This window comes from Apis florea, unplaced genomic scaffold, assembly GCF_048593485.1.
Source record: "Apis florea isolate Af1SG1 unplaced genomic scaffold, ASM4859348v1 contig_1767_pilon, whole genome shotgun sequence".
NCBI classification, from domain to species: domain Eukaryota; kingdom Metazoa; phylum Arthropoda; class Insecta; order Hymenoptera; family Apidae; genus Apis; species Apis florea.
Window position 1 is genome coordinate 445,782 of NW_028256473.1, and position 284,458 is coordinate 730,239.

General features: G+C 29.8%; 29 protein-coding genes, 7 long non-coding RNA genes and 1 other non-coding gene across 95 annotated transcripts; 18 read left to right on the forward strand and 19 right to left on the reverse strand.

Moving 5' to 3' along the window:
• Window positions 1–4,751: 4,751 nt before the first annotated feature.
• LOC100868043 (uncharacterized) lies at window positions 4,752–11,555 on the reverse strand. Of its 6 annotated transcripts, XM_086908780.1 has the most exons (8): window positions 11,485–11,521; window positions 7,150–7,451; window positions 6,937–7,064; window positions 6,761–6,859; window positions 6,487–6,640; window positions 6,200–6,377; window positions 5,911–6,073; window positions 4,752–5,807 (listed from the first exon to the last, which is right to left on the reverse strand). In XM_086908780.1, the coding sequence occupies exons 4-8, from the start codon at window positions 6,832–6,834 to the stop codon at window positions 5,186–5,188; spliced, it is 1,191 nt and encodes a 396-aa protein (XP_086764906.1). In that variant the 5' UTR covers window positions 6,835–6,859; window positions 6,937–7,064; window positions 7,150–7,451; window positions 11,485–11,521; the 3' UTR covers window positions 4,752–5,185. The 6 variants fall into 6 exon arrangements, with proteins under 6 accessions (XP_086764906.1, XP_086764913.1, XP_086764892.1 ...); XM_086908766.1 differs by lacking the exon at window positions 11,485–11,521 and having other exon boundaries at window positions 4,763–5,807; window positions 5,911–6,076; window positions 7,150–7,348; XM_086908773.1 differs by lacking the exon at window positions 11,485–11,521 and having other exon boundaries at window positions 4,763–5,807; window positions 5,911–6,076; window positions 6,761–6,856; window positions 7,150–7,287.
• On the forward strand, window positions 9,516–11,715 carry LOC105735017 (uncharacterized). Its single transcript, XR_015292265.1, has 3 exons — window positions 9,516–10,975; window positions 11,068–11,353; window positions 11,498–11,715. It is a non-coding gene; the product is annotated as an uncharacterized LOC105735017 (long non-coding RNA).
• Window positions 11,716–11,758: 43 nt separating this feature from the next.
• On the forward strand, window positions 11,759–14,249 carry Rab21 (RAS oncogene family member Rab21). Of its 4 annotated transcripts, none has more exons than XR_015292261.1 (5): window positions 12,210–13,014; window positions 13,154–13,321; window positions 13,386–13,504; window positions 13,573–13,893; window positions 13,976–14,249. XR_015292261.1 is itself a non-coding variant. In XM_003692298.4 (4 exons), the coding sequence occupies exons 1-4, from the start codon at window positions 12,874–12,876 to the stop codon at window positions 13,811–13,813; spliced, it is 669 nt and encodes a 222-aa protein (XP_003692346.1). In that variant the 5' UTR covers window positions 11,759–12,873; the 3' UTR covers window positions 13,814–14,249. The 4 variants fall into 4 exon arrangements, 1 of the variants encoding a protein (XP_003692346.1); XR_015292262.1 differs by having other exon boundaries at window positions 12,268–13,014; window positions 13,573–13,889; XR_015292263.1 differs by having other exon boundaries at window positions 12,282–13,014; window positions 13,573–13,885.
• Window positions 14,250–15,472: 1,223 nt separating this feature from the next.
• Window positions 15,473–20,311, reverse strand: RhoGAP68F (Rho GTPase activating protein at 68F). 3 transcript variants are annotated; one of them, XM_012484620.3, is made up of 11 exons: window positions 20,035–20,252; window positions 19,822–19,907; window positions 19,299–19,403; window positions 18,937–19,069; window positions 18,486–18,666; window positions 18,178–18,396; window positions 17,995–18,093; window positions 17,737–17,924; window positions 16,986–17,186; window positions 16,785–16,891; window positions 15,473–16,710 (listed from the first exon to the last, which is right to left on the reverse strand). In XM_012484620.3, the coding sequence occupies exons 3-11, from the start codon at window positions 19,392–19,394 to the stop codon at window positions 16,537–16,539; spliced, it is 1,398 nt and encodes a 465-aa protein (XP_012340074.1). In that variant the 5' UTR covers window positions 19,395–19,403; window positions 19,822–19,907; window positions 20,035–20,252; the 3' UTR covers window positions 15,473–16,536. The 3 variants fall into 3 exon arrangements, with proteins under 3 accessions (XP_012340074.1, XP_012340072.1, XP_012340076.1); XM_012484618.3 differs by lacking the exon at window positions 19,822–19,907 and having other exon boundaries at window positions 20,035–20,311; XM_012484622.3 differs by lacking the exon at window positions 19,822–19,907 and having other exon boundaries at window positions 18,937–19,074; window positions 20,035–20,311.
• A 1,162-nt stretch (window positions 20,312–21,473) lies between these two features.
• Window positions 21,474–69,622, reverse strand: Mical (Molecule interacting with CasL). Of its 11 annotated transcripts, none has more exons than XM_086908612.1 (28): window positions 69,326–69,622; window positions 41,706–42,032; window positions 41,259–41,583; window positions 40,673–41,031; window positions 40,355–40,612; window positions 40,082–40,284; window positions 39,863–39,996; window positions 39,550–39,797; window positions 39,346–39,468; window positions 38,893–39,285; window positions 38,513–38,731; window positions 37,075–37,314; window positions 35,895–36,036; window positions 35,650–35,771; window positions 35,377–35,601; window positions 34,710–34,869; window positions 34,450–34,613; window positions 34,172–34,374; window positions 33,908–34,089; window positions 33,680–33,804; window positions 26,531–30,013; window positions 26,363–26,392; window positions 24,818–24,962; window positions 24,575–24,722; window positions 24,377–24,486; window positions 24,090–24,263; window positions 23,860–23,974; window positions 21,474–22,508 (listed from the first exon to the last, which is right to left on the reverse strand). In XM_086908612.1, the coding sequence occupies exons 2-28, from the start codon at window positions 41,979–41,981 to the stop codon at window positions 22,412–22,414; spliced, it is 8,403 nt and encodes a 2,800-aa protein (XP_086764738.1). In that variant the 5' UTR covers window positions 41,982–42,032; window positions 69,326–69,622; the 3' UTR covers window positions 21,474–22,411. The 11 variants fall into 11 exon arrangements, 9 of the variants coding, with proteins under 9 accessions (XP_086764738.1, XP_086764732.1, XP_086764718.1 ...); XM_086908606.1 differs by having other exon boundaries at window positions 35,377–35,580; window positions 38,872–39,285; XM_086908592.1 differs by having other exon boundaries at window positions 38,872–39,285.
• On the forward strand, window positions 42,816–44,046 carry LOC147658754 (uncharacterized). The gene is made up of 2 exons (XR_015292267.1): window positions 42,816–42,994; window positions 43,726–44,046. It is a non-coding gene; the product is annotated as an uncharacterized LOC147658754 (long non-coding RNA).
• Window positions 69,623–69,915: 293 nt separating the features above from the next.
• On the reverse strand, window positions 69,916–72,879 carry LOC147658755 (uncharacterized). Its single transcript, XR_015292264.1, has 4 exons — window positions 72,812–72,879; window positions 72,023–72,186; window positions 71,581–71,691; window positions 69,916–71,033 (listed from the first exon to the last, which is right to left on the reverse strand). It is a non-coding gene; the product is annotated as an uncharacterized LOC147658755 (long non-coding RNA).
• A 302-nt stretch (window positions 72,880–73,181) lies between these two features.
• sturkopf (lipid droplet associated hydrolase sturkopf) lies at window positions 73,182–74,745 on the forward strand. 2 transcript variants are annotated; one of them, XM_086908927.1, is made up of 4 exons: window positions 73,182–73,359; window positions 73,553–73,873; window positions 73,951–74,142; window positions 74,223–74,745. In XM_086908927.1, the coding sequence occupies exons 1-4, from the start codon at window positions 73,192–73,194 to the stop codon at window positions 74,649–74,651; spliced, it is 1,110 nt and encodes a 369-aa protein (XP_086765053.1). In that variant the 5' UTR covers window positions 73,182–73,191; the 3' UTR covers window positions 74,652–74,745. The 2 variants fall into 2 exon arrangements, with proteins under 2 accessions (XP_086765053.1, XP_086765058.1); XM_086908932.1 differs by having other exon boundaries at window positions 73,344–73,437.
• A 288-nt stretch (window positions 74,746–75,033) lies between these two features.
• Window positions 75,034–82,148, forward strand: LOC105735016 (uncharacterized). 2 transcript variants are annotated; one of them, XM_012484626.3, is made up of 5 exons: window positions 75,034–75,288; window positions 76,539–76,698; window positions 78,562–78,686; window positions 80,900–81,013; window positions 81,259–82,148. In XM_012484626.3, the coding sequence occupies exons 1-5, from the start codon at window positions 75,231–75,233 to the stop codon at window positions 81,345–81,347; spliced, it is 546 nt and encodes a 181-aa protein (XP_012340080.1). In that variant the 5' UTR covers window positions 75,034–75,230; the 3' UTR covers window positions 81,348–82,148. The 2 variants fall into 2 exon arrangements, with proteins under 2 accessions (XP_012340080.1, XP_031771458.1); XM_031915598.2 differs by having other exon boundaries at window positions 80,915–81,013.
• A 638-nt stretch (window positions 82,149–82,786) lies between these two features.
• Window positions 82,787–90,499, reverse strand: Rich (guanine nucleotide exchange factor subunit Rich). Its single transcript, XM_003692296.4, has 16 exons — window positions 90,228–90,499; window positions 89,832–89,939; window positions 89,608–89,763; window positions 89,219–89,533; window positions 89,063–89,154; window positions 88,715–88,988; window positions 88,500–88,652; window positions 88,226–88,426; window positions 87,755–88,118; window positions 87,476–87,681; window positions 87,052–87,393; window positions 86,492–86,981; window positions 86,102–86,396; window positions 85,527–85,999; window positions 85,084–85,444; window positions 82,787–85,005 (listed from the first exon to the last, which is right to left on the reverse strand). The coding sequence occupies exons 1-16, from the start codon at window positions 90,360–90,362 to the stop codon at window positions 84,678–84,680; spliced, it is 4,293 nt and encodes a 1,430-aa protein (XP_003692344.2). The 5' UTR covers window positions 90,363–90,499; the 3' UTR covers window positions 82,787–84,677.
• A 1,809-nt stretch (window positions 90,500–92,308) lies between these two features.
• On the reverse strand, window positions 92,309–96,149 carry Achl (La ribonucleoprotein translational regulator Achilles). Its single transcript, XM_012484617.3, has 3 exons — window positions 94,641–96,149; window positions 94,168–94,492; window positions 92,309–93,941 (listed from the first exon to the last, which is right to left on the reverse strand). Exons 1-3 carry the CDS (start codon window positions 95,397–95,399, stop codon window positions 93,391–93,393), a joined length of 1,635 nt encoding a protein of 544 aa, XP_012340071.2. The 5' UTR covers window positions 95,400–96,149; the 3' UTR covers window positions 92,309–93,390.
• Window positions 96,150–96,813: 664 nt separating this feature from the next.
• LOC116414096 (uncharacterized) lies at window positions 96,814–97,939 on the forward strand. Its single transcript, XR_004224543.2, has 2 exons — window positions 96,814–97,277; window positions 97,374–97,939. It is a non-coding gene; the product is annotated as an uncharacterized LOC116414096 (long non-coding RNA).
• Window positions 97,940–101,749: 3,810 nt separating this feature from the next.
• On the reverse strand, window positions 101,750–105,526 carry Not10 (CCR4-NOT transcription complex subunit 10). Its single transcript, XM_012484659.3, has 11 exons — window positions 105,464–105,526; window positions 104,753–105,321; window positions 104,335–104,657; window positions 104,142–104,248; window positions 103,915–104,066; window positions 103,629–103,828; window positions 103,267–103,561; window positions 102,843–103,190; window positions 102,645–102,754; window positions 102,456–102,534; window positions 101,750–102,372 (listed from the first exon to the last, which is right to left on the reverse strand). The coding sequence occupies exons 2-11, from the start codon at window positions 105,159–105,161 to the stop codon at window positions 102,317–102,319; spliced, it is 2,079 nt and encodes a 692-aa protein (XP_012340113.1). The 5' UTR covers window positions 105,162–105,321; window positions 105,464–105,526; the 3' UTR covers window positions 101,750–102,316.
• Window positions 105,527–106,334: 808 nt separating this feature from the next.
• Window positions 106,335–111,374, forward strand: LOC100869541 (uncharacterized). The gene is made up of 5 exons (XM_003692311.4): window positions 106,335–106,509; window positions 106,644–106,867; window positions 107,086–108,127; window positions 108,194–108,759; window positions 108,853–111,374. Exons 2-5 carry the CDS (start codon window positions 106,808–106,810, stop codon window positions 109,435–109,437), a joined length of 2,253 nt encoding a protein of 750 aa, XP_003692359.4. The 5' UTR covers window positions 106,335–106,509; window positions 106,644–106,807; the 3' UTR covers window positions 109,438–111,374.
• LOC100866768 (peptidyl-prolyl cis-trans isomerase FKBP8) lies at window positions 108,597–114,310 on the reverse strand. Of its 10 annotated transcripts, none has more exons than XR_015292294.1 (6): window positions 113,934–114,310; window positions 113,169–113,404; window positions 112,748–112,947; window positions 112,384–112,682; window positions 111,841–112,275; window positions 108,597–108,741 (listed from the first exon to the last, which is right to left on the reverse strand). XR_015292294.1 is itself a non-coding variant. In XM_012484658.3 (5 exons), exons 2-5 carry the CDS (start codon window positions 113,388–113,390, stop codon window positions 111,965–111,967), a joined length of 1,032 nt encoding a protein of 343 aa, XP_012340112.2. In that variant the 5' UTR covers window positions 113,391–113,404; window positions 113,934–114,310; the 3' UTR covers window positions 111,755–111,964. The 10 variants fall into 10 exon arrangements, 6 of the variants coding, with proteins under 6 accessions (XP_012340112.2, XP_003692338.2, XP_086765284.1 ...); XR_004224542.2 differs by having other exon boundaries at window positions 113,169–113,477; XR_015292293.1 differs by lacking the exon at window positions 113,934–114,310 and adding an exon at window positions 113,587–113,832 and having other exon boundaries at window positions 113,169–113,477.
• Ppib (peptidylprolyl isomerase B (cyclophilin B)) lies at window positions 114,092–116,959 on the forward strand. The gene is made up of 5 exons (XM_003692292.4): window positions 114,092–114,222; window positions 114,969–115,236; window positions 115,607–115,814; window positions 115,991–116,175; window positions 116,342–116,959. Exons 2-5 carry the CDS (start codon window positions 115,144–115,146, stop codon window positions 116,474–116,476), a joined length of 621 nt encoding a protein of 206 aa, XP_003692340.2. The 5' UTR covers window positions 114,092–114,222; window positions 114,969–115,143; the 3' UTR covers window positions 116,477–116,959.
• An 898-nt stretch (window positions 116,960–117,857) lies between these two features.
• Window positions 117,858–123,042, forward strand: PGAP1 (GPI inositol-deacylase). 6 transcript variants are annotated; one of them, XM_086908995.1, is made up of 10 exons: window positions 117,858–118,269; window positions 118,863–118,991; window positions 119,062–119,172; window positions 119,710–119,813; window positions 119,879–120,322; window positions 120,390–120,643; window positions 120,722–121,144; window positions 121,216–121,602; window positions 121,685–122,053; window positions 122,126–123,042. In XM_086908995.1, the coding sequence occupies exons 1-10, from the start codon at window positions 118,110–118,112 to the stop codon at window positions 122,388–122,390; spliced, it is 2,646 nt and encodes an 881-aa protein (XP_086765121.1). In that variant the 5' UTR covers window positions 117,858–118,109; the 3' UTR covers window positions 122,391–123,042. The 6 variants fall into 6 exon arrangements, with proteins under 6 accessions (XP_086765121.1, XP_003692334.2, XP_086765133.1 ...); XM_003692286.4 differs by having other exon boundaries at window positions 117,858–118,265; window positions 118,838–118,991; XM_086909007.1 differs by having other exon boundaries at window positions 117,858–118,265; window positions 118,838–118,991; window positions 119,879–119,935.
• Window positions 123,043–123,093: 51 nt separating this feature from the next.
• Window positions 123,094–126,016, reverse strand: STUB1 (STIP1 homology and U-box containing protein 1). Of its 3 annotated transcripts, none has more exons than XM_031915576.2 (5): window positions 125,708–126,016; window positions 125,091–125,399; window positions 124,834–125,032; window positions 123,845–124,182; window positions 123,094–123,748 (listed from the first exon to the last, which is right to left on the reverse strand). In XM_031915576.2, exons 2-5 carry the CDS (start codon window positions 125,205–125,207, stop codon window positions 123,506–123,508), a joined length of 897 nt encoding a protein of 298 aa, XP_031771436.2. In that variant the 5' UTR covers window positions 125,208–125,399; window positions 125,708–126,016; the 3' UTR covers window positions 123,094–123,505. The 3 variants fall into 3 exon arrangements, with proteins under 3 accessions (XP_031771436.2, XP_086765322.1, XP_086765329.1); XM_086909196.1 differs by lacking the exon at window positions 125,708–126,016 and having other exon boundaries at window positions 125,091–125,243; window positions 125,348–125,400; XM_086909203.1 differs by lacking the exon at window positions 125,708–126,016 and having other exon boundaries at window positions 125,091–125,243; window positions 125,342–125,399.
• A 1,144-nt stretch (window positions 126,017–127,160) lies between these two features.
• Window positions 127,161–128,723, reverse strand: LOC100869420 (nucleoside diphosphate-linked moiety X motif 6). Its single transcript, XM_012484641.3, has 4 exons — window positions 128,292–128,723; window positions 127,868–128,173; window positions 127,508–127,710; window positions 127,161–127,433 (listed from the first exon to the last, which is right to left on the reverse strand). The coding sequence occupies exons 1-4, from the start codon at window positions 128,530–128,532 to the stop codon at window positions 127,263–127,265; spliced, it is 921 nt and encodes a 306-aa protein (XP_012340095.3). The 5' UTR covers window positions 128,533–128,723; the 3' UTR covers window positions 127,161–127,262.
• Window positions 128,724–128,997: 274 nt separating this feature from the next.
• LOC100867359 (inactive fucosyltransferase B) lies at window positions 128,998–131,922 on the reverse strand. Of its 2 annotated transcripts, none has more exons than XM_086909092.1 (5): window positions 131,803–131,922; window positions 131,112–131,204; window positions 130,627–130,945; window positions 130,309–130,466; window positions 128,998–130,154 (listed from the first exon to the last, which is right to left on the reverse strand). In XM_086909092.1, the coding sequence occupies exons 3-5, from the start codon at window positions 130,828–130,830 to the stop codon at window positions 129,221–129,223; spliced, it is 1,296 nt and encodes a 431-aa protein (XP_086765218.1). In that variant the 5' UTR covers window positions 130,831–130,945; window positions 131,112–131,204; window positions 131,803–131,922; the 3' UTR covers window positions 128,998–129,220. The 2 variants fall into 2 exon arrangements, with proteins under 2 accessions (XP_086765218.1, XP_086765214.1); XM_086909088.1 differs by lacking the exon at window positions 131,803–131,922 and adding an exon at window positions 131,365–131,683.
• Window positions 131,638–133,406, forward strand: LOC100867242 (ribosomal L1 domain-containing protein 1). Its single transcript, XM_003692294.4, has 3 exons — window positions 131,638–132,269; window positions 132,467–133,032; window positions 133,152–133,406. Exons 1-3 carry the CDS (start codon window positions 132,028–132,030, stop codon window positions 133,358–133,360), a joined length of 1,017 nt encoding a protein of 338 aa, XP_003692342.1. The 5' UTR covers window positions 131,638–132,027; the 3' UTR covers window positions 133,361–133,406.
• LOC100866887 (ankyrin repeat domain-containing protein 40) lies at window positions 133,361–135,191 on the reverse strand. Its single transcript, XM_012484642.3, has 3 exons — window positions 134,538–135,191; window positions 134,067–134,353; window positions 133,361–133,917 (listed from the first exon to the last, which is right to left on the reverse strand). Exons 1-3 carry the CDS (start codon window positions 134,708–134,710, stop codon window positions 133,571–133,573), a joined length of 807 nt encoding a protein of 268 aa, XP_012340096.3. The 5' UTR covers window positions 134,711–135,191; the 3' UTR covers window positions 133,361–133,570.
• Window positions 135,187–141,070, forward strand: U2af50 (U2 small nuclear riboprotein auxiliary factor 50). Of its 4 annotated transcripts, XM_086909083.1 has the most exons (9): window positions 135,210–135,338; window positions 135,414–135,636; window positions 136,129–136,358; window positions 136,448–136,708; window positions 136,795–136,933; window positions 137,054–137,109; window positions 140,100–140,381; window positions 140,514–140,678; window positions 140,755–141,070. In XM_086909083.1, the coding sequence occupies exons 2-9, from the start codon at window positions 135,633–135,635 to the stop codon at window positions 140,884–140,886; spliced, it is 1,269 nt and encodes a 422-aa protein (XP_086765209.1). In that variant the 5' UTR covers window positions 135,210–135,338; window positions 135,414–135,632; the 3' UTR covers window positions 140,887–141,070. The 4 variants fall into 4 exon arrangements, with proteins under 4 accessions (XP_003692335.1, XP_012340092.1, XP_086765209.1 ...); XM_003692287.4 differs by lacking the exon at window positions 135,414–135,636 and having other exon boundaries at window positions 135,187–135,338; XM_012484638.3 differs by lacking the exon at window positions 135,414–135,636 and having other exon boundaries at window positions 135,200–135,338; window positions 136,795–136,945.
• Window positions 140,694–143,935, reverse strand: hoka (membrane protein hoka). Its single transcript, XM_003692295.4, has 3 exons — window positions 143,668–143,935; window positions 141,646–141,729; window positions 140,694–141,574 (listed from the first exon to the last, which is right to left on the reverse strand). Exons 1-3 carry the CDS (start codon window positions 143,708–143,710, stop codon window positions 141,414–141,416), a joined length of 288 nt encoding a protein of 95 aa, XP_003692343.2. The 5' UTR covers window positions 143,711–143,935; the 3' UTR covers window positions 140,694–141,413.
• Window positions 143,936–144,161: 226 nt separating this feature from the next.
• Window positions 144,162–152,964, reverse strand: LOC100866181 ((E3-independent) E2 ubiquitin-conjugating enzyme UBE2O). Of its 4 annotated transcripts, none has more exons than XR_015292279.1 (10): window positions 152,092–152,964; window positions 151,662–151,835; window positions 151,439–151,597; window positions 150,729–151,382; window positions 150,417–150,627; window positions 150,132–150,315; window positions 148,076–150,060; window positions 147,570–147,938; window positions 144,994–145,178; window positions 144,162–144,410 (listed from the first exon to the last, which is right to left on the reverse strand). XR_015292279.1 is itself a non-coding variant. In XM_086908976.1 (9 exons), the coding sequence occupies exons 1-8, from the start codon at window positions 152,311–152,313 to the stop codon at window positions 147,577–147,579; spliced, it is 3,951 nt and encodes a 1,316-aa protein (XP_086765102.1). In that variant the 5' UTR covers window positions 152,314–152,964; the 3' UTR covers window positions 144,162–144,410; window positions 147,570–147,576. The 4 variants fall into 4 exon arrangements, 2 of the variants coding, with proteins under 2 accessions (XP_086765102.1, XP_086765096.1); XR_015292278.1 differs by having other exon boundaries at window positions 144,994–145,399; XM_086908976.1 differs by lacking the exon at window positions 144,994–145,178.
• A 77-nt stretch (window positions 152,965–153,041) lies between these two features.
• Window positions 153,042–156,049, reverse strand: LOC100866526 (uncharacterized). The gene is made up of 9 exons (XM_003692288.4): window positions 155,695–156,049; window positions 155,159–155,345; window positions 154,854–154,989; window positions 154,570–154,787; window positions 154,432–154,492; window positions 154,195–154,323; window positions 153,693–154,028; window positions 153,538–153,620; window positions 153,042–153,420 (listed from the first exon to the last, which is right to left on the reverse strand). The coding sequence occupies exons 1-9, from the start codon at window positions 155,753–155,755 to the stop codon at window positions 153,294–153,296; spliced, it is 1,338 nt and encodes a 445-aa protein (XP_003692336.1). The 5' UTR covers window positions 155,756–156,049; the 3' UTR covers window positions 153,042–153,293.
• Window positions 155,119–158,314, forward strand: LOC100866648 (galactokinase). Of its 2 annotated transcripts, none has more exons than XM_086909113.1 (6): window positions 155,119–155,285; window positions 156,872–157,058; window positions 157,134–157,276; window positions 157,351–157,648; window positions 157,771–158,092; window positions 158,168–158,314. In XM_086909113.1, the coding sequence occupies exons 2-6, from the start codon at window positions 156,881–156,883 to the stop codon at window positions 158,235–158,237; spliced, it is 1,011 nt and encodes a 336-aa protein (XP_086765239.1). In that variant the 5' UTR covers window positions 155,119–155,285; window positions 156,872–156,880; the 3' UTR covers window positions 158,238–158,314. The 2 variants fall into 2 exon arrangements, with proteins under 2 accessions (XP_086765239.1, XP_003692337.4); XM_003692289.4 differs by lacking the exon at window positions 155,119–155,285 and adding an exon at window positions 155,708–156,388.
• Window positions 158,105–174,541, reverse strand: LOC100869295 (sodium-independent sulfate anion transporter). 4 transcript variants are annotated; one of them, XM_086909058.1, is made up of 12 exons: window positions 174,246–174,541; window positions 173,995–174,126; window positions 166,175–166,544; window positions 161,783–161,979; window positions 161,411–161,612; window positions 161,002–161,222; window positions 160,496–160,841; window positions 160,058–160,360; window positions 159,761–159,906; window positions 159,469–159,639; window positions 159,155–159,308; window positions 158,105–159,031 (listed from the first exon to the last, which is right to left on the reverse strand). In XM_086909058.1, exons 3-12 carry the CDS (start codon window positions 166,356–166,358, stop codon window positions 158,994–158,996), a joined length of 1,962 nt encoding a protein of 653 aa, XP_086765184.1. In that variant the 5' UTR covers window positions 166,359–166,544; window positions 173,995–174,126; window positions 174,246–174,541; the 3' UTR covers window positions 158,105–158,993. The 4 variants fall into 4 exon arrangements, with proteins under 4 accessions (XP_086765184.1, XP_086765178.1, XP_086765180.1 ...); XM_086909052.1 differs by having other exon boundaries at window positions 161,783–162,018; XM_086909054.1 differs by having other exon boundaries at window positions 161,783–162,018; window positions 173,995–174,121; window positions 174,246–174,385.
• Window positions 174,117–179,657, forward strand: LOC105735022 (uncharacterized). The gene is made up of 5 exons (XR_015292327.1): window positions 174,117–174,257; window positions 178,480–178,585; window positions 178,665–178,772; window positions 179,036–179,168; window positions 179,263–179,657. It is a non-coding gene; the product is annotated as an uncharacterized LOC105735022 (long non-coding RNA).
• On the reverse strand, window positions 175,990–177,558 carry LOC116414093 (uncharacterized). The gene is made up of 6 exons (XR_015292328.1): window positions 177,409–177,558; window positions 177,148–177,306; window positions 176,871–177,026; window positions 176,450–176,618; window positions 176,196–176,324; window positions 175,990–176,129 (listed from the first exon to the last, which is right to left on the reverse strand). It is a non-coding gene; the product is annotated as an uncharacterized LOC116414093 (long non-coding RNA).
• Window positions 178,525–178,606, forward strand: TRNAS-GCU (transfer RNA serine (anticodon GCU)). Its single transcript has one exon. It is a non-coding gene; the product is annotated as a tRNA-Ser (tRNA).
• Window positions 179,658–180,763: 1,106 nt separating the features above from the next.
• Window positions 180,764–191,061, forward strand: LOC100869180 (sodium-independent sulfate anion transporter). Of its 4 annotated transcripts, none has more exons than XM_012484650.3 (8): window positions 180,764–181,007; window positions 186,069–186,253; window positions 187,000–187,137; window positions 187,326–187,604; window positions 187,790–188,099; window positions 188,569–188,871; window positions 188,991–189,225; window positions 189,310–191,061. In XM_012484650.3, the coding sequence occupies exons 1-8, from the start codon at window positions 180,953–180,955 to the stop codon at window positions 189,563–189,565; spliced, it is 1,761 nt and encodes a 586-aa protein (XP_012340104.1). In that variant the 5' UTR covers window positions 180,764–180,952; the 3' UTR covers window positions 189,566–191,061. The 4 variants fall into 4 exon arrangements, with proteins under 4 accessions (XP_012340104.1, XP_031771440.1, XP_086764626.1 ...); XM_031915580.2 differs by lacking the exon at window positions 180,764–181,007 and adding an exon at window positions 183,473–183,732; XM_086908500.1 differs by lacking the exon at window positions 180,764–181,007 and adding an exon at window positions 184,791–184,865.
• Window positions 191,062–191,731: 670 nt separating this feature from the next.
• Window positions 191,732–224,531, forward strand: LOC100865820 (uncharacterized). 6 transcript variants are annotated; one of them, XM_003692283.4, is made up of 8 exons: window positions 191,732–192,086; window positions 206,737–206,787; window positions 213,219–213,479; window positions 218,838–219,043; window positions 219,896–220,097; window positions 220,700–220,927; window positions 222,051–222,361; window positions 222,586–224,531. In XM_003692283.4, the coding sequence occupies exons 3-8, from the start codon at window positions 213,231–213,233 to the stop codon at window positions 223,094–223,096; spliced, it is 1,707 nt and encodes a 568-aa protein (XP_003692331.1). In that variant the 5' UTR covers window positions 191,732–192,086; window positions 206,737–206,787; window positions 213,219–213,230; the 3' UTR covers window positions 223,097–224,531. The 6 variants fall into 6 exon arrangements, with proteins under 6 accessions (XP_003692331.1, XP_086764643.1, XP_031771433.1 ...); XM_086908517.1 differs by having other exon boundaries at window positions 192,002–192,086; window positions 213,222–213,479; XM_012484652.3 differs by lacking the exon at window positions 191,732–192,086 and adding an exon at window positions 201,338–201,476.
• A 2-nt stretch (window positions 224,532–224,533) lies between these two features.
• Window positions 224,534–226,864, reverse strand: Cluap1 (clusterin associated protein 1). Of its 2 annotated transcripts, XM_003692284.4 has the most exons (6): window positions 226,715–226,864; window positions 226,439–226,635; window positions 225,800–226,198; window positions 225,485–225,723; window positions 225,226–225,404; window positions 224,534–225,107 (listed from the first exon to the last, which is right to left on the reverse strand). In XM_003692284.4, exons 1-6 carry the CDS (start codon window positions 226,734–226,736, stop codon window positions 224,836–224,838), a joined length of 1,308 nt encoding a protein of 435 aa, XP_003692332.2. In that variant the 5' UTR covers window positions 226,737–226,864; the 3' UTR covers window positions 224,534–224,835. The 2 variants fall into 2 exon arrangements, with proteins under 2 accessions (XP_003692332.2, XP_086764667.1); XM_086908541.1 differs by lacking the exon at window positions 226,715–226,864 and having other exon boundaries at window positions 226,439–226,684.
• Window positions 226,865–226,977: 113 nt separating this feature from the next.
• LOC100866068 (large ribosomal subunit protein mL62) lies at window positions 226,978–228,287 on the reverse strand. Its single transcript, XM_003692285.4, has 3 exons — window positions 227,789–228,287; window positions 227,428–227,616; window positions 226,978–227,366 (listed from the first exon to the last, which is right to left on the reverse strand). Exons 1-3 carry the CDS (start codon window positions 227,936–227,938, stop codon window positions 227,109–227,111), a joined length of 597 nt encoding a protein of 198 aa, XP_003692333.1. The 5' UTR covers window positions 227,939–228,287; the 3' UTR covers window positions 226,978–227,108.
• A 666-nt stretch (window positions 228,288–228,953) lies between these two features.
• On the forward strand, window positions 228,954–230,782 carry LOC147658756 (uncharacterized). The gene is made up of 4 exons (XR_015292194.1): window positions 228,954–229,021; window positions 229,298–229,364; window positions 230,273–230,610; window positions 230,703–230,782. It is a non-coding gene; the product is annotated as an uncharacterized LOC147658756 (long non-coding RNA).
• A 20,131-nt stretch (window positions 230,783–250,913) lies between these two features.
• On the forward strand, window positions 250,914–274,073 carry LOC147658757 (peroxidase skpo-1-like). Its single transcript, XM_086908475.1, has 4 exons — window positions 250,914–251,244; window positions 268,427–268,512; window positions 269,408–269,495; window positions 273,315–274,073. The coding sequence occupies exons 1-4, from the start codon at window positions 251,222–251,224 to the stop codon at window positions 273,484–273,486; spliced, it is 369 nt and encodes a 122-aa protein (XP_086764601.1). The 5' UTR covers window positions 250,914–251,221; the 3' UTR covers window positions 273,487–274,073.
• The last annotated feature ends 10,385 nt before the right edge of the window (window positions 274,074–284,458 follow it).

Below are 284,458 nucleotides of genomic sequence, written 5' to 3' on the forward strand. Positions count from 1 at the left end.
TCGTGAACGTACAATTATTAACGTTTAACAATTTGCGTGACTGACGGATTCCTTAAAAGTAAAATTATTTTATTACAAAGTTGTACATAGCGAAAAGTGGCATACGTTGTTTTTTTTCGTTTGTAATAATCAACTGCCCCATTGATTGTATCATATTTTAAAAAAAAGCCATGGGATAATCGATCAACGAGTTAATACTTCCATGATCATTGTACAATGATTGGAATTAGATGTAGTCTAGAATTAATATATATGCGAAGTATGTATATACAAATATTTCATACTGTATATATATAATAATCATTGCGATAACGAGAAATATTTGTTGCGGCAGTCCTCGTTTCTTATTTTTATCATTAGAATTTCATTAATAATAATATATGTACGAATAGTACAATGTATCTTTTCCTATCTCTAATAGTTTTATGTAAATAAAAATTATCTGCTAAATACATCGATCAGTCTCACAATCGTTATATCTTTAATAAATTGATGTAAAAGTTTTCCTTTCTCTCTGTGTTTACTGCACAATTGCAATGGGCAAATCATCGTTATCATTATCATCATTATCATCACTACCACCACCACCATCACCACTATCATATAATTAAGACGTTCTTGCGAGATCGACATTATAAAACATATATATTACATTTATATATGTTTTTTCTATGCTATATCATGCTTCAAAATTGTCATTCCTCTTTTATCTGTCTCTTTCTCTCTCAATTTGTATAAATTTAAAAAAAATGTCTAATGCGATATATAAATATTTATAGATGAAACTTATTAAAAACAAAAAAAAAAAAAAACAAAAAAAACAAAGAAGAAAAATAAAATAAAAAAAAGTAATTGAAAGAAAAGGAACAAAAATATATACAAGAACAAACACCGGCATGTAATGCATAAGATAAGAACGCACGAAAACATTCAAAATATTCAGACCGAGAGTTGCACCACAATTTTTCAACATATGCATATAAAAACATGCAATTATATAAATTATTCTTCAGTTTAATATTACTGAATGTAAATAAACACCGTAAATGGAAAAAAAAAAAAAGTAGAAAAGAGTTACCTTTTACTCAAATAAATCATCTCATCAATTTTGTGCATGGATCGTAAAATCAGTTCAAAGATTTTTTACATCGAGTTATTACGATCCTCTTTTTTCATTTTTTTTTTAAATTTGTTATACATAAACGTAGAAAAAAAAGTTTACACAGAAAAATTTTCGGAAAAATTGTTCATTTTTCTCATCGCAAAATATTTAAATATCGGAATCTGCCAGGTCACTATAGTAAAATACTTGCACCATTATTTTTTTTTTTTATTTTGTATTCTCGCTCACGGATTCTTTCTTTCTTTTTCCCTGTTTTTTCTCTTAATTAATTAATTCTTGTTTTGTAAAATATGATAATAATAAGAAAAAAAAAATGCAATTTGAAATCAACGATTTGCCAAAATCACGCAGTTCTTTTATCAAAATCACATTTTCATTATGTAACATGTACTTTGTTTTTTTTTTTTTTTTTTTTTTTATTTTGGATATATTATAATAATAACGTATTCAACGTGTTAAAACGAAGCATTTCGTGTCATGAATTTTGATGTAATAAAATGTTAATATAAAAATCAATAATTTACATTAATTTTTTTCATAATTTGATTTTCTTCTATTTATATTTTTTAGAAAAAAATAAAAACTGACATATTGTAAATTTTGAAAGTAAATCTTGTATAATATTTTCATTTTTTTAAAATAATTATGTTTAATAATAATGTTTGTAAGATTTATTGAAATCATGGTCATCAATTTTTAAATTCATCACTTTAAAATGAATATTTTATTAATATTTTTTTTTAGATAATATTTTGTATGTATTTATAATTAAATATTATAAAGAAAGTGGAGAAAATATAGAGAAATAAAGATAAAGAGAAAAAAAAGAAAGATAGAAAGAGGAAGACGAATCAAATTTTTAAGTACATAATTTTTCTTGTGACAATCTTCTGATATTTTCGATATTTTTCAATAGATCTCACAAACAGTACATTTAAAAGTTACTTTCTCAAGACTTTAAATCAACATATATTAATTATTATATCTTTGTAACAAAAAAACATCAAATCTAAGTTACATGTTAGCAATGAATAGAAATTTTAATTATTCCGCTTTTAGAATATATCTAAATAATCGAATATTATACTTTTTTTTTAATTTCAACTTTATACATTATATCTATGTAAGATAATTTGATGTTCTGCAGCTATTTACAATAGATCGCATGTATATCTTTAATAGCTGCATGTGCAATATATCATATATATTCTTTTAATTAATAAAATTTTAATGCATCATTCACATTTTCACTTAAAAACACACGCAATTATTTGTATTCTTTATGTATCACGTAACTGTTACTTTGAATATGAGACCACTTTTTTTTATTACAAAATTTTTTTATATAAAAAAAATTTCTTTATATTATTTTAATGCTTTTCTTTGAATGCTGTTCAATCAATCTGTGGGCACCATTTATAATTTTTTTTTCTCTTAAAATGTAAATAATTCAATAATAGATTAATATATATTAGATATATGAGTTAATCGAAAATAAATAATTCATTGAATTGCCAGCAGATTGACTTGGAATATTCAAATATTCCTCTTATATCCCTCTTTCCTGGCAGTGCTAAACTTTATTTCATAAAAAGCAAAGATTAATTTGTATAAAAATATATATAAATTCATATAGAAAAGGAATAGTATGTATTGCAAGTAAATAAACTTACAAAATAAATAAGTTAAACAAGTATTTCTTATTTTCATTTTGTTAAGGAAGGATCATAGAAAGTTTATAAAGATTATATTAAAAAAATTATATATTATATATTGATTGAGTATATTATAGAAATCTTAATTGTAATTTGAGCTTTTTTAGTTGCAAAATTTATTTTCACTTAAAAAAAAATCAATATACAAATTGCTAAATATACATGGTTTACAGATCTATGATCCAACCTTTATTCTCGATATATATATTAATTATTATGTAAATCATAACATATGTGAGTTACAACAAGAACATAGTTATTAATATTCACAGTAAAGAGATCAGAAAGTCTCCTAGTCCAAAGAAATGTACAATTAAAATTTGTAGAAGGACAAGGTAATTAACATTGTCCTTAGACAAATCATCATTTCGATGTTTGATTTTATATGAAAAACTGTTATTATTTCCTTGTTAAATAACGATTGTCAATGAGCTTAAGCCAGATGGGCAGCAAAAACGCAGCATTTTGAAATTGTAAGTTAGTTTTGCCTATATAAGAAAAATGATGTAAGAGAAATGTAAGAAAAATTTTACTATAAAGATTGCTACTATCCCAGAAGTACATTAATATTAAAATTTAGTTAATTATAGAATAACTTTGTATTATGCATGATATTATATAAAAACACTATATATTGCACATTCCTAATTTTAATTTTGAACTTATTAGTCAAATATTTGAATAAAAATGTATATGTTATTGATCAAATTACTTATTTTCAATATAAAATAAATGCATACATTTTTCACATCTTTGGCTTTAATATTAAGATTATTTTAATTTTGGATACAAAATAGTTAATTTTTTCTTTTTATAATATCAAATTTATATATTTTTTTAGATGCACTTTATAAAATATCATTTCTAAAAACATTGTGATCACTCCTGGGTTAGAAATATATATTTTAATTTGGATTATCCTTGTGCGCATAAGATTATGTATTAACCATAAAAAAAAAAAAAAAAAAAAAGATAAAAATGATAAAAAAGAAAAAAGAAAAGAAGCGAAAACGAATATTCCAATGATCACAGAAATCTGTTCCTAACAGGTACATTCATGTGCTTTTGTTGAATTATGTGCCCATCTTTGTAAACTAGGAACTAACAGTTTTCACTTATTTAGCATTATACTTATTTTATATGTTGATACTCTGTCAATCAATTGTTTTTATATTAATGCTGCAATCACCCTGAAATATTATAATGAATTTTTACTGGTCCAGTTTGCCAATCTGATTGCCATATTCTCATTCAATTTCTCTCTCTAATAATACTGCCTAAATATATTATCATGTCGATATGATACTATTCAAGAGACTTTGTTTATTTTATTATAAAGTTACTCTTCATATTATTGCTATTATTATTGGGTCATTCAGGATTTATAGTACCTGAACACATTCATTTCTTAAGTTGAATTACTTAATTTTAACGTCATGGACCATTATATGAATCATATCAAATGCATCTGGTACAATGTAGCTATCATGACCCTAAGTAAATTTTTTAAAATTTTTGGACCCAAATATTTGAAATGTGATTGGCATCTTGGAACTTTATACAAATATTCACATATATAATGATAGATAATCCAGAAAACAAAAAGCCATGGATAAGAAAACTTTTATATCATAGAATACATCAACTAATGCTTAGAATGAAGGTACTATAAACTGCCATTTGTTGAATAATAATCTTATATCTCATGTTAGATTACAATGTCATCACAGTGTTTTGATGTACATAGCTAATTATTTAACTTATATAAATAATTGATAATTTTCCATTGATAATGTCATTTATAGAAAATTATCGATTAAAATATATGGCAGTTTATGAGCATTTTATATATGCTACAAACGGTTTTCAGTAGAAACATTGTGCTCTTTTCCTTTTTTTTTTCTTCTTTTTTTTTTGTTTTTTGTTTTTTGTTTTTTTTTTTTTTTTTTTGTTTTTTACTATCATTCTTAAAAATTATCTAATAGACGTTGAATACACTTCAAGAATTCACGTCCATAAAGACAATATAATATATATAATTATATATATATATTTTTTTCAACAACCAACGATCAAGGACATGAATCCTATGCAATCTTTTCTAAGAGCACTATCTACTGTATATTATAACAGTTATTTTAATTACAAGATTTTTTTCACCATTTATAACATTATAAACTCTCTGTGTTCAATATGATAAAACTTAAACACTCTTATCCAGAGCCTTTGTAATCTGAAAAGATAATAATAGCATAACACACAATTTTGCATCATAACATACATCTAACTATATATGAAAAAAAAAAAAAAAAAAAAAAATAAATTAAAATTCTATAAAAGACTGACATTAATTAGAGACTGATTGCCTGGAAGAGGCTGCGTGCATGGCAAAATCGACAAGTGGATTATTTGGGACGGTAACAATGGAGTGTGAAGTACTACTGCTTAAAGTAACATTAGCAGAAGAAACTAATGATAATGGTTTACAAGATAATTGATCAATTTGTTTTATAGGTACCAATTTAATTGGTACATCTGTTTTTAACCTGACAGCTTCCGATACTGGTATAGCTTTTAATTGAACACTCTTCAATGGTTGTATTTTAACTGCTGGTTTTACAGTAGCACTTGCATTTTGAATAATTTTGGTAATTTTACTCTCACCAACTCCTTGGTTGGAAGATTCGTCATAGCCAGAATCTGACGATGAATCACTAAATGTTTTACTTGCTTGTTTAGAGACCATTGTTTCTGTATTAGACTCTACACTATGAGCAGGACTAGCAGATGCAGAACTGTGAACAGGGCTAGCAGATGCAGAACTATGCACAGGACTGCAACTTAATGCATTTGTTTGTTGTTGTCGTTGTTGTCTAGCTATACAACCAATACAAGGTTTTATCAATGAAGGATCCACTATTACTTCTCCATATCGACCTTTAAATATTGTTCCACAACAAATAATCTCCCTAAAATTATATATACATTTTAAAAACAAACAAAACATCAAATTACATTTATAAATTATTATAAACTTTATAATCACTCATAAAAATTAATAATAAGATTAACCTTTTAAAATATGTTAAATCAATAAAACCATTGACAGTTAAGTCATCCTTTGATTCTGGATCATCTTGCATATCTAATTGTTTTTCAGTTACTGGAATATCATCACTACCTACAGGACTACCAGCTCGACTTGAACCTTTACTACCATCTCCATTCAAATAATCTTCTAGAAAAAAAAAAAAGAGAGAAAAAAAAACAAAAAAAAAAAAAAAAAAAACAAAAAAAAAAAAAGATGAAATTATGATTTTGGAATTTTTTATTTAATAATACAAACTTTAATATTACTAACCTGTTAAATCATCACTCATTGCTGGGCTTTGTTCCCGATCTCTATCTGCTTTTAAATACATATGTTTTTTCTTCATAATCTTTTCAAACTTTTCCGGTATATCTTTTATTTTCTTTTTATTTTTTGATTTAAATTTTGTCAATGATTTAATACCAGGTCCTGCACGTGCATCTACAACCTATAGCATAAAAAGCATAAAAATATGATCTATTTTATAGATAATTACGTTTAATTAAATAATAAAAATATAATATAATAAAAATAATACTATATTTATTAAAACATACATGTCTCCAATTGCGGTTACTTCCTGCAGGTAATTTTTTCCATCTTTTTACTAAAAGTACACATGCATTACAAATTTCTCCAGTCCTTCTTTCCTCAAGTTGAAAACATTCCATAAAATCATCTTCATATTTTTTACTATCTGTAAATCTTGAGCTATAAAGAAAAAAAGGAATTATAAATTAGTTATAATTTTAAGATTAATATTAATAATAATTTATTTTATTAAATATTATGTATTTAAATAATATTTATTGAAATTATTATATTGCTTACCTGCTTGATTTAGCTTTACAGATGCAACATCCAGTACTAGATCGATACACTTTTGGTTTATGAAAACTAAACATTTTGCACGTTATTTTCAGACTGCTTCTGTAAAAGTCGAAATGTTAAATAATATTTTTAAATCAACATATAGATGATCAGATTAAAATTTTATAAGATCTTACATAAAGAAATCATATCACATGATAACAAATTCATAAAAAACCAATAAAAGTTTATCCCAACCAAATTCATTCCAATATCTTTTTTCACAATTTATTATCGGTTTATGTTTATAATTGTAAGTAATTACCTACAAAGAAGAATTGCATATAGGTACAAAGATAAAATAATCGTTGGTTTAACCGTATGTTTAACGCGTCCTGAAAATAATGTACCTTTACTGAAAACAGCATGTTTCGATGATCGTGACAGTAGTCGAAATTAGCTCCGTTCTGTCCGTATAATATATAAAAAGCATGTAAAAAGTTCAATCGCGATAATTTGTTATGACGAAAAAGTCACTGATCGTCACCATCTTTATTTTACTTGTTTACATCGATTCGTTGCCAGTTCTGTAACTAACACCGCGATTTTGGCTTGACAGTATACGTGCAAGACGCTACACGCTGTGACGCACGTATGCTACTAGGGGGCGTCCAGAATTTCACGAATCCCCACTTTATATTACACGATAAAACTGCAAAGAAAAACAACGTGCTACAGGAAATCGACACTTTATAAACATTTTTTTCTATATAGAAACACTAAAATCACTTGCCATTTATCATTATACATCATAGTTATATCATAATTACAGTGTAAAAGTTATTGTAATACGATACAAATATGTAATTTTTCTACAAATTATTAGTAATTTTTATCGTTATTAAACAAATTATAAAATTTTAATGTGCAGAGATTTTTTATATTTATTATTTTAATAAAATATATTTTTATATATTATTATAATTATATAATGTAACAAAAAATCTTGTATTTTAAACTAATATAATTTTTAATGATTATTACAAATATTATAACTTTATAGAATATATTTTTAATTATCAATAAAAAGATATATACCTAAATATAATTTTAAAATTATTCTTTCAAAATTGATATAATTTTGAAAAAAGAAAAGAAAATATAAAATTATAGTATATATTTTAATAAAATATACAAAAAGTAATTAAATAGCATATAAAAGCGGATATTAGAAGATTTCTTATATAAAAAAAAAATAAAACAAAATCAAAATAAAATTTTTCATTTGTAATTTTAAAAAAGATTGAGTTTGAAAATCTATTGGCTATATGCAAGTAATATGACATTTACCGAATGATGTAGCAATATCTATTGTGTTTATAAACAATGTCTCCGTTATATTTATGAATTATTAAATTTAAAGAAAGGATATTATCTCAACTATTATATTTCTATCTATTTTTCAATTGCTTATTTATATTTTATTTCATATCATTTCTAAATTAAAAAAAAAATAACATATGATATATCACAAGAAGCAATATTAAAATTTATAATTTAGAGAGTGTATTTTATTTTGGCAATTTCATTAAGCATTTAGAAATATATAATGACATTCATTTGACATGCATTATAATAAATGCGTGGAGGTAAACCAGTTTTCGTGCAATATACCAAATTTGTTGTGTATGTTACCTGTCCTTGTTTTTTTCAAGGATGATTTTATTCAGGAACATAACAAAGTTTTAATGAATTGATTTGATATTAGTAATTTATATATTCTTACATCTTACATTTATTATATTCTACGATACTGTAATTCATTAGGAGATTCTTTCTACAATTATTAAATATAAATTTATCATATAAATTCATTTGAAAAAATATAAAAATAAAAAATTCGTAAAAATAAAATCTTAATAATTTTGATTAATATAATGAAAAATTTGATATCTACAAATTCATTTTACTATAAAAATATAAAATGCGATAGAATTCTTGCGGTGCATATATCAAAAAGTACTGTCTCTTAGTTTCAATGAACGATATATTTTTTTACTCATTCTGGGAGTGGCGCCATCAGTAGTTGAAACCTCAAAGTAAAAATGTTGCAATGTATGGTACGCAAAAAAATGTAAATGTGCTTTCGCCTCGTTGTAGTCAATGATTATAGTGGGAGACGATATAAGGGACATCAAGCAATAGGAAGGGGGAAAAAAGAGGAGGGTATAGCGATGTTGCCACGTGGTTTGTTGATCGGTTGCCTCTTCATCCCGATACGACTCAAATCTCTGACCTGACTGCACGCATATTAAACAACATTACCTATATTTTACGTTTTGTTTATAAATTGAGTCAAGATCAAAACAAAAACTAATAACAATTGATAATAAATTTACGATATCTATAATTTAACTATTTAATTTTATCATATAATATCCACTATATATTTCTAATTTGTAATTATGATCAAATACTTATCATAAAATTATATAAAATTATTTTTACTATTTTTAAAGCAAAACAAGATTCAAAAAAACATATCAGATATGTTTTTGTATTTTTTACATATTATAATCTGTTATTGATTGAATGTAAAAATAAATTAAAATACTATATACTATATCAATAATTTGAAATCAATTATTTTTCATTATAAATAATATTCATAATAATTAAAAATAATTTTGTTTTACATATTATTGAAAGGATAAATATAACGAAGATAAAAAATGCATAATGTCTGAATAACATGGCCCTGACATGCTAAACTCTCAGTAGTTCAACTTTCGTTCTTACTTTTAGTTGCTTCTACAGTTTTAAAAATAGAAGGTGCCATCTTTTGATACAAATACATGTCACCAAATTGTATGCGTTTGTAGAAGTAAATGCAAACACATTTTCTCTGAGTGCGTATTAAGAAAACAATATATAAAATTATAATTAATAATAAAAATATATTAGCCTGAGAAACTTCGATTTCGTTGAGGCGATGTTTAATGATGTCGTAAGTATTTGATCGAGATGACCTACATTATGATAAAACAGGTTCCGGTATTTTGGTCAGAATAAAAACATGGAGACATTTCTCTACCTTTATGACATTTCTCTACCTTTATTAGTTTCTAATATTCTTAAAATCGTTATTATCTTTTTTATTCGATTTGAGAAATATAAATTTAAACATTTTGAATATATTATTAAATATTAAATTACTAATATTAATATTTTTTTTAATAATAAAATAAAATGTTTTATATAGTGAATATTTTAATCTTATTTATCTATTATTTAGATTAAATAAATATCTTTAATTTGTTAAAGATTATTAAAATATAAATAAAAATGTTGTATTTATTCTGATGAGAAAATAATTATAATTAAAATATAATAACGAAAACTATTTTAATAACCATCTTATTATATTAATATAAATAATTACTATCATAAAGTATTATCATCAAAACAAAATATTCCTAATTGTTATTAAATACACTTTCAACATTCATTTTCAACATTAAAAGTATTTTTTATCAATATTATAAGAAATAAAAATTGGAAAATAAAATACTAAAAATTATTTACGAAAATTAAGAAAATTGAATTCATAAAAATTTCCATAAATAAAGAAAAAAATTGAGTATGCATTGGTGTAGCAATACATAAACATTGAAGACCGCGATTTTATCTAAAAATATATTGAATTTTTTTTTATTCGGTTCAAAATAAAAAAGTTTTATCAATTTTCAAAATTTATATAATATTAATTATAATGCTGAGTCTTTTCAAATAATATAGATTTCTATTGAAGTTAGTTTGTGACAGATTGTGTACCATTTTCATAAAGACAAAAAAAGAAATCTAGACAAACGTAGTGCACTGAACGAAGGACGTGCGCAAGCAAAAGACCGACATGGCGCATGGCACAGTACAGTTCGCCGCCATCGTCAATTCCTTCCCTTTCCACTATTCTAACCAACCCTGTCTTCATGAATACATAGAATACATATTCAAAATGTTAAATAAATATGATATTCCCTCAAGTCAATTTTTTGAAAATTATTTGTCCGATTCCTTTCAAACAACATATATAACAACACTAACTGACATGTACCTTGAACGAATAATAATCAAAAAAGTCAGTGATATGATACCCGCCACAAGCGGGCACGCCATGACAGATGATACGGCACGCACAAACAAACAAGTCTACTTGCCAAGTGGAACACCGCGCAGGTAAAACGCGGGAATCATCGTCGGTCTGAAAGATGAATACCATATAACAACTGATAGATTTTCATGATACTTTATGAATATCTTTTCTATAGGTTATTCAGTGTCCTGTCAATACAATGATGAATGCCGACAATGAAAATTCCGTGAAGGTACGCGGTACCTACGATCTGGTGAAAGTTTTTCGTTGCACTTGACATAAACCACTAAAATTTGAACGACTATAATAATGTATAATAAGAACGGATTAAGAGAATAGTCGATGAAAAGGCAGGAATGAAAAATAAGTGTCAAATGTATCGATGATGATACAGCAGCCTGGCAGATTCTGAGTTCAGAGCCGAAGACGCTGACATCTCGGAACATATTTATCTTAATCACGTGAGTAATTTCGCGTGACAATCTACAAAGTTGCTGACATTGTCTTATGTTATCAATACATCGTATTTTTATGACACGTGATCGCGAAATTCATATTAAGATGTTAAGATTAATGACAGCAGAGTACTTACCTTTTCAATACAGGTGACGGCCAGATTTGAGAACTTCTTTGCGCAGACTCACGGCGCTGGCTCTGTTGCATACTCTAATCAAACGAGCATTTGTATGTATTGAATAAGAAATTATAATTTTCATGTTGTTATTATTTGTTTTTCATTTCTGATAAATATAATTTTCATAAAAAAATTTATTATGTATTCTGTTCAATATGTTTTAACAATATAAGAAACTTAAATTATAAATTTGTTCTTACTTGTATAAGTTTGATTTCCGGTGAAAAGATTTGATTTTTGTTGGACATCAGTTCGATAATATACCACCAGAGTTCTAGAACAGTACAAATTCTACTTTTTTAAGATACAAACAAAATTTGATTTATTATCTCAATTAAATTTTTGTATATAAGTCTATATATAAACAATGAATTTCCTAATACATACAAGAAAATGTGTTTTGTCAGAGTAATTTGAATAAAATTGCGGTACCTTAGTAACAGTGAAAATAGCGCCATCTTCATGGATAATAAATACAATGAAAAATAAATTATACGTAGATATAATTTTTTTTTAATTTAATAAGTCAAAAATAAATTTTATTCACAACTATTATATAAAATTTTGTCTTTTTCATATAACATTGAAATTATTAGACATGAATTATTTATAATTTTTTGATTCATCATACATTTTCATTTAAAGTCCAGTAACATCTTTTGAACTTCGAAACATGAACACTTGATAAATAATCATAATTTGCCATCTATCGGCTATATATTTGAAGTAAGAATAGATACTTCTATTTCTTTCTTGATACATGGTAAAGTAAAAAATAGTTGATTTTTCTTATTTTGACACTGAAGAGAAATGAAAATTTAAATGTATGCTATCATGAGTTCATGGTAATTCTAAATCAGTGTTATCTAAACTTTATTTGTGAATAAGATACATTTCCCCCACTTTGCTATTGTCGTCAAGGAAACCAAGATACTATTCATGCGAGTCCAGTGTGGATCTCGCGCAAGTTTCGTGCACCTAATATGGAGAAATTAAAATATAATTTACTATTTTCATAATAAATAAAAAGATTAAGTAACGATTATAGTTGTTCATAGTTAAAAAAAAAATGTTTCACTCAAGCAAATATAATTTACGCTATATAGATTTATGAAGTGAAGAAATATGTAACTGCGAAATGTATAGGAGATACGTAATATGCCCCACTGCTGTAAAATACTAGCGTAGAGGGGGACAAAGCCGCATGAGGGGCCCCACCCGTGAATATCACATCGTTATGATCGTCAGTCGTCAATATACTCTATAAATTGTTCTATCAACGATTATTGTACGCATTTCCAACTGTCATATTGTATTCTAAGTATATATATTAGTTATATACAAATTATGGCTAGTTCAATTAGTAGCACCAATAATGTCTATAATTTCAAAGTTGTATTGCTCGGCGAAGGATGTGTTGGAAAAACTTCTGTTGCATTACGATATGTTGAAAACAAATTTAACGATAGACATATCAGCACATTGCAGGTAATAAATTTTTAATGTATTATTTTATGTTTCGTTTATATCTTAAATTTATTAATTTGTTGTTTATATATAATTATGATTGTAATGTTTTTATGGTTGATAAATTATAATGAGTACTGAAATGTTTTTATATTTCCAGGCTTCCTTTTTAAATAAAAAATTGACTATACATGAAAAAAAAGTAAACTTGGCAATATGGGATACTGCTGGTCAAGAAAAATTTCATGCATTGGGACCAATTTATTACAGAATGTCAAATGGTGCCATTATAGTTTATGATGTTACTGATTACGATACATTCTTAAGGGTAAAAATTTAAAGAAATATATTATTCTATTTTTTTATATCCTATATTAACGTTCATTTCACAGGTAATAAATTGGGTTACAGAACTTAGGAAAATGTTAGGCAGTGGAATTTGTTTAGCAATAGCTGGAAATAAAATAGATCTTGAAAAGGATAGACGTGTTTATATCGAAGAAGCAGAAGAGTAAGTTTTTTGATTTTTGATTATCCTTATATTATAAAATTTGTTTTAATATAAAATTTTTTTATTAGATTTGCTAACAAAGCAGGAGCTATGCACTTTCATATTTCTGCCAAATTAAATGAAAATATTGAAGAAATGTTTTTTCAATTAACAGTACGAATGATAGAACATGCAGATTTAATGGAACAAAAATCTACATTATCAAGAACAAGTAGTATACGTCGTAATGTTGTTGTGGTTGAAGATGAAGGTGAAGAAACTGAACCAATTAAAAGTTCCTGTTGTGGTGGTTCTTCACATACATCTTAACTTGAGATATCTATATTAAAATTGGTTTTAATTTTGAACAAGCCATATATAGAAATGTGTGTGTATATATATGTATGTATGTATGTATGTATAATATATGTATATATATACATATACATATTAAGTAACATATATCAAAATTTTTAATATTTTATTTTTAAGGAATAAAATATAATATAAGAAAAAAATTGCTAAGCCTAAATAATTTAACTGAGTGTAAGGTAAGAAAAACTAATTATATTTTGGGAGTTGATTTTTATGTATTTCAATATTCAATTACATTGATAGAACCTCAGTTGACTCATAAACCAAATATCTTGTTACTCATATACGTCATATATGCTAGAAGACATCACAATTATAGATATATGTATTTCATATAAATGTATATATATTTAAATACTATTATGTTTTAATAAAAAGGTTAATTAATATATATACGTATTTAATACGATGTTATTTCTTGGGAATGTTGATTCGAATTTCAGATTAGATTTAATTAGTTATAAAATAAAGAACTTACTAATTACATGCACAATATTTGTGAGCCTAAAGTACAATATTCTATTCTATCACAGGTACATACATGGATTAAACATCCATAAATCCATCTATACTAGCAATATAAACATTATTTTGTTAAATGATAAATTCTTTTATAATGTATTTTTAAATTAAATGTAAATATACAAAGTGATTATTTATAAATAAGAGCAAAATTTAGAACATCAAAATAATTAGAAAATTATACATTTGTAATATTTATATATATATATATCATGACATATCATTTTAATATTTTTTTTATATAAATAATTATATATTTATGTAATATTTTTATTCTATTAATAACAAGGAATGTACTTGTGTCAGTTCTATATAGGTCTGGGTTAGTCTTTTTCCATAACAGAGAACATATTAGGCAATGAGCCTCTATTTTATCCCAGAAACCCATAATGGCAGGACTATTTAAGAAAATGTACAAAGATACACATATGATAATAGAAAGATTATTATAAGTCTTTCATCTTTCAAGTGATAACAAACAGTATACTAAATATTACATTACATGATACCCTGGCATTGATTTTAATTTAATTGTTAAATTATCATAATAAAGAATAATGAATTCCATTATTTGTTATTATTTTAAATAATCATACGAATTATTTTTTCTTTTTGAATTTGCTATTTATAAATTTTCATTGTATGGAAATTACAAACCAAATATCATATAAATATGCTAACTATATTAGTAACTTAATTTATACTTAAAAATAAGAAATTTTATTGTTAATTTTTTGTAATATGATTTTAACACTGCATCAAAATTTTTTGTATTTATGTATGTATAATAAAAAAAAAACAATTTTGTTTAATCAAATTAAACTTGTATATAGTGCTATTAATCTTTGTATATATATATATATATATATATATATATACACACACATAATGTTAATACAAAGGATGCCATATATTATTAATAGTTTCTAAATTCATTACTATATTTTTGCTTTGGCTAATATCATAAATTATAACAATATAATTATTATGACTTTTATGACATTTGTCATGTTAATGCTTAAGTTAATAAAATTATGCGAGCAAGGCATCCTGTACAACATAATTTGCCTGTCTAGTTTTACTACATTATGCTATTTTTAAATAATCCTATATTTTATAAATTGCATGATATTTTTCATAATATCTTTGGTATACCATTAATTTTTATGTAACTTTACATATTTTTCAATTGTATATCCAGATTGATTTACAATATTTTAATGTCCCATGAAATTATTATATTAATTTACTAAAAAAAAAATTTTGTGCAAGTTGTATAATTAAACACTGTTTGTGATATTAGGTATGCAAGTATTTTTCTATCTCTATATTTAAATATAAAAATATTTTAATCAACAAAGTACGAATGTTATAATTAAATATGAATATTATACACGAGTTGTTACGTTCAAGTTCCAACAAGTTTGATATGACTTCGAAGATCTAAAGGAGATTTTTGTTTTTACATTTTAAAATGAGATTCTCAAGAACTTGATATAATTTTTAATAAAAATTCTATAAAATTTTCTTCGAAGTTATATTATGTAAGATCATACAATATCAAACTTGGCAGCCAAATTTATAAAATTTCTATAACATAAATAAAGTATTAATTTCGTTTTAAATTAGGCCTTTAGCGTTCAATTCTATATTTTCTTTATATAATAAATATTTTATCCTGATGAGTAAATAAAAAGTCTATAAATTGATTAATGGGACCTATTGCGGAAAGTGACATTCCACGTGATGGTGGTGTTCTGACAAGATTTGGACCAAATACAACGGCGAGATTACTCGATGTCATTTTGTTTAAACCAGATCTGTCCATTATCTGTTATATAAATTTTCAACAAAGTACGAATGTTATAATTAAATATGAATATTATACACGAGTTGTTACGTTCAAGTTTCAACAAGTTTGATATAACTTCGAAGATCTAAAGGAGATTTTTGTTTTTACATTTTAAAATGAAATTTTCAGGAACTTAATATAATTTTTAATAAAAATTCTATAAAATTTTCTTCGAAGTTATATTATGTAAGATCATATAATATCAAACTTGGCAGCCAAATTTATAAAATTTCTGTTCTATAACATAGATAAAGTATTAATTTCGTTTTAAATTAGGCCTTTAGCGTTCAATTCTATGTTTTCTTTATATAATAAATATTTTATCCTGATGAGTAAATAAAAAGTCTATAAATTGATTAATGGGACCTATTGCGGAAAGTGACATTCCACGTGAAGGTGGTGCTCTGACAAGATTTGGACCAAATACAACGGCGAGATTACTCGATGTCATTTTGTTTAAATCACATCTGTCCATTACCTATTATATAAATTTATATATTTTATTATAAAATCATAAAATAAGAATAAATAATTCATAAAATAACAATTTACCCTTGATAAAAATTGTACGATATATTTTAAAACCTTATAATTATCTTCTGGAAGTTTTTCAAGTACTAATATTTTAACTCGTCTTGGACGTTCATCTTTTAATAAAGCTAAAATAAAATAAATAATAAAAAAATTTCAATATATTTTTATTTATAGAATATAAAGTATAAGTAAAAAAAAAAATAAAATCTAAATGTTTACCTTGAAATTGTGTTATTTCATCATATAAATCATATGTCATAAGTGGTTCATCTAATTCTCGAAGAAATGTTTTAAGAAGAACAGCTGCTATATGCGGGTCTCCTTGAAAATCAATTGGTAATCCTTGGTTACAACGATTTTGAAGTTCTTTAACTACTGCTACATTAGCTGATCTTCTAAATATTCCTTCTGTTTCTAATGCTATAAATACAGAATAACATAATAAAATGATATTATTATATTATTTTTTAAATAAGGTAGCAAATATTTCGAATATCCGAGAATTTTTTTGTCAAATTATGACAAAATATGACAAAATATGACAAAAAGCATGTTCTAAGTAAAAATAAGAAAAAAAAAAGTTAAATATAGATTCTGAAATATTTCATTTAAACAAAAATATAAATTACTTATTCTTTTCTTAGCATAACATGAGAATTAGCAATATTTTATCTAATCTGGTTACATGAGTTATGTTTATTATCATTTCTAATTCAATACACTTTTAATAATAAACACAACTTGTGTAAATAAATTGAATAAATATTATTCACTTATTCTTATGCTATATTGAAGAAAAACTGAAATCAAGAAGATTATAATTTTATTATAACTTTTAAATGAAAAAAACTTATGTTTATGTAACATTTTTTTCTTATTTTTGCTCATTAATTCAAACTATATTAGTAATTTAACGGAAAAATATCTGGAATACGCTATACATAAAAACTAAATTATATAATTCATATACCATCAGGCATATCAAGAAATTCAATGCATTGTCGCACTATTGGTGGTATAGGATCGCCATTGTTATTTTCTTTAATAAAAGTGAGACTTGCTCCAAATTGAGTGGTACCAACTGGTGTTGTTACCGTACTCTGAGGTGGACTTGTTGGTAAATTCTTTTTATTCTTTAACATTAGCTGTTCATTGTGTCTAAAAATTAATATAGGCAATTAATATGAAGACAAAATTAAGATATTTATAATTAAAAAGAAATACCTACTCTATTACTTGAGGAGGTATAATAAGTTGATCAAGATTAATGTATTGTGCTAGCTCTTCTAAATAATTGACATACATCATTTTTCGACCAAACTTTGCACTAAAAAAATAAAAATAATATCAACTTTGGTTAGTGTTAATTGAAAAAAAAATTCATAAATTAGTAATAAAAAGAAAAAATTACCTAATAGCTGGCTTGAATATTTGCCATACAATTCTAATAAAATTAGTTGGATGCACCAAATATAATGCTTTCAAATTTTTTTTATATTTTCTGTCAAAAGCTTTATATGCTTGCCATAACCAGGACAATGGTGGTTTATTTTTTGAAGTAAGACCATAATGAAAATAAACTAGACTATAGTCTTGTTCTACAAAGGTGTCTAAAGTATGTGTAAGATACCTGTCAAATAAATATATTGTTGTAAAAACAATCAAATAAATTTTTAAAAAATTAATGTTTATTGTAATAAATATTTATTTTATACAAACCTGAGAAGTTTTGCATAATTAAAAGTTTCTTTTCCAACAGGAGGTAATTTACATGCAGATACTACTATTACTTTACGACCAGCATTATCATCACCAACCACTTCTACAATGCCATATCTTGATATATCAAGATAATCTTCTTCATCCACAAGTTCACCATCCAATGCAGCAAGATCCTCTGCTACTTAGCATATATTAGCATATTATATTCGTAATTATTTTTTTATTTCTATGTTAAATTTTTATCATTTTCCCTTCGACTCTTTTTAAGAAATAAATATTCAAAGTAATTTAATTGTAAATGAAATAAAAAAGAGTCATTTAACCTTGGCTTTTATGCATTGTTATACCATGCAATAATAAACCGTACAATGATCTACATAATTCACCTGCTAAGCCCCAAATGCCATGACATTTAGTGGCTACTAACAGAAGATAAAAGGTCACACACCGGATTCGATAACTGGAGCATCTACCAAAGCTTCTTCAAAGTTTTCTTCAATTGTTCCATCGCTTACTGGACTCTCCAAATAATCTTTTCCAGTTCCTGCAGCACTGTTTAAATCCAACTTTTCTTCTAAAAGCTGTACTATAAAATAAATATTTCAATTATATTCTAAAATAAGATAAAAGTACTAAAAATATTAAATTTTAAAATATAATAATGTATTAATTTAAATTCTTCAAAAAAAAAATTTTTTTAAAATTAAAAAATATTTTACAATAATATATATATTTTTCATGTAGTTGTATTATTATAAAAAACTTTATCTAATTTTATCAAAATTTGGATTTTATGTTTAAATGTTTTACCATTAGAAGTAGTTTGTAACTCAGTATCATCGAACTCCAAGTTGGGCTCATAATCATGATAATCTGACAAACTTGGGTATGGGTCTTCGACTTCATTAGCTATTGCTATTATACAAACAGAAGTATGCGCATTATTGTCTGCATCAAATATGTTTCAATGAATCACAAAACACTACATTAGCAACTCTTTATTTGATCAATGGTTTTGCATTATAAATAGATACTTAAAAAATACTAAATAATAACAAAAAAAAAAATATATTTGTAAAACAAGTATTATAATAAATTGATGACTAGTATACATCTCGCGGTTTCTCGTTATAGATTATTTTTCCCGATCACATTACACAGTACATATGATCTCCAATAAATATTTTGATATTTTTCATTGGTGTTTACAAATCACTATATTATGATTATGAAACTTAAAAGAACAAATTTTCTATTGATATGTATATATATTTAAACCAAGGATTGGAACTATGTCAAGTTAAGATCAAATCTTGGATTTTGTAATACGCACTATCGTGTCAATACGCGAATTATTCGTCACTTATCGATGTGCTTATCCACATAGGAGACTGAGATCCATCGTGAAATGTTTTCTCGCTAAAACGAACAGAAAAACGTCGATGCCAGATGAACTTTTACAATCACGATTTTTGGCGATATGTACTTGATGTAACGTTTATTTGACACCTAGAGCAACGTCAACAAACGCGATAGACAAGCTCACCTGTCAAAGTTCGCGTTGGATTTAGCGTCGGTTGATAGTCTGCTTCCATTTTCTGGCAACTGTACGATAAAACAGTGCCGAGATTAAATTACGGGGCTTTTATGTACCCTGCTTTATAAACGAATAACGTTTTTCTTCTCGAACGACATTATCCCGACGCGGTATGGTAAACCAGCGTATTCACGTCACGCTTTCATTTGTTGTGTCGCTAATTGTAATTCGTAGTCACTCGTCACTCCCTTTCCCCACTGCTCGATTAACGAATACTTTCATACTTATTCCTATTGGTTGGTTGCATATTTTTGCCACGGATGAGTTATAAAATAGACTTGACATCTTACAAAACTTCATGCCACATGTTCTGAAATATCGACTTCGAAAGAGAATATTTCTTGCGCCCTCTGCAATCTAATATAATAAAATATACTCAAAATAGAAATTACATTTTAAACTATAAAATAATGTAATTCAGCCGATAAAGTTGAGTACGTAGATGGCTATTATCGATAATTGCACAGATAGTTACTATAGAATAGTATATAGAATCAAATAATAAATAATAAATATTATTTTCAATATTTTACTAATAATTTATAATATTTTAATAATTGTTATAATATTTCTAATATTTTATTATAATGAAATAAAATTTTTTAATTATAAATATTAGTTTCTTTTTTTTTTCAATAGAGATTATATTATTACACATTGTGTATATATTATAATGATATAAATAAATAAATTATTAAATTAATAATTATATATATAATTACGTAAAATATATTATTTAAATTATGTTTTTTCATAATTTTTTTTATAGTATTTCTGTAATTATATTTTTAGTAAATAAATTACATTATTATTTGTTTTCTTACACAAAGCCAGTTTTATATGTAATAGAATTATAAATTCTATAAATTTATAAAGATTTTTATAAAATATTAAACTAAACACATATATTTTCAACTTATTATTATTATTCGTATAATTTTTTTTAATTATATGAGTTGCGCAATTCCACATTTCTAGGCATGATTAGGCATGAATTATTGTATAATCATCTGAAATGGAATTAGAACATAATTAGAACAATTATTGGTCTTCAAGCTTCTTATAACAAAAATATTTTTAGTAAAGTAGCAATATTTAAAAATTTATTAATTTTTTGTGTTTATTAATTTATATAAATGATAATAATAATGAGAATTTTCTTTATTTTTTTTTTTTTTTTTAGTCATATTTTTCATTTTTTTATGCAAAACTTTGCAGTGTATTACTCTATACTTTTTTTTATGATGTTATTATTATATATTTTTATATTTAAAATTTTTGTTTAAATATCTAAAAAATTGATTTCAATGTGTATAACTGATATTGTGAAATATTATGTATTAAATATGTATCAAGGAAATTTAAGGCTAATTTCAATTTCAATATTATTTTCTAATTGTAAATATATGTCCATTTTGTATTTCATACAAAACTTTACATGTTTATGGCTTATTTAAATTTTATAATTGTTTATACATTTCGTTTGCCAGTCTCTTTGTAAACATAAAAATAGATTTATACATCTTATTTAAATTATGTGAATGTACATATCATGTGTATATATTGCAATGCACATTACTAATGCAAAATTGTATTTACTATTATCACTTGTTTAAATATTATATTAAAATCACAAAATACAACATTTTATATTTGTAATAATCAAATATATGTATAATAATCATATTTTGATTAATTTACATATTTGAGTAAAGGCAAAATGTTTCTTGTGACAATATTATTATAATTATGATCAATATTTTGCAATGATAAAATATATATATATATATATATTCATAAAATTTTTTTCAAATCCATTAATGTCATATTGTAATTTCCTGTACAATTTGCACAACAGATGTGCGATAATATTTATTTTACCTTACCTTTAATGTTAAGCAATAAGAATTGAAATTCATTTATAATACAATTCCATGTTTGTTCTGACAATTTAAAAATATATGATGTACAATAGATAAAAAAATGTATACTACAAATGAATGAAACTTCTAAAAACGCATATAATATATATATGCTTAAAATAAATGTTATATTACACAATAATCTGTAAAAATCGAATCTAAAACAAAATAATTGATCCGTAATTTTTTAAAATATATGAGATTTGCACATATACAATGAGAGACAACATTGCAAATGAATTTATGTTTCAATACATAAAAAAAATTTTAGTTTTGATCTTTGTAAGATCAAATTGATTCTTATAAGATTTACTTCTTATTTACATTATAATTAATTTACTTATTTAGTAAAATTTATCAATGGATATATAGAATGAAGTATATGTACAATAATGTGATTCCTATTAAACTGAATACTTAGGACCACATTTTTTTATTGGTGTTAATCTGAGGCCTTTGGCCAACATTTGAGCTTCAAGGTCACGATCTTCGTCTTGATACCTAAAAGAAAAGTATGCTTCCATTAACTATTAAATATAATAGAATTTAAATATGCAATCACAATATTTTTTTGTCTCGTGCAAATAAAAAATTATATTGATTGATATAAAACAAAAAAAAAAAAAAAAAAAAAAAATATATATATATATACATATAGAAATAAATATACATATTGAAATACATTATAAAAAATTTTTGCACATTAAAAAATTTTTTATGTGCAAATAAATTTATTATTCGTTATTAGATTCGTTAATATATATTATTTTCTAGTAAAAAATCTATTTTTTTAATCTCGAATCCTTTCTAATAAAAATTTCTTATAGAAATATACAATATACTTCCATTCTTTTATAAAAATCCATTTAAAAATAATTATCGTTTAAAAAAACTTTCTTTATAGGATTCTTGATTCTTATCGTTTATGTTAAAAGCCATATGTGTTTAGGAAATAATTACCATAAACACATAAAATAATATATTTTATTTTTTCAAAGTATCCATCAAAAAATATTTTAAAAGTTAACAACATATATCAACATAGTTACATTTCTATAATTTTTATGATACTAATACGATTTTTAATCCTATACATGACCAGATATAATTTTAAGTACAATTAAAATGTCTCCATTCCTTACAATAACACAGTCATGTATATATCACTTTATCATAATATAAAGAAAATATTTATAGCAGAAAACAAAAAAAATTATGTATGTGAATAGCATGCAACTAAATTACAATACATATTATAAAAACTGTAAAAAAAAAAGTATGTATGTATATATATATGTATGTATTGTAAAAATAGTTTTTTATGACATGATATTTATATTTGACATGCATTGAAAAAGTGAATGGAAGAAACTGTATAATGATCATTATTAAATATATTTAATATGTAATATGTAAAATAAATATTAACTATTTTAAATTGAAAAAAATTATATAATAAATGCATTATTCATAAATATTATTCATAACTTTAATATATAAAGTTATATAAAAGAAAATATTTAAAATTAAATAGAAATATTATAAAAACTAAATGTTTTTTAATACTTTAAGATAAAAATGCGCGAAAATAGTGAATTTAAACATCATCTACATAATTAAGAAAGTTTAAAAAAAAAAAATCAAGATTTAAAAAAATATTAGTGGTTCATTACAAAAATTAATGAACAATTGTATTAAATTAGTTAAAAATATATATGTAATTAAAATGATTATCAAAGTGAGCACAGAAGATGTATTGTTCAAATGAGGAGTAAAGAAATTAGGTACGTGCGAAAAACAAACTGTATGTGTCGAAAAAGGAGTTAATGTTTTGCATGTAGATCTACACCACCTTTGTCGCTCTTCTTCTAAAAGTGCAATAAGCGAATCCCGTTTTGCGACTATTTCCAACATTTCTGTTAAAATTTCTCCTTCCTTTTTCACATCGGCACTGGTCTTTTTATTATCTGTAAAAACATTGATAAATATATTATATAATATATTATATAATAATTATTAATAATATCATGCAATATTAAATAACTACTGTTAAATATTTAAATATTATAATAAAATATTAACCATCATCAGCTAAGCGTTCACGTAATTCTTGTTGCAATCTTTCATGACGATCTTCAAGTTGAACCTCTTGAGCTCGTACTAAAAGCTCTTTTTCATATCGACGCAATTCTGTACGTTCTTTCATAAGGTCAAACCACTCTCTGAGTAAATCTGCTTCTTCTCGATCGGAGCATTCTAAATATTATAAGTATATATTTTGTTTAAGCAATTTTTTTGAAAAAAATTTTTTATAATATATAATATTATAAAAATCATATCATAATATATAATAATTTATGGATTCTTACCACCTTCTCCACGAAGAGCTTTTTCAACGCTAACACCTCTACTTTCCAATTCTCTTTGTTTAACTTCTGTTTCTTCCAATTTTCTTTGTATTTCTTGAGCCATACGCAATCTTTGGAATATTTTTAAATTTTTGCATTATAAATTATTGAATTATTTTATAACAATATAAAATTTAGTTTTTTTTTTTTTTTATATACCTTTTTAATTGTGCTTGTCTAGCTATTCGTTTCGTAGTTTTTGTTTTACGTGAAATACTATTACATGAACCTTCTGTTATTGTGGCTTTATGTATGCATGACGTCGACACTGCTGTTGTTTTTGTGTCATCATCCGATAAACTATCATCTGTTAAATGAATAAAATGAAATATAAAATATAAATTTTTATACAATTTTTATTTTCATGCATCTGTTACAATAATTTATATATTTAATTAATACCTGAGATTTGTGTAGTAGGAATGGTATAAATAAGAGGTGGCGGTGGAATTGGCGGCGGATTTTCATTTAAAAAGTTTCTTGCGAGCATACCTTCGCAAACACTTTTTGGTCTTGCGTTCATTTTCGGAGATAAGACTTTATCAAGCTGAAAAAGAAAATATATTGTAATAATGTTTTCCTTACAATAGTAGTTGATAAATAGAAATAAATATTATATTTCTTAAATTATATTATAATTAATTTTAATATTGAAGAGAAAAATTATATTAAAATAGAAAAATCTTATTAAAATACATGGATTAAGCTTATATCGAAATTATGTGAAGATGCAATTACAATATACATAATATATAAATAATATTAGTCTACCTAAATATAGTATATATAATAATTATTTAGTACATTTAATAAAACAATTAATTAATTGGTAAATTAACGGTTGAATTTATACATTGTTAAAATTTAATACGAAATTAGAATACTAAGATCAAATATACTACTCATCCATCTACTTTCCAACAATATTTTCTTAATATCTATACTATATATATATATATATATATATATATATATATATATATATATATATATATATATATATATTATAAAATAAAAAAATGTCTCAAAAATATGAGAACATCGATTAATTAGAGATTCTTGAAATAATTTCAAGCAATATATTTTCCTTTGTGTCAAATTTTCGTCACGGTTTTGAATTATTAACAAAAAATAAAAGCTAGTTAAACTGCGTTCAATATGTGCCAAGTAGAAAGCAATATGTATAGAAGAAAATCTGTTGAATATAAGAAATAAATTTTTATCGAGAAAAAAAAAAAATTATATCGAATTACATCTTATTCAGAAACAACTAAGTAAACTAATTAATTGTTATTCGTATAAAGGATAATAATAATCGGATTTACTTGTTATCAATGAATAATATAAAATGAATGATAATATGAAAACTCGAATATAAAAGTTTTTTTAACAAATAAATGATAAATAATATATATTTGGAGAAGATGACAAAGAAGAGGTGGAGACATGTTTTTTTGTTAATAACTTGTTAAAGCTATAACAAAAGTTTTCGCAAAGGGAAATATTGCTTGAAATTACTTCAGGAATCTCCAATTAATCCGGAAATTTCCATATTTTTGGGATTAGACATTGGTATTAGAAACAAATTAATTAAAATTACACACTAAAAAAAAAAAAAAAAAAAAAAAGAAAAAAAACGAACATACTGAAGTGGCAATTTATATGTAGATATGATAGAATTTAAACATGCTTATTTATAGGACAAATTGTTACTACGGTAATAATAAAGAAATTAACAGTATTTAAGGATTTAAAAGTAAAGTGTAAAAAAAAAAATTTAATGTAACTTATGCCAGTCAATATGTTACCTCTTCAAAGCAGACGAGAAAATGCGGCAAACGAAAATAAAATCATAGTACCTGCACGATATACAATAGCGAATACAAATAGTGGCATAAGAAAGCTAATACTGGAAAAATTAGTATCAATGACTTATGAGTTGCTTACATCTGACCCTTCCGAATACGATTTACATAACTGAAACATTTCAGAATCCAATTAGTCAAGAGATACTCGAGAATATATTCACGTTGTACAATAGAGAGAGAGAGAGAGAGAGAGAAAAAAAAAAACATGTAGAAACTAGCGAGAGAAGAAGAAATACAATATACGTACTTTGCCTTTCGTCTTTGACGTTAGACGGAACATAGATAATTTGTCTTTTTGATTGGACGGCGAAGGGGAAGATTCCTTTTTAAAGAAGAAATCTGAGACAGCTTGAATGATACTTTTTCTTCTTTCCGGATCTTTCGTTTTTTGTTTCTTATCCCTTTTTATTATTGAGCTGTTTGATTTGGGAGAATCAGCGTGTAATAATTCATCCATTGATTTCGCACTGGCAGTAGATAAACCACTGAAATTGATCGCCTCGGCTACAGCTTTCATATTGTCCGTACTTTTGCTCGTTTGCAATTTTAATTCAGTCTTGTTTGCTCCATAAGTATAAAGTCTTATGCGAGGATCATCAGGCTGTGTTTCTTCATTAGTTTTCCTCTCTTCCATTGAAAGTTGCCTTCGCGCCACTTTCATTCTCAACTCTTTGATTTTATCTTCCGGACTGAGACCCAGATCTTCATCGCTCTTCAATCTAGCCCTTTCCCTCGCATCTTGCCTCGCTTTCTCTGCCGTCCTCTTTGCCTCCTCATGCTTCAATCTTGGGGGTGCAACTGGCGTTCTAAAGTTGTTTTCCGTTTCATTAGCTGTTTTAATCAATGTGATATTTTCGCAAGATCGAATATCATTCTTATTACTTTCCTCATTTATAAACTTCTCAGTCTCCGATTTCCAAGGCAATTGCTGGCTTTCGTAAGATTTCTTAATTTCCACGGGCTGTTTACTTTCAGCAGAGCCGATATTATGCAAGGGACTATTTTCAGGTGTTACTATGGATGTAGGTACAAATTTATTAACTAACGAACTACCAGGAACGGATGGTCTTATTGGCGATAAGGCAGAAGTTGAATTGAAAGACGAGGCTCTAGCAGCTCTTCTTGCCTTTTTCTCAGCGGATTTCTGTTTATGAGCTTCTACTTTATCCATCAATAAATCTTGTATCACGTTTTTCTGCTTGAATCTTTCCCTCGTAATTTCTTCCAATTTTCTCGACGTAGCCGGCGAATTGAAACTATTACTTATCGTAGTTTCTTGATTCTTAATTTCCTCTGCTATCATCTCGGCCGTGCGAGATTGCAGCGAACTTTTTGAATTCTTCCTTTTCGATTTCCTCACATCTATAGAATCTTTGGCATTGCTAAATTCAGCGATTCTGGATTGGAGACGCTTCACGTATTCCAAATAATCAGGATTGTTCAAATCGGTCGTCGTTTTCGTTTCCTGCTCAGATTGTTTTTCAGTTTGAGCCGCGATCATTGAAACTTGTGGATTCACGGGGCTAGCAAGAATGGTGACCACCTCGCTGGTGGTGGTGTCCTCGGCGGGTTCAACGATAAGCAAGCTATCTTCTTCCATCGATTGAAATAACTCTTTATTCACCGCTTCCGCGATAGATTGATCTTGTTGAACGGAATTCGATTTTATTTCCGCATTTGTCTTGCAACTATCGCTCTCAGACTTATTCGCAGACCCGTTCAATTTGTTCATAACATCATCCATGGTAATTGGATTTATTTCTATCACGTTCTTATCGTAGTAACCTTCTTCCTCCGAATCATTCTCTAATTTCGCAATAGGAGCGTCAGCGGTCGATTTATCTTGCGAACTTGTGACCGGTGTCGAAGCGCTTTTAACATTAACAAATTCCACGTATCCCCTATTTTTCAGCATCACCATATTAGAAGCATCTTGCAAACTATCGTCCAACAACGACTCGTTATCCGTGTCCATAAAATCTATATTCTCGCCATTGGCTAAGAGTTTCGAGGTATCGTTAACAGGAACGTCCAACAACAACTGTTTATCCAACTTGGAAGAATCGAAGAAGTCCATATCCGTTAAATCTTCCTCTTTGGCTATCGTAATTGGTTTACGGCCTATCTTCGAAGCATCCGACAATCCAGCTTTTCTCCTCGTCGTTATGAATTCCGGATTGATATTGAACTCAACGTCCCGTAGATCATCCGAGACCAAAACTTCCCCGTCACGGGCCCACTCTGAGAATTCCGTCTCGGTAAGGGCCGCTGTCGTCACGTCGTTCTCTTCGGAATCATCGTGTTTATTCGAAATGGCAGAGGTTATCGACGTAGGTGTACTGCAATTGCTAATACTCTTCCTACCGTCGTCCTGCAACTCCAATTGCTCGATTTCGTTCTTCACTAACTCCAGCTCCATCGAGGTTTTATTCACCCCAGAACCGATCCTATCCTGTCCTTTATCCCGTAGAAACGAACACTCTATGGAATCGGGCTCGAACGACTGGCCGTCATCCACCTGGAAATCTTTGTTACATCTCTCGGCTTCTTCGTCCAACAGAAGATCCCCATCCGTACTGTGAATTTGTAAACGGGGTGGGGACAAATTAACAACAGCTGGCGATCGATCTTGCCCTTCCTCCTCCGCCTCGCCATCCCCGGAGGACAGAGAATCGCTGTCCATCTCCGAATCCCCGCTACTAGCCGCCTCTTTCCTTTCCTCCGTGTTCTTGCTCCAATCGACTTGAGGCACGATGATCGAGGTTTCGTGCAAAGGGCTTCGTGGCCGGAAACCATTGTTCTCGTCCGTGCTCGCTGCGAAATTATTTTGCAATTGGCCAGGAACCGCTTGCTCTTTCGCAATTTCTTTATTCTCCACGTCCTTGGACTCGCCGCGCACGATGTTAGGCGTGGTTTTCGATTTTAATATACTGGATTCCTTGACCAGATCCGGTAGCTGGGTCTTCGATATTTCGGGCAAAATTGTCGACTTATAAATAGGATTGTCATTGTTCAACAAATTGTGGGAGGATCGATTCGCCGTGTACGGTTTCACGGATGAGAATATAGCCGTGGGCGAGATGGGGGATAGTTGAGCGTTGTTCGATCGCAATTTGCTCGTTCCTTGCAGGAATGCTTGCATCGTGGGGCTCGGTTCTGGAGCCGGGTTCAAAAGTTTTTGGTGTTGAGAGATAGCGTCCGTGAAATTTCTCAACTGAGTGTCGACGTTCGAGGCTGATCCCGATTTCATAACCGAGCCTCCGAAAGCTGTGCCGCCAAGCAAATACTTCTTCTTCAATTCCAAGGACAGCTTGGACGCTATACCCTCGGTGGAATGGGTACGGTTCAATAAGTAATCCCCTTTGCGTGGGTTTATCAATGGGACTGCGTTCGTATTATTATTGAATCCTAATAAATTCAGCTTGCTCTCTTTTTCAAGATGAGAAGGATTTATTATATTGTGATCCATTTTTGATTGGCATTTCGCGTCCAGTTCTTTATCTTGCTTCAGGTTACCATTGATCGAGGAAATCACTTTACTTTTCACTTGAACTTTCTTTGGTTCAACGTAATTTCCTCTAGTTTTCCGCACGTATGCATCGTTGATCGTGATTTCTGGGATCTCGTGCTGCGTAGGAGTTGCGCCATCGTGCTCGAATTCAGAATCTGTCGATATTTCCGTAGCTGAGTTTTCTTCGCTTTCTTCCGACGTACCTTCATCGGAGGCAACCTGTTGAATCATGTAAATCATTACAACGAACGAAGATGTCGCATTAACAACATTAAATGTTATCAAGAAGAGAGAGAGAGAGAGAGAGAGAGAGAGAGAGAGAGAGAGAGAGAGAGAGAGAAAACAAGAAATTTTGTTTAGTGTATTAGTGAAACAATTAGTGGTGAAGGACATGATGCATTCGATGAGAAGAGTGTTTTGTAGTATTAAAGCATTTAGCTATTTTTTTTTTTTTTTAAATATGCGCTTCAGAATTCGGTGGGGAAATATTATAGATATTTTATAAATGTGTCTGAAAATGTATGATGTTTTTTTTTTTTTTTTTTTTTTTTAAGTTATTATTTTACCAATATTCGCCCAATTCTATACTCATGATCATGATCAGTAATCATAGAAATTTATCTAGAATGAGAGAGTGAGATTTTTTAATAAAGTATTGGCTGGTGGTAATTTTAAAATTAATACAAATTGTAGTAAAAATAAAAAAGTTGCATCGCCAGTTTTAGCATGAACACTAAACCAAACACAAACAATTAATCAATTTGAGTCACTGTTAATTTAGAATTAGTTCAAGAGTTCACTCCATTCGTACAAAAAAATGCTTTACCTTTTTTTTTCCAACGGCTTTGGGTATTTTTAAAAAGATATACCATCAGCCAAATATTATTAATATCTTTTTTTTTTTTGTTTTTTTTTTTTGTTTTACTTTATTAACATATCTCACACAATTTCCCTAAATGTAAATCATAAAATTGAAAAACATATATTGGAAAGATACATTGATCATATTTAAAAATTTGTTCATCATATATGCACTCGTATATATATATGTTTTGTCGATTACAGTTAAATACGCTAAGACACTATACATTTATCTTTCTTTGTTCGATCATTCTTGAAAGATATGTTAGATCTCGTAGATTCACGCTGATTTGAGTTTATTAATGGAAGAGACTTTGTGACTTGAGAACGTTTACGTTTATCAGTAATATTGTTTAACGTATTAAATGTCGTGTCTATTTCGCTATTACTGTCTGTTGTTTCGGTTGAATATTCCAAGTTCTTATTCTTTTTTGTTACATTATTACATTCATTAATAATAACATTTGATTCGACCAATCTTTCGTTAATTTTAATGGAATTTAATTGCACGTTATTGGTAGATCCTTCCTCAAAAGGAGATGGAACGTTAGCCTTTTGTTTCAAAAATTTTCTTCTTACTGGAACATTAGGAGTATTTTGTACATTGGACGCGTTGAAACTTATTGAGGATCCATGTTTTCTTTCTGGTTTTTTTGGAATTTCGTCTAGAATTAAATTATGATTTGTATTCATTTTGGCTACACGTTTCGGTACCTCGATATTCTGTTCAACAATTTTAACTTTGGTGATTTGCTCGCGTTCAACGGGTAAAGTTGTTAATTCGGAAGAAGATTTGGAATTTTTATGTAACGAGGGAACAGTTTTATCAGCAACATTTTTTCTTCTGTTTAAAGTATCGTCACTTGCATGCAAAATGTCGTATTTATTAGTTTTAATAGCATCAAGTTGTGGTGTTGATAATATCGTTTTCGCATTAGTATTACCATCGCTGATAAAACGAGTGTTATTTGTTTTTTGTTCGTATAATTTGATTTCTGGAATACCATAGTTTTGGAAATTCGGAGTTTTATATACTTTCACTTTATCTTGTACGTTTTCGAGACAGCATTGGTTGTCTGTCTTCTCTTCGAGCAACATATTTTCAAAAGCGCCTTCGTTGGATTGTAAAATTATTTGTTTTGCATTTATTTCATGCGATTCAGTTTTTAAACTGTCATTCGTTAATGGTAATTCATTAGTGAAATTAATCATTCTATTATCTTTTTCTGATTTAGTATTCAAAATGTTATCAATTTGTTTTACAGATAATGGAGTTTGTTCTATACTTGTATCATCATTTGATTTCTTTTCACTCTGTGAGAAGTTATTTAAATCTATATTCTCTTTGTTCACGTAATTTTCTTGAAATTCACATTTTTCCATATTCGACTGTTCGTGTATATTTTCTACTTTTAATTTCATAGGCAGCACATTTAAATGCAATTTAGATTCAATATCTTCAATATCGATCGAAAATATTTCTTCGTTTTGTTGTTTTATTTCTTCGAATTCTTTATCAATTTCACTTAATCTATCCACGTTATTTTCTGAATTTTCAAGTTTATAATTCAATTTCTCCGAAAATTCGGGCTTCGTTTTTCGAAAATATTTCATTATATCTTTCGTTTCAACTTTATTAGATAATTTTGGCTTAATATCCAACTCGATAACTTTGATATCAGACGATTTTTCCTTTTGAGGAAATATAATACTTTGATCTTTTGGCTTTTTTCCATTTGTGAAATATATATTCATTTTTTTTCGAGCATTTTCAGTAGATAACGGTCGAAGTTCACCCACTGGAATTTTATTCCTTGCTTTTCTTTGCTTTAAATCTCGTTTTAATTTATCGAATGAACTATTCCCATCCGATTGAATCATTCGATTGTACGGCATTTCTTTAGGTACTGTTAATTTAGCAATTTCAAATGCTTCTTCCAACGATTTTTCATTTGTCGGAGATGGTGAAGTAACAGTTACGATTGGAATTCGTTTAAAATCCTTTAATCTCAATTTATCGTCGTTTGTAAATTTTTTATAATTTCGCGTACCATCCGAATCATAAATTTCTCCTTCTTCCGCGGTCATTTTATCTTGCGTATCGGATATCAACGCTTCGTCGTATAACGTTTCTGTTGATTTATAAATTTCGAATGAAGAAGATGGCGACGATTCTCTACTACAGTTTGGAGAAGAAGTGATTAGATCTGGTAATTTCTCCTTGAAGCTTATTACAATTTCTTCGGTATTAGGCTGGATTGTATTATTGTAACTAGTCTGAGAAAATGGTATAGCATCTGGAAGCATAATTCCTGCAAACGCTGTTTGCAGTTTACTATCATTTGTTTCTGAAAGGGTAATATCTAAGTCAGGCATTGCTTTGTCATTCACTTCATTAGAATTAATTATTTGAGTTAATTTATTATCGGTATTACTTATTTTATCTAAGTTTTCATCGAGAGAAATCATATTATTATTTAATATATTACTAGTGTCATCGTCAAACGTAGAATTGACCCGATTATTACTTTCGTTTAACGATTCTTTTTGAATTTTTTGATTTTGATTTAAGCTTGGAAAACCACTCTCATCCACTAAACTCTCATATTCCGAAATAGATTCGTCTACATTATCATGCGTATTGGAATTATTTTGTACTCTACACATAATGGGATTAGAAAGAATCGAGTGTGAATCTGAATTTACGATATTATTGCCTCTATCGTCCGATGTTAAATTACAAGGGGAATCAGACAAAGGAATTAAGCTTCCACATGCCACGTTTCGATATGTACTCTCCTCGCTACCGAATTCTACTCGTTGATCTGTGTTTCCTACTAACGTGTCATCAATCATCAGTATTTTATCAGGCGATTTTTGCATATCTTCTGCACCGTTATTATCTTGATCAACGTCACTATTATTCACGTTTACCTCTTGGAACGATATTGTATTGGGAATTTGTACAGGAAGTATAAGAGATTCTTGAATTATGTTATCTACAGAATCTTGAGAAATTTTCACCTCCGTTTCTGAACCGCTGTCCGTATCGGAGCTACGTGTGGGATTCTTCAACCAAACTTCCTGCTTTCTAAGTTCTCGGGCGCGTATGTCGTCTTCATCTTCCGTAGCAGTTGTACTTTCATCGTCTAAATTAGAAATTAAATTAATTTCTTTTTCACAGTATATATATATTTTTTTTCGATAAAAAAAAAAAAAGAAAAGAATAGAAGAGAGTAAGAATAGTCGTGCCTTCATTCGTATACTCATCGCTAGAATCTTCATATTCGTTGCTCCCTGTATCAGATTGTCCCATTGCTGCGTGGGGATGAGAATATCGTAGCGTCCAATTTTTCGCAAGTTCAAGAGTTCCTTCGGTTGTTAACGGTTGATCTATTGCCTCTTCGTACACTTCGTTGTCATCGTCTGAATCGCTGTTGAAATCATTTAAAAAATTTTATCCTTCGACACTTCTTATTTTTAACAATAAATGATAACGATAAATATACAACTCACCTCATATCCGAAATGTCATCACTGGATCCCATCTCTGCGGTAGAAGCCCCGAAATTCCTATCCGTCCATTCATCTTCGTCCATTTGACTTTGAGGTTCTTCAGCGTCCGATATCCCTGCTAAATTCTCGAATTCTATTCTCTCGGGTGTTTGTCCACGATCAAGTAAATCAAGACCAACAACACCTTCTAGGGATATCTTTCCCTGAAAATTGTAATTGTATTATTTTTATCCTTGTACGATCAAGAATCGTACAATCAAGTTTTCAAGAATCAGTACTTTTTCAGGTGTTTTCAGATTTACAGACGTTGCAGCGGGTATATTTTCTTTATTCAACGTAATTTTCTTCTTTTCCACGCGAGTCTTCAAAGTTCCTGAGAAACCAAAATGTTGCGTACAATAAAATCGTCCTCCATTTTTATCCCGATCAAACGTATGGTTTCCTATAATATCAAAGAGATTAATAAAAGCTGTGTACTTTTTTTTTTTTTTTTTTTTTTTTTTAATTTAAAAAACAACTTAAAAGATAAATACGAAACCTATTCTTAACGAGGTAGAACAATATTCGCAACGGAAACATCCTCGATGGAAAAATTTCCCTTCGGCGCTAAGTCTCTCCATTAGATAAACTCTTTTGTTACAAAAATGACACGTTTCTGAACCTCCTTGAGCAGGTAACGTTATCGTGGGCTTGACATTCTATAAGAAAAGTAACAGAGAAACGAAGTAACAATTATTAAATTAATATTTTTAACAGGAAAGAAATCTTTTAGTCAGCAATTTATATCATTTATAAAACGTCAACGTATTATGTCATTTATATAATACGTATGTTATTAATTAATAATAACGCATCAAGGATAACAGTTAAAAAATACATTTATCGACGTTAAGGATTTTCTCTCAGGATAATAAACATTTTGATTTCTGAATCAAAACTGACACGATATCGTTTAGTAAGGATAAACGTGAACGTACATTACTTGTTGTACGTTATCGTGCATATCGTAACAAAATATATAATATATATTCTGTTAAAACCTACAAAAAAAAAAATATATATATATATATTATATAATTTACAAATACATGGGTACATGAGATGACTCGCCTCTCTTGAAAAAAGTACGAAAAATACAAGACACGTCACAATATCTTCTGCTGACTATACCCTCCAGTATTGAGATTTTAGAATATCGTATTTACCGATTTCTGCATCTTGGGCTCCGCGTCCTGACTTTTATTTGAAAATTGTTCGGCCATTGCCGAGACTTTATTGTACCCAAGCACATTACCCTCTTTGATCTTCCTGTCAATATTCTTCAGGGTATTGTCAATATCAGCGTACTTACTATCTGTCTCCCTTTGATCACGTCCCTTCTTCTCCATCTTGATTTGTCGAGCTAAAAACTGAATGAAGCATATACACATCTGAAAAAGATTGATTATCGGGTACTGCTTAATCATTCGCATGCCAACCTGTTCTCGACTCCATTTCGGCACTCGTTCTACTTTGTCGTGTCGAACCAAACGACCCATTTTATTCTCTTCGATTTTCTTCTCGATTTCCTTCACATTCCAATCGGTCTTCTCAATTTTACCTTTATCAACGTAACGTAACCATTTTATTTTACGATTAAGATAATTCTATATATAGTATTAGATACACGGTACGTAACACGGAAGAGAATGAAATAAATAAAAAGAAATAGGATAATACAAACCGATTGCACGTAGAAGATCTCTGGGTTTCTTCTCGACCGGTGTAGATCCTTTCAGCTTGTCTTCGATGCTCTTTATTCTACCGGAGAACTCTTCGTCTATGCTGTTTCTATGATGACCAGCGTGAATCTTAGGTTCTCTATCCTAAAATAAAAGGAACGGCATGGAATAAATTTGAACGTGCGCAATCGAGAAAAATAGACGACCACAATTTAATAAAAAAAATTCGATAAAAGAAGCGAAAATGCACTATAATTTGTAATCACAGTAATACACGAAAGTAATCACAGTTTATAAAAAAAAAAAAAAATTTTATTCAACAAGAGGTCTCGCTTGCCTTAATATCCCTTAATATCTTCATTATTTCGGTCGAAATAGAAGGACACTTACATCGGGGCAAAGTTTTTTTTTTCCAGAACGAGTTGATTTATTACAATTAATCTCTCTAAAAGATAATTTCTTTTCGAGTCCAAAGTTTTGTAATCGTATACACAATTGTATTATTCTTCGTTCCGAATCGAACAATTTTGTCTCGACACAATTTTTTTTTCTTTTTTAACGATCGAATAACGAAGATATCAAAGTATCATCAAGATTAATTATTTTCTATGCGGTGTACAGTGTTAATGTTACAGTCGTTTAAAGATATGTAAGCACTTGCAATCGATATGTACAAAAATCCTTTTTTTTTCTTTCTTTCCTGACGATTTAGTTAGTAATGTAATTTATAGCCTTTGCACCTTTCATATATATATTATTAATGCATAAATATCATGCGTATCATTTAAAATTATCCTTGTAATAGTTAGTTTAATACATGTGATATATTATAATTGTAATATTTCATTATTGCAACGAAAACTTTTCAAATAATTTTTATTGCACACAATAAAAGTGAAATTAGTAATGTAATTCATTTTTTTTTTTTTTTTTTACATTGTTTAATTGTGCATACGTTCAATATTATTAAATTGTCAATTTGATTATTGAAGAAAGTAAAAAATGATAAATATTTTACACATTCTTTTTTTTTTTTTTTTTTTTTAGTTTAAGTGTTTGTTAAATTTACTGAAATAACGAGAGAAAGAAAAAGAGAGAGAAAGAAAGAGAGAGAGAGAAAAAAATAAAGAAAAAGAAGAAACATTATTGCACTCTCAAAATTCATTCACTTTTCCAGCTTACTGGATATAATATTTTCTGCTCTAGGTATTTCACCCTATCCTTGAAATCCGGTGCAGTTTGACGATACAAGAATATCGAATAATCTTCGAACGGCTCGTCTTTCTCGCGTTTTGCGTTCGCTTGCAGCATCTGCATACTTTTGTAGAATTGCTGCGTCGCCATATTTCGTAAATATTGCCGCCTTCTCATACGCTCTGCGCGATTTTTCTCTATTTCTGCGAGTCTCTTCTGCCTTTCCTCCTTTACGCCCACCGTAAAATCGTACAGTGATATTAATTCAATTTTGTTCACATTATTTCCTTTTTTTTTTTCTTTTTTCTTTTTTCTTAACATCAACTTAATTCTCATTCGTTTCATCACAATTTATACGTTGTTACAGCTTATGTTACGTGGTGGTTTTCATCGAATATTATATTATATTATATTTGTAACGATCACAATGGATGAATAAAAAAACAAAAGAGGGTAAGAAAAAAAAAAAAAAAAAAAGATGGGGTATATAGTAATTTAAACTCGAGTTTTAGGCTACGCTAACATTCCAGAAAAAGAAAAAGAAAAAAAGAGATATAGGAGGAGAGCATCTCAACGGTTTCTTTGGAGAGATCTAGATTAGATTTATTTATTTTTTTTTTTTTTATCATCCAATTGGGATATCTAATTGGGAGATAGTTCTCTATGCAATCATCTATTTGTTCGAAACAAATATTTTAGTAATAATATAGGACAAATACAAAAGCTGGCGTAGCAAATATATTATATATGTAATATAATATAACATAAACATAAATATGATAGAAAAAGTTTAAAACATAACCGAGAGTTTTGCAACGTTCCATTGATACTTTTCGTCGATTATACGAAGCGATTAGAATGTAAAGACTTCCTTCTGCACCATGGTAATAGTAACTCCAATAATTAAGATAAACAACGATATGATTATCCCACGATACATAAGTGCTTCAATCTTCTGCCACCGTGACTATAGGATATAAGCAGTGTAAGTATCGTATGTGATTTGTTAGTGTTTTCGAATTATTAACCCTTTATGGAATGATGTATAATACGCGAAAAATAAAAATAACAAAAAAAAAAAAAAATCCATTCCATAAAGCGTTAAATATGCGATTCAATCCTTTGCATCGACTCTTTTCTTCACATATTCTTCTATATATATATATAAATAATAATAATAATTTCGAAATAAAAAATAATTTATCACAAAGGATTGATCTCAATATCGTGTGAAAAAAGAATGTTTGAACCTTGGATGATCTGCTAACTAGAAGCTTTCGAAAAACATATGGTTAAAAATTTGTAAAGAAAAATGTTCTATTTTTTTTTTTTTTTTTTTTTTTTTTTTGGAGATATTAATACATTATCGGATCGATGATATTTTTCGATTTGATTAAAAAAAAAAAAAAAGAGAAAAACGACTTACCACTGTCGCGCCCATCTTCTCCGTGCTTCGTCTCTTTCGAGAACGTCGGCTAATCGTGTCCCCCTTCTTATCCGCGGGGTTTAAATTTTCGTTATGACGCGATCGTGAGTGTCTCGTTCTCGTTGCGCTATCTTGCCTGACGATACGGTCAATTAACTGAACTTTTTGATCGGGTGTCAATTGTTTACTATGTGCGGGCCTTTCTTCGTTTTCAGGTTCCTTTATAAAAGACGATCAAATACAGTCGTTATACAATTGTACAAAAAAAAAAAAAAAAAGAGAAGAGAAAGGAAAGAAACAAAAGAAAAAAAGTCGCTACCGTGGAGGAAAAGTGAAATTAATTATGAAAAACATTTTACGGTTAGTAACTTCTCGTTAACTTTGTTATTGTTATCCAAACGATAATAACACTCGTCGTCTCTATAGAAGCGATTCGATGGTATGAACATATTCTTCAATGATGATGCAACTATATTGTTTCGAAGTTTATTTCTTATCCAGCTTATAGCAAATTTCTCATCCACTTCTGTAACGTTTGCGCTTAACGATATTTTGTTATTATTGTGATCTAACGATTCGACGATGGTCTGTCGTGAGATTGTTGTGGGGATGGGATATGATTCTTTTCTTCGATCGTAAACGATGCACGACGGTCTACGATTCCAATGGGAGGGAGGATCAGGCATTCGTGGGCGAGGATGGAACTTTCTTGTTAAAAAATGCTCTGACGATTGTGAATGTTCGTTCCGTGATTTCGTACATGATACCGAATACTAATAAAATACCGATTAAAAATCTTCTGACATGATTCCACGTCGTGCGAATCTACTTACTAATTTCGGATGTTTAATGTACGGGATTTCACCGCGGAAAACCTCGTATATCTGTGTGAGGTAAGAAAACATGGCAAGTTTATCGGGAACGTCGCACTGGGCCATTTCCTCCCCTGTCATTATCTGAAAATCCATCCACTCCAGTTATTTTTCTCTTCCGAATATATAATAACAATTGCGATTATTATTGAACGCAACGCTCACAGGAGGTATGCCCAATTCTTTCTCCAATATATCGAAGGCCAATTGGTTGTTCGTAACCGCGTCGTCCGCCTTCAAATTGTGGAAATCTATTAGGTTTGGACGATATCTGTGAATTATCGCACAAATAGCCAGACCATTTTTGAACGAGGCGCCCATGTCCCTTATCTGAACCGAGTCGTAGAGGGCGACCTGCTTTTGCAGCCAGCGAAGCAGCGTGTCCGGATGCACTTGCGAATCTCCACGCAAATCTGTATAACAACACAGTTAATTATAACTTAAACTTAATTTATTCCATCAACGAACTTAAACTTACCCCGACGACGTCGCTTTTTAGGGATATCGATATCAGACTGGACAGGGGGCTGCTTCACGCTGTCGGGATCATCCGTGTCGAGTAGACTTCGCACTTGTATCGGTGTCACCGACGACACGTTCAAATTGGGATATCTTGGGAGAAGAGAATGGACAAACGTGAACGACGACGCGTCATTCATAGAACAGAGGGCTATTATATATATATTATATACGACACCTGGTATGAGGATCGAGCGTGTACGCGGCGTAATCTCTGTTTAAGTTCTCAGGCGTAGTCTGGCCGAGCAGCCTGTAAATCGACTCCCGCTCGGCGATCACTTCCAACGGCGACACGTTCGCGCCCCACCCTTTGATCGCCCAGCAAGCGTCCAACGAGCTTAGAAATCCTCTCGCGCAGCCGGATCCCGTCGGCCAGAACGGCTGTAACAATTTCAATAACAGCGTGGAAAAAAGAAATGTGCGAATGAAATTTTAACGATAAGTAAAGTACCTCGAGCAGGCTATCGCCGACCAGGATCATAAGTAATTTATGGCCACGACGTTCCAAAATTCGACTGGCATTCTCCGCCGCGTACATCGAGGTGAAGTCGAACATTGCCACGTCTGGTTGGCCGTAATGGTTCACCGCGAATTCCATACCGATCATTTGATACTCGGTGGAGAATTCGGCGGCCTCTCGGGCGTAGAGCATCAACGCTTCCCGATCCACGTTTTCCTTGGCGAGTAGTTTCGCCGTGTCCGCGTGATCCTGAAACAAAATTAGAATTAAATTTGGATAAACGATAAATCGAAATGAATAGATTTATACCTGCAAAATCACACCCTTGTCGATCAGGCTGTGCTTCTTAGCCGTCATCACGAAATAGTGAGTGTCGTCTTTGTAATACACGATATTCTCCAGATCTATCCCCGTCTCCTGGTACAATTCTTTAAAAAACTTTTGATTAAAGATGAAGGCGACCCCGCTAATTTCTTCCACCCGGGCTTCCGCCTCGGTCCGTTTATTTATGAAGTTGGCCGTTATCGCGATCGCCAATTTACCCCTGAACTCTTTCCGCTTAAAACCTTCCAACGTGTTTCTCTTCCCGTCGGCGCCGATCAACACATCGAACTCGTATTGAGAGACCGGATGATCGGCAGGGGTGGTTTTTGCTCTCCAACCGACCTCTGCAACAGAACAATTGCATGATTTCATCGTTTTCTTTTTTTCATTCTCGACGTTCTCGGCTCAACTCGTTTTGCTTTCGTACTTTTATCGTACAGGGGTGAAGCTACGACGAGGAATTTAGAGATTTGAAAAATCCCCCATCTCCAACGAGATTTTAAGAAAGACAAATCCTCGTTTTCACTCGTAAAATGTCGTAATTTTCGAGTAATAGACAGAGATCACTTACTGCCCTCTTCCTGGTTCTCCGGCGGGGATATCAGAGCGTCGAAACTGACGCTCTCGTGGAACTCGACGCCAAGGATCAAAGCGACTTTGAGCAGTATGCATTGAAGCTGTCGAATGCTTATGTGATCGATGGAGCCGGCGCAGAATTTGCCGAAGAATTTTTTCGCCCCCAGGGCGCGAAGGTCGTGGATGACGAACGGCCACAGATGGAGGACGTTGTTCCTGGACATACGATCCCGTTTCTCTACTACGACAACCTTGGCTCCCAATAATTGCGCCTCTATCGCCGAACGAAGACCGCACGGCCCCCCTCCGATGATCAACACCTGAAATCAATATCACGTGTTCGTAGAAATTTCGAAACATCCTCGAGAGATATTTTTTTAAGAGAAGAATGTTGATTTAAATTCTTTATTTTTTTTTTTTTTTGTTGAAATACTACGCTTACCCTCGTGTTCGGGCACGCTTTGCCACGATTGTAGCATTTGTAATTGGCCCTCTGATCGAACTTTTTCCAGAGGGCTTGAGCCTTCCACGATCGCAATTTCGCTTTCAATTTTGGGTAAAATTGATTGATCACGTTCGGCCTGATCCTGAGCAACTCGCAGAGATGCCTGTAGTGTCCCAGAATCGATTTCAATGTGGTCGCGTTGCAAAACAGATCGAACTCCTCGTTAGCTTTCGCTATTTCCGTCGAGCTCATCGTTTGCTTCCGATGCTCCATTTTCTTTCTTCCTGTCCTGTCCTTCCTGCTTTCGAGTCAGTTTCTCATTACCTGCAACGAGACAGCATTTCAAAAATTCTACTATTTCAATGATTTGACTTGAAATTCTATGAAATAATAGAGCGAGCTAAGATAGAGAACAGAAAAGGATACGTAACACAAATTTCGTTAAACAGAGCGGAGAGAATCGAAACACGCGTTATTACATCAATTGGATTATTTCTTAATCGATACGTCGAAAATCAAACGTAATTCCATAATGTTTCTCCTCGGACGGAACACGTGACGCTTCCGTTCGCCTGCAAACGCCTGCCTCCTCCTATCGATTTTCTATTATCTCACGCGGGACTTAAGTCTATCGACGAGTGCCTAGAAACGAACCGTTAGAAATAATATCCGTTTCCCCTGAAAATGCAGTCAAAATTATACAAAGTTGAACAAGGAGACATCGTGTTTAAATTTCGCTTAAACTTGGCGAATTAATCAACTTTCTCTCGATACGATCGAATTTTAAAAACGAATAAAAAAAAAAAAAGGAACGAAAAGATATCGACTATTTCTCCCTTCTCCTGTCTATAATAATTCTCTCGACAACCGTTCTCTCGAATCTAGGCTCGTTCCCGGACCATCCTCTCGAAATGTCACGAGGTGCCGGCCGACGTGCCTTCTGCGTGCCTTTCGCGGTTCGATTCGACCATAATACGGTCGTCCTCCCGATAACCGCGGTCTAAATACAACCCGAAGAAATCGTGGCGATGCACTATAGACTATAGACTACTACTACGGAGCGAGAGAAAGGGGAGGAGGAGGAGAGATTCAGAGTCACGCTCCTCCGCTATTGATTTACGAATCAATTTAGAAACGACTTCCGCGATACGAGCCCCATAATTCACGCGGATTAGCCAGCCGAGCGTGGTGTGCCACAGTCTCTCTGTACGTAACCATCGAGGAGGACCACTAGCGCCGCCAACCGTCCCTCTAAGTTACGCCAACTGAAAACGAAGCGATCGCAGGTATACATCGCGTGTAATTGCCAGCCCGTCTCTGTGGGAACGAGGTTAAACTACGATCGAGTAGTTTACAAAACGTTTTCACACGCAATGACTCGAATATCGCGATAGAGATTCGCTTAAAGATCGGTGGATCCATTGTTTGATGCTTAATTAGAAAAAACTACCTCTTACTTACGTAACCATCGACCTTCCACACCATCGTAATCATCTCTCGGCATATTTATCGTCACGTGTCGCGTGCATTTTAAGCGCGCGACACGGGTCGATATTCGTTAACGGAGAGAAAAAAAAAAAAAAGAAAGGACACTTTCGAGCGTTCTCTGAATATTATTCGCAAGGTCGTAATTTTATCAAGACAGAGCGAACGCTAATTCCTGTATACGGTATACAATGACTCGTTATGCACGATCACATCCTCGCGATCGTAATATCGTATTATTAGCAGTCGATACACCCGCTGATGCTGCTCTTCCACGCGGTTCTTTGAACTTACGACCTGATAACTCAGCCTTTGCCCAGTCCTCGCCATACCACGGAAACGCGCGTAACTTTCCCCTATGGACACATCCTTCGCAGAGATCAAAGCGAACCTTCTCCTCCTCCTCCCATAGCGATATCGATCGCCTCCTCTCCTCCTATCCACACGACGCTCGCTCCTTTTACGATAATAACGGAAATTTGTTCGAGGATGATTTATATTATACTCTTATCTTTCCTTCTTTCTGTTTAAGGTTGATGTTGTTTGTTGGATTTTTCGCCACGATGAAAATAGTTGGCAAGGATGTTTATTCGTGCACGAACCTCACTTCCGGAGGGGAGGTATTTATGTAATTAATAGCGAAGGTGAACGAACGTGGAGGATTTATGCGCGTTTGAAACGATGGAGCGAAATGCCCGATTATCGAACGAGTTTCGGGAGGAAGGATACTTGAATATTGCTGCAAAAATTGTTATTTTTCAATAACTCGACGAGATTTGGAATTATGGAAAATAATATATATCTTTCTCTCGAAGATTAATTATGCAGAGATAAGCTGTTACAGATAGTATAATTTCTTTTTAACTTTTTATTTATTTATTTCCTTTCTTTTTTTCCATAATAAATTATCGCGTTAAAGATTAAGCGAAAAAACACGCAAGTACACAAGATTGAATATCGGTGTTTAGTCTACCGTGATATCGACTTTGTTCCTTATTAACGATGCACTTTTTCCCCTTTTTCTTTTTTTTTTAATCTCGCACGGCGATGAAAATAATCGTGACGTCGCGGTTATTTTATTTTCACTCCACGACTTCCGGGAAAAGTGCGATCAATAAAAGATCGATGAACTTTTATTGCAAAACACGCAACTTGAAAAAAAATAACTAATCTAATTTAATCTTATCTCGCGCAGAAAATAGAAACCGATAATTATAGTATTAATAACCGCACAATACTTAAAAAAAAAAAAAAAAACAAACTTTCCAACTTCGTTTCTAATTTTCGAAAACGCGATGCTTTCGCAAATCGATTAAATTTTTTCCAATCCGATATAAAATATCGCAACGCATCATTCTACGTCTACACAAATTTTTCCAACGGTGTTGTACTGCGCGTTTATGGGAGCAATTTGGGAGGTATCCAGTTACGGGAGAGAAATTTTTCGCGGTTTATTCGAATCGTGTTTCCGATTAACAAGGACGCAAAAATAATTGACGTGGGCGCGCATCGAGTTCGTACACATTTATTCGTTCAACGAATTTTCGTTTATAAAAAAAAAAAAAAAAAGAAATTACGTTCGAAGAAATTACGTAGTCGATTTAAAAGGCGGAAACTACTCGGACGTTTCCTCTCCCACACATTTTTCCCCCTAATCATCGAACTTGTGACTCAATTCGAAATTAAGTGGAAATACCTTGTGTTTCGCAACGAATCGGATTAACAGTTGCATCTCGAATATAACCAGGCTCCTCCTCCTTGATCCGGCCACGGATTCGCCTCGATTTTTTCTCGGTGAAAAAAAAAAAAAAAATTGCAAAAGAAGAGATATAATGTATCTTTTTGAACCAGATACCGTGGAATTTCGAGCAATTAGTCTCCGCGCACGTGACGTGAGATGCAATAAAAAGAGAGAGAGAGAGAGAGAGAAAGAAGGTCGTATTAAATTTAAAACACGGAAGATCACGGAAGTGCATACGTACGCGGAACGAAGAGAAGAAGATGGCGAGAAATTAACTCGCGATACGAGGAGAGGGGGGGGGATAACGCGATTTAACCGCGAATTCGAACAAGCGCGGCGATAAATCGAGACACACGTATACACTGCTTGGCTGGTTTCGCACCGAAGGAGAAATCGTTTCTCGTAGTCGAGCGCACGATCAGCTGTTCCGGCCATTACAGCAAATTGTCCGGGCAAACGAGCGTCATCCGACGTTATACCTACGCACACCACCTCTGTACACTCTGCCTCTTTGAGAAACTACGAGAGAGGCCCTTCCTTCTTCTTCTTCTTCTTCTTTCTCTTCTCTATTTTCATGTTTAAATTTATTAATAAACGTGGACGTTTATTGTTTTTTAGATTTTTAAAGTACTTTTTACCCACTGAGTCGAACACGGCGTTGCGCAAATGCGTTCACAAATATCGCGAAGAAGAAAACGTTTATTCTTTGCATTTATATTTAAAAAAAAGTTAGCAATCAAGGGTCCCTAATTATATTGTAAATAATGTGCACGAGCGTACAACGGGTTAGAAATGAAAAAATGAAGAGACGATGGAAAACTGTTGCCCCCCTTTCCTCGACGGATGGATCTAACGCGATATCGAAAACAGCGCACAGAAATTTACCGTAAGGTTTATATCGCGCCACCTGCCACGTTTGCGAGCGACCCGAATGTTAAAAAGAAGGAGCGTAAACCGGGCAAACGGTTCACTGGGTTATCTATTAGAAGTCTAGGAACACTGGTTGAGCAACGTAGATACGCACGAGGCGTGGTGGCCCATGTTTTGGAACAAGTTGGAACCAAGCCACTGTCCTAGCCCCTGCCTTATCCTAGGCGCGAGAAACAAAAGTAGACGGGACGCAGAAAGATTCTATCTCTCCATTTTAAGAAACGGCGAGCAGAAACGCTTCCCTCGAACACCGCCCCTTCCTTGCACATTTTTCGTTATATATATATATATATATATATATATATATATATATATATATATATATATATATATTATCTTTCCTTTCTTAAAAAAGAAAAGACTTCTTTCACGGATAAAATTTATCGAAATTTAAAGAAGAAAAGAGAATGGGTAGAGGCGGAGGGAAGAAGAGTTGAAAGATGGGAGAGGAAGCCAGATCTCTCGCCTTTATCTTTAGATGGCTCGCGCGCGTACGAAAAAGGAGCGGGCCGAGCGTATCGTTCACGGAATATACCTGTTTTCCCGCGAAACAAAGTAACGGCGGCCTTTATACATAAATGATCAGAGGCAAGGAGGGCAAGCGTTCTATAAATACGACGAACGAGAGATGACGGTCTCAGGTGGCTCTCTCGGTAAAAAGTGGTGACCGACGAAACATCTATATATATATATATATATATATATATATATATATATATATCCACGAAAGAATTTCCCTCCTCTCGAATTTTTTTTATTAAATATTCGTAGTTTTTTTTTTTTTTTTTAAATCTTCATTCCTCGAAAACTCGAGTATAAGGACATAACCGTTCGAAGAGCGAGCGTGTTAATGAATTTCCCTCTCCTCCCCCCACCCTCGAGTTAACCGGTTCGATCGAAAAACGCGAATAACGCTCGAAGGGGATCAGTGGAACGAGGAAGGAGGAGAGCAGTTTGAGCCGTGTTTCGAACTCTGTCTGGGAGTGTGTGTGATTGGAAAGGAGGTCTGAATGAAATCCACCGTGATCCGTGACGGACAAACGCGACGACAAGAAGAGCCGTGGAATTTTCGACGTGAAGCTGCGCTCACTTGTTGCAAAAGTAAAAGTTATCCTTTTTTTTTTTTTTTTTTTTCTTAAAAAAAAAAGACGATGCGCAAAGGTGGACACCGCCTAAAAATCGATAACCATTTTCCAGGCGGCGCGCTCTCCTCTTCCTTTTACACGGCTCTCCCCCTCTGACCCAGAATCCTTTGCGCGTCTAACACGCCTAAATGCATACGCCAGACAATGGAAAGAAGGAACGATGATATAAATGCGAAAGAGGGGATTTGACGTGATAAAACGGGTCTGAAATCTAGATTTTCTTCCTCTCGGAAACGGATAGATGGAAAAAAAATTTGCAATGGGAACGAGAGAAGTAAAATAATAATAATAACAATAATGCCCCGGTATTAAATTGTCGCATGTTGGAAGGAAAAGCATCGTTCTCCAGTTATTAGCGAGATGTCGACACTGGGCCGAGTGCAATTAAAACGGACACGGGTGAATAACCACGCGAATTCTTCACTCGAAAAGAGAAGAAACCGCCAACTTCTTTTGCACGCTCTGTTGTAAGTACATACAAAAGAGAAAAATAAACCGTTTCTCTCGAACTCTTGATAGAAAAAAAGAAAAGAAAAGAAAAGAAACGAAGAACGCATCTCGAAACGATATCTCGATATACGAGACGATGATACAGTCGAGCATCACGTTGAGATTATCCATCTGGGAAATACAACAAACAACACGTGCAGCCGGCCAGAAAAGAGAAGGTGAGTGCGCCTCTATAAATACGATGGTCCATGTGGGCGAACGAGAGATGCAATCCCGTGGAACTAGAGCGACCAAACCGACCAATTTTACAAACGTCGTGGGCGTCGATGAAGAAGCTGCCCGTGCGACACTGTGTACACATGTGTTCCTCGCGGATACACTCGCGGTCAAAAGTTTTTCCCAAAAGTTTTCGAACATATCGTCGATTCGTTGTAAACGTATCTAGATCACCCTCGATATGGTAATTTTTGCATCGGCACTCGACGATATATCACGACGAGCCATATTTCAGATCGAACAGATCGATTCGCTAGCTTGGAATTTTTATCGACGTTAAAATTTCGTGAGTAAATAAAATTGTTCTTTAATCTCCGGCCACCTTTTCTCTTGCTCATTTCTTCTCTTTTCTAAGAGAAAGGGAGGAGAGAGGGGTAAAAGTCGCCGTTATTAAGAATGGTTGAGAGGAGAAGGTCGATTACTGATCCAAACTTTTGTACGATAGTGTAGATGCTGTAACTGCAGATGGAACGGGTAGATTGAATTTTCGCTCGTCCCGTGTTCTATTCCCGGTTAATTTTCTTCCCGGGGGGGATGAGCCAGATGACAAATGCAATTTTATATCGGGAGAGCCGGTATGATCGATAATTACACTTCGTATTGGGTTATTGGAATTTTCGTTTGGAATTTTAACGATTCCAAACAAATTCCACTCTCCTTTGCAATCCTTCCCCTCTTATTTATTTTTAGAAGAGAAGAGTTTTGAAAAAAAAAAAAAAAAATATTTCGCTCGAGAAAATATACTTGTCGAAAGAAATATTTGTTTCTGAGAAAATTTATAATGATAAAACAATTGTATTCGAGGGAAAAATTCGAGAAAGAATTTTAAATAATATTTCATAGGAAAACTTTTCGATGCGATGAGAGAACAGAAAATGAAACGGAATATGTATATTACGTACTTATTATTATTGTTGTTGTTACGTATATCTGTGAAAAAATCGAGAAAAAATGGATTGAAAAGAGACTGCAAAAAGAGACACTTGTATATCGACACTTTGAATGGAGTACGATACAATGCAGATAATAAAGTCATTAGAGACAAAGACCGTTAATGGATAAAAGCAATATCGTATCGTACTCTCCATAGACAATGCAGAGTTTAATTGCCTTTCATTCGAATACTGAAACAGATCAATAAAATAACGATCGATTTGCTGTTATTTAAATTTAAAACATTTTTATCCGTGTTATTAATATCGTAATAAGTAAGTCGACAAATATCTCTAATAATAAATTTGAACAGGTAAATGTATTTTCGTTCCGTTGTCGATATCTCAATCAACGAGATCGATAATCGTAAAAGAGAATTAATCTCGATGTATTAAACACAGTATTAAATTGATATTACGATAGATCAAACGTGATTCTCCTTTGATCTGTCGCGACGCGATAATAGGACGCCTCTCTCTTCGTTTCTTTTCTCTTTCCTCTCCAAGGGTTATAAATTTACGACAATTAACGCGTATCAACGTCGCTAGACGACCACCAGACGAGTCTCTCAGGTTGTGGACCTCGTGTTATTAGTGGCCGTGCAACGACACTTAGACCCACTCCACCATGTGCACAATAATATGCACGTCGTTGCTGAAACACGTGGGCGCAGCCTCTCTCCTCCTCTATTTCTATCTCTCTCTCTCTCTCGCTTCTTCGTTCGATCAATCACGGACGATAGGTATTATTGTCCCCATCGATTTTACTGGTCGAACGTACTATATCGCTTCCTATGCACATGCCGATACCGGCGGTCATTCGTCTCTTGTTAGTCTAGTACACTCGTGTTTCGACCGCTTTTATTCGAGCTTAACTTAGAGATAAAAACGAAAGGAAGTAATTGCGAATGTTGAACGTCGCTCCAAGCGTATTCTTTGTTTTCTTCGTTTTTACCGATGGTCGATAATCGATAATCTGGGAAGAGGAAAAATAACGTAAGATTTTTCTCACGCTTCGTCAATCGTCCGAATTCTCGAAAAATTGTGGGCGTTGCGTGATTCTTAAACGCCCATATATAATCATTTAACCGGTATAATCGACAAACAAGGACAAACGCCTCGCACGTTATACACAGACTGATCTAAAAATTCTAAAATTCACTACGAGGATGGCGGCGACGAAGACGACGACGACCAGACGAATTTAGAAAGTGAAAAGAGTTCGTCGGCAGTTGCAATTAGCGAGACTTCTTAAATTTCCTGGACAATTAGCGAATTCGTCGACGACGCGCAGACAACCCTCAGACGGAATAAATAGAAAGAGTGTCGTTGCGAGTTTATTAACTCGTACCTTGGCCGGCCACTTGGTCGGAGGTGTGTAAAAGTCGTATGCGCGAAGACGTATGCGCTCTAAATGCACGTTCAGAGAGTACACAGAAACTCTATATATACATCGACGATGCGTTACACTTTCGTATATTATTTATCGTCCGCCACTTTTGTTGCATTAAATAGCGTATATAATTGAGCGCATCGTATTATTATATCGCTTGTATTGTAAATGCAACAGTTCGTTAAAAGATTTCGATTAATTTTCAGCATGAATTAGAAAGGCGCAGTTAACGAGGATATACGAGTTCTAGAAAGACAGAGGTTGTTAGCGATAGCGTGGAAACGTTAATTGGCGTGTAAGGAGAACGAGATGTATATGCAAATTTGAGTTTTACTCGTTAAAAATTGATTCTTCGTTAATCCGTTAAAGAAGATACTAAATAATTTTTTAATTGAATTTAATCTATACGTTGTTGTTTCCTCGACTCGCTTTAATTCGTCCGACGTTTTATCATCTATACAATATCCTCGAGAGTAGAAAACCGCGTAGATTCTACAAATATCCGTAGATCGGTGTGAAATATCCGTTTCAGAATATCTTTGTCATTTTAACGTGAGAACCGTATTACTTGCTACCAGCTCGTTTACCGCCTAAGGGATTAGACGCATATTTCGCGTCCCAATGTTCTTTGTTTTCCTTAAATTATATTCCGTTTCGAGGAAGGTATGAAATATTCATAAATTCCATTTATCAAAGTAAACTCGGGAAAACCGAACAGGCGCTACGAACGAATTATTAGTTCAAAACACGAGAATACGATTAACCGGCATTTCATTGAGAAAGCCAAACACCAAAAGAACCGAATAACAAGTGCCATTGAAACGAACTTCTCTTCGAGATGACTCTTTTGTAAAGGGAGGGGGGAGCTGTTCGAGATTCGCGAAGGGGATTGATTCGAGATTTAGTTGAGGCGACAATGAGCGCGCGAGGGCACGATATCGAAATGCGCACAGACGAGCAAAAGGGGGGAAGGAGGCGACGCTCTATTTACCGTCGAGAGGAATTCTAGGTACGAGTTCGAAGAGCGTTCGCGTTGCACAACCTCGAAAAAAACGCGTTTCGACGAGTGAGCCTTGTTGTACGCGCGCACGGGTCACTGGTTACGCGTTAAAAAAAGAAGCGGCGAGATAGAAAAGGCGTTTGGATAAACCGGCGACTAAACTAACTGGGGCAAACGTGGCACCGCTCTGACCTCGTCGTCCTCCCATCCCTCCGGGCTCGTTCGATAAACGAAACGTCACGGGCGTCGATTTCGCTCGTTTTAGAGAACACGGTCGAAAATTCTCTCGCATCCGCTACCCGTTCGCGCCACGATAACTACTTAAATTGGTGTAACGACACGGATAAAATTTCCTTCGAATTCGCCACGCTTTGTGAATTGTATCGAGCACAGTTAAGAGTTTTATCAGCGATAAAAAAAAAAAATGGAAGGAATTTTAACACGGAGATTCGAAAATTTGTTATTTGCACGGATAAATTTGTGTACGGTAAATTAGTATCTAATTTCGTTTTGTCGTTTATCTTTCTTTTCATGCGCGTTGATGACTCTACTTTTATCACGAGCTATGACTTAATCATAGCTCATTTTTAGAGCGGTAATAAGCGTGCCATTGAAAGGGCGTGATAGAGAGTTGTAAAGAAGCCAAATCCGGTACACGAATGATGATGAACGACGATCGTAAAAATAGAGGAAAGAAAATAAGACTTTTCTAATTATTCGATCGAATCTAGTGGCCAATAGCAGGCGTTGTAAAATCGTTAACCGCGATGATATATCCAATAAGCGACGGTTGGACGAGAATAAAACGTGTTTCCTCGATCGCGTCGCTGCCAAGAAACGAAAATAGGGTTAAATCTCGATTCGAGGGGGAGGGGGAAATTCGACGCGACGAAGAATTAATCTCTCGATTTATTAAAATACCTATCTTCTACCCTAACCTATCTCAATCGAGTTTTCTCTAATTTCCGTAATTCCCGAACATCTTTCCATGATTTATCTTCCAAACCAACTTTTAATGGTGACTCGTCAAGTGCTCGTGGCGAATTCGAAGCAGCGAGTCAAGCTTAGAGGGTAATTAAAAAATTATAACGAGACGAAGAATGAATCATTGTTTGGTAAACCGAGCATTAACGATAATCTGTTATCTTATTATGTTGACACTTACACACGTAGAGAGAGGAGACGAGAATCATTGGGATTTCTGCTTCGTACCACTCATCACACCTGACAATCGTGATTTACATACGCGAGAGTATCGCAACAGTCGAGAGACTTTCTGTTTCACACGGAAGATTGTAAAATCCTCGCTCGATTTCCTCATGTTACGTTTTCTCTCTCTCTCTTTTTTTTAAGATGATCGTAACGAAACATCGATCCATATATCTTTGATTTATTCATGCAAATATCGCGTTAACGTCGCGAGAAAAAAAAACGAGGTTTATTAAACATTCGTAAATTTTTAACGAATTTATAAAGCAGTTTAGATTTCTCGAAGCAGCGTGGAGAAACGATGGGAGAACCGTTCGGCATAATATAAATGCAAATCAGAAGTGTTTCGATCGATCAAACCATCTCGATAATCACGCGAGCTTGTTAAATGCGATCCCTTTAATTTATGCAACTATACATTTCTCTTTTAAAATGTTAATCTCCGTTCCTAATTTCCTTTTTTATAAATATATATATATATATATATATATATATATATATATATATTACAAACACTTGCCGATAGATTCGTAATAGGACGATAATAACGAGATTCACGAGATCCGTTCTCGGTTGTCAGATCCGATCTGACGGTGAATTAACGACGCGGAAAGTGGAGAAGAAATGGTAAAGAAAATACGAAGCGTCTGCCGAGAGGAAGAAGCTGGCGATCGGCGAGACGGAAAGTCGAAAAACTAGTTTGATAAGCAATTAACGCTCCGGGATTATATAGGAGGGCCATTTTCATCCTCGATGTTCGAATCATGCGAGCGAAGATGTGAGTTTCCAAGTTAAGTAAAAAAAAAAAATAATCGATAAAAATCTTCTTCTTTGATGGACGGTGGAATGCGATTAAAGACACGCGCATAAAAAGGAAGAGCGATAACACGAGCGATAAGACCGTTTCCTTGGTTATTTTGCGACGATGGTGGGGAAAATTTAATAGTCAAAGAACATACTTCGATGATAATTTATCGTTCAAAACGTAATAATAATCTATTTTTTTTTTTTTTTTTAATAATAATTATACGAATAAATGTTATTCGAGCATTTTAACAAGTAATTACTCGATCGGATAATTCGTTATTTTCCATCTTGGTAATAATATATTGGTTGTTCGGAAAATAGTTGCGTTTTTTCACACGAGTGTCGCTAGTCGAACCTTTATCCAGCCAACTTCACTCTAAACCGTGTTATTGTATCTTTTGAGAGAGTTGGCATTTATTTGTATAAGAAAAATTTGTTCGATTCTGTGCGCTTGTGTTTTTCGTGTGTGATGACAAAGTGTAAGACCAAAAGTATTTTCGACATATTTTACTTTTTTTATTATTATTTTCTGAACAACCTCACTTTTGACAAGTTTCGAATCAAAGTGACGTTAGCGCGATTAAATTATTTAATTCGCCTGTGAGGCCGATGAAACGAGGCACGATCGTGCAACGAAGCGTTCCAATCAACGGGAAAAGAACACTCTCGTCTAATTATCCGGTTGCAATTTTTATCATTGTATGCTAATTGACCCCGTCCTTCCTTTCCTTTCCCGCGTCCTTGCGTGGTAATTTAACCCGTCCTAATTACGATATTCCTTCGTTACGTATTCCTGGAGAAGCTGCAAATTCCCTTGGAATCGCGTGAAATTTTCACCGCCGCCAATTATCCGCCATATATGCGTACATCTCTCCGTTTAAACACGCCAATTTATTTCTTTCGACGTTAAAAAGAAGGTAAGTTTTTCTCGCTCCTAGTAAAATAAACCTTGACGTGTATAGCACATGTTCTCTATACGAGTTATTCTTTTGTTATTTTATCTTAGAGCGATTGTCCATTCCGTGAATAAACGTTTATCACATCGGTATAAGTATAAACTACAAAATACGCGGCAGACACGTTAATTTGACGCGATAAATATCCCGGGAAAGGTTTATCTAGATAGGAAAGGCGAATGAATCAGGCGGCTTTGTGGTGGTGATCTCGAATTTTACCCCGATGAGTAATCCAATTCTATTCCAGAGAATCCCGCTTACCCAAGAAGCGGGGCTAAATGCACGCGAAATTTCAAAATTTGAATCGAGCTGTTGTTCGTAAATCAATTTTTTTTTATCCTCGCGTCGTTTAATTTCCGAACCGAAGATAAAGAAGGCTCAAAGATAAACTACTGTTATTAATTCAAACGCACGTATACTCAGTACGTATCTCGGCGAGATAATTCGAATTTACTATTCGCTGGTATTTCACGAGGAAGCTGTGGAACTATCAATTTCGCGAATCACTTTCATTTGGTAAAAAACATATTAATATAAAAATAGTAAGAAATCATCCTATTGTATAATTCTAAGAGTTATCCGTTAAGAAAAAAAAAGAAAAGGATTGAAGAATTCGTTGATATATATATATATATATATATATTTGATTAAACAGAAGAGACTGTTTGTCCTTGGCTCCCCTACGTTCCTTCCACCAACGCTCGAGTCGTGTTCGTGCGCTTATATGGGGTGGCGCGATCTCTGCGGCTGACGTCACTCCTTTCCCAGGACAAAGCTCCTTCTCCAAAGGCGGGGGTGCGTTTATACCCGAGGAGAGACGGGGCCAATGGACGTCGGCGCCTGGCGTCGAGACGCTTCTCACACTCTCGCGACAAAACGCCCCTCTCCCCCTCCATATAAAATGGCACCAGTTCCCAAATCCTTCGCGTGTTTTTCCTTTCTATCGCTCTTCTTTTCTTTCCTTCGCCTCTTTTCCTAACAACACGAACAACTCCGTACGCGTTCCTTTCGCATCTCTCTCCGATTCTTTTTTTTTTCACTTCTCCCTTTAAACCCCTTGCATATAAACCCCTCTCTGTATTCTCTGTCAGTCAGTCATTTCCTTCGCTTCGTTTATTATTATCCTCGTCATCGCGATCCCCTCGTTCTTTATCCTCTTCTGACAACTGCATTTCCCCTACCCCCTTTCTCGCCTCGTACGACACGCTTCCGCCTCCCTCTTTCCGTACGCGCGGATTCCGTTCGTGCGATATCGAGCAGATCGAGGAGTGCGCTTAAGTACGTAGCTTGATATGCGCGGAGGGACGTTGGAGATTGTCTCCGTCCAACCTTTTCCCTTTCCGTTATCACGCAAATTATTGTTTAGATTTTCGAGGCGATATGCGTTATAAAGATGATAAAGGAAAGAGAATAATGATTATATAGTGGCTTCAAAGGAAAAAAGATATGTGTATATATATATCGATCAAATATATATATTGTTCAAAATGTAATCTCGTTAAGTTATCATGACAAAGCTGTTCCATAATTTTTGGAATATCGTTTTCTTTCGTGTGTTTCCATGATTATCAAATACAAGTAGAAGATTTTATTTTCGGTAGAGGACGAGTTCTTTATTGATTTTCCATCGATGATGGAAAATCCGTGGAATCCGTGGTACGTTTCGTCGAGGGGAGGTTTGGGGTTTTTATCCTAGCAACACGCGAGGGAGGCCGACTGGCAAGCGTCGAGACGCTTTTCAGACTGTCGCAATAAAACGTCCGACAACCCCTATCTAATACAACCATCCACTCCGTTCCCCAGGATTCGCTATATTTGCATGAAAACGCCATTTGCAGGGGAGGAGAAGGTTGTCCATTGACGAGTAAAAATACGATTTCCACATACTTTCTCTACTTTTCTCAGAGATCGTCGAAAAGTTTGATCAAACTCGTAAAAAAAGTTTGATCGAATTAATTTAAAAGGAAAAAGGAAAGTTAATTAATCATCTCGATGTTTAATATAATTTGATGAGATTAACTCGATAATATCCACAGTAAGCAATGATCAATTTCGAAATCGAAAGTAACGTTAAATTAAAAAGAAATCTTGTGAAATGCGATCCGTATATCAAGAAATCTCCAACTCGATCGATTTGCATACATTCGGAAAAGAAACGTTTGAGAAAACGAACGTTTACAATTACCACGAAATAATTCTTCGATTTACCGTAATAAGCATGTGATTAAAGATTTTTATTATAATTAGACAAATAATGGATAAATGGATAGATTTCGTAGACCTTATACGCTCATTTTCAACTTTCGATATTTTTCTCCGTATACTAATTGTTTCCACCGTGCGATAAACAACGCGAATCGATCAAGATGATATAACAAAATCGGTTCGCCTCGACGAGGGAAAAAAAAACGAGATTTTCCGCGCGACTTTCTCTTAGCGCGCTTCTTCGCACCACCTTCTTTTCCCTCCTCTTCCCTCTCCTCGCACGGTTTTCTCCGTCCTCGTTAAACGCACACGTCGCCAACAGTGGAACATCTCTCCCGCGTCCGTTGCACCGAGTTTTCAGGGTTTGTTGCTCCGTTAATTAGATCGTCCGCAACGAGAGCATCGCGCAGTGGGGAGGAGGCCTTAACGATCGCACACCCGCCGACCTAAGCCCCGTGCGAACTTCTATTCGCCTAGTCGATGAACCTGAAACCTTCCATCTTGCGATTCCTTCTATTCTTTTTAATCTTTTACTCTTTTTCTTTCACCTTGTTGGAGAGAATTTCAATTCGTCCATCTGGATACATACAGAGTGTGGAGCACCAACTATATAACACGTTGAATATAACCGTTATTTGTGGTAAAATGTTGTGTATACGAAACGTTAGATAGAACGCTCAGAGGAGTTTTGAAGGTTATCTTTATGTTTCTTTTTATTGCGACGTCGAGCTGATGTCGAGAAGATAACGTTTCGCTAAGCATCGATCATTGAAGGCCAACTTTCTTATATTACATTAGGACGTGTTCGAATTGGCGACCGTTTCATGTTGATAAACAACATTTTTCAACGCTCCCCAAAGAAAAAAATTTAATGGATTCAAGTGTAGAGAGCGAGCTGGGTGAAGTTCATTTTTCTTTCTTTTTTCTAGATTTTTCTTCTTTGGGGAGTATTGAAAAATGTTGCTTGTCAATAGAAATGACTTTGAAATCTCCTCTATGCCACGCAAAAAATGTTTTGTATACAACATTTTTTCATATTATTACAAATAACGGTAATATTCTTCGATCATAAAAGTATTATTATATTTATATCGAACATTATTATATTTATATCTTTTTAAGTTATCTATTTTGTATTCGCGACCAAGAAAATAAGGATCCAAAGAATATTTTATCAAAAAGGATGATACGAAGATGTGAATATGAAGCATTTAAAACGCAGAAGGAAAACGATCTGCGTTAATCGAAGGCTCGATAATGGAAGGCAACGTGATATATAATCGTAAATTGGATGAAAATTACGAAAATTAACCGGATTATCGGATTTGCCGTGTCGATGAATTTAAAATTTGAAGTTGCATCGAGGCATGGGATAATCGTTAATGGATACGAGAGAAGGTGTCGGGAGGAAGATAGAGAGAGAAATTGTTTAACAAGCGTAAATACATATCGATGCAAATTTTTATTCGCGGGATTGACGACTTTGAGGGACGACGTCTCGTCCTACGATCGATCGTGGACGAGAGAAAATATCGCAAATAATACAACGTGAGATAAAGGAAAAAAAAAAGTAAATAAATAAAATCAAAAAGTACGCTTTTGAACAAGTTTGGAAAATTAAAGGAAGAACGAGTTTCTTTGTTATTCTTGCCGCGTTACGAATTCGTCAGTGAAATTCCAATCGAGAATTACGCGTCACGTGAACTTTTACGAGAGTTCAACATCTTTGTAACTCTTCCACTGAATTTTTAGCTCCGATTTCGCTCTCGGTATTTTAAGAAGAAGAATAATTAAAAAATATTTTTTTAAATGGTACATCCTTTGAAGATAATTCAACGCAAAAGTTGAAATTCTTACGATTTACAAGTAAAATTATCTGTCATTGAAAAACAGCGATCGGATAAAGGGAATTAAATTGAAATATTTCGACAAAAACAAAAGGAAAACGCGTGTATATATCTAAGGTCGTTACACCGAGTCTCGTCATTTATCGTCGTATCGTGAAAGAGTGAACACATATATAATTTCACTTAACGAAAGATATTGTTAATCTCGAAATAAAACACAATAAAATACAATTTTTTTCAATATCTATCTTGTAAACACGTTTTCTCTTCGTACTATTACTTATATTCAACGCTTTATATTCAACTCAAAAATCTATCTTATATATTTTTTAACGAAATCGTGTAAATACTTGACCGACGACGAAAGATAACAATTAAGATATGTATGATAATGAAGAATAATAAAATAATTACATATAGATATTCGCACGATTGATACAATGCGATTCAGATTCTCAAACGTTCAATAAATATTTTTTTATTTTCGAACGTTTAACTTTGAACACACCTTGTTTACTCGTCTTGATATCCGTATCGTTTTTTAAAACATGTAGTACATCGTAACGTGTTTTAAAAAAAAAACTTCGATATATGTTTTCAAAAAAAAAAAAAAAAAATCATTTTTTCCTTATTTTAAAATAATTTTTAGAGACGAGTTACGTATAAGTTATAAACGATTTTTCGCACATTTTTTTCTTATCGAATTTCTGTCGATAAATCTCTATTTTCGAATCATTTTCTGGTCATCGCTTTACCGAGTGAGTCATAGCCAGTAATTTGTATGCGTGCACATCTCGTTTCTTGAAAGCGTAATAAAGATCTTATGGGGTAAGAGAGCATATATTCGGAATAGGGAAAAAGTATTAGCAAGTAAATTGCGCGCGTATAAAGCGCCCGAGGAGTAGCAAAATAAGCGTGTATCCATCATCGAAACATGGAACGAATCTAGTAAAAAATCGCGAAACGACATTTAACGACAAATCCTCGTAACTTTTTGAACGTGGATACGTTCATTCAACAAGCAATGAAATTTCCAAATCACAAATAATCTTCATTTCTTCTTCTTCTTCTTTTCTTTCCAGAAATACAATTACCCTTTACGAAACTTTCCAAATTTTTTAAATTTGGTCTTCCACGGAAACCCAATTATAACTAAAGCTGTCTAATTTTCCATTAAATCGAAGTTGAGACGGAAAGCAAAGCCTTTAACCTTCGATACCAAAGATCGGGGGGGGAGAGGCCCTTTGCAGCGAATTCTCGATCTCGAACAACGAAACGGTTCTCGCGCATCGAATGGAGCTAACACCGGTGTGCGCCATGCCACGTCAGAAATACGAGACCTTTCGAGTGGGCAAAAATAGAACCGAAACACGTTAGTCTTCTTTCCGTCTTTTCCGGACTCTCGATGGGTTGAAGTTACATCTAAACGTGGCGCAGCCATTCGCACTCGAGAGGCAATTAAATGCGGAACATGATTCAGTGGACGATCCGCGACACTAAGATCGTGATGCAACCATCGTTTTGATACGGATACGATTCTCGTTTTTTTTTTTTTGCAGAAACGTCAACGTTCATCATCGAAAGAAGGAACGAAAATTTTTTATCGTTCCATTTGAAGAGCAGGATCATTTTTTAAAATATCGATCTATTTTCGGAGAAAAGTATCTCACATTTTTCTTCTCAATTCCGTGGAATGAAAGTTGTTTTCCTTTCAAGAGGCCAGAGTTTTTTTTAATACCGATTCCTCGTAAAATCGAGTCACTGTTTTTTACGGAACAGTTCATTCATATCTGATGATACGCAGATATTTTGCCACAAAATGAATCACCGGTTTATCGTATAAATAAAAAGCTACCCAGGAGAAAATGATTACATACGGATCGTCAGATATAAATCGAAAATGTAAAATAAACGATTTTCGAGCTCACGTTTCCGGAAAAGAGATCAACTTGGGAGTTAAATAAACTTATTCGTTCGATAAATTTAAGATTACATCATATTCGTATATCAAACCAAAAAGAAAAAAAAAAAACAAAAATCGTTTAATCAAAATTAATTGCAATACATATTCAAAGCTCGGTTCGAGATAAAACAAGCGTGAACAAATAAGAAAAAAGTTAAAAGTGTTAAAGTAGACAACGATCATTTTTGTATTACAAATATATTGCATATTCTCGACCGTTATCGAACACACGCGATAAACGCATTAATGAGATATGTGTATGTGTGTGTGTGTGTGTGTGTGAGAAAGAGAGAGAGAGAGAAAAAACAATTCATTATTTCTAATCCATTGACAAATAATAAATAAACTCGTTATCGACAGAAAACGTGTTTTACCACGAAGATAGGAAATTATGTTTAATTAAGATGGAACACGAGAATTGTGTAAATGAGCCACTTTCGTAATAAACTTGGATCGAAATTAGTATCCTCGTTCGATATTATTGCGAGGTAGCGTAATAGGCGCGTGTTCGCTGCATTGCGATTCGCAACTGCACGAAACTTATTTCCACCTTCTCACAAGATTTCCTCGGATCGCGTTACGTAATGCTTGTTCATCGCTGAAATATCAGCCTCTATCTTCGTAACTGCGTTTTGCACTTGAGACAAGATATATCAACGAATCGAAATTCTTACTTTCGAATCATTTCAAATTGCTCGAAGAAAAAAAATCAATGCATTCGATCGAATCAGAATTTCCAAAAATTTCGAAAAATTCTCGTATCCCTAAAATCGTATCTAGATCTTCGATCTATTTCTTTAGAAAAGGGATAAAGGAAACAAAAGATGAAATTTATTTCGAATTTTAATTCGAAGAGACACTCTCGAATTGGACACGAAATGACTAATGATTTCGAGCGTATTATCTTTACCTTGAGTCACGGAATCTTTTTGCCTCGCCATTCTTCGAGAGGGGACTAATTGCAAAGTAATAAAACGATTGGTTCGAGAATGATCGTTTTATCATCGAATGATATCGTTTTAATTTTTTCCACGAATCTGGTCGACGATGATTTTTCCGAGTGAAAAAAAGCATTATTGAAAAAAAAAAAAAATAAGGAAAAACATAGGCGTGTTTTGCACCCACGTTTTAAACATCGATCGCGCCCACGTTTTTCTCCAAACTTGTCCTTTTGCCGCATAATCGAACGAGTGGGCGAATGGGGAAAAAACGATCGCAGACAGATCGATAGAAGGAAAGCTTCGCGAGGAATGCGTTTGCCGATTTGCTTGGATTGTTTCCAGCACAAGTTTTTCATAAGTCTTCAATCTCGAAATGTTCGTATTTTATAATAACTCTTTGATGGATGGAAAAATAAGGAAATGAACAAGTTAAAGGATAAAAAATAGTGATGAGTAGCATGAGAATACCGATTTGATTTATCGAAAATTTTGACGAGAAAGAAATTTTCTGAATCCTCTGGTTAATTTTTTATTCCTAAAAATTTAAATTAAACGTTAAATTTCTTTTTTTTTTCTTTTTTTTTTGTATCAAGAATGTATTATTGAATAACGCGTTATCAGCGATATCGTGATAGAGACGCCACATTTGATAAAAACTTTATCTACGATTCAGGATCGCGAAAATGTAATTGAAAAGATAATCCGCGCGATGAAAAATCGCAAGAAAAAAATATATTCGATCAGCTATTCTAGAAGTTACATTTTTACACGGCTACGTGGGAGGTGTATACCAAGAATAGAGATTACAACGGTATTTCGATGTTCCAAGCGACGCCACTAAACCGATAATTTCTAACATTTTCGTGATCCATGATCTCACGTATTTTCTGGTCTATTTATGGCTACACCAGCTATAATTTTATTCGTACACAATTTGGTAACTGGTGACTATCTGATTTTTCGAAACCTATATTATTACTTTACTCTAAATAGAGAGAAATATTTATTCGAATTTTATATCGCAATATTTTATTTTTTATTAATCGTATAATGATTTTTTATACATTCTACGTTATTACACGATAAATAATTATTCTTTCTACAATCACGATGTAAATTTTTATTCGGATATAGATATATTTTAATATAGCGAAAACATCGCCCGAACGTCATTTATCATTTAATTGGCTGTGATATAATATAAAAGTTGCAATATATTTTAAAAGAAGGTCTGGAGATAATGTTGATAATAATTTATCGCGAAGATAAAAGATAATATTTGTGTGCACGATTATACAAACTACGGTTATACAACATTGAATCCCACCTGCTAATGGATCCATAACAGTAAAGAACCTTGTTTCCGGACTACTGATTACGGTAATTTACGAAAACGAAAGAGACACGAATAAGATTATCATCAAGAGATGTTAGATTTCTCGCCAAAGTTATATTATAAACGACCCTAGTGGAGACATTATAATTTGAAAATCTGTATTGTAACCGAGAAAAGAATGAGGAAACACCATTCAAAGAACAATAAAAATACTAGGCTTCTTGACCAGAAAGATACCTTATTGTCTGTCCTCTCATTATATCTACATTGCCTATAATCTATAAAATATCGTTAAAAGAAAATTTACAATTCAATCCTGAGAGACTTCATTTTGGAAACAGTACAATAAAACTACTTTTAAACCCGACAAACAGTTCGTGTAATGCATGAGAAAATTTATAACGTACCTGAAAATTTTGACGGATACTCGGGTCGAGTCGGAATTGTTCGGGTGAGATCGGAAATTGTTCGAGCCGAGAACCTATTCGGCTAGAGTCGGCTTATAATATTCACTCGCTTGTTTGTAAACACGATTCACTTGCACGATCTAGTTTATTTTTTGACTTTTTGTGTAACGCATTATTTTACGTATTTATTTTCGTTCGGATAATAGGAATTCACTTGATCGACGAAAATGGATAATCGTTCCGACAAATGGGGCTCCGTTGGTCGTGGTAAAAAGTTTCCGCAAATCGATGCACTTAACGTAGTACCGTCTTGGGGTATCGCGACGCGTTTCAGCACGCAAGAACGAGGAAACCCGTCATCCCTACCGTGCATGATCATTATACTTAGCTGCGGCGGAACGTTATCGTCCTGTGAGTCAACCGCGCAGACGAATATCGATTATTCGCGATCGGGACTGCCGGTCACGTTTCAATGACATCGATACAAAAATGGAACGATCGTTCAATAAGGGCCCGGCCATCATTCTATCGCGAGCCTTGATCGCCGACGTTTGTCTCTTATGCGATACACGAATCACGTGCGCTCGATCGTTCGCGTGCGAATCGCGAACCAGATATTCCACCGCTACTTACGTGTCCTATTTTTTTCCCCATTCTTCCTACCGTCGAACGTGAAAAAATTATAAATAATTTCGTTTCAGATAATCTGGATCATCGGAGCTGCGAAATTTCCAGGCTTTCGACTGCCAAGAAAGTCGAAAAATGAAATTTGTAATTATATTAATTCGAGGTAAATGCGTCCACTAATCGTAACCGTGACAATTCGGGTACGGCTCTTAACTCCTTTCATCGACGTTAAAAATAATAAATCGTATTCATAGTCCGAATTGAATCGTGTTAGAGAGGAGAGAAAAGAAACAAGTGTACAATTGGCGTAACAGATAAATTAAACAGGAAATAAACGGTAATTTCACTGTTAATTCCTCGTCGTAAAATACCGTTCGGGTGGTTTGAGCGGATAAACCCGGTTTTCAAGCTCCAGTTTCGCGAAAGTTCACGAAATTTTTGTTCGCTGGCGCGGAAAGCTGGCCAATTAATTTATCGCGTCCAATTGCAGAAGAGGAAGGTTTCGCGTATCGCGGAATTAAACACGATGCTATGCACGACCCTAATTATTTTTTTCCACGCTTCTAAAACTAAGATATCTCTTCCGGCCGCGATGCCAATTTTTCTTCTCCTCGAAAATCAAGAAAACGCGGAACTCGACATTTTCCATAGTTTCTCGAATAATATCATTTGGGATAAGCTAAGTTGTTTAGACGTCGATTGCAAACCATAAATTTTGCAAATCCGCCCCTTTTGGACAATAAAGGAACAGGTATACTCGAAATACCTTTGTACAATATCCTTTTCAAATCTACAGATATATTTCTTTAGTATCATGGTATATTTACTTAATAGGGATATATTTTTTCCCCTTCAAGTGGTATGTTTAGATCTAAACCACCGACCTTGGGCAGATAGGGCTTACAATCCTATTATCTTTACCATGGTGATTACACTATGAAAGGCAACACCGTACCATTAGTCGTAAATATCGTTGCTCGATCTCGGTGGAAAATTACCGCGAGAAAGCCAGGAGACATTTTCATTGGAAACTAGAGCGACGATAATCGAAGCCACGATCCAATTGTTGCGTTGAATTTGTCCCTGGCGGAATGGAGGGACGATCGCGAGTTTCTATACGAGGAGGCCGCTTCGAATTACTTGGAAGCTTTTTACGCTTTCTACACCGCGTAAAAGAAGAAAAAGGAAAAAAAAAAAAAAGAAAAGAAAGAAAAAAAAGATGGTTGGATAGTTCGGTCGATATTCATCGGTTGAAATCGAAATAATTATATACGATAGAAAGCGGTCGAATGGATGAAAATGAAAGTTTCTGTTAAAAGTTTGCACGTGTTCGAGTGTGCAAAATTAAAAAGAAGAGATGTAATTGAAAAGCAGACGATCTCTCGTTTCCACCCTCTATAATACTCGGTAGTTAGAAAGTAAAACGCCTCTTTTTTTCTATCTTATTTTAAACCGATATTAGAAAGCAAAGTGAAAGAATAATATTTCGTTAAAGGATCGGAATTTTTTTTTCTCGAGTTCATTTCCATTTCCAACGGAAATGCCTTTTTCACGATTAGAAACGAAATTCGTGCATCTCGAGAGATAAAGATATTCATTCGCAAAAAATAAAATGAAAAAATTTGTTCAAAAATATCTTCGAAACACTCGACGAGGAGGAAAAGAAATTGGTTCGAACGAGACGTTCCCGCGAACAGTTTTATCTAAGAATAAAATGTTCGTCTCCGCGGCGAATCGTGGAGAACGCGGCGTGCGTTCAGTTCCTCGAAAAAGCCAAGGATACAGGATGTTGGGACAAGAAACACGGCGAAGAAAAGAAAAGAAAAAAAAACCTCGTCGAAGCTTATTTCCGAACAATTTAATTTTGCGCTAGATTCGTAAAACTTTCACGTTTATTTCAATCCCCTTTGAATTTTCTATTCGCGCATACAACATTCGTGCGCACACAGTTTTTTTTTTTTTTTTTTCTGCCTTTGAAGAGGCACACTTGTGCACGCGTTTGAACCAGAGGAATCGTGAATTAGATTCACGTAGCCGCACACACGCGTATCTACACTCGTTCCTGTCCGCGATACTCGTGCGGATCGATAAACTCATAAATCCGAAACGCAGCTGCGACTATGGCCAAACACGTTTGCGTTTCCAACAGCGCCAAGAATAAAGAGGAAGCCACTCGGATGCGAAATTCCTATCCGTCGGATTATTTATACCCGTGGACTAAAAATTTGAGGAAAAGGATTGTAGAAGAGTTTGCATTCGGTGGAGATATTTTTTTTTTATCACGGATTCGATATCTGCGGAAGAGAGTTAGAAGTAATATCGTAATAACATCGTCATTCATGCAAATACGAAGCGAAGAGATTAGAGGGAAGTTATGTAACGTATTTTCAGATTATTTATTAATAAAGAAAATTGGATTTGTTAAAAATATTAAAATATCTAGGCCCCAGTTAAATCAAAATTTAATTATATTATCAGGATGAGTTTCTATATGCGAGCAGCGCTTTGGAATCGAAAGTTGAAAGTTGAAGTTTTTTGGAACGAAAAATTGGAATTAAAACTTCGACGCTTTTGAGGTAAAGGACTGCTCGAAATTCGGTTATTGGAAAAGATTTCGTGCCACCAATATATATCTTTAAAAATACTCGATAGTTCGAACATTTTTTACATTTTAAGAGAAATTTTACCTTCGTTGATTTACTATCTGAAAAATAACGAAGATTTATTGCCTATTTTTTTTAAATTGTTATAGATTTCCACTCGATCTTCGTGCAAATTATATGGAAATAAAATATACAGGATGTAACGGGATGTTTCAACCGTTCGAAATAATTGGTCAGAAAGTATGAATACGTAAAATTTTCGGAAATAATATGCGAAATAAAAATTGCAAATAATTCGTAAAATAGAAAAATCGATGGATGGATTTCTAAGAGATTCAACGAGAACGGGAAGTGAACGATGCTCGTGCATTGTCATCCGGAAAAATGTAATTCAAAGATATCGGCGGTAGGTAGAAAAAAAGATCGATGTCTTGTGTGCCCGTTGAATGAAGGAGCCTTTGTCAAGAGCGACGAAAAGGAACATTTCCCCGGTGCCGGAGGAAAAAGGAGGATCATGTATATACCTGGTTTATTTTCCAACCTGGTATACAAGAGTGGTGGCACAGCTGCAAGGTAGCATAACAAGACGATGATCGTAAATACGCTTCACGCCGTATACGATTTAATGCTCGATTCACTTGTAATTGCGGCTACGGTTGCTTCACAATTCGATCGAAGCTTCCGATTCGCCGCAGAAATTGCAATTAACGCACCGTTTAAAAATCAAGATATTTCATTTCCGTGGATCCAATTCACTTCTAACGACGACCCAGTATATATAATTCCATATATAAGATCAATACGAATAATTTAGTACACAAAGATTCGCTTGTTTATCAATTTAATTCACGATTTATAAAATAAATCGTATTTTCATCTGGACCGTTCTAGATCGTGCTTTCATTATCTTTGTGATCGATATAGTGAACGAGTATGGTCGATACCAATGAATCATCGATCGAAGGACAATTCGATATTCCGACCGCGTCATCGATAGTTTAATAAAACTTTTCTACGTATTGTTTGCTGCAACTTCTGATCTAAGTATGAATACAAATAAATGAGTAATCATCTTCTGGTGAAAAATAATTACACGCTATTCGATAATAATTTATTATAAGTTTACGTTATTAATAATTCTATCGCCGAGGTATCGCGAAAAATATCGGAAAGGGAGGAAAATTCGATGTGATTTCGATAGATGATCGCGGAAACTTCGATATGGATCGAACGCGATTCATAGTCTGTTTCCTAAAGAGGAGCGGACTCTAGACGGGAGGTTTATACACGCGATGAAGTTTCAATTTTGTCGACCACGCGAAAAAGGACAGGCTTTTATCTTATACGACAAAGCGGTACACGCGGCCCACACTGCTTGGGACTATCTACGTTACACAAGGATAAAAATTATTTGCACGAACGCGACAGAAAGGTATGCTAATTCGTAGATCGCATCTCGGCTTATAAGGTCTGCATCGTGATTTTTTTTCACAAAAGATTTCGTAAACGATCGAGTATTGTATAATAAAGTGACGAATCTCAGTTGGAGATCACGATATTTGTATGTCTCATTCGCGGATTCGAGGAAAGAAAAGAGATAGAACTTAACCTCTTGCAAAAATCGATAAATGGGCAAAATTCGATTTATCATATTAAACTGTTGAATTCGTATCTTTGAATATCGTATTACTTTTTTTTTTTTTTTTTTTTTTTTTACGATCGTCTATATTATAATGGAAAATATTTTTAAAATGTTAATCGGAATCGAAACGGAAAACCGTATAACCGCATAGGATTAATGGTAAACACTTGCAATTGAAATTTTACGAGAAACACGAAGTACGATATACTGTTATGGGATGAAAGATAAAACCGAGGCCTGTTTAGTTAGCTTAGTTTTGCTAAACAGAAGTTCTTTCACTCTTACTGCTTGTCCTTCGAGGACAGTCAATACCGATAGATCGAGTGTCTTTCGATCATTGTGCGCAAGACGTGTGAATGCACTTTGTTGCGCGTAAAAATAAATGTGGCTTTGCTTCCGAGTGTACTATTGCGTAAATTAATATAAACGAACTTGATATTTCTGTAATCGATTATGCGGTTATTTATAGGATTTATTAAGAAAAACCCTGATATTGCTAGAATTGAATTAGCTCAAGCAGAACATCTTGGCTGACACAGAAGCCTTTTTTCAGTCATGAATAAAGATCATTATATAAGGCTGAATCAGATTTAACTGACTATTCTTTTGGTAAAACTATTATTATGAATTATCTAAATAAATTATTTCAAATCCATATTCTTGATAAATATATATATATATATATATGTATAAAAAATATAATGCATTCGATAATAAAAATAATTACTGTGTGATATAACACGAGCGAGAAATATTTATAAATTTTTTTTCATCTAACGTGTAAAACCGTCATAGGTTATTATAAAAAAAGAAAGTTAAATCAATATTTTAAAGTTAGTTAAAATCTACTTACAATTCGATTCTGATGAATAGTATTCATTCTTAGTATTTGATAGTACTTGCAGTTGTAACGAAATTACGCGAGAAAAAATTCGAAACTTCCATGATAGACACACAGATATGATTGCTAGTACAACTACGACATGGCTGACTTGTCATCAGCTGACAGATAAGCGATTACAAGATTTCCAACGCGAATTAGTATTTATCATAATCTGAAACGCTCGTGATAACGCGGCCAGTTTCATCGTATAAAGTCGTACGTATAAAATGATTATTCTATGGATTTACCACTTGTGTTATGAAAAAAGTTTCAAATTATAATTGTTGATAATCAACTACGGATATTCGGGTTCTGTATGCATTACGAAAAATAAACAAGGAAATATATTACAATAAATGAATATTATTACTCCTTTTCGCGAGTCATAATGAATTATTACGTATATTATATTGAATAGTATCTCGTAAACCTTTTATATGTTCATTCGTAAAATCTTATAAACATCGAGAGAAATACTCTTTCTTTCTTTCTTTCTCTTTCTCTCTCTCTCTCTCTCTCTCCCGCTTTCCTATTTTGCTAACAGAGAAGAGGGTTCGATTAGCATAGCAAGAAATCGAATTCCAGTAAAGAAGCTGATGCGAACAATACAACTGTCTATTTCTAGCAAGTTGGAAAAGTGTTGAAGATGCATCAAGTCGAAGGGGGCGCGGTCGTAAATCTCATGTAAAACGAGAGAAAAAAAAAATGCAAGTACGTGCAAGCTACTGCAGGAATGCAGGGAGAAAGAGAGAAAGACGAGAGAGACGACGAGAAAGAGTTGTCGTGTGAGTCTTTTGTGTATAGGATCATGTGTGTATATATATATATATATTACTTACATGTGTATGTACACGAAGGGCCGCTCTGCGTGCACTGCCAATCAAACGTAGAGTCACTGCACTTTTTTCTTAGCTTTTTTACTTTTTATCCACATTACCGCGCGCGTTTACAATCCGATTATGCACCATATCACGTCGATTTATCACTATTCACATTATACCGCTATATTGGAGAACATCGCGCGATTCATTGTCCACCCGACGTTTGCTCTTATGCTCCGCTTCGACTGGCCTTCTTCGACTGCGCGTCAAACACTATACTGCGACCGAACCAGGAGTGCGATCGAGTGAAATTCTCTACAACAGAGGGGATTGGAAAATCTTTTTAACTCACTGTAATATTTAATTTTCGCCGTCAGATGGCACTGTAGATACTCATAGATAATGCCATCTTACGGTTTCAATCGAAATTAAATTATTTTAAAAGAATTTTTTATCATTTCTATATTTCTATAATTAGTATTTCTTATTTACTTTTAAATTTAATATTTTTTTATATTTAAAAATTCATTAATATTTCATCTAATATTTTCATATATATTTTTATAATTTTCGCATACTTATGTAATTAAAAAATTATGAAAATGATAATAGGTTTATGAAAAATTATTATTATTATTTTTATACTAAGTTACTGAATATAATATAATGTAACAATATGTAATGTAATTATAAAAATTCAAACATAAACATATATACAATTTTTTATTTTATATATTATTTATATTTTAAAGTTCTTATAATTGAAATTGAAATATCTTCTAATATATCTAAAATACGATTAAGATATAAATAAGGCAAACTTTAATTTGATTGATTCACAATACATTAATTGGATCGAATTGTTCAAAAATTCTGAAAAATTTACTATTAAAATATGTAAAACTATTAAAATGCAGAATAAATATGATAAAGCATAGATAAAATACAAAATAGATTTACTATTTCAACAAGATATTTCATGTTTCGTCTCCTACACTACCAATTGTACAAGAAATCAGAGTCCTCTATGATTCGAAACGATAAATATAAGAACTATTAATATCTGCAATCTTATTTCAGTTGGTAACCAAAGTCGATGTGGATCAATTTTATTATTATTATTATAGTATATAAAATTTACAAAAAAAAAAAAAATGTTAACATAGACGCAGTATTATATAAATCATTACAAAATCCTTATTTGAAAGGAGAAAATAAACGAAAGTTATTTCCTTCTTAATTTCTTTCAATTTTTTAATGGCATAAACAAATTTTTATCACTCGAAAGAATAATATTATTCTCTTTATTTATGAATTCAAAAATTTTAAACCAGAATTTCTAAATTATTCAAAAACTAGGAATTAAAAACTTATATTTTCACTTTTTAATTTTCGAGAATCGAAATGAAAATGTTATCATCATTTTAATAAATTTTTTAACTATATAAAAATATAATGGTCACAATTAAGTTTGCAGCTAATCAATTAACCATATTATATAACTATGTAATAATTATAATTATATCAAATAATGATTGCCCAAGTCTCACCTGGAGATTTCTGCGAATTGGAGACTCGTCTTAACTACCATGTCTATTCTCCTTTTACGCAAAAATTTATTCGTTCTCAAAGAAATTCTACTTTTAATATACATTTGCAAAACGTTCAAATTTTTGATTGTTGTATAAAACAAAAAAAGAAAACCAACGCGGAAGACTAAATGAATCTGAAAATAAAATAAATGTAGATTAACATGCATGACTTCGTATTAATATTTTGCATTTTCATTCTCATGAAAATGAAAAATAATTGATAATTAAGTAGCATAAGAAAGAAAAAAAATAAACGAAGTAAGCATTCCACAAAGGATTATATTACCATTAATTGTCTATACTGCATTAACCATTATTTAATTAGCATCAAATTATGCACTTAATTATAAATACATTTCATTTAATAAGTATTTCCTGCAAAATATCTATTTATGCATGCTACTTTAATTAAAAATACTCTATTTAATCAAGTCAACTTACTAACTAGTTATAAAATATCCTTCTTAGTTATAAAATCTAATTTGATTTACTTATTAACAAAATAATGTTTTTCGTAATATATATTAGAGAATAAGTGTTACATAAAGTAGGAATAAGGATGTGAAAATAGCTATCGTAAATCGAGGATTTGATAGTTTACAGATTTAAAAGTTTTTCATGTATTATAAACTTAAATATATAATTTTTATCCAATAAATAATTAAATACAAAAAATATTACCATATTTCCGTGAAAAACCATAGATTGGTTGTTATGTTAATGATCATTTCAGCATCCATATTGAAATCCTTTTTCCCGCCAAGAAAATTATTTCAACAGTCAGTTATTAATCTGATACATAAGATAATAATCAAATTTTCAAAATAAATTTATAAAATATACAAAATTAGAATTGCGTTAAAATGAAACAAATTTAAAATAAAAATCAAATTTCATCTTAGAAGCATAATTAGTTTACTATATGATCGTAATTATTGTAACAATCAAATGAAGAATAAGGAGAATAAAGAAAAAAAGAAAAAATTATTCTTTAAAAAATTATCAATTATAATAATATTTAATAGATTATTGAACAAACGTGTATAAATTAAATAATATATAGTATAAAAAAAATAAAAGAATAACTATGGAATAAATATTACGTAATAGATAGATCACTCACCTGAAAAGAAGCATCCGATTTTCAGTAATATAATGACACCTCGCGTCACAATTTCGATGTATCGAATTACAAATTTGGAGGGGGGAAGAGAGAGTGTTTGACAGTTCGACAAATCGCAACATGTCGAACAAATTCGTACGGCACGAATGTAAATTGTCAATTTCCTAGAGAAATATTATACGAAATTTCATTTTTAATTTTGAGCGTAATATTAAAACAAATATAGAAATATGAATTAAACACATTGACTGTTTATTTAAAAATATATATATATATATATGAAATAGAATAAATTATCTAATTTATAATCTAACTTTCATTTTTATGCAAATAATATCTACATATTTTATTAAAATAAATAAGATCTCGCTACATTTATATGAAAGTCTTTGGATTGTTTTTTAATATCAAAATGTATACAAATTATAAATTTATCAATATCTTCAATTGATTTATAAAAAACACAATTTGTAAAAAATAAAAATCAAAACTGTATATAATATATAAAATTACAATTATATTTATTATCAAATCTTGATTTAAAAATTTATACAAACTAGCAATAATTAAATAAACAATAATCAAATAAACAATATGAAACAAAGAAAAAAGTTCAAAACATTATTTAATTTTAATATAATAATGATGAACAAATGCATATTAATTAAACAAAACTACTAATAATTTTTAAATTATAAAACAATATCTTATTAAATAAAATATTAATAAAAATTGACACAATTATTCACAATTATGCACTTTTGAAGACGAAACGTAACTTTTACTCACAATTTCCAACAGCAAACTGGTACTACCATTTTATCTAGTCACCAATTATAAAAGATTGTTTTCTAATTGGCTAGAAAAAGATAATTCCTTATTTATTCAAATCCGCGCGTAAATTAAAATTTTATACAATATATTTCTAAATTTTAAATTTTTATAAATCGCAAAGTAGTTAAAACATTATACATTACATTTGACACATTAGAAGTATCAAAGATACTTAAAAATAAAAAGAATTTCTATATTATTATAATATTTTATTATAATCCAGACTGTAATCATAAAAAGTATTTTTATACGTTTTATATATATTTTATATTTTACATTTATATATTTTATATATATATATATATATATATATATATATATATATATATCATATTATGCCTCTTGCAATTTTCATAAATATAATACTAAATTTCTATAAATCATTTGTAATTACTCTTATGTTAAAAACAATTAATTATAGTTATGTTACAATTCCTTTTGTTCCAGTGGCGTTGTTATTCTATTCTTCTTTGGAATCGATAATGTCGCATTTGACACGACAGGTATCAAAGTATTCTTTCTTCAAGTACACTTGAAGATATATCTAACTATTTGCTTCAAAGCATGTTATATTAAAAAAAGTTATTGAAAAATATCCTTCTTTTTAACAAAGTTTAACTACATAAAATTTAAATTTACGTAATAATTAAAAAAATATTTTATTTTAATTATATTTTATTTTTAAAAATCTTACAGCAAAAATACAAAATGCAATGTGCTATGTTAAATTGGAATGGTGTACCTACTCAAGTGATTACAGAAGGTCGCTGGGTAGAAGAAGGTTTTTCAAATTATGGAAAAAGAGAAGTAGTGATTATTATTCCTGGTAATCCTGGTCTTGCAGAATTTTATAAAGGATTTATAAAAACTGTAAAGTCAAAACTTCCTACTGAAGTACCTGTATGGGTAATTTCACATGCAGGTCATGTACAACCACCAAGCAATTTAGCAATTACTATGCCAAGTAATTCAAATTGGACTGAATATTATAGTTTAACGACACAAGTGCAACACAAGGTTTTTTTTTTTTATTTATTATATTTTATTTTATAAAAAATTTTTAAAAATTATCATAAACTAATTATTAATTACAGATAGATTTCATAAAAAAATATGTACCAGAAGATGTGAAAATACATCTTATTGGACATTCAATAGGATGTTGGATTATTTTAAACATGTTAAAAGACGACTTCATTGCTAAAAAAGTTACAAAATGTTATTTATTATTTCCAACCATAGAAAATATGGATATAAGCGATAATGGATGGTGGTTTACTAAAGTAGTAAGTAGTTTTTTGGCGTCAAAATATTATTTTAAAAAATAGAATAGAATAAAAAATAATTATATTTATATTTTTTTCAGGTATCACGAATTGCATTTTTCTTACTTTTCTGTGCTTGGATTATTTCAAATCTTCCATATTGTTTACAAGTTTTTATTATTAGTATAGCTGGAATATTATATAGAATTCCATTCAAATATAATAATGTAATACTTAATATGTTAAATCCTTACTCTTTGGAAAGAATAATTAAAATGGCAAGAGAAGAAATGATAAAAGTAAAAGAAAGAGATGATGATATAATTTCAAAGTGTGCAAATAAATTATGGTTTTATTATGGCAATTGTGATGGTTGGGTACCAATTAAATATTATAAAAATTTGAAATCTAATCACCCTTATATTAATGCGGAACTCTGTAAGCATGGTTATCATCATAGTTTTGTTTTACAATATGATAAAGAAATTGGAAATATTGTTGGTAATTTAATTAGTGAAAATATATCATAATTTTAAAATGAGATATTTAATTAACTAATTAATAAAATTAATATTTAATAAATATGTAGAAAATACATAGAATAATAAATTTTAGTGTAGCTAATTTTTTTTTATTTTTATTTTTATATATTAAAATTATATATGAACATAAATTGATAAAATAAATAACATAAAAAAAATTAATAAAGATATAATAAAACCGGAAATACGTCATTATATATTAAATTACAAATATAAATTACAAATATAAATTTTCTTTATATATATAATATATAAATCAAATATAATTCAAACAATAAAATTAGAACATATTACAAGGATAAATTAAAATTAATCGCTAAATTGTGATTAAATATTCGGTACTTTTCGGCAATAATCGACTGACGCAAGCGATAGTGCTGACATCTTTTGAATCATATTAACGTTTAACATTATATTTAATAGTCCGCAAATTGCAGGTTGCAGTGTTCCATTTTATAGTGAGAAGTGTTTAGACACGTTAAGTAATTATAAATATAGTGCAATTTTTTTATATCTTATTACATTATATATTTATAATATTGTGATTTGAAATTCATATTAATTAAAATGTCGCGTATAACTATTTTATTATTGCTTACTTATTTCAACGCGAGATTATCTTATGGTGAGTACAAAAGATTTCAATGTAATAAATATAGTTATAATAATAAGATGATATTAATGAAAAATCCATTATGTTCTTGATAAGATATATGAAACAATAATTAATTCATTATTAATTATCAAAGATGAAATGTATTATAATTAAATTTATCGTAAATGAATATAAAATTTACATATAATGTTTAATTTAAATCTAAATATACAAATCTTTTGATTTTATATTATGTATATATATTATACAATAAATATAATTGATAAAATATTCTTTTTGATTCATTGTTTCAATTTATAGTTGATTCCTTCTCAGAAAAGAATCTATTATTAATTTCATAACATATCATTTACATTATTACATATTACATTACATGTATAAAATTACAATATTTTGTGGGTTAGATTTTTATTAATTTTTCAAATGATTATTTTTTTCTTGTATCTTCTGAAAAATATTGAAATTTTTTTTTAAATCACAATATTACAATATTACAATACAATATTAAAAAAACAAAAAAGTGAAATTACAATTTATTATTCTTTCAAATAAAGTTTATATAATTTTATAAAGTAAAATAAAATAAAATTAATATATAATAAATATATTTTGCAGAAATCTTTGATTAAATATTAATTTTATTCGTTATATTTTTCTATTATTTAATAATAGTATGTATCAAAGATAAAAACAAAATATAAAACTATTTAAAATATTAAGAACATAAAAATTTACGAAATTTATTTGAATTAAGAATTAGAATGCTCATAAAAAAATGAGTAAGATTTTTATTTATTATAATTGTAAACATTTTTTTATTTTTATAATATAAAACTTGTTGAATTCATTACTTAAAGATATTTGTTAATAAATATGATAATATATTATATTATATAATTATAAATTAAAAATTTATTTTTTTAATTAGAACGTACATATATATATATATATATTTATATTTTATTTTCACATTATTTTCACAATATAAAATTTTTGATTGCATTAAAATCATTTGAAATTTTATTATTATTAAAATATGAACTCTTTGCAGTTAATAAATTAAATAGAATAATTAATAATAATTTATAATTGATATAATTGATAATTAATGAAATTATTATAATTGGTAATTATTTTTTAGTTAAAATATTTATTATCATAATTTTGAAAAAATGCATACTTGCTCTGTATTTCATTAGTTATTTTGTTAAAATGAAAGAATTAAAAAGTTTAAAAAAAAAAATTAATTATATTTTTAGGAATGGAATGTTCATTTGGAAACAAGAATATTATATCGAAAGTGATCGATTCATGTCCAGGAATATTAGATTCGAACGATAAATCTTATTGTTGCTATGATTTTGAAAATAATGAAATGTATTGTTGTGATGCAGTGGAATTTGCATCGAAATCATCATGGTAAGAATATTAATATTATTTTTTCTTATACAATTTGTTTTTATTTTTATTTAATACTTCTATTTTTTATGTATGAAATAGCTTAAGTAATTAATGCTATTTTTAATTCAAAACAACTAATTTTCACTTTATATATATATTAATCATTATATATACATATAGAAATATATTATATTTTTTTTTATTTTTTATGCATAATATTATTAATTTTAGAACACACTTTATCGTAGCTATCGATCAATAATTCTAAATATTTTTAATATATTTTTGTTTACGAAATTTAAAATATAAGATCACATGTAATAATTATATTTGAATCGTAACATCTTTATTCATTTAAATTAAAAATATAAATTTGATAATAATACTTATTTAAATGTAAAATTTCTATTAAACTGTTTTTATTTGGTTTATATAATATTTTAATTAAAACAGAAGAGATTTATATTTTACTTTATTTATATTTATTAACTTTTTTAATGTTTTACATTAGTTAGTTTCTAATATTTATTAAAAAAGTATTTTATTTATTCTATAATTATAATATTACAAACAAACTAAAATTGATATCATAATCTTGAGAAATTAACAGATTTTTAAAATATGTATTTAGAAGATATTAAGATATTAAGAAATATTCTATTTATTATGTATATAAAAATTAGCAGATAATATTATTAAATTAACGAGGTATTTAGAAAGTATATTTGTACTTACGTGAAGAATAATATTTGATATTGTTTATGTTTGACAAGTATACTGAATTATAAAGGCATATTGAATTATAAAGTATTAATTCTTATTTTTATTTAAATATTTAAGGACAATAAAACCAGAAATCTTTATAGATTTTGCATAATTCTAAAATTCATAAAAATTATTTTATAACATATTTTATTTTTTTTTATTTATTTTTTTATCTGATTTTTTTCAACTGAAGATTATGATTTATTTTTCCAATTATTTTTTCTTTTATGAAATATTTAAAGCAATTTAATTAAAAATCATATTTCTTTTTAATTAATTATGATGTATAATATGATATTTTATTATAAATTATACTAAATTATATATACATAATTTTGAGATATATAATTTATAGATATATAATCTTGATGTATTATACACAATTAAATTGATGTATTCAATTTAGTTGTATCATATTATATTTGTTATCAAAATAAATTGATATAACATTTCAAATTATATTTGATTGAGATTGAAAGAAAATAATTCGAATATATTTAATTTTTATCATTTTCATTAACTAGAAAGAATTTGATTAAATCATTAGAAATTTGACTAAAGTAATCCCACAAAACATATAATAATATAAAAGATACAATAATACTATTTTTTTATATATCATAGCTAACTGAAATATCGCATCAGTTAGGATGTTTGATGACTCATAGTTAACTGAAATATCACGTCAGTTAAAACGAATGTTTGTTCCGCAAAAACAGTTTCGAATGAGAATAATTCTTACTATAAATTTACTTCAATTTTCTTATTTATTTCTTTTCTTTTATCTATAAATAATATTTTACCTATATAGATATAAATTTATTTTTTCAAATTTTTTCTTATTTGTATATATCTATAATCTAAATAAATAATCTAAACAATTTAAATAATATTTTATCTATATAAATAAAATTAATAGATAAGATATTATCTATTATATATATATATATATATATACATTCTATAAAATTCTTTTTTATTTTTATTATTGAACAATTTTAAAAAATTATTTTACATTCTAGTGTCTTTGCATAATAGTTTTTATAGGTGTTTAATTTTAAAAGATGGAAACTATAAAAACTAAATTAAATTTAAAATATTTATTTTTTTTTGCAGGATTCTTCTCACAGTGATTTGTGCGGTTGGAGTCGTGTTTTCTGTGATAATATTTTGCATATCGTGTTTGTGCTGCAGTTGTTGTCCATGGTATCGAAGACGTCATCGAGGAACAGTCTACGGAAGTAAGAATCCTTTTTATATAATAACCATCATAAAATATTATTTCACATCATTGAAAAAAAATTTATTTAACATTCATTAATTTAATTTTGCTTTTCTTTCTTTCTTTCTTTTTTTTTTTTTTTTTTGTTGATTTAAAAATTAGTCTATGTGCTTTCAAATTGATATAATTAATTCATGAATATTATTAATATTACTGTAGACTATTTTTTATATCATTAACATTTAACTTTATTAAATAAATTTCACATTTCATAAAAATATTAATTTATTTCTGTTTTATTTTATTATTGTGCTTTTCTATCATTTATTATATATTACATAAATTTGTATTAAATATTTATTTGTAGAGGCAGTCAAAACGAATCATTTGAATTATTTTTAAGTATTTTAAATATGAGATGTCTTTAATATGAATTTATTATTATTATTATTATTAAATTATTAAATTATTATTATATCACAAGAAATTATTTTTATAAAAAAAATTAATTCAACATAAATTTAATTTATTATTTATGTAATAAGTTTGTGTGAATAGCTAATTTCGTCCTGTAATTATTTTTAGGACCACCTATAATATGAATCCATTTCATCACATCTTCCAATCTCCTGACACAACATATAATGTTTCCTATAATTATGTCAAAGTATATGTGTTTTTTTAAATATTTTTACTTCGCTTTCTATATATTCTAAACGCATGAAATTTTGTGCTTACGATTTGATTACGAATTTTATTAACGTATACAAACACAAAATATGAATGTAACTAAGAATTCAAAAATTATAATAGGATAAAATTTTTTAAAGAATTTTAGAAAATATTTTTTATATGATTTACATTTTAATGATAAATTAGTATTTTATTAAAAAAAATACTGTAGGGATAATTTTATTAAATTGATTAATTTTTAAGAATATAATATGCTTTTTATAATAAAACAAAATATAGTCGTTATACTTATGTTTTATAAATAACGATTATGTTTTTATGATTTTTACGTGTTTGCCTTGGACCCTTTGTATTTAAAAAAAAAATCTCCTAGAAAGGCAAAGGGTGATTAACATTCCATGATTAGCTTTTTTTTTTATACGAAAAATGTGATATATATATATTTTTTTTTTTCATATATTATGTGAGAAGAATATCAATTTAATACGTTTATAAAAGTGAAATAAACTCGCGAATTATGTTTATTTAATCAATATAAATCACACAATATTTAATTTAATATATGCTTTTAACATTTTTGAAAAATTGAAATTCTTATGTATATATATACATACATATATATGTGCATTGAAACATATTTAAGCGCCACATTAAAACTGTTATGCCAGTATAAAGTTTATCCATATATTTACAAATTACAAGATTCTATTTTTGTCATGTTATTACAGAAAAATAGAATTTTTAACTTCCATTCTTAGCATGTATGTATATATTTTTATATATATTTTTATATTAAAATATGCAATAAAAAAATATTGTAATAATACTTGTGACTTATTGTTTTTATTTACAATTTTTATTATAATTCAACAATGATTACTATAATACAAAAAATTATTGAAATTATAAAAAATGTAAACTTAAGAAATATAATAACTAACAATATAATAAATGCTTTTTATTGTAATATTATATAATAAATACTTTGTAATCTTTCAATGTGAACGAATATTTTTTTCCCACTATCACGTTAAATAATAAAATATATTTCTAATCTACAATGTTATGTATTATATATAAGGTATGTATTATATATAGGTTTTATAATTTACCTATTATTAATATAAAAATAAAAAAAATATTGTAATTTTTTTTTCAATTATTCTTATAAAACGTTTTGAACAAATTTCGAAGAAATTAATACTCTGAAATAATCGTTATGGTAATTATTATAGTATTTAAATTTTTTTTCTTCATTTTATTACAGTAGCTTTTAAAAATTACATTGTTCTTTTGAATATCTGAGAAATTTCAAAAGATTCTATCCCAAATGATAGAATGTATTAAAATTTTATTAATATATAAAAGATAAATAAATCTATATGAAGCAATAAACTAAAAATATAATGAAGGAAACATATGTACGCATATTGTAATATTTAAATACGAGTCTTTTGAAAATAATATACATGTACATTCAAATATTCGTCTACTGTCTCTATAAATAAAATATATTTTCAAGTTAAATTCATTTTATAGCAATATCTGTTCCAGAAGTACAAGTACCTAATATGACGCATGTAGTTCAAACACCTGCAAATGTGACAGTATTGACTCCATATGCAAATCTTCCATATCCTACAAATTCAGCAGGTGACTATTATCATTTTACATATGTTTAATAAAATTCTAATTAATTAATTTTAATAATGATTGACAATTATTATTAAATATATTAAAGCGAATAATTTTATTATTTTAATCAAAGTTTAATATAAATTTAATTTTTTTATATATATATTATATATTAAACATATATAATTTATATATTTAAAATATATTTATTTTTAATATCATCAAATAATCAAATTCATATAAATTTATACAACTTCTTTCAGGAGTACAACAAGCATCAACGTATTCAGGAAATATTTATGAAAAGCAAGCACCTTATAATCCAAATTACGTTTCTTCGATTCAACAATAATAATTATGAATAATTATGAATAATCATTATTTTAAAAAATCCATAAAGAAACGTACATTTTTTAAGGTGCCTGTAATTTAGTTTTTCGTTTATGAGATAAATCATTACGAATTCTCAATATTTTTTTTAATAATGGAAATAATGCTCAGATAATTATTATATTTAAATTAGTAAAATATCTAAAATGCAAAAAAATTTAACATAAATTTCTAATATATAAATTCTTTTGGACGATTTTACAAGATGTGTTCAAATGCAACATTTTTTAAATTATAAACATTTTATTCTTATTCGTAGGTTTATTATTAAAACAAAATTATTGCCATATCAATTCTATAAAAATTTTTTTATATTTGAAAATAAATATATTTAAGATAAATTTATAAATTAAGAAATTAATATTGAATATGAACAAAGTATTATTAAAGCTCAAATAAATTTAAAAAATATAATTTCCTTTATAGTATAAAACATTATATTATTGTATTTGGACTTATATTTTTATCAAAGTTCCTGATATTTTTTATATGTTACTTATATATATATATTATTATTATTATTATTTAGCTCTATATTATCTAGATATAAATTTTTTAACATAGATTTTTTTATTATATTACTTGCCATGTTATTATTAATATCTAAGTATTAAATTAGATACATGTTAAAATATATTATTATGTCCAATTAAATAATAAATATTGATATAATATATTATAACAATTATATATATATATGTTAAATTATAAATAGAACTGATATAATATACATGATTAAGAAAATAAAAAATTCAATTATTTATTTCATGTTTGAAATTACTTTTTTTATTTGTAAAATAATTTTAAATAATGTAATATTTTTGTATAATATTATACTTTATTTGTATATTTTTAAAAATTACATAATTATGATATATTTATATTGTTGTGCCCCGAGATCGATGTATTAAAACATTTTGAAATCAATATAAACGTTTAGAATATTGTCTTATGAAAGACAATGCAAATGCCAATCGCATGATAAAGTATGATATGAAACAAAGTTATGAGAGAGATAGCAAAATTCTGAGTAAAACCGCAAAGGCGGTGTCAATATTCTTTTCGTGAAATTCCACTTTATTAATGAATAAATAAAAAAAGCTTTTTGTATTCATAATTGATGACACATTGTAAAAAAAAATTATTAAATAAAATAAAATTTCTCGTAGAATTTATTTAATATGATATTATTCGATGAATTATTAATTTTTTAATAATGTTTCTTCAATCGTTCTTCTTTATCAATCGTGCTTGAGAGAACAACAATATATATATATATATATATATATATATATATATATATATATATATTTTATATTTTTATATAAACTATTTACAATTTTTAAATAAACAAAAATTTTTAATTATATATAATGGAAAATTAAAAAAAGAACCACATGATTTATGGGAAAATATATATTTCTGAATATCTATATTACAATATATATATATATAAACAATTTACTATTAATGTTTCACAGTTTTTTCCATAAATTATTCAGATAATTTATTTATATTTAAATAATTATAATAACGGATAAGAAAAGTTCACTGCTATATTTATAAAAATTATATTCCATACTGAAATAGTATGTAATTCAAAAAGAAATATAAATATAATTTAATCAATTATCTGAATTTGGATTTAAATATAAAAAGAGCAATATTAAATATCTTTCTATGAGTAAAAACTGTGAAACAATGAATCTATCTTTAAATGTAAGTATTTTTATCAGTTGACCAGTTCTTCATATTAAATTTATATTTTGTTATAAATACTTATAAATAATTTTGATTATTATTTTTGACTATTTATAAGCTATTTCTTCAATGTTGATATACAATGTAATACATAAAGTCAATATTTTTCAAAAACATAAAAATAAAATTTAGTTAGTATAATGTTAATTAAAAAATTAATAAATTTAGTGAATACTATTTATATATACTATAAATATTATTTTTCTTAAATAAAATATTGAGTAAAATTTTTATATATTAATTTACTTCCACTTTTTATCAAAATATGATAATGTACTGATAAATAATCTGTTATAAATTAATGAACTTTAGTTTTCAAATTAGATATTAAAAAAATATGTTTCAAAAAACTTTTTATACAACATAAAATACAACATCTTTTCAAAATTTATTTTGAGTATTTATGTTCCCTTTAAGCACACAATAACTTTTATTTATTAGTAGTATTTAACAAAATTATATAACATAATTTTCTTTAAATAAAAATATCTGTTATTAATTATATTAAAAAATTATTTTCTATATATGATTGCAATCTTTCAAATAACAATAATTCTATTTTCTATTTAGCATAATTTTTCCATTTAAAATACTAATTTAATAAAAAACAAATATCTATAATATCAATCATACAGTTATTGATATTAGATTCTCATAGTTTCTTTTGGTATTAATTTGAAAAATCAATTTTTATATAAATATAGAAAGAAATTTAGATTACAGGACGGTTATTATTTCATCAACTACTATTTAATACTTAATAAAATAGAATAATATTTTATCAGTATAAGATTTCATAACTTTTCTAAAATATCTAACTTATATTGAGACAATGCAAATTATTTCCTCATAATATAGTCACAATTCAGTCAGTATGATATTCCAATATATAAAATATTAGAATCCACTGTTTTCATTTCTCTTGTGTTTAAATTTACAAATTTATTAACATCAATTGTACTCATATAAATATTCATTATTTTTGTATATTGTCTACAAAGAAAGGAAGAAATAGTATCAGTCGTATATTTCTGTATTATTTTCAATCTCTATTGTTTTTCATTGAACATTACTAGAAAATATAAGCCCTAAAAATATTTCAACAGTACTTTTTTCTATGATATTAATAACATATTTACAGATATAGAAATGCTTACAAAATGAGAAGTATTAATTCTGTAATATTTTTTTTTTTTTTTTTTTTACATATTAATAAAATTTTCAAAGATATTGTATACATAATTATCATACAGTCAATTAATCATAACAAAAGTTATTAAAGTTTCTTTCGTATGTATATATAATGAACATATAACTTTTTTATTTCTTAAATTTTGGGGTTTAATGCTCGTATTATTTATCTTAATTATTTTAGGAAAAATTTTAGTACCAAAAATGATTTGATAAATTCTTTTTTTAGATTATTATGTTTAATCACATTCCATAGAAAGCTGAAAAATACTAGAAAAACTTTGTCTCTACTTACCTAATATATAAACATACATTTGAGTCTTGAAAAGACATCATTGCTTTAAGAGATTACACATGTAGATTGCGAAGTAGCATTTTCCATATTATTGAGATTACTATAACTACCTCGGAAATTTATATCTTCCACTTTTAAAGATAATTCATGTGATCGTTCTTCATCTAACGGAGTAGTTGTTGAAGTATGACTGATAGACGAATGCCGAGATCGTGATAAAGTTCCTCGTTGATTACTACCTGCTGATGGAGCTGGGCTAGGAGAAGGACTCTCTGGTATCTGTTCCTGTTCTTGCTGTTGTTTTGTTATAATTAATCTATTTAGCAAAGAAATTTGACCTTGAATACTTGACATAAAAGGTCTATATCCCAAACTAAAATATAAATTTAATTTTTCATTTTATTTTTAAATTACTTTTATCTTAAACATATATTGCTTATATGATACATACCATTCAGAATGAGACCATTTAGTTAATGTAAAAAGACCATCTCTTAAATTAATTACAGAATCAAACGTTTGCATAGGTGCATGTGCTGCTCTGATAGTTCTAGCCATAGCAGGTGCATCGCGTAAAACGGTTGCCAATACTGCAGCCCACCCTAAACAACTACCTTCCAAAAATAATTGTAAAAGATATCTAAGCTGTACTTCCGCACGACTTATCGGTGCACAGAGTGAAGCGTTATGAACTTCCGTCTGTTCAACAGGATCTGGTGAAACCCAACACACTGTTCCGACTCCAGTCCCAACAATTGATTCAGTATCATCTCTCCAAATAGTACTACTATCACTAAGGACGCTGTTAGCATCTAAAAATACAGAAATAAAATTTATATTTTTGTAATCTAAAATAATATGATTAAATTTGTTATTATAAGATGATGCAAATACCATGTAACATATTTGCTGTTAATTTAGTTTCAGTAGCAGGAAATTGTGTTTCTAAACTGGCAACAGGAGACACTAGTGTCGTATAAGGTGGTCTTCCACTTGGTAAACTAGTATAACCACTATCAGGTAAATCAACAACAAAACTGGAGTTTAATGGTTCATCTTCTGGACTTTCTAAACTCACAGATCTTATAGAACGTAAAGAAGTAAGGCTAGATCTCCGAAATTTTTGTAAAGTTGGAAGGGATAACACAGGATAAGCAAATGAAAAATCTTCATGCACTGCTTTCAATGCCGCAATATAATCGTCTATTTTTGCTGCTCTATCACGTTCTCTGGCAAACCATGTAACTAAATGAAAATCTAAGCGTGCAGAAAATCTGCCTAAATCTGCGAGTCGTTTTGCTGAAAGTAATCGACGAGCATGACGTTGTAGTATTACATCAATAAAAAATTCCTCGGCTGAACCTTCTCTAAAAAATAATAAACACTTTATTTTAGTATTGATAGTGTATTTTTAATAGTTTTAATCAATATTTATTCTAGAATTTAATACAAAACCTATCAAAACATACTTGTTATCAATCTTCTCACTTTTAGAAGTATTTGTAGGTACAGATTTTTTTCGCCTCATAACAACATTTCTAGTTTTTTCTAACATTGAAGAAGGAGCTATATCTTTAGTTATTGAATCAGATTGTACTTTAGGTGTCACTGTAGTGCTATAACTTCGACTTCTTGAAACTTGCATGGTTCCTAATACTAAAGATAAATCATCTTCATGAGGTGAGAGTGGTGGAGTTTGAGGAGGTCCGCCTAATTTTGATGTTCCACCCCAAGATGTTCTTGGAGACTCCACATCATTTGGATCTTAATAAATAAAAAAATAAAAAAAAAACAAGTATATATAAATATAGAGATCATAATATATATTTATAAAAATTTTACAAAATATTTATTGTTACCTATTGCTCTAAGAAAACGAACAAGATCTTTTGAAAGTTCCCATCTTCCTTGTTCTAAAGCAGCATCCAATAATAAGGTAGCATGTTGTCGACTAACGATTGAAGGTTCTAGATTTTGTAAAATTATTAAGTAACTAGCAGCAGTATCAAGTTGTTGACGTTGCAAACAATCTTGCAACAACTTTTTTGGTGGCCCAGCAACAGAGAATAAATAAGGCCATAGTGCTATTTCAGTCTTTCTAGCGCATTGAACAACTGCTCTAGCCCATACTCCTGGAAATTCACGGATGAATTCCACCACAGAAGGCAACTGAGCATCTGGGATTGGTTCTTTACTAGTTGCTTCTTCTTCTAGTACCTCATGAAGTAAAAGTTCTAATGAATGTGGAAAATATGGCAGTGCAGAACACGAACGAGCAATTTCCCAAGCATGATATCCTAAATTACGATGAATGAGTTGTCGTAATATTTGATGAAGATAAACTTGACTCTAAAATTAGAATAATATATAAGAAATTTTAATCACCTAATAAAAGATATTCTATGATGTTTACACTTACTGTAAGTTCTAATAAACTAAATGGCAGCGAAAATAGGGAATTAGTATCCGAAGTAAAAAGTACTGTATCATTTTCTGCTCCCAATAAAATAGCATCCTCAAATAATATAGCTAAAGGATAAATACGTAAATGAAAAGGTAACATAATTCTCTTGCTCATAAAGGTATGTGTTTTTTCTTGATGATTCCTTGGAAATAATGGAAGCCAAACGCGCATGCCATGCGCACCGCAAAATAACCATAGAGCTTCTGTTAAGTGAGGTTTATCTCTTCTTGATCTCCATGGTACCCAAACATTCTCTACATAAGAAGCTAATACTGTTGGAGCACTACATGTAAACAGCTGTAAAGAATAACAAAATTGAAAGTAAATTTTATTTTTATTTTTGAATTGTATATTGTCATTAAAAATATTATTCACATACAACTTCTGGATTATCAGTACAATGTTCTCGCTGAACCATAAGTAGACGTCCAGATACGTTCAATAGAAGACTTTCAGGATGTGGATGACTCCCAGCCGTTTCTGCACGTATAGTAGTTAAAGTGGCACTTACAACACAAGCAGGATGAATACAAAGTCCACTGATATCTACAGTTTGCAATTTCGTTAATTCTATACTTCCTGCATCTAGAAATAATAAAATTTTAAGATATAATTTTATAATTTATAATCCATAAAATTTTTTTCTCTTCTTACTCACCATTATTGCTTTCTATTACCATATCATAAATGCTAATTTGTGCATTAGCACAAAATGTTAAAAGTCTGTCTTTTAATGTGTTGAGCAATAATACTTGTGATGTCATTCTAACAGTTCTAACATAATTATTATCCAAACGTGTATCACGTGGATATATTCTAACTTCATCTTTATCATCTAATATTGAATAACTACTTGCTATCAAGAAACCTCGATGCCATAATAATCCCCCAGTTACAATGAAATCTCGTTCTTGAGTTTCATTACCAAAAAGTTTCCACTTACGGGAAGGTAAAGAATAATGAGCTAATCCTGTACGCCCTGCTACAGCTATACTCATACCTTCATTATCAATAGCAGTATACTAAAAGAAATTGCAAATTTGTTTATAATAATATATATATATATATATATTTTATATATAAAATATTATAGTTTAAAAATATTTGTAATTTATATGAAATTACATACTCTTATTGGCCAATTGGCACCACTGTATGCAGTCGGAATAGGAACAACTAGCCATTGTTTACAACCAGCAAGTATTTGTGTTATAGAATCATTAGGAATTTCATTACCAATATGAAAAGTTGAAGTATTTGTAGAAACTCCCCCACCTAAATTTAAATATAGTCTATCTTCACCTTGTAAATACAAATGTCCATGATGACCCTATATAAAAGTTCAATAAATATTATTAATATAAAATATCAAAATTATATAAATATTTATTTTGAATATTTACCATACAAGGATTAACAGTCAAAGGACTTTTTACAAAATCTAATTGTATCAAAGAACACTTTAAATTATTTTCTTCATTTTCATTTTCTTCTATTAAAGTAGGACTTGGAGATTCTCTTAACATCCAAAGCTGATAACCTTCAGCAGACCATTCCTAATATATATAAGAGATAAAATTAATATATATTAATAACTAAGTTAAATAAATTCACTAACCATTGTATGAATATGCAAAGGATTATCATGTGTCAAATCTACTCTTAAACCATAATCCCATTTTAAACTACACAGTAAAAGAGCGCCAAATGTACTCCATATTGCTAGGCCACCACCTTCCCAAGCTAATGCAATAGCACAACTATCAGGGGTCCATCTTAAACATCTTACACGACCTGGTCTTCCTGGATAATCTTTGGAAGATAAACTTAATGTATGTGACATTTCTAAACTTCCAGTTGTTTCATCAACATAGTACACTACACCTTCAGAGCTAATAATAAAATATGCATTAAATAAGTCATTAATTTCTTTAAATGTAAATTAAAATTATTAAAAAAAGTATACTTTTGTCTTCCAATTGCAATAAGACGATATTTATGATTTACAGCTGCACAAGTAGCATCATCAACATCTCTAGCCCAAATTCCTTGTACTTGCTAAAAAATAATAATATTATTTTAAAATATTTATTTATAAATTCGAACAAAGTAATTAACATACATTAGGATCAAATTTTAATGATTGTGCTGTGAGAAATGCTGCTTTGCCAGTATTGAGTACAATTGCAAATCCACCAACTAAAGGAGAATATTCAATATCGGTAACATACACATTATTCTCAGTAAGTGGTATAGCTACAGTAGATATTTGTTGATCTACACTAAATGGTATTCTCCTTAGATCAAGAGAATAATCTCGATTTACTGTACCATCCCATTTATGACGTATTACATGACTGGTTTTTGTAGCTACCATAAGCTCATCACGTATACAAACTAAAGAACTAATTCCACCATCTATCCAAGCTGATTTTTCCTAAATAAAAGAATAATTAGTTTAATAAATTAAATAATCCATATGATAAAAAAATATATTGTACATTTACTTACAAATGTTAAAACTAGGGAAGGAATAATTTCTTTAATAAAAAGTTCAGCACTATCTCTTTTTAAACTGGTAACTGGAGAATCTCTCTGTTCATAGAGACCTCTTCCTTCTGGGCTGGTGTCTTGCAATCGATAAAATAACAGGTAACTATCTGTTGTCTGAAAATATATTAATAATATAAAATTTCTTCTTGTATCAAAATTTAATTGATTATCATTTCTCATACCGCAATGACAATCATGCTGGAATCTGGCCTCCATTGTACCAAAATATTGTCACCATATTTCTTTAAAGAATCTGTAGTTCGTCTAATAAATACAATAGGTACACAAGGCTAGAAAAAAAATGACAATCTGTCTGTTACATTAAAAAAGTACATGGTCTTTTATATTTACAAATTTAAAAAGAAAGTTAATTTATATAATAGATGAAGACTTTTATAATATATAACAATTATAAAATAAATGAAAGAAATAAAGCTACGAAATATTTATTAAATATAATTTTTAATTATAAGAAAATATGCATTTAATATTTAGTATTAATCATAAAAAATAATTATTCAAAACGCATAAGAAGATTACGATACGCATAGTAGGATTATTACGCTAATTTATAATACCTTACAATACCAGATGGTAAGAGTATCTGTTGTTAAGATTGCGAAAAGTATTTTATCCCTGTTGCAAACAACCGCAGTTATTTTTTCTGGATCTATCGTATTTAGAACTCGCGGCCATCCAATAGGAAAAAACATGATTTCGCCTTAAGATTGTTCGTCTTTTACGTTCACATTCCTGTTATATTTAAGTTGTCTTTGGACTTCATATATTGTCTCAAAGAATCTGACAAGTAAACATATCCTAACCTCATCATTTTACGCAAAGCATAAATATTAACACCACAGACTAAGGATTAAATAGAGTCCTATCATCTAATGTAACCGAGTAGCTACATAGTATCCATTACCATTCTTATGTCACATGCGACAATATCGATTTAGAATAGAATGAAATAACAGCGCCATTGGAATAATACATGAAAGCAATTAGAAGAATGTAAAAAAGTGGCATTATGTATAAAATCACAAATTTTTATTCAAATTTTGCTATTTTATATTAAAAGAATATATTTTAAAATAATTGATATTATTCCATGCTAAATTTCAATGGTGATTTTAAAAACGCTATTTTACATTTTATATATAAGTTAAAAAAAGTAAATTGAAAATTTTTCAGAGATCAGCGCCATCTCGTGTTTGGATCATCGAAGCTTCGATTTGTTACTAACATAGTATAATAGATAAAGAGGTATTTGATTCGCCTAAAAGTAAATTGAAAATTTTTCAATTAGAGATCAGCGCCATCTCGTGTTTGGATCATCGAAGCTTCGATTTGTTACTAACATAGTATAATAGATAAAGAGGTATTTGATTCGCCTAATATGATAGACAAGAAAAGTAATATTGTGCGAGAAGGACAAAAAATATTTTTCGCCATTTTGAGAACGCTATATGGAAAATTAATTAATCATTCGTTTTCCATACAAAATTTTTGTACTTTTAAGCTTGCGTTTTGAAGTTAAAAATTCAGGCAAATTTTTCGTATCAATTTTAATATAAAATTCTTCTTCAATAATTATTTATTAACAATTAACGTGTCATAGGTTTTAATATCACATCGATCGATACCATATTGAAAATTAACTAATTATTCTTTATTCTGATCAAAATTCAGACTCTTTGAAGCTTGTATCTTTAAATCAAAACTTTTGAAAAGTTTCTGGTATCGATTTTAACGTGAAATTTTCTTTAATTAATTATTTATTAACGATTATTATGAAAAATGTTTCAATCGTTAATCCTTCACTTCGTAATCGAGTAATAAACAATTAATTTATTCATCTAAATAACAGAAAAGTTATAAATAAAATTTACACATGAAAATATGATAGAAAACAATCTTTTAAATGCATATAATCTTAATTAGAAATAAATCTCATATTTATGAAAGATTAATGAAAAATCTATTATGTATTAATATTGCGTCATTTCAATATGACGTTAATAAATAATTAATTAAAAAGTACTTAATATGAGGAAAATTAATATAAGAAACTTGCTTAATGTTCTAGTTTTAAGATACGAGTTTAAAAATGCAAAAATTTTTAGTGAAAAATTAATAATTAATGAAATTAATGATATTTAATATGGCGTCTTCGATATATTAAAACGACATTTATTAATCATTAATAAATAATTAATAAAAACGAATTTCACATTAAAAATGATATAAGAAATTTATTTGAAGTTCTAACTTCAAGATGAGAGCTTAAAAGTAGAAATTTTGAGTAGAGAAAACGTATAATCAATGGGTTTTTCATGTCGTATTCTCAAAGTAGCGAGAAATATTTTCTGTCTCTCTTGCACAATAATGTTTTCCTTGTCTGTGACGTCACGCAAGTCGAATACCTCTTTGTCTATTCTGCTATGCTAATAACAAATCGAAGCTTCAGCGATCCAAACACAAGATGGCGTTGATTCTCAATTCTCATTTTATCTTATTCAAAAAATGTCTTTAACATTTAAGAGATGGCATTAATAGTCAATTCTTATCTCATCTCTATCCTTCTCCCATTATTTGCTTTCCTTGCACGTAATCATAAATAAAGTGGGGAGGTGATGAATAAAACATACTTTTATCATTTCTCTTTTAAAATTTTATTGTATCTTAGATATAGATTATAAAAACATGTTTTCACTTGATATATTTATAATCACAATATTTTTTTAAAAGTATAAAATAAAAACACATAAAATAATCATCAATTTATTTATACAGATGTAATTTAAATAACATTTAATAGAATTATTCAAAATGTAATATAATATTGATAGATTTGGAAAATTATTGTATCAATACATGTTTTGAGAATATTTATCTATTAATTATTATTATTTATAATGAATATTTTTATATTATACTTTAAAATATTCAAATGTATTGCTGGTCGAGTATCACGAATATATATCTGTTTAACATAGATATGTTCTACTTATTCACGACTTCGAAGTCTGTACATTATTCGTAATATCACAGAACCTCATCATCGAACCTTTTTACAAACTACCACTGTTTACATATTTAGGATAAATTCGACGCTTACATCGGGCTTATTATTATTATTATTAAAATATTATTATTTACATTTTTTTCTATGCATAAATCGCGTATTAAATATTATATAATTAAAATAGATAAATAAAATCCTATAAGTATCCTTTTAAATACATTCATTTTCGGCGATTATGTGTAGCCAAAATATTAAACATTCTCAAAATTATTTCGAAAAATTAAATAAAAATAGAAATTCCAAGAAGAATAATTAATTATCGTTGTGTAAAATTTAATTTACTTTAAACGATTACTTTTGTAAGAAGCTTATTAAATAAAATATGTAATTGTAATATCCAATAGAATATATGCAACTTCTAATAGAGCCAAGTGTACCAAACTAATAATTACACTTGTAAGTACATAATTCGATGTATTATCTTATTTAATTTCGAGTAAATGTATCGATTATTCTTCGAAAATCTTTCGTATAAACGTCTTTAAAATTATTCTTCTTCATTTTTTTTTTTTTTTTTTTTTTTCCTTTTGTTTCTTCTTTTTTAATCTATTTGAAACAACAGATAATCGGCCATTCAACAAACAGAACGAGAAATCGATGAACGTATGAACCAGTCTATTCACGATGAAAACTCTTAAAAGTAATTGACATTTCTAACAAGTGGGTTCCATGGTTGGTGACATAATATTCATTTTCACAGGTCGGCCAAATCCACGCGTTCCATCAGGTCCAGATGGCATTCTCGTCACGTTTTCTGGTAAATGTGTCAACGCTATACCACTGTTGCTCCTCGGTCGACAATAACCTCCCTGTTCAGAACCAGACGAGCACAGTGACAACCTTCTGGAACTTGAATCAAAGGTAGAATCTCGGCTGCAAGCAGACAATCTTCTCAAAAATGGACTGTAATCCGCAGAACCACGGCGACTAGAATGATAACAAGCACTACTGCATTCGGAACCGGAACTCGAGCAGCAAGAAAAACGCCGATTCTCTTGATAATAATAATTTGGCGGGAAAACTGGATGACAGTAACCGGTCTCAGAGCCGGAAGAGCAAGCAGAGTAACGTCTGCCGAAACTTCCGGCCTCTGAACCAGAACCAGAACAGGATGACAAACGACGAAGTATAAAACCATTCTCTGAGCCCGAGATCGAACAAGCGGACAGTCGACGAGATAACCATGCATCTGGCGACGGAGGTCCTGTAATAACGATAATCGATGTGAAACAAAATAGATTTTGATATTTTGTATTTTATATATATATATACACATTCTTGTATTATATCGTAAGAATTTGATACGAAACACTATTTCGTGCTCTAATTCGAAAATTGCAAATGTCTTTTTAAAAATTTTATGTATGTCTAAAGAAACGAATAATAATAATAATAATAATAATAATATTAGAAATCGTCTCGTAGAATACCTTGGAACGGATGGGGAGGATAAGCGTGATACATTGGATAACCATGAATGGGCTTCTTGTGTCTGACTCTTCCATCTTCTGGCTCGGATCCGCTGGCGCAACTCGAGGAGTTGTAAACTTCCTCTTTGGTCAACCTCGTCAGGGCACTTTTCTTCGCCGGTTGCTGTTTCCTCTTCTTGTCGCTGGATTGTTGCAATTCGAACACCTTGGCATCGCCCAAGGTCATTTGTAAAGCGGTACGAGCGGACGCTGAATCCGTGAACTCGACCATGGCGCACTCCTCGCTCGATGCCAATTCTGGCCTCTTGGCGATTGCTTGACGCACCTGTGATAATTACAACCGATTACCTGTATTCCCGATATAAAGGTAAATTAAATTTACGCGAGTTTTTATTTTCATCAATGCCTCTCGTTTCAAAACGTAAAAAAAATTTCGCAGATTCGTAAAGGAGATAAAGATAAAGAGGCGCTACCTCGGCTGGTGCAGGATGGCCAGGTCGAAGTACTCTGATGAGAGCGATCTCTCCGCACGGCCTGAAGATTTCAGCGACAGATTCAACCGACAATTTCTCTACTGGAAGTCTCGCGGCTAGAATCGTTCTCGACGGTGTAGTTTGATCGAAAGGCGGCAAAGGATCGACTCTACGTAACTTGCTACCCTGTGGATTCACTTGAAGCTTCCTCGATTTCGCAAGAGCAGCCCCTACGACTCTCCAGTCTCTGCTTAAGTGTTTCACCCTTTTAAAACTCGATATAAGCTTCAGTGACACGTATCCCTCTTTGTTCCTTTTCACGTGTTTCAGCAGGAATGCGTCTTTCACGATATTCTCGTCGGAGAAATAGAACTCTACCTGGGCACAAATCTTCTCGGCCAATTCATCGGACGGAGGGACGAAATCGTCCGCCTGTGTACCTATACTTACTTCCGATATCTCTTCCCGCTTCGAGTCTTTGACGCTCGTCTCTTCCAACGAATCTGCTCCAGAATCTGGATCACTATTCTTTCGTTGTAACAACGATGCATCCTTCATTTTCTTCTCATTGTCCGAACTTCCACTGTCCGATAGGTCAGCCTCTTCTCCCTTCGAGCCTCTTCGATCGAAGGAAAGGCTCACGTCACTGTCCACAGAGGAAATACTGTCCCTCGTATCAGATTTTTTCATCGGTGGCGGAGAAAAGATCAAGTTCCCTACTTGATCTCTCGATTCCTGTTGTATATCCACGTCTTCCATCTTTGAATTCGTTTCGATATATATAATATATCTTTCTAACTAATCCATCAGAGAATACCGTCGATTGTGTCACTTGAGAAATATCTACGAGAATCTCCTCTATTTATATTCTCCTGATACGTATCTTCCCAACGATCTTCAAACTGAGAGCATCACCTGTTCCATCAACAAATCGATGTCGAAATTCCACTTGAAATTTACTTGAAAATATTTAATCCCTTATAATCTTAAGAAATGACACTTCTTGGAAGTCGATCGGAACCGATGGAGATCAAATCAGATCGGAGAATCGAATCTTTTCATATCTCTCTCTCTCTCTCTCTCTCTCTCTCTCTCTCTCTCTCCCCCCCGAGAATAATTCGTTTGGCCGAACGACGGTGGTGATCTCTTCCTTCCTGTCACGTTTGCCGATACGAAATTGAATCTGCGAAGACAGGGCCGGCAGATCTATTAAACGTAACGATGGCACGATCTCTTTGGAGAGGGAAAACGTGGAGGACGAACGGAGGAGGGGAGTGGGTGGGAGAGAAAGGAGGGGGCAACTATCGCGGCGTTAAAGGGACGAAAAAGGGGGAGAAAGAGGGGGAAAAGGAGAGAAAAAAAAAAAAAAAAAATAGAGCCGAAAGAGGTGATTTTTTTTTTTCCCCCGCTCTCGTTGGGAACGCGTGCTAGTTTGCCTCGGAGGGGGAGGAAAGTGGGGGACTTGCGCGATTCGTGACAGTTCGGGGAAGAGTGGCCTTCCCGAAGGCGCGTCCACCTCTTTAAATACTTTCGCCCGCGCATGCGTGAATAAAGGTTTGTTCTCTCGTGACAAACCTACCCTGAGGTCGTGACCTTCCTAAATACCGGTCAAGAATGAGGTATCGGGGGGAAAAGATGGTAATCGTTAGCCGAGGAAAATTCGAGAAAGGGGGTTGGACAAATTTAATATCTGCGATTTAATCTTTTCCTCCTTTTCCGCGATAGTCAATTTTGAAAAACAATCATCGATGATATTGATCGACGATAGTTTTTTCTTTTTTTTTATTCTTTCACGCGGATGTTTACTTCGCATTTAAATTAGGATTTTACACTATTCCCGGAGAAAAAAATAATATATATATATATCTTCATTCAAGGTTGCAATGTTTCGCATAGAAAAGAAACGAGGAATGTATTTAAAGGGAAAAAAAAGTTATTATCTTTTATTCAAGGCGTACAATACTTGATACATAATGTAATACGTAAGAATTACTTATCCAAGATTATATTCACAACGTGCATTTGTAAATATATAACGATCATAAATTAAAAAGAGAGGGAGAAAGAGAAAAAGGGGGGGGAGGGGGAAATCGTCCGATCGTAGGAGAATTAAAATTATATTTTTTTTTTTTTTCCTTCTGTCTCACTCACCGCGTATTTGCTCATTTTCCAGAAAGCAAGTATCGACAACGAGTAGCAAGGATTTTCGTTACGAAAAAAAGAAAAAGGAGAAAAGAAAAATAAAAGTAGAAGAGCGACTCGACTACTTTGTCGGACTACCTTGTCCGCGTATGTCACGGAAGCCGAGGAGGAGGATGCCGAGAGACGACTGTTACAGGAAGGAAGGACTTCTTTATGGTGATGGTGAACCTCGGTAACCTCGAAGAGACCCGGCGGGCTTATTCACAAACGTTTCGCATTGCATCCGGACGCTGCCAGCATAATAAGATATAGGTCAAGTGCGGCTGGTGCCATGTATGGCCATACCTGTGCCGAGGAAGGACAAAGATATACGCAGGTTGTCGTTGCCGAGGTTATCGAAAGGGTTCACTCCGCATCTTCGCCTATTTCGTATGTGACACCACCTCGTCGTACGAGATACTCGATCATTGAGTCTAGGATTAATTGAACGAAAGTGTAAATTTTATCATCAGTGTCGCGATTTTCTTATATCTTTATTTTCTTTCTTTTTTTATCGAAGAATATTTATTTTCTTATTTGTATTTATTACAGGATTAAGAAAGTAAAAGCGTAAATCGATTGTAATTTATACGTATCTTTGATTAATGGATGAATCATGTTGGAATGTAATTAATAGTTCTTCGAACTACGGATCAAATGGATGATCGTTGCAAGTATATATAATTTTTTTCTTATGTTTCACTGAATGGTTTAACATTCTTCTTCGATCATTTCAATTATAAATTAGAAATAATGATAATAAGAAAATATTATCATTTATATATATTTAAATTAAAACGTAATCTAAACGTTTGTCTTTTCGAAAAATTAAATTAAGATTTACGTAAAAGTATTTAGAGCTGTAACCCTCCGTGTAACCCTGTTAGGTATGGCTTCTTTTATTACGTAAGTTGTCGGTCCAAACCTTTCAGGACCGTAGTTTATTTATGCAACGATTTCTTTGAAATCGTTATTCACCAGTTTATATTTGATGATAATTACGCTCTTTTGCGTAATTATAAGAAAAATACGCGTGTAAAATTATATTACCCAATTGTGTTTCACGTTTTATTATCGGCGATAATATATCTTCTTAAATATATTCTTATTCTCCGCTACTTGATTATATTTTTCATTCTAACACTTATACAATCTATCAATTGTTCTCAATTATCCAAATATTCTTCCAAATGATACTTTCAAATTTATACATGCTTTATATTTCTTACTGTTATAAAAATATTATGGAAATATATATTGTTATTCCTAAAATTAATAATAATTACGTAGAAATTAATAAATGTAACAGTTAAAAAAAAAAAAAATGAAATTTCATTGTAAAATTTTAACATTTTAAATAATCCAAAAATTATTATATATGCTTACTACTACGAAAGTTTGATATATCATTAGTAATTAAGGAGAAATTAGTGGGTAGGCACTTAAAAAAAAAAATAGAATTTTACAATCAAAATCATTCAAATTCGCAATATGAACGGCTGCATTTAACATCACAAATGCGCGATTCAAATATTCAACCCTGAGGGGATATTTCAAAAGACAATCCTAGCAATATAACTAGGAGGAGAATGTAGAAGCCCGCCGGGGACGTTTTTTAACGAGATAAACATACAATGAAAAAATAGTACAACATAGATTTACAATTACGATCTTCTTTTTTTATCTTGTAGATTCAGTCCTTTCCATAATTTTTCTTTTTTCTCTTTTTTATTATATCGTTCAAATATATATAACGAACGAAATAAATAAATATACGTATTTTATAAATCTAAGAAAACATTAATGATAAACATAACGGATTAAATAGATTTCAAATGTGTTCGAAATGGAAAATTCGATAATTAATTTTCTAATGCTGCGTAACGAAATTAAAACAAACGATTTTATTTCCTTGCTATTTCGTCAGCCGTCAACTGGAAATAGACGGCCAAAAGCGTTCTATTTCCTTCGAAGCACGAAACGAGAACGTATGGTACGAATAACAACAGTTGGTGTAAATAAATAAATAAGATATTTATCGCTCGTAGAATCTAACTTCGTGTACAATAATAACCATTATTTTTCTTCTTTTAAAAATAAATTATCATCAACACGAATTCGAGTTAAATGATACAACTGTCGAGTAAAATTTAAAAAAAAAAAAAAAAGTTATCTATCGCTTAATCATCAATCACATGAAATACATCGATTAAGAAATAATAATTGTTTCAAAATGCTATTTTGAAGGATTTAAATCCTTCAATTTTCGTCACTTACAATTACGACACAAAACGTGGCTAATTGTATTTAGTCGATTCGAAGAGAAACCAGGACGCGAACACTTGTAATTGCCGATCTACCGAGGTCTCTAGGAAGGATCTTTTAAGACGATCTCTTTTCTCTCTTACGTATGTCCTTCTTTTATAACCGAGATAACAAGTGATCCAAAATTCTCGATTTAAATTCTTGAAAGGAAACGCGACAGTGGCCTCGCACTTCGCTATAACAAAGTCATCATTCATCCTCTTATAAGAATGATCAATGATTGTATATTTTCGAACGACGTAGTAGTAAGCGTGTGATTTAAGTAAAAAAAAAAAAAAAGAAAAAGAAATCGTGACAAGCTTTCATAAATTCTTCGAAAGTAATTTGATTATAATTAAGTGAGAAGGCAAGAATAATTGAGGATTAAGAAAATACAGAATTGGATAGAGTTTAGTAATATTACTACTTAGAATTTAGTAATATTGCATATAGGATTTTTCATCTTCTTAGAAGCGCTTCATTTTTTAGTTGAGCTACTTTAACACTTTCATCGCGTGTTATCTTCATTTGTAATCTATGAGAGATAATATATTTTAAAGATCGCAAGGGAAATAAATGTAACAGGATATCATCGTCCATGTTCATTCGTCGTTATCCTTCAAAGTATTCGATGTAAAATGAATGTTCATGAAAAAAGTTCAGTATTACGTCTTGTTCACGTAATCGTCATCTCCTTTTATTGATGCGTTTCATGTAATTTATTGCCATGCTTGAGAAATCGATTAACATTATCCATCTAATACGATTTTCCGTTCCAATATCTTGTTATTGTAGAAAAGTTAATAAACATATAAGATTACAAATTATCGTATATAACGCTTATAAACATATTTAATAATATATTGAAATAGTTGAATTTTAAATATTAATTTAGCGAAAGAATGTTTCATTTCGCTCAACTTTAGATCTAAATTAAAATTAAATCTTCTAATCGATCTGTAGGCTTCTTTTTTTTCTTTTGATCGATAAAAATCAACCACCTATGAATCTACTATATTTATATATTAATTATTTATTGTAAAAAGATAATTATTAAACTTCTCAAAGAACGTGCACTTCATCGTCACGCATAAAATTATAACCTTAATCAAGTATATCGATCGATTAAAATATTAAATTAAAAAAAGGTTAAGAAATATTATAATTATGCTTCCAAGCGTTATTTTATCAAAATTTGACATCTTGTTTCTGTTCGATCAAAGAAGCATCGATCGAGGTAGAAAAATCTAGAAAATCACGGTTATCCGGTATACTACACAATGTTGTCCAACGTTTGCGACGATTTCCCGACACAGAGGGCGGCGATTCCTTGAGGCGATTCTTAGTTGTTCATCGTCTTGTTCTGTTCACTGGAGACGGGAGCAGAACTCGAACTGGGTCAGGGCAGCGCGCCAAATGGTTGGATCAATTTTATTTTAAATTTATCAAGTCCGCTTCGACTCCATGGACACGCGTGATCAGTTCAGATTTCCAGACTGTGCATACCGATTAAAATGGTACCTTGCTTGTGTAACGCGAAAAATAAACAACCATCAAATTATTTCTCGATTCTTTTTTCAAAAGAAAAGATTTCTAAGATTTTAAGTACATTTTTTCCAATATATTGTTGTATAATTTTATCTGAAAATTTGATTCATTATTTTTAATAATTAATTTTATATTTATATTTATATAAAAACGAAATTAAGATGAGAAACGATATAATTACGATATAATAATTATTACGGTTAATACGGATTAATCTTGCATCGTATTATTTGTTTCGATGATCTATCATATATCTATCATATATATGTTTTAATAATCGTAAGAAAAAAAAAATGAAGAATTTTAAAAAATCCAATGCACATGTGCAATCCATAGCTTGAAATTTTAATTTGAATCAAAAAAATTATTTTGACGTTACATTTACGAGAGGAAGTGATACGCAAGTATTGCACCTCCGCGACCACCACAAGTTTTCTGTTATCCTTCTTCGACCGAAGAAGCATTGAAATTTCCTTTTTGATAAATCTTCGATGCGATTGTTATTCTCCAATCTAATTAATAAAAATAAATCGTTTATTTTTTTTTTTTTTTTCATTGTCCAATTGTAATTACTCATAAACAATGGGCCATCTTTAACAAAAGATCGAACATGTTTTATCGTAATTGTATGTCTATTATAAATAATATATATATATATATATATATATATATATATATATACATATTTTTTATTTTTATAATATATATTTTTTACTTATAAAATATATATATGTATATATTTCAAATAATTAATTTTTATGAAATTTTTCCTGGCGAGATTTATTATTCGTTTATGCGAAATAATTGTTCTCATATTTATACAACATATATATATATAATAGGGAAAACATACTACATAAGATAAGTAATAACGGAGAACCACTGGAACTATGTGAGTCAGGCAGAATAAGGTCCAATATAAGGCCCTGAGGTGATTCGCCTAGACGGCCATGACCATATTACAGGCCAAAGGCCCCCGATACCATCTATATATTTCCAGTAACAATTGATGAAATCATTAATGACAATTTCTTATACTTATAGTGATAAAACTAGAATTAGTAACAAAAACTTCATTATATTTAAATATATATTTAATTTATCATTTTATTATTTATAATATAAAAGTAATTGTGTAAAATATAAATTTCATTATAACAAATAAATTTCGAAAAAGTTATAAATATTAATAAAAATAATCGATGATATGATTTAAAAGATCAAATCATATAAAATTTTATATTAAAAGAATATTATAATATTATAATATATTAATAAAAACATTTTAATATATTGTTACAAGACATATCATTTTCAATATGATAAAGCTTAATTTAATAACATACGCATATTATTATTTTTCTTTTTTTTTTACGATTTAAGCAGTTTATTGTACAATTTATAAAGATGAAAATAATGAATATTTCATATATAAAGGCTATAAAAATTTGATATGTATATATATATATATATATATATATATATATACATGCATACATATACATATCATTAATATATATATATATACATATCATACATATATTAATTACTTACATTTGTATTTAAAAAATCTATGATTTTTATATGGTATACATTTATTTACATGTATAGAAAAAAAATTTGTACAATTATAAAATTTACCATCAACGATATTGTGGACAATGTTGTTTTATTATTGACCTTGAAATATCTACATGACCTATTATAGAAAAACAAAATTGTTAATAAATTTTTTTTATTATTATTTATAATTAAAAATATTATTATTATATTATATTATACCTAATTGTAATTCTATATATAAGGCTAACATTATTACATGTATAGGAACATCACAATCGGGACCTTTTGACATCCAAACCTAAAACATTTGTTAAATTATCAATCAATGACAAATATATATATCAAAATAATTTATATCTACATATAATAGATCTACATAGAAAATGTATACATATAAATTCTAATTACTTGTTTTAAAGTTTCTCCAGACTTATCAAGTTCACCACGAATAGCATAGGCTACAGCTAAATTGTAACGAAGTACAGCAATACCCGTAGGGACCGTTGTCGGATACCACACTATAAATAAATTATTATTAATAAAACTATAAATAAAACTATATATAAAATTATATATAAAATAGAATAATTTCAATAATATGTTTACTTTTTATAGGTTTTGAAATAACCTCATCAGATTTTTCTTTGTCTTTATCTTGAATTTCAGGAATAAGTACAGAAGTATTTAAGTCTTGAATATTTTCTGGTTTAAGATATTCAATAGCTTCACTAATTTTATCCATTAATATCAAACTTTCTGCCGCATAAAGATTTCCCAACATTCTATATGCTCCAGGTAATTTATTAATATGTAATAATGCTTTAGCATGTTCAAGCGCAATAACATAATCACCAAGACATAAACATACATAAGCACTTGCAGCCAAAACACTAATTTTTAAATTTAATGCTTCAATAGCTATAGTTTGAGACATTAAAGTAGAATGTTGAGTGCCTAAAATATTTTTAATGCAAATTTTAATATATATAATATAATATAATATATATATATATACATATTGTTTAAATACCTAAATTATGACCAGTTGTTAATGATAAAGATACTGTTTGTGGATTATGAGCAATTGTTGTAATTGGTACATTAAGTTCATTATTACTTGGTAATAAAAACAATGCATTCTTTAAACACAGAGATGCAAATTCCAATGTTAATTGTGGTATAGCAGAAGGAAAACCTTCAGGATGATACTTTATATCTTTGGAAAGAGAGGAAGCTAAAATAATTTTCCTATTAATTCCTGAACCGACAACTTTTTGCACTAAATCCTTTCTTCGTTTTGGAATATTAAAATCAACTTCATTTGTCTGAAAAATAGTATAGATATATAATATACTATTTATATATATAATAAATATATAATAATATATTTACCGGTTTATGACAATAAATACAACATTCAGCAATTCTTAACCATAATTTAGGATTATTATGAAGCTTTTGTGAAGCATCCATAAAACAATCAAAAGCTACTGATGCTTGTCCTGCATGCAATAAAGATACACCTAAACTATACATTAATTCATAATGTTTATTCCCACCAAGAGTACACAATGGTTGCAAAGATAAAGGATCTATATAAAAACAATTTTTCTTTTTCAATTATTATTTGTAATATTCTTATATAAAAAATTATAAAATAGAAATTAGTTATAATTACCGCTATCTTTCATTTGTACACTTTCTAGAGCACATTTATTTTCATATAAAGCTTTTCTTAAATAAAAACATGCCAAATTTGGTTTGCCCATAGCAAGATGTAAACATGCCATATTATTGTAATATAATACAGCAGAAGATTCTCCAGTAGTTCTAAAAAAATTTAAATATAATAAATAAATTATTATTATAAAAAAAAATTTTTCAATGATTATAAATCTAACATACTTAAAATCTAAATTTTCTGATGTTATAGAATTCAATAATTTAATAGCTTTCTTGTAATTTCCTCTTAAATATTCAAGATTAGCTTTTAAAAATACAGTTGATATATTCTGAAATTAAACAAAATTAAATACAAAATATGATTTATGATACAAAAATATAAGATCTAAAAATATAAAATCTAAAAATATCTTACTACAGGTGTACCCAAAGAAACTAATGTCTTCCATTCTCTTTTACATAATTTCAACTGATGCATCATAAGGTATATTCTAGCTTTGCATTTTAATAATTTCAATTTGAATGCATCTGTAGCTGTATCAACTTCTTTTTTTGGCTCCTTTTGTTCCTTTATAGATTTAATTATACCTTCTTTGTCAACAGATGAGATTTTAGAATTATCTGTAGATATAAGTTGACTTTCTATGTAATTAATTAAAGATAATGCTGCATCTGGTTGTTCTGTTATTATATGTAATTCTATCAAAAGAAGGCATACTTTGTGTGCTAATGATTCTTCTGAAAAAAAAAATAATAATAATAATAATAAATAGATTAAGTTTAATATTAACTTATGCTTTAATAAAAATTTTCATAATTAATATATTATTTACCCATAGGTTCTATGAAAGCAAATAATCTATTCATAATTTGAAGGGCAGCATTATATTGTTTTGAATGATATAATAAAACTGCTTGATTATACCTCATAACACATTTTTCAATATCATCTATGGTTTCAGTTGAATCAATTGTAGACATTTGTCCACATATTGCATTTAAGCTTTTTCTTAATAATTCTGTTTTTTTTAAATCATTTTTATAACATTCTACTACAACTTTATTATGCATTACTTTTAAATCTTTAGGCCTAAGAGTTTCTAGTTTATTTAAATATGATAAACAATTAGCATATGCGCCTTTTTGAAATTCAGATAATGCATTTTGAGCCAATTCACGTTCTTGTTCTGTTATTACTCCAGGACCAATATCTTTATTGTGTAGTTCAGATGTTTCACTCATTTTTATTTATTACACAGCAATATTTATCATGTTTTAAAAGTTTTTGAATTTCACAAATTTATATACAACAATTAAAGCTAAATAATTTTTCATATTTTCATATTTGACATTTATGGAGGTTAAACTTGTATCAAAAAGTTAGAAAATTCTAACTATCCTTCTATAAAAAAATATTTAATTTAAATTTATTAAACATAAGTAATATTAAAATAATATTTAATTAAAAATAATTATTGATCTAATCCAAATAAATTTAAAAATTAAATCTTTAACAACAATAACAAAGTACAGAATAAACCTACCATTTTATGAGATTTTGTATCCTATGTTTTGATTTACCGATCGTGCAAGAAAAGTTTTGATATGCCCTCTATAAATTAAGGCTGAATTTAAGAATTATATTCAATATAATCATCAAAGTTGGTAAAGTCAATCAGTCAATAGATATAAAAATATTAATTTTAGTATGTTTTAAATACAAGATTTAATTTAAAAGCATTGATTGGATGAAATAAATTCAGTGGGAATATATGATAAAATAATAAAATAATGTATAAATAATATAAATTGCTTTAAATAAATAAATTTAAATAACTCAATAATAAAAATATAAGATCATAAACATAATATTATATTTTTGTAACATTATTAAATAATGTTTTATAACATTATTAAATAATTAAAATATTCAATAAATATTATATACAAATATTACAAATAATGAAATACTTTCATTTTTCAAAAAATTATATAATTGTCGATTTCGATAAATAAAAATGAATATTAAGATAAATTTTAATTGATGATTCCTTTTTCAATTAAAAAATATAACAAAATTTTTATTATAATAATTAAACGATATTTTAATGTATTTATTAAATTTATTAAATTAAATTTATTATGAACTGAAACATCTAAACAATGATATAATAAATTTACATATCAATTTATATATATCAATCAATATAATATAATAAAATTACATATATATTATATTTATTAAATTTTTATGTTTTAAATATAATATAGGAATAAAATTTAATACTAACAATTTTATTATAATTTATGTTTATATAATATTACTTAGATGCAAATACATAATAATAATTTGTCGATTTCAATAATATAACGAAAAATATAACGAAAAATATACATGAAGTTAAATCTTATAAGATAGATATATTTTTAATCTATAATTTGTATCAAATTTATATTATTATAATATTTAGAATTTTAAAAGTGCCTTAATTAATAAATTTATACTAAAAGTCAATTAGAAATCAAAATAATAGTACGATAAAAACATTATGTCCGATGGACCATGATTATTCACTTAAAATATAACAAAGTATATGTTAAATTGTTATAAACAACAATTATATTTATACATCTTTTAATAACTTAATCAGAATTATATAATAGATTAATAAATTTAAATTAAACAGTATAATCATTTTTTCAACTTTTTTGTAACTCTTTTAGGTTATTATTAAGTGCAATTATTTCATAAATAACATAAATTGTTATTTAATTTCAATTTTTGCTTTTAAAATTAAGTTCTAATTTTGTTACATTATTATTAAATGAGTTATATGTAATATGTAATATTTCATAACTCATTATTATCATTTAAAATAACATAAACAATGTCAGAAGTTAAACATCAACAATTAAAAATATTGTCACAATTTTCATCTGAAAATCAGGTAAAATTTAAAAAAAAAAATGTTTATAAAATAAGAATATAATATTTTACGAAATAATTAAATAATTAAATAAAAAAAATCAATATTAAAATAATGAATATTGATTGTAAACATAATAAATTTAACTTCTTCTTTTTAATAAAATGGTTCAATATTAGATAGTAAAAAAGTCACTTTTAAAAATGAAGATAATATTTTGATTTTCTTTTTGATTACAGGAATATATAAATAAACTTCAAACTAATGATGGAATATGTTTATCTTCTATATATAATTCAAATATTGAAATACAAGTCAGAAGCAAAAATAAGAATTATAAAAATAATGTTGAATTTGATTTTATAAAATTAGAAAATATTTCTTTACAAAATTTATCAAATTCTCAAAATGAATTAAAGATTAACTATACAGAGCAAAATAATATAAAAATAAAAAATGAATCTATGGAATCTATAACTCATTTAAATAATAAAAATATTTCTGATGATTTTAAATTAATAACAATCAATAATGAAATTAATAAAGAAGATATAAAAGATAACAACATTCCTATTAAAATAAAAAAAGGTTTTGTATTTGAAAAAAATATTTTTAGTCAACTTAAAGATAAATCACATAATTATGAAATTAAAAATGAAAATTTAAATGATGAAAATAATGATCCTGAAACTAAATTTATAACATCAATTAATCAAAATAAAATCAAGATCAATAGTTTAGTTATGCTAAATAAACAAGTTAAAACATGTAATCAATGTTCAATGACATTTAGATACAAAAGACATTTAGATCGACATTTGGAAGGTCATCAAAAAAATAATTGTTCTCATTGCAGTGCAAAATTTGCTAGACGCAAACATCTTGACATACATTTATTTCGTTCACATGGTGAAAGAGTAACAAAATATCCACATTCTTGTGATGTATGTTCTCGTAGCTTTCCTAAACGTATCTTATTAAATCGTCATCGTGCAAAACATAACTATGAAAATGGCAAGGTTTGTTCAGATTGTGGAGAAATGTTAAAAACAGAAGAAGATGATAAGAAACACAAAGAAAATTATTGTATAAGAAAACAATTTAAATGTAAAAAATGTTTACAAACATTTAGTATTGAACAAACATATATAGCTCATATCCAAAATCATAATAATCATAAATGCTCAAAATGTGATGTCACTTTCGCTTCTAAAAAAAAAGTACATGAACATTATAAAATGGTACATTCTTCAAAATTGAATCCTAATCAAATATCAAATGGTAAGTTTTTTAAAACAAAATAATAAAAAATATATTAATAATTCATAAATATTAATTATTTTATAGGTATTTATTTTTGTGCTGACTGTAGAAATACTTTCTTAAAAAAGGATGATTATTCTCGTCATTTAAATTCTACATCACATCTTAATAAGATAAATAAAGAAATATCTCAAAGAAATATTTTTATATGTCTAATTTGTTCAAAGAAATTAATTTCACAAAGAGCTCTTGATCAACATATTAGACGTATACATAAAGAAGAAAAAAGATTTACATGTAATATATATGGTTGTACATTTCAATGTGCAAGAAAATCAGACTTGGATAGACATAAACAATTACATATAGAACAAAGGAACATTATATGTGAACAATGTGGTAAAACTTTTACTAGTGTTAGTATTCTTAATGATCATGTTCTTTATATACATAATAAGGAAAGACAATTTATATGTGAAGAATGTGGTAAAGCATTTAAACGAAATAGTTTATTAAAAAGACATAAATTATCTCATCAACAATATCGACCATTTGTTTGTATGCAATGTAATACTGCTTTCAAGAGATCCCATCATCTTTCTCGCCACATGGAAACTTGTCATAGAATTACGCTTGAAAAGAAAAAGAAAGTAAGTTTAATTATATATTTCTATTTTATTTTCTAATCTGTTTATATCATTTAATAAAAATACACAATTAAATTATAATACAATATTTAATAGGTAGTAAAACTCATGAAAACAGAAGATGGTCATCTTGTTCCAATACCAGAGAAACCAAAAAATCTTAAACCCAAAAAATTAAAAATTAAAGCAGAATCTAATACAATTTTAACATCAAATGATAAAACTTTATCTTTTCAAGATATGAATATTAATGAACATAAAGACTCAAATTTAGAAACATTATTATTTAATGATCTATATGAAAATTCAACACTATCATTAGAATTTAATTTATTACCAAATACAAATTCTGCCTCACAAGTTCTTTCATTATTAGATATCAATGCAGAACAAATTGTGACTGTAGAAGTTACTAATCCAAAAACATTAATAATGAATGATATTATAGATCAATTTGAAGTAAATTGTAATGAAATACTGAATTTAAATTATCGAGATTCAGAGTTTGAAAATGGAATTTTAACAGATCAAAATTTATATGATCATGTAAATTATTCTGGATTATCATTAGAAACTGTGGAAGGAACATCACTTTTTTTGGATTCAAATATTAACAAAGTAGATACTTTACCAATAGAAAATTATTTAAATCAATCATTTCCATCGTTTTTAAACCTTTAATTATAATTGTAAAATATTCAATTTATGGACTAAATAATTTATATATTTAGATAAAAAATTCTAGCATTAATTTAATTCATAAATATGTACATGAAATACATGCCTTATTTTTTAAAAATAATTAAGTTTTAAATCGCGGCAATCAAAAATGTGATATTTTTTAAATTAAATATTTTGTAATATTTAAATACTGTCAAAATTTATTATGCATTTAATAAGTAGAATGATTGTATAATAATTTTTCTAAATTTTTATTTATTGTTTACATTAATACATGTATGTAGATTAGTGTATATAGGATGTTCTAAAAATATAGGACACTTAATTAGATATTTCTGAAATAATTTCAAGCAACATTTTCCTTTGCAAAAATTTTTGTTATGTTAACGATTTATTAACAAAAAATTGAACATCATACAGCATAAATTAATCAAGCCACAGTATTGAATACATAATATTGAACCTGAACAAATCCAAGCAATATATATCGAAAAAAGTATATTGAATATAATAACAAATATTTTTTCATTATAAAAAACTCAAATTAATCTTATTCAAAAACATAACATAAATAAAATAATTGTGTTATTTGTTGAATTATTTATTTGTTATTTAAAATAAAATAAATAATATTAAATGTGATATAAAAAGATAAATATAAAACTTTTTTAACAAATGAATGATAAATAATATATATTTGAAGGAGGGGAAAAAGAGCAGGATTAAAATAGGAAGAAAACATTCTATATAAATAACAATTAATTACTTTCATTGTTCCTGAATAAGATTTTATTTATTCTTCTTGAATAAAATATAATTCAATATATTTTTTTTTCTAATAATTTTTAAATAAATATTTGTTATATTCCACAAATTTTTTTCAATATATGTTTGGATTAATTGTCTAGCCGCCGATACATACATACTCAACACTATTGTGAGTATAGTCAATTTGATTAATTTACGCGTGATTGATCAGTTTATTGTTAATTTATTAATAAAGTTATAATAAAAGTTTTTATAAAAGAAAAATTTGGTGCTTAAAATCTCATCATAAAAATCTCATTTTTCAATCAACCAATGTTTCTACATTTTTATACATTGTATATTATAGAAATGTCATCATTTTTTTAATTGCTAAAAAATATATATTTTTTGAATATAACTATAATTTGTCTTTCATTTAATCAATTAAAGGCATGAGTTTGTATTATAGTTATATAATTACAAACTTTTTATTATATATATATTAAGTTTTTAAAGAAAAAAAATATTGACAACTAGAAAATTAAAAACTTAGAAAACTTTGTAAAAAATAACATTTCTCAATTCTTTTGAGTTATCTTGTTGTTTTTATAAGATTTATAATTTCTGATAGATTGATATTTCATAAGACCATTGATATAAAGTTTTTTGTTTATATTGAACATAATTATGAATATTTATTATCTATTATATCTATTATATTAAAATAGAAGAAATATTTTCCTTTGAAATTAATATAAGATTTAAATAGATTTATATGTTATTTATAAATAATAAAAATAAATATATCAAAATAATTAAGTAATGTTTGAAAATATACAGAACTATAGAAGTATCAATTATAGTGTAATTAAATGATTATTAATATAAAAAAAATTATAAATTATATTCTAAATATTCATATAAATTATAGTTATATAAATTTTTATTATATAAAAAATAAATATTTATAATTATTGAATTTTTATCAAAAATAGATATATAATTTTATAAATACTTTTAGTGAATATTCATGTCTATTTTTTGCATATATTTATTTTTTGTTGTATCCTTCTACATCTGATCATAATACATTATTATAAAATTTGTTATAAAATAATAAGAAATAATCCAATTAATTTTCTTTCTTCATTACTAGTATTAGGGTAAATAAATGATTAATTATCTATTAATTTATCTTCTTCTTAAAGCATAAACCCATTTAAAAGTAAAATTCTCATGAATTGCTCTTAAAAATTATTCTTTGTAAGCAAACACTGCGTTGAAAATGATTTTTTGAAGTTATTTTTAACACAGTACTTAAATATTTGTGAAGAATATTCTTAAAAAACAACTTGCGAGAGTTTTATTCTGAAATAGTTTCATACTCTTAAAATTACATTTTATATATTTGGAAAATTTATATCAAAATGTATGTTAACAAAGTTTTACATAATGATTTATACAAAAATATAACATATACATTCATAATTTTTTATAAACTTTTTTAACACTACATTTTAATATTTTATATGCTTAAAAATTTTCCTATTGTAAAATTCAAAATACAAGATTTATGAATAAAGTTTAGGTAAAATTTTATTAACACTATGACTTTTTTTGATTTGTTTATATGTTATTAAAATTTGTACAACTTACTTGTTTTTATACCCATATTCTTTATAGTCATTTTAAATCAACGATACTTAAGTAATGTATTAATATATTTCACAATATTTAGCTTGGACATTGTCTTTCACTTTAATTTCATTTTAAATTTTTCTCACGAAATAAATCTGTATAAAAGGACACTTAAAACTGCTGCAGTTGCTCCACCAATTAAGCTCCATGTAAATTTTGATGAATTTTTATTCTTATTTCCTTTCTTTAAATTTTTTAAAGATGTATTGTTATTTTTATGTGCACCTAACATTTTACGATATAAATTCTTTTCATGCTGAGCATCCTTAGCATTTTTTTCTTTTAAAATAGCTAATTCCATTTGAATAGCCTTAGTTTCTGGCTCCAATTTTGCTGCTTGAAGCAATGTTTGATATGCTAATGCATGTTCTCCTTTATAATGCAAAATTTTTCCTAAAATAATATAAAATATTATATAATATATATAACATATATAAAATAATATAAAATATTTAATGCACAAAATTTGTTACTATATATAAAATATATTTGTAATATTACCTTTTCTAAATAGAGCTTTTACATTTTGAGGTTGACAACTCAGAACACTTTCTACACTTTTCAATGCTGCATCATAAGCTTGTGTTTTCATTTGTGCAGCTGCTAAATTATTATATACTTTCATACGATCCTCTAACAAAGCTTGCAATTCAGCATCAGTAGTATCTTCTGCCTCACTTTGATAGGGTGTACGACTTTCTGTTGGTAATAAAAATTCTAAAGCTCTCCGGTAACATTGAATTGCAAGTGTTGGTTCATTACGAGTAAACCACCAATTCCCACGTTCTCGTTTTTTATTGCTTTAAAAAAAAGACAATAATCAATCACAAATTTAAGTATCAATAATAATGTAAAAAATAAATACCCAATTTCTTTTCGCTGATTAGCATTAAGGGTTTCTATTTCTGCTTCTAATTCACTTGATTTTAATTCAACTGTATATAAAATAGTTGCATTAGATGGAATATTTGGTTCTTTTCCTAGAGAACCATAAGCAAATCTTGGATCAACCTCAATTTCAGCAATTTCATTCACATCCATTAATGCAATTGCTAAATCTAATCCCTATAATTGAACAATATAATAAAAATATTATTGCAATAATATTAAAATATTACTATTTTTGTTAATAAAAAATTCAAATTATTACATTAATTTTTATAACAATACAATATATTTAACACTAGAAAATAATAATCATACAATAAAATTTTTAAAATATTATTAAATATATAAATATATATTTAAAAAAATTTGAAAATAAGATTTAAAAAAAAATTCAATACCTGAATCAATTCAACATCTCCTAATTGAATTTTAAGATCTTCATATTTTTCAACAATTGTATTATCTTTTAATTTGCCAATAATTTTTAAAGTACAAATATCAGATCTATTTGGTCGTGTTCCATTTTTTCCATTTTTTATAACTTTTTTTTTAAGCTGTCCATTTCCTAAAATATCTATCCACTCTTCGGGTGGATGTTCATTTAAAGTTGCTTTTGTCATTGGTTCATTTGGATCTATATCAAAGTTCAATTCTTCATTAATGAAATCAGCTTGAGTTGATCCTGACTGATTAGATTCATCTTCCATCTTCAAAAAAATTCAATAAATTATTCGAATTTATTTTATATAAAAAAAAATATAATATACTTTTAAAAAATATTATTTATAAAAGTAAAATCATAAATGGTAAATTCACATTTTATTAAGGAATTAAAAATTATTCTTATTTCACATAGAAAAAAATTCCAGTCTTAATAAAATGCATGCTTAAAAATTAATTTTCAAGTTGCAATACCAAATATGTCATTTATATTTTAAAATGATGTATTATTAATTATAAAAAATATTAAATGATAAAATTGAAAATTTCGTATTTTATTTGACAAATCAACACATGTAACGAATAACATGTATTCAATAAACAGTAGAAAAATGCATACTCATTCGATGAATCGAAGAAATTTGAAGTAAGATAAATATTACTATTTCTTATTATACCACATAATTCAGTTTTTAGATTGATTTTTCTCTAAAAATACATACCTTATTATTTTCAAAAGTTTGAACAGTCATTAAAAATGTTTTGAAATAATTTGTTTCGCAATACACGCGATATCAGTTGACTTCACTTATTACTTGAAATAAGCATTAGTAAAATATCGAAAATATTTAATCGATAATCGAATTTTTTTAAGCCATTTGATTACGTAAATATATATGAATTAATTAGTTTTATTCAATTGCTCGATTCAATTATTGAGATAAATTTACGACAAATAAATATTTTTATTTTATGAATTTTACAATGTATAAGTAACCTAATAAGTGATATGTATGAATCATTAATTTTTATTATTAATGAAATTGAAACAACAAATTAGCATTCTGTATTCATTTAATATCTAATCATTTTTAATTTTCTATAATAAAAGAAAAATATATTAAATTCATTCTACTTACAATAGAATAAATTTATTTACAATACTTACAAAATAAAGTAAATCAATTTTTATGTTTTTTTATGTACAAATATTATTCTATAATAACCAAAAAAAATAAAATAACAATATATATATATACATATATATATTATAACAAATATATTTATAATATTAAAACTTTTATTTATAATATCTATATTCTTATATTATTTTCTATATTTATAGTATCAAAATTATATTCATAAATTAATAATTAATTCATATAATATCAAAATTATATTAATTCATATATTAATTCTTTTATTATTTTATATATCACTTAAATATATCATTTTAATTATTCATTTATAAATAAAAATATAATAAAAATAAGTACAAAATAACAATTAATTTTTTTTTAATATATTATATATAATATATTGTATATATTGAATATATATCAAAATTTGATTATATATTAAAAAAAAGAATTTTTTTTAATTGATTTTAATTAATGAATTGAATATATATTTCAAATAAAAAAATATATAATTATATAATATTCGAATTTATATTTTATTCGAATTTTTATAATAATATAAATTAATAATGTTTTATAATTCTAAATTCATAATATATATTTGTTATGTGCAACTAGATAACAATAAAGATAACCAATTAAATAATCCCACATTTCTAATATAAGCGCATGCGTAAGGGATCCACGTTCGATTATATACTATATATATACTATATATTACATTTCATTCTGGCAGAATATACCTTAGTCTTCATCTGGTTAATTTCTGAATAAAAATATTTTTTTATTAACAATGAAATTGCTTTTATTAGTGGGAGTAGTGTTAGCGATGTTTTGTACAACTGGTAACGCTGATAATACGAAAGGCCCAAAAGTTACAGATAAAGTAAGTAAATTAATTATGCCGGTATAATTCATTGTTTAGTTTAATTCAAAAATAAAAAATATATATATAGTTCATTATTGGCAATTTTTTTTCGTTTATAAAAAATCATTTATATATCTTATCATTGTATCATATCTTATCATATTTCTATTTATTTTTGATATTTAAATCTAGAAAATTTTTTTAAAATAAGTTATACATATATAATTTATATACAATTTTATATTTTTTAGATATATATATATAATAAAAAATGTATTTAAATTTGTTTACATACTGAATATTTTTATATGCTAAATTTATGATTATATGATCATAATTTAATTTTTTTTTATATGCTGTGAAATTAATTATAACAAAATCTACATAGGTATGGTTTGATATTAATATTGATGGTAAATATGAAGGAAGAATTGAAATTGGACTTTTTGGAAAAACAGTTCCAAAAACAGTTGAAAATTTCATTGAATTATCTAAAAAACCTCAAGGAGAAGGATATAAGGGTAGTAAATTTCATAGAGTCATTAGTGAGTTTATGATCCAAGGAGGAGATTTTACAAAAGGAGATGGAACTGGAGGTTTGAATTATGATATTATTTATTTATATTATTTATTTCTATATATTTTGAAAGTACATTTTATTTTATATGAAAATGTAATTGAATAAATTTAAAAGAAATTTTAAATAATTAAAATATTTATAATATTTGAAATGTTTAACAATTTGTTTAATACTTTTTATTTTACTCATTAGGACATAGTATTTATGGCAGTCGTTTTAAAGATGAAAACTTCAAATTGAATCATTATGGTGCTGGATGGTTATCTATGGCAAATGCTGGAAAAGATACTAATGGTTCTCAGTTTTTTATTACTGTAAAACAAACTCCATGGCTTGATGGTAGACATGTTGTATTTGGCAAAGTAATTAAAGGAATGGTATGTAATTATTTAAATATAATTATATTTAATTATAAATATAAATTTAAAATATAATATAATATAAATTTAAAATATAAGATTAAATTTAAAATATAAATAAATTTAATATTTAAATCTATCTTCTTATTTTTTAAATATTTATTATGAAAATAATTTTATACAGGATGTAGTAAGAAAAATTGAAAAAGTAAATACTGATACACGTGATAGACCAATAAAAGATGTTGTAATTGCCGATTGTGGTGCAGAAGTAGTAGCAAATCCTTTCAGTGTATCAAAAGAAGATGCTACGGATTAAATATATTTTCATTTTTATATATAATAATAAAAACTAATAATTTTTAACTACCATATGCTAATAAAAAATTTTAATATGATCATGATGAAATTTTTTTTATTAAATAATTAAAATATAATCAAAAATATAATATTTGAAAATTTATTACAAAAATTATTTAAATATTACTTGCATAACTATTAAAAAAGTTATTTTAATTATTTTAATAAATCTTGTTATAATATTGTTGAAATATTTTAACAATTAAAAGTTATTAAAAAATTACACAATAAAAGTTTGTTTTTATTGTTTTATAATTATATTTTATTTTGCAAATCACAAATAATAAATAAACATATGGAGTTAAAAAATATTGTTTTAAGCTGTCTTATCTTATTTCAATTTTCATAAAACCATATATATATATATACATATATCAAAACATATAATAAATTTTATATACTTATAATCACATTTTTTCAAATAAACTTAAATTGTTTATAATGTTTTATTTTGTTTCACTTCTTTTATAACCATATTTATTTGATATAGATGTAAATAATACAAATGTGATAAAAATAAATGAAATACATTTTACATAGCGAAATTATGAATAAATATACTTCATTGATGTTGTATGTGTAACATGTAACATATAACAATGTTGTAACATGTAATACCTATACCTTTCACTTTAAAGTTCATGACATTCTCACAAATAAATTCTTCATTCATTTTTATAGAACATTTGTTGACTGCATAAGTCACAATCAATAAAATAATTAATCAAGAAATTTTATTATATTTTCATTAATTTTCGTATAAATAATATTCGTATATATATATACAATATGATGTATACAATATACAAAATATTAAAATAATTTTGAATTGAATTATGTAGTAGTTGTTGAAAGATGATAAAAATAAACATGTTATGGAATAATCATTTTGAAAAATTTGAAATTATACCATTTTATTTTATTTTATAGTGTTAGTTTTTTTATTGTATTATATAGACATATTGTAATTGCTATCATCCTTAAGTATTTATTACGTAAATACTTAAATTGATAAATTGATAAATTGATAAAATTATTAAGTTGAGCGTATTTTTTGAAAAATTATCTATATATGTTGAAAAATTTTTATAATATTTTATTTATTTTATATTTATTCTATTATTCTATTTTATTATATTATTGAAAATATCATGTATTTATTTAAAAAAAAATAAGAAATGTTTCTTTTAAGAATTTTTACTTTTTCATAATTGTTTTAATATCTAAAATAATTTAATCTTTGTTCTATATAATTTTTTCTCTTAGACAACTTTCGATCAGTTTAATGTAGAATCCCATTCGGACTCAGATAAAAATATAATTTTTTAATATATAGCGCTAGTGATTTCAATATACTATGTACTTCATGTGTTATAACCTTAGTGTGAAATTTAAATAAATTATTTATCTTTATCAATTATAATTTTCTTATATTTAATTTTTTTTATTTTTTTTTTCATGTCAACATAATATAATTATGTTATATTAAATATAACAATTGTTAAACAAGTTTTTGTATCAAAATATTACATTAAATATTGAAATTAATTAAAATTTGATTTTAATTACAGTGTTAGATTATTATTTAGAAAATGCTTCAAACAAAATCTGTACTATTTTATATTATATTTTTTTTATTTTTAATGTTGTTTCTTTTATTCTACATTCTTGGAATTGTTCGTTACATTACGGATTTTGAAGAAAATACTTGCGATATGACATATATGTTTGAATATCCACAATATGTGGTAGGTAAATATAATATTTAAAAAAATATATATATAAAATATTATAATAAATATAATTAAAATAAATAATATGTATAAAATATTAAATATTAATTTATTTTACTTTAATTCTTTTTAATTGTCTATCTATTGTTTTATTAAATTAAATTACAACAATCACATAATAATAATTTTATAATTTTATGATATAATTATAAAATTTTTTAAAATTTTATATTTAAAAAAGTTATATATTAAATTATTATGATTGAAATTGATTTTTGAATTATAAAAGATTTTTATAAATTTTCTTATTTCTAATTTGAACAATACTTTTATTAATCTTTTTTTTGAACATTTATAACAGAGTTTATTAATTTTATTTCAAATTAATTTTCAAATTAATTTTATTTGTTATATTATTACTATTATTATATTAATAAATTAATTTAAATTTAATTTGTAAGTATAATATAAAAAATATTAATTTAAACTTAATTTGTAAGTATGATATAAAAAATATTAATTTTAATAAATAATATATAATACTTTTATCCTTTAATAAAAATCTTTTATTATAAATATTTGAAAAGAGAATCTCCTTAAATAATGAAATAGAAGAACGATATCCAAGATATGGATTATATGCATATGGAGAAGGTTTTGTTACTGAAAAACTTAGAAGAATGTACTTCTCAGGAATACCAGTACTTTTTATACCTGGCAATCTTGGATCTCATGAGCAAGGTTCTTAGAATCTTAAAGGTATTTTAATATTTTGACTTAAATCTGTTGTTAATAATTCTATTGTTTTTAGTAAGATCTCTTGCTTCTGTCAGTTTGAGAAAAAGTTTAAAAGATAGAACTCCATTTCATTTTGATTATTTTACTGTTTCAATAGGCAAGGATTATTCTGCTTTATATGGAGGTATGAACAAAAAGAAATATAATATAATATAAGATAAATATAAGAATATAATTATAATGTAATTCTATTATATATTCTATACATTATAATTCTTCAATTATATATAAAATAATAATTTTATTAATTAATAATCATTTTATTCGTCATTTATCATTTATCTTTTTTTTATTTTTTTCATGTATTTTTATAATTCATATATAATTTATTATTAGTCAATCTGTTAATTAAATATTTTCTTATTAATCTTAGTCAGCTTAAAATATATTGTTAAAGGCATTTTCAAATATATTTTAACATTTTTCTTTTACACTTAATAATATATATAATAATTGAAACAATTTACTTTAATTCTTAAGTTGTTTACAAAAAATTTTGATATTATATATTATTATTATTATAGTAGATAAAATTGTTTAAAATGTTATCCTTTATAGCATATTTCAAATTTACTAAAATCAATAAAGAAAAAATTAATTAGCAGGTTGACTTTTAAATAATTAAAAAAAATAAATGATAATTTATTATAATTAATTCAAGGTGTTTTGATTGAAGAAACAATGTATGTTTCATATTGTATACAAAAAATATTAAGTTTATATAAATCTAAAATAGATAAGATTGTGCTTATAGGACATTCAATGGTAAATACATTTAATATTATTATATTTATTTCAGTAAGGATATTATACTATTTTTTTATTTTTAGGGTGGTATTATAGCTAAAGGTTCTGTTTTGATGACTTCAAATATAAATGCTAGTGTTGCAAGTATCATTATTACTTTAGCTACTCCTCATACACCTACATTAGCATTAGATTATACTTTTGTTAATTATTATAAAAATTTAGAAAAACGCTTAAATGATATAAAAGATGCAGGAGTAAACATAATATCAATAGGAGGTGGTCCACGAGATACACTCATAACATCAACACAAATTTTAGATCCTACAGCAGATATTAATGTTATTTCTAATACTATACCAGATGTTTGGAAATCTGTAGATCATCTTAGTATTTTGTGGTGCAAACAATTAGTATTATCTATTGTGCAATCATTATTTGATTCTGTTAATTATGCTCAAAAACCACCTAAAATATTTTCCACAACTAATGAAAGAATGCAAGCATTATCATATCATTTTTATCATGTAAGAAAGTTTTTTAAAGTCATCTTCATCATAAAAGTATTTAAAACTATAAAAATTAATTTTACAGCGTACTTCTGGAAAAAGATTATATTTTTATAAAGAAATAATACAATTTGAAACTGATGGTGAATGGATAGAAAATATTCAAAGACATTATACATGGACTAATAAAAACTCATTTAAGAAAACATCTTTTATTTATCTTATGATTAGATTAAGTGGACAACCAGATTATTTAACTATTGATACTAAAAATTTAGAATCTAAAGATTGGTTATTTGCATGTACAGCATCTAATATACAAGGACAATCAAGAATTTGGTAATATTAAATTATTGCTTTTAATTATAAATTTGTTAAAATATTATTATAAAAAAAAATATTTTATATTTAATTTAGCAATTGGGGTTGGAATTTGACAAATAGAACAAGAATTTTATCAGATCCTTTACACCATATAAGAAAAACTGTTGATTTAAATTTGCAAGAGATAAACTATCCTGGTGTAACACATATTATAATAAGAATTACACCAGATGATTTAGAAAAATATGTTATAATAAATGTAGATTTATATTCTCATGATACAAGATTTATATTTATTAAGAATAATTTATCTTTATTGAAAAGTTTATTTAAATTATCTCAAATAAAAAAATCTCATCCTGGACATATTAGATATTATGCTAGTTTTGATAACTTTGTAGACGTTATTGCTGTTGAACTTAAAGCATCTGGATGTATGGATCCAAAACATGCAATTGTTGAATTAATAGAACCATGGAGTATTGGAGTTACACAAATTCAATTTTTTACAGTTATGTAAGTATAAATATAAATTTTTTTTTTTTAGTTTTAAATTATTAAATTATTAAAATTTTTTAATATTTTAGAGATAATGGACCAAAAATGATGAAAATTCAAACTAAAAATAAGTATTCTGATATTTCTCCAAATTTAAGAATAACTTTAGATCCTGCATGTTCATATGTAATTAATATTCAAAAAGGTGGAATTATAGATCAAATATCTTGTATTGTAAGAGATCGCTGGTATCTATTGTACACAACAATTATTAGTTTACTTTTGTTATTTTTATCTACAAGAATCAATCATGGTCACAATCAAACTCCAATAATAATAATTACGATATTTCTGTCGTTTTGTTATAATTTAATGTTTGAATGTTTAATTGCTTTGGCAATTATTTGTGTATTTACTATTGGACTCTGCTGTTGCATTATATTCTTTGGCTCAGTAGCTCATAATATTGCTGTGAGGTAAAAAATTATAATTATATTGATACATATATTTATATTATAAAAAATCTTTTACGTTATTCAATTTAACAACTTTTTTTAGGTTTCTAGCACGTGTAATAACTTTTTCAACAACATGGTCAGATTGGCTGCTTGGAGGATTAAATCAATTACCATTTATTACTACAATTCTTGTTTTATCTTTAATTCCAGCAACTTGTGGAGCTTTAGCTATGTTAATTTCCGTTTTTCTATATTTTTTAAATTTGACGAAAATGTATGAAGATTATTTAGAAGAACTTTTAATGGCTTCATTACAACATTTTAATTGGATAAGACAATTTAGAAGTACAAAAGATAATTCTGAAGATACAAGACAAAAAATATTCAATCATCTTATTTTTTTTATACTTTGGTGTTTTACTGCTATTCCAGCTGTACCATCTGTACTTGTTTGGGCAAAAAATTTCAGGTTTGTAATTAATTATTTATTGTAAAAATATGGCTATTCAGTATTGAAATTATTATTGTAAATTTGTTTTAGTTACAATATGAAACTTTCTTCAGAAGATTCTTTATTACTTCAAAGCTGGATAATTTTAGTAATATGCAGTACAATGGGATGGGTGCAACTTCCTTCTAATAATCATAAAAGTCGATCTCGAATATTATCCAGTATATTATGTTTTTTAGGTTGGATTGTACTTTTAATGGGAGCAGCACCTCATCCACCTTTTTATCAATATTGTATACCACCTATTGTAGCAGGAATTATTAGTATTATTGCATTAAATTTCATTTTTTCTTAGAATATTATTTATTTAAAATAATACTCTAATCTAATCTTTTTATCTACATTAATTTCATGTACATCTAACTTGTATATATTCTGTTTGTATAAAAATATTTATATTTAGAATGTATATAATAATATGATAATTATATTGAAATTATTATTTCATTGAACTTTCAACTTTCTGCCATGAACAAATTCTGTTGTCTTACAATCTTTACTATTCTTGAAGCTTTCTTATTGTTTTTATATTTTTAGAAGAAAAAGTGTTTATAAAAAATATGCAAATACTTTATCTGTTGAATTACATATGTTACAATATAATATTCAGGTCCCAAATATAAAAAATATAATAAATTGATAAAAATTTTTGATATTTTATTTTAATTTTCAAAAAATGAAAATAATATTACATATTATTATAACTGCAATATTTTTCGCTTATATTATAATACATATAAATACAAACTATAACTTAAAATTATCTGAGATTAACAACTATGTGTCAAATTTGTAACAATTCATTTTGATCCTAATCATCTACTACAAATCTGACTTGAAGTTTAAATTGAATGGATCTATAATATATATATGTATATAATATATATAATATATAATTATATAAAATAATTTGTATTATTATAAATAAAATACCTATATACACATTACAAGTTAATATTTTTTATTTAATTTATAAATAATTGGGAAATATTAAAATATTTTATTATACAGCAAACAATAAATTTATTGTTTATCGGAAAAAGATATACAATTTTAACATTTTTATATGACCTATTTAACATCACATTTATTGTATTATTTTTATTGTATTATTGCTATTTTTAATATTTTATGTTTGTCTTAAATTCATTAACTAAAAAAATTTTTTTATTCTTATTTTTAATTTTAATTAATTTTATTTAATTAATCAACAATTGTTTAAATAACAAACTAAATTACATACATCAAATTGAAAAATAGAAAAAAATTGAATTCAATTTTATATAGATATATGATCTATTTACTGTTTACAAGATAATGATATACACATTTATGTAAATTAATGAGACCCAAAAATATTATGATATATGCAATTATCATAGAAATATGGCAGTAACCTAATTTTAAAAATTAATAATATAATGCCCACTCATTCTCTTGTAGAAATGTATCAACTACTTCCTTCATTGCTAAGTTAGGAATTAATTGATCCTGAGTTAAACGAACTCTAGTAACTGGATCAAAGTGTCCCACCCTTTGTAAATGTTCTTCAATGTCTTTTCGTTCATATGTAATTCCACTTGGTGTTATTACAGGTTCTTGTAAAATTTCAAAACTAATTTTTCCACATAAATAATCAGGTACTTCTCTTTTCTATTCCACATATTCATAAAAATTGCAGATAATACATAATTACTTTTTTTCATATACAATTAAAAACTTCAAAAATAATCAAGAATATACACTCACCCTTCTTCTTTCATCCACTTTTGCAAATAAATCATTAAGGTGAGCCATACATGTATCTCTTTTTTCTTCTATTTCTTCTTTTTTCCTTGTAAATTCAATAGATGAGGCTTCTCCTTCACTTTTAGTATCTGCATCTTTAACTGTTTCTTGTTCCTTTAAAGCAGCTAAACTTCGTTCAGCATCTTCTACTATCAATTGATTCAGATATGATTGTAATTCAATATCTTGAGCAATTCTTTGTTCTTCTCTCAATTGGAAACAACGTTTTCGTGCTTGCCTTAAAATGCTGGTCATATCATCTCCATAATTTAACTTTTGTTCCTTGGCCAAATCCACAGCTACATTATCGTTGAGATGTGTAATCATGAGAATGGCAAATTTCACATTGCCATAAAAACCATGAATACCATAAAAAAAAATATTCACAAGATACTTCCATATTTCACAATGATATATATAATGTACAATAAAATATTTTATATAAAATATTATATATATATATATAAATATCATAATGTGTTTCATAAAACAAATATGTAATGGCAAGATAATCTAATCCTTAAATGCTGTCATAAATGAAATTTTATTTTAAACAAATCTTGTTTTTATACAACTTTTTTCAATGATAGCTTTTAAAGATTAAGATAACATATACGAAAAGATATGGCATATAAAATTATATTAATAAACAAATAAAGTTTTTTTAAAAAATATTTCGCAAAATGTAAATATATAATGTTTTTTTGATTATATTATATGAAATAAATAAAATGATCTTATAATGAAATGATGAAATGAAAAATTTAATCATTAATATTAAGTACACTTAAGATATTAGAAAAAAAATATTAATATATATAATTTATAATTATTTTATAAAAATTATGACATAATGATGAAATGTTTTCCTATAAATAAATTTTTGTAAGCATATTAAAATAAGAAACCAATGAAATTTCAAAACAAAAATATATATAAATATGACATACCTCTTTGTAAATGTTTCACAGCTTCATCGAAGAGTTCCATTTCAAGAAGAGCTAGACCCAAGAAAAAATGACCCTTCACCAGACATGGATCGATATCGAGAGCACGTCTGCAGTCTAGACAGGATGATTCCCATCGTTTCAATTTCAGGTTACACAGCGCTCGGTTCGTAAAATATAGTGCTTGGGTTGGATTTTTAATCTGCAGGAATGAGATGCAATGTCGTAACTTGCCTGCATAGATTCATAGTAGCACTCACAATTGCTTTGGTGTAGCAGTGTGCAGCATCCTCATATTTGTGAAGATTGAAAAGTCGATTTCCTTCTTCTTTTAATTCTTTGTCAGAGAGGTTGGCGGTTGTATACATTTTACTCATCTTGGCAACAAATTTTGTGCCGTATTAAACACTCTTCTACATATGAAGTCTCGTTGGATTATTTGCTAATATTTCTTATAAGAAAAAATAGTCGAATTGTAAACAAATCGACTAACAAAATAATATTGTATAACCTTAACCTTAACGACATATACGTTCTTCCATTTTCCTTGTGAGTTTGTCAGTCATTAACTAAAATATGATAAAGAAGTACATAGTAAATAAAACTAGGAGGAAGCTATCTTTCAATATAAAGTCTGATTTTCAAAAAACATTTAATATTAAAATATTTTAATATTTGTCCATTTTTAAATATTGTAATTTTTTTTTTAATATTTTTGTCTTACATAATATTTTATTTATTTATTTATTTTCCTTTTCAAATTTACAGAGATTTTCCTATCTTTAATCTTTTTATAATTTTGGTAAATTATGATTATCAATATAAAAACTAAACAGAGCAATAAAAAAAATAAATAATTTTAAAATAATTAACTTACTTATTACAGAAATTAACATATATATTAAGTTGGAAAGAAAGTTTTTACGGTTTTTGTTATTTTGATTCTAAATGTTAAATTAATGTTAAATTGCATTGACTTTGTATAATTTTAAAATGCATTTTTTGCTCTGTGAAAATGTGATATTAATTTTATTTTCAAATTAGTCCTGATTTCTTAGGGTGTTGAAAACATGGTCAAGAAGCAGATTCGAACAATTTTCCTATTCCAGTTCAAATTAGGAAAGCTGTCAAAATAGCTCGCGATATCAACAAGGCGAGACCACTAACGAATATACTGCACAATGATGATTTAAAAAATTTCGAAGCGCGTAACGAGAATCTTGAAGACGATGAGCGCAGTGGTCGACCATTAAATATTGACAATAATGACCTGAGAGCCTTAGTTGAAACCAACCATTTGGAAGCTTCCTTTTGATTTGGGCGTAATGCATATAACAATCTGTAACCATATATAGAAAATTGGAAAAACAAAAAAATTTAATAAATGGGTGCCGCACGAATTAAACGAACATCAAAAAAATCGTTTTAAAATATCGTCTGCTCTTCTCTTGCGCAATAAAATTTCTCGAATGAATTATAACATGCGATGAAAAATGGATTTTTTGATAATCGGCGACGATCGGTACTGTGGTTAGACTACGACGAAACTTCACAACAAAACCAAAATTTCACCAAAGGAAAGTCATGGTGACAATTTGATGGCTGTGGCCGGTTTGATTTATCAGCTTCTTGAATCCTGGTGAAACCATTACAAATGAAGAGTACTGTCAAACCAAATTGACGAAATGCACGAAAAACTTTAATGTTTGTGTCCATCACACAGTCAACAGAAATGGTTCTATTCTTTTCCACGATAACCGTCCGATTACACGACCGACCTTTTAAAAGTTGAATGAATTGAGTTACGAAGAGTCTACTTCATCCATCGTATACGCCAGATCGTACATCCATCTCTCGCCTACCGATTACCACTTTTTCAAGCCTCCAGTACTCCAGAATTTTATTCAACTAGAATAAAAAAACTTGTTTCTTGTTAGCAAAAGTGCATTGATTGCAATGATCTTTATTTTGATTAATAAAGTTTTGTTGAAACTGAGATATGTGCATTTGAATTTAATAGTTAAAAATTGCAAGAACTTTTTTCCAACCTAATAAAAATAATGAAATATATAAATATTGTCATTTTTTTATTGGAATATTTTTATTGTGATGTAAAAAATTTTATTACATCTATTATTTTAATTGTTAAAGTTTTTTTTAATTTTAATTTATTTTTTTTTTAAATTTAAAATTATAGAAACATAAGTAAGTATGTGTTCATGTTTATAGAATTCATAATTTGAAGTGTTATATATTTGATATAATAATATAATATTTATATAATCAGCTCATATAGTATAATTAATAAAAAAAAAAGTATATAAAAAAAATTTATCGAAAAATAATTTTATTTTTTTGTTTATTTTTTAAAATAATTATTTTCTACTTCAAACTATAAAATTAATTATATATTCTAATTATTTTACATATTGTTATATATTATTAATCTTAGATACACTATATATACAGATAGGTTTGTTTGTTATAGAATGTCTATTGTGTTCAACAATAATTCCTATTTTATGTTTAAAAAATTCTAACATTTTTTTTGCAATCAATCTGTTATTTTCATGTACATCCGAATGTTTTAAAAAATCATTCACCTATAGAATAAAATAATAATTATTACAATAAAAATTTTTTTGTAATAATAAAACAAATAAAAAATTAAAATTACCTTCATCCATTTGCATTCAGAAATTTCTTTTTCACATTTTTTAATATCAAAATTAAGAGGAGTTAAATAAGCAATCATATATATATCAGAACAGTTAAATGAATAATCATGAATATGTCTAAAGCTTATTATGCACTTGAAAATAGTTTGTATACCAGTTTCTTCTAGAATTTCTCTTTTTACAGCTTCTTCTAAATTTTCTCCTTTAATAAAAAAATTTGAAAGATAAAAATATTATAATATATATATATATATATATATACATATTTATAAATTTATTGTGATTTTTTATATTAAAAAATGATTAATTATATTAATTTAACATTAATTTATTGTAATAATTTATAAAAAATTATATACCTGGATTCACATGACCACCTGGTAATTTCCACATAGCTCTTTTATTTACATATTTTTCTTTAAGAACTAAAACTTCTTGAGTTTCTTCATTATAAACAAACCCACCAATTCCTAAATTTGTGTGTGCGTAATGTGGAATATTACATTCTTCATTAACTAACCATCGATAAAGCATAACATATTCTTGTTTTGCATGATGAAATTTAAATCCTTCTTTCACAAGTATTGGTATCCATTCTGAATGTGATAAATATACACGAAACCATATGGTACGTTTTTTATTTTGTATCCACTCTTGTAAAGATGCTAAAAAAATTATATATATACATACATATATAATACAAACGTTCTAATTGTTAAATTCTTTGATTTTGAAAAAAAATAATAATTTATGAATTTTTCTAATAATTTTTATATTACATACCTGTAAGACGATGTGCAAATACTTGAGGCGTGCAAGATTCTTCATTTGAATCGATAGTTATGCCATTATAATGATCATTATTTCCTTTAAAACATTTCGATGCCATGACAGAAAGATTATTACAATATGTTCTATGGCGCAATATAGAATAAAAAATAATATGATATTTCACTAAAAATTGTTGTTTTAACCGTATTAACGAAATGAAGTTTTGAAGTTTCGATCTTACACATTGCAACATTTGAAAATATGAAATATAAACATTTTTGAAAATTTTTCAATGATGTTATTTATTATCATATTTTGTATAGATACGTAAATTAAAAGTTTTTACGTAACGTGATTAAAACTAGTTTATTCTAACATGTATTCTTAAAATAAAAATAACAGAATTTCTAACCTAATATTTTTATAAAAGAATTTGTAATAAAAGTATTATGTATGAAGATATCTTGTTTTTCATATATATATTTATAATGCAATATAATAATATTAATATAAATTCATTATTTATTTTTACTCATTATTTAATATAAATTTATTAATTACATTTATTTAATATAATTAAATAATTTATTATTTAATTATAAATTAATTGAATCATTATAAATGTAACTTAAATTAAAATTTTAATTCATTTAATTAATTATCGTTAACATAAATAACATTCTTTTTTTAAAAATAAACATAATAATATTTATGCTAATTTATTACAGAAAAAGACGTATTTATTATAATTTACTAAATTTTTTCAATTCACATATAATAAATATTGCATATAATTAAAATAAAACATGCAAATACAGTAAGTAATTATAAACAAAAAAATAAGAAGTTTCTTTTATATTAAAATTTTTAAATATAAAAATTTGATTAATATATAGTAATAAATAATAACAACAATACAAAATAAACAGAATTAAAAAATATCAAAAAGTACAATCTCGTTTTTTATTCCAAAATGATTCTATATCCTCGTAAACCTTAATAATAGGAAAATTATAATGAAGAGCCTCACAAATACGACAATAATGGCGCGAAATACTACCAAAATAACCATGTTCATTGATTACTTTATAATATTTACGCCATTCGTGAAATTCGAAATATTTGTCATCATGCTGATTAAGGTAACGAATGTAATTTGCCAAAGCCATTGGATTTGCAAAATCATTAACATGAAGGAATGAATGTGGTGGTAATAATTTTTCACAATCTTTTTTTGATGCACCCATTATCACTGGAATTGCTAATTTGTGATAACCATGCCAAAATACTTTTTCTGTTATATATTCTTTACAATTTGAATTTTCAAAAGCTAAATAGAATTTATATGCATTTAAAGCAGAACAATCTTTATCGAAATGACCTGGACACGCAGTCGTATTACCGTTTAAACATTTTCCATATATGTCAAGATCATTAGTGAAAATTAGTTTTAATTCCTTAATATATTTCCATCGTCCATTCGTGCCTGCACAGTTACTACCCATCACAGTGACTAGTTTAGTTTTTAATTTTTTTATCACATCCTTTGAGAAATTTATTTCTGGTGAATGTATAAAGGATGTAGAAATCGTTCTACCGTAAGGTACTGGTATATCGCTATTCATTCGATAAGTCATTGACCAGTTAAATAAACCATTATATTTGAATAATTGTTGATTTCCATAAAGAAAAGTATGCATTGGTGATTCGTCAGTTAAAAAAATCCATCTTTGGTTCCATCGAGTTCTAGTCGGTAATTCCAACGCGCTCTGTGTCAAATGTAAATGAAACACAACTGCATCTGCTATATCTAAATCTTTCGATCGATAGCTCAATATACATCGATTAACTGTACAATTATTCCAAGGTGAAAATCTAAAATTAAATTAAAAGATCATATTAAATTAAAAGATCATATTTAAATTTAAACTTAAATAAATTTATGTATCAATTTTAGTATTATTAATAATTGTTTATGTATAAATATTGTTTATATGTTTAATTTTTAATATACTTGTAATATATTAACTTTTTATTTGTAAAACGTTTGATATGCCTGCGTTCCAAAAACTTTCCATGTTTCCAAATTAAAATCAAATACGGTTCCTTTTTTTTATTTATAATCGTTGGCGGTAAACTACCTTCAGAAGACAAGAGCCATCTTCCAAGTAAAGATGTTTTATCAGTCTGATACGAATAAAGGCGCGAATTAATAATGCTATAATTGTTATTAAAAATTCTATAAAACTTGTTTTATCATTAATATTTTTTATTATATTTCTTTTATTTTTGTAATAGTTTAATTAAATAATAATAGAAAATTAATTTCAATCAAAGACACACATACCTGTTCTTTTGTAAAATTTCGTTTTTTTGATAAAATCACTAAACTTTCTTTCGTTTGCTTTCGATGTTCTATTTGTTTTATAAATATATCTTTATTAACTTTTTTGTTAAGCAAACTTGGAAAAGTAAGAAAAATAACACAAAAAATTATACAACCAATACATAAAATTAATAGTATTTTCAAATATTGTGAAATTCCGAGCATCGCGTTTCAAACTTTTTCGACGACAGAATATAGCAAGTATTAACCGAAGCATATCGGTAATACTTAATCGCTTTTGCGTTCTTTACAAGCTGCTTTTCTATTTTAAAATTACTCTCTTGAATGAAATGAAATTGCTAATTAGTAAGACACGCTATTCAAACATTGTTGTTAGAACAATATGAATTTTTGTTATTAATTTGAAGATTAATGAAATGTAATGAGGTGATGGATGAAAAGATGTTTAAAAGAAAGAAACAAGTCTGACCAACAACTGAAACTACCTTTGACGTGTGTTGCAAGTAATCGTTGATCTCGATTGTCTTGGTTAACCAAGTGTAACGATTTGTGGTGTAGCAAATTGTTAACGTTATCTTCTGTAATAATAAAAAAAATCGCATTCCTTGTTTTTTGTTTTATTTTATCAAGAAAAATTTAAGTTTAAAAAAAAAATATTAAAAATAAACGAAAAAATAATTCTTAGTAGCTTATAGCTTATTTAAAGCTATCAATATCTTTTTTTAATAAGTTTATTACTTTAAGTTATTATTATCCATCAATTATATCTATTGTGAACATATTGAAGATTATGTTTAGATTTCAAAATTCGCGCTTGTATAACTCAATTCTTTAATATTTGTAATAAAAATAAATATGAAACTACTTATTCTTTAAATATATTGATCGTAAATATGTTAATATATTTTTATAAATATATTTAATGATACACATATTAAATATTTAAATTTTAACCACTAAGAACCGAATTATTTTAGTTGACATAAATTTGATATATAATTGAAATTGTTTGTTGTATTAACATGAATATCGTCATTAAAAGATAAAAATTATTTATAAGTAATTTTAATCGATATATAAAAAAATTATAATAACAAAAGTATAATAAAAAATTGATAAATCGTTAACGAAATAAATTTAGTTTAATATATATATATATATATATAAATTTTGTACCTTTTTTAATTTTTTAACAAATGCACAATATTTAAAAATTGTAATCAATTTATATTTATCATATAAATTATCATCAATTTTGTAATGTATTACATCAATAAATATTTTAATTATATACATAGTTTTATATAAAATCATATAAGTTGGCAATAGCTAGGAAGTTTTTTGAAGAAAAGTTATTCTTTTATTGTTCAGTTACTAGCGAATAGCACATGTAAGAGGTAAATGACAATGAGAATGTTAGATAACAAAGTTAAAGACTGTAATAACAGTAATGAAGATATAGATTGTTTGAATTTTAATGATTTATCAAAGAAACATATATTACAATGTGTTAACATTATTTGTGATTTAACTGAAGAAAAATTGAAAACTAACAATGCATTGTTTGAAGATGAAAGTCAATCGATTTTTATGCAAGTAACATGTATTAGAGTACCTAAAACTCCAAGAAGATTTATGAGAATGTAAGTTTATATATTTTCAATATATCTATTTTATTAAATAAATAACAAATTATTTTTATATATTAAATTTACTATAATTTAACGCATATCTATAATATATTCGATGCATTTTTTAATTTTTATGAAAAATCGTGATAATTAAAAATTAGCAAGTTTAATTTTATCAAAATGTTATTTATTATACAATTTATTTTTAGATTATTACCACATTCAATAGTATCATCAAATGATGAAGTTGCACTTTTTGTTGGTGATCTCCAAAGAGGAAGAAGAAGAGATTATGAACCAACAATAGAATATTATGAAAATTTACTACGCAAACATGATTGTACAAAAATAAAAAGTATAATACCAATGAATCAAGTGAAAACTGAATATGATCAATATGAATTAAAAAGAAAACTTGTTGGCACCTATGATTATTTTCTTGTAGATGGAAAAATAGCTGGTCATTTATCTCATTTATTGGGAAAAGAATTTTATAAAAAAAGAAAATTGCCAACATCTATTAGAATGCTTAGTAAAGATTTAAAGCATGAAATAGAATATGCTTTAAGGAAAACTGTTATGCAAATTCATTCCTATGGTGATACGCATATAGTTCAAGTTGGACACACTTCTATGAAGAAAAAAGAAATTTTAGAAAATATACTAGCAACATGTCGTTATTTATCTAAAAATTATCCAGGAGGTTGGGTTAATATTCGTTCTATTCGTATTAAAACATCTATTAGTCTTGGTCTACCAATATATACAACATTGAGTAAATATTAATTCTATATTTAATTTTTATAAAAATGATATTTATATAAATATATTTATATATATTCAATAATGTATTTTTCTTCATATATATTTATATATTTTTTTGTATTGTTTTAGAAAATAAATGCTTAGTTGATGTGCCAGTAATGCAACCTAGAAGACCAAAAGCATATCATAATGTATCAGGAGAACTAACTACTGCACCTGGTATTGCTACTGTAACTGTTACTCCTGAAGGAGATATTACTGTTAAAAAAATTAAAAGAAGAATTTTCCTTCAAAAAAAAAATTTACAAAATAAAATTCAACAAATAAAAAAATTGTAATTATTTTTATATTACTTTATTAAATCTAGTAAACAAAGTTAAAAAATTATTCTTCTACCTATTATTACCTTAAACATTTGTTCTATTTAAAATTTGTAATTATTGCACTTGAAATTTTATATACTTAACAATAAGTATTTTAATTAAATATTTTTTTATATATCTACTTATATGAAAAAAACAAAAATATTCTACTTGTAATACTAATAATTAATATAAAATAGTCTGATCTTTTTTAGAAATACTTTGATAACCATTTGCTGGCATTGTTGGAATGTTATTTGAAATACCATTTGTATTTTGAATATATTTATATGTGTTTACAGCATTTGTGACGACTTCTATTTCTTGAAAATTTTGAAGTCGTTGAATATCTTCATCTTTTCTCAACCTAGTATTGGGCAGTTTTCTTAATTTTACAATTTGATTAGGTTCAATATTCAATTCTTGACAACATATACGAATTAATGTTTGATATGATAAATCATTTTGTGGTAATTCTATTTCTATGAAATCTGGATCAGGAGCATCAGCTACACGAATTTTTAATACCAATTCTAAAATAAAAAATGTAAATTATATATATAGAAAATATAATTACATATAATATATGTTATATTATATTTATGTATGTTTCATTTCATTGTTTTAATAATATTCATATATAAAAATCAAAATAATGAATAATAAAATGTAAATTTCTCACCATCTTGATATAAACCATTATTTCTTATTTTAGAAATTCCTGAATCTATAGTTCCATGTACATAATCATTTTTTATATATTTGGGTATCATGTTATGTACTGCTGGTTCACTTAAAATTCTTTGAGAATCAGTTGGCATATCTAAAAGCTGTAAAATTTGTGGATTGGTACATAAAAATGCTGGTGTTTCTCCAATTTCAGATCTTATATTCTTATCTGCACCATTTTTTAATAATAAAGCAGCTACATCTAAGTAGCCTTTTTTACATGCCCAATGTAAAGGAGTCCTTAAAGGAGAAATATTAATTATGTTATTGTTTTGACATTTTGAATAAAGACACATTATATGTTTTTACTATCATGATATATTTTATATATGTTATTTGAAAAACATATGTAAAAGCATACGTAATTTATATTCAAAAACATATGTAAAAAAACTTTATATAATAAATTATGAAAATAAAATACCATCCATTAACAGAATGTCGTGTATTAACATCAACACCTAAATTAAGTAATTCTTGAACAACATCAGTATCACCAACACAAGCTGCTTTTCTTAATCGTTCTTCTAATATTCTTTTATTTTCCATATTATCATAACTCATAAATAAGTCTACAAGTTTCACATTTTTTTCCATTTCGAGTTTTTCTAGGACATTTTGAAAGTACAAAGAATAGCATTACTTGAATGATGATAGGTCTTTGAGAGATTCAAACTCGATTGCTATCTAAGCGCCGCAGGTGGCAACTTAAAAGAGTCTTGTAATAGATATACAATCAGATATATCTTTTTTAAATATTAAAAATTTTTCAAAATTAAAAAATTAAATATTGATTTAATATTCAATTTTTGTTAAATAGAATAATACAATAATGTTTATTGTTATAAATAATTTAAATTTCGACTAATTAAGAATATTTTTTAATTATGTTTTAATAATGTAATATTTGATATAGTAAATTTATAACAATAATAATAATTAAGATTTAATATAGTCAAATTAAAATATTTATTACAATAATGGAAATATTTATTACACTATGGAAATTAATTCCAGTTGAACTTTACGCCACCTGGAAACAGATATTGTATCACAATAATTATCCACTAGCTAAATTTTACCTAGTCTATCGCCATTTTAGAATAAAAATTTGTTTTAAGAGCAATTGACATTTGTTAGCTTCGTTGTTATTTATATTATTAATTCTTCAATATAGTTGTATTTGAGATAATAAATTGAAAAATGGGCGAAGATTACAATGGAGGTAAGTATTTTAAAGGTATTTTTAAAGATCTTTGTTAAATATACTGTGCTTTTTGCCACTGTTCCCGCGTTACAGCCAGGTAAATAAGTCGGGTGGATGATTGTAATGGCCGGAGAAACATTCACGAGAATAGTAAACATATCTTGAAGCGTGCTCTTTTAATAACTCTGAGAAAATCTTAAACCATCAAACATTTAATTAATTTTAACGAATAAGATAACATTTGAATATTTTTTGCAAGATCTTGTGAATTTATCGATAACCTGAAAATAAGCATCTACGAAGATTATTCTTATGGGTACATTTTTCATTATATTTATAGAAAATAATATATCACTTTAATAAGTTTGCACTATCTTATTGATTTTAATTATTTATTTTTTTATATACTAGGAAAATATTCATGATTTTTGAGATTGTAATTTCGATTTTTTAGATTTAAGTAACAGATATATATAGCATATATATATATATATATATATATGTATTATATACTATTACATTATTATATGTATGATATACATGTATATGTTACAAATAAATTATATAGATAATAATTGAGAATTATTTATATATATATGCATAAAATTATTAAAGATTTAATATTTAAGATTATATATATATTAAGATTAATCTTTTAAATAAAATAATTTTACTAAAAAATGTATTGCAAACTATTAAAAAATTTATAAATCATAAACTTTCATTATAAGTATAATTTTTTATTTATATTAAAAATATAATATAAATTTTTATGTATTTTTTATGTAATTTTTATATGTTTCTATAGATCGAGACCGTCAAGATCGTGAAAAGGATAGGGATAGGGACAGAGATCGTGATAGAAGACACAGATCTCGTAGTAGAGATCGTAGAAAACGTTCTCGTTCTCGTTCCAAAGATCGAAGAGATAGAAAAAGAAGTAGTTCACCTAAAAAAAGTCGCAGTTCTAGAAGAAGAAAAGCATCTCTTTACTGGGATGTTCCGCCACCTGGATTTGAACATATTACTCCTTTGCAGGTATAATTGATATATTAAACTTTATTGCAATTATAAATAAAACAAATTTTATAGAAATTTTTATTTAATTTTAATTATAATTATAACAGTATAAAGCTATGCAAGCTGCAGGACAAATACCTGCAAACATTGTGGCAGATACACCTCAAGCAGCTGTACCAGTTGTTGGCAGTACAATAACTCGTCAAGCAAGGAGACTTTATGTAGGAAACATTCCATTTGGTGTAACTGAAGAAGAAATGATGGAGTTTTTTAATCAACAAATGCATCTATCTGGTCTTGCTCAAGCTGCTGGAAATCCAGTATTAGCATGTCAGATCAATTTAGATAAAAACTTTGCTTTCTTAGAGGTATAACAAAATTTATTTGAGAATTAAATTTTGAAATTTATAATTTGTGCAATTCCATAATGAAGTATTCATAAAAATCTTTTTAGTTCCGTTCAATAGATGAAACAACACAAGCTATGGCATTTGATAGTATCAACTTCAAAGGACAAAGCTTAAAAATAAGAAGACCACATGATTATCAGCCAATGCCAGGAATGACTGATAATCCAAGTATGAACGTGCCAGGTACGGTTCCCGGTATGTTGTATACATACTTTTTATATTTTTATATATCTTTAAAATATTTATTTTTTATATTTTTTATGTTTTTTATGTAATGTATAATATAATATTTTATTTTTATAGACTCTCCTCACAAGATCTTCATTGGTGGTTTACCCAATTACTTGAATGAAGAACAGGTATGCAAACAAGTCTATAATACAGTTTTGTTAATTGCACACCTTTGGAAGCAGTTTTTATTCACTGATGTCTGTTATTTTTCATAAAAAATTTGATAAAGTATAAAGATAAATTTGTATTAAGTATACATACAAAGGACATCAGAGATTAAAACAACTGCATTGCTGTAATAACAATGCTGTAGGATTACTTTGAACATATGCTAGTTCTCAGCATTGTGAGTTATACCAAAGGATTAAATTATTACATAGGTATTTAGCTATTTAGCGGAGATCAAACTTTCGAAGATGGTATCATCTGCCCAAATGCCATAGAGGTATGTATGTGTATCCATTGGATTCCAGCGTTGATTAGGTTTTATTTAGCTAGGTGGCTCCAATTCCATTTGTTTGTTTGGTCAAGTCTAAGGTAGAATTTCGTCTCGTATTTCTTCTCAAAATACCATGATTAGATAGTGGTTAGGGAATTGGTTAGAGGCGTTGCAGCATTCAGATGGTATGCAGTCGCAGCAGTCGTATTTCTTTTACAATCTTTCTAGGAACATCGTGGACCCAGCCAAGGGAATACGAAATTTTTCAATAAGTGACTGAAAAAGGAAGGGATAGGAGGGGAGAAGAGGAGTAGTTACACTCAAAACAAACATGCAAAATTGTTAGGCAAAATTTTTAAAAGTGAAAGTTCTTCATATTTTCACTCTTACAGAATGAGTTTGATTTTATCTAGTGGTATTATATACAAAAAGATTTTTTAGGATTATAACAGACGAATCAATCAATTTTATCTAGCATATCAGTTTTTTTGTTTTTTGTCTTGATGGGATTACAGGGTCAACACATAATCTTATGTGCATCTGGTAACAGCTCCAAGTCTTTTGGCATCTATTCTTTTCAGGAGTATCTTTTCTCTTGCAGCTGTTTTCTTTACAGGCTTTTACAGGCTTTACAGCTCTTCGTCCTTGTGCCTTGTTACGTTTACAGGTTACGCGAACGAACTTATGTGTTCGAGTATCAGTAATGTGCATTAATACAAAGACAAAGTGCAAAGAGAAAGTAAGAAAAATAAAAGTCGGTAAATGTGAAAAAAAACGTCGGAAAAGTTAATAATGTGATATTAAAGTGATACATTGTTGGAATAATACAATCACAAAAAATATAACCATTTGGTTATTATATAGTAACTGTGGACTGATACCAGTGCCCTTTCTCCCCATTTCTTAGCTTAGGGTTGCGCCGATCAAAAGCATTTGCTTACCACTACCACTACTTCTACCACTACTTCTACCACTACTACTACTACTGAACATGACAAAATACCACACTGCCTGGAGAGAGGCTAGCCCAGTCCCTCGAGGCAAGTACTTATATCATTTTCATGCCTTCGTATTGGGCTTATGCGATTTTTGCAGCCCCCTTTCTGAAGATCTTGGTTCTTCTAAGTAAATGGTGCGTTTTCTAATTGGATAGTTTTTTATTGATAATAGCGTGTTGCTTACTCACAAGGATTAATAACATGATAGGGAATGTTGATTGATTTCTTGGAGATTTTTTAATAGGAATTAATCTTATTATTTCTGTAATTACTTAAAATAGTAATAATTTAATCTTCTAAATATTATAGTGTATATATATAGTATATGTATATGTATATGATGATCCAAATATATATATATATATGGTTTTCTAATGGGTTCTTCATTGGAATGCCTTGATAGTATATAATTTCTTAGATATGTTAGGTTACATTTTTTGTCTTGAAAAAATTGAATTGATTATGAAAACTTGTGAAAATTACATAGATTATATTTATTTGAAAGTTTTGATTTCCAAATATGAGGATGAATAAGTTTTTATTGAATGCAACATGCTGTTATCTCTGCTTCAGAGTTTTCAGTACTTCTTGGAAATGGAAAGACGTAAGTAATCTTAAGGTACATGTTTTTTGAAGAGAAAATTAATATAAATATAAGGAAAATCCACATTTGAAGAACAAGAATATTCAAAACATTGAGATCTGTTCCAGACTGGAGTAAAACTTTTGTATGTAAGAAAGACATTAAATGAAAATGATAAATGAAATTCTCGAGATATAATTTATGCATTTTTATAAAAAATTTATTATTCTTGGATTATGCAACTTTCATATGATATAATTTAATTTCTTAAAAATTGTTAAATTTCAAACTAAATTTAATGTTAATAATTTAATAATTTGAATATAAATTAACTTTATATTTTAATTTTAACAAATAAAATAAAATATATAGTAATATTTAACATGATTATCTGTATATCATATGTTTAATTCAAGATATTCTTTTGTTAATAACATTTAAAATTTTATGTATATGTAAATTACACATATATTAAGTAAATAATTGTCAAATATATTGTATATAGTTTGTATAAAGTGTAAACAAGTTTTACTTTATATGAAATCTTACAATACCATGAAATTTTGATTACATTACATAATATATAATATATATATTTATATTATTTATATATTTATGTTATATATTCGTATTTAAATCATTTAATTTTATTTTTTCTTAGATTATTTATGATATATATTACATTATTATTTATATATACTATATTTTCGTGTACATTAAAATTTGTATATAAAATTTTTCATTTTTTTAAATTTTGAAGCATAAAAAGCATAAAAATGAAATTATACTTATAATTACATTTAGACGCTTTTATAAAAATTAATTTATTAATGTTTAATTATAATTTAGATCAGTAGATTTTTAAGGTTTTTAAGAAATCTACTTAAAATATATACATAGTTAAATTTCATATTTTTGATATGTAGTAAACATGTTAAATTATTAACTATTATAATTATTATATTTTAATAGTAAAAAATATCTGTATTAATTGTATTGAAAAATATAAAATTAGATTTAAAAGTTGCATAGTTTATCATGAATTTAAATTATATAATATTATATGATTAAATAAGTAATGTAATTTCTACAATACAGGTGAAGGAGTTACTGATGAGTTTTGGACAACTAAGAGCATTCAATCTAGTAAAGGATTCAGCTACAGGTCTATCCAAGGGTTATGCATTCTGCGAATATGTTGATGTATCAATGACTGATCAAGCAATTGCTGGATTAAATGGAATGCAGTTAGGAGACAAGAAACTGATTGTTCAACGAGCTAGTGTTGGTGCCAAGAATCCTATGATTGGTGCACAAGCTCCAGTCCAAATTCAGGTGCCTGGATTATCAATGGTGGGCACAAGTGGACCTGCTACTGAGGTAAAATAATTTGAATTATAATCTATTACATTTGAATTCCATATTATATTTATCTATCTTTGTATTAAATTATAATTTTTGATTTATATTTCATAAAAATTTAGATTAAGAAAAATATTTTATTATACACAGGTTCTTTGTTTGCTAAATATGGTAACTCCAGAAGAATTAATGGAAGAAGAAGAATATGAAGATATTTTAGAAGACATCAAAGAAGAATGTAATAAATATGGTGTGGTTCGATCTGTGGAAATACCCAGACCTATAGAAGGAGTTGATGTACCTGGATGTGGGAAAGTATGTTATTCAATATAAATATGTTTTAATTTATTTTAATTTTAAATAATGTATTAACAAAATTTTCATGTTATAGGTATTTGTCGAATTTAATAGCGTGATTGATTGTCAGAAAGCACAGCAGACTCTAACAGGACGAAAATTCAATAATCGTGTTGTTGTAACATCATATTTTGATCCTGACAAATATCATCGCAGAGAATTTTAAAATATAGGTTTTTTTTTCTTTCATACTAATTACTAATTGACTCCAGTGTATAATATATATATTAAACGAATAATATATCTAATGAGTCCAAAAATTAATAATTCTCTTTTATCAAAATGTACAAAATGAAATGTAATTGATTTTCAATCATACATGCATTAAATGGTAATTGTAATTGTTGTAATTTACGTATCTTTCGATAATATAACCATATATAAGTAATTCATAATTTATAAAATTGCTAATAAAAAAAGAAAAAAAAATATAAAGGATACCATTATATAAATAGAGATATCATTTTTTTTCAATCAATAGTAAAAAAAAAAAAAAAAAAAAAAAAAACTAATCATATATAATAGTTAAATATAAACCATTGTTAAAGCAGAATTACATAAAAATAAATAATGAATTGTCAATATGTTTATATAAAATTTTTTCTGTAAAAATATTTTAACATTTTAATATTTGATCTATGTTGAAGTATAAGAATGATATAATAAGCATTAATAATTAATGCATTTAATAAGTCAAGCTTCATTTTGTAATGCAGGTTGATATGAACGACTTTCTCCAGTCTCAGCATTATCAACTACAAATTTTTGTAATAATACATAAAGTCCACCACCGACAAGTAACATACTGATTCCTATCAAAAGTACAATAGACCATGCTGGTATTACGGTTCCCCCTAAAAAATTTGATTTTATTATTAATATATGTTACTTTTTCTTATATTTTTTTATCATTATTTTTACTTACAATAATAACGTCTTGTAATTGTTTTTCGACCTTTCAAAATTTTACGTCTCGCTTCGACATCATCCATAAAGATTCCCATAATTACTATTCAAAATGAATAATTTACAGGATATATTATTTTCTAATACATATATTTTTTACAAAATTATCAAATTATTTATATAAATATAATAATATTAAATTATATACTAATTTTAGTTACTAATATATAATTGTAAAAATTATATATCCAATATAATATCCAATATAAAAAACAAAATATGAATGATTTTATAAAAGTTTGATAAAAATAAAAATAAAAATATCTCATTATTAAAATGATATGAGACGAATATTTTATTTTTTCTTGCAAGTTTTCGATAATTTATTGTAATTGTTTTTTAAATACATACATTTTGTAAAATATAGATAAAAGAACAAATAATGGAAGAAAGAAAAAGAAATAAAAAAGATAGAATATTCTCCATCTCCAGAATGTCGTAAATGAAATACATAAAAAAAAAGGACAAGAAATAGTAAAAAAATAGAAATAATATAGGAATTGCTATCAACATCTCATATTTGGACCAAGCTTCAATTTGTTATTAGCATAACAGAATATGCAAAGTATTCGAATTCGCCATAAAGAATGTAACATTATAGAAAAAGGATAAAAAATATTTCCAATCAATTTGAGAATGCCACATGAAAAATTCATCAAGTATTCTACTCAAAATTTTTATACTTTTAAACACGCATTTTGAGGCTAGAACTTCAAGCAAGTTTCTCGTATCAATTTTTTTGTAAAATTCTTTTCCATTTATTATTTATTAATGATTATTGACGATTTATTTATTGATGATTAATTTATTATAAATTTATTAATCGTTAATATAATAAATAATTAATAGAAAAGAATTTTATATTAATTTATATTATAAAGAAAACGAATAATTAATGAATTTTCTATGTGGTGTCCTCGAATTGGTGAATGAAATATTTTTTATCTTTCTCACACAATGCTATTTTTCTTGATATGACGTCACGTGATTTCGAATACTTCTTTGCATATTCTGTTATACTAATAACAAGTTAAAGTTTCGATGATCTAAACGCGAGATGGCGCTAATTCTCAATTCTTTTTTTTATTTAAAAAAATGTGTTTATTAGTTAAAAATTGATCTTTAATACTGATAGACAATTCTTCTATTATTTGTTATCTTTTCTTTTATTTACACTTTAGAGATGATGCTAATTTCAATATTTTTATCTTATTTCTCTCTTTTTGCTTCCCTTGTTTACATTACTTCTGACATGTGACATAGATCACAGAAGAAATAAATATGAAATATTTGAACACGCTTGCAATTCTTTTTCAAAATTATAATGAATGTTAATTTTTAATATAAAAAAAATATATATATATTATATTTTCGATTTTAAAATGTACAGAAATTGTTTATTCATTTATAATTATAATTTAAATTATAATCATTTTTTTTATTTATAATTTTATAATTTTAATTTCCATTAGTAAAATCGTAATTTTATTGTGAATCAAATTTTAATATTCCGAAGCATGGGACAAAAAATATATTTCATATTTATATCTTTGGTCTATTTTATATCTTTATATCAGCATTTTCTTCATTTATCTAATAACACTATCTTTTTAAAAAATATTCAAATTTATCATCTACTAATTAAAGATCATAAACTAATTCATTTTGCTTTGGATAATAATGTAAAATAAGTTTGAACACTTTTTAAAAGAATAATATTAAAAAAAATAATAATAATAAATAAATAAAAATTGCTATTTTTATATGTTGTACATATAAGATTTTAATGAAGATTTTTGATTGAATTTTAGTTTTATATTTTTATATAAATTTAGTAAAATATAATTTAAAATATAATACACACAGAAATATAACAATATATTAATATAGATATTTGTAATTATTATTTATAAGCAATAATTTTAATTTTTAATAAGGATATTATATTTGAAATATATTATAATTCAATATATATACTTACTTAGACCAATAGCAAAATAACATAATAACTTTCTAGAATACATTTTTTTTAATTAAAAATATACGCGTTAAAAAACAAATACAATTAAAAACACTTAAAAACACAGGTAGAATATCTAGATGAATAATGTTCGAATCACATAGGGTAAAATAAAGATATGGATAGAAATATATGAATCAACGCAATGATAAGAAATATTGATAACAAGAAATCTTATCTTTTTTCACAAGTGATAAAAGAAATTTTTTATATGAACACTTATTAAAGTTTTAAACATAATTTTATTAATTAAAATTTTCAATTTATTAATTATTTGCAAACAAATATTATAAATTGTTGTTGTAATTATTTTCGTATAAATAAATATTTAATTATATGATTTTTATTACAGATTTTATTTTAATTCTTCTATAAACGAAGATAAAGAATAATAAAAAAAATAAAAGATTAAATTATAAATAATTATTTAAATAAATATGAAAAGAGAACAAAAGTTTAGTTAAAATAAATTTATACACGCATAATATAATGTATGTACATAGTTTATATAAAATACTTAATCCGACATTGTACACTATTGATTTAAGACTATTTAAATATTAACAATTAAACTTTCTGCTTGATATTGAATAATAGTCTAAAGAAATGTGGAAATCCAGAATATATTTTGGAATTTGACGGTTCGGATATAAAGCAGATTATCGGGAGTGCAGGTCGAAGATTCAGGTGAGTATGGGTAGGATCTATTAAACAGAAAAAATTTATAGTCAGTTAATATTTTTTAATTGCATACTGATATTTTATTAAATAGAAATCAAGGAAACTGAGTTACAAGTATTAACTCATTACAAGATCGTTGTAATATTAGATTAGCCGATACCAACGTGAAAAAATCTTCAATTAAATATGAAATGAAAGAACTATCCTTTCCCTAATAATATATGAAATAAAATGACATAAAATTGGATATAATATCAAATAACAAATATCATATAATTAAAATGAACATCTTAATGATATTGATGTAATTGTTCATTGATCCTTTGAAATATTTATTTTAAATATGTTTAAATATGTCAAATTTAATTAAATTTTATGTTAATAGTATCTATAAATTAAATTTATAAAATAAGTGGTGCAATATATTTTATAGAAGCGTTTCAAAGGATCATGATATCGAAACAGCATTTAAAATGTTGGTATCGACGTTTTATATGCTGACTCGAATAATTAAATATATTGCATTTGTTTTTTTTTCTTTTTTATATAATATTAAAGTAATTTACGGCGAAAATAAAGCTCTATGCAACTTACGAATATAATTACCATCATAATGTAAATTGAAATAGCTGGCACATATACAAGGCTTTCCAAAAACATCACGTTTCACAATAACAAGCTCCTTTCTGCCTTAAACGGCAATACTCGCATCGTTTCTTTCCTTCCAGTTCTTTTCTTCATCTAGTTTAGCTATCATTTTACTTAACATTTTCTCTCCCATTTTTTATTTTCTAGAAAGTGTAATTTCCCTGGTATCATTGTGATCTTTTTCCTCTCATATTTTTTTATGTATTCAGCACCATATAATTTCAAGAAAACCTTCGCGTAAAGTATACGTTTTCTTTTTTTTTTTTTTTTTTTTTATTTTCTCGTCTCTGTACCCGTCTCGAGTGCACCCTGTTGGCGCAAGAATTCCAAAGTCGCCGCACTTTAAGGCAATTGCTTGACGACACTGCAATATGGTCGAAGAATATCAAATCTGCTGATTTATTGCAGAAGAGATACACTTCGACATGTACAGTACTATGTAATCGCATATTCTTCATTAACACGCAAATTCCGTGCTATTAATGTATGTATTTCACAAATATTCCACGAAAAAATAAATCGTTATATATATATATAACGATATATGAAACATATATTAGATGTATTAACACGTAAACTCAATTTTTTCCAAAACTAATTATACTTTCGCACGACTGTGGAATATGAATTTGTGCATTAATGTTTTAAGTCGCGCATATACTGTACATATCCGGTACCGTAAAAATATCACAAAGAAATGATTATTTGAACAAACAATAAATTGTATTAATTTATATTGCCAGATAATTAGTTAATAGAGTTAAACATTACCTAGTAACAAAAATTATTCATTTATTGATATATAAATATAAACATGGAAATAAAGGAAAAAAAAAAAAATGCAATGTATAAATATACAAATGTACTACGAAATAAATCATACTTAAAAACAAATTTTTCAATGAAATTTTACTCATTCAACAAAATAATACGGCAGTTATACACAAATAATTATTTTAAATTCTACACACATTTTTGGGTTTTTCTTACTACGAGAAATAAATAAAACATAATAATATAAATAAAACAAGATCTTATAACATAATATCGAGTATAAGAAAATAAATATATGTTATTATTCTTAACACATTGATCGTTCTTCGATTATTTCGTTGCGTGCAATATACCTTTTCAGAATGCATAATTCCATTTCATGGATATTAAGTTTCGTATTTCCAGTTATATGCATTCATTTTAAAATTTACAGAAATACGTAATAAACAAGCATTCTATATTACATTGGAGGAATATAGAATTAAACAAAAATAAATATAAATAATACTGAAAAAGACTTATATCGTATAAGTACTAATGTTCTCCTCAATTATTCATAACAATATTAAATATTTTATTATTGAATTACTTATGACATATTGGAAAAAAAAAAAAAAAAAAGTTGGCGAAAACAATTTTTTCTACAAGTATACGAAACAAATTACCGATAAAGAAAAATTTTTCATTGTAGATAATAGAACGTTTAATAATTTCCTATAATTTACCTACATTAGAAGTGTCTATAACATTGGACATTAGTTGTCATAGGTTTTTCATCTAAATACGAATCTTTTGTGCCTAAGCTACAACCTATATGCAATCAAAATCATTTCGTAATTTCACTTGAAATATTGTATTATTGGATGGCATAATGGTTTTTATAGATAATTGAGAATATTTTAATGAATTTTTGTTTATAAGTTAGTTGACGTTATTATTCGAATTATTCGAAGAATACTCATTGAAATGCATTTAGAATTAATAACTATTATTATCGTATTTCTTAAATTCTATTGCGAAGTGTTCTTATGTTGGCTCAACGTATTGCTACCGGTTACTTTATTTTCCATTTTAATTTTTACCACTTTTTATAAAGTGACAATGTTTTTTCGTTTATTTTATATATATATATATACTTGAAATTATTTTCTCTCTTCGTGTTTCCTTTTTTAAATAATTCAGTCAAGTTTATTACTGCGTTTGCAAAAACGCTATTCTATTTTCATTGCAGAATTAGAGAATTAAATATATGTAAGATATTCCGTATATATTTTTATCCCGTGGCCAAATATTAATTTTATATTCATAAATATTATAATATTATATATTATATATAATATGTTTTTATTATTATATATTCTATATAACATCACATAAATTAAGTTTTATATATTTCAGAAATTTACGAAATTGTATACAAGAACAAGTTCTTATTTGCTCATACGTGCCTATCTGATCGCATTTATTATGTTACGTATCTCTAGCTGCGGAGCAATGACAGCGGCATTTCTGTTAAAAGTTATCGCTGGTTAATAGTGGTGTTCATATTAATAAATAAATACCGCGAACATCATTGAACATATCTTTAATACATATACATATGTATATATATAATATATGTATATATATATACATATATTATATATATATATATATATATATATATATACATATATTATATATATATAATAAATTGTTGTATTACCGAATAATCGTATATCTTTTACGAACTAAATTTTTAGGTTTAAATTTAAGTTTACCTTGTGGCTAGCTGATAGTATGATCCGACGTACTTTTCTTCGTTTCACTTAATGGCGTAGAACAAATATTCGTCGAGGAAGATGAAATACGGTCCTTCGATAAATTACCGTTTGGAGTTAATTTGCAGCTTTCTTCATTTCTTTTTTTATTACTATGTTCCACTATGTTATTATCAACAATTTTATTTGCTTCATAATTCTCATTCTTTGTTTGTTCTTTCAAATTTTCGCAACCATGTATATCGTTGTTTCTTTCTATAATATTTTCATTAATCAATACTTCTTTGAATGTAGCTAAAGTTTTACGGAGTGTTATACAGAAACCTCTGGACGCTGGTATTAATGGAAATTCTGGTAAAATTTTGTTATCTAAAACATTAATAAAAATTTATTATTATATTTTATTTAAAAAAAAATTATTAAAACTAGATGGATATTTTAATGTAGATTAATGAAGAAAAAAAAAAAAAAAAGAAAAAGAAAAAAAAAAAGAAATTGCAACATACCAACATCGGATATTTGTTTAAAAGTAGTAGGTGTTACTGGAGATAATGGATGTTGATTATTATGTTGTTCAGAAATTTCCATCCACAACTCTAAACGTTGTAATAATTTTTTTGCATGTCTCTTGAAATGTTCAATAATAATATCTTTAAATACAGGAGGTGGATGTTGTAATAATTTAGTTTGAGCTTGAACCAATTTCAATACAACCATTTCATTGTACATTCTTGAATTTTCTTTTCCTTGTTGAGAACCTTTTTGTTTGTCAAATCCAGCTTCATTAAAATATGGTTCGGGTACGAGAATAAGGCCTTGAATTGAGACTATAACTTGCAATAGAGTTGAAGAACTTGTCCATACTTCTGTTCCACGACCAGACCAAGTTCCGAGTAAACTTACGCATACTTTACCATCTTCGTATAGATTAGGATTTAACCTATCATTACAGTAAGAAATATAATGGCAAAGTGGTGGAGCAGCAGGATAATCAGCGGATAATTGAAAATCAAAAAGAAAAAGACCATCTTCATATGGTGTTTTCTCAGGTCCACGAAACATTACAGAATACAAGTCTATTCTATCTTCAAATCCTTTTACCCATATACCAGGTGGAAGAGAACTCTTCAAAAGCTTTAATTCTTTAGAAACAGTTCTGAAAAAATTTGTAGGATCCGTAGGCTGAAACATTGTTAATTTAAATTTATGACTATCTGGTGCAGTCTCTTCTATAGAAAATCCTTCCCCTTCTGCATATACTGGTGGTGGAATTTCTATGGAACATTCTGATGGTTCTTGTAACAATTCTATACGTTTTTCTTCTTCTTTCTTTTGTTTCTTTAAAGGTGATGATCCCTTTTCAGCATCAGATAATGACATCTTTGATAATCCGAATCGTCTAGAAACTTCTGCATGCGCCAATACGAGTTGTGCTTTTATCAGAGTACATAATTTAACACAAACTTGAGAACTAGCTACGTGAGAACTCGTTATATGCATTTGAGACTTGGAAATTTTACTCGTTTCTGATTTTTCTACTGAACGATCAGGTACATTATTTACATCCTCGCTAAGTAGAAATTCTCCACTTGATTCACTAGAGCCCGATTCTTTTTTTGAATTTTCTGCAGAATATAATCCAGAATCCTCAGGATTAGGATTAACGTTAATAAATAAACGATCAATTGATTCTTCATCTTTTATATTTTTTTTATTGGTAATTTCATCGTTTTTATTTTCCGTAGTTTCTGTCATGTCTGTTACAGTAGTAATAATTTTTTCGCAAAGATTACTTCCTGATTGTACTATATTGTTAGAATTTTCTGTATTATTTTTATCTACATTTTCTTCCGATCCATCAGATTTATGTGTAAATAATCTTGTTACTTGATCCGCCATACGTTGTGCTACATTTGCTCGACCACGTTCTCGAACTCTTTCCAAAAGTCCTTGAAAATGACATTCATGAAAGAAAGAAGTACCCATAAGTTTATCCATGTATCGACAATCTTTATAAACTTCTAATAATTTTCTCATAACTTCAGTTGTCTGAAGTGAAGGATTTTGGGTAAAGATTTCTTCCAATCTAGACATTGCAATGCGAGCTTTTTCGATGTGTGCGGCCAGTTTTGGTTTTATATTTTCTAATTCTGTTTGTTCTGTACCATCTGTATCAGCGATAAAGCAATCTTCCAATTCTGTTTCCCACGATGCGTCAGACGATACATCGTCCCATAGTTCTCCTTCGTCACTATCATATTCACCTACTTTATACAAATCTTGAGGCCAACACATACTTACATGTCCATCAACCCACCACACTTTAACTCGTCCTTCTGGGTAATTATCTAGAACTTGACCAGCAGTACAACCAGCATCTTCACCTTCAAAATTAGCTATTCGAATTACTAATGTACCTGGTCTATATTGAAAGTCTGGATGATCTTTTAAATCATATACACTAACTTCACGTTCTTCTAGTAAAGTTGGTCTACAAAATATTTATGTAATTTAATATTTTTTTAATAAAATTGATTCAATTACGAATATATTAGTACTTACTGGGGACTTTGAGTAGAAGTGTATGTTTTAAACCATTTTATTTTAGCTGTTCTACCTTGATGGTCAACACTTTGAACTACACCATACATTCTAGATTCTTCTTTTTGATCAACTACAAAATCACCTGGGAAGAATTCTTTATCATCTAAATGATGAATTGGATAAAGTTGTGTTGATGGAATACCTAAAATAGAAATAGAAATTATATAAATTTTACATTATTAAAAAATGTAATAAATAATGAGAAAAAAATCATATACAAGGAAAAAGATTTATAAAATTTACCAAATTCTACTGAACCATCTTGCCATACAACATTAGCTTTTGTACTTGTAGATAATGTTTCAACAACAATTTTAGTTCCTGCAATTAGTGGGACTGGTGGAACTTTTTTTCTTGCTTTACAAAGCTTCTTCTTCTTTAATACCTTTGTCATTAAAGCTGGACCCTTTTTCTTTTTACCCATAGATGACATACTGGAACATCCACTAGATACCTACATAATAATATTAATTAAATTGTATAATAATAATAATATTGATTAAAGTTTATTATAAATTATATAACAATTTAAAAATCTAATTAAAAAAATCTTACTGAAGCACTATCACTTTGTGATCCAGTATCTTCTGTATCCCAATCATCTGAACTTTCAGTATTCTGATTTTGTACTGGAGGCATTAAGGTATTATTGCTTGTTATATTTTGTAAATTATTAATATTATTATGAGCATTTTCTTCTGTTTGTTGTTCATTAACTTTATCTTTGTCTTTTTCCTTCTTTTTATCTTCAACTGGTTTTGTAACACTGATATTTGGACGTGTTTTCTTTGGACTATGTTTAGGAACTTGAAAAATGTCTCTTTGTTGCTTTCTCCATTGTTCTCTTGTAATAACATTTTCATCACCTTTAATCACATAGAAATTTCGATCCCCTACTTGCACAGTAGATGGTTCAAAAACATTCAATAATTTTAATTTTTTCAAATTTTCCCCTTGAACTACAAATTTTGGCTGAGCTTGATCTGACCAAGCACCATCCTTTGAATATGCTCTACACTGCCAGTGCACTCCTACCCAATCTGTTTCTACCTTTTCTACAATTACTTTTGTTAATTTCTGTGGCTTGGATTTTCTCTTTGCTTTCATTTCTTTTGTACATGTAATCCATTGTGCATCTTCTAGGCAGTGAACTGGTCCCCATAAACTTTGACCAGGATAAAATTCAGAAGAATGAGGAAAATCATTGTCCTAAAAAATTTTTATTGTATTTTTGATCAAACAATTATTCTGGATTTGATTCTTACATTATCACGTCTCTCCTCTAATTGTCCTAAGACACGAGAATCTGTTTCATTTATAACACAACGAGATCCATCAGGTGTAGTAAGCCATAATTTAAAATTTGCCATTTTTATACCACCAACCCATGAATCCATACAAACAGCTATATCTGTTGCAAATTCCTATAGATAAATGTATGAGTTAATTTTATAGTAAAATAAGTATTATAAATGCATGATTACATACTTCCAAAGGAACTAAATCTTCACTCCTAATATTGGTAAGGACTTGTTTAGTACCAATCACTTGAACACAGGCAGTAAGTTCAATATCTCTACAATATCCCCTTTGTGTATCCTTTCCTTTAATCATTCGACGTACAACATCTCCTGGCATAAGCGTTCTGTCTGCTAAATGTACCTATAAATAAAAAATAAATTAAAAAGTATCTTTTATAACAATGAAAAATCACCGTTATTATATCAAATATGGATTCAAATTTGAACGTAACATTCAATTGTAGATATCATTGGCGTGACAGGTGTCGCTTTGCATAAAATTAAAAACAAATACAATAAGAGAAGAAAAATGACATAGTAAAATATTAAAAATCATTTAATATATAATCTGTTATTTCTAAGAGAAATGTTTTCTTATCATATTAAATGTTAAATACCTTCTTTGAGCTGACCAATTCCTCGACACCGGAGGGATGCCAGACCACGCGAATCTCGCCCTTTTTTCTTTTCGGGCTCTCTTCGCTGTCAGAACTTTCTTCGGATAAATCCTGATCGTCATTTTCCATAACGATTCCAAACACAACGTTTCCTTTCTTATCCACACGATAGACAACATCTTCGTAAAAGTACTGGCACTCTACGCCAAAGTTCGTAGCCATCTTTCCTCTAATCACTGAGTACTCGCTCTCTGCCGACGACGGCTGACAGAAGGTTACACGGCGCAACGGTTACGGCGCACGTCGCAAGCAAGGAACTTGACTCCGACCCCGAACCCGACCCCAACCCCGACTTAAAATCCACCGATTTGAGATGCCTTTTGATTGTTCTCACTGATCGAGTTGTTATCGACTTGTTTCAAATCGAGAATTGTTCATTCCTCAATCGTCATTTCAAAGCATCTGTCAAAATAAAATTAAATTTAATTTCTTATTAAGATATATATATATATATACATATGTATATATGTATAGTTCACGTATAAAATATATATATATATATTAGTATGCATGTATGTAAAAAGGTAGTTGATAAATTTATCTTGTTTGAAAGCAGCTTCAATTTAACAAATACAATATAAGAGGTTATATGTATATATATATATAATTCTTATATATGTATGTGTAGTATATGCATGCCATTCAAATGATATAAGTTAATCTTCGGCTTTCATGAAAAAAAAATTATGGTTTTTTTTAAATAATTAAGATTTATATACAAAAATATATATAAAATTCAATTATGCATATGTATATAATTTATTTAATTATTTGTATATATACAGGCTTGATTATTTAATAAATATATTTATGTTAATAGTTTATTTTTTTATTCTAAAGGAAATACTTAAACTATAATCTTATATACAATTATGTATTTAATCAAAAAATATATATAATATCAATTTTTTATTTTATTCTAATAATAAAACATCCAAATTTATTTATTTTTTTAAAGAAATCACTTAATTCTAATGAACATTTTTTAGGGAGGGAAATTTCTTAAGGACTAGAATAAATAAAAAATACAATTCATTAATAGTTGACTAGATATGTAAATGAAAATGTGCTAGAAACATTTAATTACATAAAGTTTGATTATGTCATTAAAGAATAATTTCATGTAAATTTTTAAAATTTTTTTAAACTGCAAAATGAGTACGTTGAAATCCTTGACCCAAACTTTGTAATATAGTTTGCACTTCATTTTCATTTTGATGATAAAATACATATGCATCAAATTTAGTTGCTAGATTGCAATTAGTATCTCTAAAGTAAATAAGAAATATATTAATATAAATATTATAATAAAGTTTAATTATTATATTTATATAATAAAATTATGTTAATTATTATTGCTTATATTAAAACAAATATTTGTTTTACCCTGAAATAAATGCAAAATAATTAGGAATGTTTCCTGTACGTCCACAAGATGAAATTTCCATGTAACTTTGTTTACATATTACCTAAACATTTAACAAATAAAATGTATTATTATGATACTATATATTTATATATAATAAAAATTGTTTACATACCATATCATTTGAATCTTGAGTCACTCTAATTCCTAATTCTAGACATTCAAATTTCACAGGCACTGATTTTATTTCTTCTGACTTTAACACTTGCAAAATTGCTCTTTCTATTTGTTTAACATCTCCTTTTGCACCAATGTATATAGAACCACAATATTTAACAGAGAAACCAGCATTCAATGATTTATTTTCTGATTTAGTTATTTCAGTTTTTTCATTCTCATCTTGTATTTCAGAATTAAATCTTTTTAAAATTTTTTTTAAACCTTCAATACCTGAACTTTTTATAAGATGAACAATTGGTGCATATAATTCATAAGTTTTTTTATTACGATGCTGAAAATTATTTAATAATGTAAGAAATATATATATATATATATTTTTAATATTTCTTCTTAATGTTTCGTACTATTGTATGAACTATTAAATAAAATGCATTATATATATACTACTGTATATATTATATTATCGTTATTATATACATATGTTTTAATATACATACTTTAATTACATATAGGCAAACTGGTTGACCTATAGTTTTTTTCATAAATTTACGTAATTGTCCTCTAGTATTAGATGTTATAGCATTTCCATTTATTTCATCTAAAATATCTCCAATTTCAACTTTATCCTAAAAGTAAAAATTAAATAGAATTAATATTTTAAATAATATTATAAATTAATAAATTACATTAATAATAATGATATAAAAATTTAAAAAAATTATTGTGTTCATTACATCTTCTGCAGCCACAGAATTTTTATCCAAGTTAACTATTAAAGCTTTTCCTTTTGTAAAACTGTAATAATATAAGATTCATAATATCTGTAATGAATAATTACTGATAATTTATCTTTATAAGAATTAATTTCTTACCACACAGAAATACCTAAACTTTTACATGGTACTAATTCCAAAGCCACACATTCTGGTAATTGCCAAGATTCATCTAAAAAGCTACAATTTCGTAAATTCAATTTAAAATTTAATTTACTGCTTTGCAGTAATACTGATAAAAATATTTCTCCAAGAATATTATCTCCCAGAATACTATTTCTATCATAATAGTCAGTAGACATTAATGGTGTTCTGACCTATGAAATTTTAATTAAAAATATTATACTAAGAAATTAATTTTGTAATATAAAAAATATACATACCAACATTTCAACTGGCATATGAAGGCACTTTCGTATCAAACATGTTTTAATTAAAAGTCTAAGACGTCCAGTAGGTGTATAAACTTTTGGATTTTTTTTCACTTGCTCAACAACCAAAGAATAAGTGCAACAAGAACTAAAATAATAAAATATTTAATATGAATATTTATATATTAATTATATATTAATTTAATATAAATATTTTATTTCTTAAATTAATATAATAATTTTATTTCTTAAATATTATAATAATATAAAAAATATAATATAAATTATAAATTTCGTTTATTATATTTTTTTCAAACCTAAAATGTTTTTCTGCAATTTCTTCCAACCAATACCAAGCATCAGGTAACTTTGGAAAACCTATTGGATTTAAACGCATCAATATTCCTTTTTGAAAACATTTTTCTAAACTTTTATAAAAAAAAGGTAGATCTTTGTTTTCTTCATCAATCTCAATGTCACTTTCAGCTAATTTCTTTGTCCAACCTGAAAATTGTTTCTTCTAATAATTAATTTAATAATATTCAGTATAATGTTGTCTAATTGTTTAATTTTAAAATTTAAAAAGAGAATAGAAAATATAATGTATTTTAAAAAGATTTAATATAAATCTTATTAAAACGAAATATAAAATAACAAACAAGAAAACCATTATTATAAAAATAGATTATTTTTTTATACAATATAATAATTTTGGATGTCAAATATCAAAACTTAAAAATGAAAATATTTATAATTTAATAAAAATAATTAATAAAAAAGACATTATTATTCATTATAATAATCGTATTGCAGAAATAATTTTCTAACCTATAAAAATATTATAATTAATTACCTTTCAATTCTTTAATAAGGGGATTTGAGACCGTCATGGCATTATCAACTGGAATTATCATTAATGTCAAACATCAATAATATCGTTATTAAATAAATTAGTCAAAAATTCTTAACGATAAAAAGAAATATCATTTTCAATTAATTTATTTATATATTATTGTTTTAACAATATAAAAGAATATTCGTTATACATCAAACGTCACGTTTACTGAATGTATTTTATTTATAATGATATTGTACATATATATCATACGTAGAATACTTGTATTATTATAAAAGATAAAATTTACATTTACAAGCAAACGGCACGCATAAAGAAAATTGATAGATAACAAATACTTAACATATTAATTTTTACTTATTTGAAGTATAATAGATATTCGTACTTTCAGTATTCTATATATTACATAAAATTAAGCTATATTTCAATTAGAAGAATAAATAATATTGAGAATTTAATTTAAAAATTTAATTGCATAAATTTTGTGTGTTAAGTGTTATTAAATATAAATAGTTTTAAAATAATTAAAATGGCAACGATTGTGTCGGATATAGATGAAATAAAATCAAAAGCTTTGGAAGCTTTTGCAAATGAATTTGAAGATAATGCGAATATTTGTGTATGTGCACCCGGTCGTGTGAATTTAATCGGAGAACATACAGATTATAATGAAGGTTTTGTTTTACCTATGGTAAAATTATTGATACTTATATAAATATTACTTTTTTTTTTTACATAATAATTAATAATCTAATTTAATAAAATTTATAATCTAATATATATACAAAAATTAAAAAAATTCTTTCATGTAATATGCTATTGCTTAAAAAAAATAATTTTTCACGTTATTAATATCGGTAACACATTAATTATTTCTTTAAATATTTATTTCTTATGTTATTGATTTAAAAATTTAATTAATCTATTATTATTATAAATTTAATTTATTAATGAAAATATTAAGCATTATAATAAAATATTAAATAAAAAATTAATTTTTTGAATGATAAATTTGAATGATAATTGTTAAAAATTATTATAATTATTATAATATTGTTATTTCTTATTATTATATTGTATTATCTTTATTGAAAAGTATATTTTTTAATTGAGCAGCTATTAAACTTTTTAAATGAATACCAATAATTTTTAATTAAAACATAATATATTACAGGCATTGCCCATGGTTACACTTATAGTGGGAAAACTTAGCAATGGAAAAAAATGTAAAATTGTTTCTCTTAATGATATAGTTAATTCTGAAAATTATACTGAATTTGAAGTTAATTCTCGTAAGAATATAAAACCTGGAGAACCAAAATGGGCTAATTATGTAAAAGGATGTGTAGCAAATTTTATTTGTTAGTTTTTTTATTATTGGAATTCATTTTAATAAAAGATAATGAAACAATAATATTGTATAATGTTAATTTTAGGTGATGTGCCACCTTTTAATGCTATTATTTTGTCTACTGTACCAGTTGGTGCTGGTTTAAGTAGTTCAGCTGCTTTGGAAGTTGCTATTTATACATTTTTGGAAGCATTAACTGGTATAGAATCAGAAAAGCCAGAAGATAAAGTATAATTGCATTATTTATTTTAATTAATTTTAATTTTACTAAAATAGAAAAATTTATTAGAAGTGTTGTTTAGGCAATAGCTTGTCAACGAGCTGAACATGATTTTGCTGGAGTTCCATGTGGCATCATGGATCAATTTATTTCTGTGATGGCCAAAGAAGGTTATGCTCTTCTTCTTGATTGCAAAGATCTTAGTACTAAACAAATACCTATATCAAAAATAAATGATTACATCTTTCTAATTACTAATTCTAATGCACCTCATAAATTAAGTTCAAGTGCTTATTGTGAGCGTAGAGATTGTTGTTATGAAGTTGCAAAAAGATTAAATAAAAAAAGTTTACGTGAAGTATCTATGAGTGATATTCAAGGTAGATTAAATAATGTAATTTTATATATATATATATATATATATATGCACATATAAAAAAGTAAAAATATTTTTTTTTTTTTTATTAAATTTTGACATTTTATATTTTATTTTTATTTTTAGTTTTAAAATCACAAAATGTACCTGAAGAAATGATAAAAAGAACTCGTCATGTAGTCACAGAAATTAAAAGAACAATTGATGCTGCAGAGGCTCTTGAAAAGGGAGATATCAAAAAATTTGGACAATTAATGAATGAAAGTCATGATTCTTTAAAAAATGATTATGAAGTTTCTTCAGTTGAATTAGATACTTTAGTAAAAGCAGCAAGAGAAATAAATGGAGTTTTAGGAAGCCGTCTAACCGGTGCTGGTTTTGGAGGATGTACAGTAACATTATTGAGAAAAGATGTAATTGATCAAACAATCAATCACATGAAAACAAAGTTAGATTGTTATTTTTGTAACATTTTTATAATTTTTGAATTTGATAATGATATTTATATAGTATATTGTTACAGATATTCTGGAAATGCAACATTTTATATAGCAAAACCTGCAATGGGTGCAAGAATTTTAGACAAAAATTAAAGAATATGATAATAAAAAATTATTATCTAATTGCAACATATTTACAAATAAAATGGATATAATAATAAAAAAAAAAACTCAAATTTTATTTTTATACTTATATCAAATTAAAATTTTTTTAATTTAAAAAAAAAGTGATATACTTTTAAAAATTTTGATTTTTTTATAGTATATCATATAAGATTTAGAATAAAATGTTAAAAAAAATTTTAATATTTGTTAATTTTTTTTAAAATAATATAAAATATTACATATTATTATATATTATATATAATAACTTTTAAATTGCATGTACAATAATGCATGTATATAAAAAATGCTACTGAGAGATTATATAAATTTATATATTCATCTATAAATTTATATACACACTTCATAATTTTATATAATTATAATAAACCCTTTTGACACAATATTCATAACATAGTTTTTTTATATTTTTTTATAATATTTAAAATTAATATATTTAATATGTTTTAATTATTAATATGCATTACATTCTTAGTTACTGAAAAGTTACTTTATTTACGTGAAATTACATACATGAAATATCGTCGTATAGTTTAATATTGTATCCAAAGGGTCAATTGACACTTAATTATTACAATAATTATTAAAACATATTGTTCCTCTTTATTATAATATTGTCTATATTGTTCGTTTTCGAGTTATATTATATAATACTGATATGTATAAAATAAAAAAAAAAAAGGAGTTATAACTTCCGGGACGGAATTTATAAAAGTCTAAATGTTATCAGTACCTGTTCATAGTAGTTGACGAATTTGAAAATTCTGAAAATAAATAAAAGTTTTATACATTTTAGGCTAAATTATCTATATAAAATTTAACAACTATTAATGAATCAATTATCTAATTACATAATATATTATATAAAAATAAAATTAATTAATTACCTTTCAAACAATCGTTAAGTTCAAGTTCGCTAGAACTACATTTCAAGCCAGAAGGTTTTACACCTTTGAAAATTTCAATAATACTCGGTTTCAAATTATGAAAAATCAAAGGTTGTCCACGTTTGGAAAAATCTTCCGTTAAACTTTTAATTCCCTAAATAATGATATTATATAAATTATAATATACAAATAAATTATATAATACGGATAATTTTCTAACTTGATTATGTATAATTTTTTTTTTTAATATTTTTTTAATTATTCTATATTTTATATTATTCCATCTTCTATTATAATATTTTATAATATTATACCTTTGCAGCTGTAAAATCTGCTGCTTGGATATGTGTAGAATCTATAACAACAGGTACCGCTGTTCCCTGTTTTGTACCTTGCTTACTAATTACAGCCCGCACGTATTCGACACTTGGAAAAACGAGACTTCTGTCGGGCGTTATGACAAGATATTCACAGCCGTTGATACTCTAAAACAAATATTTACACTGTATATATATATATAATAATATGATTTCTTTTTGTTATACAAAAATGAATGAGAACAGATCATTAATTTATATCATATATGTAATATGAAAACTTCCTTACTGTATCTTTATGAACTCGTAGCGATGGTCTTGCTGAAGCATAAAGTAGGAACAAAACGTTTATACCGATACCGATTACTATACCTAATTCAAGTCTTATAAAAAGACAGCATAAAAATGTAGCCACAGCTGGTATGAGATCAATTTCTGAAAAAAAATTTATTTATTTATTTATTGTATAATGTACATACAGAAAAGTTTCTGTACATTATAAAATTTTGAAACAACTATATTACATATTCGTATAATAAATGAGTATCATCTACTAATGACATTATATTTAAAAATTAAACTGTACTTTTTGTTCTCCATATAGGCTTGATCACGTGTAATTCCACCATAAAAATGACAGCCGCGATGATGATTGCAGCAAGAGCGGCGTTAGGAATAAAGTACAAATATGGGGTAAGGAACTGAAGTGATACAAGTACTAAAAGTCCAGTATAAACACCACCAAGAGTCGTTTTCACTCCGGATGAATGATTTACGGCACCACGACTAAGGCCACCGCTTACGGGCATGGAAGAAACGAAAGCTGACACAACGTTGCATACGCCTAAAGCCAACATTTCTTGAGTCGCATCGATTGGTTTACCTTCATCTATAAAAAAATATGCTTTCTTTATACGAGATCTTGTTACATAATACAACTTACAGATAAAAACTTGTTCTCCAAAAACTTAATCATTATGTAATATTATATTGTTATTATATGAGTAAAAAGCATAAAACTCACTAAAAACTTTGGCAATAGAGATGGTTTCTAAGAGGCTCAATAAAGGAATGACTAGACATCCGGAACCGAGTGCAGAAACCATATCGACGAAGTTATAGGTTTCATTCTTGTGATGGGTTTGAAACGGTGGTAGTTGAAATTCCGGAAGCCCTTGTTTAACGTGGCCCGTCAATTTAACGGGTGAGGAACCTAAGTGACTTTCTAAAAGCCAGCATATAACACCGCAAACGAGGACCACGAGAATATTTCGTGCCGTGGACAATAACCAAAGTGATTTTTGCATAATTACTTGTACTCTCGACGACATTTTTGCCGCTTTTTGCATAAATGGTATATCTTTGATTTTCTGCAAGAAAAAAAATAATTTTCATTTACTTTCATTCTTACGATTAAAAAGTATCTATTTATTGTTTTAAATAGTTTACATTATTAAATATTTATTTAAAAATTTACTTTAATAAGGATTACATTGTGCATGTTACTTTACATTGAATGACGATACTAACTCTAAGAAGAAGAAGTACGATTATACAAGTGATGCCCAATGCACTGTCCCAAAGTTTCGTTTCTCCAATTTTTTCGAATATATTTTGCCATACTTCGACAAATTTACTACCACCGATATGAATGCCTAGAATATCCTTCACTTGGCTAGTAGCAATAATTATCGCTGCTGCCGATGTAAAACCGACCGAAACTGGTCCTGATATGAAATCCAGTAAAAAACCTGATAAGAGAAAAATGTATAAATATTTATTAAATAATATTCGTACTTAAAGTGTTTCTCTATAAATAAAATAAAATAAATAAAATATATATATATATAATCCAATTTAGAAAAATTAGCCAAATGTTATTTAAAGTTAATTCAGTAAATTCGTAAGTTTAAATTTAGAAAGATGATCGATAATATACCTAAGTGTAAAATTCCCATTAACAAGCACGCGCAACCAGAGATGAAGGTTAAAAGAATCGCAAAATCGGGCCCTAAATCAGATTTTTGTAACGTTTCTCTTGTCAGGATTGCGATAATTGCAGTTGGCCCAACTGGAACGTCTTTACAAGATCCAAAGATGGTGTACACGAAACATGCCATGAAAGATGAGTATAAACCATACTGCGCAAAAAAAAAAAAAAAGAAAATTTTAAAACGAAGGGAATAACGTAAAAACAAATGGACAATATTAAAAAAAAAAATAATAATGATAATAATACGTATAAAAAATAATAAACATTAATATGATATTTAAATAAAACTTGGAAAGATGAAAGAATAAACGTTCTTACCTGCAAAGGAAGTCCTGCCACGTTCGCATAAGCTATCGCCTGTGGTATAACGGTAAGGCCTACGGTAATGCCAGCAACGAGATCACTTACTATGTAATCCTTACGATACGTTTGTATCCACGCTGCTACAGGTACCCTTTTGTAAATCATTTTTTTCTTGCACGATCTTTTGATTCGTTGATACACCCATTTCCTTCCTAGAGAGCATAATAGATCTTTTTCAGGATTTTGAGGAACTGAAAAAAAAAAAAAAATTTAATTTTTTGTTATTGTTAAAAAAAAATATATGCATATAATCGAGCGATGAAATATAAGAGAGTGAAAATTTATCACATTTTATAAATTAAGTTTCATTTCTTTTTACTATTATATTTTTAACTATTATATATATATATATATATTTCACCTTGAATAATCTTCTAAGATCAATAGTTCTATCAATGGTATTCGTATAAAATTAGGAATTATAAAAAAATCTTATCGCACATGAGAATCACGTTCTCTTCCATTCTCATTGTACAATCCGAAGAAACGTAAAGTGTAAAAAATGTTGAAAGGTATTCCCGATATCTAACGCACGAAACGACAACACGCGTGTAAACAAAGATCATTGCACGACAAGCTGTGAAACGTTTACAATGGGCAAACGGTATAATTAAACGTGTAGGAAAATAGTTAACACGTGTGTGGAATAGCGATGTAGATTCCTCGGATCGCGTGACGACCTTTTTAAATAACGATTTTAGAAAGTACGACGAAAAGAGGGAAAAGATAGCGGAATAAAAAGAAAACTGTGTGGCCACGAGGCATCTGACTCGAGTCACGGGATATTAGGATTACCATAATATGTATGCGAGTGTGCATAGTACTGTAGTAGTTCCCGTATAACTGGTGTTAATTGCGTCCAAAAGTGAAGTTAGACAAGTTTAACTGGTTCTGCGCGTACGGCACGTGATGTTTGAAGGAAAATATAAATTATCCAATGAATAAAAAAGATATCCATTCAATCGACATTATATACGTGAAATGAAATTTCACCGGATTCGTTTCGATTTGAAAAATTGAAACGTTTGCTTGTTTTCCTTTTTTTTTTTTTTTTTTTTTTTGTCAAAAGTTGCAATTAAAAATTTATCGAATCGAAAATTTTAAAACTTTTAATTTTTTTTAATCAATTGATTATTGAAATTTTATAAGTAAAATGATAAAAAAAAAAAAAAAAGTAAATGAATTTTTTAATTCAATTTCGTTAAGAAAGATAATGTTTAAAAGAATGCTTTTAAATTCGAATGACAAAGTTATTTATGAGATATATTTACTTGATTATGAAAGATTACAAATTTAACTTAATTCGCTTCTTTCTTAACATTTCCAATTTATGGATATTCCTTATATCGTTATTTATTGCCAAATTGCTTACAATGATACAATCGTGATGGAATATTAACGTATTAACGTTTGATTGATCGAATTTGCGAAAATATAAGCGATAATTTTTGTTACACGTTGAAAAATTAAACAAAGGAGGGGGGGGGGGGGGAGAAAAAGAGATTAGAAATATTTTTTGAAATTCTTAAATTTCAGCCAAAAAATTGATCGATAAAAATCAACCTTTAGTAATTGTTATAATTAAAAATAGTTCCAATATCGTTCGACTTGAAAAATTTTAAAAAGATAAGATCGCGAGGTATCGATATCAATCTCGAAACACGTTACGAAACGATATATAAATTTCGAATTATTTTGCATCATTTCGAAATTTTCGAGAAAATCTTAATCAGACAGAGGTATAAACGATTTTGGTGAATCTTCCAAATTTCAATCGAATAATTCGTTTCAGATAATTCACGAAAATCATTACTTTCGATCAAAATTTTTTTCTAATTTTTTTATCGCGAAATAAACAAGTTTCTCGTGTAGTATTTAAAGCCTCTTATACGTTTATTGAAATGAAAGTGTTACGAGCTAACGAAATCTCATTATCATTTTTAAAACAGGTTGTATCAAGGAAAAACGTAAAGAATAGAGTAATAGAAGCCTGTACACGTCATTATTTCGCAAATGGGAACGAAGTGAGTCAGAAGATTTAAGGGATCCATAACTTTGAATAATTTTTACACTTTTAATATTACACTTGGCCTAACCGCAAAACTGAACGAAGTAAATTTGCAACACCAAGTTTCCTCCTCCCCTCCCCTCGTTTGCATCTGTTTCATAAGAATTCGTATCGAGTGACGTTTTCATCGTTTTTCTCACCACGCTTTTCGACTTTTCCCTTTAAAAAATTTAATTTTTACCGTTTTCCTGATTTTTTTCCTTTTTTTCTCCTTTTTTCTTTTTTACACGACTCGCAATAAAAAATAGCCTTCGAAATATTCAAATAATTCGTGACCACTTCCTTTTTGAGTAATCGGATGAATTGCGTTTTTTCTCTTTTTTATTAAAATTAAAATATAATTTAAATAGATTCGAATCGACGTCATCGTTTATCTCTCATCGTTCGATTTTTCCCAATTTTTCCAAAATCCGAAACAGAACGAATCACTTCACCATAACGACGAAACAAAGTAAAATATAATATTTTTATTTCTGGAAAGATAAGAAAAAAATTATGCAAATGCGTGGAAATATTTTCTATCTATATTTTTTTTGCATTATCGCGTGTAAATTTTCGATAAGAAAAATTGTTGTTGACAAAAAAAAAGGGGGAAAAGAAAATCGCCGGGGATAACTTAATCTCCTTATACATAAATACATCGAAAATAATAATTTTTCACTTCTCATGACCGATAAGATCGAGAAATTACGAAGAATTGGTTTAAGAAGGAATTTTTTTAAAGAATCGCTACATTTTAATCTTATTCTCACGATTTCCATTACTATTCTTTTGATAATCTTGAAATCTCAATCGCAAAATTGCATCACAGAAAGAAAAAAAAAAAAAAAAAGAGAGAGAGAGAAAAATAAAGCAAGCTAGCGTAACAATTTGAAACGACGAAGAATAATTGATATAATCAAATGTTAAACTGTTGGGTCGTTATCGATACTTTTCCATCTATCAAATTACCAAACGATCATTTTTTTTCTCTTCTCGTTCCTCTTCCATTATGAATATTCTCATGGCCCCGCGTTGGAAAATTGAATCTCAAACGGATTTAGACGCACAACAATCGTAAAAATCGCCTTGAAGAATCCGCTTTTGCCTCGGATGGAGATTTATTTCGTTCCGTTCGTAATCTGCCTTATAATTTATTCGCGTGTCGTAGAATTCTTAATCGATAAACCCGCGTCTATCAGGTGTTTGAAATTATCCACTTTGAATATTGAATTTAAATCGAGAATGGGAATCAAGGTTGGCCGTTAAAAAAAATTCATCGATTTATTATTAAATTATTAAAATCCTGTGTGCTGCACGCTCTTTTGCGAAACGAACGTCTTTCTTAAGAATAAAAATGTTCCTTGAAAAAATATTAATATGAAAACGAGAGGGATCAAGGAGGATGATTATTATTATTATCATCATTGTTGTTGTTGTTGTTGTTGCTAATAGCTCGAAACGATAGAACAGATAAGATGAACGGAAGAATTTTAATTTTATTTAAATATATTCTCGATGCGATTGGATAATTTTACCGTTACAGTTTATTGGCGACTGACATTTTTTTTTTTTTTAAATTACAGATAACGGATTAAAATTGCTTAATTTTTGAGCAACTTGTAAGTTAGTTTCATTTGCATGAATCATTTCAAGCAATAGGAACGTCGTAAAATCGTATTATTATCCGTTTCGGCGATTATAAACAATTTTTAAACTCGACATTTCACGGCCGTTGTTAAAAAAGTATCGAAATTTTAATAATTTTGTTTTAAAAAAACGCGAAAAACAAATATAATTTATTTTTACTTCGTTCCAGAGGTCGTTCTATATATTATGTCGTATGCCCGACGATGAATAATTCATCGAGATTAAAAGATCAAGCATTCGAAATATATATAAAGATAATTTAATAATAATACGACTAATTAATCAATCAGATAATCGATCAAACAATTGATCACCTTTCGTAAATTTATTCATGGATGGAAATATTTGTGATTGGGAATTTTCGTTCACGTTAAGTTCGTCGAATCGATACTCGAACGACCCAACGCAACATTATTAAATATCTCAAAATTTTCGGAAGACACGTATTTGAGCGTGTAAAAATATCGTGAAATTTATTACTTTCATTTTAATAGAAAATATAGAACGACGATTATGATAATATACAATTTTATTTCAATCGAAAATAATTGAAATAAGACTTCCTTACGAACCAGATATATCTCCTTTTACTCTTTACTTCTCGAGAATCGAACGGAAGAAAAACAAAAAAAAAAAAAAAAAAGACTCACCATCGTTTTTATCATCCTGATTGCAAACACGAATATTGTTGAGCCTGTTCTCGAACTCGGGCATTTGAACGAGATCGTTGTTGCCGCTTCGAAGAGGATCCTCGAAGGCTGCATTGCTGTATCCGGTTAACCGAACCTGCTTCCCCGTTTCGAGATCGACGTCCTGGACATTGTACTTGGACATGATTTCGCGATGACTTCCTATTTTTCTTCGACGAACGAGGGAGATAGAACGATTTTTTCTTTTTCTTTTTTTTTTTTTTTTTTTTTTTTTTGAGATCAAGGGATGTTTGAGGGAAGCGGAAACTCGAAGGAGGAACGAGGCTCATAGACACTCCATTGTTCGATCGTGTATACACGCGTCGCGACCCTGAAAAATAAATGATATATCTCTGATTAATTCAAATCGTTGCTTCTGGTTTTCTTACCGTTCACTTTCCAATTGTAAAAAAAAAAAAAAAAACGATCGTTCTCCTCTTCCCCGGCGTTTTTTCGCATTCGTTCGCAATCTTTTTAACTCGGATAAATTTCGTAACGTGGAGAATAGTTATTGTTGATGTTTGCGTTTTAATTTTATCTCGAGGGAATGGCAATTAAACTTTTTTTCTTTTCTTATGATAATTCTAATTGAAATAAAAGAAAGGATTTTTTTTCTTTTTTTTTTGATTTACACTCATTGCCCGGGACAAATTCAAGGATTTCTATCTTCTCGCGACGCTATACTTTCCCTTTATGTTCGTTTTCCTTAAAATTCATAATTTTCATTTAATTTTCAATTAATTCATAATAAAAATGAATCAAAGTTATTCTTCGTGAAAAAATGAGGACAAAATTTTATTCCACGCTACTTTTACTTATTTTTATATGCAAAATGATCTAGTCCATCGATAACCGATTTATCTAATCAAAATTCAATTTTATTTGCATTTTACTCGAAATCGAGGCTTTACGAACGAAAAAAATTGTATTCTTTTTTTTTCTTTTCCTTCACCGTATAATTATCAACTAATAAATAATAAATAATAACTTTGCAACTTATGAAATTTACATTTTGCGCTCGCAAAAAAAAATAACTTAAAATTCGTTCGTATTATTATGATCTAATAATTGATCCCATAAAATTTCGTTTACATCTTTTACAAAGGAAATTCTTTTCTAAAAAGGTCGAATCGATTTTAAATTAAATTCGAAAGATTACAATAATTGTGCAAATAATCGTGCAACACGATTATATGCGGAACTTTGCAACGGAACAATTTCTCAAGTAAGAGTGGAAAAACCGTACACCGCATAAAATTTTGCTTGTTCGTTAGCATTACATAACCCGCTTTACGAAAACTGATATTAAAATATTACTTTCGCGGTAACGATTTCGGGGAAATCCTCGTATCCTTTATTCTTTATTTTTCGAGCTTAGATAAAAATCGAGTTTGAATTAATCGCAAAATTGTCAAAAACAATTATTTATCTTAGATTAGAATTAGAAAATTAATAATCGTCTATAAATAAATAAAACGGAATAAACAAAACGATCGTAACGAATAATATTAATATTAATAATTTTATTGTGATTACGAATAGATGAATATTTATGCGTTAATTAACGTAACCGTTGAAAACGTGATAAGAACGTTATAAGAAAATTTTCGTTCGTTTTTTTTTTTATTTTAACAATGAATACTGTTAATTGCAAACGTTTAAAATAATTATTCAAATTTTTCCAATATAAAAACTTTCGCGAAACCGAAAGTTTCGAAAATCATATTTCTTCGCGCTTCTTCTATTTCTTTTATTTTCGTTATATTTCGTTACATCGATTCACAAATATCCTTCGTATATACGATCGTATACGATTATTAATTATTTATTAACCTATTTATTACCAATTCCAAAGATAAAACGAGGCTTTGCGTCACAAACTGTTTGTCCTTTTCGTATCTACGAGCGCTAAGCTTTGTTACGATTAGTATGTATTCTCATTCAACATTCCTGATCGAATGCGCTAGTTGAAAGGCATAGAATTATGGTTATAGATAAAGAAACACGTGGCAGCACGGTTGTATATTTCTTGCAGAAATTAACACCGCGTATTTACTCAAAAGAGTAAACACGATTTTTATTGCTTTAACAATATTACTGATATTTTTTGTTGTCGTTAAGTGAAAACATGCATTATTAACGAAATTGAAAATATTGATTACTATTAATCGAAAGTAAAAGAATATATCTTCGGTTGTGATTTGATGAGATTTCAAAAGAAAAAAAAAGAAATAATTTATTACAAATGAGTATTAATCAATGCAAGTTTGGACTAATAAATCGTTCGAGAACAATTTATTAAATTTTAAAATTTATCGAATTTATCGATTCGATAAAAATAAAATAATTCAGCTATTAAAGTTTATTATTATTTCTTATTGACACGCCCCCCCCCCCCAAATTTCATTGATTTTTATTGCAAGTTTTAAAAATTAGAAGATATAATTGTCTCACGTTATATAAATCATCCAGTGTAAACACGAAATATAATTACCAATAATTTATTCTAATTTATTTTTACGATCTATGATCGTGAAAAAAAAAAAAAAAAAAAAGAAAAGAACGAGCAATATTTACGATCGACGATACTTGACTGTTATCGCGTCTAATTATCGTCTAATCGTCATTGATTTATTCGATCGAATGAAATATATATTTCGCCTAGTAGATCGTTATTGCGCTCTAACACGATACTACGTGAATGCGATCGATCGAATGTAACTCCTCGATGAGGCAGTGTAGTAACGCTAACGGTATCTAATTACCACGTTGACACAATTCTCGAACCATCAAATCGTTTCATATGAATGAGCGTTCTCTTATGCTAAAACTGTTGTACCGTCGAACGAAAAAAACTTTTCTTCCCCTTTCGTGTTAATTGAACTAATATTATCTACGTATTGGTAAATTCTTTCTTTCTTCTTCAATTCCAATCCGCGATTTTAGGTTAGGTTTATTTTGGTAACCTAAACATATCGTTTCTCAAATGCGGTCGAATCGATATTATTATTCGCAATTATTTGCTACACACATTTACAAGCGTTTAGAATTACCGTTTAGAAAAATATCGAAAGTGAAATGGTGTCAATTTTAAAGATATAAGATTCTTTATTGTCATTTTCATTAGAGATTTATGACACTTTTCATTCCGGAAAAACTAGTTTTTTCTTCCATTTACAAACTAATCAATCGATCATTCTTTATTTTAATTTCTCTTCGACTCTCGAGTTATTTTCATTTAGTGGCAAGATTTACGACACTTTGCCACGCAAAGTACGTCTCTTACGTTTCCTGCGTAAATCGAACGAAACATCGCGAAACTTTAAAGAAACTCGATCTCGAATGATCGGCGCTCGCGTAATAAATCACGCAAGGACGATGATCTCGCGAAAGTGTTAAATAATTCATCTGTTATTGTTGAAAGCTCGAATTGGCTTTCTAAACGGTCGAACAGTTTCCTAACCGGATTAACGATGGGCAATTTGTTTTAATTGCATACACGTTTCACACATCCTGCATTTAAATGTGTTCATTATTATATATATATATATATATAATATCTTTTCTTCCTTACAACTTGGAAAATCTTTGTGACGTCATAAAAGAAACAAGTATTCTGCGACTTCCTGTTACATTTAGACTTGGATACGTTTCTTGATTAACATTCTCAATAACTTGGAAATTTATTATGAATTTACGTAGCGTAACAACTGCGGAATACTTACAGAATACTTAATTAAATGTAATTACAAAATAACGAGGTATTTTTATAATAATGTATATACAATGAATAGAGAAAATTTTTATTTTTTGCTGAATTTGCAAAATCTTTTAAACTTTTGATTGGGATGAAATAAAAATTTCAATAAGTATCTGAGAATTTTTTCAAATTCTTTTCAAAATCGAAGAATAGTAGAATGTCAAATTGTTCAAAAATATTAATTGCAGATAAATTTGTTCGAATAATCAATCAACGAATTAAATTTATCACAAATACGTGAGAAACAATTAAACAATTTTCAAATATGGATGTTTGGTATACAAAGGAATACATTTTTACCAGAACGTGTACAACAAAGAATAAATTAATGTTTTCGAATACAAAAAATTGTTACGTACATTAATTCAAATATATCCATCCATCTGTGTTTGAACAGCAATATCATTCGGATAATTAATTATATGAACAATTGAAAAGAAATTTTAAATGATCGATCATTCGAATAAAATTTCAAATAATCCATTTTCCACTGTATAAAAGAGTAAATACAAATACGTTTATCTGCGTGGATTAAATATTTTCTGTTCTTCTGCAAAAGATAAAAAAAAAAATTCACGAGATTTCTTTCGAAATATATTCGTAGCAATGTTAATGTCATCGAGAAAGAAAAAAAAAAACTTGTCTACCCTAACCCTAAGGTAATACATAATCAACATGAACAACACGTTTTAAGTAGAATCGTATAGAATTGAAGAGACGAGATTCGCGATTCGAAGGAAACGTATACCGAGAAATTCTTTTAAATATCGCAGGTGTGAGTCAGTTACGGTAGCGAATAGCTGGTTATTTTCTTTAATATATCTCGCCACGTTGAATGCAGTCAACGGAGAGCAATTTGCGATAACGGGTCTTCGGAATGATAGTAGATACTCGAAATTGGATTCGAAAAAAGAAAAATAAATTCTCGTAGGATTTCCGCTCGTTTGCATCCGATTTTACGAGCCCTAAGGAAGAAAACCGATTTTCCACCGTTGCATAAACAGTGTTATACTCCTCTTGAGGAACGATCGAACCCAATCGACTTTTTTTTTAATTTTACGACGGTAATTAGGCCAGCGAAGGTCTATTGTTTTACGTCTCCGCTTGTTGATCTATTTTGCATTTTAGTAGAGTTTTTCCACCTCCAATGGATGGAATCGTAAATTATTAAATATCGTTAAATATCCAAACGAAAATAATATTTTACTGTTCCTCTTCCATCTTGTAAAATTTAACTGGAAATTAAATTTGAATATTAAATGAAAAGTTTTAGTATTAAAATTATGATAATATGAATGGTAGCGAATCAAAAGTTATTGAGTAAGATTAAATAAAAATTCTAAATAAATTTCACGTAACTATCTGATATAATGATATTTGATATCTGAAATGATAATTAATCAAGTTAGCTAGTTTTAAATTATTCATAGGCATCTATATAAGATGTGTATATATATATATATATATTTAAATTATTCGCTTAAATGCTTTATCATACTTTATCTGACAATTAATTATGCTCAAAAACTTTATATATACCTGCAATATCGATGAATATAATATATTTAGAGACATGGTGAGTATCGTATATTTGACATAGTAACATTTAATTTAAATCGGTTGACACCATGCTTTTCTCTTTTTTGACACACGTAGTAATCTTGTTTTCTGTTGGCCTAAATACTGATTCCACTAAATTCTTGAATGTCTAACACGCACATATTGGAACTTTCATTGTATCGAATATCGTACAAGGAACACGATGTTCCTTGAGCATATGATTCAATTGTTTTCAATGGGATAGAATTTCGTTTCATTGATTTATATGTTTCATTGAAAAGAAATTTTAATTAGGCTCTAATTAAATATATTGAATTCGGGTATCTTCGGGTATGTGAACTTCTATTATTTGAAAAGAATCAATAAGCTGATTAAACTCTAATTAAATAGAAAATTGTTATTAACATTTTTATTACAATTTTTTTTCTGATTCATAAATTTTTACGTATTCAACAGAACTTTGATCTCAATATCGGAAGATATAATTACGTTAGAATTATTTTAAAGGAATTAAAAGTAAAGAGGATAAAATGAACGATGCAGAAAATGGAAAAGAATTGTAATTATCGATTATCAATACGATATCTTATTGATAGTTTTCGATATATCGATATAATTCGTGTTTTTAATAATAAAATAAATAGTCTTTATTAATAATCTTTATTAAAGAATTATATTTTTTTCAGCTACTTCTATTCATATCTTAACGATATTTTAACGATTCGATATATTTTGAATATATCGAAAACAATGTGTGAATAATGGAATATCGATAACCTATAAGTAATCGTTAAAAAAAGATTTCTAATAATGAATTTAAATAAGAAAAAAGTAGAAATTTCGATATTCAATCGATCGATAATTCCATATATTCGAACGATATTACCGATATATCGAATTATCGATGATATGTTTCATTTTTGATGCTACAAGATTTTTAACAAAACTTTCTATTTTACGAACCGTTGCCTTTCTTTTTTTTTTTTTTTTTTTTTTTTATTATTATTACATTTTAAATTACGCACGTTTTCATAATTACACTATAATTGTACGTGAAATTTTTCATTCGATTCGTAACACTCGTTTCACTTACGTATTCGTGATTGTTCGTCTAAATGCGTGCGAAAGTCTATTAGAAGGCCTATAATCCTATATAAACGCGGATGATGCTTTCTCTTAACGATTTCGACGAATATTATAAATTTGAACGAATATTATCTTATAAATCTTAATGATATCGACTATAATATTGTAAATTTGTATACATAACGTTGCGAAGCATTAGAAAAACTCCTTGATCTATTTTTTTTATCTATTGAGATATTTTGTTACGTAAATCTAGAAATTTAATTCTTCTTTATTCTTTTATCGTTGATTTATTGTTGACATATTGTAAATTTATGCGATAAGTTAATAATATATAGTCATAATAAAAAAAATATGTCGTTTATAACTATATTATATATGTAATATGATAAATAATATTAGAGTAATATTAATTGTAATGATTTTTATAAGATATTCTAAAAAAATTTTCAATAATTAGTGAAAGAATCTTTATAATAATCAAATGTAATTCATTATTAATAATATTCAAATAGTTCTTATTGAAATTATTACTGGAACGATAATTAATTCAATTCTTTCTACTCAATATTCTCAAAATATCAAATCGTCAAAAGAGAAAATGTAATTTTAAAATTACTGTATAACATTTATTATGTTTTTTGTCACGTTATATCTGATAAATTAATTTGAAAAATTATTTCGATTTCGAAGACAAATATTTTGAAATCCCGTTAGATAGAAAACTCTTTATATTTTTTTCATTCGCACACTGAAAAATCTTCCGATTTCTTTTCGAAATCATTCTATATTCTACTACAAACATATTTCGATTCATTCCACTTTCTCGTAGTTTTCGATTCTACGATCTATATAAACACAATGGTATACGTAAATACCTGTCACATCACAGCCAACAATGAACCATGGTAATTGTAATTCCTAAAGCCATCATGTCCAGTAGCGCGTCCACTGGCAGTGGCGTGTCGTTTTCCTTGCGAATGCCACGATCGTTTCTGTTTCTTTTTTCTCCTCTTTCTCGAGAACACTCGCGGTGAGTTCACTGGCGTCGCGGTAAACGTGTTTCCGTTCACAATTTTACAACGTTATCGCAAAAATCGAAAGTACGACGATTAACTTACAACGATTAACGGAAAATTTTTACCACGTGCGACTGCCGTCACGTAAAAAACGTTTGAAAATTTGTTTCAGGTTATACTTACAAGAAGCTTTTACCTGTTGCGCGAAAATTTAGGTTACCGTTTAATTGAAAAAATAACACTGGTTGTACATTCGTTGAATTCTTTGCTAAGATTCGATACGAATTGAACGGATATATTTAGAAACGTTCGAACGTTGCAAACGTCACCCGAGTCTCTCTGAAGGGAACGCTCACCTGAGCTGAAACTTGACAGCCAAGAATTCGCCTTTGCGCGGTGCGCTGATGCGTCTGCGCATTAATACCCATCTCTCCTAAAACATCGTCACGTGCTTCTGAGTCAGTCCACGCTACACGTTGGTCACTGCACTATCACAGCATCGTGTGTTGAAAGGCAATGAAAATAAAAAAAATTGAAATGATTAGATGTGAATCCCCGCGAACGCATAAATATGGAAAAGTGAATAAAACGATTTGACTACTCTTACGAAATTTATTTGGTGAGTGTTCTTTCCTTAACATAATGATAAATTGATTTCTGTATAATGTAAAGAAAAACCTCTTCTTCTTTCTTGAATTATTTCGTAGAACTTTTTCAATTTTTCAACTCTCTTTATTTAATTTCAGTCTATAATTAACGATTTATCATGTATTAACATGCATATTTCTTTTTGTATACATACTATTATTAATTTAAAGCAAATAAAAAGGAAATAAACATGAACAGATTTTTTTTGTTTACATGAAACTGAAAAACTATTCAATTTAGGTTATACGTTACAACATTATCATTAAAATTTCAATATACATATAATAATATTTCTTAATACAAAAAATTGTATTTTATAAATTTTTTAGAATCTTATAATATGGTTTTTTTTTTATATAAATGTTAATTTTTATAAAAAATTTTACTATATAAATTTCAGAAGATTTGAATATTAGTTTTATTCTTGAATTCGTATTTTTTACTTTTATAACTTGGTTAGCCTAAAATTGATATCAATCATCCAATTTTTGCTTGTTAAGGATAATTTTCCAAACGATTTTCAAATTGTTGTTGCGATAAAAAGAAAACAAATTAGAAATTGAATCAAAGGATGTCTCTTAATTAGCAGGCTGAAAACATAACGTTTAAATTTCTTAAACAAGATTCAGATTACTAAATACGTAGATCTGAAATCATACTCTTAAGTATTATTAGCATGTAATGACTTTATATCGCTTTTTATATTAAAATGCTATAAGTTTTATATAAAAAAAACTTAAAATTAAATTGTAGAAAACTAAAAAAAATTTTAAAAATTTGTTTTTATTTTTTTGTTTAATATTTTTATATTTTTTAATTACTATTCTTTTAAAATAGTAAATTTATAGATAAAAAAAAATCAAAATTCGTTCTATACTATACAATTCTTGACCTAAGTAAATTCTTTTTATTGAAGATATTTTATGAAGAACCTGTTTCTGTTAGAATAAAGAATTCTCTTCAAGGTAATTAAAAACGAATACATATATATATATTTATATTGCTTAACAATATTGATAAATTTACATATAATAAACGCACATATATATTTTTACATTTTAAATTTTTAAAAATTTTAAATTTATTACTTTTTTAATTAAAAATAAATATTTTTAATTAATTTACTAAAAGATTGATTCAACTTCAATTTTCGAAAATAAATGAAAAAATAATTTTAATAAAAACTGTAAAAATTTTATTGCTAATCAGTAAATCACTATTTAATTCAGATTGATTGCATTATTCATTATTATGTAAATACAAATTGTCCAGAATAATTTATCAAAATGATGTAATGAATAATTTGGATGTTACTCACATCCTTTAATGTTGAGCAATGTTTTTTCATGTGTTAGACATAATATATATTATATAATTTTTCATTAACATATATTTTTCTATTTAATAATAAATAAGCATAAAAAAATTCTACGAATGAATAAAATTCAAAAAATTTGAATTTTAAATTAAGAATTTGTAAATTTTCTATTCTAAATTAGCATGACATAGCATAAAGCATGGCTTACAAAAATTGTTATAGCATAGTTATTAAAATCCTCGGTTAATGAAAGCATTTTTTAAAATAAAAATTCTTTTATCATGATAATATTAATTACTATTTACCAGTTATACATATACGTTACATAATTCGGTCGGTAGTCGCGTGGGATCATTAAAGATAAACTCAGATGCCTCCTTTATGAATCCAAGATCTTTTCTACATGTCTGCTTGCTATCTTGCATTTTATTTCCGTTCTTTCTTACATCACTACCAATCATACCAGTGCATATTTGCCGCAAATGGAATTCATGTGAATTCATACTTATTGTTAGCGTAATCAAACTAGAAAATAATATCGTTTGAATCACATTACAAATCGTATCGGACGGAATAAAAAAAGTCATTTACAATTATCAACTACATTTGATTCTATTCTATGGGAGTTAACATCCGGCTTCATTGTATCTGTCGCGTTTTTCTGCGAGGAAAAACTTTGTTTCGTCGGAACGTATTGTTACGTTAGGTTGGACCTTCGATCTAAAATAGAATTTACGGTAAAATAGAAGAAAAAAGAAAATGTTGCGATACCGGTAATTTTCTTTTACATCATCAATTCTCTTAGAATGGAAATATCAGATTCGATTCGTATATATCGGAATTACCCTAAAGTTTAAGGCAATCGGTGAACAACGTTACGTTTTGAAATCCCAGAAATAGTTTCTTCAATGAAACAATAGAAAAGTTCGCAGAACAGTTTGCCTGTATATCATTCTTCTATTGTCATACCTTCAATTATTTATATACAATTATCATCTTCGATAATTGCATGACCTGAAATGTTGGTAAATTTCGAGTTATATAATCCATTTCTATACTATTGTCCATCAGTTTCAAGTCACCATAAATTTCGTTTTATCGAATATTCTTTACGTTAAATCTATCGATAGTGATCTTCGAAGTCAATAATTTTCCACAAAGTTAAGAATAGAGAAATATATTAAACGTCTTTAATGTTTATGTTTATGTTATTTTTTTAATACAGACTTAGTTAATTTAATAAAAAAAATTTTTTAATCTACTTACATAAGTCATGTCATTATCGATTATTTATTCTGGATTATTTGCTTTTGGTAAATTACATAATATATCATCATTAACTTAATTTAAAGGTACTAGGTAATAAATGATTTAAAAAACTTTAATTTTTATTATTCTAAACTATATAAATCTTGCATATTTCTATAATGTTAAATAAAATAATATTTAATATAAATAATATTGGTAATTGTTGGAAATAATATATGTTTCAAATTAAATATTAAATTGTATCAGAAGAAAAGAAAATTATATCAATAATTACCTTTCATTCATGAATCTTTGCAATGCAAAAGAAGTCTAATTGTGGATAAGAATAATTTCAAAAAATACAAATGTACTAAATAATTTAATTGGTCATGAATACTTGTAATGAATGCAATGGAACTTATTCATGTTGCATAGATTTCATAATTATCAGTTCCTGCAATTTTAATTTATCATTACAGAGGATGTCAAAATTACAGTGTCAGCATACATTTTCTTTGAATTACGATAATTTTTGTCATTTTTCATTTATACTTACTAAAATCACTATTTCTTGTGTATTTTATTTTATTTATCATTTAAAATCGTTAAATATGTGTTAATTTTTGAAAATAATAATATTAACATTTCTTGTAAGATCATATATAATGTTGTTTAAAGTTGGTTAGAAAGCACTCTGTTAAAATATGAAGTTCACGGAACTGAAGTACAGTTGAGTTGGCTCAAGTAGTAATCACGTGATTTTTAGAATTTCCAATTTCTCGGCCGATATAATAGTAAATATGTGTGCTTATACATAGTTCTTTGTTATCTATGATCGAATGTATTGTCTGTGGCTGACAGTTATTTGCATTCTTCATAAATTCTTTTAAAACACATTAATGTTTAAATCCGTTATTTTAGAATTCTTTTTCATATACTCGGTTAATTGTTTCTTTTCCTTTTTTTTTTCGAATTATTGATTAAATTACGGAACAAATACTTTAATTCATTTAAATAACGAATATATTATTGAATAAATTTAGTCACAACAGTATTAGTGTTTGCTCAATATTGTTTATAGTTATTATATCTTTTATGAAAGATATTTAAATTTATATATATATAATAATTAAATATGTATAAAAGTAAATATAGGATAGATATCTTATTAAAAATGATACAATTGAAAGAAAGATAATTTTTTTTAAAATTAAGATTTCGAAAAGAAACAAACACTAAGTATTTATTTTGATTCTCAAAAATCGACTTATTGCATTCTATATTATCGACTTATTTTTTTTCGTAACGAATTATCCAGTCTTTTGTGTATCCTTCGTCTAATGTTTATACTAAAACATTCTGTACCTTTCTTTCTAACTGAAATAGTTCAAAAATGTTAAATTGTGCTTAAAAAATCGTGTTTATTAGATAATGGACGGATTATATTGGCAGATTTATATAATATTAAAATATTATATATACATTTCTTATTAATATTCTTGTTTATTGATAAATCAATCCTAATTATTATATCCTTCGAATTGGAGAATATTTATATGATTTTAAAAATAAGACTAAGGATATAACATGTAAATTATACAAATCATATGAATTTATTTCATTTTAGGGAGATTTACCTGAAATAAAGTTAATAAAGCAGCCGTTTTCATCGGACGAGGTGGCCGAGTGGTTAAGGCGTTGGACTGCTAATCCAATGTGCTCTGCACGCGTGGGTTCGAATCCCATCCTCGTCGATTTCGCTTTTTGTTACTTTGCAAAAATTTCTAATTTATAAACTATGTGTGTTCGTAGAGAAAGTTGATAAAAAAATTGATGGCTCTTTAATATTGAAGACATAAGAGTCATTGAACTTAAAAACACATGTATCCTTAAGAAAAACAAACAAGAAGCAATAGTTTGGTACGTACAAATTGAAACCAATGGTATTTTAAAATTATATATTATTTGAATTATTATTAATGTTATTAAGAAATATATATAACATACAAAAATATTTTTCATTATTTAATCATTTTAATTATTTATGTGTTACAATGAATGTTGAATGTGTTATATTAATTATTTATTAGATTTAATAACACAATGTACTGTATTCATTAATAACTAAATTAAAATGAATTTGTGAAATAATTATTCGTACAAATTTTTGTTTCTTTTTTTAGGATGCAAAATATGTGAAAAATTTTAATATCGACGAAACGATAATATGAAATTTATTTATTTAGTTTTTAAATATTACTTCTTTGAATAGAGTTATGATCGTTGATGATTTCTTGATGTTGCACAATCAATTATGTAAGTCATAAATACAGAATGCACACATTCGATCATGAAATTTTTTGTGCACTCGTTCTATCAATATACTTTAATATAATATTGATTCGAACAGATCAATCAAAAAAATCAGAAGAAATATAGCAGAATAGACAAAAGAAGATGAGAAAATTTACCAATAAGTAATTAATAAATTGACAAGCAATTAATATGATTCCCCTTAAGTAAAATCATTATTCATTAGATATTTAGTTGAGTGCAATATCATGAGAAACAATGGAATCCAATAGATTTTTCTCAGTGTAATAACGTATTCATGTATTAGAACAATTAATGTATCATATATTAAAATAGTTAATTTTATATTACGCGAACAACAATTTATTTGTTTAATGAACCATAATAACGATATTTCAGAGAAACATATTAGATAATAAAATTACTTTCGTGCGTTATTTTCCATTAGTGAACAACAATATAAATATATTATATAAATATATATTATTAAAAGCTATTATAAAATTTAATGTTTTAAATTGATGTTTTAAATTATATATTGATATATGTATTTATGTATATATTATTACATATTATTTATATTATATTTTGTATTATTCATGTTTTGTTTATGTTATATTTTCTTTAAGTAAATTTTTATCTTTTTATAAATATTTATGCATATATATAAAATATTTATAAGTAATTATATTATATGATATATTTTATTTAATATATTAATACTATACATAATTACGTTAATTAATACTATACATTAATACATATTTAATTTTTAAATGAAAAACTCTTTATAATTACTCATTTTCAGAAATCAAAGATTTATGACATAAAATAAAAATATATATATATACATATATGAGAAACTGAGAATGATTATGACAAATAAATCAATAGTAATTAATCAATATGATATTTAAATATAATAATTTACAATTTATAAACATGATTGTGTTATAGATAAGATTTTGTAGTAAAACTATTATAGATTATAATAATTTTGTTAAAAAGTATTATACAAGCCAATTATTTTAATGAGCAAGGACTAACTGACAAGGACATATCTTAGTTAGCATGCTTGTTGAACAATTTTTCAAGACAATTATTTTGCAAATTGTTACGAGCAAAGATATCGCTTTGATCAAGGCTATCAAATCGATAAAACAGTAGGAAATGTAATCACCTGTTGTAGTCTCTTGTCAAGATTAGATTTATTTAAGCATGCGTTAAAATAGTTGTTGCAGATAATATGCTTTTAAATAGTTATTAATTGTCCTTAATTCGTATTTGTTTTTATTCTTGATCTATATAATGAAAATTATTTTTTTATTCTTAGAAAAGTGATTTAGTGTCTTTATATTATTTCGAAAAAAAAGAAAATTTAGAATTATTTTTTTTAATAAAAAAGAATAAATCAATAAACTGAAATTTTTAAACTTAAAATTAAATTATTAAACTTTACAGTTAAAAAAAAGAATAAATAAATCCGTATAACTTGAAAAAATTTTTTTTTATTATATCATTTAATAATAAAAATTATAATTTTAAATTTTTTAATTTTTATATCGAAATATGTTATTCTAGAGCAAATGAAGCAATTTTATTAATTTTATTAATTTAGGTATATAAAAATGTTCATGACACTGTAAACATTTTCAAATGATAATACTATATCAGAAATGATGCTTAATAATAATGTTCTGTTTTATCGACGTTACTTCTATGATTGGTCATAACGTGATGTGAACACTTGTGTTGATCGTACGAAGGTAGTTGTTTTAATATAGGTAATGCAAAAAATGTCGTATAACAGAAGAAGCATTGGAGAGCAAACACCGTTGTTGAGTAAGTTTGATTTTCCAAGTAATAATTTGTCGACAACTAAATTTGCATCGTCATAAGTCTTTTTATTCGATATTTCATTATGTTTGTAATATTGTATACAATAGATAATCATGTAAAATTTATGAATTATTGTTTTTTATACAATTTTTCAATTCATTTCTGTGAAGAATTTTATTCACAAAAAATTTTATAATAATATATAAATGTTTTGATATTTTATATCTGGATGTTTCGTTATAATTTTATGTAATAATATAAATCATAAACAAATGAAATCGTGGATGAGCCGTTAAAGTGCATATCTAAAAATCAGATGTTCTTTGGTTATGTGAGTTCGAATCTATTTGTGGTGATAATGTAAATATATAAAATGCAATTATTAATTTTTTTTTTCTCTTTTAATCGAATATTTCTTCAATTTTAATATATTATATCATTTTTAAATTATAATATATATATTATATATATATATAATAAATAAAATAATATATGATAAAAGATAAATTTACATATTTAGTTTTTTTAATCGAATTATAAGTTTTATATACTAATTTTTTAGAAATTTTTAAAAAATACGTAAAATATTATCTGTGGAATTTATAGCAAATTTGTAAGTATATTTGATAACATACAAAATAATCAATATAAAGATAAAAAATTACAAGGATATTATCTTGTTTTTATCTGTCATGTTCTATTTGAAGAATTATAATTGAGATTATTATTGAAAATATTTTTTTAAGGTTTATTTATTTCTATTTGAATATAATTTATTTTATTAATTTCAGCTATTGAAGTTTATGACTTTTAAATTGATATTCAGTATTCACTGCATTAATTAACTATTGAAGAATAATAGATATTTTTTTCAAATATTATGTTGATATTTCTTATTACCATGAAAAATAAAATTCATCATTATTTTTAAGACATTCAATGTTTATAATTATAAGATTATGAAAAAAATTGTAAATAAAAAATGCAAGTCTTAATGAAATGTTAATTTAATTTAATTTAAAAAATTTAATTTTTTAATAAAAAAATATTATTTAAGAATGTTATTGTTATTTTAATTTTATTTTAATATTATTACGTTTTTATATAGCTGTACATATTATTTTAGGTTTAGGTTATCATTTTAAGTTATAGATTTTATTTTTTTTATTTAAATATTTTTTGATTAATGAATGTATATCCTAGTTTCTTCTTCTTTTTTTTAAATGCATTGAAAATATACAATTAAAAAGTGTTACTTTTTTAAAAAGATGATATTATAGTATAGTAAAGTATTTATAATAACCAGAATTAAACGATAGTTATTATTTTTGGAAAATTAATAGGTATTCATTTACTGTATTTCATATTTACAATATCAATCTGTTGAAAAAATATTTTCAAATTTAAGAATAATAGTGTATACAATGAACAAAGAGATTATTTGAAGATGATATTTGGAATATGACTTTGGAATATGACATGGAATATGAAATGTCATATGTTTCTTATTACATAGCATCATGACTTATATTTTATTGCTATGTATTTATGGGAAATATGATACAAGACTATTATCAGTTTAATGTTAATTTAACATCTTTTACAATTTACAATATATTTTATTGATTTTTTTATATATTGATTTTTTATATATCGATTTTCTAATAATTGATTTTTTAATATTTCATAATATGTGTCAAATTATATTTGTTCTATGATAGTATGTTTATGTATTATATTTCGTTCTTCATTAAAAAGTATATCAATATTTCATTGATCGATGTATTGGCTCTTCATTAAAATTTTTAATATAAGTATATTTTTGTTAATTTCTTTTTTTTACTTGTGATGTATATATATCATACTATCGTCATTATTTGTCATGTAAATAAATTATATTATTAAAAAAAATTAATCATATTTTTATCATTGAAAATCATTTTTCAATTTTATAGAATTACTATTAAAATATATTTTCCATGGAATTGTTTTACTTTGAGATTAAAATTTAAATAAAAATTATAATATTTATTCTGTAATTGACTTGATTTAATTGTAAAGAAATTCTAGGTTAGGTTTTTATATAGTATGTATATTACATATTATTATATGTTATATATATTACCAAATTTAAATATTCTAATATATAAGAATCAGAATTCATAAAAAATCAATCAAAATTCAACATTATTTTGTTTTTATTCATTTTTTAAAGATTTGCAAAATTATTGCGAATTATTAAATCACACGGTTAAATGTTATTGAGAGGCGGATTAGGATTTTTTTCTTACGAAACTGTCGTAATTTTACTGTCGTTATTAATCATGTGACTTGTTATCAAGAGGAATTACTAAACTCGTCCGATAAAATGTTTCATCCAAATTGGAATATCTCGGTGAATAAAGAAAGTCCCTCTATGCAGTGTCAATATATTGTCAGTTCGAATCTGTCTTATCTACAGAGTCTGGTAATCACATGTTATCTTTACATTCATCTTACATCTGAAAATTTATTTATACCGTACCTTGGTTACTTATCGTGATTTTAATTGTGATCATGTTTCATTAAACATATTAGTGTGAAAATCGTGGATAAACAGTATAATAGAATACATCAATTGTGTTTTGTGAATCTTCTTTTTTTTGTACAATATATTCTGATTTTTCGTGATTTAAATCAATTGTTTTATTGATCAAGAAAAGATTGTGTATTTAAATTATGGTACTATGTAGGTAGACATAAAATCAATACGAAAAAAAATATATATCAATATAAATATATACATATTATATATATATATAATAACATTAAATATAAACTATAAAATATTTGTAGGTTATTGAAAGAATCTATCGTTTATTTTAGAAAGTTTTTCCTAATTAATTTTCTAATATATAAAATCGTAGTATTTAGTATCTGTTTTTGAAAAATATCTCTAAACCGAAGAATTAAATTATTTATTAATATTTTAAGATGTCTTAACTCTATATGATATGTATACGTATATGATATGTATATTTAAGTATATTTATAATTCTTTTACGATTATTTACTTCATATCAATCTTTCCGATTTTTGCTCCAAATTTTCATAGTAAAATAAAATTTCAAATGTGCATATTATTTATTTTCAAAAGTATTATTCAGAAATTTATATGCGATTTAAAAAATGAAAGGCGGGAATTTCATACAAACATAAAAGTTGAAAATATTGCTTGTAATATTTCATCTGATCCAATTTGACGTACAATATAAATACAATTTACGTTATCTCGAACAAATATTGAATCTTTGAGAAAAGTTGACAAAAATTTTATATTTTAGTCATAAAAAATACTATGATCCAATATTAATAACGTCAAAATGAAAGTAGGATTCAATTCTTATTAATAAGAAAAAATATAATAATAAGAAATAATAATAATAATAATAATAATAAGAAGAAGAAGAAGAAGAAAAAATTGTTTCTTTATTTATTTGAATTTTTTAAATTTATTTATTTTTAGAATTTGATTGCAATGATTTTGCAATCAACAGTTGAAAATATATTTTCTTTTAAATTTGATGATCTTTCAATAGTAAAAAATTAATTCCCTCTTTTTTATTAAAATTTTCTAAATAATATATTCAATAGTTTTTTAGATATCTAGTATATAAGACATATATTGCATTTCCTGTTTTATATGATAATATTGTACTTATTAGCAACGTTTTATTATGAAAGTAATTTTGTATAAATATGCTGACATCATGAAAATACTAACAATATAAAAGTTATAGTCAATGTAACGAATATGTTGTAATACATCCTTATTGAGGACTTAATTTCCGTTCTTGGCATTTTTCATCCGGTATTTATTGTGTAAGAATCAAAGTCTCGTTTTATTCCTCTTAGAAATAAGATTTATCGATGAAACGTATTTCTTTAGCGTAAAATATATCCGTGAATATCGATTCGACATGTTTGTAATGAGATTTCATTATTGTTTTTCAAGTGCAGTTTCATCGTGAGATAATTAGTGAAAAATGTCGGAAATGATATATATGCCAGTTTCTACAAGTAAGAATATTTTAAGAAAAATAAAGAAATATAAAATTAAGTAAATGTAATAATGAGATATAATTATACGATTAATAAGTTATATAATTATAAGATTATTGAAAAATGTATTTTTATATTAATGAGATGAACATATTTAATTCGTATATTTAAAATTATTTTTTTCAAAAGGATTCATATTTGTATATATAGTTGTAATTATAGTTTGAAAAATTTTTTTAAATTCTTTAAATTTTAGATTTTTTCAATTATTTAAGGTTTAATTATCTGATATTGATTTATTTGTATACAAAATGATTCTTATACTGATTAACATTGAATAAAAATGAAAGGAATGAATCATAGTTTCATTAATCTCAACATATTTTAAACGATTTAACTGTATATTAACAATGTAGCATACGTTATTCTATACATTATTTTTACGAATATAAATTAATGTTTATCTGCTATATTATCGATTTATCAAACTAATGTGTATATCCATTATCTCTTAACAGAATAATAGAGTGTTTGTCAATATGTGATTGTTTATTCCATAATTGGTAAATTATTGGAAACGAAGAATTCCTGTGAAATACGTATGTAAACTTAATCATTTATTGATTGAAAAATGTTTTCGTTCGAGAAATATGAATTTTCATTAATGATTTTCCAAACGAGAATATTCCAAATGAGATAATAAACATTTTCATTTAAAAATAATTACATAATTAATCGATTAATTAAAAATTTGTTTGATATAGTAGATTTAATTGATTCATAATTATTTACTTAGATACTACACGTCTCATTTATAAAACGATTAATTTTCTTATTTCTTATTTAAAAGTTAAAGTTTCTTAAAGTTAATTCTTCCGTTTCTAAATTTTGTGTTCGAGATTAATAGAAGAACTTTTTTTTTCGTGAAACTTCGTTTCATTTTCAATTATTTAAATATATTTTTTTTAATTGAGAAGACAATTCATTTTCTTCAAATAAATGACATAACTTGCAAAATTTCAGGGAGGAACGTGACTTCTGGATTCAATTTAAAGCAACTTCTTCTACGAAGGATACCAATCTTGGCATGGATACCTCAATATAGTTTGTCCAAACTTCTACAAGATATCTTGGCAGGATTGACTGTTGGTTTGACCGTTATACCACAGGGTATAGCTTATGCAATTGTAGCCGGACTTCCAGCTCAGGTGTGTACATTTGTCAGATAAAGATTTTTTCTTTTGGAATTGAAATAAAATTTCAGAGAAGGAAAAATTGGAGAAATGGAATGAATGAGATTTTTGAAATCTAGCTAATCTCTTCTTATTACTTATTTTTATAATTTATATTTTATAAAAAAACATGTTCAATATATGTTTTCATATATCATCTCATTGCATAAAATACATGGTTAATATTTTTGATATTTTGAAATTTTCAAGCCCCTATAAGGAATAATTATATTTGCTCAAAGCTCAAATAAGAAGCATTTGCTCATAATCTTTTAAGAAGATTTAGACATTCCACATTAAGATAATTATTAATTACTGCTGAAGGAAATAGGATCTTGGTATATTCGTTATATATGTCTTAAAATGTTGTTCTTTTTTTTTTTTTTTTTTTGAATCTCTTTCTTAGCTTCATAAGCAACTTAATTTCTTCCCTTTCTTTTTCCTTTATCAATCAAGGTTTTTAAGGTTATGTTATTTTTTTGTAGAAATTTTAATCCATTTCACTGAATATGGTAAAAATAATTATCTTGATCAAGAAATACCTATAAATCAATGGTTTTGTTCATTTATCAATTTTTTAAATTTCTCGTTATTGAAATAAACAATCGAACACATCTAAAAAATTTACCTGTAAAAGTTGCTTAATCGCAATAATCGGAAATAATTATTAAAAACGAACAGTCGTGTCGAAAGATGATTAGATGAACTTTTGAAAACTTCAGTACGGCCTGTACAGCAGTTTCATGGGATGCTTCGTCTACTTGGTGTTCGGTAGCTGCAAAGATATCACCGTGGGACCTACGGCAATAATGGCTTTACTGTCGCAACAGCACGTTATAAGACTGGGAGAAGATATTGCGGTAAGTGCATATTTTTCATAACATTCCAAACTATCTTTTTTATTATCTATAATTGAAAATTTCTTTGAAAAATAAACGACTGTTCGTGGAATTTTCAAAGGCCAGAGTTTGAAAAATTGATTATTTTTATTTATCAAAATTTTAATAATTTTCTACTATGAAAATAAACGAATCTTTTTGCTTCTTAGGTACTTCTCTGCTTCCTGACTGGCTGCGTGATTTTGCTTATGGGACTGCTCCACTTGGGATTTCTTGTAGAGTTTGTTAGTATGCCAGTGATATCTGGATTCACTAATGCTGCTGCCATAATAATTGGAACATCTCAGTTGGGCACATTGCTTGGCTTAAGTGGCAGAAGCGATTCGTTCGTCGATGCAATTGCTAAAGTTGTCAATCATTTCGATAAAATTACCTTTTGGGATCCCTTGTTAGGAATCTGTTCCATGATCCTGCTCGCCTGTCTTAAAGTAAGATCTCTTTCTAAATGCTAAAATTAATCGATTAATTTCGCTCGATTCAATCGTTTCAATTATACATTTTCATATTTCTTTTATTTGCAAATATTCTAATCTCTTTCTTCTCTTTTCTTATCAATAATACATTGGTCAATGTAACTGGATCTGAATTTTATCTTCTTAAATATCGAAAATAGAAACTACCTGGAAAGAAATCGGGCACGGTTACTGAAAAATTCATGTGGGTCGCATCTCTGGCCAGGAACGCTGTAGTCGTCATCTTTGGAATAACATTAAATTATTCATTATCCTCTTATGGCATTAAAATCTTTAAAAGTACTGGAAACATAACGGAAGGTCTGCCGTCGTTTGCGCCACCGCCATTTTCCCTTGTAAAGGGAAACCACACGTATCATTTCGAAGAGTTAATCGGTGAACTCGGAAGCACCGTCATTTCAGTCCCGTTAATTGCAATTTTGGAAAGCATTGCTATTGCCAAAGCCTTTGGTACGTTGCTCAAACAATTTAATTCCACATTTTTGTCAAGATATATGCTCTAAATGCTTTTTCTTTTAATCAAAATCAAAATTAACAAGAGACAAAGATTAAATTAAAATTCATATGAAACAGAAGTTGAAGTAAGGAAAAAAATAAGGAGAAATCGCAGTTGAATCAAAGCAGCTATTACATTAAATTATATAATAAGTTTCGACTCGTGAAGAAAGTTTGGTAACCAAGTATTTGAAAACAAAGTTAATTATAATTCTTCTTTGTGCGCGCGATACAACGAGAGAACGCATTGAATTCCTCCTAGAATAATATTCCATTTAAACGAAAAATTCTTTTCCTTATCTCATCATTCAATTTATCGCTGATCTTTCCTTCATAAATCCTTTTGTTAATAAGAACAACTCTGCTTTTTTTACACACGAGAAAGGAAGGAATTTTAATTAATCTCGCACGTTGATTTGCCTAGCCAAAGGGAAAACCGTTGACGCTAATCAAGAGATGGTGGCGCTAGGACTTTGTAACATTTTTGGGAGCTTTTCTCGATCAATGCCAACCACAGGGAGCTTCACAAGGACCGCTGTAAACAACGCCTCGGGCGTAAAAACACCAATGGGCGGTTTAATTACCGGATCCCTGGTGCTTTTAGCGTGTGGCCTTCTGACTTCGACTTTCGAATTCATCCCCAAAGCAACGCTCGCCGCGGTGATCATAGTTGCCATGTACTACATGCTCGAGCTTCGTGTATTCCTCGTGCTCTGGAGGACGAAAAGTAACGTTGTACAAATTTCTCCTATAATTTGTAGTTACAATTCAATTCAATCCATTGGTAAACGAAAGAATTATCTGAAACGATAATAGGATCTCCTCAGCTAATTAATTTGTTCGTAGAGATCGACTTGATACCTTTGACGGTGACGCTGTTGAGCTGCTTGGCAATTGGTCCGGAATACGGCATGATCGGTGGAACACTGGTAAATCTAATTCTCCTGCTCTATTTCGCGGCCAGGCCTGGATTATTGATCGAGGAGCGTGTTGTCGATGGGCTGACGATCTTGTTTGTATCGCCGAAACAATCGTTGAGCTATCCGGCCGCGGAATACCTGCGCGAACGTGTCATGTCGTGGTGAATAAGTTGTAATAAGTTTCCAATCATAATTACCACCCGACCTGGTCGTTCGTTTTGACCTGACGTTATCGTGTTCCTTAGGTGTGACACCAGGGCAGAGGCTATCCCCGTGGTAGTGGAAGGTCGTCACGTGCTTAGAATCGATGCGACCGTCGCCAAGAACCTCGCTTTGCTTCTCGCCGACTTGGAGGCCAGGGATCAGAGCCTGGTCTTTTGGAATTGGTGCGAGCAAGTGAAGAGAACTTTGATAAGCTACGACGCTTCCCTCCGTACGTCCTTCAAAAGTTGCGGCAGCATAGCGCAAATATTTTCACCCAGACTCGCGCCACGCGAGTAAAAATTGTGAATTTAACAAACGCGGGTCTGACGCTGGGCCACGCTCCAATTAAGAATTAGCCCTTCCATGCAACTTTGGTTTTGATAATTGCTTCGATGCTCGACGATGAGTCTATTGAAATTATTACTGGGATTCTTGCTGCAGGACAAATTGGAGATAAATGCTATTTCCAATTACGTTCTGGACGTTGTGTGTATGATATTATGGAATTATAGTTGAAGAAAGATTCTTTATGTAGAAGGAGGAAATGATTTTAATAATTTGAAAGAGTAATTAGTTTTTATATCAAGTGTAGAAAGAGAATTTGCGAAATTGAATTCATTGAATCCTATAGCTCTTTCTTAAGTAATGTATAATGCATTTTTGTATGTAATTTTAATTTAATTTCTTACTTCAATCTTCTTATTTATGTATGTAAATTCCTTCTTTTCTATTCCATGAAATTTTATTGATTTCATTATTTTCATTGGTGATAATTTTCATCAAATTATCATTATTTTAGTTTATTAATGGTACTTCAAATCATGGTATTTCAACTGTGCATTCATATTTTTCTAATTTCTAATCTCGTTTTACATTTTTCAAACTGCTTATCAGAGAAAAGCATGAATTATATATTTTATTACATGTTTTAAAATATTTGATTTTAGTATTTTGTGGTCAGGTAACGATAGATTTATACGTTAAGATCGAAAGTTGTTAAAGGATATCGATTATTATAATAACCTTTCTATTCGAGTAAAGTAAAACTTTATTTGGAAGTCCACTGTTGGAAAGTTTCATTCAATTTTCGTGACTATGTGATTCTGAATATCGAAAATTCCAAGCATTTATATAGATTATTTTATCGTTACATATGCGCATATGCGCAAAAAATAGTCTTCGAAAAATGCAATTAAATCATGTAATAGCGATGTGTTAATTTTATTTATTATTCGTTTTAATTCATTTCTATTTAATTAATTTTCTCTCAGTTATAAGATAATTTAAGTTTATAAACGCGTTTTTATGGTTTTTAATAAAACAGCGAGATCTGAAATATTTAATTATCGCATTTGCATAATCGAATTCTGTATTTTTAAATTGGTTTCACATTCCAACGTTATAATGTAAACTTTATATTATAAATTTCATCTTAAATTTTATAATAATAATAATAATAATTTTATTTCTAGTTTAATATAATTGATATAAAATGCTATTGTACCTGCAGTAAAAATAGAAATTGTAATGATATAAAAATAATATAATATAAATAATATAAAATAGTAATAATAACGATAACGTAATTATTTGAAAGAAATTTGTGAAACCTAAGTCGAATTTTAAACTATGTAAAAAAAAAAAAAACAAATGGAATCTTATCGATCTTATATAAAATTTTACGAAATATCGTTTTTGTATACATTAATATTTAAAAAAATTTTAAGTATAAACATAGAATAAATATTAGAATTTAACTTTATGTTAAATAAAAATTATATTATATTGGTAAACTTAAGCGTGTCTTATATAATAATTTTAGAATTATATGATCTAATAATTTTGATGATTAAATCTACAATTATGCCTTTTCAATTAATGTTCTCGCAAATTTTATCGGTAAATAAGTTTGGTACGAAAATTGTCTTATTGTTTAATTATATAACAAGAACAGATTGATCTCATAGATTATTTTTACTATGCTATAATTAAATTAAATAATTAAATTTAACCATTATTGAACAATATATAACGATCTATTTCATTATATAATTAAAATTCATTAATCATAATTAAAACAATAAGATTAAGTATTATTTGAAAAACGATTGTTTCTCAACTTGCATTACATCGTTGCATTACATTATTATTTAATTAAATTCTACGTATAAAATGGTATTATGCATTCCTTAACCAATTTGTAAATGTTTTTCTTCTATTATTTTAAAATATTTTATTTTAGATTTCTTTTTTTCTTACCTCAAAGTAAATTATTACAATTTATTTGCACAATTCAACAATATTAAAACATAAAAGTTAAAAATATAGCTCGGAGGATGCTTCTGCGCCCTTTTTCTTATAACCCTATCACGCATGCGTAAGAAATATCTCGCGTTCACAATTGCGCGCGCATCGATAATCGACCAATAAGAAAGCTGGATAGTAGAGGGTGCTTCGATCGATGCTCTCGTCCTAGGAGTGTGCGCCAGTGGGCGACCGTTTACAACGCGATAAGCGTCGCGGCGCCCTCAACGGCAGGCAAGTTGAGGACGTCGTTCTAGTGCGTCCGCTTTTCATTCGGTTGTGCTTCCTCGTGCGGGTTCGTTGTGTCAATCCACGAAAAACGAGATCCTCGATCCCGATAAATCGTCGATCGTTGGTGTTGTTACAATTCGTGTTTACAACGGACGGCTGTTAAAACGATCGCGATGAAACCATGAATCAGACGGTTGTGACCAACGACAACAGTCAAGAAGATGCCGGTACACCACTTGAACACGGGAAATGCGGGCCAGCTGGACAGTGTTGCTGTGTAATCGTGAGTAATTTTGAATTTTATTCGTCGAAATCATTTCGGAATGTGATCATAGGTTCGTGTTTCGAATCGTATCGAGCAATTTCTTATAAAGGTCAGTGTACTTAACAGTTGTTCAATTTCTGTCACGATTAACCGACATACGGGGCGAGAGATTGTCTCGTGGATTCGTACATGTGTGTCACGATTCGGGTGACCGTAGTTGATATAACCTTCGAGCTAAACTAAGTTTTTATTATTTATTACGTTATTGAACTTCAAAGCAATTTTCCTTGTTATTGTTTCATATCCTATTGATATTTATAATTCTTTATAACATTTTAGAATTAGATACAGATTTTTCTAAAAAATTTAATTAGGTTATACATGTATAAATATCGATTAGAAATTGTTTCAAAAATAATATTTTCGATCATATAATCGAAAGTCGATAATCGAAAAATCCCGCGAATTGCGTATTTAAAAGTTGAAATAAAAATTTAATGATATACTTGTATAGATACTATTATTTTTTACATTTGTTATAAATTTGAAATTTGAATCGCAAATATATCGTTTATATATAATATTAGTTATTGGTGTTTTGAGGCGAAAGTAATATATTAAAATAGAGAAAAAGAATCTAAATTATAATTTATTTTTTATTTTATTTTATTAATTTTTTTTTTTTTTGATCAAAAAATAGATCAACTTTCTTTATTAATTACATTCGAAACAAGATAGAATAGATTTAGACATTTATTGGATTTCTAGATAATTTTTGGGAATTAAATGTCAGAGGAGGAAGTTGAATTTCGAATTTATAATACGACATATTAAAATTTAAAATTTATTATTTAATGATACAAAAGTTAAATAAATATTAAATTTATCGATTCTTTATTTTTTCAAAAGAAGATCTATTTAAAAGGAAATAAATTTATCAAATCATTTTTTTTAAAACGTATGGTATATAAAAAAATTTACGGAAATTTCTAAGAATTTAAAAAATTCAACGCAACGAGAAAATTAAATTTTCTTATTTCGATCTCGTTTGATTCGGCAACAGAATTATTTATAATAAATTTCACATCTCGCACGTAAAATAAATATTTCAATAAATATTTTAAATAGTAGTACAAAATACATATATATTTCGTTTAAATTTTAAATCCAAATTGTTTTACACAAAGAATTTCACGCGCAATAGCTTCCTATCATACCGATTCACAGGTTTCCTATACATACATGTATAGTTTCACTGTTACCAACCTTACCAAGTAGGAATATTTCGATTTCGATTCACGGTGCCGCGTTACACGCATTTCCCGGTACAAACTTTGTTAGCAAATCCCAATTGATTACCGAGTGCTCTCCCAGTGAACTTGCTTTTATGCTTATTGCCGGCTACGCAAACACATGCTCGAGTGTGAGTGGTGCTAGGACCGATACACGAGATCGGGTTATATTATTCATGAATGTGTATCACCGTTTCAAACGAAACAGCGACTGGCACACGTGAAATTCACGATGCGACCTGTGAACGGGACGATTCGGCCAGTGGAAACAAGTTGAACGTATGGGGTGAAATTTGGCCGCGCGTGTATATATATGGTACATTGGTTTTTTTTTTTTTTTTTTTTTTTTTTTCTCGGGGGAATTGAATTTCAATTTCACGAAGTATACGCGTACCTCGGCTGAGGTTCGATTAATATTTGATTCCATTCCGTTGCATATAGATCGTCGAATTTCAAACTTTTCTTTCCTTTTTCTTCCGGTAATATTTTTTATTTCGAATTGTTGGATAATACGATTTGATAATTCGTTTTGTCCAGTTCTAATCGTAATAAATAATTTCTTGTTTAAACGTGAGATAATAAGATATAGAATAAAATTTTTTCGCATAGAATTCTCTGTATTCGAGAAAATAAAATAAAATAAAGTCGTATATAAATTTAGACACAATCACGTTTCGTTCGCTCTGATAAAGTAAAACGAAATTTCATACTTGATTTTCTCGAAGATGAAATCTCTTGCGAAAAAAATTTCATTCCATATTTTCGACCATATTTTTAAATCTCCTTTTCGATCGTATCATCCTTACATTATCGTTTCACTTCTTCGCCATCTATTTTTATTATCAAACAAGCAATATACGATTCCAATCGGATGAAATTAAATAAAAAATTTAAATTTAAACGAGATAAATAATTCGAAGATATCACGTTACACTTTCCCCTCCTTTATTCTTGCCCTTCAAACCCCGCCCGTATTATGCTAATTACATTTAATAATGCTCGAACAAGGAACGGAATAGCACACGCAGGATTTGCATCCGCGTTATTACGAAATTATTACATCAATGACGTATCCCCGATGAATTATTAATAAACTCGAAGGTTTGAATCAGGTTTGGCTGTATTTCGTATTAATATTTTAATCTAACCCCCGGTTGCATTTTAACGAGAAAGTGGCGAACCGTGTGATGGATGAATTAACAATTCATAATGCGTGAGCGTAATTGGAGCTAATCTTTTGTTATCAATTTTGCTCTCGTTTAGGTTAAATAAATGTGTAAATACCGAAATATAAACGACATACGTGTCGTTACAAGCGGAAGATTAAATTTCACGCGTGTGGAACGAATTAATACGTGATTTGTCTCGTATGATTTGTTAATCATTTTATCATCTTTCCCATTCTATCGTAATTACATCGAACGAGTAGTAAATTCTTCGATGCAACAGTTCGAAAGAGATTCGTAGCAATTTTTTCTAGCGATTTTATTCTAATGAGAACTACGATTTAATATTCCGTGAAAAGGACAGAGAAAATTTTCTAGACCGAGTGAAAAATTATTATAATTGGCGCGATAAAAATCATAATCTCGCGTGTCAATAATAATAAGTAATAATAAGTAAATCAAATGCACACAAGTGTAAATATTGATCGTGAGAATCAACGTTTCGAAGCCCGCGATAAATGACCCAGACATTTGTTACTTTTTACGTAATCTTGCACGTTCATCTACGATTAGAAGCATTAAATTGCCGAGGTGTAACCTTCAGCCACACCACCTAGGGAATTACTTTCCACGAATTCAGACATCACCATCCATTTCGACCATGACTTTCATGACGATGAATCTTCCGTTCCTGTTAATGGGGCCTGCCACTGATGAAAAGTCTTTCGCTGTTAATCACTACTCGGATAATACGCTCGAGCTCTTTATCAATCCCCCCCCCCCGCACTCTTGATATTCGAAAAAATCGGGAATTCGAAAATCTCAAATGTTTCAAATTTTTAGATAATCATATCGATGTGCTTCAGGGAAATATTCGATCTACTTTAAAATTTCTCCATTCGAAATTTTCGAGTTTCTGAATTTCAATTTTTATTAAATCTAATTTAATAAATTTAAGTTTGCATTTCTTAATTCTTATAATGTTGTGCCAGTCTCGATGACTTGGCTCAATTTCGATCGAAACGTTTTTCTTCTACGTACGCTCGGCTAATTTATTCGAGTTTTTCGAAGTTTTACCAACAGAGGAGAAACAATTTTAATAACGAAAAACCCGTTACCAACTATTTTTCGTAGGAAACGAGGTAGCAGCCATTCGTCTTTCAACGTTGACTAGTGGGCGTCTCTTTTTTTAATCCTCTTATCTTCAGGCTGATTTATCTGTTGCACACTACTTGCTCCGTTTCTCTCATTAAAATCGAACGATACAGATAAAAAAGACGAACGATTGTCGAATGATCTAACAAGTGTCGGCTGACTCAGCTGTTCTTAAACTTAACGAGTTTCGAGGCTTTTTTACGACCGCACTTTAATAGCGAACCGTTTAACCGTTAGATAATTCTCTTTTTAAACTTATCGCGAGAAATTCTAACGGTTGATCGCAACATTGCGTATCGTATTTTTCTTTTCTTTTTTACTGGTAATAAATTTTAATTTGCAAACTCAGCCGCGTTTCTTTTCTCGCTAATTATTTTATTATTAAGTCAAGGATCGAACAGGGGGAATTAAAACGCGAAACAAATAAGACGAAAAATCGTTCTTTCTCGCCCGATATAAAATTTATTCATCGGATAATAACAAATAATAACAATATAATGTTATTTTCTCTCGATCAAATTAATTCGCCAATCAATTAAATTTTTTTCATCGCCTCTTAACGAAAAATAATTCATCCAAAAAAAGTAGATCTCGAGGATCACACCTGTTCTCTAAGCGAACGAATATGTTTAGCAAATGTGAAATGATGAGTGAAGGGAGTAAGACGGATCATTTGTCACCGAGGTGGAAAACAATAAAGCGAGAGAGGAGAAATTTATCGCCCCTCCTAATTGCTCTGCCACGCTACTTTTCCACGGGACGTTTCCTCCTCCCTCTGTTCTTCAAAGCGGGGCAACGACGAACGAGATGGCATCTATCTAAGCGTCGCGCTAGGCTTTTATATACCAACTTTGTTATCTTCTATTGTGACGCGAAAGGGTAAAGAGCGAAGAGATCTGTTCCCTGAAAATGGAAGAAATTTTATATATATATATATGACGAGAGGAAAACGTGACGTAAATGTTGGTGGCCTTTTTCGAGGCTTCGAGTTCCTCCGGAAATAGCTCGATGGACGGTGAGAAGAGGGTGTTTTGAGGGTGTTCTCCTTGCCAATGTCAATTTTAGCAGAAGTTAAGGAAGGTTTTTATTTGTCAATTCGCAAATTTGGATGTTTTCGATGGTTTAAATAAGAAAATATCGAAAATTAACTCTTTTTTTTTTAATTTAATTTTCCAACGAAAATTTGAAACATCGTAGGTGATCGGATAATGAATGGTCGTTGATGTTTTTTTTTTTTTTTTTCGCTCTTTGTTATTGGTGAATAATTTATTTCGTATAAAATGATGAGATCGTGAGAAATTAAACTGTTCGCGAGTATATTTATTTTGTTTTAATTGCCAGTTGAAATTGGATGATTGCGTAGTGTAATGAATCCTTTTTTTTTTTTACAATTTTACTAGAAATTTGTTCGAATATATTTTTCGTTCAATTAAAATACGGATGATTATATCGGGTTGAACAATAAGTTTGTCGAGTATTTATTCGTTCGCAAAAGTTCGAAAGCAGCGAATATTAAATTTTGCGCTCCATCAAAATATTTATTTCCACAAATTTTACTTATCCCATATAATATTAATTTATTATTTACACTCTCATTCGCTTTCTCCATTTCTTTAACTTCGTAACCAGAGATCGCACGAATCGTACATTGCGCATGCGCAATTTTCAACCAATGTAACACTCGGCCGCATAAAATCTTGCACGCGCGAAAACAAATCGTAAAAACGAATGGAATTTTTCTTTTTTTTCCCCCATTCTCTTTTCAAAAATATATCCCACAAGAATGGATAAATTTCCAAGGTAATGCGGCGAAGAGCGTTGGAGAGAATACAGATTCATTTTTCAGCGAAAAGGAAAACTCGTGGTGATTACGAAGCGTGGTGATTCGGTTGGCAGCCCTGCTTTAACTTTGCTCCTGGACCTGTAGTTCGATTATAGTTCTTTCTAGTCCCTTTTTTTCCCTCCCCTCTTCACGACAAACCATCATAAACGAACGAAAAATATCGATACTTTTTTCCAATCTAGCGATACCTCTTTCAGAACTTTTCAAATTTTCTTAAAAATTATTATTACAACGATTGCGAACGAAACCATCGCTGTTGCATAGATGTTTCGTAAAATCGCATGAAAGGTTAGGAACACCCCCATACAATTTAGATAATTTACGTAAATGGAACTATTTTACTTTTATCGTTCGCGCACGCGGCGATACAATGTGTTAATTTTCGAGATCCGTATTTTCGTTTTTCTATTCTTCCGGTTTATTGATTTACTCGCGGCAAATTTCGCGGCGAAAATGAGAATTTTCTCCGGTGCTAATTTTGGAATTTTCCACGAGGTGGAAAAAACGAGCGGCAGAGTATACCAGGGGGTGTAATAGCGGGGGGAGGGGAGGGGAGGGGAGGGGAGGGGCTTTTAAAGCGCGCGATTTACAAGGCGTTTCATTCTTCGCTCGGATGGCACGTAAATAAACGACGACAGACCGATATTCGGGGGAAGAATTTATGAAATCCGTCGTCCTCCGCGTTTCCGGGTTATTAACGCTCGTTTCCCCTTCCCTCTCCCTCCCTCTTCCCTTGATTTATGCCAAAGCGTGTTTCGCCCCCCAATTTTTCGAATTAACCGCGCGCCGAGGAGAAATTTTCGAAACGAATTATTCAAATTAAATTTATCCAACGTTTTGGACGATCAATCATTCCTTAAAAAATAATAATATTTGATGTTTATATAATAATATAAATCGAAACGACGAACCAGTCGTGTTGTTAAAGTTAAAGGGTGAAAATGAGGGAAAAAGAGTTTCGCATACAGATTTCTCTTTTATTCCAATTTTTAAGAGAACCGAATCGGTTCTAGAAATTTTAATCTTCGCTTTGAATCGTCGTTACATGTTCAAAGAGAGTACCGATTTATTTGACTTTTCAATGAAAAGTTACATCCATCACCTTTTCGATCGATAGCAGAGAAATGTGATTAGCTAATAGAACGAATGTCCACCAATTAACACGTTTTTTCACAAATTTTCATATCGAGTCGCTCATCTATCTCGTCCATTTTCGATCGGATCCGCCTTCTAAAATCGGGATTTTCTGCGAGCCCTCCCGACCAGAGAGTTCTATAAACGAGTTATATACACTTTGCTCGCGAGAACGTTTATCCAGAAACTACAGCGGATCTTTCCTAACGAATTACCCTCTTAAGCGCTCGGTGGCGGCCGGGGGGTCGCTTTCACGCCCTCGTGAGAATTGCCGTTTTAACGCCGCTCGACCGAGAGACCCGGTTTAAAAGATATACCCGGCTGTGCACGCCCGATTATTTTATCCGTTTCAAGGAGCGCGCGAGGATAATTAAAAACCGGCGAATCCAAAATATTTAGTCGGAAATTTAGAGTCGAGCGATCAGAGATCAGTAAACTACTACTAAGAGATAACTCGATTGATACGTATAACAGAAATGCAACTTTCATCTCGTTTCACGAATAAAAGGAAAAATCCTGAACTATGAAATTCGACGAGATGTCCTTGAAATTGGACACGCAGCGCGAGATTTTATATTCCCCTCGTTATCGAGCTGGTATTGATCTCGGCCAGTCCCAGTTTCGAGTGTTTTTAAATCGTGCGTGCGTGCGTGCGGTGGTGACCTAAATTAAAATTGTCCGTTGCTTTTCCACTCGATCCAACTGTAATTACACCTTAATACGTTTACGGATAGACGAGGAGCCTCCTCCTCCCCCTCCTCCTCCCCAATATATATTTTTACGATGCGACCGCAAAACGCAATAAGTCGGTATACGAGCTTGGTATACGAGCGGTGTGATCGTGAAAAAGCTTGATAAAAAAACGTAATAACGTATATTTGTGCGGTTAAGGAGAAATAGATATGAATGTGTTACACATTGACGATGGAAAAGTATGAGAATTCCAAGCGAAATTCTCGTATTCGAAATTTCTTTAACTTGTAAAGAAGTTTCCCTTTTATATTAAAGCTCGTACTTTATTTTTATATAGATTTCTTTCGGATAACGTCTCGAGTTTGTAACTACGAAACTGCACGAATTTCCGTTTCAATTAATTATTTATAACGTGTGTATATATATATATATGTATATATACGTTTCGCTTTAATTATTCATGATACGTCAAAAGTTTTGACATTTTTTTTTTACCGTCTCGTTAATATTAAAATCGTAATATTTCGAAATTAAACGATTAAAATATTTGCATGATTTATTTGAAATCCGATCCCTCGAACGAGCGAAATCGGAATTCATTTAACGATACAAATCCTTCCTCGTTCAAATATTTTTTTCAAAATAAAACGTCAAACGTTCCTTATCATTTCCTTCTGGCATTTTGTTGCCAAAAAAAAAAAAAAGAGACGTATTCCTCGCCACTTGATCCACAAAATATCCTTCGTTCGAGACGAAGAAAAAGAATCCGTGGTCGGATTACTTACGTTCAGGTCACGCGTTCGAAAAGCGGCGGAAACCTTGAAGGATCGACGATATTACGGACGTGGTTTGTTTCGATTTCGATGCAACAGGCGGAACGAAATAATATCCATCCGTGGTCACTAATCTCGTATTGCCTCGAAGCGTGTTTCGCTTTTCGTGATATAATACCTGGAATTGTATTATTACGCAGAATCTCGATCTTATTAAACACCTTGTATATTATCGATCCTTCAAAATTGAATTTCACTTCAATTTTTGACTTTCAATTTATAATTAATATATCTTTAGATAAACGAAATTATTCGATTCGTGAATAAAATCGTCGAAAGCGATTCATTCGCTTGGAATTTGAAAAGTTTATAAATTCACTGAACTTTCTTGCCCGACAACCTAACCTCTGCTCACCGCGCCTCATAATTAATCGAACGCTCGTGTACAGAATAAAGGGAGCCGTTTGGTACGAAAAACGAAATGGAATATTGCATAGAACGTGTTCAGAGTACGATTATCCGTTCCTATCAAACGCGATCAAATGTATAATTCGTTTAAGATCTATCATTTAGGAAAAATGAAACAAGTCTGATATTCCCTAGAATATTAAGAAATTTCCCTATATCCACCGAGTGGAAATTTCCCCCCATTTTTTCGTCTCTCTTATAAAAAGAAACGAAACTCACACAGCCATGTTTGCTTTCCAACCGTTGAAATTCGAATCCCCAGCCAAGGTCAACTCGACATTATTGGTCGCCTCGTCTCGCTCCTCCTCGATCCTCGCTCCTCGACCGATCCGAGGAGAGTGTTTACAAATCTTGCGACTCGAGTTTCGCGTAACAAACGATAATCCCTGGTGAAGAGAGAGAGAGAGAGAGAGAGAGAGAGAGAGAGAGACGGTTGGAAGTCGACGGTTGGAAGTCGATGGTGGGGTTGGTCGATTCGGTGCAACAGGCGGAAGGAAGTAATATCGGGTGGCGAACCGCGCACGTTTGTGCCGCACGAATTCCCTTTCCTCGAGGACGGTGTATATAACTCGGTGACACACGAGAAAGAGAGATCGGTCTTTTTGGGACGCGTGGAAAATCAATGCTCTCGAGGACTACGCTCCTTGTGCGCGATGAAGGAGAAGAGTAACGACAAAAGGGGGGGGGGGGGAGAAAAATAAAGAGAATATAAATATCGAGGGAAGCTCTCTGGATCGAAGTGTAACGCTGGGTGACACTTGGATAGATTAGCTGTCGCCGTTTATCGTTTTCGAATAAAACGACGTTTTATTGATTCGTAACGTCGAGCCTCCAAGTTTTATGGGAAGAGGCAACGTTGACCCGCGCAGGCTGGATTCGCGCAGGTATGTGCAGCAATATTTTCCAAGAGATTACGTTATCTATTATTATTTCTCTGATATTCTTTTTTTTTTTTTTGCGATTAGCTGCTGCTGCCCTCGATTCTATCGAGGTTAAATTATTCGTAATGCAACGTCGCGTAATGCGATCGTGAAGAATCGTGAGCGATTCTATTTTCTCTCGAGAGATATTTTTGCACGTTTTATTTCAACCTGTTCCACGTATCGTGTATTTTAAAATTGATTAGTTATAAGAAGATTAGAATTAATCGAGTTTAATGGGTTTGCTGTGTGGTTCCGTTTTTCTCGAGAGGTGAATTTTCCCCGTACGGGTTGAATTATTCATAAATGTTTCTGGAGTAGTGATAAAAAAAAAAAGAAAAGAGGAAAGAAAGCGTTGATAAAACGGAAAAGACGTAGACACGTTTCCTCCCCCTTTATTTTCATATCTTATCAACCTCACCTCCCCACGAAACTTTGAATACATTTCATCGACTTCGCCCAACAACACCAAGAGTTCCTTGGTATTTGCAAACTATTCCAGTTTTATCGCCCGTATGCTCCAACGTATATTACGCACAATCGCGTTTCTCAACACGTTTAACGAAAGCAAACTGAACTGGAGGAAACGAATACTCGTTAAAGAATAAATTACTCGACTTTTCCCTCGATTATATTACTTATTAATTAAATTAGTATTTCAATTTTCAGTTTCACAATTAAATTATTTAACGTTTAACGAAAATTTTTAAGTTACTTCTAATTCAAGTAGTAACAAATTTTTCCTTCGAAAAAAAAAAAAAAGAAAAAGAAAAACGATAATTCCTCTTTCCTTCCAACGGATCGGAAAATCGATGATTAATTTATAATAATCGAACAATTCCAGCGAGACGATATCGCATTGAAGACGGGGGAGGGGGGGGGGGAATTTCCTCGAATCGACGACGGGGAGCGTTCAAGCCCCTCCCCCTTCCTTCGATCGATCGAGAAATAAGAAAGCGGCTGCACAATCTCGTATTAATTTAAAATCGCTCGTTTGACAGAGGGTGGGTAAATTTGCCTTTCCTGCTTCCTTTTTCTCTCTCTCTACTCTCCTCCTTCGCTAATAAACCACTCTTTCTACGCGAGAGGAACCCTCGAGCACGTTAGCTTCGAGTTTTACCGCTATTGTACCTCTTTCGAGGGGGCGAGTTTTGGCGGGAAAAAAGGAAAGATTTGAATAAGAGATCACGTCGGAATCCAGGCGTAATTGGAGAAATGCATATTTACGTACGGTGATCACAAGTTTTTTTTTTCTAATTTTCTTATTAACTCGATATTCGCGTTAACTAAAAATTCTCTCTTTTTGCTTCGCTTTCTTAACGCTTTATAAAGTTCGTGAAATTTTCTTATGAAGATAGAGGAAGAAATTATATATATGTATATATAAGTTTATAAGTTGTTGAAATTTCTTGTAATTGCAGAAAGAATAGGAAATAGTTTAATTTTTTCAACGTAATTGATCAAAGCTTTCGAAAAAAATCGATCTCGTTATAATTTCATTAAAATAAAAATTTTAATTTCCGATCGTGATAAACAAGATCGATATAGATTGGATTACTTTCCAGATTTGCTTTCTTTTTTTTTTTTTTTTTTCCGCGAGAGAGAAAAAAATTGCCTTTGAGAAATCAAATTTCAAACAAAATTATATTAAATACGGGGACTGACCCGTGATAATTGAGAGAATCAATATGGATAACGCGGTTAAGCGAGGTAATCAATATTTTGAAAACTCGTGTCGAACGAGCTAAATATTTAGCAAACGTCGTTTCCTCTTTGGTTTGATTTGTTCAGAGTCCGTTATTTGATTAACACTCGTGAGAAGAGATTCTCCGATTATTTTCAACACTGCACAACAAGTAGTAGATCGATGCTGGATGTTGGATGGCAATTACATCGATTCTAGGGATATGTTGATAAAAACGCAGAAAATTTCGTGCAAAATCTATAAATTAAAACTTATAATTTCTATTAAATAAATTTTTAATTTTCTTCTTTTCCTTTCAACCAAACTTTCATTCGAACAAACATTACGTGTAACATGGAAATTTCTAATTTTAATTAACATATATATATTATAGGGATTTTCTATTTATTCTAGTTGTTAATATTATCTCGAACATTCAGTGAAATATCCAGAATAGATAAACTTTAACGATATCTTTAAAATTAACTTTGAATGAGAGAAAAATAAGAATTTCAGTTATACTTTCATTCTTTATCGATATATCGAATTATCGATAATATGTTAAACGTTCGAGACCAGTGATGCAATATGGCGGTTGATGCGTACGGTCGACGACTCGCGACACAAACATTTTCAAGGAAAGAAGTCTTTTCAAGATTGTTGTAATTAATTCAATTTTTCGCTATTTTGAAATTGTACTTTGTTTTTAATAGCTTTCGCGTAATAAAACTATCGAAAATTTATATTATCCAAGTATTTATTTATTACAAATAATTGTAATTGAAATGATGTAACGAAAATAAATATATGTCTATTTCGTAAAAATTGAGGAATTTGGTTGGTCAATTTTAACAAACTTATAAATGCATTTTATTTCGACATAGGATGGCAAAATCAACAACATTGACATATACAAACAGGTGGAATAAAATAGATAGGAAGTTGTTCGTTCGATTCATCTTATTTATTCTATTTAATCTTCCTTATCGATAAAGTCAATATTACCCTGGGTGTGTACATAACCTATGATATATTACATGCTCTGTAACGGACGCCATTACGTTGGAATCTACCATGAAACTTGTGCGCATGCGTGTGTACGTTCCATTCTTCAAAACTGGTTTCTGGAAGCAATGTTTTCGCGATGAAAAATATGAAATCAATGTTGTTGTTTCAATCGCGTTTACCTTGGCTCTTCTCTGCGAAAATAATATATCGCGAATTATTTGTAAATCGAAAAAATTGGAATCGGATCGACGAGAAGTAAAAAATCTCCGTGATAAATTTCGTTATCTTGTTTCATATTGGTTAAAATATTGTCACGGGTAGTATTACCTCTTTTTAATAACATTCCATACTTTTCTTCTAATTCGATTATGAATTAATCGATTTCAAAAATTTTTTTATTCTCACAATTGCACTAAAAATATTACTTTTTTTGTTCGTAATAAAGTCTCGTTCTCATTCAAGAAGAAATCTTGCTTCAAGATTAATCTTAAATCTAGATCGATAATTCCAGTATTAAAAATGCGATATCATTTATTCGCGCGAAAAACTCAACGATCAACGAGTCGGTAAACGCCTTCTTTTTCTTCCCTCCCCATAAACTATGCACGCGGGCGAAACGAAGGTTTGTTCCTTTCAAACGCGTGCAAAAGGGAGACAAGGTGGACAAAGCGCGGGCAAAAAGCACGAGGCAGAAGTTACACGAACCCAGTCGTGCATGGCTGACCATGCAAGGATTCATTCACTGTTCCCCCAACTTGGCTGGGAAAGTGTAGTCCATTAGACGGTCGGCGAGTCACCACGGGCCAATGGCCAATAATTTATCGTTTTATCTCTTAGACGCAGGCCGAGATCGCGTAATTAATTCGATCAAAAATTCAAACTCTCTTCGAAACACATTTCTCTTCAGCCATTCACCGCGTGCACAGCCACGTAATACCACTGATTAGAATGTATAAAACTTTGTTGGAAATTGAATAACTGGAAGTTACCAAGACTTTTTTGAATATAGTGTACATACTATTACGATCAAAACTTTGGAATGATAAAATGTCTTCTGTGGCGAATTGAAAAAATGTTGGGTTAGAATTTTATCGTTTATTTATAAAATTTACTATCCCCGAAAATTGAATGTTTACAGTTGTGAGTAATAAGTACATTATCGTTTGAAATTTTATTATATCTTTCTCCATAGAATGTTAACGTAATCGAAGAAAAGTTAGGTTAGAATTTCGTCGCTTGAAAAATTTGCGATCGAAAATTGGAATTTGGATAGGAAGTAAGTGTGTTTCACTATGTGATGAATGCAATTGGCCATCGTTGTAAAAACACGAAATGATTGATTTTGTTCATGAAAATCGTTTCTAAGAAGAATAATTTCGTTGAACGAATTATGAAAATTTTGATTATGCAAATTCGAAGGTTTTAGAGATGATATACAGGGATTTCATGTTAGTTATCCATTTTAATCTCTCAAGGCACGGTGCAATAATCCTGATGGAATAACAGCATTTGTAAATTGAAATAGTTGCGCCAGAATCTGAATTTCGCGGACTGTCTCGCAAATATTACAGGATTTCCTAAGCATTTCAACGATTATTACGGATATGTTAGTTCACAGCATTACAGAAATTGCATTAAATCGAAGCATTTCTTGGTCGAATAAAAAGTTTAAAAAAAAAAAATATCCAAAAATAATTTTCACAATCTTTTCAATTTATCTTAAAAAAAAAAAAAAAAAAAAAAACGTATATCTATCTATCGTTTCATATTTAAAACGAATAAAGAAATTACTTTAATTACACAACTTATTTATATTGGATAAATTTCATCCTCGTAATCCCAAAACTACTTATTTACGCTTACGTTAAACGACATCTTCCAGTTAATCGTCAAGATATCGATCGAACAATAAAAGAATAAGTTACGAGCTTCTCTAAATTTTATCTTATCTTTTCTAAAGTTGTTAAACTTCAACTTCAACGTCCTCCAATTGTAAATGGTAACATTTTGTGTGTCTGTAAACCGTTTCTGTCCCCCGGATGGCGATATATCTCGAAGAAGGAGGGGAAGCCCCTCTTCTATATTTCTTCCCCCCCAATTTAAAGTTTCCCGTGTTTAAAATTAAGCGTAGAAAAGTTTTCCTCGGATAAACTGAACTTGTTAAACGTAGCCAGAAACTCGCTCGATATCGGAGGGGAAGTTGGACGAATTCCCCCTTCTTTCCACGTGGCCGGATTACTCGAATTGGCCGCGATGAAAACACGTGTCGTCCACACTCTTCGGATCTGGAAGAAGAGTTGGAAGATCTTCTCGTTTCACGACGCGTGATATTAATCGTTTGATCGCGTAATTTATATGATATAATTTATAACTAATAGAATTTATAATTAATTGGAAGAGAAGAAATTGTTAAGAAAGATTGTATTCGCAAAGATTAAATTTTGGATAAGAAAAAAAAAAAAAAAATTTATTTTTCTAACGAAAGAAAGAAATGGAATTGTCGCTAAAGATGTGTTTTTTTTCTGCTTGCAGAACCAACTACCGTCCCCATGCTTGGCAGTGCCTTTCCTGGGACCACTTTAGGTGAGTCGAGTCGTTGTCGTGATGGAAATTTCTCTATTAAAATTTTCACCCAATAAAATTGTTTGCCTTCCATCCTCCGCCATCCCTCGATGCGATTCTCAAACCACTCCACCTTTATTATCGACCGATACAGGGGCCACTCTCGCCATTTTAAAGGCGAATCGATATCTCTCCCTGGTGGAGAGTTTTAAAGTGTCTCGATATCGACCGGTAAATTTTCTTTTTTTTTTTTTTCTTTTCTTTTTTCTCCTCCTCTTCGACGAAAGTCGAAGAGTTTAACAAACTTCATTTATATCGGCCAGTGTGCCGATGGAAGTATATATATATATATATATAAAAATTCTCGATTACGTAAAAAACGAATCGCTGTTTCCTTCGCATCTACTTTCTTCTTTTAATCTTGTCAAGAGAAGGAGAGAATTTAATTTTTACTTCCTTATCGGTGACACGCGAGTAAAAGTTTTTATAGGCTATTCTTTTTTTTTTTTTTGATATCGAGACAAAAGTTCGATTAAATTTTAATACTTAAAATTCTTGATCATTGGCTCGGAAGCCAATGTTTATCATTTAAAAGAGGAGTATCCGAAAAGATGGAAGTTTAATGAAAAAGCCTCGATCGGTGATAAAAAGTATCGAAAAAAGAAATTGCATCGTATCCTGGTATAATATAAACCATAACCGAATAATAAAACCACGGAGAATATTTTCCTCCTTTCGATTTCTCTAGGAGCAAGGTGAAACTTGGGAGAAAAAAAGGATCGATCATTTTTTTTTTTTTTATACTCGAGGAGAGGATATCTTCGAGTTGACACAGGAAATATTCGAAATGAGATGGAGATAAGCAGCGGGGAGGGGATAAAGGAGGAGGGGTGTTCTGTACTCTGGGGGAATAGTTATCGCCTATTTCCTTTTTACGGGGAAAAAAAGGAAGGTTTTCTTCCCGATAGACGGAGATATCCAACGTACGATAACGTACGACTTTGTGGAATTTAATTCCAACTTCCCAGGGGATCGACGATTTGATCTAAATCCAAGACGGAACTTCCCTTCGTATGCGCGTGCATTAAGTATATTTGTGCAGTGTAATGTGGCGGTGTCTTGGAACTTTTTCCTCTTCGTCTTGGAAACACGAACGTTCTTGGAAAAATTGGGGGAGAAAATCGAGTGACCACCATTGGGGGGGGGGGATTGTATTATAAGTGTAACGAGAGTTTAATAGAAAGTTATGGGGGAAGCGTTGGGGGAGGGGGGAGGGGAAGTGGTTTTCGAAATAAGAAATAAAAGCGCGTTCGTGAATTATTTGCCTAGAAACTTTTGAGATTAGGGAGAGGTAAGGTTATTTTATTTTTTTTTCGAGGGTTGAACGAAGGCGGTTGGTGATCCGAAGGGAATAAGAAACGTGGAATATTTTTTAGAAAATTATATTTCGAATTTTGTTCTTCCGATTAATTGATGAGAATCTCTCTCTTCCTCTCTTCCTCTCTCTATTGTATATATATATTGATTTTACAGTTTATCTTGGATCAGTTTATTATTGCATTATCCGTGATTGCGTTTAATATCATTAGGATGATCCGTGGGTGTTCATAAACGTGTCGAATCAATAATTTCTCTCGTTGATTAGAAGCGTAAGGTATTTATTTTGCCTCTATATATAAACGAAAATTAATTATGTTTCGGCCCTCGTGCAATTTCGATTGATGTGGAATCGGGGTTGAATTCGCGCAGTCAAAGGATTGGGGGATCCACCGAGTTATTCCAATAATATCGCTCTTTATCGAAAGTGACGAACGTTCAATCGATCGATGATGAGATTTTCGTGGTTACACGTTGTTTTAGATTCATCGATTGATCTGAAATTCTGAAAATCGTTTTCATCCTTACAAATATCGCGATTGCTCCATTCCTTTCTGCGTATTTTTCAAATACGCGAGAATTAAAAATTTTATTCTTTTCTTTATGAACTTTTTTATATCTATAAATCTAGGGGTTCCTAGATGTAGGCCTAGAAGTAGGGTTTTTCCTTAATTTTAATTTAAAAGGTAAACAACGCGTGTAAGATTACAACATTGTTTAATTTCTCCGTTAGATTTGATTCTTTAGATCTAGGGATCCCTAGATTTAAGATCCTCGAAAGTCACGTACAACTTTCTAATTTTGTTTAACAGTTAAAGGATTGGACGTGTAGGATCATAATGTTTAATTTCTCCGTTAGATTTGATTCTTTAGATCTAGGGATCTCTAGATTTAAAATCGTCGAAAGTCACGTACAACTTTCTAATTTTGTTTAACAGTTAAAGGATTGGACGTGTAAGATCATAATATTTAATTTTTTTGTTAGATTTGATTCTTTAGATCTAGGGATCCCTAGATTTAAGATCCTCGAAAGTCACGTACAACTTTCTAATTTTGTTTAATAGTTAAAAGATTGGACGTGTAGGATCATAATGTTTAATTTCTCCGTTAGATTTGATTCTTTAGATCTAGAGATCCCTAGATTTAAGATCCTCGAAAGTCACGTACAACTTTCTAACATCTTTCTTTGTTTAACAGTTAAAGGATTGGACGTGTAAGATCATAATATTTAATTTTTTTGTTAGATTTGATTCTTTAGATCTAGGGATCCCTAGATTTAAAATCGTCGAAAGGTAGGCACGTAGAACTTTCTAATTTTGTTTGTTTAGAGGACTAGAAGTATTTCATTTCGTTTTAGATTCTACATCCGTAAGATTTAGAAATCCTTAGACTCTCCAGATTCTTAAGAAGATTCCATAAAGCTTTCTAATTTTACTTTCAAAATTTTGCTTGAAAAGGAACGCGTGGAACTTGAGATATTTGAATATATTTCGAAAAAGTGCGAGATAGGCTGTTTCAGCTAAAAGAGAGGGTAGACCGTAATTTACCATACGGAGGGGAGTATCTTAGAAAGGAGAGAGGCGGCACATTACACGAGTGAATTTGAATCAAAATACGTTGAATATAATTTTTCTTTTTCTTTTTTTTCGCCCGAAACTCTTTCAAGAAAATTCGAGTTTAAAAATTCGCAGCGCGTTTTCGCCAACTCTTCATCGAATAAGGATGAAAAGTTTGGACACGAGATATTATTCTCTTCCAAAGATAAGTCGGAAATGTGGAACAAATTTTTTTTTTTTTTACTTGTTTCATGCACGTACGTCCTCCTTTTCGAAAAGATTGAGCGTTTGAAAAATCGTGCCCTACGATATATTCGTGTTCCTTTAATATTCGTGGCTGGATAAGGATATGAAAAATTGAACAGGATGATGATTCCACGGTGAAAACAATTCGAAATTGAATTTTTCCATTCGAAGCTTCGTTTCCAAGAAAATTAATTCCGAGAAGGATGTTAAATTACTTTCAAGAAAGATAAAAAAGAAACGTACGAAAAAGAAATTCTGTTAAAAGCCTATTTAACATAATTCTAACGATTAGCACAAGTAATTGATTTTAAGATAAAAAAAATAATATAAACTTGAAACGTTAGTTAGAAAAAATTAGAAAAAACTCTTGGAATTGGAAGAATCAGAGCGTTTAGAAGAAACTCTTTTTTTTTTTTTCAAATTAATTTGAAAAATTGAATTTCTTCTCTTTGCCAGAGTTTCTTTTTTTTTTTTTTTTTTTTTTTTCTCCACGAAATACTTCACTGAACTATGACAACCGGCGAATTTCATTTTCTATCGTGCTCTCTCTCTCTCTCTTTCTTCCTCTGTGAAATCAGCTCAGAAACTTTCCCGACAGAATAACAGGGACGCGATATATTTGATTGAAAAAAAATTCCAAATCGAATGAAATCGAGATGAAAAAATGGATATTAAGTTGAAATCTGTGAAAAATCGAACGATTCTTATCGGGAAGCAATTTTTTTCCACGTTCGAATCGAAGGCAAAAATGGCCGACGACCCGACTTAATTAATCGAACAACTCGAGATTAATAAGGGATTTCGTGGCCGATTCCCTGCGTTCAACCTCGATAAGGGCTCAGCTTTCCCCTCCTCGTTCCAATTGATTTTTATTCCCGATAGATATAAATATAACAAGTTTCACTCTAAATTTATGCTCGATTTTCTATTTTTTTTTTCCCATTACGAAACCGGGAAGTTTTTCCTTTTTTTATAACATATTCTTTCGTAGAAATTGTTTTCCCTCCTCTCTCTAATTGCGACACGGGTTAATTGGACGCTTTGCATGTTAGGTTTGCATGGAGGTTAATTCAAATGATTTACGATAAAGGGTTAGGCGAAGCCGTAAACCCCTTTTCCCAATTATTTCCGACTCGTATTTAAAATTACTTTTTCCCTAATTGCAACGTCAATTACGAGAACACCTTATAGCGAAAATCCCTATTTTACGAAAGATTATTTCGTTCAAACTTGCGAATTTTCTTTTTTCCTAACCTCTCAAAGATCCCATTTTCCTCGTTCAATTTCATCGTTTTTCTTTATTCTTGCATTTCGAACCACTTTTCTCCCTCTAATTGTAGCCTCTAATAACATTCGTATACATCGAATTATCGATCGAAAGGTAAATCGATAAATCGGATTTCTCGAAGAGGGGAAAAAAAAAAAAAAAAAAAAAAAATTTTGGTTCTAAACTAGCTTAATCTTCGATCGTAACTTTTGTCAGCAGCGAAGGGTGGAATTTAATGCGTAATGAATGGAAAGACTCCCTCCGCCATCTTATCTCCATCCCCTCCTCCTCCTCCTCCTCCACCGAATTACGAAATTCCCGCGTAGCGTTCATTTACCGCTCTAACTTCTCGCAAGATTCTCTAACTTTCGAGTACTACCGGGTTAATGCCACGTTTTAACACGGTTTTTGAGTTCCAGGAACGCGCCGTGTAATCTCTCGACTTTAACAAACTTGGCCGTATCGTTAATTTCTTATTATCGTCGTTTCAAGAGTAATAATTCTACCTGATGCGATTTTTTAATCGAGGAGAATTTAAAGATAGCAGAAGGATAATTTCCGCGTCGGAATCCGCGTCAATTTCGCACCAACCGTTCACTTTTACGCTGTTTCAGCTTTCTTAATTTCATTTTCGAATTAAAGGATCAGTTTCGTTTGTTTGTGAACTTTCGAAAATTAATCTCGAGAAGACGTTTTATACATTTTTTTCGGGACGAATAAAATTTTTACGATTAATTCGCGCATTAAAATTTATTTAAAATTCCATAATAATGGTAATAATAATATGTTTCACCTCGCATATCGTTTTTATTACGATTTAATATTGTATCCGTGCATCATCGTGGATAAAATTTACGAGGCAATAAATAATATTTAAACATTACTTACCGATAATATAACGATAAATTCAAACTAAGAATGTTAATTCACGTTGCCATGAATTATTCGGTGAATTTGAATAACGTTTCGCATAAAGTCCGTACCAAGTTTAAAGACCACGTACGTTCTATTACCAACTCTCTTACACGTATCCGGTGGTAAACGTGGAAAATGGAATTTTAGAATAATTCCATTGCAAGTTACTCGAATATTTTCTCTTTCTCCTTCATTGATCGATTATTAATAAGAGGGGGATTTGGTTTTTAATAATGAAACCGATTGTTTGGTTATTATCGAACGGTATATATTTTTTTCGAAGCAATAATTTCGTTTGAAAATTTTTGTGGGGCATGGTTAAAAGTTTTTAATACTCGTCTGGGAAAAGAATTACATTTTTATTCGCGCGCGTTATTCACGGAGAAGGAATTAACGCTTGAAAGGGATTACGCGTGAAATAATAATACGTGTATATATATTTAACAATCGTAGAGTTTCTTTTTTTGTAAAATTAAAATAATAATTTTTCGACGAAATACGAAGATATCCTTGGAAATATTCGATTTTTTTTTTTTTTGCGCGTTGTGTTTTTTGCATTTTTTAAACACGCGCGTTTTATAGAGTGATGGAATATTTGAACATTCCCGACACGTTTTGCCAAGTAGAATCAATAATTCTTCCAGCTTGGTTTATAAAAAGATCAAAACACTCGGGAGCAATATCAATTAAAAATATCGTCTCTATCGTATAAAATAATCTTTCTCGTTTCTCTACTCAGTTGTTTTTCTAACAGAAACTTTGGAGAATAAATAAGTTGTCCGAACGAAAGCGCGTCAATTCGTCAACACCGCTGACCTACAAATAACCTCGGTATTCTCTTGCACAATATAAATTCTCTTTAAGCCGCGAATCGAATAAAGTTATATTCGAAACGTTTACTTACGTCGTCTTCTCTATGTATCCATTCCTAAATCTCCCCTCCACTCGAACGGATTTCATCTGATTTCACCTCATAACTTTATCCTCGCGACATTTCAATCCGAATAACAAACGAAAAACTCTCCCAGGCAAGATCTGTAAAAGACGAAAAATATTTGACGAGCGTGTGTTTTGTCTACCGTTTGGAACAGAAGCATCGGAGGATGGGTTCCCGGAGGAGCGGCGCAGGGGGGAGCCGGGGGAACGCTGGCGTTATGAAGGAAAGGGCCAACTTGTCGTTCATGCTCGTGGTCATGTTCTTCGGCGTGTTCGCCGTGATCGTCCTCACGGAGATATTCCTGATCGACGAGAGGCGTGGCATGGGCGTAGGTGGGAGCGGGGCCCTAGGAGGTCACAGGAGCGGGCATCGACTGCCGGCTGCGCCCGATCGGCCGGATTACGGGGAGATCGGAGTAAGTACGCAATTACAACCATCTGTATCCGTGCTTGATTAAACGCAACCGCCGCTCCCTACGAATCTCGCGACCTGCCGCGTTTAACCTGCCGTTCAAATTACGTCCAGAGAGAATTAGGATGGCTTCGATGTAAACGTGGGGATCGTGTTTCGTTACCGACTATCGGTATAATTGGTTCGCTCGTGTGTAACGTGTAGAGGGAAACATTTATTTTCACGCGCATTTTCGTTTCTAGCGTGAGTTTGTCACGAGATAGATATATTAATCCGATTGTGACAGATTGAGCGACGATTTGTACGTAAAACTCATCATAGCGTAGGCACAGAATCCAAAGTATCGATATGATGTAAAAATTTTTTTTATTTCTCATAATATAATATGTAGACTAATTGCGATTTGTAACGATTTGTTTAAATTTGTAAATGTAATTTCGTATTCAAGTAGTTAAGATAATAATTATATATATATATGTACGAATAATATAATTTACTATTTTGAAAATATCAAATTATAGCTCTTCTACTACTATGTAGTGTGTGGGGTCAGGATTGTCAACAAAGCGTCTAAAGTGGGGATAGGCGGTCCTAACGATGGACCCCTCTTGCTCCTGTGCCCGCCCGCGAGACTTCTTTTCAGCAGTACTGTTCGTGACATCTTTGGAGAATCAAGAGACGTTGTTTGTTGTTATTAAGTTAGTAAGAAATTTAATAGATAGAAATAGTGGATCGAGTCCAAATCTTGATTTTTGCCTTTTGATTTTCCGGTTATTAAGAATGCGTAAGTGTTTTTGCCGGTCAGATTAAGATATTGATTTTTGTTCATCCGTGTACAATATGTTTAGATATATATATATGGATTCCCTAGTTGGTTAAATTTACACGAGAAACAAAGTGAGACTGTTGCTAATTAGTAAAAGTAAGTCTCGTATTTTCTCTATATGGACTTTCGCGTTTGTTTTTCGCATCTACAGTGTGACAAGAAACGCAAATAAGATGATATATCGAGATAAAGTAGAACGAACTGTAATAAATACGAGTTATTAGCGTAAATGTAGATAAAGTAGAAACTCTATAACCATAATTTCATACGTATTCTCTCGAGAATACGATCGTGTTATTTATACTATAGTATAATATATAGAATTAAAAGATGGAATTTTTCATTTATAAACACACTGAACGTTACGTACTGTTATTTATAAATTATACAATTCTTATCAGAAAAAAAATCCTCGTAAATTAATCTCTAACCTGAGTTTTAAAAAATCTATCTAGAAGTATTCGTTTATTTCTACTCGCGATACAACGTTAATTCGAAATCGATATAATGAATTGAATACGAGCGATATTATCGAAAATCTGTTTAATAATTATTTAAAATTACTCTCTCCTCGGTGTTGAAAGTAAACGAGATTTTCTCTCGAAGCCATCGCTAGAGCTAGATTAACCGTGACGGGGATACACGTTTAACGAATTATTTACCGGCGTTCGATGGACCGAATTCGTCGAATGTTTATTTCCGTTTTGTTAACAGGTTTAATCGTCGTTAGTCGCGGCCAAATATTGATCCGGTCGAGAGGGTGGAGGGTGGTATTCCCGGTGAACGGAAGAAAAAGCGGGAAAATAGGTTCGCTCTTATTTGGTTACCGACCCTGGTGACATAAACACCGTTTCAGACGATTCCTGTGCACACACACACACACACACGCTATGTTGTATATTTCAATCGATACAGTATCTGGTAAATATCGGTGATTTTGGTATACAAAGTCGAGGGTGAAACGAGCGTTTTGTAGGCGTGGAGTGAGCGTGGAAAGTATTCGTGTAACGAACGAAATTAATTTCATAGAATTACAATTTATCGTTCGATTTATGTACGATAATTATGAATATATATCTGCATCCTATTCTTATCACCTTTCACGTTTCACTTTTTTTTTTTTTATTATAAAATCCTTCACAATCGTGTCACTAAATGAAACAAAATATTTTAATCCAATTAATTGATCCATCTGTTTCCAATATAAACATATTTATTATTAATTAAGCTAGAATTATAATCCAATAATTTCCACGTATTAACATTTTAATCGCGAATACAGGATGATCTTCGAAGCTTTTGTCACGATGATGTACAGTTTTATGATTCGTATCGATTAATTCAGAGAATAAAGATCGCGGTTACCTTGATTTGGAACGTTATAAACGATTGTTCGTCGTAACAAGCGTGCATATCGAAATTATAACGTATATATACACACACGGTGAGCCAACATTTACAATAGCTGTTAGGCGGATAACGTCAGAATCGGTGAATTATCAAGTGCATCGAGGTGATTTTTCTTTTAGAAAGATGTTCGATTATTTTCCTGCCCTCGGATTATATCGTTACTATCGCTTCTTTGATCGCGCGTTTGAAAATCGATCGCATTGAAATTAAATAAATTCGACCTATCGAATATCCATTAATGTCGATGCATTCGTATAAAAGAGATCCTGAAAAAGAAAGAGCGTATGAAAGATATCGGGGTGGGGAGGGTTAAGAATAGGAAGAGAGAGAGAGAGAGAGAGAGAGAGGGGGAGCGAGTGGCGACATGGAAGAAGGGGAGAAAAGAGAGAAATCGATGGGCCCGAAAGGATGGCAAAGTTTTCCGTCTCCACTTTTCTTCCGCTTTGTACGAACAAAGCGGCGACCGAGTATAAAGTTGAGCCGTTGCCATTAGTTCGAAAGTCTTTTACCAGTTCCCTCTTTTCCTTCCCTCGAACCCGTTTGAGGATTATCGACCTCTCCATAAGCGAGAGCTTCTTCTCCAAATGGAATATCTGGTATTCGTCCCGGCCGGATATTCGTTACCTAAGAAAGAAGAGGAGAGATCGAAAATTATTCGTCAATACGTACGTAGAATTTTCGCTCGTGTTCCAAATACGTGGATATCTCGTCGTTACGTTCGAATCGATAATGAAGAAATTATTACAAACGGATAACGAGTTATTTCTTGAGAAAATATTATGTAATATTTTATAAAATACGATAAATACATTATTATATACGTGTAAGATAATACAACGCTAGAAGAGAAGTATTATTCGTTATACATTTTTCAAAGTAATCTTGGTAACGACAAGTGATCGCGCATGCGCTATGTGCACAAGGATCGAGAAAACGAGGAGAAAAGAAGGAGGAAAGTTCCGGTCGGTCAAGAAGAGAGAGTAACTCGGTTGTCACGGATTGCCAAAGGCCATCGAGACGTTTTAATTTCCCCGAGGGTAAAGCCGCGCGGACACCAAAGCGCGATTTTAGGTCATAATCCGCTCCCTTTTATTCGAGATGATTGCGAGAACTTTATAGCGGAGATTAAAATGGTTTCCGGACGGAGAGAGTTCACCTACGACCTCGTGCCCTACGATCTTTTTCTCTTTGCCCTTTCGAGAGATCGGGAATCGAGTTGGTTAATTCCCGAGGAAATTAAAATTTATCCGATTTTTTCCCCACCCTCCTTTGCCGCTATTATCGGTTTTTATTTTATCGACCGAGATTTCATCGGAATTATCGATTATATAAATTTATTAGAGCGGAAAAGTGAATAGAAGTGAAATTCATCCGTGTAAGTTTGACCAAGTTTTGAAGAAGTTTTTTTTTTTCTTCTTCGTTGTTGCCTTGCTTTTAATTCATTCCAATTATTTGAATAGAAAGAATGAATAAAAATGAATCTATTGTAAAATTTTGTCAAAATCAAAATTTGTTTCTTTTTCGTTTTTAACATTAGAAGGCGATAAGAAATCGTCGTAGTTTAAGAAAAATTTCGAAATCGAAAGTTTCGAGCGAGCATATTCGATTCCACGAAGATTTCATTCTTCAACGTTTTCGCATCATTTTAGAATGGAAATCTTTTTTCGATTAAACCCTCCGTTTCCTCTCCTCCCCCTCCTGTCGACGAGCATCGTTTCTGCATCTCTCCAAGGTGGAGATCTAAAAAGCGACATCGGGTTTAGGAGGCTAAATTGGTCTCGGATGATTTCCGAGATGGAAAAGTGGGTTCGCCCAGCGGGAAATAACTTTTATAGAAACGGTACACACGCCACTCTATTGGACCGTAATGTAAAAGCTCGTCGAATAATAAATACTCGTTCTCGATCTTTCGTGTCATTTTTCCACGATTCTCGAAGAGTTTTAAAATCTTTTTTTAAAACTGTGTCGTTCGATCTCCCTTTCAATCTTGATATTAATTGGAGATAAAGTGGAAAATTGTGGCGCAATGATCGATTCGTTGCAAATTCTCCGCTTCGAAATTAAGAGGTTAAGTTTATTAATTTAACGTGGTTGGTTGGTATATATCGATCTCATAATGCGAGTTAGAAATAGTTCTAGCGAAGTAGAAAATGTTAAAGTTCTCCCAAGTTTTTATCTTTAATCTCGAGTAAAAAAGACTTTTCATTTAATCGATTTAAAACTCGAGGGATCGTTGTATCAGGGAATGGGTTGTGAAATGATTTGATTAAAATGAAAAGTGTGCGGGAAGAAAGAATATATTTAATCAAGGAAATAGAAATAAATTATGTTATATAGACCTAGATCGTGTCTATATGCCTTTGCTCTACTACACACTTAACTCGTTGTTAAAAAGATTTAAAAAGAGGAATGGACAAAATATTCACGCATAAATGTACAAGATATGAGTCGCACCTTTTACCTTTTAATATATAAACTCGACATATTATTTTTCCAGAAACACACTCTGTTCCTCTTTCTATTTAAATTACTGCACGAATTCATATATTTCACGATTTAAATATATCCCACAGCAAATCATCCATTATTCGAATTTGTCCTCCTAGAGATTTCGACTGGAAACGTAATTTTAAAAGCATGGAAGAGCAAGAGGCGTTAAACAAAAAGAAAGTGGTAAAGAGGAAGAGCAGAGCGATAATCAGAAAGAGCAAGTGGAGCGCGACATAAATATAGGGAGAAGGGGAGGGCGATAACGAGCTGTTGCTCGCTACCTACTCTCACTCGCCTGTCCCAACTTGCGGTCAAATAACACACGGTTTTCTAGAAAAAGAATGCAGAGGTCATCCATCAAAACAAACCGAGTGTTTGTATTGAGTCTCAAAAGCGTTTGCTATTGCCATATATTTTCGAATACCTTACCCGTTAATTTTTAATTTTAAAGCACACAATCAATGGATGGGAATAAGATTAAAATTAAAATCAAAAGCTTAATCGATCGATCGAGAGAGAGAGAGAGAAAGAAAGAGAGAAAGAGACCGATTAATTCGTATATCTCTGTTGATATAATAAGATTCGGATGGAATATATACGACGATTAAACACGTTTCCCGTTATTGGCTTTCACAGGCTGAAGATTATATCGGATTGAAGGGCAGTTTCGACGATCATATCGGATTATTGATGCACGGGGACGACGGAGGACAGAAGGCTGCGATACAACCGGACCCAAGAGGTTTACCGAGCTTACCACCCAACCTGGAGGCTCGTCTACCGCAACTCGATCAGAGCTTGAGGATCACGCACGCCGAATGGTTGCCGGTCACGAAGACCAGGTATGTTATCACCCTTCTTCTCGAATATTTATTTCCGATAATAATTATTCGATTCCCCTCTAGTTTTTCTTTCTTTCTTTTATATATATATATATATTTGTTTGGAAAGAAGATAAATTTGGAAAAATTAATTATTTCGTTCGATAGATTTATTAGATAGAAGAAAAAACAAAATATTTTCGCTCTTCGAAAAGAGGAATTGGAATTATTGGAATGAATTGGAATGTGTTAAAAACTTTGTTCCCAAAGTAATCGGTTTTGGGAACGTTTGCCGAATAAATACCGCGTAAAAACCGGCGAAGAAAATGTTTGCGTTTACGATTTTATTCCGTATATTTTGTTTAACGTAGGCCAGTGTTGATTATTTTAATCCCGGTTGGAGATTCTCGAAATAATTCGATCGAAAAACGTGTGACAAACGAAAATATTTTCATATAAATATTTCATATTTTATTTATTCGTGTTTATTATTATTAACGATAATGTAATCTAAATATTAAAAGAAAAAAAGAAAGATTTTGTTACGAACGAGAGTCATCATATTTTCAGGTCATTTTTTTTACACGTGGTTGAATCTTCTTATTACAACGGTGAATCTAATTCTCGCGTGAAAAGGCTCGCGAGATCCTATTAAAAAATTTGTTGAAAGAGTTAGAGGAAAAATTAGGACAGGATATTATTTGAAAAAGAAGAAGAAAAAAAAAATAATAACATCACCTTTTCTCCCAATAAATTTCTCTTCCATCCTCCCGCACGAACACTTTTTATGTATTACGTACACGTAAAACAATAGAGAGAAGCACGTGAAGAAAAATTTTAAAGAGATGGTGTTTCTTTTTTTCCAATTCTCAGATTCAAATTCTTTGTATACTCAGCGTACTTCGATGACAGGGTTGGTGGTACGGGAGCACCAACAGGTAAAAGTCAGGGCATGGTTCGAATAATAAGCGCAACAAAGACAAGAGGACCGGAGCGTGTTTGGTGTAGACTTTGGTATCGACCGGAGAATGGAGGGAACGTAACTACTTCCGTAACGGTAGCTGCTAAAGTGAAGGTGTGTGTTCTGGAACAGAAATAAAAATAAAAAAAAAAAAAAAAAAAAAAGCGAAACTTTCATAACGTTGCCTTAGAGAAAATAGCAATTACGTGGGAAAAAAAGAAAAGTTGAAAGATGAAAGAGAAGAAAGACTGGAAAATATAATCTACGAAACTGAAGTAGCATGTCAACTTTGTGTAATATTCATCTTCTTTATTATTTATGCCAATTAATAAAATAGCATTTACGAAATGGAAAATGATCATTACAAAATTAAAGCATGTGTTGCAAACTCTAGTTGCAAAAAGTGTATTTGTTTATAACGTTCCATTTTCATACAAAATTAATATGAATATATAAATTTTCTGTAAATTCCTTGTGATGATATTTTTTTCTATCTTATTATAGTATCTGCAATAAGTTTTTGCCAACCACTTTCTCCCTGTATATTGTATGTGAATTAAAGGCAACGTGGTTCGACTCGCTCGTTACTTGTAATTTCCATTTCCTTGGAAAAAAAAGTCTTGTTGGAGAGACTCTAGGAAATGTGGTTGTAGTTAGAACGCGTGTTATAACACTCCGCACAACGAAAGTGACGGTTACATCGATCGTTTCGATAGGTGATCAGGGAAAATTGGAACTTGAAGTACAGTGCCTGCTTTGTGATTTGCCCGTTGCCGAAAGAATCGGCCACGATCGACAGAGTGCCGGAAACGGTGAGCGTGGTGGCCAGGTTGAAAGCATCGCCAACGAATCGCATCCTGGTTCAGAATCGGCCTGAAAATAGAGCGAAGAACAAAGAAATGTTGGCCGTTTGCGTGAAACCCCTACATTACGATTACAACAGGGTACGTAGTAGGATTTTTGTCAGAAATTCAATTTATTATTTATAAAAGATATCTCAAAAATATTCGCTAATTACGCAAAAATTTGTGCATTCGAAAAATAAAATAAATTTCGAAATAGATCGATTTTTCGAACTTACTTACCAAAAATATACGAATTAAAGGAACAAATATATGTAAAATAAATTTTCAGACGAATAAATAATTTTAGAGCGATTCAATTGTTAAAAATTTATGGATTCGAAAAATAAAATATAAATTTCGAAATAGATCGATTCTTCGAACTCGCTTACCAAAAACATACAAATTCTTAGAATAAATATACCTAGAATAAATTTTCAGACAAATAGATAATTTTAGAATAATTTACTGATTATTAAGAATTTACGGATTCGAAAAGTAATATAAATTTCGAAATAGATCGATTCTTCGAACTCACTTACCAAAAACATACAAATTCATAGAATAAATATACATAGGATAAATTTTCAGACAAATAGATAATTTTAGAATAATTTACTGATTATTAAGAATTTACGGATTCGAAAAGTAATATAAATTTCGAAATAGATCGATTCTTCGAACTTACTTACCAAAAACATACGAATTAAGAAAATAAATATATGTAAAATAAATTTTCAGACGAATAAATAATTTTAGTGTAATTCAATTGTTAAAAATTTACGGATTCGAAAAATAAAATATAAATTTCGAAATAGATCGATTTTTCGAACTTGCTTACCAAAAATATACAAATTAAAGGAATAAATATGTGTAAAATAAATTTTCAGACGAATAAATAATTTTAGTGTAATTCAATTGTTAAAAATTTACGGATTCGAAAAATAAAATATAAATTTCGAAATAGATCGATTTTTCGAACTTGCTTACCAAAAACGTACAAATTCATAGAATGAATACACGTATAATAAATTTTCAAACAAATAAATAATTTTAGAATAATTTACTGATTATTAAGAATTTACGAATTCGAAAAGTAAAATAAATTTCGAAATAGATCGATCCCTCGAACTTAATTATTTACTGTTTCGAACGTAAGAAAAGAAAAGACACTTTTCGAAATGCACACGGTGGAATAATGTATTAACGAATGAAAATTTGATAGGTATTACAACTCATAGAGTTCATCGAGTTGCACAGACTGCTTGGCGCTAGCCACGTGACTTTATACAACGACACGGTCGGCAGTGAGGCCGGATGCGCTCTCAAGTATTACGAAGCTAAAGGTCTGGTGACCGTGTTACCTTGGCATCATTTGGACATGATCTCGCAGCGAGACATTCGCACGGAGGGATTGTTCGCTGCCCTCAACGATTGCCTTTATCGATCCATGTACAGATACGAGTACGTGGCGCTGGTGGATCTCGACGAGTTCATTATACCGAGGCACAACGACACCATCATTGATCTAATCAGGTGAGAGAGAGAGAGAGAGAGAGAGAGAGAGAGAGAGAGAGAGAGAGAGAGAGAGAGAGAGAGGGAGAAAGCTCCTTCTTTTCGATCATATCGCTCAATAAATTTTGAGACAATTATTCTATTCACTTTGTTAAAAGAGAATTTATATAATAATACATTAGCAAACAAATTACATCAAGTTCGATGAATAATAACATGATTAACATAAGAAAAAAAAATTCCAGATGGATGAGCAGTCGCATAAACGCCAAAGCCACCGGATCATATTCCTTTCAAAACGCGTTCTTCTATCTTCAATGGGCGGACGACCCGTTCGTGGTGACCAGTCGCACCCCCATAGAGGCAGGCTTGATCACATTGAAGAAAACTAGGCGTAGAACGAAGCTACACCCCCACAAACAACGGTCGAAGTACGTTTGCAAGCCCCAGAACGTGGTCGAGGCTGGCAATCACTTTGTCTGGGAGTTCATCCCAGGCCATGGGACTCTGAATGTCCCATCGGACGCAGCGATCCTCCACCACTACAGGGTCTGCGAGTTTGGCGGCGACGATTGTATAAAGACTCAATCGGTAGTCGATAGAACGGCCTACAAATACAAGAATAGATTATCGGATAGCGTTGGGAAAACCTGGTTTGACCTAAACGGCGAGTGCTCGTTACCGAAATTGGAACCGATTCCGGGTATGACACCACGGATAAAAGCCAGCCCCAAAGTGTTGAAGTCGGTCAGGTAGCGAAAGACCATTGTCGATACTCTTTGGGATATTGGTAATTTCACTGGTACACCGAAGGTAGCGAGAACTTACTTCTACAACTACGGTGGCCCGTAGTTTTCCCACTCGGAAGTCATTACCTCTCGAAGAGAGAATGTTCCACGGAGATTTGTATGGGTATACAACCGTATAAACGCGTTTTTTCTACATTTTGCGGTCCACACGCCTGATAAATCTCGTTTTGAGAGGAGAAAAAGAAACACGGAGAGAGAGAGAGAGAGAAAAACCCGGTGCCTGTCTGTCTATCAACGAGCCAAATCGAGGTGCGGTGCCGATGGCACTTTGTTGAGAATGTTGCGACGCTTAAGTGCGAAAAGCTGACGATAATATGATATTTTTCTACGTGAGAAAGACTCACGATCGACCGGCAAAGATCCGAGCGCCGACAAGACGACGAACCTTTCCCGGGCGATCCTGTATCTCTTACGCTATGGTGCTTCTTTCACGATTTTATACGGTATTGTATTTGTGTACGAGTTTTACTTTTCGTTTTCGAATCGAAGCCGAAACTGGGCGAGAAAGATATATAAAATATATATATAAGGAGATATTGTGAAGTTATCGCGCAGGGCCTATAATCGTTTCCGGTCTATATCATCGGCTATAATGTGAAAACGTCTGATATATCGTTATCTTGTTGATCTCTACTCTTTTTTTTTTTTTTCCACCCCCTCTCTTCTTTTATTTCACACCTATAAATCCGCACAACGTATAAAGAAAAACGTACGCATATCCATAGGATCAATACTTATAGTGGTAGTTTATGTATGTATAATATGTATCTAGAACATCTAGTATTTAATCCGATAGCGAACGCGTAGAATGCGAAAATGTTTTTAAAATGCCGTTTACACGCGACCGATTTTTATTCGATCGGCCGATTCACGATGAACGAAGTACGTTTTCAATTCGAGGAAAGGAAAAGAAAAGAAAAAAAAAAATTGGTTCACCTTTTACGGCGACTTATAACCGATAATAATAGATTGAGTTCCAGAGATTTTATTCGTTGTCGAACAAGTCTCGCGAATATAGTTTTTAATCCCTGAAAGTGTTTTTTAAGAACAATGTTGTTAAATAATAGTAGTTGCATTTGCAAGATGGACGTAATTGTTGACAAACACAAAAGGCGGGAGTATTTATGGTCAGCTAGATAGTGGTTACAGATTTGAGCGTTATGACAATGAATATTGCAAACTGTTTCTAATTTCTTTCGTAATGTCACATTTTTTACGCGCACATAACATTTATGTATATATGTGTATACACGAAAGTGTACGTGTATTTACGTACACAGCATGTAGGATAGGTGAAATACGTACATGTGATCGGTGCTAAGCCACAATCAACATGCCGTTCGGCCGTGTTGAGAGAATTAATAAATATTATACGACGACAATATGTATTTTGATTCCCTTGAAAATATATTTCGTAAATAATAATAAGTCTGGAATACATGTACAATTATACGAATGATTGAATTTCAAAAATTATTTAAAACGCTTATGTCGTACATACATACATATATATATATATGTATAACTTATAAATATTTTTTACAAAATTATTCGATCACGAAGACTAATACTAATTACTTTTTATTAATACCTATTTACAGTTATTGTAAAAACATGCGCATAGAGATCGATATAATTACATGGGCGGTATATTTTGGAATTTTTGTAATTCTTTTTTGTAAATGTTTAAAAATCCTCATCCGAATGATCTAGCTTACTAACGGCTCGTTTTTCTTGCCCAACCTTTAAATCAAAATTCCTAATTTCTGGCCCTCCCACGACGGAGTCTAATATATCGTCATCGTCATCGTCGTCAAGATCACCATCGATCAACAGATCACTGTCACTATCTAACGATCCACCGCTGTCGTTCGATTCTTGTATAATTCCTTTCTGACGTCCAGACATGCTTCCGTAAATACGACGTTGCGATATTTGCATTCTCGATGCTCGTCCAGCTATTGTGACGTTATAAACGGTTAATTATTTTAAAATCTAAATAGTGTGTATAGTAGAAATTTTTTTTCTCAAAATATTAGAAAGAAAAATGTACTACTATTTTACATTATTTTATACCTGATTTTAATCGGCTGCTCGGCGTTATTTTTTCCGTATTTTGTTTTTCAATATTAGTAAGAGGAGGTGGAGGCTCTTGAAGATTAATAGGCAATATAGAATCGTTTCCTTCCATCATACTTTCAAAGTTGACATCTTCAGCTCTCATCTTTTCTAATTGTTTTCGCGTCGCTTCTTGCCTGTATACGAAATATTCAATTATCTTTTTTGCACAGAATGTGCAAACTTTTACTTTTACAATTTATTTAATCGCGAGTACCGTCTTTCAAATCTCTCTTGTTCCGTTTTAGCCGAATCTTCGTACAGATGTTCGAGATATGCCAGATAACGAAATTTTTGAATATAATCGTCGTATAAAATTCTTAATTCAACTTCAAGTTTTTCAAATTCTTCCATGAAAGCTGGACGTACTTTTTTTAATGTTTGCAATCTCTTTTGATTTCTGTCGAGTTCTGCGCGTCGCCTTTCAATTCTTGCATCCAAATTCTGTTCCGTGTCCTTAAATACGAAATTGGAAATTATTGTATCGAGAACTTGAAGTATTTTTAAAAATAAGATCGGAAAGTAATGATACCTTGACACTCTCGATTTGTTTCTTGGTTTCTTCGATTTCTTTACGTATATTTTCAATAACGCTTTTCAATGCCGTCTCGATTTCCGAGATATCAAATTGTCTAGCAACCTTTGAATTACGAATTTCTCTGAGATCAACTTCACGTCCTAACAAATCAAACAGTGATGCACCAGTTACAGTTAACTGACTAGCTAATTGTCTAGTCGATTTTAATTCGTTTATCTTGTTGGAAATGTCGAAATTAACTGTATTAAAATTATCATCGGACATCACGTTATTAATATTACTGTTACTTTGCGCATCATATAACAATGTGGCAACTTTTAATAGTTCTTTTACAGCATAGCCATCGGCTTGGTATAATTTTTTCGTATTTAATTTTATATTTGTTTTTAAGGCCTATATTGAAATCGTTTGATAAATTTTAATATAAAAATATAATTCGCTTTATTAAAAATAAAATAGAAAAGAAAATTAAAAAAAAGAAAAAGGAATTAGATACATTCATAAATTAAATACGTATCAAAATAAACTAATAATAAATAATGAATAATAGTAAATATAATTTTGGGATAAAGGAAATATTTATTTTGATTAAACGTAGAAATAAATATAAAATTCAAGATTTTTTTTTTTTACCATAAACTCGGCAACAGCACGGATTAACGAGATACGCTCTTCCTCGGTGCTATGATCACTGGGTATATCTGTATCTGGATCAAATCTTTTGACCAGCCAAACAAGGATTTCTGCAATTAATGGGAAATTCGGTAATCGAAAATTTCCAACAGAAATCAGTCTGGGATAACCAAGAACGCGCATTATTTCTGTGAAATCTGTCAAAGAACAAATATAATTATTATACGTATACCATATATATTGCATTAAAATGTTTATTAATTAAAATTTACTTACTTCTTAAGTCACGAAATGACATTTTTTTAAATGCAAAAACAAAGTTAAAGTAAATTGCAATGTTTTTCTTTAACGTTCCGCGTTATGTTTTGATTTTCGTTTCGGACGTTACCAAGGAAACGTATAGAATTGAATTAAATAAAGGATTTTTCACTGAAATTCATAATCAATTTTCGAGAAATATTATGCAGAATTATTAATTCTATATTTCTTTTATTATATAATTAAACTTTTTTCTAATCAACTAAAAAATTTAGAGTAAATTTAAGTTTAAATAAAATCTTTAATTATTATAATTATTATATATCATGTACAATTTATTACAATATATCATATATTAAACTTGATTTATTTAAAATCATTATTATTCTATATGGATATAACGTAAAGAATATCAAAAGTCTATAGGAGCTCCTTTAGACTGTTTCATTATAGAATGCTTTCGTTTTTCAAAGAGTCTTTTTCTTGCTGCTCTAAGATGTTGTTTTCTTTTTAATTCCAACGTTTCTGAAGATATTTCTGGTGGAGGTTTCGTCGCTTCCCATATTATATCTCTTAGTTTTCGAAGAGCATCAGCTAAATTTAATTGTTGAGATCTTGTTAATTCTGATTTGATTATAAAATATCCCTCTTTAGATAATTTATTTTTATACTGTAACAATAACATTATTATAAATATTTTTTCCATAAAATTAGTTTTAAAAATTACAAACCTGTTCCAGTAGTTTGCTTTTAATCTCCTCTGATAACCATTTAGCGCTTTGCAAATGAAATCTTACATCCACTTTGGTATTTGTACGATTTACATGTTGTCCTCCTGCACCACTACTACGGCTATAAGTAATATCAAGTTCTTTAATTGGTATATAGCCACTAAATTTAGCATTTGGATCTTCAGGAACCTGAAAATTTTATATAATTATATTATAAGATTTTTCATCAAATATTAATGTAAATAATTTATTAAATTTGTTAAATAATTTATAAAATGATAATTTGAAAAAATAGTTTGGATAAAGATTCATTGTAATGTAAATATATTCCAAATATATTGATATATTACAATAAACTTACAAAGGTTGGTGTGAAGAGTTTTATATTATGTGTAGGGTATAATTTATCAAGAGAATAAGCACTTTTATAAGTGGAAGCTTTTCCAAAAATAGAAAAATTATTATTAGGTATTTTAAAAATTCGAATCCATTGTTTACTGGCAATATTCATTTTGTTGTTTCTTTATATTCAAAATCATAACATAACCTATACCGCGCGAGTAACAAACATATCCTCTGAATACTGCCACTTACTTATTTTCGAGAATCGATTCTTGCACAGATTTATCAAAAATATTTCGATATTTTAAATTCTTTTGTATGCAAAAAAGAATAAACGATTTGTGTTTATGATTTGATTTAATTGTGATTAATTTATCATGAAAAATTAGTAATTAATGTTTAATATATATATATATAGAGTTTTACTTGAATGTATACAAATATTTCAAATAAATGCATTATTTTTGTTTAATTTTATTTTATAACATAATAACATTATATTGGATCATTATTTTTGTAATTAAAATTACTTTATTTTGATTCAAATTTGTTATCACATAGTATTGTTATTATTAAATTTTATTTATCATTATATTTCAGATTTTTTTAATCTGTTTGTAAATTTTGTATTAAATTAATTACATATTTATTTTTATTATATTTATATTAAATATGAGTCTCTATGTAGTCACCTCTTCGTTGGTGATTAGTATCGCTTTCAAATATACTTCATGATTATAGAAAATACTATATAAAAAATATTATTAAAAAAATTACATTACAAATTATAAATATGTATTACAAAAATTTTAAAAATAAATATACATATATGTTAAAAATAATGTTAGAAAGATTAATTCTTGGAAATTGATGCCAAGTTAAGAATTATGCTTTAATTTATTCTTTTTCAGTTTTTTTCAATTTAATTAAATTATATATTAATATCTTTTTTTTTTCATCTTTTTTTTATTATTTATATTTATTTTCTTCTAATCTGATTAATATTTATGTGAAATTAATTTTAATAATTAATTCTTATTTATATTTTTCATAAATGTGTATTTAATATTATAGAATATTTGCATTAAATCCATAATTATATATTTCAATTTTTGCGCGGTTAAATAAATAAGAGCCCATATGTTTCAGCCAATCAGAAGCGTTCTAGGTAAACCTATGACACATGGCGTCATTCGTTTATAGAAAATTATCGTGACAGGACACGTTACCGATTCGAGAATCCTATTACACAGTGAGTAATTTTATTCATATTTTATTATCGAATTTAAGAATTATCATAATTACTTTACAATTAATTAAATATTGTAATAACGAAATTAATTAGTCTTTTAATTTTTTTTGTGCTTTTAATTTTGATCGTCTAGTTGATCATTGAGGTTATTTGCTTGTATCATTAGCTTGTGTTGTATCATAAGTCTTTTGATTAAAATTTCACTTCAATTATTGTCTTTTTTCATATAATTTTAATTTTATATTTGTTTCATGTTTCTGATTTTTATTTTTCCAGATTATTTTTCATTTGTTGAGATGACTTCGAAAAAATATTCTACGTGATGGCTTTTTTTGGATATCAGGTAAGATTTTCTTTATTCTCATATTAATAGATGTATTTAAAATAAAATATATTAATTTTCGAAATATAAATCGTTCATGTCGAAACGAATGCATATTTGTTTTACGAACAATTTTATTTCATCAGATTTAATTTAATAACACATATTTGTTTTCTAATTGAGTTCATTTGTGTTGTTTATATTATTTTTCTTTTCTTTCGTTCGTATTATGCTCGAAGCTATAAATATTTTTTATCGTATAACTTTTTCAACAAATTTAAATTCGCGTTCGAAGTATGTTCGACATCTTTTTTCCTATTGCTCTAATTCGCAATTCGATAATCGAAATTGATCGCGAAGTATCATTGTACTATCGATTGAAAGTTTGATTATTGTTTAATTATAATATAATTGTTTATTTTTTAATTTTTTAATTGGTTAGTATATATTTTATTAATATATTTATTTTTTAATATTATTTTATTTTTTATTATATATATTATTTATGTACGATTTGTTATCGAACTATCGATCATACCCCCTTCCTAATTTCTATTTCGATAATCGAAATCGCGGCGTGGAAGAGCATCATTCTAGTTTCGACAATTGTGGAATTTAGACGTGTCATTTTTCCGTGAGGTGTTTGATTTGTTTGCTGTGTATAATTTATTTCTAATTATCATTTATTATTTGTGCGTTAATATTCAATTATTGAGTGTTTCTTATTATAATTAAAAATTATTTTGCGGCTAAATTATTCTTTTTTTTGGATTTATTTGTTCCTTACAAGTGCAGGTTAGAGACACAGGTAATTCATATTATAACTTTTCAACAGATAAAATTTATGTTTGATTACTTTTTTATTGCGTAATTATATAATATAATTGGTTAATCTTGTGTTTATTCGAAAACATGGGTTTTTTTTGCAGATTATTAGTCGACTGTTGGAAGGATAAAAAGGCGCGAAAATTTTCAATATGGCCGCCATAACGGTTTGTCTCGTAAAATATTTGTGATCGCGTGCAATGCGAATTTGTAGAGTCAGTGTTTGCCTCGTAATAGTGTCTTTAATATTTTTTACATTTTTTTCATAATATCTCTAATTATAATAATTTTCCGCGAAAATTAGAATCAGTGTTTGTTCGTTGATTGTAATTTAAAATAATCTTATTTTATTTTTTTTTTCTTCTGTAAATTTTTAAATATTCGGATATACATTAGAGTCAGTGCATAAGAAATATAAGACGATCGATCATCATGCAAAAAGGTAACTATTTTTCTATATTTTTCATAATTTTAGAATTTACCTTTTTTCAAATATTGAGATTCAAATAATGTTAATTATGTTTTGTTGTGTAGTTTCTTCTATCAAACGATGGCTTCTCTATTTGGGTCACAGCAGCATTGATGACAACGCAGATTCTTCGCATCTAATAATAGTAAGTCGCATGCATTTTGATTCCTCCAGTCACTCAATCATATCGTAGGACGAAAAGTCTGAATCGATACGGGTGACTGGTTGTATACGTAGAATTTTGCACGAGCACAGTGACCATGAGTATTTGTACTCATGAGTAGTGACATTTTCTGTATTTTATTTATTAGATCAGGCTAGGTCTTCTTGCACATTGCATTTTTAATATTAATATTGTTCCAATAATAAATAATATGATAAATAATTTTTGATTGTAATGTCTTAAATTTAGTTATTTCATTTTTAAGATAGTAAAAATAAATTTTAGTGCAAAAAGACACTTCGCGACAGGTAGATTTTGAAATCAAAGCTACAAGTTTTAAATACTTTTGTTGTGTTTTCAAAAATATGCTTTGACGAAGGAATCGCCTGAGGATATTTTCATTGATATTCAAATTACTTAATGCATAACTTAATCTCTTTTTCAATAAATTCATTTTCTTTTGATTAATAATTCTTTCTATTTAATGTAGAATATCAGAATTCAATATTTTATTACATTGGAAATAAAATAGAGTCATTGAAATTTTAGATAAGATGAGAAATATAGAAAATCAAAGTCTATTAGCCCGTTAATGTATAAAATATGATATTTTTTTAGCTCAGGATTTTCAGATTTAATCCCTTCCATGTTCATTGCCAGGATCTCACTCACGTGCTCAGGTGCTACTTGGGTGAGAGAAAGGTGATGAGCATGACGAGCCTAGTTCATAAGTTTCTAACAATTTCTCAGCGATCGACGATGCGTTAGCGTATCGTGCGCGACGTATTTTCCACATTATGCGTGTGTGTGTGATTAGGCTGTGGAATTGCGTCGTTACGACTATTATTTAATTCACAATTATCGATCGAATCACAAGAATATGCACAATAACGATATTAAATCCGCTATTAAATTACAAATAATAACATTATTAATCCTATTATCTCAAATTATAATAATTATATCAAAATTCCTATTATCTATTTAATAAAATCATTTTTCTTAGAAAATACATGTGTTTCATCAATTATGAGTATTCGCAATTAAAATTGGGACGCGCACAAGCGGTTTTATCGCGATTCACGCAATGATCGCTAGCCATCGTCGATCGATTTCAGGAAAAATGGTACGTAAAGTTAGAGTGTGAATGCAGCGTGCCAAGCTCGGGTGTCGGAGGCGTCCCGGGACGCTTTCCCTAGTGTAGGCTTCTTGCGCCCGAGTGTTATGCGTGTGAATCGTTGGAACGAGTGTGTTGGTATGCCTGTTTTGCCAATTTTTAAATATAGGGTTAGGCAGGTTAGGTAGCATATTTCTGGTATGTGTGTGTTGATTATAAGTAGGTAGGGCCGGGCAGGTTGTCACACTGTCTCTATTCGGGTAGGCGCGTTTTCGCGTGGCAACCTGTTTCAGGAAATATAATTCGAAAAGTGGAGGATGAAGCTGGAACGAGCGAAGCGTGTCTCCCTTCTCTGGCTTCGTCTATCGACTTTTCGAATTTCGCGCTCGAGATTCCGCGATTCAATTTTTTTTTTCTTTCCCTTTTTTTCTCGATTCGCCGAGCGACGAATCTCGAGCCTAGATTTAAGTTTCAGCGGGCATCGCGCCCGAAGGAGGAAGACCGAAGAGGCCCGACAAACTGTCACGAAGAGGGCTGCAACGAATGGCTTCTCATTTTTTGGATCTTGTTTGGGAAGTCCAAAGAATGGGAAGTCATTGTTACTACTACTCGTCACTGTGCTCGTTTTAGCAATGCTTTTAGTATGTGTTTTTGTATCGTCTGGCCGATGCATGCGGGCCCATCGTCTAATTTTAATGGGCAAGTCGCGATTTTTGAATTAGCCTTGCGTGTACAAATGCCCAAGATTCTTTCACGATAATCTTTCTTTAATTGCATATGAATGCATATATAGTTGCTTATGTAATAATTATAATACTTTAGAGATACGTGTTTTCGAGAAATTTTATTTTTTTTTTTTTGTCGATTAATAACCCTTCTGTTTATCTTTTTTTTTTTCATCTTTTACTTTTCAGCATTCTTCTTCATAGTGGAGTATTTTCTTTTTATATATTAAAAAAATGTTCATCACAATTGATCAAAGATTCTTCCTTATAGGAAATTAGGAAATCCTTTTTTTCGGGGTCGGCATTTCACAACGAGACAAAATCCCGTTTTTCTATTCTGTTTATCCGGTCGTCTGTGGATAAATAGTTATTAGATAGTAAATTTTATAGCGAGAGGGAACTCGACGTCTCGTAAAACAAATGCGCCGGTATATATTTGTTTGCGGTTAGGTTTTATTATCAAAATTACCACATGGAGAGTAATGACCCATTCAAGGCTACCTTGTTACACCGATTCGAAAAGGAAAAAAAAAAAAAAAAAGGAATATTAAAAATCTCTTTGCAATTTTTCTTCCTCCCTCTCGCGATCAATCGTAATAAATATTCTTTTTTCTAGAAATTTTGATGCACAGTTCAATATTTATTGTATTCAGGAAATTAAAATCTTTAAATTTTCTCCCCCAAAAATCAAAAATCGTGATCGATCGGGGTGGTAGGAAGCAGGGTATATTTTTGGCAGGGCGAAAAGTAGATGAGACGCACGAGAGGGTCGATACACGCGCTTTGTATTGTCTACGACGCACGAACTATCGGCGCAACTGCGGTTTTGCAATGGTTCGAAGGATTGCGCAAGCGCATTCTGGAAAATACTAAGGTAATAACCGACAAGCGATCTGCCGCAAGGACGCCGAACTTCTTAACTCGGCTATGCGTTTTTCCCTGCTTAAATACTGTGACAAGGACATTGCTTTACGGGTTGTTGCACCGAGAGACCAATAATTATTGCCGACAAATCGTAAAATTAACCGAACTTGCCGATTATGCGGAACGATCATCCTCTCGACGACACTCGTGATCGTTCGGATCTTTGCAAACAGTTTGCGAAATGCGTAGGGGAAAGTAGGGTAGAATAAAACGCTCGACTCTGCATTCGAGGTTTTTTTACAAAGCGAATTTTACAAACACGATTTTGTTAGATAAATATTTGGAGAGAAATGTGATTGTATCGAAAGGTTTTTACACTTTAGATTGGGGATGCGAATTATTTGATTATTATATAAAGGAGACAGTATCTCGAGAAAATTTTAATCGAAATAGAGAATTTATTTAAGTATACGTAATCATCGAATATGTTTGTATAGAAAAGGAGAAAGTGCGTGGGTGGTGAAACATTTTGCATAGAAGTCGAGTGGAAGATTAAAGTTAGGTTAGGTTGCATTGAAGAATTTATGCGCAAATATCAACTTAACTTTGTCGTTTATCGTAAAACAAAAAAAAAAAAAAAAAAAAAAAGAACAATATATTTTGCAGAAACTATCCAAAATTAGATTAGAACAAGTTCTTCCGTATTCACAGATGGAACGATTTTACAACTACTTTTATTTGTATACAATTATAATTTCATTTCTTCTGGAATAACGTCTGGAATACCGTTTGTTTCGTTTTTTATTTGCCTTCTGTCCCGTTAATCGAGGACGAATAGAATCGTGGACAAACAGAAGGAACGAAACGCAAAGATGAAGAGAAAAAAGAAAAATGGGAAAGAAGGATTGCACAATTTGGCGCGTGATCGCAGCCTGGTGGAACGCTTGCGCGTGCGCAAACACACGTACACGCGATTCTATCCTACAGGCGGATTCACGTATCACGTCGAATCGAGTAAAATATACCAAGTGGCTCGCCACTTATGCTTCTCGTCACTTTCGACTGTTCGTTCGATCAGAAATTCGGTTATCGACCGAGAAAATATAACATGAGATGAAAGAAACGTAATTTTATGTAGAATTATCTCTGTGAAATTTCGATCGATTTTATATTCGTATTTTTCTATTCGATGGAGAGCAGTTCAATTATCGCATCGCTTATCGAAATCGTGTGTTATCCGATTTTTATTCTCGTTGAACGCGAGAGAGTTTATATCGTGAGTACAGCTTACGATCGATGATCTTTGGTCTTTCTAGAGGCATCCTTCGAGAAAATTATTTTAATGAAAGAGTGGCGTCGCTACGAGGGAACTTTATCGAGAAAGTTAGGAGAGAGTCGAATTCGAGAATGACTTTCTTGCATTTCGAGAACGAATGTTGTAATAAAGGAATTAATAAAGGATAGATTAGTTTTTATAGGATCATCCCACGGGTAATTTCACACCGTTTTAACAAAGTATACAATTGAAATGAGAGAGGATTAAAACAAAATTAATTCATCGTCGATTCATCGTGCGTATTTTACAAGGAAAAACGAAATGAAAGACAGAATATATATATATATATATATATACAACTTTTGAAAATGAATTTTATATTGAGGAATTCTTTTTTTTTTTCGGCTACGAGGTGAATGAAAAATAAAGTAGAGAATATGCAGCTTCGAAAATAAATTATACGTCGAGGAATCATAAAAAATCATTTTCCACTGTGACAATGGCCGATTACACGCATCAAAAGCAATAAAGATTAAAGAAATAATAAATCCAAAGTTTTTTCTTTCACGATAAAATTTTTCAAACGGTAAAATGCCTGAAAATATAGGCTATAAAAATTAAAGTTAAACAAATTGTCTAAATTTAAATCCTGGAAATTTAACGATCGATCGATAAAAATCCTCCTTGAAAAGACATTATCACATTATTAAAATAGAATTTTTCACTCGATTCTTCCATCATTCTCATCGCTTCATCGTCGAAATCAGAAATTAATTTCTTTTCTCCGAAAAAGGAGAAGAAAATTTTCCATTCTATATATCGATCGTGTTCCTCTTCATTACGCGTATATACACCGTCTGATGCACACAGCTATTTTGCTGTTTTCGTAATGGATTACGCAGGCGATGGATGCGGCTCACGTGTCCCCCACGCGGAACCGGATCTGAATTATTCCGTAACGTGACAATACCGTGGAAAACTTAATCATCCTAACTGGAAAGGTGGAAGTGACGATGGTTAACGTGGGTAGGAGGGGAGGGGGGAATCCCGTTAGCGTTCACCGTTGCGAATTTATATATATTTTTCTCTTTTCCTCGATTGTGACGCGATTATTTGATTAATATTTAATAATAGCTTTGACGATGCCTCGGCAGCGAGCGATCGTTTTATGAAAATAGCGTTGGAAATTTTTTTCTTTAAATGCTCCAACTTAAATTTGCCTCGAGACAAATTCTTTTCGATTCTATTCACATTCTTTCTTCCATTCGAGTTTTTCAATATCTTTCGACTCTGATATATAGATCGATAGAATCGTTAAGAATCCTCTTTTTCTTCCTGTTTGAAAAATTTCGAAATTTCAATATCATTTTCAATTCGATACATTTCTCTTATATATTCGATTTATTTTTTTTTTTTAGGGGAAAAATTTCAATATATAGCCTTGCAGAGAAATATTGTTTTTCACGATTTCAGAAAATATAATTTTTATGAATAAATAATTACGAGATACGAAGGATTATTATTCTTTTTTTTTTTTTTTTTTTTTTTTTTTTTTTTACATAGCATAAACTCCGTCTTGGAGATGTCTTAATAAAACCGAGAATTAAAAGTGCATCTTAGTATTTACGATTATGTTTTATGCAGGCGGGGGTATAGGCTTATCTGGAAAATTTGCATCGGCTCGAGATCCTGGAAGGCGTTTGCTTTACGTAATTATCTATTTTTTTTTTTTTTTTTATCTAATTCCACTATTTGTCCCTGAATTTCAAACACAAACTTCGTTTCGAAACGAAGAATTTTTCGGAAATGTTTTCTACAATTTTTTAAAATTTTTCTCTCCCTCGAGTTTTCCTCCTCCTCCTCTTTCTATTTCGTTCCCCTTTTCCACTCTGTTTTTCTTCTGTTTCGAATTTTTTTTATCTTCTAAGAAGTATTACTCGATTTTAAAAGATAGACAAGGATTCTAGATAGTTTCTTTATTTCTGTTTGAAAAATTTCGAAATTTATAAAATTGGAAATACGTGTTTTTCTTTTCAATCGTTCAATTCGTTATATATTAATTTTACCTTGCGGTTCTAGTTGGTTATTATTAGAAGAGGTTTCAAGAGAAAAGAATTCCAAATAGAATCAAGTATTAAGTACTTTTTTTTCGATCCTCCATATTTTATTTCCCGTCTTCTTTCAGATCCCCGTCTCAAGATTTATCCTTTCAGATTTCGTTGTTTATCTTTTTTAAATTCCTCGACTCTTGATTTATCATATTTTCGACCGAAATTCCTCCCCGCAACTTTTCTTTCTCTCTTTTTACAATTCTTTTTTTCGCTTCGCTTTATCATAGACGTTTCTTTTTTATACTCATTTTCTCATACAATTCTTTGGCTAGTATTTATTTAGCTCACTCCCTCCGTTTCATCCGTTTAAAATAAACGATTGGTGACTTGATTTTTTAACAAGTCTACTTAATTCACATTGTTTGTCATTTTTCGTCCCGTTAATGTGAATTTCATTATTTCATATAAAAGTAGATTTCGCAAGAATAGAATAATTGCTTCTTATTTATTAAATTAATATGTCTTAATTTAGCATTTTGCTATATTGAATTAACGTATAAATGGTTCACTTATGTAGTAAAATTTCATTCATACGCAATTAAGTAAGAATATTCATCCAAGCTTCCGAAATATCAAATTCGAAAGTTCAGATAATCGAAAATAGAAAAATTTCATTCAATGAAGAAAGAAGAAAAGGGATGACAAAATTCATGCAAGTAATTTCGAAAAGTAATTTTTCTCGTTCCAAAATAAATTAAAATAAATTTGTAGAATATAATATAAATTTATCGGGGGGCGAGTGGTTGTCGTTGGGCGATGGAGTATACCATAAGAAAAAAAAGAAAAAAAAAAATTGGATTTTCTAGGCGCACGTGCGCCGATTGGTTAAGACTTGCATTCCACCCGAACGAAACACCGAATACAATCGTATCTGTCTCCCTCTTTAAACTCGTCTCACGAATTCTCTATAAATATAAAACGTTCCGCCGTTTGTGAGAGAAAGTTGCAGTTGATTACGGTTTACCGATCGAAAAATATAAATCTTCCAGAACTGCCTATCTATTTCCTAGCCGAACACTTCCGAAAAACACTTTTAGTTTCCAATACTCGAAAATAAACGTAATAAAATTTTCCTTTCATAATCCAATAACGAGACAAGATTACAAGATTTATCTTAACGAATCGATGATATTATCCTGTCGATCAAACGATATCTCTATTCTTATTTTATTCCAATATTACCAGATATCGTTATCTCATCAGTTGGTTATTCCAATATTACTAGACATTCTGTCGTTACTAGGGACCTCGATATCACTAGACACTCCCTTCTCTCACTATTCATAGTAATTTCATAGTGATTTTTCCGCATTAGGGAGACGAGATAGGAGATGGGCAAAGGTGTTCGAAATCTTTGTTTTCCACTAGGCTAGGTTGTACCCCATGCCGATCCACGTGAAATTTACGCACGTTCGCGTGACCGTGACCCACCTCGATGAATCGTTTCGTTCGCAATCGTTTCTCCGTTTCCACACGGAGCTGTTGGAACGATCGAACACGGATCGCCAACGACCTTGTGACTCGTCCTCCGAGTTATTTTAAAGTCTGCCCGCGTGCAGCCTTTAACAGGTAAGCAACCTGTCGAAATAAAATAAAAATCTTAACTTATATTCGACGAGCAACGTTGACGTGAATTATTGATCCCGCTCTTTTTTGTCCCTCGAAGAGAGAGAGAGCGAGAGCGAGAGCGAGAGAGAGAGAGAGAGAGAGAGAGAGAGAGAGAGAGAGAGAGAGAGAGAGAGAGAGAGAGAGATTTTGGATTTTCCTTTTTCTTATTCCATTTACCAGATAGTCGATTAGTCGTGTTAATTTAATAAATCTCTCTCCTTTTGGAGGGTCATTTATCTTTTCTATTCCAATTTATTATCAATATTATCAAAAGTTAACTTTCGTTTTTTCTTTCGTCGAACGAAATTTATACAAGATTTCTTTTATATAACTCGTACATTTTTTAACTCGATTTATTTTTTAACGTGTTCGATTCTTAAAATTATTTCATAATTCGTAATAAGCCTTCTATCCTTGCTACTATTTTTTTTTTTTTTAAAAAAGGAAGCAATTTAAGGATTTAATAATATCAGTTCCCAATCTCGTCGTTTTCAATTCTTATAATCATTAACGTTGTTCCTTCTAAATCGACTTTTATGGCGCGGAACTCGTCACACGTCGAGAAAATATATACATGCATGTGAAATTATGGAACGAGGCGTAAAGATGCGATAGTAATTACAAGCTTTCGTGTTTCCACGTTGAAGGATGAAAATTTTCTTTATTAGCTTATTAGAGAAATGTGAGAAAAAGTTACATATTATAAAATTACGCCAATGAAATTTCAACAAGAAAAACGATTTTTCAATGGATTTTAACGGAATGAATCACGATGTTTATTTTCGTGGTCGGGTCATTAGCTTTTATTAGAAAACAGTGGCAGTCGTTTCCTGCCTCTTATTTCATCTCGTGACAGATGTGGTAAGTGTATATCGATTACGCGTAACGTCACTTACTTTTATTAAGCGTGTTACTTACTCCGGCCGTTTATTTATTTATTACGTAATTTCACATTAATTGCAAAACCATTCACTCATTGATTCGCTCATTCGCTCGTTGTTTGGAAAATTATATGGATATTCGATGATGCGACGCGAGACGAGCCTCGAACGAAGGTAATTTCAATTTTTAAACTGTCTTTCGAAAAGAAAAAATTCTCGTCGCATTGTTGAGCCGAGCATTGTTGATTAATCGCATTAAAATGACGTGAAAATTTTGCGAGTGTAAGACAGAACGGATTAATTAAATATATATCAAGTTGTACGGACGTACAACGTAATTACGCTTGACTGACTCAACAACACGTGAAAGATCCAAATTTCTCTATTTAACCGAATACCTTGAAAATCTTTTGAATCAAAAGTAGTTTTCTCGTCGATTCATTAAGAAGATACGTATCCATGAAAATCATCCAATCATCCGTCGTTCAAAATAGATTCCAATAGAGCCTCGACATAGACAACTCGTCACATCCATTACTCGCAATACCATACATGGAGAAAATTAAATTTAATAATTAAAGTTATCCCGATAATTTATTCGAAACGAAATATTATTCGAACAATTTAATTACTTCAACTAACTTCACTCGAAATTTTTAACAAGTTGGCCGACAACAACGCTACGTCGTGTTATCCGCATGGACCGTTCCTTCCCCCTCTCTCGATCTCTCCTCGAAACGTGTACACAACAAACACGTTATTATCGTCGGAGGCACGAGCAAGCGCGTTTGCGCAACAGCGCCGTGTCCCGTGTGCTGCTCGAGAGCAGGGAAAACAACACGGTGGTGACGAGCGAGGATGCATCTCTTCTTCTCCCGACGGGTTACGACAAAACTGGCTGGCCCCTAAGCGTCGTCGTTCGCGAGTCGATGTTACGAAACAAGGATGTCTGGTGCGGAAAGCGGGTCAGCGCACGGTTCGTTTAACCGTTGCGCCCGGTTCCTGGATCGTTCCTACACACTTGCTCTTTTTGCTCCTCTTCCTTCGCAACACGCTTATCGAAAATCCCCTCGACCCATTCGATCACGTGTTCGACGCGTGGTGTTTACTACGGGCTTGGGGAAAAACGTGAAACGGATCTTGTTGTGGTGCATAGGCACGAACGGTTGGTATCGTTGACTTTGCAAAATTTGTTACGGATTGAATGGAGGGAAAGAAGAGGAGAGGAGAGGAGAAATTTTTCTTTTTTGAACGTTTTCAGGTAGGAAAATGATCCGACAATGGGCATTGTAGCGAAATATATCTGTTATAAATATAAATTTGTATTACGTAATTTAATTTATGATCTTTTCCTCGAATACAACAAAAGTGAAAATAACTTTCTAGTTTTTGCTTTCTATTCGATAATACGTACTTATTTCCTGTAATATACGAATAATTAACAAGATTATACGAGAAAGTTGAATAATCTAATTCGAAGAAATAAACACGGTGCTGCCAATTGTTGCGATAATCAATGAGCAGAGCTAGGATGCAATGCACGTTGTGCAACCTATTTTGAATTTCTAATCTCATCCTAAGGATAGTCGTCGTATCGTGGTGTTGATTGTTCTCGGTCTTTTAACCTATAAATAGAGACGCGAAATTATTCCATCCCAAAAAGAGAAAAAAAAAAAAAAGAGAAAAAAAGAAAGAAAGAAATATCAAATTAATATTCCTGGACGCAAAAACAAAAAAACTTTTGATAAATCTTCTAAAAAAGAAGTTGTCATGCATCTCGAGTTAAGTCACGTTATGCAAGATTTAAATTGACAACTCTAAACAGACAAGACGAAGAGACGAGTGATAAATTTGACACGCTCTCAAGGTTGATGATATTTAGTAGGCCTCTATTCGACGTATAAAGACAAAGATGGTTATGCAGATTCCTCTACATGTGTGATACGATCGTGGATACTTGTCCTTGATACATGTGTTTGCTTCGCGACACCAGTGAATCGTTGCGACTAGTGATGGGATCAAGTTCAATATGTGCTCGTAATTCCAATACGCTTCGTGCAATTCCTATAATTCTGGGTATCCCTAGAACGCCTCTCCCTAGTGTTCCCTAGAATTCCATATACTGTTATTTAAGAATCAGCGCATTTCGAACGTGTATCTAAATATACTTCATTCTTTCACAGAAAAGTCACTAGTGACGTTTCTTTCTCTAGTGCCCCCTAGAATTCCACATCACCGCTAAAGAATCAGCGATTCGAACTCTCGTTCGAAACACGATTTCGGCCCGTCGATAGAAGAAAAAAAGTGACTCTTTTCCACTCGACGTGGAAGCGTCTATTATCGGTTGATTCGGAAATCTTCAGAATTTTGCATCCTTGTTTTGCTACACATACACAAGCCACCCGATAGAAAATTCCTTCGAGAAGATACCGACCTCGTTCCATTCGAATCGATCGTGGCTCGCGTTAGAAAGGTATCGGACTAAACTTTTCCTTGATTGCGCCTTATGCACTGTCATCAGGAACGTCGAGCACGCCGAACATCTTCCAGATCGTGTCGTTCGATACGACGTACTCTATTCTTGAAAGAGTGGACGCGTATTTGTTCCCTCGACGCGTCGGTTCGAGATTTTTTTTGAACAGGCATTGCATCTTTTCTAAATCGTTTCTGTGAACAGATAAAGTCGTGAATAGATTGCGGATGTTTGCGCATTTATTATTAACGCGTTGGAATGTATCGTTCGTGCGTCACAGATGAATTGGGTGGGTTGTTTTCGAGCGAATAAATTACGTAGTCGATTTTTATTCTTTCTTTCTTTTGGAACGTAAATTAATAGGAGCATTAATGGCGATTACGAAGAATCGAACGAAATCGATTTTTTTTTCTTCTTCCAGTCTCTCGTTCTGATTTAGAAGTCATTTTGATAATTTGATTTCTCTGATTAACTACGCTATTTTCGAACTAAAATTTGCGGTTCAACGATACAAGTACAATTTCAATCAACATTTTTAAAGTATTTTAAAATTATTTTTCTACAAGTAAAATTCAATCCAACGATATTACTATGCTTGTTGTCGGGGGACAATTAGCATCGTTGTTGCATTCGATGAAAACACGCGACATTGTCGAACAAGCAGAGTATGACGAACGACGTATCGAAACAAAGAAGGAAGAGTTAATTAGAGTTAACGTCAATGGAACGTAATCCGACTAGTATCCAATTATAAGAGGATCGAATCATTCGCTTCAATAATCCTCATTTTCTTCTATTCTTCGTCGAATTTTCAATTCTTAAAATAAAACTTACGCTTACTAACAAAGAATAAAAATTACTATTTTGAGAAAAAGGAAGCCGTCATCGGCAGTGCATATCGATTTAATATCTTTCTCTCTCCTCCTCCTCCTCCTCCTCCTCCCCTCCCCTCCCCCCGTCACGACATATCACAACAAGGCTCGAAAAGAATTGAGCAACCCCTCGATTAACATTCATTATGGCCACGATGATACCTCGTCCTGATCGCATTCCAGAATAATCCTTCTGGCGTAACGAGATGTAACGCAAGTAGGAGAAAGTTGTTATGTTTTTGTAGCGCATATTACCCGCCATATTCGATCGAGTCGTGTTATATTAAAATTTTTTTTCGGAGGAAATCCTTTAACCGAATTTAAGGTTTTATTTAAGAGGAGAGAATCAATGTATACGGGGATGGATGGGTGATAAGGAAATGGAAAGTTTCGCGGGAATATTCGATTTTTGCGAAATTTTCAGCAGCGATCCAGGATAAACAACAAGTGAGTCAGACGCTTTGAAATCGTCGAAGTGTTTACGAAACTTTGTTGTGTTCGGCGAGCGTTTCCTAGGGAATTTAAATGTTTCTTCTTGTTGATCGAACGAAATTTGAAAACTGTGCAATAACGGTTGCTACCCAAGGATCGAACAAAATTTATAAATGTATGGAAAAATGATTTTACGTAAGGCGAAATCTGAGAATAGTAGAAATTGACTTTCTTCGCAATGCAGCCCCGATTATGTGAGCGTGAAATAAGTCGAGTGCCAACTATTAGACGATAGGATCTAAACGATTGCTGCGTTTTCCTTTGAGTTAAAAATCTCGTTAAAAGAAAGTTTGATCGCTTGTGAAAAGTTAATGGCGTTTAATCGTATCATTTTCATTGTCTCTAAAAAGTACCAGGCTTGTTTCAAATTCCAAATTATTATATTAAAATTAGAAATATCGAAAGATAAAAAATAAATACCAGTTTACATTTATTTTCATTTTTTTAGAATTGTTCTCATTAATGAACTCTCTTCAACTTTCCTTACTTACAATATTACTAGCGATATTAAAAAAAGAAAGAAAAAGGAAAACCTTTAAAATTTCAACATTCACGATTCTAGGATGTTAAAATCGATCCTGATCGCGGAATAAATTTCCCTCCGCCTCGATGAAAGCGTTACGATCGAATAGGTGAGGAGGAGGAGGATCGTGAACGTGAGTCAACGTTATTTTTAAAGGCAGGCAGAGCCGCGTTTAGGATGCCGGCCGAAAACAGAATTAAAAACGCGTCGCGTACGTGTCCACGCTCGTGTCTCGCTTGCTGCTTCCGTTTACGAAGCATCGACATTCCGACATGTGGCGCGGCGATCGATGGTGAACCAAACCAAACCTTGAACCGAATTTCGAACGCGCGTTAGACGCGAAACTGGGTGACGCCATATCCTTTCGTCGCTCCTTTAATCTCTTTTTAAGAATTCTCTTTCAGACATCTTCTTTTTCTGGATGGAAAAATTCTCAATTCGGGATTTAGATTTCGATTTTGGGAAAGAAATATACTGAAATTACTTTTGAAAATTTAGCAAGTGATTATTTTTGTTTTGAATATTAAAAATTATGGTGGTTGTTTATAGTGGGGGGGGGGGAGGAGGGGGGCTCAGTGTATTAATTTTCTTTTGTTAATGACTTTTGCACGAATTAATTGTTCATGTGTTGTTCATTTCTTCGTTTATTTCTACTAAAAAAGATTTGTAATCGTCGAATTGTCGAATATTTGAAATAAACTGAAGAAATGTAGAAATACACGTAGAAAGACGTATTCACGCTGGAGGCTAGATATTTTTTCCAATAGGAAATCCAGAGATTTATTGGGAGACGGATTACCCGGACGAATCGTATGGAAAGAAATCACGTTCCCCTTTAATTTTTTTTTGACTTTCACTCGGAGGAGACTTGAATTTGCGTGGCAAATTTATCACCGATCTTATAAAAAAAATATTCGAGCATCAAATTCCTTCGTTTTATTTATTAATCCTTAAGAAGGAAGAAATCACGGATACATCGACCGACCCTGAAAAAGCATTCCCTCCACCAATTCTTCTCCACTCGTAAAAATTTCGTTACCTTCCCTGGAATCCGTTTCGAATCGCGGAAACTTGGCAGAGGAGTCGGTTTTCCTTCGCTCGAGTCGACCACGAGTCTTTTTAAGCCGACGTGACGCCGATTGACGTGACTCGCCCGCGCGTATGCACGTCACACGCGAGGAATTGCTCATTGAGTAACGCTCACTCTCGCTATTGATACGAGCCCGTATGACACACTGACACAGAAATCGACTCCGTGGCTCGAAGGGGAGGGGGGAGGAGGGGGGGGGGAAGAGAGAGAAAAAGAAGCGTTATCTCGAACGATGGATGCTTCGGTATTTTACGAGAGGTAGTGATTTTCGTGTTACGAAACGAAATTAGGTGAAACTTGTATTATTGCATTATTATTTCTTTTCCTTTTCTTTCTTCTTCTTCTTCTTCTTCTTCTTCAGAATTTCTCGAAGAAGAATTTTCTTCTGGAGAAAATTATTGATGATTTCGAGGAGAGATTTTTTTTTTTTTTTTATTTACATTTGTTTTTCCTCTCTCAAAATATATCGTTGGAAGGGAATTGAACTGACGAATCTTCTTCTTTTTTTCTTTTTTTTTAAAGGTTTGCAAGATGTTTAAAGAGTTTTTTGTGGTTTCTTTTTCTTCTCTTTTAGAAGGAAGAAAATTAGGGGTTTTGTTTCTTTCTTGCAAAATTGTTGGAGGGAAATTACTGGTTTCCTTTCTTGCAAAATATTTGAGAAAAATCTCGTCTTCCTCCGTAGTAGAAATCGTTTACTGGATGAAACGATTATCTCTTCGGGGGGATAAATCGTAAAAGATTTTTAGATAAAGAGACGTTCTTCTCTTCTTATTTGCAAAATAATAAGTTTCTGCCTGTTCAGAGAGGAAACGAATTATAAGTTTGCACAATAAAGGCCTGAGAAGAAGATAGGAAAAGCACCGAAAGTTAACGAAAAAAAGACTTTCGCGGATTAATCTCCTTTCGCAAGACATTTTTTTTTTTCAAGGCGCGATCCTTTTCAAAGCAAATATCCATTATAATTTGAATTTTTCATCCCAATAAACGTTAAATAACAACATTATCTCCTTTTCCCTAATATCTAACTTATTTTCTCTCAATTTTGGAAAAATTTTATTTTTCAAATTAAACGAAACGACTTCACTCCATGCACGTAATTTCCTCTCTCTTCCATTCTTTCTTTCGCAGCTGCCAGTCAAAAAAAAAAAAAAAAAAAGGACGATCGAATCCGTTCTTCTTCTTCGAAAACGAATTCAGAAAAATTTCGAGAAACAAGATTTTTGGATCATTCGAACGTTTCGGTTTTTCTTTCTCCTATTTTTTTTCCCTTTAATTCTATCTAAACACGTGAGTTTAAGTTATAACGAGATGAATCTAATTTTGACTCGATAAAATACGAATCTATTGCGTTTTATTTTTATTAAGGTATTGTTAAAAAAAAAAAAAAACCTTTTTCTCCAAGTGAGGAAAAATATAAAAAAATTTATTACCTCTCTTCTTCCTCTTTGTTATTTTTAATGCTCGTTTTATTATTACTTTTAAAAAACGCAACAAGTGGATAAAAAGCGTAAAAATGTTGTCGCCATTTTCATTCCAATTTTATACCAAGGAAATTTTATTCCAAAGCGTTCTTTTTTTAAACAATGTGTGTCCTTATTGGGAAGGCCGTATCGATAATTCAACGATGATACCTTTTGTTCAATTTTCAATCTTAAGGATAGAAAGCTGCTCTTGAACGATCATTATTATTATTATTATTATTATTATTATTATTATTATTACTACCATGATTCGCCAGGATTTAATCGATATTTGAATCGAGAGGTGGCGTATAAATTAAAGAAGGAGAAATTTTCACACGATTTTTCTTTCCCGGCGGCCGGGTTTCCGGGAATTTAAATCGAGTTAGAAAGTTCGATCTTTTTGATTACTCTTTGAAAATTAATATCCACTTTTCTTTTTCTCGATATTTGGTTTTATTGAAAAAAAAAAAAAAAAAAAAACATCATTGAAAAAATCAATTCTCTTTTCACGAGGATAAATTTGTTTTAATAAGAATATTCTTTCTTGAAAAAAAGAAACAATATCTATATGATCGATGAAAATTTGGAAATATATCTGTCGATTATTTAATCGATAACTTTGTGAAAGGATCGAAATATATATATATATATACACGTTTTAAAGAAGCGTACAAAGTAGATAAAATTTTTACTTTCCACTGGTTAACACGCGACGCGTTTATTAGAATGCGGAAACGTTGGATCGAATGCATCGCATAAGCGCATAACTTACAAACAAAACAACTTGTATTTTTTCCTTGCTACACCCTGATATCGTTGAATAAACGTAAGGCAAGAGCCGTGAAAACATCTCGTAAAGATACTTGGATATTTCCTCGCTAAGAAGAAAATATTATTTGGCTACGAAACTGGACGTTGGAACGATCACAAAAAGGGTTTCACCTTGTATTTTTTATCACATAAAATTTAACTCGTTCACCAAAATTTGTCCGCTCGAAAACTCTTTCACGTATGGACACGATGAGCATCTTGGTTCCTCAAATGTGAATTTTCTTCTCTGACGTGTCACAAACTGCCTTCATACTGTGACAAACTCGACCAAACGCTCGACAACCAATCCGATAAATAAAAATCGTTAAACCGAATAACGCGAAATCGTTTATATTTTTAATTATTAGATTACAAACTCCTTCATACTGTAACAAACGCTCGACAACCAGTCCGATAAATTAAAAGTTGTAAAAAGATTGTAAATTCCACGTTTCAATTAGTATCGTCAACTCTGTCAAACACTGTCAAAATAATCACATATATTTCAGAGATAAGCAAACACACGATTTCTGTGCAATTAAATATATTTTCATTCCATTCCTAATTGCAGTGCATCCTTATATTAACCAGCCACGCATATTTCAAAAACTACGATCGATTTTTACTCGAGCAATTAATTCTAGATGAGAAAATTCAATAATTGTAATCCTCCGATACACAAACTGTCACAAACATAGTATTCTCAAAAAAGAAAAAAAAAAAAAATTCATCATGAGAAACATAATCGATCCCGTGAAACAAGAGAAACGATTTGCGTAGGAAGTGTGTCGATACCGCGAGGAGCAGAGCTTCCGAATTCATTGTGGCCGATCGTCGAAGCTGATCTTGAAAATGGCTCGCCGCTATTTTTCCTCGTTCCACGTTTCCATTGAAAATAATTGTCCACCGTCCTCGTTGAGAGGACACGAGCCACCGATGGACAAATATTTCTCGTCCACGCCTGTATCGTAACGGGGACATGAACGAGGGGGAGGCGAAGGGGACAGAGTCACGGGACATGCTGCAGTGAAAGTGTTGTCGAAGGAGGAAGAAGGAAAGGTGGCTCCCTCTTCGTTGAGCGACGCCGATGCGCGGCTCAGAAAGAAGTGAAAAATCGTCTCGAGTTGCGCCGAGGAAATGGAGAAACAAATATGTACATGGTGTCTCGTTTTGCTATAGAATTCTAGAGAATATTCGTGGTGTAACGTATAACCTATAATTTTGTAAAAAAAAAAAAAAAAAAAAAATTCTTGAAATTTTTGGAAAACTCTAATTCGAGGGTTAAAGATTAAGTATATCAGTTAATGTTTAGTATTTGGTTGTTGGAGTTTATTTTAAAGAAATTATTCGACAATATTAATTTGATACTAATTAGGAGAAGGCAAAACGAATCAAGAAAGTATTTAATTTGAATTACACATAGTTCACGTAGAAGTACAGTTTTCATGTAGAAGCTCAAGAAAGCGAAACAATTCTGTCCTGTTATCTTTCTCGAAAATCTATTCTTACGAAAAATGAGGTGTATCAAGATCTTCCTTCACGATTCCTCTACAAATTTTCACGTAACGTTTAAATAAGACTTCGTTATGTCTTTCGAACACGTTGAGCAATAATTTTCGAAGATGTACAATTTGCCTGCAAATGATTTACCAGGAAATGTTATTCGCGCTACTCTATCATTTCGTTCCTTTCGAAAAACGATATTTTGCATCGATAAAATTGAATACATTTATAAATGATAAATAAAGAAATATAATACACGTTCAACGTAAAAATCCATTTGCAAAAATTGTTTCCAAGAATCTTATTTTTCTCGAAATGAATCCGCATCTTTAATTATTAACCTATCGATACAATTTAACGTCTTTGTACTTCCCTATTATTATTTTAACCATTTTTATTTTTCGTTAAATATTTAATAGCTAAAAATGCGAATTCATCCCGTTATTATTAATTATTATTAATTCAACTTTCAGAATTAGTTTTTTTCCCACTGGATATTTATTACTAAGACAGTGGAAAAATAATTACAGGATGGCAGAAACTTTAATGATTCTAAATTACTTTCAACTCGCTATCCATTTCCAAAAATTATTCTTTCGAATTAATTCCCAATTATTAATCCTCGCCACTAATTTATATTTTCGCCAATGGATTATATCCACAGAGATTTTAACCACGGTTCGAGCTTTCACTCGAGCGATTAAAACCAGAAGAATCCATTCTCACCCTGACACCACGTAACAATCGTAGGCTCACCTTAAAAAGTTATTCTCACGAAGTACGAAAGGGGGAAGAGTGAACGGTTGCAAAGCAACATCGGTTGGACGATCCTTTCGTCCGATCGCACGATGACAATTACGACATTCTGATCGTCCAAGATTCCTCTGTTCCTTGTCTCTTGGAATTTCTTTTTCCAACCCCCTCCTCGATACCAATGCGTCTCATCACCTCTACATGCTCCGTCACTCGTATATCTCCCTCCCTCGTCACGCGTGAAAATGAAAAAAATGCGAGGAACAATGGACGAAGTGGAGATAACGAGAGAGAGAGAGAGAGAGAGAGAGAGAGAGAGAGAGAGAGAGAAATCATAGTACACTCGCGTGACGAACTGGAGGCTTGGTATCGTGGCATATGGTGGCACCGAGTGAAGTGAATCGAGTGGAAATACTCCTCTCGCTCTAATCCTCTTAATTTGCATCACATTTGATGTGTTATTTGTTCCTGTGATGGAAGATTAATTTCACTTTTGCATTTTTCTTACGCCCATCTTTGACCAAGACCTAAATACTGATAATCTAGAAGTTTGGATTTAAGGATGAGCTAGCACTTGAGATTTACTTGTTACGTTTTACTTTATTTATTTGTAAACTAATTAGATTTAGAATTTAGAATATCAGAATATTAAGATTAGTAAAATTCTGCTATAAGGATTCACAGTTTTTCTTAACAGGATATAGAACTATTACTAAATATAAGTCCATCGATGAAATGTATCGATTCAACTTGCTTAATTTCTTTTCTTACAACCCTTCACATTAATCTTGCACGAGCGAGAACGAAAAGCAGCCAGTTGCATTTTCGATTCGACCACAGAATCCGGTACCGCGAGAATGAAACCGCGGTCATCGAGGCGAGATTAAATCCGTTTGAAAAGTGAACCCGCCGCAATATCGGTGCCTTCCTTCCGCGTGGTGCTTTCGCCGTCGTTCCAACCTCCCACCGCTTCCCACTTGTTCGCTTCCATTTTCTTCTCACCACGCGACGTTAAGCTTATTATCCTCTCATCCTTGTCCTCTTCCATCTGTCTCTCCATCATAAACGTTTCCCACGTGACTACCGCTTTCTCTCTTTCTCTCTCGATCAAATCGACTCGCACGCACCCAGAGATCCTTCTCCTCCTGCGCTTATCCTCTTCGTCTCTTCTCGTTCTCCTTCCTCTAACCATTCTTCTTCTTCTTCTTCTTCTTTTTTTTCAGGAATTGCAATCGTGGCTTCTCTTGCTCGCTTCAATCAAGTCCTCCTCCTCGTGCATCCACGTAACAAGAGGAGGACCATAGTCCTCGCTCTTCCACAGCCTTCTCTTATCCTTCTGAATTGTTCTCTGTCTGTGAACAGAGTCGGCCGTAAGACTCTCTTTCTTTTCACGTGACCGAGGTGACTCGCTTTCTCGCTCGGCCCCGCTATCCTTCTGTCTTCCTCTTTCCTGCTCGAACTCGTGACTCGTCGGTGTTCGGCCGGTGCCTCTCGCGGCACCTCTCGCTTTCACTCGTCCGTGTGAAGAGGCTATCGCGGGCCCTGAGAGCTCAGTATCCGCCGGACCGTCGCGTGGTTCGATGTCGTGCATGCGCCGCGACCGGTGCCTCGTCTCGAAATAGAAAGAAAGTGTTTTTTTTCTCGCCTTCTTTTCTATTTTTTTTTTCTCTTTCCACGAGTTGTTGTTTCTCGCAGCCGTTCGAGATATATCGTATTTCATTGTTTTCGGGCCGGCCAGATCTCCCTGTGGGCACGCGTGACCTTTGTAAAAATAGTGATTCGTTCTTTCCTTTCGAGAGTAGATAGAGAAGGAGAAAGATCTCTGGCCTAGGGTTTCTCTCGTGTTGCCACCAATCGAACATGGGGAGACTCGACTCGTTCAGGTAAGGATTTTTGCGATTATTTTTATTTGGGAAATTCGCCAAGATTCTCGAGGGTTAGGTCAGGGGTTATAGTCGTTTTTTTGGGAAATTTCGGATCGTTCGATTTTCTTCGATCTCTGATGGAATTAAATTTAATTTTGTTTAAAAAATACCACGATTTTGTTTAGTTTTATTGATGGGTGCTTTACTCGTTGCACTAGTAAAAAGTCTAAAAAATTGATCAAGATCAATTTTGATCATAGTTTCAATTTTTAAAAATAATTGTTTATACGGCATGGATATTGGAATATAATTTTTCAATTGATAATTTGAATTGTCCAAATATAATTGTACACTATGATTTTTGATAACCAGATAATTAATTTATTACTAGAATTCTAAGGTAAAATTTAAAATTGGATTGGAAAAGTTAAAAATGTAAAATTCGTCATATGTAACTTGAATATCGATTTGGATCAATTTCGATCAAAAGATACATTTATTTTTATTATCTTCAAAGCTCAGAAAAAGATGATATACTTAGTTTAATTTGTAACGAACGAATGAAACAATATTATCTACGATTATTTCTTAAGAAATATTTTCTTCGTGTAATTAGCTCGAAATGATAATTGAAAAGTACATCGATATTTTGTGTGACCTCCTTTTGCCGATCTCAACATCAGCAGATCTTTTGAGAAAGTCGTTGAATAACTTTTTAATAAACTCGTCTGACATTTTCTATCATTTTCTCTTCGATATTTCACGTAGCCGATTTCCATTTTTTGACTTTCTTCTTTTTCCTGCTCTCATTTAAATTATCTTGTTTCGCGTTTTATCACGATTTAACACTCTCGTTAATTAAACCGATATTTTTACAAATTTTGGAAAAATTATTCGTAATTTAAACGTAACGTAAACTCGAGAGATTTCTCGAATGTTTCGAAATTTTATTGGAATTTTTATACATGCTTATATATATATATATATATATATATATATATATGTATATGAAATGATCGATTTCACAAATGTGAGAAACTATTCAGAATTTAACGACTATCGTTAAATAATATTCATTTTAAGAGAAGTGTAAACACGAACGAATTGTTTTATTACACAAAAATTATTAAACAGTACAAAATTTCAAACGTATTAAAAAAAAAAAAAAAGAAAAACAAAAATCAATCAAAGATATAAATCCAAAATATCAAAAAACGACAGATAAGGTACTTAACTAGTACACTAGTACTACAAGTCTTTCCAGTTTCTTAAATTGATTATAATTCAAAAATTATGCGTTCCACATTACGTACTAAAAACCACGAAAACTCTCCAGAAAATGCACCATTAAGAATCTCATTAAATTTCAAGTCACGAATCAGAGACCAGTCGTGTCTCAATTGTGCTGCCGTTGTTCAAAGTAATACTACAATGAAACTACAATAATACTACAATAGATACAATTTCTAAGCACGTAAGATACAGTTCTTCCTAGCTAGTCCGACAACCAAAATCATTTATTATTCTTGTTGAACCCGTTATACGAGTCGTATCATCCCCATAAAATACACAATAAAATTGCTTACAACACGAATATCTGTAATATTTTAATTAAAATATGATATTTAGCATTTTTTCATGTTTCAAAATATATCGAAATATTTGAAACTATATCATTTCCTTTAAGTCATATCTTTACGTAAAGAGATCTAAAATCTAGGGATCCCTAGATCTAGGAATTTACTTTTTAACAAAGATCTCTTCACACATGTTTAAAAAGAAATTATTGGAATACTTCAATTAAAATTTGCTATCTTTCATTTTTCAAAGTATATCGAAATATTTGAAACTATGTCATTTCCTTTAAATCATAACTTTACGTAGAGGGATCTAAAATCTAGGGTTCCCTAGATCTAGGAATCTAGTTTATACTTTATTAACAAAGACCTTTTCGCGCATGTTTAAAAAGAAATTATTAGGAATAGAATAACGAATATTCCAGGATACTATATCCACGTTGTAAATCAATAAATCTAACTCTGTTACTTAATTAAGAAATATTCCAGAAAAAGAAAATATTCCCCCTTTTTTCTAATTCATTCTCAACTACGAACTATCCAAAGGATAGGGAGAAGGAGGGGGGTCAATCGCGATCCGTGACTCGAAAATTTGAAAAATGGACTCGTCCGTCGACTTTCACTGTTCGCCCGGCCACTTCCTGTCCCGAAAGACCAATTTATCATCGATTCTCATTCCCTGCACGCGTCTGCCACAACGCACAGACAAGGCAGACGCGGTCACAAGCTCTTAAAAACGGTACAACATTACCATGAGAAAATCTGACATTTCTGTATCGCGTATAACGCTACACCCACGCGTTACTTAACTCGTTACGTTGATACACGTCAGATCTTAGGCAACCGTGCACAATTAAACATGTACACACGCAACGAGCCTCCGCTTATTGAGGATTCATCAGCCTTCGAGTCTCGCTTATTGCGGACAGGCAGATGCTTTGGTCAGCTCGATTGTTTCCTAGTTTCGCTTGAACAACTCGCGTCTATATCTCTCGTGGTTGCGGATGAAATGGAATTCGATGTCGATGTCGATTCGAAAAAAAAAAAAAAAAAAAAATAACATTAATAACGGGAATTATTAATTTTTGAGGTATATACATTTTAACGAGGGATTCGATAATAATTTTGAGTATTCGTAGGATTAAAATTATGCAAGAGGGTAATAAATTTTACGTTATATAAAAAAAAAAAAAGTGATCGTGCTCAACGAATATAAACGTTTTCTGAAATTCGTCGTGTTTTACTTCCTTGTAAAAATTATAATTAAAAGTAAAAGCAAGAGTTTTAGCAAGAAGCCATCAAACGGCTCTAACGAGCAGTTATTAAATACTTTGCTTTTCCTCTTCATTCAACAAAGTGATATAAACGGTAGAAACGGAGGAGACGTCATCTCCATAAGGAGCCGTTTCCTTGCCGAGTTTCCGGTAAATTGTTCGACGTTAAATGTCGAAGGGGATCGCGAGTAGATTTTCCTTACAATTATCGCTGATCGATCGATGTAATTGAGAATCATTTAACCGAGTACGAGTATCGCGTAATTCTTTTTATAAATATATATAAATATATATCGTGGATAACGTGTTTAATATTAAAAAAAAAAAAAATATCTTTATAAAAGTTTTAGTAAGTATTTGTAATCCGTTCTCGTCTAAAAATTATGGATTCGATCGAGATGAATGAGTTCGAAGTAGTTCGAGGAACACTTACGAGGAAAATTCGCTCGTGTCTGACCTATATCGCCTCGTACTACTTGCGTTGGAATCTCCATTTCGGTTCTCGAAGCATCGAAGCAATACTATCGCTGTCGTCGAGGAAATATTAGTCTTGCGAAATTTTAAATATCGATTCTGATATTACAACAATCATTTTAACATTGTTATTAATTGTATAAAATTTTTAATTTTTAATTACAGTATGATAGAAGAGATAATTGAAAAATTGATATACCATTGCTTAATTTCCTTTAAAAGAAAATCTAACTAGATCATTTGACATAATCGAACCATTGTTAAATGTGATGAATCTTGGTGTTCTTCTATAACCGTCGTTCATTTGCGTAGATTCCATAAGATTACATTTATAATTTTATTTAACGAAGATTCATATTGTTGTTCAAATTATAGTTTCAGGAGGACATTTTTCTTTTCGTTAATAACACTTATCGATTAGAAGGATCGATGCTATTTGAAAATAAAAAAGGAGGACAGGTTGAACCGTGGAATTTTTGATTAAATGGCTCGAATCGATGTTTCTCGGAGTCTATGTCATTTTATCGTGACCGAGAATCTTTATTTCTTTCAATTACTAACCAACTACTCATTGCTTCCTCGATTCAAGAAGATATCGATCTCTGATTTCGAAGGACTGTGCGATAAATCATGATGAAAAACCCGAACGTTTATTAAGATGTACAATTTTCTAATTGTTGAATTATTCAAATTTTAAAAATTTGAAAATGTTTTATAATTGTCTTGATACTTGAATTAAATTTCTTTTTTTTTTTTTTTGTAATTATTGTTAACATCGTTAACCATCAGAAGCAAGTGATTACGAATAATTTGAATTTAATTATTAACCTTCAATAATATTAAATCACACGATAAAAAAAGAAAATATTAAAATTCATCGAATTTAATTGAAATATATATATTTCTATATATAATATTTTATTTATCGATTTTTATTATTGTATTCCTTAATTTGCATCATTTCATATAAAAAAAAAAAATTATTTTTCACAGAGAATTGTCTTCTCATCCTTGTAAGTAATGTTTATAAATTGCTGCTATTTAGTCGCAAGGGATATCCCATGGAATATCCCTAATTAAATTCTAAGCTTGAATAACCATGTTTCGCAACGTTTGGTTATACATTATATAAAATAGACAGAAACTCATTATTTTATACATCGTTAACTTTATTACTATCACTATGATAATCGTTGCAACTCGTTTCAATATAGATTAAACATCACGTTTTAGTTGGCCGATATGTCTACAATGTTATGCAAAAATCTTACACTTGCATACGATTTTTTTATCAATGTTCATCAGATTGACACAAATGTTTGAATATTTCTTGTAGAGAAATTCTATAAATATAATATATGATGGATAGATTCAAGGGTGGATTCTTCGAGGCAAAATAAAACAGAAAATCAAAGATAGAAAAATTTCATTCGAGCCATTATTTTTTTTTAATTACAATTACAAGTTTACTAATGTTTTTTTTACTAATTTTAATTGTCAATAACAAAGAAACCAACGTGATATTTTTCTTTTTCACGCGATATCCAAAAATATTCCATCAATGATTCCAAATGATTTACAATCGAACGAAAAATACGAAAATATTCATTGTTTAAATATCAAACGATTCGATCAACTTGTCTGTTCGACTAAATAAATTCCACTTTTCGTGAAAATTTCACAACCAGAGTAGATGGTAATCTAGTGTATATACAAAACGTATGCAAAATTTAGAAATTAAAGTCTTTGATAGGTAAAGTAAATTAAATTTAATTTTCTTGATCTAGGGATCCCTAGATTCCTTTCTTGAATCTAACTTAATCAAAAGTTCAAAAATAAGATAAGATTTGAAGTATTTCGATATATTTTGAAAGAAAAAAAATAAATTAGATTAAATAGCACAAGTTGTCAAGCACAAAGCAAACGCAATTGATCATTCATTTCGATCACAGACACGATTCCGCGAAATTTTTTTAAACGAGCCATAGTTGCTCTCTGCGATATTCAGTCGACTCGCGAGTTCCGTTCGATAAGATGTAATTTTTTTCATTTTGCCGTTTGAAAATTTCCTGTTCAGTGAAATTAAGGACACGGTGGAACAGGGGAAGACTATCGCGAAGGACGTTGCACTCCGACTCCGAGGATGCTTGTGTTTACAACCGTAGTGGATTTACGGTAGAACGAGCACGTGCATTATTAAATTATTAATCGTCGTAATCGCTCATATAGGACGATAACCGTAACACGAGTATGGGGAATGCGTCTGGGTAACGTTCCACTTTTCGTGAAATTCCACATTCCAGAGTAGATGGTAATCTAGCGAAACATTATGCATGCAAAAATTAGAAATTAAAGATTTTGATAGGTAAAGTAAATTAGATTTAATTTTCTTGATTTAGGGATCCCTAGATTTCTTAAAAAAAAAAAGTACAATTTCTTTGATAACTTCAATCAAGAGTTCAAAAATGCATAGGATTGTGAAGTATATCGAGATACATTTGAAAGAATATAAATTAGATTTAATTTTGTATCCCTAAATCTAGGGATCCCTAGATTTCAAATGTATATTTAAAATTCGAAAAATTCGAAATATTTCAATAAATGTTAGCAAGATTATTTTCACTAAGAAAGAAAGGTAGTTTAGTTTATTTGCAACTTGTCCAACTTGTTCATTGTCCATCATCGATTCTGAAATTTTGCTAGAAGAGTTATCAAACTAGGAATGCTTATATGATATATGATATAGAAACAAGATGAAGAAGTTCCAGAGAAATCTTTTTCAAACAATGAAAGTGCATTTCATTGTCGAATGATAGTAGAATAATTATTCTTTTAAGTTTACGATCCTTTAAAGAGAAATTTACCAAAGGCTCTCGTGTATTGACATTGAAACACGATTTTATTGTATTTGTTTAAAGTAAAAGTAAAAGATCGTGACTCATCATCGGGATTGTGAAATTAATGTGAAAATGCGGTAGGGAAGGAATGAAATTGAATAGGATTTTATACCGTTACGATGATAAACAATTTATTTCGCAATACTTTGGTCCAAGATTTCACACGCGAGATTATTAAATTATCAATTTCCTTTTTCTCCCTCTCCCTCCTATAATTTCTACAATTGACAATCGTCAACCGTCGCAATATAGTTTCAATCCAATTTCACTTCTATCCTATCGCCACAAGTAATAAAACGTTAACACGGTATAAATCAATTCATCCAAACAATTCATCCAAATTCATCCATTCTTTTTTCAACGAGAATACATTAACCTCGAAAGAAAGACTTCCGTCCCGCGTAATCGCACACACAAACCAACACGAGCACACTTTCTCTCTCGAAACTACGAGCTATCAAACATTTACTCTTCCCGGTCGTCGTCCCATTGATACACTTAAATATACGTACGAAAGCAACGAGTCGCGGGTATAAAAAGAGGAAGCATCACCAATAACCAACTGCTATGACGAATCGCGACGTATACAGACCCTTGACGGCTTTCTCCTTCACGATTTCGCGCAGCTCGAAATTTGATAGGGAAAATTATACTGTAGCGAATGACCGTCGAATGAGATCCGGATTTCCGTGTGGGATAGTGAGGGATGTAGAAATACAAGAAATTGGTACAATCGAATATTCGTGTTTAAGTTTCCCCGGAAGGCGAAATTGAGGGAAATTGTTCAAATTGTCTTTCGAGATTGCACGCGATTTTTTGAATCGCGCAGGATGCAAATTTCGATACGAATTTAATTATTCGTGGAAAAGCGATTAAGGGGAAAGAATCGAGCGATCTCGAGAAGATTGCCTATTGTTTTATTGTAAAAGTTGTGCATTAGAAATTATAATACGCAAACGAATTCTCGAGGAAGGAATTTGAGGGGTGGTGGGGAGGTTAGGTTATGGTTTTATCGCGATCGTTCGTTCACGGTGACAATATGGCTTCTCGTGGCAGTGACCTATCACGATCCAAGTTAAAAAGTTCGCTCGTTTGGTTCGAGATAGGTCATAATTATTGCTATGTATAACATTTATACTTACTCGATCATACGAATCTCATAATCGAGCGTACCCTTAAAATTATAATATTAATAATAGAAAGAGGTGTAGATTGCATTCGTTATCGTTTTTTTTTTTTTTTTTTTTTTTTTTTAGAAAAACGATTAATTTCTATTTCTATCTACCGAACGAGGATAAGTAATAATAATTGATTTTAAAAGAGCAACGACACCGTTCGATTACGCGGCGAAAAGTTACGTAAAATTATTGTCACACCTGCGTGTTGTCTTCTCGCGATTATGGTAAGAAGCGTGCGTAACGAGGATAACGATGTCAAAGACGACGAAGTCAAGGAGAGCGACTTTTAACATCGATCTTTCTTTTTCTCTCCTTCGTGATTTTTATTCTCCCTTTCTTATTTATTACTACCACGATTTTTTTGTCAACGTAATTGCGTACTTACGACCAACTATCGAAAGAAAAAGAAAAAAGAATATTTCCTCAACGACGATCCAGGGAATAATTTTCTTTATCTTCGTAATAAAAGATAAATTTCGATTTTTCTTCTTTTATTTTATTTTATTAAAATAATTACAAATATGCAATATAAAGGTGTACTGTTATAAACTGTTATCTTATCTTATCTTACCTTTAAAGTATTAAAGTAAAAAAAGAAATTATATTCTCTTTTTCTCAGAGTAGAATAACCGTTATATCGATGATTTATTCGGTTTAAATGTCATTGTTGCCCTCTATAACCTAACCTAGCCCAAGCTAAAATTTAAAAAGCGCGCGTACTGAAATTATCCGATCGTATAGGTCGATAATCCGCGTTCCATTGTTGAATGGGGGGATTGCAAGCATGTCCGATATCTTCGATGGTCGACACATCGAGACGTAGGATTATTAAATGGAAAGAGAAATCGAACGATTGTTTAAAACTTAATACTAATCGATGTATTAATTGCGCATATGCACATTCTTAATTACAATTTATTTGCATTTTATTTAAATGAATTACGGATTTATTTTTAACCTTCGAGATACGATTGTATTATTAGAAATAGGAAATGCATTCTTTCGTATTGTTATTTAACATTGAATAATTATAATTGGGGAAAAAAATTATTGTCATTTTATCGCATATTTTTAGAATTTTCGTTGAGAGATGGTTTTTTTTTTTTTTTTTTTTAAGTTCGATAAAACAAGAAACACGTATTTAAATTTAGGATTTCGAAGATAGATTTATAAAAAAAGAAAAAATGTAAAAATACCTTTGATAAATATCTAGTTGGCAAATGATTTCACCTTTATATCATTGCATAATAAAAATCGATATCCTTGAGAATCAGAAGAATCAGAAGAGAGAGAGAGAGAGAGAGAGAGAAAAAAAATTCAGAAATGACATTCACTTACATAAAAATTAACGAATGTGCCGAATTTTTGATTTCATCGCTTTCACTTTTATTTGCTTGCCTGGGCCAAATATTTGTAATACGCACGAACTAAAAATTCACATTTGAAACCATACAATCACAATTTAAAAAAATGCACAACGACGTATTATACGAAATTCCATACGTGTTCAAATTGTTCAAATTCGCGGAAAAATTGATAGATGCAATAATAAATTATTTTCGAGACGAGGAAAAAAATAAAAAATACGTTATCCAAATTTCGAAAAATTTTAACAATTATTTACAAAGAAAAGATTACACACTTTTTATTCAAGTTGAACGTATTATTATTTTTAATTAATTCTTTCATTTTCTTTGTCCCAGTCTTTATTTTTTAAGAAGGATAAATTAAAAGGTTTCTGAAAGTTACTGAAAAGATACGTGGAATTTTACGTTGCGACACATCTCGAAAAAAAAAAAAAAGTATTAAACAGTATATTTGAACTAGAGATTCGAAAGTTACCAAGAATCAAATATATATTCACCGTTTTAGAAGAGAATCGCATGGAAGCTCAAATATTGCAACATTGCAACTCTTACAAAACATCGCAACTTTGGAAAAAAAAAAAAAGTAATATTAGATAAGAACATCGAAAGGAAGATGTGTACAGAAGTTTAAGTTAGTTAAAGTAATCGAATAATAACACCTTTCGAAAGAAAAAAAAAAATTACTAGATTTATAGAGATTTGAATCGCCATTGATACTCCTCTTGAATTTCTAATAACAGTGGAATACTTTCGAATTTAGCAAGAAATTATAGAGACAGACAGAGATTACATTCAAGCGTATTGAAAAATGACAGATTCCAGACAAGATGGTTCAAATAAGGATACTTGTATACGCCATTCGTATCTCAACTGGATAATCGTGGTCACGGCGACCTTCGATCGCGACTTGGAAAGACTTGTCCGCCACGGATCCGCTTTTCTCATGGGCAAACGTGTCGGGCTACTCTCGACGAACGTCGTCCCAGAAGCACTTTCACCTACAGATACTTCCTCGACATCAACATCGATTTTATTCCCGTTTTATTTTCGCTCGAGGAAACGGCGGCCCGATCCTCGCTCATTCACCGGACCGCTCTTCTTTTCCCCTTCAACCGCCTTTCCATTCGAGATAGCAAGATCTCGAAATAACGTCCAGGTTATCGACATCGATATTTTTTCACTAAAATCCATCAGATTTAAAGAATATTATACTTTATTATATCAAAGTTTTACTTTACGATATTTACGCATGTTAGATTTAGATTAGGTTAGGTTAGGTCGCCATTTTTCACCAAAATCCATGCTCTGAGATTTAATAAAGGATATTATACTTTCTTCAAATTTTACTTTACGATATTATGTATGCTAAGTTTAGGTTAGGTTAGGTTAGGTCACCATTTTTCACCAAAATCCATGCTCTGAGATTTAATGAAGGATATTATACTTTCTTCAAGTTTTACTTTACGATATTATGCATGCTAAGTTTAGGTTAGGTTAGGTTAGGTCGCCATTTTTCACCAAAATCCATGCTCTGAGATTTAATGAAGGATATTATACTTTCTTCAAGTTTTACTTTACGATATTATGCATGCTAGGTTTAGGTTAGGTTAGGTTAGGTCGCCATTTTCTACCAAAATCCATGCTCTGAGATTTAATGAAAGATATTATACTTTCTTGCATCCAAGTTTCATTTTACGATATTTACGACGCATGCTAGGTTTAGATTAGGTTAGGTTAGGTCGCCATTTTCCAACAAGATTGAATTCCAAACCGGAAAATGTTTGCTTTTAACTTTCTGAACACGCAGTTTCTTCGATAAAATGTAATATCGAACAATCTGATAAATTTTCGTCAATTTTTTGTTAATCGTGCAGAATGATATTTATTATTTTTGATGAAAAATTGTGATGATCGAAATTGAGCGTTGATTAGAAGAGCGTGCAGTTTCGAGAATTGTGAAGCACGTCTTTGAAAGACCGGGGAAAGAATGGACAAGGTCTCTGCCTTGCGCGTTGTGCAAACAATGAAACTAGCGCGAAACGATCGTGCAATCGTGCTCGAACAAAATTGCTCAACGTCTTTGATGCGTTTCATGAACTCACGAGTTTCGATATTTATCGAAAAACCAATCGAATCAGAATGTCGTTTCCCACATAATTTCCAATATTTCCTTTCTCTCTCTCTTTTTTTTTTTTAAATTTTTCATTCGCAACGTCATTACGAATCCCAACTTGTGTTTTCGCGAAAGAAATCCTCGAAATGTAACGAAGAAAGTGTTTGTAACGAAAAAAATGACTAAACGAAATTTTAAAAACCGTTCAATCACGTAAGATTCGTGGATGAAAACCTTGAAACGCTCTCAAGTACAAAAGGGTTAATTTACGACCTTGCCACGCCACACGCTGTATCATACATTCTCGACTGGATACGAGTCACGAGCAGCACTCGTTGATTCAGTGTCAGTGGGTCAACGGAAACTGGAGAAATCTTTCTCCTCCGACCGTTTCGCCTCTTCGTGCATTTTTGCCACCTCCAAAAATCGAATCTTCCAAAAGAAGAATAACGCTCTCGAAAAAGATATAAATTTGTCGCCTCGAGATAATCCCTTGTCTTCGATCTATCACCATCGTTCCCTTCGCAACGAATGTTTGTTTTCCATGTTTCTTTCTTTTCTTTTCTTTTCTTTTCTTTTTTTTTTTGGACTCGATCCCATCGGACGTTGCGCCGGTTACTGTTACTTTCACGTCTCCCGGACGAGATGAGAAGTGAACGTACCACGATTTTTTACCGCAGTCCCCTTGGAAAGGGAATTTTTATCCGAGAAGAGAGGAAGAGAGGAGAGAAAGAACGACGATTCGATCTCGTTCGATGCGTGGAGGAAGGTGAGGAGGTGGCTTTTTTCTTTCAGTAACGACACAATTGTCGTTGTTGATATGAACTGTATCGGTGAAGGTGAGCCAGGAATGGAGCAGTGAGAGGAGTACGATTCAGACGTCTGACTTTCGACGAGCTTCCTTTTCCGTCCACCGCTTTTTATTAAGCGATTAAGAAAACGTTCTAACGTGCATAACGTGCATCGCCCAAGTCTCAAATTCTGCATTGCCGACTGAGAGATCAAATCTATACGTTTTCAACGAATTGTAAGAAATTACAAAAAATCGTTAAAAGAATTAATTTTGCCGATTTTCAGCTCCTATTTATTCGATCCAACGCGACTAGTGCATCGTTACTTTTATACGTGCGTATCTATATCCGGTAAATACTCATCACGCTCGTTTAATAATCATTATGCGCACGATCCTCCGACGAAGATCGTTCTCTCACGATAGAAACGTTGAATATATATATATATATATATATATGTATACCGGTTATTGTGGTTTTCCGTTAGAAGGGAAGAGGAGCCTATCCTTTTGTACTTCTTCTTAACCTTTTCTAAAATTACAGCTACATGGACTATGATATATATACACTTTAGAGGCTTGGAAAGAGGGAAAAGCCTCTTTGTCCAGGCCAGCCGTGGAACTTTTTCTATGGAAATGTTGCGTTTCCATCCGCGATTCCTTTTAGACGCCTCGTAAAACGTTGAGCGAGATTTATGATTAAATCTTCTCGCTTCTCGTGCATCAGTGATGCGTTGTTATTGGCAAAAGTGAAAAAGCGTACGTCAGAGAACAAAACAGAGCGCGTTTCTTTTTCATTCATTTTTCGAGAAAACGAGAAATTTCGAGTTAAATTGATGGTTACTTTATCGAAAGTTTTATTATCGATGTACATTGGAAGAAATTGAAGAGGTTGTCTTTCCTGCGAGACTTTTTTAAGATTCAGCGTCGTCTACTCTCTACGCAGCCTCTCTGAAAAAAGTTGTGAGTAAATATCACTTTAACGAGGGAGAAATTTGTATTAATCTATACGAGCGTTGTTATCGAGGAAACCGAATCAATTTTAAATCGAACGAAATAATTACGATTTATTTATTTTTGCGAGAATAAAAACGCTTAGAAAATGGAACTGCAGTTCGAAGCAGTTATCTTTTATTTATAAATCTCTTCGAAACTTTTACTTTTACATAAAAAAAAAAAAAAAAAAGAAAGAAAAAATGAATTATATAAAAATCTTTCTAATTCAAAAATTTCACGCAATCGATTAAATACTTTCCTACTTCTAATACCTCTTATCTAACCTAGAATGGTAATTTCCAAGCCGCAACGCTTATAAATTACGAGAGAATTTTCTTTTTTTTTTTTTTTTTTTTTTCTTTGTGGAATTCTGGTGTAAAACTCCTCGATCGGATACGGTAGGAAAGGAAATCGTTGTTCGAGACCGGATTAAGAAACGGCAAGAAGGAAACTTCCGCGTGGCAAGTGGATGGAGGAGGGAGGAATGAGAATGCGAAACCTCTTCGAGATGCTTAATTGCTCGCTGATTGATGGCTCGTGATAGATCTTACAGATCATTGGGACAAGGTGAAATCTGTAAAACCGTGTTTGGAAAATTACACGTGTCTAATCGATAATTTCCTGACGTGTGTATATATATATGTATATATTGATTCAGTTCGACGGAAATACCGACACATGGTATTGAAAATTTTACTAGAATAGATATAATTCCCTAGGAAGTTTACGCTTATAGAGTAATATCGTTCAAAATTTTGTTAAAACAGGTACAGTTTCGTGGAAAATTAAGATTTAGGAGCAGAGATATCGTTTAGCAAGAAAATACTATATATATCCAGAAAAATTTGAAAGGATTAATTTCAAATTTTACAATTTTAAGAAAACATTTTTATCATTCTGATAATAGAAACGAAACATGGAATCAAAAATTAAATCCTCGACCTGGACTCGACGCAGCGAGAAAAAAAACTCGAGAAAACTTTAACGAAACGGAAATCGGAGCAATGATCTTCGAGAGTCCGGAAGTCTCCTTGCACAAGAATGTGAAAGTTCTACGCCCAGTAGCCGAGGAACGAAATTCCGAAAATTCGTCGTCCGCGTCGAAACATCGCGCGAGAAATGAAGACGTTTTCCCGCCCGCCTTCTCTGACATTGAATCGATCTATGGAGAAACGAGACGAGGAAAAGTTTCACGCATCGATGAAGCGTGCGCCTCGTCGAGTGCGGTGAAGGTGAATAAACGATAGAGAGATACAAAGTCGCCTGTATTATTTATCGACGCGGAAAAAAATAAAAAAAAAAAAAAAAAAAAGGAAACGAAGTCTATTCGATTTTTAGAATAAAATAAAAATATATAAAATACGTCGTATCGATAAAATAAAATAAAAATTACGCAACAACAATAAAATTTCACCGGAATATAATAATTTGTTATAATCAGAATCAGATGCTTTTTACTCGTTAAACTTGTTTTACGAATTATTTTATATATATATATATATATTATATACGTTATACAAATGAAGATGATTGTCAGGATTTATGAAAGGATACGAGAAAGTGTTATACAGTGAATGAGTTAAGTATCGAGAAAGTAATAGTATTGCAGATGAGTAAGATACTCGTCGCAATGAAAGTAACATTATGCGTGAAATCAACGTTGATTTATTGCCAATAGTGCGCAAGATGTCGATCGTTTTTGATATTTATTTCGCCTGTTATGAGAATAGAACGGACGTTTTGTTTTAAGTATTTTCGCGAAATTATATCAATTTTTTTTTTTTCAACCACAATCCAAATTCTTTTTCGATCCAATTCATCCAAATTCATCAAATCGTAGAGTTCGAAAGTTTTTCGAACGAACAACAAACAAACAAACAAACCCGTTGCGGTTAAACCCATCACTCCCGTGACCCCGTATCGCGGTTAAGGTCGCGGCTCGATCTCGGCGATTTAAAAAACGCGAGGATCCGCACTTTTCCCACGAATTGGGAAAAGAAAGGAAAGGAAAGAAAGAGAAAAAAAAATTTCCATACAAACGACGAGTAGTGCGGCGTTCGAAGAAAAATAACGAGTCTTTATTAAACAGGTTCTCTTTCTTCCACCGACTTTCTTAACGCTTTCGAAAGCCGTGAAAGGAATTTCGTGCCGCGTTCCCCTCGATAACGGCCGATACATGCTTTAATTTCGTTCTTCTTTCCTGTTCCCCTTCGAGGGACCGATCTTCTCGAACCGAGTCTCGCGACACACGTGTTCTATATATATATATATATATATATATATATATATATATATATATATATATATATATACACTTGGATGGAGTTAGAAGACTATATACACTCAAAATTTCTGATGTAGTAGAAACAATATATCGCATTACTAAAAAAATATAACTACACAGTATACATTTTATTAAAAATAATCTCCATCGATCGATCGTTGAATGGAATCCGATTCTTTTTTGTTTGATGGAAAAACAATATCCTGCCCTTCCATTCCAAGGATTCTCGAGCTTACTCTTCCCGAGAGGAGGAACCACCTTTCCTTTGTCCATGTACGTGCGCGCGATGTAGCCGAAAGTCGAAATCGAAAGGCCCAGTGTTTCCCAACTCGACGTCTTTCCGTGTAAATATTGGACTTGGTTGCAAGACCGGGCTATTAACAGATCGATTCGATCGATCCGGAGGTGGTTTTTTCAATTATTATTATATTTGTTGTGAGAGGAGCGTGTGACGAGGAGATGAAACATGGTGAAACGTTTGAATCAACGGTATCATCTCGACGCGAAAGAGATTCAGGCAGTTTGAAAGTTGAGTGAAAGGTTAGGTTTTAGACCGAGTTTGAAGGTTAGGTTATAATTAACGTGAATTCGATCCACATAAATCTTTTGCGGAATGGATAACGGGTAAATGAACGAATGTTTATTATAAAATTTGTTCGTGGAAATTTAAATGTACGAGATATTTGTGGAGATAAGAAAAAAAAAAAAAAAAGAAGAGAAGAAAAATTTGAATGGAAAAGAATTAGAAGAAATGTTGTAAAAGTTGGGAAGGTTCGTCTATTTTTACGAGCGTTCAAACGAAAAAGGAATGCGCGAAAGATGTTAAGAAATGAGAATAACGAAATACCTATTCGACGCGATTTATGGTATGAAAGGTCAACGATTACGAAGTAATCGGTGTTTCTCTCTCTCTCTCTTTCGAGAGAGAGATCCTCCTCGATCCTACTCACCCACACACCCGGCTCACTTTCGAAAAAATTCCGCTTAATTCAGTCGTTCTCAACTCTTCGTTCTCTCCTTTGTCTTCTCCGATAATCTCCTCCCGTCATGGAATCGAACTTTTTTTTTTGGCGCCAATTTTGAATAATTCGAGGGGAAAGGAAGAGAGACCGGAAGAAACGACGATAATCGATTATTCGTTTTTCATTGCAGAACTACGTACGATTAATCGACACGAAAAAAATATACTTTAATGTCTTTTTCTAGATTGACGATACATTTAAAAAAAAAAAATCTGTTTAATCTTTACAATAAACACTTTCGTTCGATCGAAACGAATCGATTAAAAAATTATAAGATTAAGATAAAAATTTCACCAAGAATAATCGTTAAAAGAGTTTTCTCCTCCTCCTCTTCTTTTCTTTTTTTCCCCACGGAAGATCGTGCGCGTTTCGTCCATGTGGACGAAGGAAACTCTAAGAATTACTCGTGTAATATACGTTTAATGGGACCAAGAGATCGAGAGATAAATAAAGTTTTCGATGCATAACGCGAGATTCGGATGGCAAAATATAATCGAGGAAGAAAAATTCTTCGCGAGAGATCCTCGAACGAATCGCTGCTCTTGATCTTTTATATGCTATATATATATATATATATACATCTCTCTTTCCGTGTCTATCTCTATCCTCCTTTCGCTCTTTCTCCATCTGTCTATCCTTCTCCAGCGGTGGAATCCCCCCTGCTCCCGCAGAGAAAGTATGCGTGGTTCAGCGACGACGACGACGATGACGACGACGACGACGACGACATTCGTGAACTCGCATACCGACGATTTTAAAGATACCTGGAAGCACTCGCCAAATGACGAGAATTGGGATATTATGGGTAAAAGCGATATTGTTAATTACATCGTTGTGGCTACGCGTATGACTCGGTTGGTAAGTAGGTCGCTTCCCTTATCTATGGAGAACGCCGATGAATGGGAAGAAATATTTTTTTATCACTTTACGGGAATTATATACAAATTTAAATATACGAATTCATTCACGTTCGTTTCTTCACGACCATTTACGAAAGTATTTCTCTTGTAACTAATTTTACGTATCCGTTTTCGAAAGAATTTTTGTCGATCGAATTGAGGGAAAGCCAATGAAAATAACTAAATTTTGTATATTAAAAATTATTGAATTTTTCGTAGGTAAATTTAACGATACACAGAGATCCTTTAACGTTATTTATTCGAATATCTTTAGCATTGCTTCGAAATCGAATTGAAAATTGAACGGAGCTCCTTTTTTTCGTTTCCAGGTGCAGTTTGGGATTACTGTCGGTCGTAACTTTTATGGCGCTAGCGATCACGTCGTCGACGACGGTTCATCAATTCGATATTTCAGGCGAGTAGAAATTTTTAGTGGCAATTATATTATGTAGAATGAATAACAATGAATGAATATTTATAGATTGTTTCAAATAGTTTTCGTAATATTCTACTATGCCTTGTTGTAATAATTTAAAAATCTGAATTAATGAAAATGGAAATTTTTCCGAAAAATCTTGATCAAATAAATATAAATGTTTGTATTTTTACATTTTTTCAAAATTATGAATTTTAATTAATTCTTACTTTATTGATTATTAAATTTCACTATTTAAATTTCATATTTGCATATACGATCCCGGCAAAGAATTTGGCCTTCAATTGTGCAAAACTGGAATTTCTCAAAAATTCCCCAATTTGCAAAGTTCAAGGAATTCCTCCGCCACACGTGTTGCGGCGAAATTAACGTTTTTGTATTTTTCCAATCGATGTAAAAAAAAAAAAAAAAAAAAAAAGAAACGTTATGCAACTATATCTGTTACAATTTTGAGGGCAACGATCGAAGACAATAGTGAGATTCCTCTCACGCTGTATCGAAAATCGATCGTTGTTGTTGTTGTTGTTGTTGTTGTTGATCGCGGTGATGTTGCATGGTTACATCACAAACTTCGAAAGAATATCTCGTTAGTGTTAAGGAACTCGTTAATGTAATCATCATCCTTTGTGTCGCGTGCTAGTTTGTTAAACTTACGTATCCACCTGAATGGAACATTGTTTTTGTTTTTTTTTCTCTCTCCATAATTATTCATTAATCTGTCTTTACGATCAAAAAATAAAAAAAAGAAGATAGTGAATAATTGGAAAAAAAAAATGTCAAAACAATAAATTTATTTGGCATTGAAGTGTTTTTTCTTTTCCAAAGGATATCAAGGATATATCTTTGTTAAGTGTAAATTTGTTTTCATCCACAGATTATCTGTATGGGATAGATCACGATTTACAGGCAAGAGCACGTGCAGGAATCGAGGCCGAAAGATTTACCTATCAAACGAAGGCTAGGTGAGCTCTCCCCTATCTATTCTCGTTAATTTTATGGTAGTAGAAACTTGGATACCCATCATAACAGTGATTTTTTGCATATTAATCGTTATTAACCATCCTGGTTCTTCGCATTTAATTATAAATTTAAAAAAAAGAAAAAAAATCACTGTTTATGATAATTTCGTTTCCATTAGTCATTAAAATGTTTAAGAAAATTTAAAATATTAAGTGTTTATGTAAATTGTCGTGAAAAGAAACTTGCATTAAACTACACGTAATTAAATATAATCGAGTGATAAAAATAAGTTTGTTAAATGCGTGATTAAGAAGTAATTATTCCCAGTCGATTGAACACGTTTGAAGAATAATAAATGGCGTCGAACTGCGTCGATTCGTCACTTTCACGTGATTAATTGTGCAACAGAAGCCAGCGTTACTTTTCATTCAAGGTAACGTGACAGTTTCAGTTAGGTTCAATGTAATTACCTAATTCACTCAGCTCTGTGAATTTTTCTATACTGGAGATATAGAAGGTCGCTTGCTTCATTGAATTTATAATAGAACTAGCCACGGTTGAGTTACTGCAACTTCTTGAATGATGGAAAAAAAAAAAACTTTTCGTAGAGCGTGGAATAATTTATCTAATTTAAATTAAAAAAAAAAAAAAAAAAACGAATTATATCATTATACATTAGACACAAATATTTGCTTCTATTTGCTGCTATTAATTAATCTTAATTCAAATATTACTTAAAATTTATTCAAAAAAAGAATGTTAGGTTATGTTTCACGCGTATCTAAAAATTGACGATTGAGGAAAATAATAATATTCATCCTCGAAAGTGTAGTAGCATCATTTTTCAAAATCCTCTCTCTCTCTCTCTCTCTCTCTCTCTCTCCAAAGAAAAATTACTTGATCTAACTCGTGGAGAAAGCTTTAAACCGAGCAGATTAAAAGCTCATCAACCTGACGAAACATAGAGATCGTTGCACCATACGTGTACAATCGTAATTATCGAACTCTACCTGTTACCTTTCGCCGAATCGGAGAATGTGGTTGAACATTGCTATAGAAAGTGAATCGGAATTATGACGAGGCACGAGCTATTTCTCGTCTTCTTCGTTACGAAACCTCGCAAAGATTTATATTCCAGAAGAGAGGAATCATGTTGAGAGGAAATGGCGAATGCTTATTTATGCTTTTGAGTAATTCTCTCTAAAGGATCTCTGAAACATTCGCCGTATCGTGATTATCTTTTTTTTGGAATGTGGTCGAACAAAGAAAGGAAGAAACACGCGGTGTTAACGAAACTCTTTTCAACGTGTTCAGTTTACATTAGCAACCGAATCGTTACTCTCGTATTATCGTCGAATTATCGAATATTTAAATGTAATTAATGACTCTAAGTATTGATAAATATAATCGATAGTCACTAATGATAAATGCCATCCACTTAATCTATGCATACATTGCAAATTATCGAAAATTCGCTAAAATTTATTTCCTCTATTTCGATAAAATTAATAAAATCCCGCTAATTAACGAGGAGAGAGAAAAAAAAAAATTTTTTTTTTTTTACATTACAATAAAAAATGACATAACCTCTCCCGTTTATTTACGTCCAGAAAAATGCAAATTTCCATAAACGGTTCGCTTCGTGCGAATACTAAAACCATAACAAAGGAGCGTCTTTAAATCCATAACCTTACCGTAACAACAACACTACCATCACCTTGTCTTTAAACTTCAATTACCATACCTATGTATTATTATTATTATTATTTCTCTTCCATTCGTCAATTCGTTGGACAAACAAAAAGGCAAACAAATAAATCAGTTTGGCAAACAAACCGAGTTTAAGAAAGGACGACGAGATGAGGAAGTCGGTCGGGCAGAGAATAATAAAAACGACGAGGCGGATAGCGCGAGCGGTCCGTCCTTCCTGCTCCATTTTCCTTCTTTTTCTCGCCGGTGGGAGCGCCACGAGCGAACTTTTACTTTCATGGCCGAGAAAAGGAGTGTCGGCGTGCCGTCCTTCCGTGCAGCAGCGGCATTTCAACCACGAGGAAGGTTTCTCGGTACGACCATTAACGGTGCTATCCCCTTTCCACGGCCGTGTGTTGGCAAGCGCCACACCGCAGACCCTACCACTTCCTCGCCACGATCGAAACCATAACGGTAGGCTGGTTTGTGCGGTATCCTATTACCGATTTCCAATTATTTTGGAACGTTTTGCCAGAGTAAATTATTCCGCCGGTCAAGCAAGAATCGAATTTTAATTTTAATCGACTAAATTTCTCGTTAATTCTTCCTTTTTTTTTTTTTTATCGAGTGTTTAACTTTTAGTAGAATTAGTATTCATCAATTATTGTAGTAAATTCGAATTGACGAGCCTCTATAAAGTTGGATAGTTCTTAAAAATTTAGCTTTTGAATAATTTTATTATATTTATGATAGAAATATATCTTTCTCTTTCTTCCTCGTTTCTCTACTTTTAAACGATAAAATTGAATTTAAAGGTTTACAACCGAGTATTGAATTTTTATTGATTCCCACCCAATAATCGATTCTCTCAATTATACAATAAATTAGATTTAAATTTAATTATCGAGTTTATTAAGTTGGGATTAGATACGCAACGAGAGTCGTCTCTTTCTACTCAAAAGTAACAACTATCTCTTACTTTTCATGTTGTATCTCGATTTCAGAATCAAGTCTGTACAATCGTATATATCTTCTTGTGAAACGCATCGCCGGGGGCCTTCCTGACTGACCGAGAATTTTATGCTCATCGTTCTTTGCTCCGTGTCTCCGTTGGAAGGCCGGTTCTCCATTTTTTTTCCCCCCTCCTCTTCCTTTTTTCTTTCCTTTTTTTTTTTTTTTTTTTTTTTTTTTACTACCGATAGAAAGTAGCCACGGTCGGTTTAATTACAAGCGACAGGGTCGCTTCTTCTTGCTCTCTTCCTTTCGTTTTCTACGGAGAAACGAACTGTATCGTCGCGCGCGCTTGTGTACACGTTTGAACTTGATTGTCGGATTGCGTGCACACTTTTATTTCTTATTATTTTATCGAAGCGTGAAAAATGTTTAGAATTTTTCTAAAATTATGTAATACCCTCTTACACAATTTTTTCTCTCTCTCCTTTTTTATATAATAGAACGAGAATTCGACTCGAAACAATTTTTCACTTCTGTCAAATAATAATAACAATAATAAAATTAAATTAATCTAACGAATTTCTAAGACGAATTAAGATAAAGAAGACGCAATATATATATATATATGTTTCTCTCAAAGAAAGATCTCGTTCTTTCGATTATTCTTCGTCCGCAGGGAAGTGTAGTTCCTCTAATTGATAATACTGTCATAAGAGCGATACAGCTACGGATATTGTTCCCGCGGAGCAATTTATACGTACACGCATAACACGCGATCCTTCGCCAATTTGATTTATAGCCGTGCCACATGCATCGGCAGATTACAACTTCTTATTGTTGAAAGATTCGTTGAAACTCGCATATGACTCATTCCCATGAATTATACTTCCTCGTTATTGATGCACGATAGCGAATGGAAAAATTCTTTCTCTTTCGTTCCTTCCTCTTTATATTCCCCTCTCTCTCTCTCTCTCTCTTTTTGCGAGACGTTGAATGAAAACGAACGATATTTCAGATATTTTACAATTTATTGACCGAGGAAATAATGGATGGTTTTGAGAATGTTTAATTTTATCGCATTTTATCGAATTACTCTTACTAGTTTAATTTTAATTTAATTGGTGTACGATATTTAAGGAAGATGGATCGGATATTTTATCGTTTGTTTCTATATTCAGGTATCAAAATACGAAAGATGCGCCTTGCAGAATCAAAGGAGACAGGCCTTGCCCGCCAAGCAAGTACAGGACACCTTCTGGCACCTGTAATAACGTGAGACATCCTGTTTGGGGTGCTCGTAGCGCACCCTTCTTGAAAATGTTGCCACCAGCGTATTCGGACGGTGAGTGATGAATCTAGTTGTAAGTTTAGCCTTTAGATTAGATTATTTGATAGATCCGGCTGATCTCGGTTCAAATTCTTAAGATATTCTTCGGTGTATATGATATTAAATTGAATTAAATTCGAGGAATAGGTAACGTATCTCAAAGTCGTTGCTCTTCTAGTTACCTTTTAGTTCATCACGTACGAGTGATTGAATTTATCGTTACGATAAATTTTTTTTTCAAAAATTTCCCGCGTATTCCGCGTATGAAATATATTCAGGTGGCGTTTTAATGTTTGTTTAGAAAGAATTTTAGAAATTATGAGGGATTATACTACTGGGATATCGAGATTATAAGAAAAATGAAAACTCGTAAAAATATACGATGTATAGGATTGAAATGTCAATTTTTTATTGCGTCTGCAATCAAACTGAAAGAATTTCTCGTGGAATTTACGAGCTACAATACTAACAAGAAACGTTAATAATTATTATAATATAGGAAAAAGCGAGTAGCAGCGAGAAATTACCTTTCTTATTGTAAATCATTAAACGAGTCATACATGTATACACTTTAATACTTTAAAACTAAACGATTAAACAACTAAAATTATTTATGGATGTTTCATTGAAATTTTATCGAATATCACAAAAAAACATATGATCTCTTATACTATTTCACGTTTAATTTTATCATGCATTATGTTTTCTCCTAAAATATCGTTCAATATTGCTGGATATTTATAAGCACTAACTGATCCTCCACAATTACCAACATTAAGAAAAAAAATTCGAATATTAAAAATGCAAAAACAAGACAACATACGATAAGACAAATACAATGAATATATATTATCAACTGTATGTAAATCATCTACAATTATCAAATAATAAAAAACAATTGGAATGCTATTTTTGCGAATAACAAATATACATACTTAAAAATGGCAACTTTTCATGAACCAATCTATACTCGCGATGATTCCTCAATCCTAAACCATTGTCGCAGTTATACGCACTTCCCGCAACGCGAAAGGAAAGTGAAAATTGGAACGAGGCAGATTCACTTCGAAGAACGTTGGCATGCTTGTCTGGATTAGAAATTGCGAATTAGCATGCTAGAGGGAGCGGAGAGCGAGTGAAATAGAGAGTCCCTAAGCGAGCATCGATTGCGCCATCATCGGCGTGAATAATAATCTATTCCACCTGCGATCTCTTATTGTTTCATCTTTCTAACTCATATGCTCTTACCGATCAAACACAATTATTCCGGCAATATCGTTCGAGTAAAGAAAATCAGATGCTAAAGAAATTTTTCTCAAGAAAAAGAAAGTATATTGAAAGAATGAACAAGTAAATAATGTGCGGTTTGATGGTTCGATGCGATATTACGTGCAATGATTAATTAATTTTGACGTAACTTGAAAGCTGCTGAATCGACATGGTGAGAGTTCATTAAGATAATACATATATACAGTACAATATTATTGGACTTGTTTTTTATACTTAATTAGCAAGATATAGACAAGTAGTAAAAGATACAATTAATAAATAAAAAAAATGACAATGAATACTTCAAGAAAAAGTTGGGCATATTTGAAATAACTTACGACAGAAATGGAATAGAATAACCATACTTGATTCATTCAAAGGAAAAAGAGTCTACAAAAGCATTCCTTAGTTTTTTATGGAACTGCTTACTACACGATGACAATTTAAAAGAGGGAAGTAGCTTTTCAGGAAAATCCTGTCAAACTTTAAAATACCATAACTTTCTACAAAATTATCGCAGAATGTTCAAACAAAGCTCCATTTAAAGGGAAAAGAATGTAGAATAACGTAGCATTCCTCAGTTTTTTGTGGGACTACTCGGTAACAATTTAAGAGAGACAAGTAGCTTTTGAGGAAAATCTTGTCAAACTTTGAAATGCCATAACTTTCTGTAAAATTATCGTAGGATGTTCAAACAACGCTCATTTTAAAGGAAAAAGAATGTAGAATAACGTAGCATTCCTCAGTTTTTTGTGGGACTGCTTCCTAGTCGTTGACAATTTAAAAGTGACAAGTAGCTTTTGAGGAAAATCGGGTCAAACTTTGAAATGCCATAACTTTCTGCAAAATTATCGTAGAATGTTCAAACAAAGCTCATTTTAAAGGGAAAAGAATGTAGAATAACGTAGCATTCCTCAGTTTTTTGTCGGACTGCTTTCTACTCGGTAACAATTTAAAAGAGACAAGTAGCTTTTGAGGAAAATCTTGTCAAACTTTGCAATGCCATAACTTTCTGCAAAATTATCGTAGAATGTTCAAACAAAGCTCATTTTAAATGGAAAAGAATGTAGAACAACGTAGCATTCCTCAGTTTTTTGTGGGACTGCTTCCTACACGATGACAATTTAAAAGAGATAAGTAGCTTTTGAGGAAAATCTTGTCAAACTTTGAAATGCCATAACTTTCTGTAAAATTATCGTAGGATGTTCAAACAAAGCTCATTTTAAAGGGAAAAGAATGTAGAATAACGTAGCATTCCTCAGTTTTTTGTGGGACTGCTTTCTACTCGGTAACAATTTAAGAGAGACATGTAGCTTTTGAGGAAAATCTTGTCAAACTTTGAAATGCCATAACTTTCTGTAAAATTATCGTAGGATTTTCAAACAAAGCTCATTTTAAAGGAAAAAGAATGTAGAATAACGTAGCATTCCTCAGTTTTTTGTGGGACTACTTCCTACACGATGACAATTTAAGAGAGACAAGTAGCTTTTGAGAAAAATCTTGTCAAACTTTGAAATGCCATAACTTTCTGTAAAATTATCGTAGGATGTTCAAACAAAGCTCATTTTAAAGGGAAAAGAATGTAGAATAAGGTAGCATTCCTCAGTTTTTTGTCGGACTGCTTCCTACACGATGACAATTTAAAAGATATAAGTAGCTTTTGAGGAAAATCTTGTCAAACTTTGAAATGCCATAACTTTCTGTAAAATTATCGTAGGATGTTCAAACAAAGCTCATTTTAAAGGGAAAAGAATGTAGAATAACGTAGCATTCCTCAGTTTTTTGTGGGACTACTCGGTAACAATTTAAGAGAGACAAGTAGCTTTTGAGGAAAATCTTGTCAAACTTTGAAATGCCATAACATTCTGTAAAATTATCGTAGGATGTTCAAACAAAGCTCATTTTAAAGGGAAAAGAATGTAGAATAACGTAGCATTCCTCAGTTTTTTGTGGGATTGCTTTCTACTCGGTAACAATTTAAGAGAGACAAGTAGCTTTTGAGGAAAATCTTGTCAAACTTTGAAAGGCCATAACTTTCTGTAAAATTATCGTAGGATGTTCAAACAAAGCTCATTTTAAAGGGAAAAGAATATAGAATAACGTAACATTCCTGAGTTTTTTGTGGGACTGCTTTCTACTCGGTAACAATTTAAGAGAGACAAGTAGCTTTTGAGGAAAATCTTGTCAAACTTTGAAAGGCCATAACTTTCTGTAAAATTATCGTAGGATGTTCAAACAAAGCTCATTTTAAAGGGAAAAGAATGTAGAATAACGTAGCATTCCTCAGTTTTTTGTGGGACTGCTTCCTACTCGGTAACAATTTAAGAGAGACAAGTAGCTTTTGAGGAAAATCTGGTCAAACTTTGAAATGCCATAACTTTCTGTAAAATTATCGTAGGATGTTCAAACAAAGCTCATTTTAAAGGGAAAAGAATGTAGAATAACGTAGCATTCCTCAGTTTTTTGTGGGACTGCTTTCTACTCGGTAACAATTTAAGAGAGACAAGTAGCTTTTGAGGAAAATCTTGTCAAACTTAGAAATGCCATAACTTTCTGTAAAATTATCGTAGAATGTTCAAACAAAGCTCATTTTAAATGGAAAAGAATGTAGAATAACGTAGCATTCCTCAGTTTTTTGTAGGACTGCTTCCTACACGGTGACAATTTAAAAGAGATAAGTAGCTTTTGAGGAAAATCTTGTCAAACTTTAAAATGCCATAACTTTCTGCAAAGTTATCGTAGGATGTTCAAACAAAGCTCATTTTAAAGGGAAAAGAATGTAGAATAACGTAGCATTCCTCAGTTTTTTGTGGGACTACACGGTAACAATTTAAAAGAGATCAAGTTGCTTTTGAGGAAAATCTTGTCAAACTTTGAAATGCCATAACTTTCTTTAAAATTATCGTAGGATGTGCAAACAAAGCTCATTTTAAAGGGAAAAGAATGTAGAATAACGTAGCATTCCTCAGTTTTTTGTGGGACTGCTTTCTACTCGGTAACAATTTAAGAGAGACAAGTAGCTTTTGAGGAAAATCTTGTCAAACTTTGAAATGCCATAACTTTCTTTAAAATTATCGTAGGATGTGCAAACAAAGCTCATTTTGGAGGAAAAAGAATGTAGAATAATGTAGCATTCCTCAGTTTTTTGTGGGACTGCTTTCTACTCGGTAACAATTTAAGAGAGACAAGTAGCTTTTGAGAAAAATCTTGTCAAACTTTGAAATGCCATAACTTTCTGCAAAATTATCGTAGGATGTGCAAACAAAGCTCATTTTAGAGGAAAAAGAATGTAGAATAACGTAGCATTCCTCAGTTTTTTGTGGGACTGCTTTCTACTCGGTAACAATTTAAGAGAGACAAGTAGCTTTTGAGGAAAATCTTGTCAAACTTTGAAATGCCATAACTTTCTGCAAAATTATCGTAGGATGTGCAAACAAAGCTCATTTTAGAGGAAAAAGAATGTAGAATAATGTAGCATTCCTCAGTTTTTTGTGGGACTGCTTTCTACTCGGTAACAATTTAAGAGAGACAAGTAGCTTTTGAGGAAAATCTTGTCAAACTTTGAAATGCCATAACTTTCTGTAAAATTATCGTAGAATGTTCAAACAAAGCTCATTTTAAATGGAAAAGAATGTAGAATAACGTAGCATTCCACAGTTTTTTGTAGGACTGCTTCCTACTCGGAGAAAATTTAAAAGTGGGAAGTAGCTTTTGAGGAAAATCCTGTCAAACTTTAAAATACCATAACTTTCTACAATGTTATCGTAGAATGTTCAAACAAAGCTCATTTTAAATGGAAAAGAATGTAGAATAACGTAGCATTCCTCAGTTTTTTGTGGGACTGCTTCCTACACGATGACAATTTAAAAGAGATAAGTTGCTTTTGAGGAAAATCTGGTCAAACTTTGAAATGCCATAACTTTCTGTAAAATTATCGTAGTATGTTCGAACAAAGCTCATTTTAGAGGAAAAAGAATGTAGAATAATGTAGCATTCCTCAGTTTTTTGTGGGACTGCTTTCTACTCGGTAACAATTTAAGAGAGACAAGTAGCTTTTGAGAAAAATCTTGTCAAACTTTGAAATGCCATAACTTTCTGCAAAATTATCGTAGAATGTTCAAACAAAGCTCATTTTAAAGGGAAAAAAATGTAGAATAACGTAGCATTCCTCAGTTTTTTGTGGGACTGCTTTCTACTCGGTAACAATTTAAGAGAGACAAGTAGCTTTTGAGGAAAATCTTGTCAAACTTTGAAATGCCATAACTTTCTTTAAAATTATCGTAGGATGTGCAAACAAAGCTCATTTTAAAGGGAAAAGAATGTAGAATAACGTAGCATTCCTCAGTTTTTTGTGGGACTGCTTTCTACTCGGTAACAATTTAAGAGAGACAAGTAGCTTTTGAGGAAAATCTTGTCAAACTTTGAAATGCCATAACTTTCTGCAAAATTATCGTAGGATGTGCAAACAAAGCTCATTTTAGAGGAAAAAGAATGTAGAATAATGTAGCATTCCTCAGTTTTTTGTGGGACTGCTTTCTACTCGGTAACAATTTAAGAGAGACAAGTAGCTTTTGAGGAAAATCTTGTCAAACTTTGAAATGCCATAACTTTCTGTAAAATTATCGTAGAATGTTCAAACAAAGCTCATTTTAAATGGAAAAGAATGTAGAATAACGTAGCATTCCACAGTTTTTTGTAGGAGTGCTTCCTACTCGGAGAAAATTTAAAAGTGGGAAGTAGCTTTTGAGGAAAATCCTGTCAAACTTTAAAATACCATAACTTTCTACAATGTTATCGTAGAATGTTCAAACAAAGCTCATTTTAAATGGAAAAGAATGTAGAATAACGTAGCATTCCTCAGTTTTTTGTGGGACTGCTTTCTACTCGGTAACAATTTAAGAGAGACAAGTAGCTTTTGAGGAAAATCTTGTCAAACTTTAAAATGCCATAACTTTCTGTAAAATTATCGTAGGATGTTCAAACAACGCTCATTTTAAAGGAAAAAGAATATAGAATAATGTAGCATTCCTCAGTTTTTTGTGGGACTGCTTCCTACACGATGACAATTTAATAGAAATAAGTAGCTTTTGAGGAAAATCTGGTCAAACTTTGAAATGCCATAACATTCTGTAAAATTATCGTAGGATGTTCAAACAAAGCTCATTTTAAAGGAAAAAGAATGTAGAATAACGTAGCATTCCTCAGTTTTTTGTGGGACTGCTTTCTACTCGGTAACAATTTAAGAGAGACAAGTAGCTTTTGAGGAAAATATGGTCAAATTTTGAAATGCCATAACTTTCTGCAAAATTATCGTAGAATGTTCAAACAAAGCTCATTTTAAATGGAAAAGAATGTAGAATAACGTAGCATTCCTCAGTTTTTTGTGGGACTGCTTCCTACACGATGACAATTTAAAAGAGATAAGTAGCTTTTGAGGTAAATCTGGTCAAATTTTGAAATGCCATAACTTTCTGCAAAATTATCGTAGAATCTTCAAACAAAGCTCATTTTAAAGGGAAAAGAATGTAGAATAACGTAGCCTTCCTCAGTTTTTTGTGGGACTGCTTTCTACTCGGTAACAATTTAAGAGAGACAAGTAGCTTTTGAGGAAAATCTGGTCAAACTTTGAAATGCCATAACTTTCTGCAAAATTATCGTAGAATGTTCAAGCAAAGCTCATTTTAAAGGGAAAAGAATGTAGAATAACGTAGCATTCCTCAGTTTTTTGTGGGACTACTTCCTACTCGTTAACAATTTAAGAGAGACAAGTAGCTCTTGAGGAAAATCTTGTCAAACTTTGAAATGCCATAACTTTCTGTAAAATTATCGTAGAATGTTCAAACAAAGCTCATTTTAAATGGAAAAGAATGTAGAATAACGTAGCATTCCTCAGTTTTTTGTAGGACTGCTTCCTACTCGGAGAAAATTTAAAAGTGGGAAGTAGCTTTTGAGGAAAATCCTGTCAAACTTTAAAATACCATAACTTTCTACAATGTTATCGTAGAATGTTCAAACAAAGCTCATTTTAAATGGAAAAGAATGTAGAATAACGTAGCATTCCTCAGTTTTTTGTGGGACTGCTTCCTACACGATGACAATTTAAAAGAGATAAGTAGCTTTTGAGGTAAATCTGGTCAAACTTTGAAATGCCATAACTTTCTGCAAAATTATCGTAGAATCTTCAAACAAAGCTCATTTTAAAGGGAAAAGACTGTAGAATAACGTAGCCTTCCTCAGTTTTTTGTGGGACTGCTTTCTACTCGGTAACAATTTAAGAGAGACAAGTAGCTTTTGAGGAAAATCTGGTCAAACTTTGAAATGCCATAACTTTCTGCAAAATTATCGTAGAATGTTCAAACAAAGCTCATTTTAAAGGGAAAAGAATGTAGAATAACGTAGCATTCCTCAGTTTTTTGTGGGACTGCTTTCTACTCGGTAACAATTTAAGAGAGACAAGTAGCTTTTGAGGAAAATCTTGTCAAACTTTGAAATGCCATAACTTTCTGCAAAATTATCGTAGGATGTGCAAACAAAGCTCATTTTAGAGGAAAAAGAATGTAGAATAATGTAACATTCCTCAGTTTTTTGTGGGACTGCTTTCTACTCGGTAACAATTTAAGAGAGACAAGTAGCTTTTGAGGAAAATCTTGTCAAACTTTGAAATGCCATAACTTTCTGTAAAATTATCGTAGAATGTTCAAACAAAGCTCATTTTAAATGGAAAAGAATGTAGAATAACATAGCATTCCTCAGTTTTTTGTAGGACTGCTTCCTACTCGGAGAAAATTTAAAAGTGGGAAGTAGCTTTTGAGGAAAATCCTGTCAAACTTTAAAATACCATAACTTTCTACAATGTTATCGTAGAATGTTCAAACAAAGCTCATTTTAAATGGAAAAGAATGTAGAATATCGTAGCATTCCTCAGTTTTTTGTGGGACTGCTTCCTACACGATGACAATTTAAAAGAGATAAGTAGCTTTTGAGGAAAATCTGGTCAAACTTTGAAATGCCATAACTTTCTGTAAAATTATCGTAGGATGTTCAAACAAAGCTCATTTTAAATGGAAAAGAATGTAGAATAACGTAGCATTCCTCAGTTTTTTGTAGGACTGCTTCCTACTCGGAGAAAATTTAAAAGTGGGAAGTAGCTTTTGAGGAAAATCCTGTCAAACTTTAAAATACCATAACTTTCTACAATGTTATCGTAGAATGTTCAAACAAAGCTCATTTTAAATGGAAAAGAATGTAGAATAACGTAGCATTCCTCAGTTTTTTGTGGGACTGCTTCCTAGTCGGTGACAATTTAAAAGTGGGAAGTAGCTTTTGAGAAAAATCTGGTCAAACTTTTAAATGCCATAACTTTCTGTAAAATTATCGTAGTATGTTCAAACAAAGCTCATTTTAGAGGAAAAAGAATGTAGAATAATGTAGCATTCCTCAGTTTTTTGTAGGACTGCTTTCTACTCGGTAACAATTTAAGAGAGACAAGTAGCTTTTGAGAAAAATCTTGTCAAACTTTGAAATGCCATAACTTTCTGTAAAATTATCGTAGAATGTTCAAACAATGCTCATTTTAAATGGAAAAGAATGTAGAATAACGTAGCATTCCTCAGTTTTTTGTAGGACTGCTTCCTACTCGGAGAAAATTTTATAGTGGGAAGTAGCTTTTGAGGAAAATCCTGTCAAACTTTAAAATACCATAACTTTCTACAAAGTTATCGTAGAATGTTCAAACAAAGCTCATTTTAAATGGAAAAGAATGTAGAATAACGTAGCATTCCTCAGTTTTTTGTGGGACTGCTTCCTACACGATGACAATTTAAAAGAAATAAGTAGCTTTTGAGGAAAATCTGGTCAAACTTTGAAATGCCATAACATTCTGTAAAATTATCGTAGGATGTTCAAACAAAGCTCATTTTAAAGGAAAAAGAATGTAGAATAACGTAGCATTCCTCAGTTTTTTGTGGGACTGCATTTAACTCGGTAACAATTTAAGAGAGACAAGTAGCTTTTGAGGAAAATATGGTCAAATTTTGAAATGCCATAACTTTCTGCAAAATTATCGTAGAATGTTCAAACAAAGCTCATTTTAAATGGAAAAGAATGTAGAATAACGTAGCATTCCTCAGTTTTTTGTGGGACTGCTTCCTACACGATGACAATTTAAAAGAGATAAGTAGCTTTTGAGGTAAATCTGGTCAAATTTTGAAATGCCATAACTTTCTGCAAAATTATCGTAGAATCTTCAAACAAAGCTCATTTTAAAGGGAAAAGAATGTAGAATAACGTAGCCTTCCTCAGTTTTTTGTGGGACTGCTTTCTACTCGGTAACAATTTAAGAGAGACAAGTAGCTTTTGAGGAAAATCTGGTCAAACTTTGAAATGCCATAACTTTCTGCAAAATTATCGTAGAATGTTCAAGCAAAGCTCATTTTAAAGGGAAAAGAATGTAGAATAACGTAGCATTCCTCAGTTTTTTGTGGGACTACTTCCTACTCGTTAACAATTTAAGAGAGACAAGTAGCTCTTGAGGAAAATCTTGTCAAACTTTGAAATGCCATAACTTTCTGTAAAATTATCGTAGAATGTTCAAACAAAGCTCATTTTAAATGGAAAAGAATGTAGAATAACGTAGCATTCCTCAGTTTTTTGTAGGACTGCTTCCTACTCGGAGAAAATTTAAAAGTGGGAAGTAGCTTTTGAGGAAAATCCTGTCAAACTTTAAAATACCATAACTTTCTACAATGTTATCGTAGAATGTTCAAACAAAGCTCATTTTAAATGGAAAAGAATGTAGAATAACGTAGCATTCCTCAGTTTTTTGTGGGACTGCTTCCTACACGATGACAATTTAAAAGAGATAAGTAGCTTTTGAGGAAAATCTGGTCAAACTTTGAAATGCCATAACTTTCTGTAAAATTATCGTAGAATGTTCAAACAAAGCTCATTTTAAAGGGAAAAGAATGTAAAATAACGTAGCATTCCTCAGTTTTTTGTGGGACTGCTTTCTACTCGGTAACAATTTAAGAGAGACAAGTAGCTTTTGAGGAAAATCTTGTCAAACTTTGAAATGCCATAACTTTCTTTAAAATTATCGTAGGATGTGCAAACAAAGCTCATTTTAAAGGGAAAAGAATGTAGAATAACGTAGCATTCCTCAGTTTTTTGTGGGACTGCTTTCTACTCGGTAACAATTTAAGAGAGACAAGTAGCTTTTGAGGAAAATCTTGTCAAACTTTGAAATGCCATAACTTTCTTTAAAATTATCGTAGGATGTGCAAACAAAGCTCATTTTAGAGGAAAAAGAATGTAGAATAATGTAGCATTCCTCAGTTTTTTGTGGGACTGCTTTCTACTTGGTAACAATTTAAGAGAGACAAGTAGCTTTTGAGGAAAATCTTGTCAAACTTTGAAATGCCATAACTTTCTGTAAAATTATCGTAGAATGTTCAAACAGAGCTCATTTTAAATGGAAAAGAATGTAGAATAACGTAGCATTCCTCAGTTTTTTGTAGGACTGCTTCCTACTCGGAGAAAATTTAAAAGTGGGAAGTAGCTTTTGAGGAAAATCCTGTCAAACTTTAAAATACCATAACTTTCTACAATGTTATCGTAGAATGTTCAAACAAAGCTCATTTTAAATGGAAAAGAATGTAGAATAACGTAGCATTCCTCAGTTTTTTGTGGGACTGCTTCCTACACGATGACAATTTAAAAGAGATAAGT

Excerpts from the sequence above, each read along its gene's own strand:
- LOC100868043 (XM_086908759.1), bottom strand. The coding sequence starts at position 11,555 with ATGCAACAGAGCCAGCGCCGTGAGTCTGCGCAAAGAAGTTCTCAAATC. Across the intron at positions 6,077-6,199 it reads AATGAGTGATGATTTAACAG|AAGATTATTTGAATGGAGAT; the intron begins GTTAGTAATATT and ends TTTTTTTTCTAG. Across the intron at positions 5,808-5,910 it reads GATTTAACATATTTTAAAAG|GGAGATTATTTGTTGTGGAA; the intron begins GTTAATCTTATT and ends ATATAATTTTAG.
- Rab21 (XM_003692298.4), top strand. The coding sequence starts at position 12,874 with ATGGCTAGTTCAATTAGTAGCACCAATAATGTCTATAATTTCAAAGTT. Across the intron at positions 13,322-13,385 it reads ATTACGATACATTCTTAAGG|GTAATAAATTGGGTTACAGA; the intron begins GTAAAAATTTAA and ends TTCATTTCACAG. Across the intron at positions 13,505-13,572 it reads TATATCGAAGAAGCAGAAGA|ATTTGCTAACAAAGCAGGAG; the intron begins GTAAGTTTTTTG and ends TTTTTTTATTAG.
- RhoGAP68F (XM_012484622.3), bottom strand. The coding sequence starts at position 20,083 with ATGGAAGCAGACTATCAACCGACGCTAAATCCAACGCGAACTTTGACA. Across the intron at positions 18,094-18,177 it reads ATATTCAAGCCAGCTATTAG|TGCAAAGTTTGGTCGAAAAA; the intron begins GTAATTTTTTCT and ends TTATTTTTTTAG. Across the intron at positions 17,925-17,994 it reads ATACCTCCTCAAGTAATAGA|ACACAATGAACAGCTAATGT; the intron begins GTAGGTATTTCT and ends ATTAATTTTTAG.
- Mical (XM_086908592.1), bottom strand. The coding sequence starts at position 41,981 with ATGGAGCATCGGAAGCAAACGATGAGCTCGACGGAAATAGCGAAAGCT. Across the intron at positions 41,032-41,258 it reads GGAGAACCAGGAAGAGGGCA|AGGTCGGTTGGAGAGCAAAA; the intron begins GTAAGTGATCTC and ends GTTCTGTTGCAG. Across the intron at positions 33,805-33,907 it reads CGATGAGTATACGAATGAAG|ACGATGAAAGTACAACTGCT; the intron begins GCACGACTATTC and ends TTTCTAATTTAG.
- sturkopf (XM_086908927.1), top strand. The coding sequence starts at position 73,192 with ATGCCTCTTGCAATTTTCATAAATATAATACTAAATTTCTATAAATCA. Across the intron at positions 73,360-73,552 it reads TGTCGCATTTGACACGACAG|CAAAAATACAAAATGCAATG; the intron begins GTATCAAAGTAT and ends AAAATCTTACAG. Across the intron at positions 74,143-74,222 it reads GATGGTGGTTTACTAAAGTA|GTATCACGAATTGCATTTTT; the intron begins GTAAGTAGTTTT and ends TATTTTTTTCAG.
- LOC105735016 (XM_012484626.3), top strand. The coding sequence starts at position 75,231 with ATGTCGCGTATAACTATTTTATTATTGCTTACTTATTTCAACGCGAGA. Across the intron at positions 76,699-78,561 it reads TTTGCATCGAAATCATCATG|GATTCTTCTCACAGTGATTT; the intron begins GTAAGAATATTA and ends TTTTTTTTGCAG. Across the intron at positions 81,014-81,258 it reads ATATCCTACAAATTCAGCAG|GAGTACAACAAGCATCAACG; the intron begins GTGACTATTATC and ends AACTTCTTTCAG.
- Rich (XM_003692296.4), bottom strand. The coding sequence starts at position 90,362 with ATGTTTTTTCCTATTGGATGGCCGCGAGTTCTAAATACGATAGATCCA. Across the intron at positions 89,534-89,607 it reads CTTCCCTAGTTTTAACATTT|GAAAAATCAGCTTGGATAGA; the intron begins GTAAGTAAATGT and ends TCTTTTATTTAG. Across the intron at positions 88,427-88,499 it reads TGACTGTTAATCCTTGTATG|GGTCATCATGGACATTTGTA; the intron begins GTAAATATTCAA and ends ACTTTTATATAG.
- Achl (XM_012484617.3), bottom strand. The coding sequence starts at position 95,399 with ATGGAAGACGTGGATATACAACAGGAATCGAGAGATCAAGTAGGGAAC. Across the intron at positions 94,493-94,640 it reads GCCATCCTGCACCAGCCGAG|GTGCGTCAAGCAATCGCCAA; the intron begins GTAGCGCCTCTT and ends TAATTATCACAG. Across the intron at positions 93,942-94,167 it reads TCCTCCCCATCCGTTCCAAG|GACCTCCGTCGCCAGATGCA; the intron begins GTATTCTACGAG and ends TCGTTATTACAG.
- Not10 (XM_012484659.3), bottom strand. The coding sequence starts at position 105,161 with ATGAGTGAAACATCTGAACTACACAATAAAGATATTGGTCCTGGAGTA. Across the intron at positions 104,249-104,334 it reads TTTCTTTGGGTACACCTGTA|AATATATCAACTGTATTTTT; the intron begins GTAAGATATTTT and ends GTTTAATTTCAG. Across the intron at positions 104,067-104,141 it reads TCAGAAAATTTAGATTTTAA|AACTACTGGAGAATCTTCTG; the intron begins GTATGTTAGATT and ends AAATTTTTTTAG.
- LOC100869541 (XM_003692311.4), top strand. The coding sequence starts at position 106,808 with ATGTCAGAAGTTAAACATCAACAATTAAAAATATTGTCACAATTTTCA. Across the intron at positions 106,868-107,085 it reads AATTTTCATCTGAAAATCAG|GAATATATAAATAAACTTCA; the intron begins GTAAAATTTAAA and ends TTTTGATTACAG. Across the intron at positions 108,128-108,193 it reads TCCTAATCAAATATCAAATG|GTATTTATTTTTGTGCTGAC; the intron begins GTAAGTTTTTTA and ends ATTATTTTATAG.
- LOC100866768 (XM_003692290.4), bottom strand. The coding sequence starts at position 113,963 with ATGACTGTTCAAACTTTTGAAAATAATAAG. Across the intron at positions 112,948-113,168 it reads GAGATGTTGAATTGATTCAG|GGATTAGATTTAGCAATTGC; the intron begins GTATTGAATTTT and ends GTTCAATTATAG. Across the intron at positions 112,276-112,383 it reads AAAAGCTCTATTTAGAAAAG|GAAAAATTTTGCATTATAAA; the intron begins GTAATATTACAA and ends ATATTATTTTAG.
- Ppib (XM_003692292.4), top strand. The coding sequence starts at position 115,144 with ATGAAATTGCTTTTATTAGTGGGAGTAGTGTTAGCGATGTTTTGTACA. Across the intron at positions 115,815-115,990 it reads AAAAGGAGATGGAACTGGAG|GACATAGTATTTATGGCAGT; the intron begins GTTTGAATTATG and ends TTTACTCATTAG. Across the intron at positions 116,176-116,341 it reads GCAAAGTAATTAAAGGAATG|GATGTAGTAAGAAAAATTGA; the intron begins GTATGTAATTAT and ends AATTTTATACAG.
- PGAP1 (XM_003692286.4), top strand. The coding sequence starts at position 118,110 with ATGCTTCAAACAAAATCTGTACTATTTTATATTATATTTTTTTTATTT. Across the intron at positions 118,266-118,837 it reads TTGAATATCCACAATATGTG|AGAATCTCCTTAAATAATGA; the intron begins GTAGGTAAATAT and ends ATATTTGAAAAG. Across the intron at positions 120,323-120,389 it reads TATCATATCATTTTTATCAT|CGTACTTCTGGAAAAAGATT; the intron begins GTAAGAAAGTTT and ends TTAATTTTACAG.
- STUB1 (XM_031915576.2), bottom strand. The coding sequence starts at position 125,207 with ATGAGTAAAATGTATACAACCGCCAACCTCTCTGACAAAGAATTAAAA. Across the intron at positions 124,183-124,833 it reads TGTGAAACATTTACAAAGAG|CTGTGGATTTGGCCAAGGAA; the intron begins GTATGTCATATT and ends ACGATAATGTAG. Across the intron at positions 123,749-123,844 it reads AAGTGGATGAAAGAAGAAGG|AAAAGAGAAGTACCTGATTA; the intron begins GTGAGTGTATAT and ends TATGTGGAATAG.
- LOC100869420 (XM_012484641.3), bottom strand. The coding sequence starts at position 128,532 with ATGTTGCAATGTGTAAGATCGAAACTTCAAAACTTCATTTCGTTAATA. Across the intron at positions 127,711-127,867 it reads AGGTGGTCATGTGAATCCAG|GAGAAAATTTAGAAGAAGCT; the intron begins GTATATAATTTT and ends TTTTTATTAAAG. Across the intron at positions 127,434-127,507 it reads CTGAATGCAAATGGATGAAG|GTGAATGATTTTTTAAAACA; the intron begins GTAATTTTAATT and ends TTTATTCTATAG.
- LOC100867359 (XM_086909092.1), bottom strand. The coding sequence starts at position 130,830 with ATGCTCGGAATTTCACAATATTTGAAAATACTATTAATTTTATGTATT. Across the intron at positions 130,467-130,626 it reads GAAATTTTACAAAAGAACAG|ACTGATAAAACATCTTTACT; the intron begins GTATGTGTGTCT and ends TATTCGTATCAG. Across the intron at positions 130,155-130,308 it reads AAACGTTTTACAAATAAAAA|ATTTTCACCTTGGAATAATT; the intron begins GTTAATATATTA and ends ATTTAATTTTAG.
- LOC100867242 (XM_003692294.4), top strand. The coding sequence starts at position 132,028 with ATGACAATGAGAATGTTAGATAACAAAGTTAAAGACTGTAATAACAGT. Across the intron at positions 132,270-132,466 it reads CCAAGAAGATTTATGAGAAT|ATTATTACCACATTCAATAG; the intron begins GTAAGTTTATAT and ends ATTTATTTTTAG. Across the intron at positions 133,033-133,151 it reads ACCAATATATACAACATTGA|AAAATAAATGCTTAGTTGAT; the intron begins GTAAATATTAAT and ends GTATTGTTTTAG.
- LOC100866887 (XM_012484642.3), bottom strand. The coding sequence starts at position 134,710 with ATGGAAAAAAATGTGAAACTTGTAGACTTATTTATGAGTTATGATAAT. Across the intron at positions 134,354-134,537 it reads CGACATTCTGTTAATGGATG|GACTCCTTTACATTGGGCAT; the intron begins GTATTTTATTTT and ends TTCTCCTTTAAG. Across the intron at positions 133,918-134,066 it reads TAATGGTTTATATCAAGATG|AATTGGTATTAAAAATTCGT; the intron begins GTGAGAAATTTA and ends TTTTTATTTTAG.
- U2af50 (XM_012484638.3), top strand. The coding sequence starts at position 135,317 with ATGGGCGAAGATTACAATGGAG. Across the intron at positions 136,359-136,447 it reads AACATATTACTCCTTTGCAG|TATAAAGCTATGCAAGCTGC; the intron begins GTATAATTGATA and ends TAATTATAACAG. Across the intron at positions 136,946-137,053 it reads CGTGCCAGGTACGGTTCCCG|ACTCTCCTCACAAGATCTTC; the intron begins GTATGTTGTATA and ends TTATTTTTATAG.
- hoka (XM_003692295.4), bottom strand. The coding sequence starts at position 143,710 with ATGTATTCTAGAAAGTTATTATGTTATTTTGCTATTGGTCTAA. Across the intron at positions 141,730-143,667 it reads TTATTTTGCTATTGGTCTAA|TAATTATGGGAATCTTTATG; the intron begins GTAAGTATATAT and ends CATTTTGAATAG. Across the intron at positions 141,575-141,645 it reads AATTACAAGACGTTATTATT|GGGGAACCGTAATACCAGCA; the intron begins GTAAGTAAAAAT and ends CAAATTTTTTAG.
- LOC100866181 (XM_086908976.1), bottom strand. The coding sequence starts at position 152,313 with ATGGCTACGAACTTTGGCGTAGAGTGCCAGTACTTTTACGAAGATGTT. Across the intron at positions 150,061-150,131 it reads ACTTCTACTCAAAGTCCCCA|ACCAACTTTACTAGAAGAAC; the intron begins GTAAGTACTAAT and ends AATATTTTGTAG. Across the intron at positions 147,939-148,075 it reads TAAACAAATATCCGATGTTG|ATAACAAAATTTTACCAGAA; the intron begins GTATGTTGCAAT and ends TTAATGTTTTAG.
- LOC100866526 (XM_003692288.4), bottom strand. The coding sequence starts at position 155,755 with ATGATAATTCCAGTTGATAATGCCATGACGGTCTCAAATCCCCTTATT. Across the intron at positions 155,346-155,694 it reads CCTTATTAAAGAATTGAAAG|GTTGGACAAAGAAATTAGCT; the intron begins GTAATTAATTAT and ends AACAATTTTCAG. Across the intron at positions 154,990-155,158 it reads ATTGCAGAAAAACATTTTAG|TTCTTGTTGCACTTATTCTT; the intron begins GTTTGAAAAAAA and ends TTATTATTTTAG.
- LOC100866648 (XM_003692289.4), top strand. The coding sequence starts at position 156,227 with ATGGCAACGATTGTGTCGGATATAGATGAAATAAAATCAAAAGCTTTG. Across the intron at positions 156,389-156,871 it reads AAGGTTTTGTTTTACCTATG|GCATTGCCCATGGTTACACT; the intron begins GTAAAATTATTG and ends AATATATTACAG. Across the intron at positions 158,093-158,167 it reads ATCAATCACATGAAAACAAA|ATATTCTGGAAATGCAACAT; the intron begins GTTAGATTGTTA and ends ATATTGTTACAG.
- LOC100869295 (XM_086909052.1), bottom strand. The coding sequence starts at position 166,358 with ATGTCCAAGTACAATGTCCAGGACGTCGATCTCGAAACGGGGAAGCAG. Across the intron at positions 162,019-166,174 it reads TCAGGATGATAAAAACGATG|TTCCTCAAAATCCTGAAAAA; the intron begins GTGAGTCTTTTT and ends TTTTTTTTTCAG. Across the intron at positions 161,613-161,782 it reads TGGCAGGACTTCCTTTGCAG|TATGGTTTATACTCATCTTT; the intron begins GTAAGAACGTTT and ends TTTTTTGCGCAG.
- LOC100869180 (XM_012484650.3), top strand. The coding sequence starts at position 180,953 with ATGCAAAAAATGTCGTATAACAGAAGAAGCATTGGAGAGCAAACACCG. Across the intron at positions 181,008-186,068 it reads AGAGCAAACACCGTTGTTGA|GGAGGAACGTGACTTCTGGA; the intron begins GTAAGTTTGATT and ends GCAAAATTTCAG. Across the intron at positions 186,254-186,999 it reads TAGCCGGACTTCCAGCTCAG|TACGGCCTGTACAGCAGTTT; the intron begins GTGTGTACATTT and ends TGAAAACTTCAG.
- LOC100865820 (XM_003692283.4), top strand. The coding sequence starts at position 213,231 with ATGGGTTCCCGGAGGAGCGGCGCAGGGGGGAGCCGGGGGAACGCTGGC. Across the intron at positions 213,480-218,837 it reads CGGATTACGGGGAGATCGGA|GCTGAAGATTATATCGGATT; the intron begins GTAAGTACGCAA and ends TGGCTTTCACAG. Across the intron at positions 220,098-220,699 it reads CGGTAGCTGCTAAAGTGAAG|GTGATCAGGGAAAATTGGAA; the intron begins GTGTGTGTTCTG and ends TCGTTTCGATAG.
- Cluap1 (XM_086908541.1), bottom strand. The coding sequence starts at position 226,684 with ATGCAATATATATGGTATACGTATAATAATTATATTTGTTCTTTGACA. Across the intron at positions 225,724-225,799 it reads AACAAATCGAGAGTGTCAAG|GACACGGAACAGAATTTGGA; the intron begins GTATCATTACTT and ends TTCGTATTTAAG. Across the intron at positions 225,405-225,484 it reads CAAGAGAGATTTGAAAGACG|GCAAGAAGCGACGCGAAAAC; the intron begins GTACTCGCGATT and ends TTTCGTATACAG.
- LOC100866068 (XM_003692285.4), bottom strand. The coding sequence starts at position 227,938 with ATGAATATTGCCAGTAAACAATGGATTCGAATTTTTAAAATACCTAAT. Across the intron at positions 227,617-227,788 it reads AACTCTTCACACCAACCTTT|GTTCCTGAAGATCCAAATGC; the intron begins GTAAGTTTATTG and ends TAAAATTTTCAG. Across the intron at positions 227,367-227,427 it reads AAAGCAAACTACTGGAACAG|TATAAAAATAAATTATCTAA; the intron begins GTTTGTAATTTT and ends TTATTGTTACAG.
- LOC147658757 (XM_086908475.1), top strand. The coding sequence starts at position 251,222 with ATGGGGAGACTCGACTCGTTCAG. Across the intron at positions 251,245-268,426 it reads GGGAGACTCGACTCGTTCAG|GTGCAGTTTGGGATTACTGT; the intron begins GTAAGGATTTTT and ends TTTCGTTTCCAG. Across the intron at positions 269,496-273,314 it reads ACCTATCAAACGAAGGCTAG|GTATCAAAATACGAAAGATG; the intron begins GTGAGCTCTCCC and ends TTCTATATTCAG.